This window comes from Nyctereutes procyonoides, unplaced genomic scaffold, assembly GCF_905146905.1.
Source record: "Nyctereutes procyonoides isolate TBG_1078 unplaced genomic scaffold, NYPRO_anot_genome, whole genome shotgun sequence".
Classification (NCBI taxonomy): domain Eukaryota; kingdom Metazoa; phylum Chordata; class Mammalia; order Carnivora; family Canidae; genus Nyctereutes; species Nyctereutes procyonoides.
In genome coordinates, this window is record NW_026575051.1 from 11,937,602 (window position 1) to 12,205,334 (window position 267,733).

The following is a 267,733-nucleotide window of genomic DNA, read 5'->3' on the forward strand; positions in this document are numbered from 1 at the left end:
GAATGGGGGGAGGGGCAGACAGAGATGGAGAGAATCCTCAGAGTGCAAAGTGGAAGCTGTAGGGGACGGGTTCCCTGAGATCATGATCTGAGTGGAAAGGAGAATCTGATGCCAAACCAACTGAGCTTCTATTTTTTTCTTACTGATGATTTTCACCATTTCCCCCTTTTCCACAATGAATGTGTACAACTTTTTTTATTTCTGTAAAAGAAATTTAGGGGTGCCTGGGTGTTAAGAGTCTGCCTTCCTGGGGATCCCTGGGTGGCGCAGCAGTTTGGCGCCTGCCTTTGTCCCAGGGCGCGATCCTGGAGACCCGGGATCGAATCCCACGTCGGGCTCCCGGTGCATGGAGCCTGCTTCTCCCTCTGCCTGTGTTTCTGCCTCTCTCTCTCTCTCTGTGCCATGAATAAATAAATAAAATCTTAAAAAAAAAAAGAATCTAAACCATGGAAAAAACTATATGCATGAAAATCTATGGCACTACTATTTATCTGGGGGCCATATCCTCAGTGCCTACGATGATGTCTGGCACATAGTACTAGCACAGGTGTGCTTAGTAAATACTTGTTCAATGAATCTATAATGGCATAAAACATAAACAACCTGAATATCCAGTGATGAAGGCTAGCTTAAATAAAAATGATGGTATATCTATTCAACGGAATGTTATGTAGCCATAAAAAACTGCTTTTGAGGACCATCAAATAAAGGACATAGAGTTAAAAAAAAAAAAAAGCACAGGATGCAGCACCTGGGTGGCTCAGGTAGTTAAGCATCTGACTCTTGATCTCAGCTCAGGTCTTGATCTCAGAGTGTGAGTTCAAGCCCTGCATTGGGCTCCATGCTGAGCACAGTGCCTACTTAAAAAAAGGAAAAAAAGACAGCTTACAACACTATAGATACTGTGTAAAAACACTTGGACAGAAAAAGAGTTCAAAACAACAATAGTGATTTTATCATACCAGGAGGCACATGAGTGATTTTTTTTTCTTTTTACTTTATCCTAAAAATTTTTTTTATTTTTTAAAAGTTATTTATTTATTTTTATTTTTTAAAGATTTTAATTATTTATTCATAAGACACACACAGAGAGAGATAGAGGCAGAGACACAGGCAGAGGGAGAAGCAAGCTCCATGCAGGGAGCCCAATGTGGGTCTCGATTCTGGTCTCCAAGATCATACCCTGGGCCGAAGGGGGCGCTAAACCGCTGAGCCAAAAATTTTTTAATATTATTGAATTTCTTTTATTATTTTTAAGATTTTTTTTTTTTTTAATTTGAGATAGGGCAGCCCCGGTGGCGCAGCGGTTTAGCGCCGCCTGCAGCCTAGGGCGTGATCCTGGAGGCCCTGGATCAAGTACCACGTCCGGCTCCCTGCATGGAGCCTGCTTCTCCCTCTGCCTGTGTCTCTGCCTCTCTCTCTCTCTGTCTCTATGAATAAATAAATAAATAAATAAATAAATAAATAAATAAATAAATAAATAATCTTTTTAAAAAATAAATAAATTTGAGAGAGAGAGAAAGCATGAGTGATGGTACAGAGGGGGGGAGAAGCAGATTTCTCGCTGAGCAGGGAACTGATACCGGGCTGGATTTCAGGACTCTGGACCATCTGAGTGGAAGGCAGACTCTTTTTTTTTTTTTTTTAAATTTTTTTATTTATTTACGATAGTCACAGAGAGACAGAGAGAGGCAGAGACACAGGCAGAGGGAGAAGCAGGCTCCATGCACCGGGAGCCCGACGTGGGATTCGATCCCGGGTCTCCAGGATCGTGCCCTGGGACAAAGGCAGGCGCCAAACCGCTGCGCCACCCAGGGATCCCCAGGAAGGCAGACTCAAAGATGGCTGCTACACCAGCTCCTAGCCCACGTGACCCTTTGCAGTGATTTTGCTGCTCTTCCTAGCAGGAAGTGGAGTCTGTTTCTTTAACCCCTTGAATCTGGGCTGGCCTTATGACTTACTTTGACTAACAGAATGTGGCAGAAATGATGTTGCGTGTGTCCCCAGAGTCTGGACCACAAGAGACCTTTGCAGCTTGCCTCTTTGCCTATCAGAAAACTCATGATGTAAAGAAGTCTTTTCTGGCCTACTTTAAGATGAGAAGCCCCATGGAGGAGAGCTGAGGTGCCCTGGCCAACAACCATGAGACATGTGAGTCATATTACCCAGTCCCAGTCAAGCTTCCAGATGACCGTGGCCACATAAATGAGCCTAGGCAAGACCAGCAAAAGAACTGCTGAGCAGAGACTTGCCCATATTACCAAATCAAGAGCAGATGAATGGTAGTTGTTTTAAGCCACTAAATTTAGGAGTAGTTGTTAATATGGCAATAGATAACTGATAAAACTAGCTTCCCATTTTCTTGATTTCTTCTCTTCTACCAATGGGAATGATGGTCACCAAAACCTTGTGAATATCAGTAGCTTCACACCCTTCATAATTTCAATTTTTTAAAAAGATTTTATTTATTTATTCATGAGAGACATAGAGAAAGAGAGAGGCAGAGACACAGGCAGAGGGAGAAGTAGGCTCACCTCAGGGAACCTGACATGGGACTCAATCCCAGTACTCCAGGATCATGCCCTGAGCCCAAGGCAGGCGCCAAACCACTGAGCCACACCGGCATCCCATAATTTCAATTTTAAGTGTTATACTTTCTTATTACCAGCTCTTATGTTTTCAGACCATGCCCTTTAGTGCCTGGACTCAAACAATTCTAGATATTTAGATTGTGTTTAATTTTTTGCCCATTATAAATACATTTGACAAATATTGAATTGGATCCACTGGGATCACTCATCACTCATAGGGGTCACATTACAATTTTTGTGGGCTCTAAGGCACTTCATCTTCATTTGCCCCTCTGCAAAAGGATATTAAAAATTATATTTTATGGGATCCCTGACTGGCTCAATTGGTAGAGCATGTGACTTTTGCTCTCAGGGTCATAAGTTCAAGCCCCACGTTGGGCATGGAGCCTACTTAAAAAAGAAAAAATAAAAATAAATCAGTTATTTAAAAAGGTATATTTTACAATTGCATTGGTATAAAGATGAATACAATCCAGGCTGAATTTGTGACTATGTACTCATTTTTATTATATTCACTTTTTTTTCTGATTTTAAAATAAACTAAATCTTGTGGGCCCCTAAAAATATCGTGAGCCTAAGTTTCGATGCCTCCTGTGGATAAATTGGCCTTGTCTCTTCTCCATTGATACTACCTCCTTTTGGTTGTCCCCTATCCCCATCACACCCAGGCTTCCCTCCTTACCCAGCTCTGGGTATGATTCCATGATTTATTACTATAATCTGTCCCTTGCACAACACAAACTTCTTGGTCTTTCTCTCCCATCATATTCATCTAGCAAAACCCCGTCCCTGTGACTTCTCAGCCTGCACCCAAGCAGCTGAATGTGGCTGGAAAAAAACGTGTTTCCAGGCTAATTGGTCTTACTTAAATTCACACCCCTCAAAGGTCCTCCTGCATTTCCTCTGTTCTGTGCACTCTCTGACCCTCACTGAAAGCTGTTTTTACCTTCTCATCTCTCCTTCCTCCAACCACTCCTTCTTTCTCCTCACTCTGCTGGTGGTCTTGCTTCCAACTTCATGGAGAAAATAGAAGCTGTCTGAAAGAGAATTTCCACATGCTTCTATCGCCTACATGCAGCTGTTTCCATATACTCTGCCCTCCCTCCTGTTACCATAGATGCACTGCCTGCGTTCTTAGTTCTTACGGAGGTGAACCCCTCCACGTGGGCACTATTTCCAATCCTTCTCCCTGTGTAACCACAGGGCTTCCTCATTCTCCCCATCTCTGGTGCATTGTCAGTCTGCTATGGGATCATTTCCAGCAACCTCTCTCCCATCTTAAAATAAATAGATGCACTTCTCCAATCCCATATTCTCTTCCGGCTACATTTTTCTGTTCCCCTTTACTGAAAACTCTTCAAACATATTTGTCTGTGCTTGCTATCTTTACCTTCTCTCATTTTCCCTTGAACCCCCTCACCCCACCATGCCACAGGAATAACTCTTGTCAAGGTTGCCAGTGCCCTCACCATTGTCAGATCCAACAATGACTTCTCAGTCCTCATCTCAGTGGCTCCATCAAGTTCATCTGATACAGCTGTCACCCGGGCTTCTAGGATCCCTCTCCCTGGTTTTTCCACTGACTTCAAGAGCTTCCCTCTTTGCTCTCCTTTGCTTTTTCTTGGTCTTTCCAATTTCTTCCGCAGCCCCGGGGCTTGACCCTGAGACTTCTTCTCTTTTCTGCCTTCACTCACTCCCATCATGATCTCATCCAGCCTAATGGAGTCCTAATAAGTCCAAAATAGAAGCTAAGTTCATATTTCCTGAGTTTATATTTCCAGCCAGGATTTCTCCTTGAAATCCAGACTCAAGTATCTAACTGCCTACTTGACGCCTCCACTTGGATTGCCCAACCGGCAACTCGAACTTAGCATGTCCAAATAGAAACTCCTGACTTCCAGCTTCAAACAGGCTTCCTATGTCAGACCACAAGATCAGTAAATGAATATTCCATCTATTCAGTGTTTGAGACCAAAGTCCTTGGCATTGTACTTACCTCTCCTTTTTTTTTTTTTTTTTTTTAAGATTTTATCTATTTGAGAGAGCAGCTTGAGAGAGCACAAACAGGGGGGAAGGGCACAGGGAGAAGCAGACTCCGCAGGAATCAGGGAGCTGACAGGGACTCCATCCCAGGACACTGGGATCATGACCTGAGCCGAAGGCAGATGCTTAACTAAGTCACCCAAGTGCCCACTTAACTCTCCTGTTGCTCTCGCATCCCACATCCTGCAAATTCTATTACTTGCAAGTTCATCCAGAACATGACCATATTTCACAATCTGACCTCTGACCTCTGATATCTGATCCAAGCTCCATAATCTGTTGCCTGGACTACTACAATGGCTTCTTTTTCTTCTTCTTCTTCTTCTTTGTTAAATATTTATTTGTTTGTTTGTTTGTTTATTTATTTATTTATTTGAGAGAGAGAGAGAGAGAGTGCAGAGGGAAAGGAGCAGAGGAAGAGAGACAAGCAGACTCCTCACTGAGCACAGACCCCAGTGGGGGACTCGATCCCATGATCCTGAGATCATGACCTGAGCCGAAGTCAAGAGTCAGATGCTTAACTGACTGCCCTACTGCAACAGCTTCTTTTTTTAAAATAGTTTTTAAATTTTTATTTTATTTTTTTAAATATTTATTTATTTATGAGAGACAGAGAGACAGAGAGAGAGAGAGAAGCGAGACACAGGCAGAGGGAGAAGTAGGCTCACCTCAGGGAAGGAGTCCAACGTGGGACTCGATCCTGGGACTCCAGGATCACGCCCTAGGCTGAAGGCAGGGGCCAAACCGCTGAGCCACCCAGGCATCCCCAAGTTTTAAAAATTTTATTTATTTGAGAGAGAGAGAGAGAACATGCACAAGCAGGGAAGTAGCAGGCAGAGGGAGAAGCAGGCTCCCCGCTGAGCAAAGAGCCCAACATGGACTTGATCCCAGGATCCCAAGATCACAACCTGAGCCAAAGGCAGATGCTTAACCAAGTGAGCCACCCAGGTGCTCTTGCAACAGCTTCTTAATGGGTCTTTTATTATAGTGTAGTAGCTGGGGTTATCCTGACAAAATAAGAAGCAATTGAAATGTGATGTGGTATCCTGTGTGTGTATGTGTGTGCGTATGTGTGTGCATGTGATGTATCCTAAATCAGATTTTTAAAAAAATATTTTATTTATTTATTCATGAGAGACACAGAGAGAGGCAGAGACATAGGCTGAGGAAGCAGCAGGCTTCCTGTGGGGAGCCTGATGAGGGACTCGATCCCAGGACCCCAGGATCACGACCTGAGCCGAAAGCAGATGCTCAACCACTGAGCCACCCAGGTGTCCCTTAAATCAGATTCTACAACAGAAGAAGATCATTAGTGAAAAAAAACAGGTGAAGTCGGAATAAAGTCTGGAGTTTAGTTTACACTAAGGCACCACTGTTAGCTTCTTCAGTTTGACAAATGTGCCACAGTGATGTCTAATGTTAACACTAGAGGAATCTGGGTGGATGACATATGGGAACTGTCTTTATTATCTTTGCAGCTTTATTGTGAATCTAAAATTATTCGAAAATAAAAAGTTTAAAGATGGAATTTTAGTATATGTGCTGCCAAAGCAAGCACTTAAAGATGGAAGTTAAATTATGTCACATCTCTGCTCAAAACCTTCCAGTGGATCCCATCTGGCTTTATCCTCTATACTTTCCCCGTTCTACTCCAGCCAAACTGGCCTCTGTGTTGATTACTGAACACATAAAGCATGTCCCCTGCCTCAGGACCTTTGCACTAGCTGTTTCCTTTGGCTAGAATGCTCTTACCCAGATCTTTTCATAGCCCACTCCCTTATTTCATTCAGTTCTCTGCTCAAGTTTCATTATAGTAAAGAGGCCCTCCTGATCACCCTATGTAATAATCCCACCCCCACCCTGGCATATTTCCCTTATCCTACTTTATTTTTCTTTACAGCACTTTCCTTCATCTGACATACATATCTATTAGCATATATTTATATATTGATAGGTTCCCTTCATTCTATGAAGGCAAGGGCTTTGTTTATTTCTTTGTTTTAAGATTCTTTTGAATATTTATTTGTTTGCTTGTTTTAAAAGTTTTTATTTATTTATTTATTTATTTATTTATTTATTTATTTATTTATTTATTTATGTAATCTCTACAGTCAGCGTGGGGCTCAAACTCACTACCCTGAGATCAAGAGCTGCATGTTTTTTTTGACTAAGCCAGCTAGGGCCCCCGGCTTTGTTTTGTTTACTGCTATACACAGCTCTTGATTTATCATGCCACATCTTGTACTGTTTGGCACTGAATTTATACTCTTATTTGTCTTAGTTTCTGTCTTTATTGAGATTTGAGTCTGTTTCATGGCAGGAGGAAGGATTTAGATTGATTGTGTACTCTCTGCTTTCCCATAACCTGGAAGAAGAAAAAACAAACTTTCTCTAGGCCAGGCCTTCCTTTGCATCCTCACCATAGACCTGCAAGACAAACATTACTGTCATTTCGGTTTTATAGATGAGGGAAGAGAAGAGAACAAGGGCTTAGGTGACTTCCCTGAGGCCACAGAGCCAGCAAATGATGAAGCCAGGGTTCAGATCCAGGCTTGCTTGCTTCCCTGCTGTGGCTCTTGATCTAGGCTATTGTGCATGGGGGTGGGAGATTGAATTTTCCAAAGATAGCTGCCACAGATCTCCCACCCCACATGCTCTTCTTCTAATGTGACTTTGACACTCCTCCCGTTGAGAGGTAGGTTCTGTGTTCCCTTCTCTTGACTTCAGGCTTGTAACTGTGGTGGAAAGGATGCTCTGTGACTTCTAAGGTTGGGTCACAACAGATGATCCAGGTTTGATATGATTCTCTTGAGACACTTGCCTCTGGAGACCCGAGCTGCCATATGATCTGTGTGATTGGCCTCAGGTCCCCATGAGGAAGCCCAAACTAGCCCCAGTGGAGAGACCACACGAGAAGACCTGAGACTATGTGGAGAAAGAGACAGGCCCAGGCAGCTGGTGAGTGCTCTAGCTCCTACTGTTTCAGCTCCAGCCACTGACTAACTGCAGTTGTATTCATGAAAGGCAAAGTCAGAACTGACCAATTGAGGGGTGCCTGGGTGGCTCAGGGGGTTAAATGTCTGACTCTTGGTTTCAACTCAGGTTATGATCTCAGGGTCATGAGTTTGAACCTCGCATCCAGTTCCACACTCAGCCTGGAACCTGCATGAGATTCTCTCTCTCTTCCTCTGTCCCTTTCTGTGCTCATGCATGTGCACCTGCTCTCTCTCTTTAACTAAGTAAATAAATCTTAAAAAAAAAAAAAAAAAGAACTGCCCAGCTCAGCCCTTCCTAAATCCTTGACCCATGGGAATCTAGGAGATAAAAAATTTTTGTTGTCCCAAACCATAAGAGACTCTTAATCATAGGAAACAAACTGAGGGTTGCTGGAGGGGAGGAAAGTGGGGGGATGGGTTAAGTGGGTGATGGGCATTAAGGAGGGCACATGATGTAATGAGCACTGGGTGTTATATGCAACTGATGAATCACTGAATTTTACCTCTGAAATCAATAATACATCATATGTTAATCAACTGAATTTAAATTTTTAAAAATCAAGAAAAATTTATTGTTATCTTAAGACATTAAGTTTTGAGGTAATTTGTTTATTTGCAATGATAAATAACTGGAACAAAGGGAAGACAAGATGTCAGAAGTATTCAGTGCACAAGTCCCTTTCTGGGCCTGTTTCCTTTGTACACAGTAAGATTTAACTCTGTGGTCTCTAAGACTGGTTCTAGCTCTGATGTTTAGTGCTTATCCATAATGTTGCTACATCCCCAACTGTCCATTTTTACTGCCTCCTTAACACCAGGTCATTATACCACCATTTCCATCACTCCCAGGAAGAAAGCTAATGCCCTTGGATGCCAAGGGATGTCCCTGGACCTTCTGGGGAAAAAGAGGTGGGCGCCTCTGGCCCCAGTCTGCTTGAGATACCTTGAAGTAGAGACGTGGTGTATTGGAGTAAAATTAACAGGATTTAGAATCTGGTCACTGTTGACATTGGCTGTGTGATCTCTGAGAAAGTCTCATAATATTTTTGGGCCTCAGATTCCTCATCTGTAAAATGGAGAGAATAATCCTAGCCTTACTGTCCAACCAGGAGGCTCTAAGGATGGAATGAGATGGTGTGTGTGAAAATGCAGGTATGTGAACTGGAGGCAGGAGAGTGGGGCCTGGGGTTGCTGAGGCTTTGGGGTTCCCTGGTAAAGTCAGTTTCCTACCCTGGAGTAGGGAGGCAGTTGGCAACAAGATCAATGATGGGAAGTTGAACTGAGCTATTCTGAACTGTGCTCGGCTTGTCTCTTAGCAACTGTTTCTGATCCAGTATCTTTTTTTCTTTTAAGCTTTATTTATTTAAGTGATCTCTACATCCAAAGTGGGGTTCAAACTCACGACCTTGAGATTAAGAGTTGTATGCTTCTCCATCTGAGCCGGACAGACACTCCTCTGATCCACCAGTACCTTTTTTTTTCTTAAAGATTTTATTTATTTATTCATAAATAGAGACACACAGAGAGGCAGAGACACAGGCTGAGGGAGAAACAGGCTCCATGCAGGGAGGCTGATGTGGGACTCGATCCTGGGTCTCCAGGATCACGCCCTGGGCTGAGGTGCTAAACCACTGAGCCACCCGGATTGCCCCCCACCAGTACCTTTTTTTTTTTTATAAAGATTTTATTTAGTTATCTGAAAAACTGAAAGAGAATGGGAGGAGGAGCAGTGGGAGAGGGACAAGCAGACCCTACGCTGAGCTCAGAGCCAGAGCCCAGATCCCAAGACCCTGAGAACATGACCTGAATGGAAATCTAGAGTCAGAAACTTAATCAACTGTGCGACCCGGGTGCCCTTGATCCAGTATCTTTGAGAATCCATCCACCACTAGGGGTGCAAACCCCTTCGCATAAAAAGCAGCATTTAGTCCCTGCAAAACTGTTTCTAACACACACTCCTTCCACCATTTAACAATCACCCAGGAAAAGAGGGCTTGTCTCACTGCTTGGATTTCCAAGAACCCCCAGGACCTGTTTCTGGTAGAGCTCTTGCTATTCTTTGGGCAATGGAAGCTTGAAACTTTAAAGCCATCCTTGACTCCTTTCTTTCCCATTCCCCTGTTCTGACCATTTGCCAAATATTGTTGGGTCCTCCTTCTCCTGTGGTCCTGGGTTCATTCTATCCCACTCCCTCAGGCCTTGTCAACACCTTCCTCACTAACCAGACTCATGACAAGCATTTCCTATGTGGTCTCTCAGGTCCAGCCCCACCCCTACTTCTCCCCTGTATCCATTGTACAAGGTGCCTTGAGCATACATGTTCTCATCCCATCCTTGTCAACTCACTCCCTGGCTCAGAGGGGCCCAGGATCACTCCTACTGCTCTCCAGGCTGTGCAATGTCAAGGCAAGAGTACCACAAGCTGTTTCAAATCCTAGCTTTATCATCCATGGCTGGGGAACCTTTGGGAGACAGCTAGCTTTTCTGAGCCCCAAGGTCCTTGCTAGTAAATAGATGGGTATCCTGTGCACCAGGCAGTGTTTTAAGCACTCTACATGCATGAACACATTTGAGTCTCCCAACAACACTATGAGGTAGGTACTATGCTCAATCCATTTTATAGATAGGAAAACTGAAGCACAGAGAGCTTCAGTCATTTGCCTATGTTCATGCAGCTAGTTAAGTGATGGAGCCAAGATATGAACCCAGGCAGTCTGCTTCAGAGACCCTGCTCTTAACCACTGTCCTACCCTTGGGAGAAGTGACTGGTATGGGCTGTATGGTGGTGTGAGTTCCCTGGCTGATGGTAGCCAACTCTTAGCTTTAATTTTTGCTTCAAAGTACAATTTAGGGAGGACTTTGGTAGTGGATTGGGCAGGAAGCCTGGTGACTTTAGAGTCCTCCCAAGCCTACTTCAATAGTGGACTCTGTTTTGTGGGCAGCGCTGATAGACATACGAGGTTCATTTCTGGCTTTGATCCAGACCTGAACAGTAACTAGTGCTCTAGAGCACCCATTCTCCTAAGCTCGTGGGGTTCCCCACTTTCCTAGCATTTCTTTCCTGAGTATCTGCCAATAAATCCCTCCTCCAGGGCCCCCAGACATCTGGATTCATCTTTCTTGGCCTTTCAGCTGCTCACCTGAGGGGTGGGTTCTTAAGTTACCCTCCTCTCTCCCTAGCCTCCTTTCCAAACAATGAGTTTTGTGTATTACCAGTACAAAATGAGAGTGCAGGGCAGCCCGGGTGGCTCAGCGGTTTAGTGCCGCCTTCAGCCCAGGGCCTGATCCTGGAGACCCGGGATCAAGTCCCACATCGGGCTCCCTGCATGGAGCCTGCTTCTCCCTCTGCCTATGTCTCTGCTTCTCTCTCTCTTTCTGTGTCTCTTATGAATAAATAAAGAAAATCTTAAAAAACAAAAACAAAATAAGAGTGCAGAGACAAGAAGCTGGGGAGCAAGGAGAGGCACTCATTCATTAACCCACTAACATATATCTCTCATCATCCTTGTCAGAGCCTAGCATGATCATAAGCATTGTGGTCAGAGGTTAGAAGGAGACCCCAGAAGCTTAATAAGCATTAGTTGAAAGAGTGATGAATTACTATGAATGAAAAAAAGAACTAGGCCCTTGACTTCAAGCAGCTTATAGTCTAGTAGGGCAGGCACACCCATTCAACTGCCATTCACTCCAAATTAAGGGGGACCATACACACTCAAGGGCCCTGGACTTCATGGAGACCCAGGAACATGCAGGCCTGGCCCTAGTCCTCACCAGCTAGGGGCTAATCCCCTATGCTAGCTTTGTCATCCTGCATCTCTCCAAGCCAGTCTGGCCAGCCCAACTGGAGGCTGCAACTGGGAGGTGAGTTGGTACAGAGAGGAAGTCAAGCATATCCAAGTAGGCCATGCTCCACTGAGACTTTCTGCCAGAGCAGGGCTTTTGGGTCCTGAAACCAATGTCCTCTCCACTGGCCATTTCCATTTCCTGTCCTCCACCCTCACTCCTACCTCATAGAAGGAGTTGGAACCAATTGCTCAAGGGCTGAAATCCAAACCAGCCATTGTGCCCCACCTTTTGGCTGTATGTGACTGTGTGTGTGTGTGTGTGTGTGTGTGCGCGCGCGCGCATACGTGTGTGCAAGTTTTGGCAGGGCCTGTTGTGTGCCTCAGGGGCTGGAGTATTATATCCCAGGCTCCTGGATGCCATGCTTGGGGCATCTGGAGATACATGCTTATGAAAAAGGAAGAAGCTTGGCAAGGTAGGCACTGACTGTGTGCCTTGGGGTTAGTTGAGAAGTGGCAGGGAGGGGATGCTTTGCCTACTGGTGAACCGAGTATGTAGTCATGTAGCTTGAGTCCAAAACATCATGAAAGGGAAAATGTCTATTTGGATCCATGAGAGTGTGCAGACACATGTGCACAGGCCTGGAAAGGCAAGAGGTTCACCCATATCTGGAACTATGAGTGTCAAGCATAACAGTCCCACATGTTCTCATGCTTGTAAAGTCCCTGCTACCCTGGAACCACCCAGTGCCCACAATGGGGTGATAGAGGCATCCATAGCCCAGGCAGGTCATGCTCCAGCTCTTCCAGCAGTTGCTAAAGGAGATTTATTTGAGGCTTCTAGAACCTGGGCCTCTTCTCTGAACCTTTGATGTGTAAGCAGTAGCTTAGTCTATGGGACAGCACATACATTCAAGACCAAGTTCCAGGCACAGATTTAACAAAGAGACCAGGGCCTGCAGAACTATCCAGCCCATACTGGCTCAGAGTGAAGCAGGGCCTTACAAACAGGTCCCAGTATCCTCCAGAAGACAGAGATAAGCTCTTTCTTCTGTACTTTCTGAGCTTCCTCAGGACTCAGAATTGAAGTCTGAGAGGGGAGGCACAGGCTTTTACCTCAGGATACCCAAGTCTGAAGAGAGACCCAAAGTCTGCCCCAGGGAGTCCTCGCCTTAGAGTTGGGAGACATGAGACACCACCAGAAGCTAGACAACAAGACTGAGCCACCCAGATACCCCACCGTTTGAATAATTTTTAAGTGTACAGCTCAGGGGTGCCTGGGTAGCTCAATTGGTTGAGTATTTGACTCTTGATTTCTGCTCAGGTCATGATCTCAGGGTCCTGGGATCAAGCTCCATGTCAGGCTCCATGCTCAAAGCAGAGTCTGCTTCTCCCTCTACCTCTGCTCCTCCCCTTGCTCCTGCTCTCTCTCTCTCTCTCTCTCTAATAAACAAATAAATATACGAAAATAAGTGTACAATTCAGTGGCATTGACATTGACATTCACGTTTTTGGGCAACTGTCACTACTACCCAGCTCCAGAACTTTTCCATTTTTCCAAACCGAAACTCTATACTCACTAACTCTCTATTCCCCCCCTTGCCCCACCACTTGGCAACTACCCATTCTACTTTCGGTCTCTAAGAATTTGACCATTCTAAGTACTATCTCATATAAGAGGAATCATACAGTACTTGCTCTTTTTTTGATTGGCTTATTGCACTTAGCATAATGTCCTTAAGATTAATTTATGTGGTAGCATGTGTCAGAATTTCCTTCTTTTTTATGGCTGTAAAAGATTCCATGTATGCATATACCACATTTTGTTGATACATTTATCCATTGATGGACACTTGGATTGCTTTCACATTTTGGCTGTTGTAATAATGCTGCCAGGAATAGTATTATTGCACATATGGGTGTAGAAATGTTTATTTGAATTCCTGCCTTTATTAAGTATTTTCCAAGAGTGAAATGGCTTGAAGAATATTAAAGAATGTGGGATCCCTGGGTGGCGCAGCGGTTTAGCGCCTGCCTTTGGCCCAGGGCGCGATCCTGGAGGCCCGGGATCAAGTCCCATGTTGGGCTCCCGGTGCATGGAGCCTGCTTCTCCCTCTGCCTATGTCTCTGCCTCTCTCTCTCTCTGTGTGTGTGACTATCATAAATAAATAAAAATTTAAAAAAAAGAATATTAAAGAATGCAAAAAAAAAAGAATATTAAGGAATGCAAGATTCCACCAAGTTTCCATATCTTCAAAATGATATTTCTTAGGCCCCATCAAATTCAACATCCTGAGTTAGGAAAAAGACATTTACAGAATAAATGTTTATCCATGCGGGTGGCAGCTGTGGGTTTCTATTAATAGAGGAATTAGGAAATGTGTATAACTTAAATCTAGGAAGCAGACTAAGTTATCACCTCTTGAAGTTTTGAAATCATTCTCCAAAGAACCATGTAATAGGGTTCAGCATGATGAACCAGGGTCATAAATAAGAATATAGGCAGCCTCATGGCCTCAAACTATTAGTACATAATGTTAATTGCAACCAAAGAGGCTGCATATGGCTAATGGCCCTTCTAGCTATCATAATGAACAGTTCAAAATACTCTGGGGCTAAGCACAGGACAGTTTCCAGTCTTTCCCCAGTTGTTTCCTCCAAAACCTGGAGCTCAGATTGCTGTCTTCATCCAAGATGGCACCTCTAGTCTAAGTCTCTCTTCTGTCTATACAGTCTGTCAGGCCAATCCTGGACTCCACACTAACACATCCATGCCAGCTGGGTGACTGGGTCTACATAAATGAAATAGGAAGAAAGAACTGTCTTGGATTGAGATGGATTGTGTACTGGGAAATAATTGAGCATGCTTGTATAGGTGTGCCCTGCAGCCCCACAGCCCCATGGACATCAAGGTACAACCATATGAAAACCATCATCAAGATGTAGTGAACCTGACTTCTGCAAATTGCATCTACTTTGTAAAACTCTGAAAGCCTAGAAGGGGTATTTATTTATTTAAATGATTTATTTCTTTATTTGAGAGAGAGAGAGAGAGAGAGCAAGCATGCACTGGGAGGGACAGAGGGTGAGGGAGAGAAGCAGACTCTTGGATGAGCACAGAGCCTGATACAGGACCCCGAGATCACAACCTGAGCCAAAATCAAGAGTTAGATGCTCAATCGACTGAGCCACCCAGGTACCCCAAGAGAAGGAGTCTTTAATTTTCGTCCCGTCCTCAGAGGTCTCTTAGTGATCATGAACAATGATGAAATTGTGGCCTAATAAATATATAGGCTTACCTATGTGTATTTTTACATCCACAGAGCGAGGAGTGAGGAGGTAAACCAGCCTCTTCATAGTAAAAAGAACTTAATCTCACATATCCTAAGAGCATAAAACTCTGGAGGACTGTGGCTCCCTTTCTTTTCATGTTTATGTATGTTTATGGTATGTTTAAAACATGGTATGCTTATTTTGGGGCACCTGGGTGGCTCAGTTGGGTTAAGCTTCCAACTCTTGATTTCGACTCTGGTCATGATCTCAGGGTCGTGAGATCAAGCCCTGCATTGTGCTTCACTTGAGCATGGAGCCTGCTTAACATGCTGTCTCTTTCCCTCTCCTTCTACCCTTCCCCACTCTCTCTCTGTAAATTAAAAAACAATTTTCTCTTTAAAAAAAAAGGTGGGGCAGCCTGGGTGGCTCAGTGGTTTAGCACCTGCCTTCAGCCCAGGGCCTGATTCTGGAGACCCGGGATCGAGTCCCATGTTGGGCTCCCTGCATGGAGCCTGCTTCTCCTTCTGCCTATGTCTCTGCCTCTCTCTCTCTCTGTCTCTCATGAATAAATAAATAAATAAAATTTAAAAAAAAAAAAAAAAAAGGGATCCCTGGGTGGTGCAGCGGTTTGGTGCCTGCCTTTGGCCCAGGGCACGATCCTGGAGACCCGGGATCGAATCCCACGTCGGGCTCCCGGTGCATGGAGCCTGCTTCTCCCTCTGCCTGTGTCTCTGCCTCTCTCTCACTCTCTCTGTGACTATCATAAATAAATGAAAATTAAAAAAAAAATAAAAATAAAAAAAAAGGTATGTTTATGCTTACTGATAGTTTTTCTGTTTAAAAAATATAAACTCAGATCACTTTTCAAATTTATATACCATAAGTTTTTCTACCTGAAAGTTCACAGGCCTCCCTCCTGCTGTGGATCCCAAAACAATTTCTGGAAATGTAGGGAGTAGATCTGAAGATTGTACCTATTTAGAAAAGAAAGCCATCTTCCACATTTCTTTCTTCACACAAATTTCTTTTAGTAAATGGTAAAGTCATATTTCAAAGAAATCTGAGCTTGTGCTCTATTTTTTAAAAATAACATTTTATTTATTCATGAAAGACACACAGAGAGAGGCAGAGACATAGGCAGAGGGAGAAGCAGGCTCCATGCAGGAGGCCCCATGTAGGACTTGATCCCAGGACTCAGGGATCACACCCTGAGCCAAAGGCAGAAACTCAACCGCTGAGCCACCCAGGCATCCCTGAGCTTGTGCTCTTACAGCCTAATGAATGTCACATTTTGAAAGTACTCTATGGGCAACTTAAAAGGAATCATGTGGAGATGTATAATAATTGGGAGGCCTTATTTTAAGCTCTGCAAGAACCAATATGATTCATTCATTTAATGTAATTTTATTACATCAACAATTAAAAAAAAGTTGTATGGGATTGAAACACATGGACGAGATGGCAAATAAAAATGACTGACCCTGAGACTCTCTGTAAAGGTTTAATTTGTGTGTTCTGGTGGAGAAGTGAAGGCTTGAGGCCAGCTCCACCAAGGGACAGACCCTGCTCCCATCCCTAGGCCCAGGGAAATGGGATACCTCTCCATTCTGAAATGTTGATGAGCTGTGGAGGGGAGAAGGACAGTCGAGCAGATGGAATTCCTGGACAATTGTTCCAGCTGTCACCAGAGAGGACAAGCAGGAGGGAGCATTGGATAATTTACAGAGGAACAGATGCTAAGGCTTCTCTGGAACCATCTGGCTAAAAGAGAGGCTTGGGCTAGGGGTGGATGTTGTCTTTTAGATCTGAGTAAACTTTGGCCTCCAGCCCCCTGTTCCAATCCCCTCTGCCTGAATTGTGGCTTTCCCAGGAGGGCTCTGCTTCCTAAGTACCCACCTCAGAGTTCCACCTGGCTCTTATTCTACTCCTTCCTTTTTTTTTTTTTTCAGTTTTATACCTTTATTTGACAATCAGCGATTAGTTCTCATCCACATTAACAGTCTGTATATTTTTGGAAGTGGTGACAGGTACGTAGGTAACCAGCATGTAGAGCTTGTTTGATGAATCTTCATCCTCGTTACGTTTTCTGGACAACCACACACGGATATGGTATGGAACACTCCTTATTCCTTTGGCCCAGACAGCTTTTTTGAGCCTGGTGTCAATGCGCACATCTGGAGTTACCATCTCCTTCATGGCAAATTTCTGGATCTCTTTGAGCGCCCGAGGGGCACGCTTCTTGAAACCCACTCCATGGATACGTTTGTGAAAGTTGATGGTGTATTCTCTGGTCACTACCTCGTTGATGGCAGAACTGCCCTTCTTCTCGCCACCCTTCTTTGCGGGAGCCATTCTGCCGGGCCCTAGTTGGAAAGGCTACTCCTTCCTTTTTGAGCGTGACTTCCGTCTTTGCTACCATTCCTAATAGGGTCAACTGTGACCTTGGGGACCTGTAACTTCCACCTATGCATTCCCCTATTTTGTAGTGTTTTCAACCTCTCCCCCCCACCACTATATTCAAAATTCTATCACTCATCTCCGTGCCATTTATTCGTTGAATAAATGTTTATTAAGCACCGACTATGCCTTCCATTGTTTTAGACACTGGGGTTACAGTGATGAATGAGAAAAAGTCCTAGATCTCTGGAGTTTCCACTATAGGTGGGAAATGGTCAATAAGCAACTATCAGATAGTGATGAGTGCTGTAAAAGGAAACATTAAAGCAGGGTAAGAGTGAGTTACTGGGGATGCTGTTTTAGAGAGGCCAGGGAAGGCTTCTCTAAGGCTGTGACATTGAGCAGAGACTCTAATGGAAGTGAATACGTGGAGGAACATTCCAGGCACAGGGAAAAGCAACCCTAAAAGCCCTGAGTATGCTTAGTGCATTGGAGGGTGCCAGGCTATTTATTCATTAAGCATTTATTGTGTGCCAGGCACCTCCTAGGGAATATGAACATGTAATCAGACACAGTTTTTGCCCTGAAGGAGCAGCAGCTTAATGAGGGATGAACCATTTAAATAATTATAGCAGGGCAGCCCCAGTGTCTTAGAGGTTTAGCGCCACCTTCAGCCCGGGGGTGATCCTGGAGACCTGAGATCGAGTCCCGCTTCCGGCTCCCTGCATGGGGCCTGCTTCTCCTTCTCCCTCTGCCCGTGTCTCTCCCTCTCTCTCTCTCTCTCTCTCTGTGTCTCTCATGAATAAATAAATAAATCTTTAAAAATATATATAGCATAGATTAGCTACAATGAAGTTATGTGCAAGTGATACTAGAGATGCCCAGCAATGAAGTTATGTGCAAGACTGGGCTAGAGATGCCCAGCAAAAGGAGCACCAAGTCCAGTCTTGGGTCCTGGGGAAGACTTTCCGGAGGAGGTGACAATTTGAGCTGAGGGCTGAAGGAGGCAGAGAATTTATTATAAAAGGGGAGGAGAGGGCTTGGACATTTTGAGGGTTGATGGCCTGAATATACAGGACAATTAGGAACCTGAAATCTCCAAGAGAGGTGGAAAATTAGTCTGGTGAAGGTGGAAGAGGGTGAGTCATTCGGACTTACCCGTGCAAACCGAAAAATTGTTTTTATCCTTTGGATGATGGGGAACAAGTGCTAGCACTATTCCACTATATTTTTGTGTGTATATGGTTGGGTTTTTTTTTTGTTTTGTTTTGTTTTAGTACCAGAATCTTTTCTCAGCCTTCCCTCTATTGCCCTGCCCCTGCCACCTCCTTCCTTCTCCAACCGCCAGGCCTCCAAACCCTGCTTCTTAGGACATCCCCATCTTTCCTCATCACCCAGTGCCCTAATTCCCCAACCCGAAACCACGCCCCCTAGCCACGCCCCCGATGACGCGCGGCGCCCGGTGCGTGGGGATTCCCGCGGCCCTGGCCACTACCCGGCCTGCCCCGCGGCAAGATGGCGGCGTGAAGGCAGCGGGCAGCGGCAGAAAGTTTGTTGTGGGATTGGAGTAGTCGGGCCGGGAGACTAGAGTTGGGGGGGATCGTGGGGACACTAACGCAGAGTAGGGGCGGGGAGGAGGGACTAGCTCCGGGGTTAAGAAGAGGAAATGGGATGTTGGAATTTGGAGGCGGAGAGAAAAAAAGAGGGAGATGGAGCAGAGCGGAGGGGAGGGGGCCTAGGATCCAGCGGCGGCCTTGGGGAGGGGTCCGGGGCGGGGCAAGCAGAAGTAGGTGCGCAGACCCGGGAGAAGCAGTCACAAATTGGAGGGGAATTTCTAAGCCGAATGTAAAGAAACCTGGAGCTTGTGGCCGAGGCCCGAGTGTACTGGGCCGGTAGGAAAGAGGTTTTTCCCGTAGAGGAGGAGAGTGGGGAAGAGACCTGGAGAATGCTGGACAGGCTTGGTATGGAGGGAACTATAAAGCCAGTTCTCCAGACTTACATCAGCCTTTCCAGAGTTCCTATAGCATCTGCCCCAATTTCAGCTGAAGACTCAGGGGCCCCGGGGACTGGAAGAAATCACAGTGCCTGCTTGGAAAGAAGAAGAGGTAGCGATTTGCCCGAGCTCTCAACCCCAGAGCGGGTAAGGTGGCTCCAGTGACAGGCTGGCATGCTCCCGGCAAGCAGTATGCATGGGCTCAGAGTGATACCGAGAGTCAAGTAGTCAAGAGCCCATGAAAAGGGCTCTTTTCTATGGAGGTTGCCCTTTGCCTGTGGTCTGTTAGTGTTCTGTTTAGATTGTACACTGAGTTTTAAGAATTGGGTGTAGCATTGAACCTTGTATGCCTTCACCTGTGCAAGTGAACATGGTCAAGGACCTAGAGATCAGGCTGAAAGTACTTTAACACATCCCTGTCACAAGCAGTTTCCTACATGCTCACTGTATCTTTTCTGATCTCCCCATCATATCTTAAGTTTGGCATCCTACCTGAAGTAGAGATTGGTGGGTGACAGATCGGAGGGGGAGTCATGAGGAAAAAGTCTCATTGTGTTCTGTCACCAACTCCTGAATTTACTCTTGCAGCAGGTCTACTTCTTTTGATCTTTCTTTGGGTAAGAAAAGCTCATGTATTCCTTTGGGTTTGTGGATTTGGTGGGTAGGTGGGGTCAGTGGAGGAGGAAAAGCAGGTTGAGGTTAGGGAGAAGAAACCCAGGTCAGTTTATCAGTAAGGGGTCGAGTTGTCTGGTGTAAAGCTCTGGGATTATTTATTGTATCACTGTTGTACTTGAGATCCCTGATATGTGAGAACTGTTTTACAGTCTGGATCAGTGTGGTGATGGAAGGAAAGAATTGTAGAACTTTTCTGATAGCTTTCTTCTTTTCCCATGTATTCCCCCCATCAAACCACATTTAAAGAAAATCAGTTTCACTAGCCAGACTAAGCATGTCTTAAGAGATAGTGGATTTGAGGTTAGAGAAAAGGGAAGGGGTCTGGAGCCACAAAGTACAGTGAATATGGTCCTCACTTCCTTTAATGCCTTTCCAGAGTTCCTATAGCATCCCAAGCCAGAGTTGGGGGCAGGCTTTTTACAGAAGCTCATTTCATGACTGACATCTGCTCCATGATTAGATTGGGAGGTCTAGTTTGATCCAAGACTCCTCACTAACCATCTCCTGCTCCCTGTCTATCCCCCTACAAAAGGCTTGCTGTAGACAACCAACCCAAATCACCATTACTAGGCCAGCTTCAATACCTTCAGGTATCTGAAGAACCGATGTTATTTAGCTGTGACTCTAATAAAAGTTTGGGAGCTTTCTCTTTCTTCCTTCCCTTTTTTTTTTTTTTTAAAGATTTTATTTATTTATTCAAGAGAGACACAGAGAGAGGCAGAGGGAGAAGCAGGCTCCATGCGGGGAGCCAGACGTGGGACTCGATCCCAGGTCTTCAGGATCACGCCCTGGGCCAAAGGCGGCACTAAACTGCTGAACCATCCAGGCTGCCCGAGCTTTCTCTTTCTGATAATTTGTGGATACTCCTTAGAGTTGTGATCAGCAAGGACAGTGTGGGGAGCACACAGAGAAGTTAAGATACTGACTCTGGAGCCAGAATTCCTAGTTCAAATCCTGGCTTTGCCCTTTGTAGCTTTGTGACCTTTGGAAATTGTAGAGTTCTCTGTGCCTCAGCTTTCTCATCAAATGGAGATGGTAAGAGTACTCATCTCATAAAGTTGTTGTGAGGGTTAAATAAGTTAATATATTAATGTATTTAGAGCAGTGACTGACACTCCATACGTATTTGTTGTTGATCAGGTCTCAGCACAAACTTCTGCTTCACGATTGAACCTGGTGTCTCTCTATGGAGACCCTGTACTGGTTTGAGCTGCTGTCGTGATGTTAGAGAGATGAGGCATATAGTGAGAACATCTTCATGAAACTACTTAAAGTGATGTTAAAATGCCCATGATTTCCCGTTTGAAGTTGTGAAGTTTTAGAATTATCTTTGCTGTTGAGCTATAACAATAATAGTACCTATTGAGCACATTCTGTGTGTCTGGCACTGTTGTAAGTGCTTTAAATGTATTAACTAATTTAATTTTTATAATGACCCTGTGAAGCAAATACTTTTATTGTCCTCATTTTACAGATGAGTAAATAAGGGTGCAGAGAAGTTAATTTGCTCAACGTAAAGGGCAGAGCTGGGATTTGAAACCAGACGATCTGGCTTCAGCAATTGAGCTTTTTTTTTTTTTTTTTTTTGACTTGGTATGAAGTTAACGCTTTATTAAATATGCCTAGTGGCAATTTGCATCTCTTGTTTGTCATGATGGTTAGATAGTAAACTTTTTTGAGTTATTTTAAACATGTTTTAGGAGCTGAGATCTTCACAGCTGTCTCCTTCTGAGAGAAAAACTGGTTTAGGGACTGTGGGAGGGAGCCCTCTGCCACGTTAGCCAAATCTGGACTCTTTCTTCATGATTCAGCTTGGTAACTGCCCTTTGGAAAACCTTGGACCTGGGTTGGGTGAGCAGGCTGACCTGAGGGTCCACTCTTAGCATACCTTAAAAGGGGGTGTGTATCAGTGTAGACATAAGTAAAAGGCTCATCTCTGACTTTGATTACGGACAGGAGCAGTTGAAGTAGCCATAGTGTTAAATTCATAGGCAATTTAATCTGGATGTCATCTTAGTTTTTTATTTATTTATTTATTTATTTATTTATTTATTTATTTATTTATTTATTTATCTATCTTAGTTTTAAAAATAGTAGGTAGCAAACTACTACAGAGAAAACAATAGGTGGCATTTTAAACAGTGCCGGCCCCTCAGCTTCAGAGGAAAGTGGAAAACTGATGTGCTTCTGCTGAAGCTCCTGTGGTAGAGGAAGGTCCTGACGCAGTGCGCTGTCTCTTTAGCAAAGCTGGAGGCCTGTGTGTGCAGCCTTGGGGCAGAGGTGTGCCCTTGGTTTGATTGACTGGCTTTCCTTTGCCCTGCACTTAAGAATCACTCTTCCCCTCCTTCTGAGTCACGTCCTGTCTATTTAACACGCCCTCAGGGCCCATCTTTTTCTTTAGTAAATGACTCTCTGCCTGGCCAACTGAGTAGGCACGCGCCTGATGTCTGCCTGATTTCTGACCAGAATTCAGAGGAATAGGGAGCTCAGGACTTAGGGCTTTTTCTGGGAATTCCGACCTAGCTCTTGGATCACCTTTTTCTACTTATTGTGGCATATATGAGATTTTGAGAGTTAGTCTCTGTCAGTGGCTGTTCCCCTCCACCATTAACTGAGGAGCGATATATTTCAGGATAATGTATTTTATTTCGATTTGTGCTGCAGTCAGCATGCCGGAACGTGTAATCTCCACAGAGTACACCTTTGTGTTTTGGTAGAAGTCCTCAGACTTCCTGGATTCTGGCCTCCTTTTAGCAAATGATTGAACTGCAGGGTGAAGGCTGATGGATTTGGAGGCGGTTCTCTGCCTTTACTGTTCTGGTTTTGTTGTTTTTGAAGTCCATTTCTTCTCTCTTTCTCTCTTTTTTAAAAAAGATTTCTGTATTTATTTATTCATGAGAGATAGAGAGGCAGAGACATAGGCAGAGGGAGAAGCAGGCTCCCCACAAGGAGCCTGATGCAGATCTCGATCCTGGAACATCAGGATCATATTCTGAGCCAAAGGCAAACGCTCAACCACTGAACCACCCAGGCATCCCTCCATTTCTTCTTTTAACACCCCTTATTTATGTGTGATCTTTGTATCTAATCCCTTCACCGTTTCCTCACCACCATATTTTGAGTGCCAAGGACCTCTGGGAAACTAGGCCGTGGTTTCTCACCTGGATTCAACCTCTTAACAGCTCTGCGAACTTATTCTCTGGTTTCTGGGCCTTTACACATACCAGCCGTGCTGTCTGGAATGCACTCTCTCCTTCACCCTTTACCTCCCTCTTTGTCCTTTCTTTATTTCTTTGTAAGATTTTATTTTTAACTAATCTCTACACCCAATGTGGGGCTTGAGCCACAACCCCAAGACCAAGAGTTTCATGCTTGGGGTGCCTGAGTGGTTCAGTCAGTTAAGCGTCTGCCTTTGGCTTGGATCATGATCCCAGACTCCTGAGCTCCAGCCCTGTTTCTGGCTCCCTGCTCAGCAGGAAGTCTGCTTCTCCCTCCCCTTCTCCCTGCTCTTGTGCCCTTGCTTATTCTCTCTCTCTCCCCCTCCCTCTCAAATAAATAAAATCTTTTTAAAAAATGCCTTGGCTTCTCCCCTATTCAGGAGAGTCTACACTCTAGCTCAGCATGCAGAAAGGTTGTTTATACTCTGGCCCAAACTCAACCTTCTAGCCTGAGTTACTGTCACTCCACTTCATCTGCTCTGTGCTTCATTGCTCCTGAATTTCCCACTACTCCTGAACCTTTAGGGCCATCTATTTACTTTATTCTTTTTTTGCTTGTGCATTTCCCTCTCCATGATGCTCACCTGTCTCTGAAACTTTGCTTATCCCCTAGGACCCAGTTCAATCTGTCACCTCCAGTAAGGAGTCTTCCCTGCTTTCCTTTCCTCCTCTCGGTGCCCCCTAGCACTTTGTGGGGGCAACCTCAGTTCCAGCACTTACCATATTATATGGCAATTTCTCTGTTTACTTCTTGGCCTCTTTCACAGAGCTGACTGACCCTCTCCTGAAGAGGGACGCTGCCTAATCATGAGATGAGGGTTAGGGGTGTGGGGAGTTCACAGTAAGGTGAGCAGTGTGATAGAGTATGATTTTGGAGCGAGGCCAAGCTGGCTGAAATCTTGGTTCTGCCTCTTACCAGCTGTGTGACTTTGGACAAATTACTTAACTAGTAGGACTTTTGGTCTTGTCCCTTATAAAATGAGGGTGACAATATCTTTTTTGTAGGAGTTTTGAGATAATGAGTTCATGGCGTGTAGCATGGTAACAGTTATGTGAAGGATGCTCAGTTAATGTTTGTTTAATAAATGAATGCTATTCTGGAAAACACAATGGATAAGAAAAGGCTTTGTTTTATTCAAGCTGGAATAAGCCTTTTAGTTTCTGCCAGGTAGCCAGAAGCCTTTTTGAGGTGGGAGTAAAATTGGGAGAATCTTCTTATAATGAAGCAACATAAAAGATGAGGTCAGGGACATCATACCTGAGTAGCCTATGCAAAGAGTTGATGTTTCTCCCCATCTTTTGTGTTGTAATGACTTGTCTGATGGATCACCTTTATATGAGATTGGTGGTGACCTTGGTGGATATAGGTGGGGGTGTATAGGTGGTAGATTTGTAACGAAGTTAAAGCTGTGGATGACTGGATGGGGGTGTTTGAGGATTCATGTTTTCTTTTTTTTTTTTTTTTAACGTTCTTAGTTTATTAATCCTCTCATGAAAAAAATCTGCACAATCACCACAGATAAAGCCACTGCTGAATCTTTACTCCTTTTTGCCAGCACCAACGTTGGCTTTTGCAGTCCCCCTGACTTTCTTCATTCTGTTTTTACGTTCTTTGCGCTGTTTTCTTGAAGTCTTTTTCTTCTCATACAGGCCATGTCTTGGAAGTCTATGTTTGGGTTCATTTTTCTTTGCATAATCCAAGGAATCATAAATCATGCCAAAGCCAGTTGTCTTGCCACCACCAAAATGGGTTCTGAATCCAAATACAAATATGACATCTGGTGTGGTCTTGTACATTTTGGCTAGTTTTTCCCGAATTTCTGTCTTAGGTACTGTTGCTTTCCCGGGGTGAAGAACATCAATGACCATCTGTTTCCGCTGAAGCAGTCGGTTGGTCATGAACTTCCTGGTCCGGATAGTTACTGTGTCATTCATGATGGCGGCCGAGCTTCAAGCAGCCGGGGAGGAAAAAAGGGATTCATGTTTTCTTAAGGACTTTAAAGATCTTGTGTCACAGAATGGACTTAACTCAGATGTTCCCCAGAAATAGGGCTGGTAGCTGGGGGTTCACTGTCCATTCTTTGCCTTTTTGTTTTTAGTGTAGTTGATAGAGCACCAGTTCCCCCAAAACACCAATGAAATGTATTTGGAATGTGTTTCTAGAAGTCTAGACCACTTAATTGTATAATGCCAGTGGTGCTCAAATGCCAGTTTGAGTTTACAGTCCAGATGAGGAAGATATGTTTGAGTTTTTCAGAGGGCAGCCTCCTTGTCTGGTCCTTGAACCCCTGCCCCAGCCAGGTGCCTCTCCTCTAGGCTCTGAAAACATGTACCAAACTGTAATGCAGATGGCTGTTAACCTGTCCCTCCCCTACTCAGGGCAAGATCTTTTATCTCTGAAACCTTCTTAGGAGCTCTCCGTGGCAGGTGCTGAGCTATCCTGGTTACTGTGTGACCCAAACCGGTCCTTCCTTCTTGAAATGAAAGCAGATAGGATCTATCTGGCAAAATCCTTTGAACTCTTAGGAAGCAAGGTCCTGCATAAACAAAAGGTGATAGTATTAGCAATAGCATTACCATTATTGTCTAGAGTTGAGTTAATGTGGTTAAATGATCTTCCAGGTGCTTGGCTTTAGCTCTCTCCCTTTTTAGCCTTCTTATGTTCTTGTAACATATCCCTGAGTCAGCAGAAGAGGTTAAAAGCAGAAGTGAAGTACACACCGGTATATTTTCTTGCTAATCACCATCTTCTACAAAGTCTGGATGCTAGCATCCTCTTTGTTACTCATTAAGTTCCTTTCAGTGCCCCACAACCTGCTTGCTTTTCTGGCTGTATTGCTCATTTCTGTCTAGGTGTACTCCATGCTCACAGCCAGGAACTACTACAACCCTAGTAGTTAATGCCTAGACAAATCAAAAGGATGAGACTGGTGACTGAAAGTGACGTGATGGAGTTCTCCCTGGGTTCTACCCCTTGTCCCTCAGTGTGGGAGCGCACATTGCCATTGCAATGTGGCATATCTTCACCGATGGCATCTTGGCAGGGCTGGTGAGCGGCATTGTATGTTCAGCAGATTTGAGAGGAGATTGGGTGAGCCAGCAGGACTGGGTTGTGTTGTGTATGCTTAGGCTTCAAAGGGGCTGAGTCTCCTGGACTGGCCATGAGTGTGAAAGTGGGACCTCTTCTTCGTTGGTTACTATCTCATAAGTGCCAGCCGTTTGTGAGGTGACGTTTGGAAGTTGTAAAGGACATGGCCCCCTATTTGTGAAGAGCTTCTGTGCTTTCCCAGTGAACTGTGGGGGAAGTGACCTGCCTGTTGGGAAGTCAGTCTAGACTGCACTAGCCTCGCTGTGTGCTTCATTCAGCTAGCTTCACTCAGCTAATGGTAGGATAGCTGAATTTATCATTTGGGGTACTGAACAGTGGCCTCTGTGCATTCCCAGGTAAGCCCATGGGGACTTCAGTCTCAGAAACCTTTGAGGGTCTTTACATCAGGGCAGAATCGTCAGGGCTTTCCTTTGGCTTGCTAGAGGAGGCCGTCTTCCATGCTTTGCACTGGGATCGGAAACAGGGTTCTATCCCGGTTCTCTCTGTGCTCTTGAGCAAGTCACTTGTCTTCTCTGTCCTTTCAGAATGGGAGAACTCCACCTATTCTGTGGGACTCATGAGGCCACAAGGATCAAAGGACATACAAGTGGAAGGGAAATGACTTCCGGGATGGTAAAGCACAGTGCAGATGGAAGGATTTTGTCCTGTTTGTCCAGGAATTCTGTTTTCATCATAAGCATGATCTATGTCCTTGCATGAAAGACCAGGCATACAGAAACATACACAAAAGAAAAAGTAAAAACACCCTCCCTTTCTTCCCCCACTGCTCCTGTGTAAGCCCCTTTCCCAGAGACAGAGAACTACCCTGTATCCTTCGAATCATTTTTCTGTGCTTCTAGACATTCCTTATTATGTAGCTCTTGTAAAATAAACACAACTCAGTAGTGGTTCATGCTGTTCTTCAGCTTGCTCTGTTCACCTAACAAGTCAGGTCAAGTAGCCCCGATTGGAGCCTCTTTCCCAGCTTAGAGGCTTCCTCTGGGGCTGGCTTCTTGGGGAGGATGCAGAATCTTTACTAGAAGTGAAGATAACGGCAGACATGCTGGTTATCTCTGAGGGATGGTTCTTCATCCTGAGATGAAGTTGTCTGGCAGGAGTGCCCTGACTGGGAATTGGGATGGTTATAAACACGGTGTGGGCATCATTGCTTCACCTCGTGTGTTTCTCCCTCCACCCTCCTGTTATCTATGGCTGGGAAGAGAGTAAATGTACCTGATTTCTCAACTTCAACTTCTGTTTCAATGCAGAGACAGTCCCTGATTTCTGAAACCTTGGATTACCTAGGTTACTTGCTGCCGTGTTTTGAAAGCAAACCAGACCTAGCTGGTGTTTTTCAGTTTTATTTGTGGGCGAGGATTCTGAAGGTAGCCTGTCAATGGCTTTGCCTTCTTACCAATCTAGGGAAGAGGTCAGAGCCTATAGAAGAGTTGTTCTCTCTTCTAGGTGGTTATATCCCCCTCCTTAGTCAGGCCTTGGCCTTTTGAGCTCTGGGGCTGTTGTCAGTAATACGGGGAGCCCCAGGAGTAGGCAATTGGGAATGATTAACCTAGGTTTGGAAGAATGGCCAGGCCCATATGTGGTGCCAGGGTGGTCTCTGTTCTCTTCCCTCTGCCCTGAGTCATCTCATCATCCACAGAGCTTTCCAGACAAAAGAGGAATTTTTTTTTTTCCTTGCCCACATGCTGCCCTTCTCTATAAGCACAAGCAGTATTTGCTGCTACATTTGCTGTAGCTCTTCTGCTCTAGGGGTCACATCTTGTGGTGTTTCTGGACTTCACTACTGTGGCTCCATTTGCCTTGAGATTTCTAAGCTAGAGGTTGTCATTTCCCCTAGAGTGGTTATGGAAGTGACAGGAAAGATTTTTTTCTGCTGTTTCCTGGGCTTGCTGTGATGGGAACGCTAGCCTCTCTGGGCATTGCTCATTTTGAGTGGAGTAGTCGCTGCCAGAGTCTGAGGAGCCTGGCTGCAGCATGGCTTTCCTTTATCCTTGCTCTTTGGGTTCCTCTGGGGCTAGCTCCCTGGGAAGCACCATCCCCCTGGCCTTTCAGAAACTGAAAGGTGGCAGTGTGCCACCCCTTCCCTTGGCTGGCCCAGGTCATACACTGCCCCATTGTATTGTGCCTTCGATGCAGTTCTTGTTGCAGCCTCTGATCCCTGGGCCAGTTCTCTCCCGGCCCCTTGCCTTGGAGTCTGTGGGAGGTGGTGGGGTGGACTTTGCTGGCACAGACATGGGATGGGTGGCAGCTGCAGCTGTGGCTGGCTTTGTTCTGACAACCCAGCTTTTGGAGCTATGGTGCAGCCTGGCAGCGGTGTCCAGGGAAAAGGCAAGACAGGAGAACTGCACCTGGCAGCAGTGCCTCCTTCCACCACAGCTCTCCTCTCTTTTGGTTGACCAACCAGAGAGCCCTATTCCCTGGGGTCTGCCAGCTGGCCTTACTGGTTGGCAGGGGGTATGCTGCACTTCCACCTGGCATGATTTTTGGATGGGAGAAAGCCCCGGAGGGTCTAGTGATAAGTCTGGAGGAGCTTCCCCTTCTGAAGAGCGCAGTGTGTTCCCTCAGGCATCTTGCAGTTTGGCATTCCTTCTGCTCTCTCTTTGCAGCTCCAGAGTTGGGCTGCTCTCAACCAAGCTGTCTGTTTATATGGAGTGGCTGGAGGGCATCTGCCATGAGTCTGTCGCTAACGCTAACCGTGCTAACCAGGAGAGCTGGCTGGTTGGGGAGAAGACACTAACCCCGTGAGTCTGATGTGGGCCAGCTAACTTGCCCTTGCGGTACCACCAGCAGTGCCTCTGTCACACATGCCCTCACCCCCAGCCTGGCTGCCTCCTCCCCTTAGCTTACCTCATGCCTCCTCTGTGCTCTTGTCCTTACTGCTGTCTGTCCATCTTCCCATCTCCTTGCTGGGGTGGTGGTGGTGGTGGGGGGGCAGGAGGGAATGTGCCCCCTCTAAGGCAAGGGGAGGGGATTTCCCCTACACAGACACCTGCCCATCTGCCAGCCTGCTGCTGGCCTCTGCCAACTCCACACTCCCCTCAGTCAGTATCTCATTCTCTACCCCTCAGCTGCCTCATCCCTTAAAGCAGTTGGATAGAGGTTCTGTTCAGTCTTCTTTAAGCGTTATAGAGTGTGAGAATATTTTGCAGTTTCCATGCTCTGTTTCACACCTCTGAGGCAGATGGAGCTAGAGTGGGAGGGGAGTTTTCTTCTCAACTGGATAGTTGCTTCCTTTTGTCACGTGGGGAAGATTGAATGGTGTTCCCACTATTCTCACTCCAGGATAATAATTTAGGATCAACTGCAAGGTTCTCTTCAAGGTAGGGGGTTTGAGGAAAACTGTGGCCTGGCTGTGAGAAGCTCCCTGGGCAGAGAGTGAAGCTGAAAGCTATAGTCCAGAATCAGGTATTCACCCGAGATGTAGCTCATGGCACCTGTTGCTCTAGTAAGTGGAGTGGGTGGAGTTTGGCCCCCCACCGCCTTCCACGTGTGGAGCTTCAGGTGGACTTTAGCCGAGAAGACCTGGAAGGGCAGCCTCAGTCAGAGCAGGGAGGACCCAGCTTTGGACTCCCCTGTGGGCCTGGGAGAGGCCTTGGTCTCAGATTGGGAGCCTGGTGAACAACCTGCCATGGAGAAGCTCCCACCAGACTCCCATCTTCTTCCAGGGTTGGATAGGAGAGGGGGACTTTGGGGATAGCAGGAAGGCCAATTGCTCGGGGCTTGCTGGTGTTCTGCACAGGTAACTCCTTAGCCACCTTTCTGGCTCCAGCCTCTGGAGGCGGTGCATACAGGGTAGGCTGGGTGGGGGAACTTGGGACTTGAGAGCCCTCTGGGTGGACTTTGTTTCTCTTGGACCGGGAGGAAGACACAGGGAGCTTCCTGCTAGTCTGGGGTGGGAATGTGTAAAAGTGAGAGGGTGTAGGGGCTGCATGGATGTGTAGGGACCCTGAGTCGGGAGTAGCAAGCTGGAGTCCCTGGTTACTGGGCCCTGACCAGGAAAACAAAAAGGGCCTGGAGTGGAGGCCTGGCTCCGGGCCACCCCCTACATTGACCTGCCGTCGGTGAGGGCATGGGGACTGCTGTCAAGTGCTGGTTGATCCTGGGGACTTTCTGGCCCTCCCATTGTTTAGGGGGAGGTTGCTTGGATCATCATCAATTGTTGTCTTCAGCCCCTTTGTTCCTGTCCAGTGTTTGCTTGAGTGAGAGGCCAGCTGCATAGTCTTCGGATATTTGCTCAGGTGGGAGCCAGATGAGCTCTCAGAGGTCCCCAGCACTAGCTTGGGAGTCCTCAGGATTACTCTGGGGCAGAATAATTCCTAGCCACTTTGTTTTTTAAAAACCCGTCAGTGGATTCCGCTTAGAGCAGGCAGAGGGCCAGGTCAGGGCCGCAGGCAGCTTGTCCCAAGAGGGTGAGGTTGTACTTGCCCAGAGGGGTAGTAGGCATGGCTGTTGGAGGGGCAGCAGGGCTGGTCTGGGCACAGACTGGCATCTTCCAGCCTACTCATCGGCCCAGAGCAGAGCCTGCTCAGGCCCCACCCCATGCTCTGCTGGCTGCCTGCCTGCCACGCGCCCAGGATTGCTAAGGGCTTTGCTCATGTCCCTCAGGAACAGCTGCATGCCGGAAACTGGGGACTGGTAGCAAAGCAGGAGGGGCATTGGGTGGGGGGCGATGTGGGCAGGGCTGAACCCAGCCAGCTTGGGTGGGATGGGCTCGATGTGCTGAAGGACTCAAGGTGGAGAGGGGCTGTATTAATGGGGGATGGAGGTCCTTGTGGACAATCTCTGGGGCCTCCACTGGATTACCTGGCTAAAGGACTGGCCTTTGCAGGGTGGTAGTTTGTGTTTCTTTGGCCTCAATTGTATGCAGACCCTGAATTTCAGAAGCTTGAGAAGCAGCCAGATTTGTATGGCAGGAGGGTGCCCTGCCCCCACGAAGCCTTGCTTCTTCCAGACCCGTAGAATTCAGAGACTCTTTATCTAGGGCTTAGAGCTGAGGATGAGCTCAGAGGAGGCACTGGTCCCTGTGTGATCAGACATTCATGTTTTAGCATTGAGGCTTTAGGAAGGACCTGTGTTTGTTTTTGTTACTTGTGTCTTGCTGAGTTCCACGGGGCGGCGGGGGGCAGGGGTGCATTAAGGCAGCATAAAACACAGCTGGAGTGTTCTGGAAAAGGGCTGGTTAACTTTTGTTCTCGAAGCAGTAGTGATTGCTAATTGAGTGATTCTGTTTGACTTTCTTCAGGTGAATTATGAAGGAGAGCCTTAATAATTTTCGTGGCGATGTGTGGCCCATCCCTGACGGTCCCTCACTTGCTTGAGTCAGTGATAGCTGTGAGTAGAAAGGCCTGTCAGTAGGTTCAGAAATGGTCTGAACTCACCTACACTATTGGGGCCATCATTTCTTACAGAGTGTGAGTGATGTGGGGAGCAGGGGAAGCATTTGGTCTTCCCAGGGCAAGGCAAGTGAACTGGGGAGGGTGGAGTGAGGTAGTAGTGCAGAACTGGGGCAGCTGAAGGAGACCTTCCTTGGGGTAGGCTGAAGTTTGAAAAGTCAAAGAGCCACACTCCTGTCTCCTTCAATAGGGGGAGAGCTGGGTGCTCGGACTTCCCTTCCTCTCCTGCACCTTTGACTTTGCCCTTGGACAGACCAACAGAAAAGATGGCAGAAGGAAGTGAGAGGGCGCCCTGGCTCTTGGGCTTGAATCTTCTTGCTGTTACCTACCTTCGGGTGTTGCAGAGAGTGGGAGGAAGGATATGGTTTGGAGAAAATCAGGATTCTGAAGGTTTCTCCTTACCACCCTGCTCCATCTCTAGCAACGGTAACCCCTGACCATGGTGGAAGGCCCTGGTCACATCCGGGCTTTAGCCACAGAAGAGAGCAGGTGTGAATCCAATCTCCTGGTTAAAGAGGGAGGCTGGGCAAATTTTTGGTCCTCTGATTAAAGGCGACTGCCCAGTCAATGTCTAGCACACATTTTTCCTTATATCTGCCTCTGACCATCCTCTGCTCAGCTGTTCAGTGGGTTCAAGGTGCAGGTTTGCTGTGCGTGCTGAGTCCCATTTCTAATGAAAGTAGACTTTGTTCTCTGGAGGCAGCTAATCGTGCCCCATGGGCTGTAATCAGGGGAAGGTATTTCATACAAGGCAGGCGGCAACAGGCGGCCTGCGCTGACTGGCGGATTGCAACATGGCAATTAGGAAGCTCTCACCCCCCTCTCCCTCTACCCCAGCAGAGCTGGCTGAGGCTCTCCTCACTGAGTTTGAGTGAGTGAGGAATGAATGCTATGCTGAGCAGGAAGTGGGAGGCGGGAGGCGGGGCTCAGTGGGGTGGGGGCCTTGAGGAGAGCACTTTCCCTTCTCACTGCTTTTGGGGTGTCTCCTTCAGCAGTGCCTGAAGGGCCCCGGACCAGACTGGGTTAGCCAGAGGTTTTCACCTGGGCCTCAGCCTTGGCTCCCAGCGCACAGCTGTTCTGGTAGTGCACATGACCACATCCTGAGCTCTCTTCAAGCCCCAGTTCCTTGAAGCTTGGGGAGTCTGGGATTCTTCTCTGTCAATTTGTAGACCTCCCAAAAGACCATTTTCTTGGAGGTGCCCTGGAGCCAGCTCAGCAGCCAGAGGCCAAGAGACCCCAAAGGCTGCTTGCTTGCTTATCATGGCCCATATCCCATTCTGAGTTATCCAGCTGCTTTTCCCCGGGGACTTCCTCTTCTTGACATGGGGTTGGGAGTCCCCTTGGGCTGAAACACTCCAATGCAATGTGGGAATCTCTGGGTGAAGGAGACATGGCCAGTGGAGGCCGCACCTGGTGGCTAGGTCTTCCCAGTGGGACTGCTCTGCTGTCTTGCAGCTCACCTTTTATCTTCTCCTGGCTGTGGGCCTGGCATCCTGCTGTTTCTTGCTTTGTTCTCCAGTGCACCTGGCATTGCTCTCACACTCCAGGGTCTGTCCTTCCGTGCTGAACTTCCAGTCAAGGACAGTGGCCTGTCAGGCCCATTGCATTCCTATGTAGTGCTAGAATTGGGTGCCACCTGCCCCCCCCCCCCCATACACATCATCATGGGCTGGATCTAGGGCACTTAGCAGATTTCAGGAGTTGGAGCTAGGGCCTCAACATGTACTAGTATTTATGGATGTGGGGCAGGGAGTAGAGTGAGACGGACTGCCCTTCACTGCCCTTCACGGGCTTGTGTTGACATTGCAGGCTCCCTAGCAGACTCTCCCTAGTAGGCACCACCTTCTGCTTCCCCAGTTGGGAGTGGCTCCCCTCCTTGTGGCTCTGATGTATATGAAAAGAGTAGACTCTGGCCAGGAGAGATAACTGCCTGCCATTGCCAGCACCATTCATCCTGGAGCGTCTGTGTTTGTAGTACTTCCCCTGTCTCCCTGCCAGCCACTTCCACACTGTCCCCTCAGCAGGCCAGGCTCTCTGGCCAGGAAAGCCCTGCGAGTATGTGCTGTGAGGCCAGGGAGTGGAGACTTGAGATCAAGATGAGGCAGGATGTGTGACAAGTAGAGCTAGGGCTGCGGGGCATGGGGCGAAGGCCACTCTCCTTCCAGGGAGGATCCTGATACCTGAGCACATCAGTATGCTCTCTGCCCGCCCTCCTGCCACCCATTCAGCTGTCCTGGGGAAGGGAGCAGGCTCAACTCGGGAGCACCCCTGGGTTTTGCAGCGGTTCTTGACTGCCTGTGTGTCTTACTTTGAGTCTCTCGCTGTCCCCTTTTCTAACTCATATACTCTGTACTTACAGCCTCTGAGTATCAGCATCCAGCTATCCAGGCTGGCTTGGGACTTTCTGGGACTTTCTCTCCCCCAGGCCATGGGAGCTCCCACCCTGGGGGCCTCAGGAGGGGTAGCCCCAGGGAACCTGCGGGGGTGACTTGTTTGCTCCCCCACACCCCAGGAATGTGCTGTCCTTTTGGGCCCGCCCGGATTCCTGTGCAGGGAGTCAGCTCTACACAGCACGCTGCATGTGCCCTGTGGGGACATGTCCGCCTCACCATCAAAGGGGTGGAGGTTGGCGGCTCGTGCCTGCTGCCATGCCCCAGCTCCCCCCAGAACTCCAAGCCAGAGACCAGGCTGCCCAGACAGGAGGGAGGCCACTCCTGCTTCCCCACCCTCCCTACCCCCTCACCATTCTTCCTGCCTCAGGCTCTGTTGGAATGTGACAGGAGTCGTGGCTAGGGCATGTCCCGACAGCGGGTACACATGCTTTAGCCCGCAAGGCTTCCCTCAGCCCCCAGTTCTATTAGGAGGATGGTGGTGGTGGTGGCGGCGGCGCCGGTGGCGGCGGCAGCGGCAGCGGCAGCGGCAGCAGCAGCGGCAGCAGCAGCAGCAGGGGCAGGATTGTTTATGCCCAAGCCACCTAAGGTTACTGCCTCCATTGGTCCCTGTGGTGACTGCTGCCCCCATGCTGCAGCCAAGCTTATTACAGGTGGGGGCAGAGCTCAGTGCTCCCAAGAACCTGCAGGGGATCTCGCAGGTCACTCAATCCAGCCACCTCGGTGTCAAAGAGTAACCAGTGCAGGACTTAGCCTGGGCCACACAGTGTGTCAGAAGTAGCATAGCCTAGAGCCCAGTGTCTCAGCTCCCCAGACTCAGGCTTTCTTAGCCTGGGTGCAGTCAACATTGTATGCTGCTAATTCATCGTTGGGGGGGCTGTCCTGTGCGTGATGGGATGTTTAGCAGCGTCCCCGGCCTCTACCCACTAGATACCACTAGCTCTTCCCACTGTTGTAACAGCCATTCATACATGGGCAGGTATCTGGAAGGGGGCAAGTGAGGGAGATGGGGGCTACAGAATCAAGCTTGTTGAGATTGCTCAATCATTCCTCTGCTGCTTTTTCAGATTTTACTCTCCTGGACCTACTCTTCCTCGTTGCAGATGGTTTACAACCATTACACACAGTAGTCCTCTTTGGCTCCTGGAAACATTGCTAGGATTCTCTCCCAGCATCTTCTCAGTCTCTATTAGGCCTTTTTCTGGTGTTCTCTTCTGCAAGCTGTGTTCCCCAAATCTTTCAGTTTCCAGACTCTGAGAGGCCTGGGTGATGAATAGGACAGATGTGGGGTAGGATAGGGATAAGACAAGACCAGACCTATTCCAGAATCAGGCATGTGGTAAGTGGAGACCATGAACACATACAAGACACACGTGTGTTCTCTGGGCCTGTGACAGTGCTTTCATGGAGAAAGGAGCCCAGTGCTTTCTGTCCTCTCCCGCCTCCACTGCTTACCCGAGATCCCCTGCTCCATGGCTTTTCTGCCTATCTCTCCCTGGGGGACCTTCCACTTCTTGGACTGGGTAGGCTGGCCTGTGGCACTGACAGACCCGCAGCTGACAACCTGGTTTCCACTTTCTTCCCTTCTCTGGTTTCAGGAGCTATTGGCTAGAGGAAGTGGAGGGGCTCTGGGATGCGGAGAGCCGAGGGCTAACTCCAGGACAGCGGAACAGAGAGAGCTGCCGACAGTCAGATGGTATGTCCCTGTGAGGCCTGCACCCCGCCTTGGCTCCCTTCCAGAGAGGCTGGCAGGTGAGGGGGCAGGCAGGTGGCCCCTTTTGGTGGGGGCTGATGAAAAGAGAGTGGTGGAGGCCAGGGAGGCTTGGCATTCCCCACGTGGAGCCTGGGTTGAGGGAGCATCCTCAGACCCTTACTTTCTGTTTACTGGTTTATTTATTGTGGGGCTTTTCTTGAGCTCATGCTTATGGAACATTTCCTCAGTGCCAGGTAACTGAGGTTAGTGGCTTATGTAATCTTCGCAGTAGGTCTATGAAATTGGTGCTCTCCTCATCCCCAGTTTGGAGTTGAAGAAACTGATGCAGATGGAACAGTTTTTCCCTCTGAGGCATTTTTGTAAGCCCACAAAGGCGAGCAGTGGGCTGCTCTCAAATACCTTGTTCCACTCCTAGGCTGTGTCCATTCTTCTTGGTACTCAGGCCATGGGTCCTGCCTTTCCCACCCACCTGGTCACATTGGGCCCTTGTCCCCTCCCACACTCCCCTGACAGTGAGTGCTGATACACCAGGGTCCAGGTCTAATGACGCCAGCAATGGCCCAGACCTGTGTGCATCCCAGTGGCTCCTACGTATGTCCCTTTTACTGTCCTTTTTCCCTAAGGCCAAAGGCCTCTTGCCCATGTCTCTGAACCTCCTCCTTCCTTGGTCCCCACAGCAGGCTGAGGAGCTCTCACCTCCCAGAATGACCAGTGCAGCCTCGGCTAAGAAACCGTACCGTAAGGCACCACCTGAGCATCGGGAGTTGCGGCTGGAGGTTCCAGGATCCCGGCTGGAGCAGGAGGTCAGAAGACCCCTACTCTTAACCCTGGCTGGCAGATGCAGGCCCCTGAGGCTGGGTGTCTGACTGACTCTTCTCACCTGAGGGGACTTCTGGGCCAGATGCTGGCATTCTCATAGATGCTTGGGATCTCCTGGCTGCAGCACTGCTGGCCAGGCCAATGTAGGTTTATAGGACAGCTGTGAGCACATATTCCTATGGCAGGGAACCCCAGAGTCTTCATGGCTCAATAGAAATGACCCCAGGCAGTATTGTTCTTCCTGCAAGAGGCAGCCCACCAGGCTGAGGGGTCCTCATTCTGGAGCCCAGGATTCTGTGGAGGAAGTGGTGCTTCTTCCTACTAGGCCAACTGTTCTTTGCTGTCCCTGGAAGTCCAGCCCTTCCTCCAGCTTTGCCTTGTTGGGCTAATGTTTGTTTGTTTGTTTATTTATTTATTTTGGGCTAATGTTTATTAAGTGCATGCTCCCTGCCAGGAACTGTGTTAGGTTCTTAGGAGGTCTTTTTCAGGCAACTGAAAGGTTCTCCAGGGGTGCTTGGGTGGCTCAGTTGGTTAAGTGTCTGCCTTTGGCTCAGGTCATGATCCTGGGGTCCTGGGATCAAGCATCAAGTCTGGCTCCCTGCTCAGTGGAGCACCTGCTTCTGCCTCTCCCACTCTCCCCGCTTGTGTTCTCTCTGTCAGATAAATAAATAGAAATCTCAAAAAAAAAAAAAAAAAAAAAAAGATTCTCCAAATTGGCTGTCCTCCCCCATTCGGCTTCATCTCAGGAGGAAACGAGTGTTGTAGTTGACCTGGCTGCTGTGTTCCCACTGTGTTGCCACACACATTGCACGTTTACAGAAATTGAGAGATCCTCTGTGCCTGCTGAGCATCAGGCATACCATGGCCTGCTTTGGTCCAATTCAGGGCAGAATGCCGTGACTTGCCCATTTTCAGTTCAGGGAACTGAATAGTCAATAAAAAGGCCAGGTATTGTGCTGGTGTCACCCTGGGGGGCATTCCCTTGGTTTTGTAGATGAGGACACTAAGGTTCAGCAAGGTTAGTATGAGCAGAGTGTGGTAGGATGGGAGCAGATCCAGGTGTCACTGGTTCCAGAGTCCTAGTCTGGGCCACCCACCTCATTTTCCTGCCTGTGATTGGCATTCTCAAGCAGTTGGCTCCATTTGGAGTGGGCCTCTTGACATTTCCCTGCTTTGTGGCTCTTGGACCATGACCAGTGTGGGGGCTTGAGCAGGATGGGGTGGGAGGTTCACAGCAGGACAAGGCTAAGACAGGTCACTCCTCACAGTCCAGACTAGTCCAGAGGCTCTCCTTCATCCATGTTCTTGTTCCTTCTGAGGCTCTGTAAGGCCTGATTCTGACCCATCTTTCCTCCTGGGACCAGGAGGGCTTTGTTAGAGCTCAGAACCCTACTGTAGCTTGCTTGATGACTTCACTTCTCTGGAAGTCTCTGCCATGCCTACAGGGCCCACTAGGAGCCCAGTGAACAGCTGAGAGGCTTTCTTTACCCCTGGGAGATGGAGCATGGGTACCAGAACTCATTTGCAACTTGCTCTAGAATTATGAGAAGGGTTGGAAGTGGTGTGGGTAAAGGTGAATGTTAGAAGGGATTCTCGAACCTTCTGGTTGGTATGGGAGAGTAATCTAGGCTTGTCCAGGCGTTACTGGATTGCCTCCATCTCTACGGGGCCCACTTCCATGACATTGTTTGGGCATCAGACATGGCCCTTTCCAGGGCTTTTTTGGAGGGCGGGCAGGCAGGGTGGGCCAGGGGTCGGTTTAGGGCTGAGCCTCAAGCTTCCGTTCTTTTTATGCCCAGGAGCCCCTGACTGATGCGGAGAGGATGAAGTGAGTATTTGCTGACAAGAGCCTGCCCCACCTTGCCTCAGTACTCCCTCTTAGCTCCAGGCAAGGCTGTTGGTACAGTTGGGCTTTTCATTGGATTAGGTAGAAGTAAAAGTTGGGTTGGGGTATTTAGGGACTCTGGGGGGAGGCTTGATGTGGATATTCCTTCTGGAGAGAGTTTTTGTTCCATGGGCTCCAAGAGAACCTGGAACCAAGGAGGTGGGTGCTCTGAGAGGCCTGCCCTTGTCAAAGAGCCCTTCCCCAGCTCTGGCCCTCCTGTGCTGCCTGCCTCCCTGCGCCCCTTTCTGTCAGCCACAGGAGGCCTTTGGAGAGGAGGGCAGCGCTGGGCTGGATTTCCAAGAGATTAATAATGGAGCAGCCTGATTGTGCAGTGGGGAAACAGGAGCTAGAGGGCCTGGTGGCCGGCTGCTTTAGGCTGTAACCAGAGACAGCCTGGGAAGTCTTACCCCCCACAGCAGTTGTTTTCTCATTCTTTTGGGGGGTGGGGGTGGGGGTGGATTCTCCTGTCCCCTTTGCTTTCCCCACCCCTACCCCCACCAAGTTAGGCTGTTAGGCTCATGGAATCTGCTGCCCCAGATTCGGGCTCCTTCTCAGGGAGTCCCTTGCCCCCCAGGTGTTTGTGCTCATGTCATGCCCTCCTCCTTCCTGAGGCCAGCCTGGCCTGATGCCCCTCTTCACTCTGATGCCCCTCTGCCCTTGATCCTCCCCCACCCCCAGGCTTTTGCAACAGGAGAATGAGGAGCTCCGCAGGCGCCTGGCCTCGGCCACCAGACGCACTGAGGCCCTGGAGCGCGAGCTGGAGATTGGGCAGGACTGCTTGGAGCTGGAGCTGGGTCAGAGCCGCGAGGAGCTGGACAAGTTTAAGGACAAGTTCCGCAGGTGTGGAAACAAGGGGCCAGTTACATAGGCACACATCCGCCTGTTCCTAGGAGGTTAGCCGGAAGGGGCCTCAGAGATCATCTGATTCTGATTGGGGAATGAAAGCTCTGGGAGGAGGATGACCTGCACCCCCCCCCCCCCGCACCCCACTCCAGGTGGCACCTGGGTTGGGGAAGGTTGGGGAGGGCTGAGATAGGGCTGAGGAGGGGCAGGCGAGCAGATCATGACCCAGGGATCTGCTGGGTGTTCCTCCCCAGGCTTCAGAATAGTTACACGGCCTCTCAGAGGACCAACCAGGAGCTGGAGGACAAGCTGCACACTCTGGTAATCTGTCAGGGGTGGGGGGCGGTTGGGCTGGCACTGTGCTCCCAGTGTAGCAGGGGGTGGGGGCTTGCCCGGGGAGTGCCACCGCACCCCTGGGGCTTGGGGAGGGGGCAGGGGACCGCAGTGTGCCACACAGTCAGGACTGTCTTAGTGCTCACACTGTTTCTCTTCTCTCCTGTCTTCCCCTCACGCTGCTGCCGCCGTTGCCGCCCTCTCCTGTCAGGCCTCTCTTAGCCACAGCTGGATCTTTGCAGTTGCGTCTGAGTTTGTGTTTTCTCCCTTACCCTGGCCTCCTCCTCAGCTGGGATCTGGGGCTGCTGGGGCCCCAGCCCTTTCCCTCTGCCCACTGCTGTCCTCTTCCTTACATGAGGCACGGCACGTTAGGTACGTGCCTCCCTCCCAGGGCACAGTTGCAGAGCCTGCCCTCGGCTCAGGCAGAGGTACAGGTTGATGTCACTGCTGAATACTCACAGCTTCTCAGCTGCGGTGGCAACAAGCCCAAGCCGAGTAGGGGGAGGGGAGCCCCAGTCCCTCAACTGAAGAGCCATGAGCCTGTTGCTCCTTTCTGGTTCCACTAGATGATCTCACAGGTTCCCTCAGCTACCACTTGGCCTCACCCCTCCTCCCTCTTCTAGCTTGAGCCTGGAAAGTACTCCACTCAAAGCCCTCAGCCCCTGGGTTTGCACACTTACTCCTCCTCAGGTCCAGCTGCCTGGCCTGCTATGTAGAGCCTCTGGGTGGGCAGCTCTCGTACCGCCTCTGTCTTAGCTGGTGGCAGGTCATGTTCAGAAAAGCCCCTACCCCACCGCCAGCCCAGAAAACAGGAGAGGTGGCTGGCCTCCTTCTGTCTGTCCATTGTCTGTCTATTCTGTCTGCCTAGGCTGCCCCAGCACCCGTGGCTTCCTGTGTCTCTGGGCTGGGAGGAAATGGAGGGGAGGAAGGTCGGCTGGGGTGTGGGTGAGGTTCACACAAGTTTTGTGCCTCAGATTAAGAAGGCCGAGATGGATAGGAAGACACTGGACTGGGAGATCGTGGAGCTGACCAATAAGCTGCTAGACGCCAAGAACACCATCAACAAGCTGGAGGAGCTCAATGTACGTGTGCCATGGGGGGGCCCGTGCCTGCTGCTGGCTGTGCCCTGGCCTGGCCCTGCTGCCAGGGTGAGTGAGGGGGTGACTGGTGACCCTCGCCTCTGTGTGCAGGAGCGGTACCGGCTGGACTGCAACCTGGCTGTGCAGCTCCTCAAGTGCAACAAGTCCCACTTCCGCAACCACAAGTTCGCTGATGTGAGCAGAACACCCTCCCTGCGATGCTAGCCCTGCCTCCTTAGGACACCTCTAACTCGGGTTTTTATACCTCACTCTGTCCTCCTGCCTTAACTCCCCCTTTCTGCTTTGCCTTTCTCTTGCATGCATGTCTCCTCTCAAGTCCGTCAACTCTGCCACTGTCACCAGGGCTGGTATTTCTGGAACAGGAAGGGAGAGAGGCACTCAATTTTGGGATCCCATGCAGGAAGGTGGGGGTGGCAGTCGGCCCTAAGAATATGGAGAGGGGATTAGGCCCACCTGACGGCCTCCTCACCTCGGCAGGCAAACTCTAGCCTCAGGCCCAAAGCTAGTGGGGTCTGTAGGAGCAGAGAGGGCCTCCCGAAGCTGCTGGCCAGTACGGATCCTCACATTTCTGTTTGGTTTGGGCAGAAGCCACTGCTGAGATGGGGGTGGAGATGGGAGTTTGAGAGGGCCTGGGCCTTAGTGCTCTGGGAGCAAATGCTGGCTGTGTTCCTCAGAATCTTCCAAGTTGTTTCACCCCTGCTGAGCCTCAGTTCGTGAAACGAGGCTATCCCCTGGCATGGAGTGAGACCAACGCGCAGTGCTGGGCACACGTTGCTGCTTGTGTGTGGTAGCCATTATTTCTGAGGTCGGGAGTACTCATATCCCTCTTCCCTTCTCCCACTTTTACCCCAGCTACCCTGTGAGCTACAGGACATGGTTCGGAAACATCTGCACAGTGGTCAAGAAGCCGCCAGCCTAGGCCCCGCTGCTAGCCTGGCACCGGGGGCTGTGGTACCCACGTCGGTCATTGCCCGTGTGTTAGAGAAGCCAGAGTCTCTCCTGCTCAATTCAGCCCAGTCGGGCAGTGCCGGGCGCCCCTTGGCCGAGGATGTCTTTGTGCACGTGGACATGAGTGGGGGTGGCTCTGGTGACTCAGCTGGTCCCCCAGCCCTGGGCAGCCCCACCCCACAACCCAATGGAGAATGCCGCTCTCTGGGCACTTCTGGGGCTTCCCCAGAGGAGGAGTTAGCCCTGCCAGCCTTTGAGAAGCTGAGCCCCTACCCCACCCCATCTCCACCACACCCGCTATATCCTGGCCGCAAGGTAATAGAGTTCTCTGAGGATAAGGTGCGAATCCCCCGCAACAGCCCCCTGCCCAACTGCACGTACGCTACCCGCCAGGCTATTTCCTTGAGCCTGGTGGAGGAGGGAAGTGAGCGGGCCCGCCCCAGCCCAGTGCCCAGCAGCCCTGCCTCAGCCCAGGCCTCGCCCCACCGTGAACCCAGCCCCCTCCCCCCAGCACTCCACGCCCCTGCCAGCTCTGAGGAGGACCTGCTAGCTAGCTGGCAGCGGGCATTTGTGGACCGCACTCCACCTCCAGCTGCCGTGGCCCAGCGCACAGCCTTTGGACGGGACGCACTCCCTGACCTGCAGCGCCACTTTGCTCTTAGCCCCACTGACAGAGACGAGGAGGTTTTGGCACCTTCCCCACCTGGTGAGAGTGGGCTTTTGCTGCCAATGGAAGCGGACTCTGGCCTTCCCAGGGAGGAAGAAGAGCTGAACCTGCCCATCAGCCCTGAGGAAGAATGCCAGAGTCTGCTGCCCAGTGACAGTGGCGCCGAGGAGGGCTCAGTCCCTTCTCAGGCTTCGGGCAGGGCCTGGGCACTCCCCAGCTCCAGCCGCCCCCAGCGCAGCCCCAAGAGGATGGGGGTGCACCACCTGCACCGCAAGGACAGCCTGACCCAGGCCCAGGAGCAGGGCAACCTGCTCAACTAGGGCCCCTGTTGCCTTCCTGCCACTGCTGCATGGGGCCCCCTGGAGGCCCCACCCCAGCACTCCCCCCTCAGGCCTGCACTGCTGTCTGCCCCTCTGCAGGGAGGGTCAGGTGGCGGCTACCCCGGGCCTTTAACTGCGTCCACTGACTGGTACCAGCTTGCCTCATGGCTTTCCCCTTTTTCTTCTTGGAATATTTACTCCCCAAAGGTAACATGCAGCTGGGGCTCAAGACCCTTCGTCAGCCCAAATTGGGCTGTTGGGACCCTGAGGGGTCTGTTACATCAGTGTTTATCCTCCATCCCCCTTTCATACCCACAGACTGTTTTCTTGTTTCTTTGTTTTTCCAGGGGTGGGAGGGAGATGTCGTTGGGATTATTAACCTCTAATTTCTATTTTCTGCCTGCTTTCCTCCCCTCAAGTCCTCTGTACGAGCTGTTGCCTTCAAGGGGCCCTTGGGGGATGAGGGAGAGGACTCACTCAGGGCTCGCCTCCGCTGTGTCCATCCTCCCTCTGGAAGGGAGGAGAGGGAGGGCCTCAAGGGCCTCAAGCTGGGCTCTGGGTGAGGCCTGGCCCCCTCCCAACCTTGGCTCTAGACTGTTACTCCCAGCTTTGGGACGTTTTCACATCGATGACTATTTTAAAATTAAAACTATTTTACTGACATGGCCTAATTTGTCTCTTAATGATTTTCCTTGTGCAGTCTTCTCCCCATTCTTGAGCATTCCCAGTCCTAGCCGAGTTCTGGTCTTCGCTAGTGAGTGTCCCCTGCCCCGCTCTTCCTGGGGTGTCTGTGGCCACAGAGCATCAGGCAGTGGGAGAAGTGCACCTTAAGTAACCTCAGCAGGGTCCCCTGAGCCTCCTTGAGGTAGGATCCAGCCCAGCTCCGGAGCTGGGCTCTTTACCTTAGCTATCTATGATCCTTCTGGGGGCCTGTGTAGGGGGTCATCACCCCAGAATCCCAGGTCCTACAATTTGGAGCCCTGAGCTAGACCTATTCAAGACCTTTGGGGCCAGTGGAAGCTGCCTGGAGCTTGGGCTGTGAGGTGGCACTGCCCCCTAGTGTCTAACAGTTCCGATTCCTACCCTGCTGCCAGCCCCCAGTGAGCACAGCCACACGCCAGGTTGTAGAGGTCATAAAATCTCTTCCGAGCCAGCGGGTTGCAGCCAGAGCTGCTAACAAGTCCAGAGGCTTTGCCTTGGGTTCAAGTGCCCCCAAGGCTGTTGCTTAGCTTCCAGAGCTTCCCATCACTGCCTGGAGCTACCAGAGCCCCAGGCACACCCCCCCCCCCCCCGCATTCCCATCCCAGGCCCCAGGGCCTGACCCTGATATCCGGGCAAAGTGCTGGGGACATAGACAAAATGTAATGATGTGTAGGAGCCCAAGTGGAGGGTCACATCTCGGTCTCAGCCAACAGACTGTCACCTAGTCCTGAAGTCATGAGCACCATCTGAGAGCTGGGATCTGTGGAGGGGCAGAGAGGCAGGGACACAGAGGTGAGAGGGGGCCTAGGTGTCCACACCCACCATCCCTGGTCCCATGCCTCTTGGGGACCCGGTTCCGATCAGCCCCGGGGCTCTTACCACTGGGGCACATCCAAGAGCCGCTGCTCCTCTGGTGGGCAGCAGGCTCCCGCCCCCTCTCTCGTTCCTGGGTGTCACCAGCCCCTCCCGCCACCTCTTCCTCCTCCTCTCCCTCCGACAGGAGGTCACAGATCTGCTGTTGCAGCTCTGGGCTAATGCTGTTCTCAGCCAACACCAGGCTCCGCAAAGCCGTGGGGTAGTTTTCTACCATGTCCAGCAGGGTCTGAGGCGGAAGAGGATGAACCGTTAGGGCAACTCCCCAGATCCCAACCTGCGCCCCCCACCCCCCTGGTATGTCCACAGGCACACCGGCTCACCTGCACCCCCACCTCTAGCCCGTCCACAAATGTGAAGGCTTCTCACCTGAGCTGACTGGTTGGTAAGCCCCGTGCCCTCCAAGTCTAGGACCTCTAGGGTGCGGCTGGAGGCCACAGCTACAGCCAGCATCCCTGCCACGTGGTCACCTGGGGAGGCGGCACCCATGCACACGGTCACCCGCAGTCATGAGCAGGCCCGCTGACCCTCCCCACAGCCTCCCCTGTGCCCTAACAACCTCGAACCCCACCCGCAAGCCAGCACATGCTGATACCTGGCAGGTGTTCAAAGGGGCCACGGTGAATGGTGAGTGAACGGGTGAAGCAAACCAGGCCCAGAGGGGTGACGGGTACTTTGATGTACCTTTTGGTCATTTGGTCCTCCAAACAAGTGGCTTCTCTACTGCCTCCCAGGTTCCCCCTCCTTTTTCCCTCCCCCGGTGAGGGGGGGGAGGTTACCATGGCGAACAATGGTCCCAAGTTCTTGGATGGGGCTGGGACGGTGAGACTCACAGGGGGCTTCCTTGAGCCTCACCCAAAGGGTTGTAGTCCAGATTGAGGACGCGGACCTGGGAGCTGTGGGCCACGGCAATCGCGAGGCGGCTCCAGCCCTTGGGGGTGATGCCAGGGTTGGCACTCAGCGTTAGCTCCTTCAAGCCTGGGCAGCATCGAAGCGAGAAGCCAGGATGGAGGTGGAGCCCTCTTCAAGCCCCTCCCCTGCCCTGGATCGCTGGGGAGTCCCTGGTAGCTGAGAGACACCCTGTCCCACCATAGATAGAGCTTAGGGACCATTAGAGACCCCTGCCTTTCCTGCCCACCACAGCCTGGATGTGTGAGTCTCCATTCTGCTTAGCCCCCAATCCTTCTCCTTCCTGAGAGGATTGAAAAACATTCTCATCCCCAGTCAGAGCCCTCAGCTCTGGGTACACAGGCCCCTGCCCTCCGCACCTAGCTTTTTCATCAAGACCACTAGCCCGTACCCTCAGCGGGGCCCCCTTGCTCACCTGACTTGGCTCCATCTGGGGGCAGGAGGCCACAGATGAGGTTGATGGCTTCATCACCCAGCATGCAGTCCCCCAGGTCCAGAGCCACAAGGGCAGGGTGGAGGGCCAGGGCTGGGTTCAGCAAGGCCAGCCCCGCATCTGTTAGGGGGCTCCCATGCAGGCTGGCGGGCGAGACCAGAGAGCAGAGGTTACTGCGGTCACCAGCGTTATCTGTAGGGGATGGAGCCCCTTCCCTTATGTGAGCACTAGGGTGAGCAGGGCCCTTGTCCCAGCACTTGGGAGAAGCCTTGGGAAGGAAGAAAGAAAATTCTAGATTCTAAAGGAGTACAGGTAGAAGAGTCTGGTTTCTTTTCTGGGGCTGGGATTAGGATCCAGGACAGAGCAGAGAAAGGGTGTGTGGGAGGTGGACTGAGACTCTTCAGCGGGCAGAATGTAGGGGCAGGGGTCTAGGCCCCAGGAGAGTTCCTTCTTGAGGCCCGAGGGCCGGTCCCCAAGTAGTCAGTGCCAGCGGTTAGGTGGCGAGGGACACGTGCCCTGCCAGGAGGGGGGTGGGCATCCCATCTCATTTGGGGTGGGGCTGCAGGTGTAAAGTCGGGAGGTGAGGGATGCGCTCGGAGGGTGTCGTGGACGGGCTCGGGGAGAGGGATGAGGCAGTGGCCAGGAGGGGGAAGGCAGGCTGGTGCAGAGACGGCTACAGGAAGGCTGTGCAGGAGCAGGCAGTGGCAGGGGGCGTGTGAAGAGGGCCCTCCAAGTCCCGGGGCCCCCTTGCGAAGGCGCGCACTCACAAGAGGGACTGGATGGAGCGGTTGGTCCGCAGCGCCTCCGCCAGCTGCTTGATGCGGCTGGGACTGGACACGACGCCCAGGTTAAGGTTGAGCTGCGCCAGGGACGTGGCCCCGGCCAGCGCCCGGCAGATGCGGCCGAAGTCGCGGTCGCAGAGGCGGCAGCCGCGCAGCGAGAGCAGGCGCACGGCGTTGTCGCGCAGGCCGCGGCAGATGTCCCGCACCTCGGCGCCTGACAGCGGCTCCCCCGAAATCTGGATGGAGCTGGGCAGCATGGTACCCACGGCCGGGCCTCCGGGGCCGGGGCGCGGGCCGCGGCCGAGGTTGGCGGGGCCGGGGGCGGGGCCGGGGCCGGGGCCGGGGCCTGGGCTGGGGGCGCGGGCGGAGCGGGGGCAGAGGCGGGGGCAGAGGCGGGGGCAGAGGCGCGGGCGGCGGCGGCGAAGGCGGCGGCGGCGGCGAAGGCGGCGGCGGCGGCGGCGGCGGCGAAGGCGGCGAAGGCGGGGAGCGGCGGGGGCCGGGCCGCAGGCGGCGGGCGTTGCGGAGGCGCGGAGGTCGGGGGCCGGGCTGAGACCGCGAGGCGCGGGGGCCGGGGCGGACCGTGCCGTCCGTGTCTGGGCGACGGGCCGAGGCGCGCGGGCCGGGGGCCGGGGGCCGGGGGCCGGGGGCCGGGGGCCGGGCGGGCGCTGCTTCGTGCTTGTCCTCGTTTCTCGCGGTCGCGGCGGCGGCTGCGTGGCCTCGGCTCAGGACGTGCGGGACGGGTCTTGGCTCGAGGGCCGCATCTGCGCCCTCCCTTCCTCCAGCCCGGCTCCCCTACAGCCCCGCAGGGAGAGCCCGAGGCGGGCGGGCGGGCGGGCGGCAGCTCCGGCTCCGGCTCCGGCTCCAGCTGGGGCTCCTGCGCCTGAGCGGGCGGCGGGTTCCCATGGCAACGGCCGCGTCACCGCCGCTCGCCCCGCCCCCTGCCCGGCCTAGGCCACGCGGCCGGGCTCCGCGCCCCCCGGGTCTGGGAGCGCCGGGGCTGGGCGTGGGCTGAGGCCGGGACGAGCAGGGGCGTGGCGGGGAGGGTGGAGGCGCGTCACGTGGCGATGGCCTGCGAGCCTGTCCCCAGCTGCTTCTGCCCCTCCGCCTCGGGGCCAGACCCTCGTGCACGCCCGGCCGCCCTGCTTGGAGGGCCCGCCCCCGAGACGACAGGCGGGAGTGGGGCGGGGACACCCAGCCCGGGAGGACTCCCCCGCGCGCCCCTCGCCAAGATGGCGGCCCCGCAGCGGAGGCCCCCGGGCCCGGGGCGGCGGGGGTCGGGGCTGCGGGTTCCTCCGACAGGTGAGCTGCACGGAGGTGCAGGGTGCAGGCGGCGGATGTCCCGAGGCACTGCGTAGCCCAATTTTAAAGGGGGTGCTAGGTTCAGCCACCTGCCTTGGTGGCTGGCAGCTGGGTTAGGTGGGCTGGAACTTTCGGGAAGGGTCCGCCGCGTGGTGTGGGTAGTGCTGTTTGCACTTTGTCCACTGGTGATGGTGTGGGGTCCTCACATAATATCGGGTCACACAGGACAAATGGAGGGCACGTCTTCCTTAGGCCCGTTGCTAGGAGGAAGAGATGCCCACCCACATTTACTAGGGTAACCATTAAAAAAAAAGAATGTAAGCCTAGTGAAGGGAGGACAAAAATTCTATTTCATCAACCACCTGACTTAAACTCCTTAAGTGGAACAGGTTAGATGCACACAGGGATGGATGGTGCTATGCTCGCGGTGGTGGCGGTTTTGAAGAGTGAACAGCACTCTTCAAGGAGGACAGAGAAAACTCCTAGTGATGGCTTTGTTCCTCTGGCCCCAGTATTACCAGGACACAGTCAGGTTTAACTTCAAAGGTGTCCTCTGTCAGGAAAGTTATCCCTAATGCAACACCCCAGGGGCGCAAGGGCCTTGTAATGACACAGGGTTGAATCTGGAAGTTTTTAAGCGGTTGTCATTTGTCATTGTTTCATTGGTGTCCCAAGAGTGAGGACGAGCCCGCTCAAGCTGGGTGCTCTCCTCCATCAGACTTATGGTTCCTGTGCTTGAGGCCTCCCTGCTGCTCCGAGGGTGTCCCCTGCCTTCAGGGGCAGGTTCCATATTCAGTCACTGCTTTCAGTGGTAGTCTGGGCTGTCCCACCTTCATCCTGGCTGGATGAGGGTATCAAGAAGAGAACATGTGACATTATCACCAGTGAGAGAACAGGAAAGTGTGCAGGAGGTAGGGTGGCAGGGAGTACCACTAGAATGGCAGCTGCAGTTCCAAACTTCAATCAGTATTTTAATTACCAAGTCTATATTTAGCAAGACAAGGGGAGAGATAAAGCGGAAGGAAGGAGTAGGTGGAGTGAGGGCCTCAGAGGAGCTGAGCCACTTTCTGCACTGGCTGCAGAGCCCTGCAGTCCCGGCCAGGCCTTCCTGGCCTTGTGCCCTTCAGAAGGCCCACAGGCGTCAAGGAGTTGGCTTAAGTGGCTACAGCTCTGAGGCAGCTGCAGACCCCATCAAAGAGACACACGTCATCAGTACTGTTCTTTAATCTTCCTCTGCTCCGCAGATGGGGGGATGGGGGCCAGCCAAGGGTCTCAGGTGGGGTCAGTGTGATTGCAGGGTCACCGCGACAGCCTTGGCTGTGGCGTTGAGTACGGTGGCAGAGAGCCTAGCAGCAGGGAGTGCAGCGGGGATGTCTCTGGGGACCCTCTGCATGGGTGGGATGTTGGGGCCCTCCAAAGTGTCCAGGATCCCTGAAAGGAGGAGGACAGAAGGTGAGCAAGAGTTGGCTGGGCCCTGCCCAGGGAGGCTGTTCCCTTCCCCTGAAGCCCAGGCCCTCCTGTCACTCACCCTCCACCACCTTGTGGTAGGCAAAATGCAGATACAGCAGGAAGAGCATGTGCAGAGCAGCCAGGGTGCCACAGAGAAGCAGCCGCTGAGTGGGGCCCACAGTCCTGGACACCAGCACTGCCACCTAGGGCCACAGGGGTACAGCTCAGAGGACCTAGATGCAGCGTGGAGAAGACAGTCCTACCCACAGGAGAATCACCTTTGGGCTCTTCCCACCCATTCAGAGCCCTTTGTGGGGTTTAGCCCAGCCCAAGCTCCGGCCTGTGTTCCCGAACTCTCTGGGAGGTCAGCCCACCCCTGGCAGCCTTTTGCCCAGCTTACCATGCGGAGGGTTGAAAGCCCACCCACCAGCAACCAGAAGAGGTAGAAGAGGGCATGGAGGTGGATATTATAGGTGATGAACAGGACAATGCAGTGCCCAAAGAGGCCGTAGCCCTAGGAAACAAAACGGCGGAGAGGAAAATCGCTCAGGCTGGGCTGACCTTTGATCTCTCACAAGGACCCTGAGAAAGAAATGATCTGCTGGCCAGCTCATCCCATTCCAGCCCCTGCGGCCCCAAGACAGAGGCAGACTGAGGCCTAGCTATTCTTTTTAAAGACTACCCTTGCCCACCACCATGCTGGACTCCTTACCAGCAGTGCCAGCATCTGGAGCATGGTGATCTGGGCGTTGCACAGGTAGGCGAGGAAGTAAATGAAGGACGAGACACCCAGCCAGTAGCCGAAGCAGGTGCCAATGGCTGTGCCCATCAGGGTGCCCTCCCGCTGTGGGGTGAAGGCTCTGCTTAGTCCTGGGAGGCCTCTAGTCTCAGCCTCACCCAGGGCTTTCCTCGGGCTGCTTCTACCTCACTCCACCAACCTCTCCTTGGGTAGCTTTCGACTTAGGTCAGCCACCCCCCAAAGTCCTTTGTCCTGCTTACGATAATGGTGTCAGATGTCTTCATCCCATGGAGGAGGATGGCAACCAGCGTGAAGACCAGCATGAGAGGTCCATAGAGTTCACCTGCAATTTTCTGTCAACATAGCAACTCACTCAGGCTGGAGGGTTCAATGGCTCTTGTTTGTGTCTTCCTGGGATTTGCCTGGTGGCCCCACCCTCTGCCCTCATGCCTCCCCCAGCTCCTCCAAACATGCTACCTTGGGTATTCACCTGGGGGAAGCTGACCATCTTGACAGGGATCATGGACTCCAGGAGCCTGGGAGAGGAGAGGAGAGATGAGAGCCAAGGCAGCACTAGGCTATGAGGTTCTGGAGGGTCTGAATCTTATTCATCTCTAACTCCAGAGAACATGCTAGATGGTAAAGGAGAAGAGAGTAAAGACAGACAAGGAATGAGAAAACAATTTCCTTGTCGCTAAAAATGCGTCCAGGAAGGACAGGCTTCTGATACCCTGCTGACACACAGCAGCAATATGGAGACCTCGGAGAGTGCACACACAGCAGCAATATGGAGACCTCGGAGAGTGCACCTGGGCCTTGACAGAGGGCTTGACAATTTACCTATTTGACCTGCTCCCCTTTAAAAGGCCAACCTCAGCAGAGAATGCCCAGAATTCAGGGCTGTGATGGTGAAGCCCTGGAAAGTTTAAAAGGAAAGTTTTACTGAAGGCAGTATGTCTCCTGCCTCTTTCTGCTTACCATTCCTCAGAGCACCGCTGAGCATTTTCTTGAAAAACATCTTTGATGTGGGATGAAAACTCACTTCTCCCTACTTTCAAGAATTAAGTGGCCAGTTCCTAATAATACCTTGAATTTTGGTTGGATCCTATTTCTTTTGGGAAACCTGCCCTGTTCCACCCTCTAGCCTCCTCTGGGTCAGGTGTCCTTCCTGTGTGTCCCAACATAGCGAATGAGTGGTGTATTGTAATTGCACTTGAGGGCAAGGCTCCCATCTTATCTTCACCCTCTGTCTTCAGTGAGACAAAACCATTACAGTGCCCAGCACAGAGCAAATGCTCAATGATAGCTGCTAAGTGGTACTGGGTGTCTGATGGGCACTGCTTAAGTTAAAGGACAAAGAACCAAGCCAAAATTAGATCCACTTCTTGAAAAGTCATTCAACAACTCTGTACCGATATTCTCGCTCAGAGACTGTTCCGGGGCTGGGAATAAAAAAAAAATAAAAATAAAACAGAGCTTGTTTTTGAGGCGGTCTCTGGGGAGCCAGCCCCAGGAATAAAAAAGCATAGCACTGCTGAGGTCTTATCTGTTAAAGGAAAGCACAGAGTTCTCTAGGATCACCAGCAGAGGACAAAGTGGGGATGGGGTTGAGGAATAGGGAAGAGGAGGCAACATTTGAGCTGGCTGTTGAGAGAAGAATAGTTTGCTGGATGAAGAAGAGGAGGAAGGCACTGTGTTATCACTATGTCCTGTTCTGTGACTGGTAAGAGGTATGGTGTAGCTGGAGTACAGGTGCAGTGATGAGGGCTGGGTATCTGGTTGTAGTTTGGATGAAGGACTAGATACGAGAAGGAGCCTCACCTGCTTCGCACCTGGGCTGGCTCCACATCGAAATAGGGTCTCAGGATGTCGATGTTGGCATACAAGCTGAAGGCCCTGGAGGCTTGTCTCTTCCCTGCCTGCCACATCTGCAGTAAGGAAGACGGAGTGGAGTGGGTAGGTACTGTGAGTGATTCTTGGCCATAGTCCCTGTCGCTCACTTTCTATTGGCCTTCTACACAGTTCTAATGGGTTAGGCGACATGGGGGTGAACTTTAACATCAACTCCAGCACTTGGGGGCCCTCCTAAGTATACTTTTCCACTTGCTAGGGATCGAATCCTGCTTACCTGATCTGCCACTTGCCGGCTCAGCTGTCCCTTAAAGCCCTTCAGGCCCAGGAACTCCCCATCCTCTTCTTCAGCAGCAGCTGCATCAGCATCTACTTCTTCTTCACGCAGGCGCTGATGCAGTTCACCCATATCCTCAAAGCTGGAGCCTGAGGTATCATCCATGTTCTCCATGTCAATCACAGCTGAGCCCCCACCCTGTGAAGATAATGGCTTCTAGAGTGCAGGCCCTTTCTGTTCCATCCACGGGTCCTCCTCCGTTCCTCCCAGGATTTGGGACTTTGCTCTTCCACTGCTGGGGATATGGCTTGGAATCACCATAGATCCTACCACTCTCTTCCCCTCATCTGCTCTCAGAATCCTTGGTTGTCTGGCTCTCTGTTCTAGCCTGGGAAACCTACCCCCTGTCTTGCATGTATGTCTTTCTTCTACCTTCCCTATCAAATCCTCAGAGGGCTGCAAAAGTGCCCGTTTTGTCTTTTCCAATCCCCAAACAAGGCTGTGCACACAGCATGGTTTTAGCCAGCGCCGGGGAATACCGCCCACTCCCTCGCCATGCCTGGCCCCGATCGACCAACAAACTTGTCTCGAAAGCAAGAGCAGGCAGGCCCAGAGGCACGAGGCCCTCTGGCTGGAGCACCCGTCTGGACCTTTCAGGTCAGCACCAGTCCCACTACCTTCCGTGTACACCAAGAGCCAAAGGAGAGGACAAGTGTTGCAAATGGAGCAGACTTCCAAGCTCCCAGGGAGAGTCCCCGCGACGCTTCAGGACGGCTGCCAGCCCTGTGGCTGCTGGCAGCCGGAGCCTTGGGGCGATTACCTGGATGTTTTCTTCGAACCCTCCCCATTCCGGGCCGGCCCCGCTTCGGGCGCCGCCAGCCGGCGCCGCCGTAGTTGCCATGTCCCTCGAGGGCTCCCGTCGCTGAAGCCCGCGCTAGTCCCGCGCGCGGAGGAGGAGTGGGAGAGACGTGGGCCTGAGGGAGGGGGATGTCTAGGGGCGAAAAAGAGCGGCGGGTTCAGCCGGAACGCAAAAAGGAGAAACCCGGATGTTTGGCCCAAACTTCCGGAAGCTGGGGACGTGGACGGAGGCTGCACAGAATCTCGCGATATTTAACATCCCGGGAGGCGGTGCGTTGCCATGGAGACGAAGGAGGACAACTGGGACGCACGCGCCAGTTTGCTGCCCTAGTCACGTGGAGGGGTGGAAGATGGCGGCCGCCCAGGCGGTGCAAGAAATGCGGACCCGCGTGGTTCTAGGGGAGTTCGGGGTTCGCAATGTAAGCCTGTGGCCTTGAACTCGGCAAGAGAAATGAGAGTGGAACAGGAGGGATGAGTTGGGATCGGAGTTGGGGCGGGTTTGCCCTACCTGCCCCTTCGCAGACTCGTCTCTCTTTGGTCTAGGTTCATACCACCGACTTTCCCGGTAACTATTCCGGCTATGATGATGCCTGGGACCAAGACCGCTTCGAGAAGGTAGGTGGGGCTGGAGAGGGTATTGGGAACGGATCGTGTGATCTGAGCGGCCTGTGCTTTGGAAACTGCCCGTGGGATTCGCTGCGTTCATAAAACGTTTATTGAGCAATATGCTAGGCCCTCCGTGTACATGGTCTGTGCCCTGTTCGTCGAACAAGGTGTTTAATCTTGTTGAAGAGCACGCATAAATGACTCCAGTATGATGTAAAGGCGGTTGGTAGCGATAAGAAAGGACAGTCGTGACTAGGGTGACCCCTGAGTGGCACTTAATCTGGAACGGAAAGCGGGGCAGCGGTGTGGAAGATTTCCTTCCTGCAGGAGATGACCTCTGAATTGAGCCCTGAACGATGAGTAAAATCTGAGAAAGGGTAAGGGTGAAGGTGGGGGGACGAAGACTAGAAGCTAAATTATAAAGGCTTTGTGAACTGTGTTCCAAGAATGTCCAGTTTATTATTGCTAGAATGTAAAGTCGGGCAGCATGAGTGCTAGGCAAGATTGAAGTGCATCTTAGACACTGTAGGTGATAGGGGAAGTTTTGAAGAGCTCTGAGCCAGATGTGATCTGATTTGCATCCTTAACTGTTGGGAAAGATCATAGAGGGTACTCAGATTTGTGACAGAATTGCATAGAGGAGCTGAGGTTGAAGGTATGAACTAAAATGATAATCAGGAAAGTAGAGCAAAAAGGAGACATGGTAAATTTGGTGACTGTTTTGATGTGGGCTGTGAGGAGGGAGTATAAAATAACCTAGCTTGAGGAACTGCTTTAATGGATGGTGGTGCCATTTACTGATGAAAAATAGGTCTGGGGAAGGGGAATGATGCTGCATTGTTTCCTGAATGTGAGGTCTAGCAGGCCAGTAAAATGTGTGTTTGAAAGGAGATGAGAAGTGAGAATTTGGGAGTTTTCTGTATATATAGTTGTTAAACCCATGAGCGTGATTGAGGTCACTTTGGAGAGAGATAAAAATCCAGAAAATAGAAAATAGTGACTTTATGGAGTGGGTAGGAGATAGTGAATTTAGGATTCATCGGAGGAGAAAGAACCAGAAGATTGGTGCTCAGAAACCAAAGCAGAGTTGGAAAATGGAGGACTTCTATCAATGCCCAATGGAGGAGTCTAGTAAGAAAGGACAGAATAGCATGGTTTGGAAGCCTGTTATATAGTAGAATGGTCTCTGTGGGTGGTCTGGTTGGAGGATTTAAATGAATAGAGGATAAAAATGGGAACTTTTCAAGAAGCTAATGAAGAATTGGGGGAGAAGGGAACAGCTATGAGGTACATCTGGCCAAAGGGAGGTTCTTGGGTAAGTGAGAATATTGTTGCTGGGGCTGGGGGATATCCAGAGGGACGGTATTGATTCCACAGAGGCCAAGGCTTCATTTAGTGCATTTTCTGCCCCTGTAGAATTTCCGTGTGGACGTAGTGCACATGGATGAAAACTCATTGGAGTTCGACATGGTGGGAATTGATGCAGCCATTGCCAATGCTTTTCGACGCATTTTATTAGCTGAGGTATTTATTGGTGGGCATGGTGGCAGGGACGGAGTTGGGTGGAAACTGAGCCATCACCTTACTTGGAGAATTCTTAGGTTGCTCCTTTCATTTTCCTGAGCATTCCTCCTGAACTTTTCATCAGGCGTTTTTCTGGGAATAGGGCCCCCTGTGTCAGGAAGTAGGAGTAAATAGGGAGTCTGTAGGGTCTCTGTAGGTGAATGATTTTATTTTTTGGGCAGGTGCCAACCATGGCTGTGGAAAAGGTCCTGGTGTACAACAACACATCCATTGTCCAGGATGAGATCCTTGCTCATCGCTTGGGGCTTATTCCCATTCATGCTGATCCTCGTCTTTTTGAGTATCGGAACCAAGGTCAGCGCTTGAGAAAACGGAATTGTGGCAAAATGGGAACAGCTGTCTCCTAAAGTAGATTCTAGAGGATCTACTGCCTATGTTCAAATCCCGGCTTGATTACTGTGACCATGAGCAAATCACTAATGTTTTGGTACATCAGTTCTGATCTGTGTGAACACTTGCCCTGGTCTTCTGAAATTGGAAATTTGTCCAAGGAGTAAATGAGAAGTGTAGATTAATGCACTCAAATACTCAGTCGTTCTTTAAGAGCTGCCACTTTCATCCTTTGTTCAGGGGATGATGAAGGCACAGAGATAGATACTCTGCAGTTTCGGCTTCAAGTCAGGTGCACACGGAACCCCCATGCTGCTAAAGATTCCTCTGACCCCAATGAACTCTATGTGAACCACAAAGGTGAGTGGTGGTATGGTGAGTAGGAAGGCCCACCTCTTGATGGGTGCTAGTTTTAAGGACTGAGGTTTTCCTGATGTGCTTTCTCCAGTGTACTCCAGGCACATGACATGGGTGCCCCTGGGGAATCAGGCTGACCTCTTTCCAGAGGGCACGATCAGACCCGTGCATGATGATATCCTCATTGCTCAGCTGAGGCCTGGCCAGGAGATTGACCTACTCATGCACTGTGTCAAGGGCATTGGTAAGAAACCTGTGGGTTGCCCAGGGCAGGAGGGTAGTTTGAGGACAGCGGGGGGCAGGGTGTGACTAAGGGGCTGAGGTGAGATGTCCTAACAGGCAGAAAGCCAGTGGGCCTCTGCCATTAGGGGCTTTTTGAACGTCAAGAAGGGTTTCCCCACAGTCTCTGATATCTACCCTCCAGGAAAAGATCATGCCAAGTTTTCACCTGTGGCAACAGCCAGTTACAGGCTCCTGCCAGACATCACCCTGCTTGAGCCCGTGGAAGGGGATGCAGCAGAGGAGCTGAGCCGATGCTTCTCACCTGGTGTCATTGAGGTGCAGGAAATCCAAGGTAGGACATTTGGGATGCCATGTGTTCAGGTCAGGAGTTAAAGTATGTTTTCTGCGAAGGGAGCAGAAATAAAAAGCTTCGGGCTCAGTTATTTAGAACAGGGTTTGTTTTCATTAGGTAAAAAGGTGGCCAGAGTGGCCAATCCCCGGCTAGATACCTTCAGCAGGGAAGTGTTCCGGAAGGAGAAGCTGAAGAAGGTCGTCCGCCTTGCGCGGGTTCGAGACCATTACATCTGTGAGTATCTGGTCAAGCAGAGGGTGGGGTGGGGCGGGTCAGGTCAGTTCTGTGGCAGAGCAGTTTCCTTGCAGAGTCCAGGTGTGGATTCTATAGCACTGTAGCGCAGGAGCTGGTATACAGCTCCTACCTGGGCTAATGTGTGTCTCTGCCTCCCAGTCTCTGTCGAGTCAACAGGGGTGTTACCACCAGATGTGCTAGTGAGTGAAGCCATCAAGGTGCTGATGGGGAAGTGCCGACGGTTCTTGGATGAACTGGATGCAGTTCAGATGGACTGAGGTTTGCCCCGGACTTACTGGCATGGCTGGCCTCGGATGATCCTGAGCCAAGCTGAAGATCTTGGGTCCTGACCTGACCTCACAGGCCTGCTAGAGTCTGGTGTGACTGGAGATCCTGGGTTTTCTGGGACAGTTCCAGTCTTATTTTCAGTCAGTATGTTGCTAAATATGCCACAAAATGTGACCTCGTGCCTTTGTAAGGCCTTAATGTAAATAAATTCACATCCAAATAAAGATCCTCTTGTCAGAGACTACTACCTGAGTTTTAGCCCTCAAATATGGAGCCTCACCTCAGAAAAGGCTTGGCATTATTTAGCCCTTAGGAACATCGGGTTCTGGGGATACTGCAGGTTAGGGCCAAGTCCCTCTGAAGCCTTGAGGTGTGCCAAATTGAGGTGGTTCCTGGGGAGTGGGGGGGACGGACACTCAGCTAGACCAGAAAAAGTATGTGCCACTTAACCTATTATCAGAGGAAGTTTTTGAGGAAAAAGCGTGGTTCACAGCTGTCCAGTCACACTGGGTGGGTGCCTGGCTGACTCAGCATGTGACTTTTGATTTTAGGATTGTAAATTCAAGCCTCACATTGGGTGATAGAGAGATTACTTAAAAATAAAATCTTAAAAAAAAAAAAAAAAAAAACGTCACACAAGGAACAGCAGGACTATTCCCTTTGGATAGTCCCTTGGAGTCTGGTCCAACGGCCACAGAGAACACTTGGGAGAAGGTATGGGCTACCTGGTCTAGGTCTGTCAGGGATAGCAATCTTTTTCTGGTTGTCATACTGTTTGAGAAAGCTTGATATAGCAGGTCCATCAGTCACAGTCCTTTGTGTCCAGTCCCCTCAGCAGGATGCTCAGGAGCAGTGACACCAGATGTCACTGGTTTGAAAAAGGCAGATGGGGCCCTTTCTGTATGAAACTTGAGATCTTTACTGACATGCAGATGTGCTTTAGAGTTAATGTTTCTACAAAAAGGTTCTATAAACAATAGAAAACTTCTAGCATGAAGTCACAGGATGTTAAAAATATTACAGCACAATAAATACAACTATGCCCTCCACAGCCCCAACCACAGACAGGGGTAGGCAGCCATCAAGTCTGGAGGGAAGCCTACTCTGACATGGCTTTCACAACTGACAGGAAGCAGCCCAAAGCACCACTTAGTAAGCAGGCATGGGGCAAATCTGTGCCATAGACACAGCTACACAGGACCCCAAAGTCCTATTTCCCAACCAGGTTCGCTTCTCCCACCCTGCCCGGGTGCCACCAGCTCACAGCCGTAGCTTGAGCCCAGGCTATTCCACTCAGTCCTTTCTGAAACCCTCATGTCAGTGGACTACACCGATGACAGGCCTCTCTGTACAGAACACAGACACACACTATATGCAATAAGCCGGTCTACAGTCAGCAGTGACCTGAAGGCTAGGGTCCTGCATTCATGTCCACTCTGCTTACAGGGCCATTCAGTGACCTTTAGAACAGAGTGGAGCCTCACAATACAGGTTGTGATAGGAAGGCATATTTTTTTCTTTTGGAAATGGTCCATGAGAGAAGTGATCAGGGACCTGAAAGACCATGAGATTTTTGAAGGCACCTGGACCCAACTAGTCCGAGAAGAGACCAGTGGCTTTGCTAGCTGCTTGTTACAGACATAGCTTAGCTGGCCTGCATTATCCTCAGATGCCAGTGGCATCACATGACACTAGATAGGGTACTGTGGCTCTTATGCCTGAGTGGACCCTGGGGGCTGGGGAAACCACGCTGAGGGATTGCGCATGGAATATGTGTGACCTCTAAGGGGATGTCAGAAAGCACTCCAGATCCTGGCCCAGCCCTGGTCCCCGATGGGACTATACTTTACACTGTGCCCAGAGCTTGGCAGCAGCCTGTACCATAGATCCCATCAGGTAACCAGATTCTTGCTCCAACAGAGAGGGAACTGGCTAAATTCAGTTCAGCACTCAGCAACTGACCGACATGCCCCGGGGTACAGGGAAGGTCTTCTCCCAGTCTAGCAGTAAGGGGGCTCAGTGGGACTTGCAGCAGCCCAGGAGCAACTCTGGAGCAAGCAGTGAGGACCGAGCCCTTATGTAAGCCCAGCTGGTTGCAGTGTTGGGTGTTAGCACCCCTAGTTACCACTCTACACAGGTGTATGGCTACATGGGTGTGGGAGGGCTTGGGGAGTAGGGCCAGTCTGCTCTAGCCTTTCTTTCTTGGAAAGTTGAAACTCCAAGAAGAATGGGAGATACCTGGAAGATCTAGACGGAATGGTGTGAGCACGAACTGCCTTTCTTGATACCTTAGATTTCGTTACCTCTGCCCTGCACTGGGGCCCCTCTCTCCAGCTCCAGACCTGGATCTCTCTCCAGGCTGACAGTGGTACAAAGTGAGGTGGCAGTGGAGAGGGGCCTAGAGATTAGCTACGAAGGGGAAGAAGAGATGACAATAAAGGCCGAGGAAGAATGCCCAAAAGTTTGATTCAGGGTTCAAAGATGGTGGCCAGGCCGCCCTCCTCGTTGTCCAGCACCTCTGTCTCCAGCATTGGCTTAGTTTTTTTGAAAAGCGAGGGAAGATTCTTAATGTGAACTTCTTTTCGGAACTGTTCTCCCAAGGGCTTCTGTGGAAGACAAATGAGAAGAATTGATGCTGGGCCCTGAGTAGTGGACTGTCTGAAAGACCACAACTACAGCTGGTCTCTGGTCTGCCAGGACACATGGTCTAAGACCACAGAGTGGGTCAAGCTTGCTGGGAGCACAAGGGAAGGCATGTGACCTACCCCGATGCAGCCAGCAATGAGGCGTTTGAATTGGTCCTTCCGGCGCTTGTCAGCCACTTTCTGTAGAGTGGGGTTCAACAGCTTGCAATCAAACTGGTCTAGAGAGTCCTTCTGTATGTCAGGGATCTGCTCCATCACAGCTCTTATCTCCAGGTACCTGGGACGCTGTGGAGTGGAGATATATAAAACCACTCACTGGTGCAGGCTGGGGCCTGCCACCTTTCCCATCCCCCACCACACTCATCTCTTCAGGCCACACTAGCAACCTGGCAGCTTCCTACTTTCATTATGGCCCAACTGCCTGGGAACAGGCCCCTGGGGATGAAGCTGCAGCCAACCCTGCCTCCATGCTGTCTGACTCACCAGTGCCTCGTATATCTGGAAGGCCAGGTGGACCAAGGAAGCCATGCAGCCATCGTGTTGCCCGTGCGTCTGTAAGCCCTTCAGCACACTGGTGAAAAGCCACGTAACAGCATCTGCGAGCAGTGTCCCTGACAGCACCTGGGGACACAGCTGTGCTCAGGGCCAAAGGGGCACCCTCTGAAAGCCCCAGCAACCTGATTCTTCCAACTGATTCAGTCAGTCCTCATGAACCCAGGCTTACATAAGGGGTGAGGAGAAGAAGGGGTGAATAACCATACTTGTTTGAGCAGAGGCCAGCAGAGCTGGGTGGTCGTCCTCTGGCAGGACAGAGTATCCTTCCAGGCAAGGGAATTGAAGGCTGTAATTAATAGCGCCGTACAAACATCCTAGTGGGAAAGGATGAAGGATTACAATGAGAAAACGAACACAATTTTCTTTGTAGGCCTATGCATGAGGGGATAGTGTTTTCATAGATAAATAGCAACCTGATAAAAAAGCTACTAAAGACAAGCTTATTTCTTCTCTCTGTACATTAGGCAGTCAAAAAGAAGAAAAAACAATCCACATAGAAGAGAAAACCTATGTGTAAGGAGACCAAACTTAGGCCTGGGGGGCTGGAGTGGTGCTGAATACCACAATGTGCCCGTATGTTTTTCTGAAAACCTTTGCCCAGGCTGGCATGGAAGACACCTTGCTTGACCTTTCCCACTCTTTTCTGGGGGCTTTAGGAACCAGGAAGTTTTAACCCATATAAAGCAGCATTATCCCAAAGAATTCTATGACGGTATCAGAGATTCAGAAAAGTGGATGCTGGCGCCATACCAGGAAAGCAGAAAAACCTCAGCTGCCCCTTCCACCCACCTCATGCTTCATTAGACATTTGCCCAGGTCTGTGAGCTCCGCCATGGTTGAGGGGGTTACCTCTGTGGCCATCATCTCGTCATCTGAAAGCAGAGAGCAGAATGTTAAGCTCCATCCTGTCAGAACAGAGAAGAGTATCCTATTCTGATGGCAGCGCACCGGGTAAGGGAAAGCTAAGTACTCTGGGCTGACTGGTAGATGAATAGTCCTGGGACAGCCCACCAGCAGCCTGAAAGGGTGTATAGAAGCTCCTGCCCATGGCAGGTCTAGAGATGCCTCTGGCTGTACATTTGAAAAATAGTGAGAAATGAGATTCTCTGAATAGTTACTTAAAAAGCTACAAACACTAAGGATCTTTTATGGCTGAAGTATTTGAAGACCCCACTGTAGCAGGCACTGACTTAGTTACTGGGGATGTTAACAGGAATAGGACAAAGTCCCTTCCCTGATGGAAGTTGACATCCTAGTGAGGAATACAGGTAACAAATGAGCAAATGAAATAAAACAATGTCAGGCAATGACAAGTGCTATGAAGAAAAACAGAGCGAAAGAAGAATCCAGAGTGGCTGGGGTTGCCAGTTTTTCTAAGTTGGCCATAGAAGACCTTTCAGAGGTAACATGTGAATGAAGCAAGGGAACAGGCCATGGATATAGCTGGGAGAAAAATTATACCAGTAGAAGAAACAGTAAGTGCGAAGGCTCAGATGGAACTGTGCTGGAGGAATACAGCAAGAGAGAAGCTAGGTGCACATCTCACCCACCCCAGACTGCTACGGAAATGGTTTCTACGTGAAACTGACCAGGCTACAGAGGGACAATATTTAGGAGTCTTAGGGCAGACCTCGGAGGGTCACACAATAGGGCTCACTTACCATCTCCATCTGTAGGGGGAGCAGTACCATGGTCAGCACTTTTCTTTGAAACACAGCACACCGCTAAAGCAAGAAAGTGGGGTTACTGGACTTATTGCCACCAGACAACAGCCACCTCTGGCTAATAAATCCCAAATGGTCTTCCGGGCAGCTGAAGATGGGGGAAAGTAGGGCACTGTCCAGGCACAAAATCACCTTCACCAGCAGAAACAGAGGTGTTTGACCAGACTGCTCTGGTCCCTGTTTAAGTTCATACAATTAACTAGAGGGAAATTATAGACTTCTCTGAGAATAAGTGACCAAGAGGGGATGGCTGATACATCCTTGGTCTACTATGGATCTCAATCAAATAAAATGACCAAACAAGAAAAAAGAAAATTAGCCACCTTCATGTCCAAGTTTTAAAAACTTTCCCTGTTTTGACAAAATTAGGATGTTACTCCTACCACCAATCCAAATTTCTCCTGCTATTTTAGACCATTCCCTCATATTCTGATCTTACAATATAGTTTGCAATTCACAGAATGTCCTTAAGTTGATTTAATTATTTCTTAATTGATCTGTCAGTATTGCTGTCAACATGTCTTAATGGGGTTGGGCGAGTGACCAGTTCTGTTTCCAGAAAAAGTCTTTAATATCCCTACTTCCCACATGCCACTTACTGATTAGGTCCATGACTTCTCGGGTTAACATCCTCACCAGTTGTTCCTCTAACATCTCTTGAGACTCTGGGTTTTCATCTGCAGTGTCATCTTCTCCACTGCAGAAAAACACAGGGCCAAGTTCCAATGGCAGTGCAAAAGAGCAAAGGACAAGGAACACAGTGACCCTAACCAGACTCTCTGTGCTCACTTCCTTCTCCTGGCTTCCTTTGGTCTACATTCCACACAAATGTTGAGAACAGGACAGCAGTGATCCACTGAGGCAGACATTATTACTTGACTATATCCAGTTGGCTAGAGGTACTAGATCAAAATCCAAAGTCAGTAAGGATGTCTCAGCATCCCCCTAAGGCATCCCCTATAAAGGCTTGACCAGAGTATGCTTAACAGTCACAGACAAGCAATCTACCATCTAGGCTGAGAACGACTATAACACACTGCTTTCTAGCCCCGAATGGGAACACTTCCACCAAGAGAAGAGATGCTCCTTACCATAGCAGGCTCCTCTGATTGATGACTTGCCATTTCTGGGAAAGCCTCTGGGAAAACAAAAGGGAAATAAATGCTAACAGTGGGGAGGACGTTGGAATAGATAGTAGATAGTCCACTTCATGATTAAAATCAGCTGAGGAGGATTCCAGGTCTCAACAACAGAGCCTTGGGAGACCCCACAAGGTTAAACAACCAGATGCGGTTCCAATAACCTCTCCCATGCCCATGACGAGGACAGGGTATTCTATGCTTGGAAACAAAATCAACAATACTGTAGAATTCCCAGATCTCGCTAGACCCTCATTCTTCACCCAGCTGATCCTCCTGCTTTAATCCCACAGTCAGAGCAACAGACCCAGGGGAAGCACTCTCCTGACCACCTCTCCTCCTTAACAGGAGGCTGAGAACAGAACTGGAGCCTGCAAATCTTCACAGGCAACTGAAGCAGTCTAGATCTCAGGGGCTGCTCAACCCAGAGCCTGCTGGGGTGGCACCGCTGCATGGCCATCTGGACAGGGCCAAGAGATAACACTTCTGGGAACTGCCTTGCAAGACTTGTGAGAGGCCAACCTAAGGGTCATCTTTGTTACCCTCTCTGACCAATCTCTTACCATGTGGAGGTAGGTGAAAAGAGGTCCAAGGATTGGAGACACCAGGGCTTCATAGTGCTCCGGGGGACAGAAGAGCACCAGAGGCTTCACAAAGACCCATGGCGCAGTGGGTTAAGAAGTTTTAGCACACGAGCACATACCCCTCTCATTCTAATGCACCCCTCTCCTGCCAGGCAGCAGGTGACGCCCTTCGGCACAGTCAACCCCAAAGGAACTGCAAGATGCCAAGGACATTGTGTCAATAGGCAAAAATCTTCAAGCTCTTTTCCACAGACCCCACGCTGCTGAGGAATGGATATCAGGCTGCACATTACAGGCACTTATTTGCCAGGAAAAAAAAAAAAGAGGAGGGACACTTTCGTAACCAATTCCTCTTTATCATTCTCCTTATAACTTCAGGGAAGAAAGATACTTTCAAAAACATTAAAAAAAAAAAAGTCCAAATGAGAATGAAGTATGGGGAAGCACCCGATAGGATGTAGAAAAGAGATTAAAAAAAAAAAAAAGCTTTATCTTTCATATTTCCAAGAAGTGGGGCAATCAAGATTTAGCTCTAAGGAGAATGCTTTCAAGAACCCCCCGGGGCTGCCTTCCTGCTTTTCCTGCTGTTTATGCCAATCTTCTTGTCCGTTTAATGTAGTTTATCACACACTTAGATAAATGATTCCATCCATTCCACACTGCTCAGCTCTGCCTCCTCTGGTGCCCGAGAGCGACTCCTGTCTTCCATCTTCTGGCCCTTTGGGTTATCTAGGGACTTTGGAAAGGATATGAAGCATGGGTCTGAGTCGGTAGTCAGGAATATTGTTCAGGTTGACAAAGGCTGAGCTGAGGAGCTGAGTAGCAAGGTGCTCCACGGTATAGAAGTCCTGCTGCATTGAAGGACCTGCCTTCCCTAGGATATGGAAGCTGGAAGGGAGAATCACGGCCAGTGACAAATCCCACATTTGCTCCTGCAAGCCCCGAATGCCCCAGGAATTTCTAGTCTACATTAAGATTTCTCAGCTAGAAAACCAGTTGTATTTGGTTCATAAGAGAACTTCGGCTTAATCAGCAAAACACCCCTCACCCATTTAAGGGAACTTGATAGATTTAGCATCTTGTTAAACACAGATCAATAGTAGCCTTCATTACTTCCTAAGTAGTATGGATTTATAATGAGTCTCTCTCTTTTTTTGGGGGGGAGGGGAGCTGGCTTGGCTGAACAGAGCACTGGGGAGTGACAATGCCTGGGGTGTGGTGGGCTATGGGAGGGCCAGTTACCTCCCCATCCTACAACCAGGACCCAAAGACAAAGTCTGGCTAGGATGGTGAGGATTCTGATAAAATGCAGCCCCACCCACGGTATCTTATACTGTGGTCTCAGCATTTTATGCACTGGGAACAGACAAGTTAGGCGTAAGATCTCAAGTCATGGCTTGGACCAAGACATGTATGACAATTATAAAAAAGCAAAGATAAGAAAGCCAGCCAATTCATTTTTGTGTGACACTAGAATCATGGTTTCCTGTCAAATTTTTGCCTCATCTTTCCTGTACACTAGAATTCTACATCAGAAGTCCTATTCATGCCATTCCTATACAAAAGAATAGAAATAGCATCGGTTCCTTACCAGTTTTCATAGAGGGTGCAGAAGAAACGCTGCATTCTTTCCAAGACTGTTTTGTAGACAGGAGAGTCATTCAGTTCCAAGAGAGGTTGAGGTAAGCCTAAGAGAAAGATGGGTCAGGAACATGCTATCCTGCTGTCAAGGCTCTTAACCAGCCAACACCCTATGGCAGGCAGATATGGTTGGGAAGTGAGGGTGAGAAATGCTGTAAATGCAAAGCAGCTGGCCTAATATTCCACCAGAAGGAGGTGCCAAGAGCTCCCCTCAAGATGACTGCTACAACATGGTTTTGGTGGGGAAAGTGGTAAGCTATTTAAGTGCCCAGGACTTCAGAGTAGACCTGGGCACTCCAACTTTTTGCCTGGGTTTCTCCCAATGGGACCTGTACCAAAACACACGATGACAGCTCAAGATGATCTCTCAATAAAGCACCGGGTGCTTTTAAAGAGATACTGTGGGCGCTGTGACAGTGAACCAGCAGAAAGCTTCAGAGATGGGCACAAGGTTTAGACAACTCGGATGTCTCTAGTTCTAACTTCTAACCACTGCCTTGCTCTCTTGTGTTCCAGCCATGAGTCATTCCTCTCTATTCCTGCATGCCTCAGGATCTTGGACCTGCCATTCTGTTTGCCCAGAATGCTCAACATCTCTTGCCTCCAACCTGATGAGGTCCTTCCTATCTATCCTTCAAGTCTCCACTAGGAGGCAGTCTTCTGACTCCTCTCCAAGAAGGATGAGGTCTTCCAATAAACACATGACCACTTTCCTTCCCAGTAATATATCACACGACTGCATAGTTAATTACTAATGGCAAAAATGAGTTAAAGCAACATGCAAATCAAGGTAACAACTGGGAAACATGGTTTAGAATCCATTCTTTAAAAAATTTTAACATATATAATAATTTGCTAATTAAAGCTATTGGAGCTTAGCTGTTTTTAAAGATTTATCAAGATCTTACCTGACTTAACACTTTTTTTTTTCACATGTGAAAGCAGGAAAGTATGCTAATATCCTTCTGGTCAAAAAACCATGGTTTATTTATAATCTAAAGGCTCTGACACATACCACTACCTGGAGGGGTTAACACAGGGGGGAGGTGGGTGGCAGAGGGGAGAAACTGCCTCTGAAGATCTCTGTATGCTAAGATAATGAAGTAAATGCACTTGTTCCTAGAGACCCTGCTGGAACTCCATACAAAAACAGGTGGTCGAGGTCGTGACAGGTGAGAAGGAGATGACCACCCAGGCTCACTGATGCTGCAGGCTGAGTCCATTAGAGGTAAGGTAAACATCAAGAAAAGAAAAAAGATTAGATTTCTTACCTAAAATTGCAGATTTCTCCACTTCAAGCATATCCAGAGCCTTTGTGAAAGGCTCTGCCATCTTGGCTAGCATTTCCGGTGCATATAAAGTATTATGAGTTCTGCAAGAAAAATAAGGATGCTATGTGAACTTTTCCTAGTCTGCAGAAGGAAAGAATGGGTTCCATCCCGTAACTCAGTGATACTACACTTCCACATAGATGGATCTCCCTGTCAACACTACTCCCGCAGGGGAAAGAAAATAAGGTATAAATATTTAAATGTTTGGGATCCCTGGGTGGCGCAGCGGTTTAGCGCCTGCCTTTGGCCCAGGGCGCGATCCTGAAGACCCAGGATCGAATCCCACGTCGGGCTCCCGGTGCATGGAGCCTGCTTCTCCATCTGCCTGTGTCTCTGCCTCTCTCTCTGTCTCTCTGTGACTATCGTAAATAAATAAAAATTAAAAAAAAAAATAAATAAATATTTAAATGTTTCCCTAGAAACGTTGAATAGACTATTTGGTTGTATGGCATTCAACACCTAAAAGTGATCAAGATGAGAAGCAAATCCTGAGACAGATGGATGATAGCACAGTCTGAAGCCAGAAAAGGAAATTCTTTTATTATTTTTTAAAAAGATTTTATTTATTTATTCATGAGAGACACACAGAGGCAGAGACATAGGAAGAGGGAGGGAAAGCAGGCTCCATGCAGAGAGCCCAATACGGGAATTGATCCCAGGACCCCAGGATCATGACCTGAGCCAAAGGCAGATGCTCAACTGTTGAACCACCCAGGCGTCCCTTTTTTCTTTCTTTCTTTCTTTATTTTTCTTTTTCCCTTTTTCTTTTTTTAAAGATTTATTTTAAAGGGGGAAGTGGGGGGGAGAGAGCGAGAAAGCGAGAGAGCCTGCTCATGAATGCAAGTGGGAGGAAGGGCAGAGGGGGAGAGAGAGAATCCCAGGCAGACTGTAAGCTGAGTGAAGGGCCCAACCAGGGGCTCCATTTCATGACCCTGAGATCATAACCTGAGCAGAAACCAAGAATCAGATACTTCACTGACTAAGCCACCCACATGCCCAGGGAAATTTTTTTAAACCCGAGACAATGCTCAGGTACTCCCAGTTTGCAGACTCCTGGTGAGATAGGAGGAAATGTCAGAGGCACTGTGCTTTCACAGGCAACAACAATGGAGTAGGTAATGAAATGCCCTCATTTTTTCAGATGTTTGGTCTTTACTCTGAGACCAGACAATGCTTTGACAATTGTTTCTGCCTCCTGGAAGAACAATCACAGTTCCCAACAGAAGATTGAAATGACTTACCTGAGCAGTTGCTGGCTGTGTATGACTAAGGAGCAGTGACTGTGGACCTAAGCTACCGGCCAAACACAGCTGTCTACCCCTATTAGCATAGCAATGACACCACCAAACAATCTATAGCCAAAGGGCCTATCTTATTTTTCTTTTAAAAGTTTTTTTTTTTTTTTAAAGATTTTATTTATTTATTTATGAGATACAGAGAGAGGGACAGAGACACAGGCAGAGGGAGAAGCAAGCTCCCTGCAAGGAGCCTGATGTGGGACTTGATCCCAGGACCCTGGGATCACGATCTGAGCCAAAGGCAGACGCTCAATCACTGAGTCATCCAGGTGCCCCTTCTTTTAAAAGTTAATGATAAAACATTTCAAACATAGAGGAAATCACAGAATATGATAGCCTAGCAGGGTTAAATATTTAAGATGCACTCTGAACAGATCATTTTAGACATCTGTATTTATATTTAATAAACACTCAACACCACTTTTTATATCTAAACATGTATACACAGTACAATCATTTAAATTAATTCCAGCTTATCTCCCCACCTCCCTGAGAGCTAATAAGTTTGTCTATGTGTGAGAATTTCTCTATGATGGACAGAAACATGTAGAACTACTGGATACTGGTGCTTTGCAACTCATGTGCTACAAATATTTTCTCCTCATCTGTGGCCTGACTTGCTTATACTGTTATTTCCAATAGGCTTTATGCCCTCTGCTATTTTTCCATTGTGGTAAAATACATATAACATAAAATTTAACATTTTTAAGTACAGTTCAGGGGTACTAATTATACTGTTGTGCAACCACCACTACTATCTATCCCATTTTTGCCTTATAAAAGTGAAACTTGGGACACCTGGGTGGCTCAGTGGTTGAGCGTCTGCTTTTGGCTCAGGGACTGATTCCAGGGTCCTCAGATTGAGTCCTGCTTCGGGCTCCCTGCAAGCAGCCTGCTTCTCCCTTTGGGTCTCTGCCTCTTTGTGTCGCTCTTGAATAAATTAAAATCTTAAAAAACTAAAGAAATAAAAGTGAAACTCCATACCTATTAAACAGTATCTCTCCATTCCTCCCTCCTCCAGCTCCTGGCAACCACCGCTATACTGTCTATGATTTTGACCACACTTGGCATCTTGGTAAGTAGAATCATACAGGCTTTATCCTTCGTGACCACTTATTTCATTTAGCACAATGTCTGTCCTCAAGGTTCATCCATGTTGGAGCAAATTGAAGAATTTCCTTCCTTTTAAAGGTAGAATGATATTCTATTTTATGTATGGATTCATCTAGTGATGGACATCTGGGTTGTTTCTACTTTTTTTAAAACTAAGTAATCTCTACTCAACAGGGGGCTCAAACTCACACCCTCCAGATCTAGAGTTGCACGCTCTACCAACAGCCAGTTGGGTGCCCCTGCTTCTGTTTTAGCTGGTGTGAATCATGTTGCTATGAACTTGAGTGTATAAATACCTCTTTGAGACTCTGCTTTCAATTCTTTGGAGAACCCAGAACTAGAACTGCTTTATCACATGGTATTTTTATCTTTCTGAGGAACTGACTGTTCTGCACAGCAGCCGTCCCATTTCACACCCCCACCAGCAGTGTGCTTCCATGATTCCTATTAGTCTGCTCCACAGAGACCCACCGGTTCCTTAGTAGTACCTTTTCTTCAATCTTCGTTCTTTCAAGATTGTTCCTCATCCTCATTAATTTCTATTTTCCTGGGATGCCTGGGTGGCTCAGCAGTTGAGTGTCTGCCTTTCAGTCAGGGTGTGATCCCAGTTCCGGAACTGAGTCTCACATTGGGCTCCCCGTGAGCAGCCTGCTTCTCCCTCTGCCTGTCTCTGCCTCTCTCTCTCATGAATAAATAAAAGCTTTTTAAAAAAATTTTCCATTTTCCTATCTTGACTTCCTTTTTAAAAAAAAAATTAGTTTACTTTTGGTAATCTCTACACCCAACATGGGCCTCGAACTCACAACCCCCGAGAGATCAAGAGTCACATGCTCCTCTGAGGCAGCCCAAGAGTCCCTGCACTTTTTGCTTCTGTCATTGAAATCTGCCTTTGCAACCCTCTAGTGTATTTTTCATTTCAGTTATTGTATTTTTCAGCTCCAGGATTCTTTTTGGTTTCCTTTTAGGTTTTCTATTCCTTTATTGGTATTTCCATTTTGTTCACATTGTTTTCTTGGCTTTCTCCACATCTTCCTTTAGTTCTTTAAGCACGTTTAAGACCATTGTTTTAAGTCTCTGTCTAGGGGTGCCCAAGTGGCTCAGTTGGTTAGGCATTGGACTGTTGATTTTGGCTCAGGTCATGACCTCAGGGTCATGGGATTGAGGCCTGCATTGGGCTCCGCAGAGCTCTACACTGAGCATGGGGCCTGCTTAAGATTCTCTTTCCCCTTCTGCCACCACCCACCCACCACCACATACATGCACTCTCTCTCAAAATAAATAAAATCTTTGTGTAGTAGATCTGCCATTTAGATCTATTTCAGAGATAGCTAACTCTGAAAAATCATTATTTTCTTCTCCTTTCCCATACTGATTTTTTTGACTATTGTAGGCTGTCTCTGTGCTAGAGATCCACTGAGGCATAAATTTATGTTTTCTCAGGTCTTTTCTGAGCCTTTCCCTGGGCATACATAACCACTTTTCAATTTTCCCCATATATGCAGGTGTTTTGGAATGCCCTAAACTTTAAAGTCTGACACACCAAAGGGGAAAAGTGAAAAATAAAGGGGGGGGGCACCACTGGCCCTTTAAATCTCCTAGTGTTACTTATTTCAGCAGGTGAGGAAGAGCCTTGTAAAAATAGGGGAAGGTATAACCACCACTGCCTACTTCTATGTCTGCACCTGTGCTATCAGAAGTAGCCATCAGTGATCAGTACACAGATCTCCCATGGTTAGTGAACTGGGTCCATTTTGTCTAGCCTGGTTCTGCAAGCTGTGTGCAAGCTGCTCCAGCCATAGACAAAAAGTAAATGAACAGACATGGTGTTCTCCAATAAAACTTTATTTACAAAATGTGTAGAGACCTATATTTGGCCCTTGGGCTGTGGTCTGCCAACTCCTGCTTTAGATCTAATAATTTATAATAAATATAAAGTAGGGGCACCTGGGTGGCTCAGTCAGTTAAATAAGTGTCTGCCTTCAGCTCAGGTCATGATCTCAGGCTCCTGGGATCAAGCCCCAAGTGGCTCACTGCTCAGCGGGGTGTCTGTTTCTCCCTCCCTCACCTGCACCCTGTGCTTGTACTTTCTCTCTCAAATCAAAAAAAAAAAAAAAGAAAGAAAGAAAAAGAAAGAAATACAAAGTAGACTAAGTTAAACAGGGCTATGGAGATGCAATAAGCAAAATCCAAACTAAGGGAAATTATACAAGTACAAATCTAGTTTTTTTCACCAAGTAAACTGAAAAGATGATAGGGCAACTTACAAATTTAGAGACTTAAAAACATCTCAAACACTATATAAAAACCTAGTTTGCATCTTGAGTCTCCCCCCCTTAAAAAAACACCTAAAATATTTTGGGGCTATTTCCACATTGATGAAACACTTGATGATGTTAAGAAATTACTGTTACTATTTTAAGATCTAATAATTGGAAGGTAGTTATATTGAAAAGACTCTGCTAGATCCCGGTAATTTCCCTTTTTAAAAAAAGATTTTATTTATTTATTCATGAAAGACACGGAAAGAGAGAGGCAGAGACACACGCAGAGGGAGAAGCAGGGCCCATGGAGGGAGCCCGACATGGGACTCGATCCCGGGTCTCCAGGGTCACGCTCTGGGCTGAAGGTGGCGCTAAACTGCTGGGCCACCACGGCTGCTGCCTCTGACCAGACTTTTTTTTTTTTTTTAAATGTTTTTTATTTTTTTTTTATTTTTATTTTTTTTCTTTATGATAGTCACAGAGAGAGAGAGAGAGAGGCAGAGACACAGGCAGAGGGAGAAGCAGGCTCCATGCACCGGGAGCCTGACGTGGGATTCGATCCCGGGTCTCCAGGATCGCGCCCTGGGCCAAAGGCAGGCGCCAAACCGCTGCGCCACCCAGGGATCCCTCTGACCAGACTCTTTTTTTTTTTTTAATATTTTTTTCTTTATTTATTTATGATAGTCACAGAGAGAGAGAGAGAGAGAGGCAGAGACACAGGCAGAGGGAGAAGCAGGCTCCATCCACCGGGAGCCTGACGTGGGATTCGATCCCGGGTCTCCAGGATCGCGCCCTGGGCCAAAGGCAGGCGCCAAACCGCTGCGCCACCCAGGGATCCCCCTCTGACCAGACTCTTAACTGTAATCCGGTACAGCATATTCTTACCCCAAATCATATTTTGAACTATTATTCCCCAGTATCCCACTGGATAATGAGAATTCATAACCTACTTCCTTCTACAGTCCTGAAATTGCACTGTACCTTCTCTCATTCACTCTTCTCCAGGATTCCAGAAGGCTGTGTTAAGTTTCCTGACTTAGGTTCTAGTAGTTTGGAACATTCTGTTACGAGGTAACTAGCTTTTGCTAACATGAGGATGTGGTGGAAACCAGTTCCTTGTTGTGACACCCCTCTAAGTTTGTCTCATTCATAACAATCCTCTGGGGTTGGTGAATTTTATTCTCCCCACGTAACACACAAGAAAAAGGAAACTCAAGCAAGGTTGTTACTTTGAGTAGTTGCAGGTCATGTGGTTGCCACTGATTTTAAGATGTAGACTTTTCTGGGCGTGCCTACCTGGCTCAGTGGGTAGTGCCTGCGACTCTTGATCTTGGGGTTGTGAGTTCGAACCCCACGTCGGGTGTAGACATTACTTAAACATAGAATCTTTTAAAAAAAAATGTGGAGTCTTTTGTGTTTCTCTCCCTTCCAAGAAATGAGCACAATCTTGGGGGTACAAGTGTATTAAGCAATAGTTCAACAGTACTATTAGTGTGTGTCCACGCCCATGGCTTAGGGACTTAGGCCATACCTTGTTCAGAAAGCTCAGGTAAATCAAAGAATGACCTCATGCCATGGCTCAGGACGCAGTCTTCTCTACCTCTGCCTTGGTACAGGAGAGCTATGACCCTAATACACATACATGTCTATCAGCCCCCACCTTGTTTCTACGCATGCCATCCTCTTGCTCATCTTTGCTCATGCTGTTTCCCTTACGTTTCCTCAGTTCTTTGCCTTATACACCTATTAAACATTCAGGTTTCAACTCCAATGTTACCTGACCCTTCATTCTCTCTTTTTAAAAAAATTTTTATTTATTTATTCATGAGAGACACAGAGAGAGAGGCAGAGCCAGAGCCAGAGGGAGAAGCAGGCTCCATGCAGGGAGTGTGATGTGGGACTCCATCCCAGGACCATGGGATCATGCCCTGAGCCAAAGGCAGATGCTCAACCACTGAGCCACCCAGACATCCCCCTGTCCCTCTATTCTATCAGTTAATTGCTTCCTGCTCAATGCTCCTAAAGGCTATTTAATGCAGCTATCAAAGACTTGCCAGCCACCCTATGGTTTACAGAGGGTTTTCAGAGCAATGATTTTATTAGGTTGTCACAATGCTGGATGTTAATAAGAACGAATATTTATTGAAAAATACACAAACTGTGCTTTTGTTATAAAAAAAAAAAGCAGCCTCAGAAAATGACTTGTGAGGCACTTCATTTTTCTATTCTCTGGAACAATTTGTGTAAAAGATGACTGATAAGACCCTTGAAGGTCTGGTAGAACTCGAATGTAAAATCATCTAGGTCTGGAGGTTTTTTGGTCTAATTTAACTACTGAGATAGTTAATGGTTTAATCTTTAAGTTTTCTGTTTTTCTGACTTACTCATCATAAGTTACATTTTCCCCGGAAATTATCCATTTTTTCCCTAAGCTTTCAAATATAGAAATGCTGTTATTAGCATTTTCAAATAGTCAGGTTTATTTTATTAAAGATTTTATTTATTTATTCATGAGAGAGACACAGGCAAAGACACAGGCAGAGAGAGAAGCAGGCTCCATGCAGGGAGCCCGATGTGGGACTCAATCCTGGGACTCCAGGATCACGCCCTGAGCCGAAGGCAGACGCTCAAACTCTGAGCTACCCAGGTGTCCCTAGCTTTATTTTTGTTAAAATAATTTCATATAGGGGATCCCTGGGTGGCTCAGCGGTTTGGCGCCTGCCTTTGGCCCAGGGCGCGATCCTGGAGTCCCGGGATTGAGTTCCGCCCTGGGCTCCCGGCATGGAGCCTGCTTCTCCCTCCTCCTCTGCCTCTCTCTATGTCTATCATAAATAAATGAATTAATCTTTAAAAAAATAATAATTTCATATAACATAAAACTAACCAATTTATCTTTTTAATTTATTATTTTTAAATTTCTTAAAAAAGATTTTATTTGTAAGCAATGTCTACAACTGACGTGAGGCTCAAATTCTCAACTCCAAGATCAAGAGCCACATGTTCCACCAACTGAGCCAGCCAGGCACCCCCCAAATTAACCATTTTAAAAGTATGTAGACAATCAGGGTGCCTGAGTGGCCCAATCAGTTAAGCATCTGCGTTCAGTTCAGATCATGATCCCAGGATCCTGGGATCAAGTCCCATGTCAGGGTCCCTGCTTCAATGGGGAGCTTGCTTTCTCCCTCTCCTCTGCTGCTTCCCCTGCTTGTGCTCTGTCAAATAATTAAATAAAATCTTAAAAAAAATAAAATAAAAAAGACACTTAACTGACCGAGCCTCCAAGTGCCTCATAATATTTTTTTTAAATTACTGTTACTATTTATTACAATCATCCTATGGGGTGTGAAGTGGTATCCTATGCTTTTGATTTACATTTCCCTAATGTCTAATGATGAGGAGCATCTTTTCATGGGCTTGCTGGCCATCTGCCTATCTTCTTTAGAGAAATGTCTATTCAAGTCTTTTGACCATTTTTTGACTGGATCATATTTCTACATTTATCCTTATGGCAGCACTAAACTAGTTTGATAATCATAGCTTTGTAGTGAGTTGAGATTGAGAAGGTTGCATTCCTTAACTTTGTTCTTCTTTTTCAAAACTGTTTTGACTTTCTGGAGCCCATGTTGAGAAGTTCCCTTTCTACTCATAATCTGCTGAGTATTTTTTATCATTGAGATTTTGTCAAATGCCTTTTCTTTCTTCTTTCTTTTCTTTCTTCTTCTTTCTTCTTTCTTCTTTCTTTCTTTCTTTCTTTCTTTCTTTCTTTCTTTCTTTCTTTCTTTCTTTCTTTCTTTCTGATAGTCACAGAGAGAGAGAGAGAGAGAGAGAGAGACAGAGAAAGACAGAGAGAGAGAGGCAGAGACATAGGCAGAGGGAGAACCAGGCTCCATGCACCGGGAGCCCGATGTGGGATTCGATCCTGGGTCTCCAGGATCACGCCCTGGGCCAAAGGCAGGCGCCAAACCGCTGCGCCACCCAGGGATCCCTCAAATGCCTTTTTTCTTTTTTTTTTTTAATTTTTATTTATTTATGATAGTCACACACAGACAGAGAGAGAGGCAGAGACACAGGCAGATGGAGAAGCAAGCTCCATGCACTGGGAGCCCGACGTGGGATTCGATCCCGGGTCTCCAGGATCGCGCCCTGGGCCAAAGGCAGGCACCAAACCGCTGCGCCACCCAGGGATCCCCTCAAATGCCTTTTCAATTAAGATGATCATGTGGGTTTTTTCCTTTGTTCTATTATCGTGATGTATTACAGTAGTTTATTTTCATACATTAAACTACTCTTATATCCCTGGGATAAATCCCATTTGTCATGGTATATAATCCTTTAATCATGCCATTGGAGTCAATTTGCTCCTATTTTGTGAGGCCATCCAAAACTCTGCTTTAGCCTTACCTACTGCTGTGTGGAGCCCAAGGATTGGTAAAAGGTAGCTCTTACTCTGAAAAACTGCAGTTTGCCACCTTTTTAGTTTCTAATTTAAGTCTTTCTTGGTGGTTTGGGAAGATGGCTAATACTATGAAATGATCTCTGATAAAATCTTTCTTCCTGATTCAGTCAAGTTTGACAGGGAGCAAACAAGCTGTATCTATTTTGATTATCCTTTATTTTGACCTCAAGATATAATTTAAAAAGCAGATATTAACATATTAGATGTTAAACATCCCTGACTCTTCAAGAGAATCTTGTATTCCTCATGGTCTCCCCTCCTCCTGCTCAAGAAGATGATGGTACCATGGTGGCTTCATTTCTAACTTATAAAAGCCAGAGCAGGAGGGCTCAGAGTATATATTGCTTTGCTATCTCTGATTTCCAGTCAGGTGCTCACAGCAGGGAAATTTTTACAACCCCTACTGATACTTAGGCTCCTGAAATATCACTTTTCATAACACACTTGGCAAGCCAGGGTTCTGTGCCTCCACATTAAAAGAAAACTATTGCTCAGCAAAGAAAAAGAAACTAGGTAATAAAAGTTTTTAGTTTTGTACAATCTGTACCTATTTGAGTATTAGGATTTCTATTCCTTTTTTTTTTTTTTAAGATTCTATTTATTTATTCATGAGAGACACAGAGAGAAGCAGAGACACAGGCAGAGGGAGAAACAGGTTCCATGCAGGAAGCCCAACGAGGGACTTGATCCCGGGTCTCCAGATCACACCCTGGGCCGAAGGTGGCGCTAAGCCGCTGAGCCACCCAGGCTGCCCTAGGATTTCTATTCCAACTCAACAGAAACTATGTATATACCAAAAGACATTTCTAAGAATGCTAACAGCAGTACTACTGTAGTATTTGTAACAATAAATGCTGGAAACTACTGAAAAGTCCACCAATTCTAAATGAATAAATAAGTGACACAGTAATTACACAATAGATTACCATGCCAGGAATGAAAATGAACAAACCACAACGACATGCAATAATTTGGATGACTCTCACATACATTTGAGCAAGAGAAGCCAAACATGAAGGCATGCATGCTTCTGACTCGACTTATTAAAGCTCAGAAAACCAGGCAAAATGCTGAAAAGGTCAGAATACTGGTTACTCTTGTGGGTCAGGTAATGACCGAAGAGAGGTGTCTGCTAAGGTTGTTTGTTCATCTGGGTGCTGATCACATGGATGTGTCACTTTGTGAAAATTCAACTACAGGCACTTATAATTCCTGTCCTTTCCTTATATCTACTTGTGCCCTTACATTATACTTCAAGATAGAAATTACTGCAAAAACAATATAAAACTCCAATAGCTCTGGATGCACAGTACTCAAAAGAAACTGTTCCATAACTATAGTGAAGATTTTTCAAAATATCTTGGTCAACATTAACTTAAACCCTCTGATAGCACAGTGCCCCAGAGAAATGAGTAATTTGCTTTGTTCAGTTGAGATGCTTGCTCTTCTACCCTGGATAAGAGGCCAAAAACCACAGGAAAAGAGCACTAACCTGTAACTCAGAAATACTATGAGATACAGAAAAGAATCAAGGGGTGTCTGGGTGGGTCTGTCAGTTATGCATCTGCCTTCTGCTCAGGACATGATCTCAGGGTCCTGAGATGGACCCTGGGTTGGGCTCCCTGCTCAGCGGGAAGTCTGCTTTTCCCTCTGTCCCTCCCCCTACTTGTGCTTTCTAACAAAATAAATGAGTAAGATATTTTAAGATTAACAAAATAAAAAAGAATCAAACTTTGCTTTGGCCAGTAAGAACTGAATTTAGCCACTGCCTACTTTCTCTGTAGTGTGTCCCTGAATCATCAAACATACAGGTACAGTAAGCCTAGGCTTGGCCTACTTTCATTTGAATATGTAAACTCATGTGATTTGTAACAGTGACCTTTAATGTACAAACTACCTGGAGGTCTTGCTGAAATGCAGATTCTGATTTAATATATCTGGGGTGGGGCCCTGATTTTGCATTTCAAACTCTCAGTGGCTTGCTGATATTGCTGGTCTGAGGATTCAGCTTTGAGAATTAAAGACCTAGAAAACTGAGTGGGAACATATACCAAGTTCCTTGGTCATGTGCACCACTGCATGTTTGGTCCATATGAGGGCAGTCTTGTTATTGATAAATTCAGACGAGCTCATTTATATACCAACCAGAAGCACCACAAAGAAAGCAAGTGTCCCGTTCCCAATGAACAATTCCTCTAGTGGCAAAAATTTGGACATATAAACCTAAAGTAAAAAGTTGAGATAAAGTATAAGGAAGTAGGAGAACACAGAGAAGAGCCTCAAAAGGAGAAAAGTCATTTTGGAATCAGCCTCCACGTGCTCACTTGGAACACAAGACTTATGCAAGTGAGGACTAGTGTTATTTTTAAAAAGGAGACCCCAACTGGGAAAGAAACAAGACCTAATTCCTCATTTACTAACCACCATGATTTGAAGGAATACAAACAGATTACACTTTTGAGGTCCTTAAGGTAAAAGAATAAATAAAACAATAGAAAAGCCATTATTCTAACTCACCTTATAAGAGCAAGCAAATTATCAAGAAGTTTCAGAATCTGTTCTGTGCAGGGGTTACGGAAGATTGGATTTCCACTGGGCGTATAACCCACCACGAATCCCCCAGCTTTGGCCTCTTCTAGGTCAGTGGGCCAGCAAGTTCGTTTCACAACACCCAGAATGCTATATACACAAAAGCTCATCTATAGAAAAACATAAAACAAAAGGTAAACATAAAGAGGAAGAAAAATCAAAAGTGTTATTAAACATATGCAAGGTTACAGCAAATGTGATACCAGAGGCCGGAGAGAAGGAAAGGACCCCACCCCATCCTGTCCCTTCTTTTAAGATCAGTTTAAGGGTCCCTTCATTTCTATCTTCAGGACCAGTGGTAGGCTCTAGAAGTTTCCTTTCCATGAGGCTGTCCTTCAGAGGTTACGGTGAGCCTCTTGTAGGATCCCAATTAGAAGGTGGCCTGGACATGCTTCACAACCAAGTGTTTAGACCGCCAATATTTCACCTTATTTTTGGCTGACCTTATACCCTCCAGCTTCATACTTGACAGCTCTTGCCCTTATCCTCACTCATCGTACTCCCAACCAACCTACAACCTGCCAGGTTAATTAGTTAAGACTTTTCCAATACTGGAGCCAGGAAGAATGCTTATTTGAATAGTGAAGAACTGAAGAGTCTCAAGTTTACAAGTCAGACCATCTTTCGGACACTACATGCCGGACAGCAGTGGCAGGGAGGACTCCCACTGCTGACCCAATGCTGACCTAATTCCTCATTACACCTTTGGTCTTTGGAACTATTTAGAGATCCTTAAAGCCAAAATAATGACTTCAAAGAAAAGAACATCCACTCTGCTGTGGGAACTAATTCAGGAACTAGAATGACTAAAGAAGAGGGATGCCTAGGTGGCTCAGCGGTTGGGTGTCTGCTTTTGGCTCAGGGCCTGATCCTGAGGTCCTGGGATCGAGTCCCGCATTGGACTCCCTGCATGGAACCTGCTTCTCCCTGTGCTTCTGTCTCTGCTTCTCTCTGTGTCTCTCATGAATAAATAAAATCTTTTAAAAAAAAAAGACTAAGGAAGAAAAGAAAGGAAAAGCTTAGGGAAGTGGAGACTCCCAGATTTCTCACACACATAGGAAAAACATAAACCTGTAAGAAACTCTACAAATGGTAACACCCTACTCCTACCTGTAGCCACTGTAGCTTCCCATTCCCAGAAGAGTCGTACTCACTCGTGCACGGTTTAGACCACAGGGATCATCCAGGCCTGGGTCACAGCTCTGCCGATCAGCACCCACATAGGCAATAAAAGCATCAACATCTGACAGCACTCTGATGGTTGGAGTGGGAAAGGCAAGTCATATCATGATTTTAAGAAGACAGTTTCTTCCACAAAGCTAATAAGCTATGATTATTTGGCTCCAAAGAACAGTTGTTATAGTGAGGAATTTAATCATATTGTCAACTGTCATTTGAAGGCTGAAACTTCTCTTCCCACTTCTAAATGTCATTAGCAAAAAGGATGCAAGCTTGAGAATGCTACGTGGCACAGTGAGGGTCTGTGTGGCACCTATTTGGTATGGCCCCTCCTGGCTGCTCTCACTTCTCTGTGCGGTCTAGGGCTGCCATGCAGACACTGCAGGTTGTACTCTGCAGCCTCATGACCATACTATCCATTTTTACTCATTTCTTCCCTTTCTCTACACCTCGGTAGAGAATAAAAGACTGCTTTTGGAAGACTTCAGATGTCACTGATGGGGCGCCACTACACCCTGATATCCTTACACTGCCACACTGGGCACAGCTCTTAGAATCTAGAATGGGCGCTCGAGTGCAGTGAGGGTCTGGGGCAAAGGCTCTCCTCTACCTGTGCATGTCTTCAGAAAGCCAGATGCTGGCCACTGGTGCCATCAGCTCCTCTAGGAACACCTTCTGACGCTCGTAGTTCTTGAATTGGTTGCTAATGAGAACCAGGGCTTCCATGAGGGCACACTTCTCCATTTGTGTCAAGAGTAACTCATTGGAGAGGAGTTGCTTCACATGGTTATAAAGCATGTCAAAATTGGGCTGCAGATTACAAAGAAAAAAACCCAAAGGTGGTGAAGGTCTAAATTTTAAGGAGATGTGGGTCACTCAAGGAAGGTGGAAAGAGAATCAAGGCATTCCTAGGAAGGTCAGGCCTGTAAGACTGTCACTTAGTCATTTAGTTATAATGCTCTTCTTTTGCCTCAACAAGCAAGGCAATTTATGCAGGAGATGGTTCATGTCTTGAATATTTGGGTAATTTTACTTTCCCATACTACAGCTGTGAAAACAATAGGTCCTTTTTTCTATTTCAATTTTATAATATATTCACGGACAAAAATCAGCTTGTTTATATCATTAGACACATAACTACTGTGTATTTAGAAAAGAAATTTTTGGTTAATTTCCTACAGAAACCCTCCAAAAGAGGTTGGGATTTGCATCTGGCTTCTCTCAAGATTAGGCACACCATTTGGCAGTAAACAACAGCACACAGGAAAGATGTGTACATTGACAGGAAAAATCTGGTCATCTACATTGGAAAAGAACTATTCCTTTTGAAGGAATGTATCTGCATTTTTGACTCCACTACCAGGTAGGAGAGGAAGAAGGCACCAACTCAAGAATGCTTATTTGAAACGAAGCTACAGTTCCCAGTTTTCTCTTTATGTGAGGTATAATTAGGGCTGGATTTGTAGAGGAATGTAACTAAACTTGATAGGTCTCAGTGGCTACTTGGTCAGAGTGCAGTGGCTTACCAATACCAGCTGGGGGTAGTCACGACATGTCTTAATGATGGAGGAACAAGCATGTCTCCTCACATTCCTCACTGCTCGGGTTCTGGGGGCCTGAGAAGACATAGTCAAGAAACTTGGAGCACTTTTAATGTAATTTACAGATGCTGCATAGAATCACATAAAATATTTCCTTCAGAGGCAAATTCACAAATCATTTTTCACAACATGGGAGTTTAATGAAGTGACATTTATAGTCACTATGAATCCCCATGTTCACTGTTTTGCCTTAGAGTATCTCTTGAATAAAACACCATATTGTATGACCATCTCCTGCCTTTACTAACCCCTTCTCCCTATAAAAAAAAACAATAATCTAGACTTAGGTGTTCAGCATTCATACTTTCGCTTTCCAGAAGTTAGGAATTGTTGGTTGAATTAAATGGTCTTACCTTACTTTCTTCAACAGTTTCAAAAGTGACAGATGAAAATAGCTAAAGGTAAGAAAGAAAAGGTTACTCATCAGTATCAAATGCATAAAGTATTTTTAAATAGTAGCATAAAGTTTCCAACAAAATCTCAAAAGTATAAACTATATACTAACAAAATGGTTTTCAACTGGTGTTACAAAGTTTCAGATGCTCATTTTCTCAGATAACTCTGCAAGAGGCTTGAATTCACAACTTTACCATCAAACGTTTTATAAAGATGGAGATTAGAGAATCCCCAAACAATCCAAGCTATCAGCCAAACACTCAAGCTATAGTGATACTATATCTATATATAGTGATATAGATATCACTATATATACTATATCTATACACTATAGATATATAGATAGATCTATACACTATCTATATATACTATATCTATATATAGTGATATAGTGATATAGATATCACTATCTATATATAGTGATACTATATACTATATATATACTATATATATATATATATACTATATACTATATAGTGATACAAGCTATAGTGATACTCTGATTCTACTGTGTAACTTCTCATCAACTCTTTAACCTAATACAGCGTTGACTACTGCCCTAAATCACCAGGAAGGAGTTATACTTTAACAAAGGTCTAATCAAGAAACCCAATGAAGTGGTGTCTGGGTGGCTCAGTCGGTTAAGTGTCTGCCTTCGGCTCAGGTCATGATCTCATGGTCCTGGGATTGAGCTCTGTGTGGGTCTCCCTGCTCATCAGGGAGTCTGCTTCTCCTCTCTCTGCCCCTCCCCTCTGCTTTCTCTCTCTCTTGCTCTCGTGAATAAAATCTTAAAAAAAAAACAGAAAAAGAAAAAGAAACCCAATAGACATTACCTTGTTCTTAAAGAATTTCTGTTGTAATAAATGAGCCTATCTTTATGAAGTTCTGCTGATCTTTGTAACATGACATTTTGTCATTTATCTGCCTTTACCCTTTTTTTTTTTTTAAGATTTATTTATTCATGAGAAACACAGAGAGAGAGACAGAAGCAGAAACAGGCTCCATGCAGGGAGCCTGATGTGGGACTCGACCCCAAGACTCCAGGATCACACCCTGAGCCAAAGGCAGATGCTCAACCGCTGAGCCACCCAGGTGTCCCTATCTGCCTTTACAGTTATTTTTCTTTGGGGAATTCTCATTCTTCACCCTCCTCCCCCAGTGATGGTAATTCACAAGGTTTCCCTGCTTGAGCCACATGTCCAACTCTACATTCATATCACCCTCCTTCCTAGGGTTTCACCTCTGCTCTAAGCCCCTCTACAATAATGCCACCTTAATACTGTATTTTTGAGACTCTAGACCTTTAACTTCAAATAGCCAATTTACTATAAAGTGTCTTCTCCTGGATGTTGTACATACACTTCAAATGTAGTATTCCCAAACTGAACTCATCCCTCCTCCTCATTCTACGGATTCCATTATTCTTACTCAGGTACTGTTCTACTACTCACATAAACTGGAAACCCACAAACCATCCACACCAACCATCCCTATCACAAATCCCTTTCTAATAAACTGACAGCATACTGAGACCCTTTCTTTAGGAATTCTCTTCCACTTCTCAGTAGACTTGTCTATTAATTATAATGCCACATAGGTACAACAACTGTTTATGTGATTTTATTTCCAAAGAGAGTGCCTGAGGGGAAGTGAGGCTTTTCTACCAGCATGGTGCCTGATCTGCAGTAAGTATTGAATACCTGATGAATGACTAAATGACGGTTTTATTGGCTTGTCTCAAAGACTCTCGAAAACAGTCTCAAAAAATTAGTTCAAAAATATCCAACTAAAGTTTAAAAAGGAGATGGAATTTACCTTAGAGAAGACCTGGGGCAGGAACTCTGGTCTGTAGGTGACAAATGGAAAGAGTGCTGAGACATTAGTGAGGACACAGGACAGGATGAGAGGATCCTTGGTGTCAAAGTTCAGGACCATTTGCAACAGCTCTATTCCATCATTAACAGGAACTGCCTGCATTACAGACAATGAAAAGGATATTGACACGACTGATAAGCACTTCTGGTAAAATTTCCTTTAAGCTTCGGTTTTATATACTGCTTTTCAACCTGGAAATTCCAAGTATTACCCCATGTTATTAAAACTTTTCCTAAATGACGCTACCACATGCCATCTTAAGAATGTGGCTTTTCTGGGATCCCTGGGTGGCGCAGCGGTTTGGCGCCTGCCTTTGGCCCAGGGCGCGATCCTGGAGACCCAGGATCGAATCCCATGTCGGGCTCCCGGTGCATGGAGCCTGCTTCTCCCTCTGCCTGTGTCTCTGCCTCTCTCTCTCACTGTTTGACTATCATAAATAAATAAAAATTAAAAAAAAAAAAAAAGAATGTGGCTTTTCCTAATACTAGAAAGTGAGAACATTGCTGTTCATTAGTGCTAATACATCTTTGTGGGAAAAATTTTTGGCTACATTTTCGATTATTTCATTCGGGGGACAGACTTTTGGGGATGGCTATAATTACTGAATCAAGAGGTATGAAAATTCCTAAGTCAAATTGTTTTTCTTCTTTACAGGTTTTATCAGTTGATTCTCTGTTCACCAATATGCCCTTCTTACCATGTTCTCAGCAGCAGTTTGAGTTTATTCTCTAAAGCTTTTGCAGTAAATAAAAAGAGTTTATTTAAAATTTGCATTTTGGGATGCCTAGGTGGCTCAGTGGTTGAGCATCTGCCTTCAGCTCAGGTCATGATCCCGGGGTCCTGGATCAAGTCTCGCACTGGGCTCCCTGCAGGGAGCCTGCTTCTCCTTCTGCCTGTGTCTTTGCCTCTCATGAATAAATAAATAGTTTTTAAAAAATTTGTATTTCTTCAGTTGCTAAGTTGCTAATGAGGACTGAATTTTTTCATATTTATTAATGACTTTAGTTTCTCCTCTCTATATAAATCTGACATCTTTTGTCTCTTTCTTCATTGGGTTCTTGTGCTTTTATTAATTTGTGTATAAAGAACAAAATCTTATTGTGAAATATTCCAGACCTTTAGAAAAGTACAAGCAATACTTTAATAACTCTCCATGTGATGACCTGGAGATGTACAATGTTACTGATAGAGTGGCTGCTTTGTGTACATATCTTCCTCTTCAGCCCCTAGAGGTGGCCACTATCCTGAATTTGGTGTTCACAATGTCAAGGATTCCATCATTTCTGTGTACTTCTGTCACAAATGTATATATTCATAATTACACAGAAAATTGTATGTTTTGGGGTCAACATAGTGTTTATGAGAATCATCCTTGGGACAGCTGGGTGGCTTAGCGATTGGGCATCTGCCTTTGGTTCAGGGTGAGTTCTGGATTCCTGTGATCAAGTCCCACATTGGGCTCCTTGCATGGAACCTGCTTCTCTCTCTGCCTCTCTTTCTGCGTCTCTCATGAATAGGTAAATAAATAAAAATCTTAAAAAAAAAAAAAAAGAATCATCCTTATCCATAGCATACCCAAGTTCCTTTTCACTGCTATAATCTATTCTGTATAATCTATTGAGGGATATTAAGTTTTTTCCTTGGCTCAACACACAAGCATTCTATAGAATGTTGGTGCCTGGGATCCCTGGGTGGCGCAGCGGTTTGGCGCCTGCCTTTGGCCCAGGGCGCGATCCTGGAGACCCGGGATCGAATCCCACATCGGGCTCCCGGTGCATGGAGCCTGCTTCTCCCTCTGCCTGTGTCTCTGCCTCTCTCTCTCTCTCTGTGACTATCATAAAAAATAAAATTAAAAAAAAAAAGATTTAAAAAAAAAAAAAAGAATGTTGGTGCCTTAATGCAGATACAGAATTTCTTCAGAACACTTAGGAATGAAGTTACTGGGTTATAAGGCTAGGCATTTTCAACTAGATATTGTCAAATTATTCTCCAATGTTGTGATATCAATCGTACTCAAAAAGCAATGTTTAGGAAATAGACTTTTTTTTATAGTAAGAGTACTAATCCCATCATATTTATTGCAAATATTGTTCCAAGTTTGCCTTTCAAAGTTTATTTCATATGTTTTTTAAAAAGTGGTTAAAACCATTCACTTTTTTGTGATTACTTTCATTGTTTTTCAACTTAGGGACCTTTCCCCAAACAGTTAATTTTACCTAATGCTATTTATTAAATTATCAAATCCTTCTCAATTTCTTTGGGATGTTTATATATACCCCAGGTTGTTTCTGGGCTATTTTGTCCCAATGAACCATATCTAATGTCAGTACACACTCTGCCTTTAAAATATTACTCAGCCATTAGAAACGACGAATACCCACCATCTGCTTCAGTGTGGATAGAACTGGAGGGTATTATACTGAGTGAAGTAAGTCAATCAGAGAAGAACAATTATTATATGGTTTCATTCATTTGGGGAATATAAAAAATAGTGAAAGGGATTTAAAGGGGAAAGGAGAGAAAATGAGTGGGAAAAATCAGAGAGGGGACAGAACACGAGAGACTCCTAACTCTAGGAAACAAATGGTAGTGGAAGGGGAGGTGGGTGGGGAGATGAGGTGACTGGGTGATGGGCACTGAGGGGGGCACTTGATGGGATGAGCACTGAATGTTATACTATATGTTGGCAAATAGAACTCCAATAAAAAAAATACAAAAAAATAAAATATCACAGCTTTATATTTTACTATCTGAGGCAAATCAATCCTTATCTTTTTCAAAAACTTTGATTTTTTTCCACCTCTAAAGCTATTCCCTGTATGGATCCATTGCCAAAGTGAATCTTCTGGAAATATAAACTCAGCTAGGGATCCCTGGGTGGCGCAGCGGTTTGGCGCCTGCCTTTGGCCCAGGGCGCGATCCTGGAGACCCGGGATCGAATCCCACATCGGGCTCCCGGTGCATGGAGCCTGCTTTTCCCTCTGCCTGTGTCTCTGCCTCTCTTTCTCTCTCTCTCTGTGACTATCATAAATAAATAAAAATTAAAATATTTATATTTATATATATATATATATATATATATATAAACTCAGCTAATGCCACTACAAATGAGAGGAATAGCTTTTCAAAAAACTATTTTTTAAAAAAGATTTTATTTATTTGAGAGAGAGAAAGAGAGAAAGCAAGCACAAGCAGGGGGAGTGGCAGGCAGAGGGAGAGAGAAAAGCAGACTCCCCTCTGAGCAGGGAGCCCAATGTGGTGTTTAATTCCAGGACCCCCAGGACCATGACCTGAGCCGAAGGTAGATGCTTAACCGACTGAGCCACCCAGGTGCCTATTTGGTGGTCGTGATCTCATGGGTCCTAGGATTAAGTCCTACGTCTGTTCCTCCCTATCCTTCTGTGCACTTTCTCTCTCAAATAAATAAAAATAAAATCTTTAAAACAAAGCTCTTTTAGCCAAAGAATCTCTTAGTCAAATTCTTTCACAGGCTGCCAGCCAGGCTCCTCTGACAGACCCTGCATGAGGGTGAGGATTGAGAAGAAAGTGATCAAAGATTCAGAGTCAGAAACTGAAAGTAGCAAATGGGAATGTAACAGGCTAAGATCTGTCACTTGCACACTCCTAGGACATATAAAGTGTTACAGTTTCCTTTACAATAGTGAGTAATTTCATCATACACACATTCATCAGAAACTCACTTTTCTTGATTAATAATGCTTCATTCTGACCCATTTCACTTTGGTGAAGAACAAAAGGTTTGGGAGTCAAAGGTTTACTTTAAGTCACTAATAAAAGCCTAAATAGAATTCTCCTGAGGAAAAGAATTTTGTTCTTTCTTTCTAAGATTTATTTATTTATTTATGAGAGAGAGAGAGAATGAGAGAGAGAGAGGCAGAGACACAAGCAGAGGGAGAAGCAGGCTCCATACCAGGAGCCTGACGCGGGATTTGATCCCGGGACTCCAGGATCGGGCCCTGGGCCAAAGGCAGGCGCCAAACCGCTGAGCCACCCAGGGATCCCTGTTGTTTTCTCCCCATCAACTTTTCTGACTCCTACTCAGTTTCTAATTGTTTTTTTTTTTTTTTAATTTTTTATTTATTTATGATAGTCACACACAGAGAGAGAGAGAGGCAGAGACACAGGCAGAGGGAGAAGCAGGCTCCATGCACCGGGAGCCGGACGTGGGACTCGATCCCGGGTCTCCAGGATCGCGCCCTGGGCCAAAGGCAGGCGCCAAACCGCTGCGCTACCCAGGGATCCCTCAGTTTCTAATTGTTACCTTTGCTTTGTCCCCAGCTCATCTCTTTCTCTCATATGCTATTTAAACTTTTTGTACCTTTTGACCAACTAATATTTGGCATTTTGACCAAATATCATCATATTCAAGGACATATCATACAATCCAGCCTACAACCAACTAGGCACCCACCATGCCCCAGTGCCCAATACTGCCAGTCCTTTCATACAATTTAAAGACAAATATATCTGAAAAATCCTGACCATTTCATTCTTTTGATTTCCAGCAGGATCATACCCAAATATGTGGATCCATCAGTGTCTAACTTTAAAAATGGCAGGAAAGGAAACCCCAGGGCCATTTCCCTTGATTTAATAAAGGGCTTTCTTGATTAGATAGTCCCCACCTAAACATGAAAAAGGGCTCATTTAGTAAAAAATGCAGGATCCAAGAAGGATTTCCTTCCTAAACTTTGGAAAAACTCTGAATGCCATCATTTCAAACTCAAATCAATATATAAGTAGATGAAGTTAATGATTATAAGTTCTAATTTGTTAACATGCCATTTATGAGAAAATATACTATATCCCACTTATCTTCAAGGGATTTAGATTTTTCTAACAACTAACCTGAAATATACTAAAACATAATCATCCTGAAATGAGCAATCTAATGCTTTAACCCAGTTAATTACAGCTGCATCTAAGGTAGATAACGGGGGTGCCTGGGTGGCTTAATTCGTTAAACATCTGCCTTCAGCTGAGACCATGATCCCAAGGTTCTGGAGAGCCCCCATGTTGGGCTCCCTGCTCAGTGGGAAGTCTGCTTCTCCCTCTCCTTCTCCCCTTGCTCATGTTCTCTCATTATCTCTAATAAATAAAATGTTAAAAAAAATAAGGCAGAAAGGGTGATAGGTCACATGAAGCATACAAAAACAAGACCACTGGGATCCCTAGGTGGCTCAGTGGTTTGGCGCCTGCCTTTGGCCCAGGGCGCGATCCTGGAATCCCGGGATGGAGTCCCACGTCGGGGACCCGTTATGGAGCCTGCTTCTCCCTCCTCCTGTGTCTCTGCCTCTCTCTCTCTCTGTGTTCTATCATGAATAATAAATAAATAAATCTTTAAAAAAAACAAAACAAAACAAGACCACTGTATTCAGATATTAAGGGAAGAGGACACTGATCAGCTAACAAGAACATTGGGTTTATCTGCTATAAACTAAAAGGATACTTAATGGCAAACGTCGCTGAAGATTTTTCAATTCAAGATTACTCTTGCTGTTCTCCCTGCAATAGTCATCTTACCTGTACTTCACTGTATGAACAGGCTTGTCTTACTATCCCCTTAACATAAATACTGACCACTGTAGGCTTGGAGTCAAACATGAGTTTGGGGCCCAGCCCTGCTGTTTACTAGAGATTTGAACTTGAGTATGTTATTTCATCTCTCTGATTCAACATTTCCTCTTCTGTGAGATGCATACCCACAGATTTTCCTATTCTTCTGTCAGTTCTAAAAAGATCAAAATCAGCTCAGCCATTGAGTGTCTGCCTTCGGCTCAGAGCGTGATCCTGGAGTCCAGGATCAAGTCCCACATTGGGCTCCTTGCAGGGAGCCTGCTTTTCCCTCTGCCTATGTCTCTGCCTCTCTCTGTGCGTCTCATGAATAAATAAATAAAATCTTAAAAAAAAAAATCAAAATCATTATGCAATCAGGATAGAAAACACTTACTTACTTCTTTATCTAATGTCCGAAACATCTGGTTGATCACACTTTCCAAAAAAAAAGTCATGGCTTCCCATTGCACGAATGAAGATGAAAAGATGGAGCAGAGGCCACCTTCTCCAGTTCCAGCTATAGGAGAACAGAGTTGTAAAACACAAACACATACGAGTGTGCAAACACAATGGCAGGATCACAGAAGACACAGAGAGATAATGGGGACTTAGGGACCACTTAATTTCACAGTTGAAAGAACAAAATAATCAAATCCCTCGCAGCCTGGAGAATAAAAAGAATGAAAAGTAGAGAGAGGGCCTATCCTGCCTCCACCTTCCATAATGAGCTGTCAAAATTCACCTCTGTGAGTCCTATCTATAAAACCACTTTGAGGGATGCCTGGGTGGCTTAGTGGTTAGCATCTACCTTTGGCACAGGTTGTGATCCGGGGTCCAGGGATTGAATCCCAAATTGGGCTCCCTATAGGGAGCCTAACTTCTCCCTTGTGTCTCTCATGAATAAATAAAATCTTTTAAAAAAGCCCACTTTGAATATTGAATGAGGATAAACATAAGCATCAGAAACAGTGTCTGCTCAATCACAGGCAACTGATAAATATCAATTAATTTCTCCCTTCCTTGTTCTTTATAACCTGTCCATGAGAATCTAAATAATTAGGATATTTGAGACCATAAAGAATCCCTCCATGAAAAACTGGTATAAGACACAAAATGCTGCTTCGTATCTAGCAGGCTCCTGACAACTTCAAGTTCTAGAGAACTGTGCCACCCTCAAGTTCATAGGTATCATCAAAGTACATCACTCAAACAGCAAGGTACGGAAGAAAAGATTTATCTACTTTTCTTGCTTCCATATAGTATTCCCATTTACTAGCTTTATCTTGGTGCAACATATTTGGGCCTCTACAAACATTCAAGTTAACCAGATACCACGGACCTTGAGAGTCAGTTGTAAATACCCAAAACAGAATGTTAAATCCCATATATACCAAGTTAATTAGTGTAGCTAGTAACTGACTATAAATATGGAACATTTCTAAAGGAGTGCCTTATACCTTCTCCTGTCACCCACAGCATGCATTAATTAGTAAGACAACAGACAGATGATATGGAATACAGAGAAGTTACCCAGCTTATGCATTTGAGTACAAAAGTGTTATTTTGATTTTGTATAAAGCAGCATTTCCAAAAGCTTTGAGGTGGCTGAGTGATACAGAAAGTCCTTGTACTTACTGCCTCTATTATGCCTAATGATGCATTCTTTCTGAGTTTAGGAGTGGTTCTATGCAAAAACTTAGTAGAAAAGCTTTAAAAAAAAGTCTAGACATGCAATTTAATAAAATGGTGTCTAAACTGAAGTAATATAATCAACAATGAGCAACTGGTTGATTTTTTTTTTTTAGAAAAGAAAAATGAAGGCAAGACTGACAAGGACATGTTTTTACTGTAATTTAAACATTATTTTTGAACGCTGTTAGCATGTTGTTCTGAAGAGTGGCTTACAAGGCTTATTTCCTACGTATATTTGATACAATACTTCACTAATATTTAGAAATAAAAAAACCTTACAGTTCACGGATCCAGTATCAACAGAAGTTGACAGCTGATATTTTAGCCACTCCCCAGCCATCTGGAAGCTAGTCTTAGGATCCAAACGACATGCTAGCCTCATTACCTCTCCTTGTTGGGCCCGGGAGGCTGCCAAAAGAAAGACATAAATCAGTAACTGGCAGACAGTAAGTACTAATGTTCATTCATTTATCCATCCCAGGTGGAAAATATTCAAAGAAACTTTTGTTCTGCGGATTTATGCCTTGAATGTAACAAATGTTCAATAAAGATTAACAAATTCAGAAATTTTCAAAAGTAAATTGTTTCTGGAAGCTGCTCTACCAGCTTAATCCTCTAAGAGGCAAACTAAAAGTGGTCTCCCATTTCTGTTGGAATTAATAACAGACAAGGTTGGTAGAGATGCAAACAGTGGGTACTATGATAAATAGCCTGGAGATTTCTCAAAACATTAAACATGAAATTACTGTATGACTGAATATAGGCATACAACCCAAGAGAAATAAAAACATGTTTCTACTTGACTTGTACACAAACAGTATAGCAACATTATTATTTTTTAAAGTAAGCTAGAGGCCCAACGTGAGGCTTGAACTCATAACCCCAAGATCAAGAGGTGCGTGCTCTACTGACGAGGCCAGCCAGGCACCCTAATAGCAGCATTATTCCCAACAGCCAAGAAGTAGAAACGACTCAAATATCCATCAACTTATGAAATAGATAAAATATGGTATGCTCATACGATGAAATATTGGCAATAAAAATAAATGAAGTATTGATACATGCCACAATATTGATGAATTAAAAAAAAAACCTAAGTGGAAGAAGGCGGTACAAAAGATCATTTAATGTATAATCTGTTAATATGAAATGTTCAGGATAGCTGAAATACAGAAACAGAAAGTGGATTACTGGTTGCTTGGAGCTGGGAAGGATGAGGGGACTGGGAATAGCTGACTGCAAACGGGTGCAGGGATTCTTGGGGTCATGAAAATATACTAAAATTGAGCCAATAGTTGCACAACTTTAAACATACAAAAAAACCACTGAATTGTATACTATAAATGAGCGAACTGTATGGTAAACAAATTGTAACTCCTAAAGCTGCTATTTAAAAAAAGGGGAGGGGGGGGAGAAGCAGCCAGGCTACAGAAAACCGAGAACAGACTTAGGTTATCAGAATATATGAGTTTTTCTTCTTTTTTAGAAGACCAGCAAGATAAAGTAGTATTTAATCCTAGCTATAAAAAAAATTTAAGTGCCTTACATATAGTTACTATGCCTAAACATCAAAGCCCAAAGGCTGTGTGTATGTGCACACATACCTGTGCATGTAACGCACGTGCAAAAAAGAGAATACTATGCCGGAAATGAGTGCAATCTCAGTACCTGCTGCAATGTGAAACTAGAGATTAAACAGGCTGCTTGTCCAGATATTAGACCCTTGAACATACAACCCCAAGGGTCATGCACCATGATTTTTAACACTAGATCCCATTCTCAGACTACTGGAAGAAATTCCAGGCCACTATCACTTACAGTTGAAGAAAGCATTGAAGTCCTCATCACTATCAAAATCAAATCGAGAGTATTCACAGCTAGGACTGTCTGTTTTAGAAGGAAAGCCCATCTGCAAAGAGAAAGATAATTGGGGTAGGTGATAAAAATAGACCTACCAAAAGAGGGTTACATTCTAGGAGCTAAAGCACTTCTAAATTTAAGAAGTATTAGGGTTTGCATAAGATCTTTTATAATAAATAATTACTTCTGGTCTACCTCAAGCCCACAATTTTCTCCTAGTTTCAATAATCCTGAGAATAGTAGAAAAGAGAACACGCATTTGATGTTCTCCTCCAGATTCCTTAGGGAGAGTTAAACACTGGAGTTTAGGATGAGTATAAAGCTATCCCAAAACAAAATGCTAATACAGCACGTAATAAGCAAAAAAGAACTGAAAACTATTTGTCTCCTTAAGTGCTGAACCCTGGGACTAAGCATGGAACTTTGGATGTTTCACTCAAAAAGTACTAAAGACCATGGAGAGAATTAGGACAGAGTATGCCATGTGTTTGGTGTATTCCTGAGGAATAGGTTCCATTCTCTGATTTTTATAAATCAAGGCTAAGCCATGTGTCAGCTGCTAAGAGCCCTTAGCCAATCTCGGGATTCACAAGCAATTCTACCAAAGTGATGTGCCATTTGCTTTCACTTTCTGTCCTCCCTTCTCACTCACCTTCAGGTCCTCACTAGATCTTCAGAAACAATCACATCTGACTTCCTCTTGGAATCTTGGCTCCACCCTGCCTGCTCTTAAACTGTGAAAAGCATTATCCCATTGCATGGGCATGGGTCACTGCTCTTGTCCTACTTCTTCCTAGCACCTAGACCAATACTTTGTATATAAGTGCTCCAAAAATAGGAAAATGTAGATCTAATAACTAGTTTGGACTTCTTTTTTCCAGGCGAATAAGAGAATAATGCCCAAGGATGGGATCCTGGTGACCAAGATGGGCTGTCAGTGATGCCAATCTAAGTCTCATTATGTGTATCCACCTACATTCTATGTGTTGTGTGTGTGTGCTTTAAGATTTATTTATTTGAAAGAAAAAGAGAGAGAGAGAGAGAGAAAGCAGGGTGAGGGGCAGAGGGAGACAAAGAATCCCAACCAGACACTTTGCTGAGTGTGGAGCTCGATGCAGAGCTCAATCCCACAACTCTGAGGATCATGACCTAAGCAGAAATCAAGAGTCAGACGCTTAATGGACTGAGCCACCCAGGTACCCCCATTCCACATTTTGATTCCCACTGCCTACCTTGACCAAGTTAGTCATAGAAGCACGAAGATATTTTGGTATTATTGCTAATAGCAAAGGATCACGGGATAAGATCTCATGCCGGAAAAGGGCCCCCCAAGTCATTTGAGTTGAAGAGCGTAGAAACTAAAGGGGGAAATAAAAAAGGAAAAAAAAAAAGGGAAAACTTCAGTTGAAGGATTTGGATTTTATATAAACAAGGTCATTACTCAGCCCAGCAATTATCAATATTTTTTTATGGAAACAAATCTCTGTGATACTTCTTAATTGTCCATATTGTACTGCATCAGTAATGACTGCCTATTACAGACCACACATTGATAAGACAGACTGTGGGTCAGGTGCAATTCCTGGAGTATTAGCTGAGCTTTACCACTTTCTCTTCTTTTTTTCTTTTTTATCCTATGTAAGCTCTACACCTGATGTGGGGCTTGAATGACCTAAGGTTAAGAGTCCTATGCTCTACCAACTAAGCCAGCTAGTCACCCCTCTACTTTAAGGGCAAAGAAGGATATGGGAATCTCAGGGTGATAATACAAGGAAAACTTTATTTTATTTTTTTTTAAATTTTTATTTATTTACGATAGTCACAGAGAGAGAGAGAGAGAGAGGCAGAGACACAGGCAGAGGGAGAAGCAGGCTCCATGCCGGAAGCCCGACACGGGATTCGATCCCGGGTCTCCAGGATCACGCCCTGGGCCAAAGGCAGGCGCCAAACCGCTGCACCACCCAGGGATCCCACAAGGAAAACTTTAAATGTGGGCAATTAATTTTGTAACACAATCAAGATTTTTGCATTTAAAATGCCTTTAGTAGCAAATCACCTGGGACATACTTCATCTGACTGTACATCAGCAGACTATTACCTGAGGGGAAAAGCTTCTGACCTAGATGGTGTGACACCTGGCTCAGGAGGAAGACTCAACAATTGTCTTAATGAAATCACACTATTATTATTTCCTAGGGCTTCAAGAGTGACATTTTATACACGAGCTGCTAATTACTTCAAACCACAATGCTTGATTTTGGTTTACACCTAACTAAACTTTTGAGACATTGCCTGCATAAAGTTTACCTGACTTGGATGGGTGGTGAAAGCAAGAAAAGATTCCAGGTATTTTCCAAAGTTTGCTGGTGTTTCTACATCAGAATCCACACCCTGAGAGACAAAAAGACCACCACATTAGTGACGTTCATGGCAGGTAGAAGAAAACAGTGGGAGGAGTAGGGTGACAAACACAGCTGACTCTTGAACACAGGGGCTAAGGGTCAAAAATCCACATATGACTTTTTATTCCCCCCAAACTTAATTACTAATAGCCTCCTATAAGTCGGAGGCCTTACTGATAACATAAACTGTTGATTAACACATGTTTTGTATATATATTATATACTGTGTCCTTACAATAAAGGAAGCTAAAGAAAAAAATTGTTATTAAGGATATTCTAAGAAAGAGAAAATACATTTACAGAATTGCACTGTATTTATCAAAAAATATCTGTGTATAAGTGGACCCATGCAGTTCAAACCTGTGTCGTTCGAGGGTCAACTGTACAGAACTTAAACCCTCACAAATTTCAGTTCTGAAAGGACTTTATACTTCCTTGTGACCTAAGGAAGGCATCGATTCAAGGGCTAAAAACAGGAAAGGTGCTTTACCTCCTTAATCATCATCATTAAAACTCATTCTGTGGTCAAATACTAAAATGAAAAAGAGCATTCATTTCAGAAATCACAGAAAGAAAAAAATCTGTATTATTTCTTCACACCTAGACTATTCACATCTCTGTGACCAAATCTATTAAATAACCACTTGATGGTATACATTGTATGTCTGAAGCTCTATCCTCTCTAACCATTCAAATCACCACAAAAAGACATAACCTCAGACGCAAATGTTGGTATCAATGTCCTATCTCTCAACTTGTAAGACAAGTTATTAAATAGTTCCCTAAAGACAGGTATTTTTAGGTCAATCACACTAACTTCTTTTATGATCAATTATACAACCCTTTAAACTTGGAAGAAGGGTTTTTTATTCAAACGCATAATATTTCATGATCTAATAGAATTTTAAAGGGTAATGCATTCAGCAAACTGATGTACTATAAGAACCTTAAGTACCGAAATTCATAAGAATAGCAACGTTGACTTTATGGAATAATGGACGTGGGTGTTTCCTGTTAACATCAATAACTGACTTGTTAAAAGAAATATACAGCATTCAACCCGTTATAATTTAATCTATAAAAGTCATATGAAATAATCTGTAGGGCAATGCTCCACAAAGCTAAAATTAATGGCACGTTTCACTCATTATACAAATATAACTTTCTAAATGCTCTGATCAAATGGCCCTGAAACTCTCCAGAAAATAAGTGCTCACCAACAATGCACAGAGCTGATTGCCCAGAGCACACAACACCTGACAGAGTCTCTTCAGGAAGACATAATGTTTTTCTACCAAGCCTCCTCCATCAGCAGTCCTGTAAGATGAGAAAATAGTGAGATTAGTTGCACATCAAGACAACCAAAAGGATTCCCACCAAATGGAGCTATATGTGTCTGTGCTTTGACATTCAAATTTCTGTTGAGTATTAAAGTTAAAAAAAAAAAAACTCAAGCCAAACACTAAGGGATCAATGAAGAACAGGGTTCAATGTAATCTTATCCCTCAAAGAAGCACTCTAATTATGCACATTAAATGTTCCTTGATTATTTTGGGTTAATAACATAAACTCCGGGCATGACTGCATACAACAATGCATATACTTATAGACATTCATTGATACCCAGGGAGGACTTAAAGAGACATGCCTAGGAACAATCCCTTATGCCACTGACAAAATTAAAAGGACTATAATTGAAAGAAAGAAAAGACAAGCCACAGACTGGGGGAAAATATTTGCAATGTCACATCGAAAAAAAGACTGTTATCCAAGATATATAATTAACTTTAAAACTCAACAATAAGGAAACAACCTGATCAAAAAATAGACCAAAGAGCTTAAGAGACATCTCTCCAAAGAGATACAGATGACAAACATATAAAAAGATGTTATACATCATATATCACCAGGAAATTGCAAATTCAAATAAGATACCACCACATATCTATTAGAGTGGCCAAAATTCAGACCATTGACAACACCAAATGCTGCCAAGGATGTGGAACGAAAGTAACTCTCATTCATTGCTGGTGAGAATGCAAAAATGATATAGACACTTTAAAAACAATTTGAGTTTCTTACAAAACTAAGCATGCTCTTAACAACCCAGCGATCATGCTTCTTATTTACCAAAGGAGTTGAAAACACGTTCGTTCACACAAAGACCTACATGTTTTTAACATGTTAAACCTACATGTTTATTGCAGCTTTATTCATAAGTGGCAAAATTTGGAAGCAACCAAGATGTCTTCTGGCAGGTGAACGGATAAACTGGTACAGCTAGACAATGCAATATTATTCACTGCTAACAAGGAATGAGCTATCAAGCCATGAAAACACATGGAAAAACTCTAAATGCATGTTACCAACTGAAAGAAGTCAATCTGAAAAGATTATATACCATATGATTCCAACTATATGACAATCTGGAAAAGGCAAAATTATGGAGAAAGTAAAAAAGATCAGATCAGTTGTTGCCAGAGGTTGGGGTAGGGGAGGAGAGATGAATAGGCAGAGCACAAAGGATTTTTTGGGGGCAGTGAAAATACTCTGTACAATACTATAACGATACAGGTTACTACACATTTGTTGAAACCCACAGAACGTACCTATGGAATGTACAACACCCAACATGAACCCTAAAGTAAACTATGGACTTTGGATGATTATAATGTGTCCATGTAGTTCATCAATTATAACAAATGTACTACTCTGGTTGGGGATGTTGGTAATGGAGGAGGCTATGCGTGTGGGGTAGGCATGTGGCGTAACAGAAATCTCTGCACCTTTATTGAATTTTGCTATGAACTTGAAATGGCTCTAAAAAAAAGTCTTAAAAAAATTATAACTTATTTGGTGGCAAAACTGGACCTGAAATGATGTAAGACTATTCACACTAATAAGAACAGTAACTGGGACGCTTGGGTGGCTTAGTGGTTGAGCGTCTGCCTTTGGCTTGGGGCATGATCCCAGGGTCCTGGGATTGAGTCCTGCATCGGGCTCCCTGCATGGAGCCAAGCTTCTCCCTCTGCCTATGTCTCTGCCTCTCTCTGCGTCTCTCATGAATGGAAAAATAAAATCTAAAGAAAAAAAAATTAAAAGAAGTAATAATAACTAGTATGTATAGCATCCATATTAGCTGTGTTCCAGATGCACCGGAGTATAATGTAAAAAGCATGGGCCTCAGGGTAAGCAAGACTTGGGTTCTAGTGATAGTGAAGGACAATATGGCATTGTGGTTTCTAGTGCAGGCTCTTGAGTCTGACTGCCTAGGTTTGAATCATAGCTTTACTAACCAGTACAAGTAACACAGAGATGGGACAATTCAGTGTGAATGTCATAGTTTCTTTTCTTTTTTTTTTTGAATGTCATAGTTTCTATGGAACTAAAAAATGGGCCTTGGGAACAGTTAGCTGCAGTGGCTACCCAAAAGACATGTTATGAATTTAATTAACAGGACCTATTAAAAACAGAGCTAATTTCCAGAGAAAAGAAAGCCATCATAAAAGCTGTGTTGGAATGGACAGTGAGAGATTTTAAGTAATACATGTGTATCTTGTATCTTTTCATTTCTCCCTGGCACTAAGAGAAGAGTATAAAAAAAAAAAAAAGGTGATGTGACAGCTTCAACTGTCTTTGTAGTACATACAGTTCTACCTAGTTCTACCTGCCTTCCTGGTAAGAAACACGTATCAGGAAATGCTCAAACATTTTTCAAAGCAATTAAAAATGAAAAAAAAAAGTGGAAGCCATTATTTTAGAACACAGAATGTGTTTGCAGGTCCCATGCATACATTTCTCATTGAACACATTGTTCCTGCTGCTTCCAAGAGCCTGAGCACATCAGACATTGATTACTTTGAGGAGGGAGGAGCATCTGGAGTTCTGCAGTCAAGGCAGGCCCTGGGGCAGACTCTGGTCCAGAAGATCAGAGCATTCTCAGGCCTAGGCACCAGCACTACTAGGAGGCTTGGGAATCACCAGAAGCAAACAGAATCAAGGAGATGAGCTATCTGGGAAGAATGGGGAAAACTGTGAAAGTGACTGAGTTTCCACTATCAAGTCTTTAAAAAGGTTTAAAAGTTCCTTTAACACTGCCTGACTTTCGTTCATATTAAAAACACTGTCACTGTCAATTGACTGCCAACATTCAGATATGAACTTTAGATATATCGACCTATACTACAGAAAGGACAAAGAAATTAGAAAACACATAAAAAGTAGATACTTACTGTGCAGCAGACAGTATATAATGCATGGCAACATCCCCAAATAAGACCATCAAGGGCTTCCGGTCTTCCAACTTGCCCTAGAACCAATTTTAAGGAAACACAAATAATACAAACTTTATTATTAAAAGCCTCCAAGTACTAACATCTTCTATACCTATAAAAGATAATGATTTCATAATTTCTCACAGTCTCAGAGCTTAACTAAACACTGGAAAAAAGGCTGATCCTTTAAAATCAACACTGGGGGGCACCCCAGGTGGCTCAGCAGTTTAGCGCCACCTTCAGCCCAGGGCCTGATCCTGGAGACCCAGGATGGAGTCCCGAGTTGAGCTCCCTGCATGGAGCCTGCTTCTCCCTCTGCCTGTGTCTCTGCCTCTCATGAACAAATAAATATCTTAAATAAATAAAAGGCTCCCCATAGGGAACTTGCTTCTCTCTCTGCCTAGGTGTCTGTCTCCTCTCTGTGTTTCTCATGAATATATATATATATATATATATAAAGGACAGTGCAGCCACCACTTTAGATTCTTAGATGTGGGAATCCCTGGGTGGCTTATCGGTTTGGCACCTGCCTTCGGCCCAGGGCGTGATCCTGGAGTCCGGGGATCAAGTCCCACATCAGGCTCCCTGCGTGGAGCCTGCTTCTCCCTCTGCCTGTGTCTCTGCTTCTCTCTCTCTCTCATGAATAAACAAATAAAAAGATTCTTTGATGTAACATTGAGTTTTAAATTTTAGTATTACTTTCATCTTATTTCCTCAGCATGAAGTACCAAGATTTATAGTAGTTTCAAGAACCAGGTAGCCTGGTAAATCTCTGTATATAGTGCCAATGGAACCCTAGAATATTGGCAAACTACCGAAGGGGTAGGAGCAGGCAATTAAATTGGTGTCAGGTAAAAATAAATCCCAAATTTTCCAATGGCTTCCTACTACAATGTACAATTAAACAAACACACACTTCCCTCAGAGACTCAGAGAGGACAAAAGTCAGTTTGAAGTGGTAACTTACTTTTCTGCTGACTGCAATGAGAAGACACTCAGCTGCTCCCAATTGAAGTTCCTGTTCATTCAGAAGCAGGCAGAGCATCTCTAAGAGCTTACAGTTTTCAGCAGTAATATGACTCATGGACACCCAGTCAATGTAGCCTGCTAGAGTATTCAGAGCTGCGACTCCTACTCGACAATTTGCTTGAGCCTGCATGAAAAGAAATAACTTAATCATTAAGTCCTCACTGGTAACAGACTTCAGGAAGGCTGTGGTTATACCTGAGCTCCTTCTATTCTCTAATTCTAAAAAGAAAACGATTAAAAAAAAAAGTACTCTTTTAACAGCACTGACAGGGAACTCAAAGGTCTTCTTTTGATGCACAACCACTTCTCAAACAACAGCATTCTCTATGTCTGTAAATAGGACCATATCGGCATGTGTGGCTATTTCATCTCCTTTGATAAACTGGAAATACTGTAATTCTAACTCCCTTCTACCAGTGATCACCTAAACCAAGGCTGAGGTCACCCTCCACTACGTATGTATGCATCTCTGTACCTGAAAGCCTCAAAGAAGTCTCCTTCCAACTCCACAAGAGCTCTTACCTTTGACTCCTGAGAATTATCTGTCTTCTGAAAGAAAAGAAGTATAAGGATCCAATGTTTTTAATGAGCAAAAGGCTACATAGTAACTTTCCACCCACTTAATAAAGTCCCTTGAATAATGATTTTAAATACAGACTCAACTTTTAAACTTGGAAAGGAATACAACTGTACTATGAACATAGTAGCTGATACTCCCCCTAAGGACAGGTTATTTCAATTTTGGCAATATGATAGAAAGTTAGTATCTAAAGAGCTTACACAAATTTGTTACAACATGAAGTCCACAAAGTTTCAAAGCAAGGATTTTACAAAGAAACACAACTAACAGATGAATAAATAAGGCTCCACATGGCTAGTGATCAAAGAAACAGAATTCAAAACAAAGTATGAACATTTTTCCATATTCAAATAAAGACAAGTTATTCAAATAAAGACAAGTTATAACTAGCAAAAACATATTGAAATGATGTAACAAGTGTGGAAAAAACAAGAAACAAAATTAAATGAATACAATTTATGACTATGAATGTATGGACATAACTACAGGAAAATCACACGCAAAAATATCACATGCTAAATAGATAAACATACAATTATAACTGATTTTTACCCTTATACTTCAGATTCCGTAAATAATACAAAATGCTTATAATTTACACGTACAAAATTAATACTTCCCCAAAAAACTTCTGAAATTAAAATTAAGAATGATTCCTGAAGACAGCTAAATGGGAAAAGAAACAGGAATAACAGTTTCTGAAGTACCTGAAAACTCACTGCCATTAAGACTATAAAGGATTTTTTCTTCTATAATTCCTTTTCTCAACTTTTATGAAATACATTTGTTAATAAAGGACAATCATTAAGCCTTCATCATCAGTGAAGCAGAACCCTCTCACACCAGCATCTACTGATGTTGCCCAGAAGGCAAAGGAATTCAAGTGACGACACCCAAGTCTAGTCTTTGTATTCATCAACATCATTGTTTACCATTCGACCTACTCCCCAAACAGGAAGGAGAGAATGGAGGGAAGGAGAAAAGCGATGGAAGAAGGGATGCAACTTCTCAAGCAAAAGCTGTTGTTCCAGGTACAGAAGATGGCCCTTGGTGAGCTCTGGTCTTGGACACAAGAGGCAGTCTGCTTTAACAGTTCTGAAGGGAATGGAGACTAAGGGTAAAGAAAATCACCACAGTGGATGTGCTTCTAATGTCTCACACCATCACCAATCAGCTCTGCTTGGACATGTTGGCTAGGGCATTTAAGGAGTCTTAATTTGTTCCCCTTCTCCTAAAGATTAAATCTCCTAGAGAAGGAAAATACCTCCTTCACCCTTGATAGCCATACATTTTTAAGTGCCAATATTTTCCTGATATTTTCTTTTGAAAAATCTTGGGGAGCTATTTTGGGGGAAATAGGCCATTCTATGATAAAGAATGGGACTTGAATTTCACCACAACCATTTATTAGGGGATCTTCAATAATTTTCTCTGAACCTTAGTTTCTACATCCATAAAATGGAGACTATAACTTTTTGACTCTTAGGGTTGCTTTGAGGATTAAAGAACACATGAAGTGCAAACAAGTATAATGCATATATTAGGTACTTACTATGAGTTCCTTCCTAACCCAAAGAGCTCACAGTACCTTCTTATCACTTGTGTTAGTAGCTGTGCTTCTCTAAAATTTGCCAGGGGCATAAAAAAAGAACTAAATTTAATCCTATTTTGTGAAATAAGTTCGAATAAGAATTCTGGATCAGAATTTCTCTCTTTCTTTTTCAGGTGAGGGTAGGGAAGACAGAGGATCTTAAGCAGGCTCCACATTCAATGTGGAACCCAATGCACGGCTGTTAAAAATGACAATGCTTGGGCAGCCCTGGTGGCCCAGCGGTTTAGGGCCGCCTTCAGCCTGCGGTGTGATCCTGGAGACCCGGGATTGAGTCCCAAGTCAGGCTCCCTGCACGGAGCCTGCTTCTCCCTCTGCCTGTCTCTCTCTCTGTGTCATGAATAAATAAATAAAATCTTAAAAAAAAAAAAAAAAGACAATGCTTGGAAAGACAGTATGTGGCATGCCCTTTTCTGCAGAAGAAATACCCTGCCAGGGAGAATAAAATATAGATTACTTCCGATTTTTTGAAAGTTTGTGTCATGGAACTTTGATTTTCATAAGACCCACATTAGTACCTGTTTTCTCTAACTGAAAGAAATGTGAAGAGGATTTTTTGCTTTTACTTTTAAGAAAAGGCACAACATGAAAACAGCTTTCAGCACTTGTTTTACAGGAAGACCTTACAGAGGCACCACTACACTCCTTCCCTAAGCACTACACTCAGCATCTCAGCATCTAGCAGCTGTAGCTTTGAACTGTGTCAGTGAGCATCTGTGCTTAATCTTGATTTATTTTGTGTATCTGTTAGCAAAATGTGTCCTTAATGTGTCAGAAAAGCTAAAAAGAGGTTATTTTTGGGGGTCTGGGAATGCTAAAAAAATTATTCCATATAAATTAATGGTAATTTCTTCTTCATTTTATGCCATTTGGGCTCACAAAAGGTTTCAAAGGAACACTCTCCTTTCAGGTAGCAGGGAGAAACCTGTACAAAGAATCATGTGGTCAAGATGAATAAAATCTGGCAATTTCCACTGCAAAAGGGACCAAAACTAAATACAGCATCAAAATTTAATAGGGGTGCTACCCTGACCTACCAGAAATCTGGGCTTTAAGTACTTTAAATATTAAGAATTACATTTTGGAGCACCTGGGTAGCTGTCAGTTAAGTGTCTGCCTTCAGTTCAGACAGTAATCCAGGGTCTGGGATCAAGCCCTGTATCAGGCTCCTTGCTCAGTGGGGAGTCTACTTCTCCCTCTGCCTCTGCCCCCTGCTCATGCACTCTCTCACTCTCAAATATCTAGATCTTAAAAAAGAGAGAGAATTAACCATTTTTATACTATTTTAAGAATTTTCTTACTATAAAGCATTATTTTTTTAACATAGAAACTCAATGACCTGTTACTTGAAAATTAGTTCCAGTTTTTCCTGTCATCTGTTTCTCTTTTGCTTTTAAGTTTTCTTTTGCTGAACTAGACACCCTAATTCCTTGCTGATAGATTAATTTAACCTTAAAAAATAAACAAAAAACCCACTCCTATTAGAAAACAGAACTTTTGGGAGATAGGGTATCCCTTACCACTTGCCGGTACTTGTTTACATTTTCTTGAAGCGTGTCAAGTAGAAAACGGAAGATCTTTTCCATGTTCTGGGTTAATGTTTGCTGGATATCCCTTCTTCTTTGAGGGGGTAGGGTCTGAAAGGTCACTACATCCTCTGCCAGTCGTAGAAGGATAAACATCACTAATTCTGTTTGTGTTTCCTGTATCAATAGAAATAAACTAATTAATCTGAAACATCCTTTTCACTATAGGTATGCCCAAAAGCTCTTTTCTGTTGACAAAACAAACTCCAGAACACCCCCCCCCCCAATAAACTGAATTGGTATAGCTGTATTTTATACCCCTTGTTTGGAAAGGGTGTCCAGTTCTATTAGCATATCAGGCCAATGCTGTGGCCACTCCCGCTTGATCATTTCTACTACAATTCGTGACAAAACATCTTTAATATGGTTCTCCTCTTCCAAAATATCCAGTGTTCCCTGAAAAAGATTAAGAGACAATAAGAGGTTTACAAGACTGAATTTAAAGAACCTAAAAAACCAAAAAAACCTGCACTGTGAAAGTGTACAGAACTCATCAGCAGGCTTGCCTTTTAAACTAAACAGAGTAAATAAACTTGCTCTCCAGGTCTGAGTCACTTGTCCTGCATTCTCATTAACCATTTTCTTCACTTGAAGCATAAGTAAGGGCTGCATCAGCTAATAAAGTGACTGTCACACAGAGCAAGGAAGACTTCATTGTTTTCCTTTACAAACCGAAAAGACTCTCACACTGTTTTCATTTTGTAAGAGCGCCAGAGTACAGAAACAAGGAGGACAATAAGAAGCTGATATAATGAAGAGAATTAGGAGAAGCAACTAAATATTTTACTGATAATTCTAGCATTATAAGACACACAAGAAAAGTATTCCTGGGACTTTGTTCTTCTTAAGTTTGATATCAAGTTTAATGAATTAGAATTACTATCAAGTTTCCCAAGAACTAGCAAAATACAAATCCTAAATTGATTAATAATTCTGAAGGGAATTTTCTTCTATTAAAGGCACCCAACTTTGGAGAGGAAAAGATGGGAATTCAACTTTCCATGCCATTTGTAAGAAAGAAAAAAAAAAGGCTGTATATTTTAAGCATGTTTAAAGTCATATCCTAATTCCTGATACAAATCCATCCTGCCTATTTTGTTTTGTTAAAATCATACAGTAAAATTTGGTTTGGAATAAAAGGAAACAAACAGCAAAGTGCAATCTACTTTAAATCTAAGAATCTTGTTCATTTGCTGAAAATGTTTAATATTTTCTGCCCCGTTGAGCATGCAGAACTGTGTTTGACCTACGCAGAACTAGTGAATTTTTACATAAATGCTGAATAAGTCAAAGTCACACTTAGTCTAAACTACCTTTAAAACACAAGTCTTCCAACCAACCATTCCTTACATTTGCAATCAGCTCCATGACACTGTTCTTCAGATAGACTTTCTCCAATCGAGACATGCTGTTCCACCGAAACCTGGCCACCAAAATGCGTAAGGTCAGAGAACCACATTAGAAGTCTTCAAAAGAGACTAGCTTTGATTCTGTTATATTATGTTAGTGAACTAAAATATTATACTTCTGATTTTGTACCTTTAAAGAAAGGACAAGAACAGTCCATGTTCAACTAAAATGCTGACAACAGAAAAATTCTTGAGAAAAAGTTCTGTATAAGAAGTGGTCCACTAACTGAAATTTACAGGATTTGTACACAGATTAGCTTCTCCCCTTGATTTTACTGATAGACCAAAAGCAAATATCTACCTGGGACAACCAGAACAAATATAGTTGCTTTTCAGAAACTACAATGTCGGGGTGCTAGGGTGGCTTAGTCAGTAAAGCATCTGCCTTCAGCTCGGGTCATGATTCCAGCATCCTGCAATCGAGTTCTGCATCAGACTCCCTGCTCTGTGGGGAGCCTGCTTCTCCCTCTCCCCCTGCCTACTGCTCCCTTTGCTTGTACGCTTGCTCTGTCAAATAAATAAATAAAATCTAAAAAAAAAACAACAACACATTATTGATACCACTAACTTCTCTCTCTCTCTCTTTTTTTTTTTTTTTTAATGTGCTGGCTTATTTATGAATAGCACAATCCCACAAAGACTGTGGCTAAGTCTTAAAGCTGACTCTTTTGGGAGATGCTAGGGGTAGAAGACTCAAGTTAGGAAGGGTTTTCAGTTTTTCTCATATAATTCTGCTTTGGATTTGCCATTCAGAGAAGGAACATGTTTAAACTTTAAAAAAAATTTAAAAGTGCAATGCCTAATCAGAGATTTAATTACCTATACAAAAAAATAAATAAATAATTACCTATACACTCTATTATTTTAAAAAGACTTTGAGATCTGCTGGTATACAGTGGGAGCTCAATACTGATTGAACCACTATCAGCTCATATTTGTAGAATGCTTAGTAAGTACTTAGTATGTATTCTACATGGATGAAGAAACTGAAGAAGAGAAAGGTTAAGTCTTGAATAAGAGTACTCTTGAGGTTATGATAATCTCTTGGGAAATCATTCCTTTCTTCTCAGTGATTGTTCTTCTCTGCTCACCTAAAGATTATCTCTATGAGTTACATAAGAAATAAAGACTTGCTCTCTCACAGACTACAATGGTACTGTCCAAAAGCTCCTTACTTGACAACGTGTTCCAGGATTTGAAGGCCAAAATGTCTGACGATGGCAATTTGTGTTTTCTCAGCCAACCTCAAGCCACAGGGGACACAGATAGGGCACTTTTCTTTAAATTCTTCACAGAACTGCAACAACAAAAGTTAGTATTTCCCTTAGGAGGCAAGAGACAGTGGGGATTAAAAAAAATTTTTTTTAAACTTCATCTTAATAAACTCCACCTGAGCTATATTTTTAAACTGCAAAATCTAGATCAATAGTATATGAGTAAAGAACTGGGCAGCCTGGGTGGCTCAGAGGTTTGGCGCCTGCCTTTGGCCCAGGGCATGATCCTGGAGTCCCGGGATTGAGTCCCATGTCGGGCTCCCTGCCTGCAGCCTTTTTCTCCCTCTGCCTGTGTCTCCGCCTCTCCCTCTCTGTCTCTCAAGAATAAATAAATAAAATCTTAAAAAAAAAAAAAGAACTGATAAACATTCCTTTCACTTTGATAGTTACAAATTTGCCATGCCATGGCCAATAACATTGAAAAAAGTCTGACCTATAGGAGTTAAAAATTATTTGTTAGAGATGTACTCCTGCAGTATATAGGGGTGAAATGACAACTTCTAGGATTTGATTTAAAAAACAGGGATCCCTGGGTGGCGCAGCGGTTTGGCGCCTGCCTTTGGCCCAGGGCGCGATCCTGGAGACCCGGGATCGAATCCCGCGTCGGGCTCCCGGTGCATGGAGCCTGCTTCTCCCTCTGCCTGTGTCTCTGCGCCTCTCTCTCTCTCTCTCTCTGTGTGTGACTGTCATAAATAAATAAAAATTAAAAAAAAAAATAAATAAAAAACAAAAGGGAGGGGTGGGGGGTGGGAAGCAAATGTGGCAAAATTTTTATAACTCCTTAATTTAGGTGTGGGGTATATACAAGATCATTGTAGTATTATTCTCTTTACTTTTGTGTATGTTTTTAATATTTCATAAGAAAAAAAACCAAATAGAACACAACTGTTTCTCATTCCAAATCTTGTGGCAAACACTGTATGGTCTTAAAAGTAAAGTTCCTTCCAAATGATGTTCACTCTACTTTATAGTTACATCATTTAAAATTACGAAAAACTTTAAAAAATAACGTGCAGAAGTGTTTTTCCTAATGGTCATTTCTCACAATCCACACACACAGTTTGATGTGGGAATGAGTGCGCAATTTATTACCATCCCAATTTGTATTAGCATTCCCAAACTGCAATAGAAGAGTCAGTCCCAAGAGCTGAGCATGCGGACTCAAGAAAACTACTTTCAGGAAACCAAAGTGCCCTTGTTAAAATGCAAAGTAAGTGGTAGAAGTTCATCTTTGCGCAAAATAGCCTGAGAATAGAACAAGTAAAAGAACGTGGGGGGAGGGTGTGTGAGAATGAGCCCAGAAACAACCCGAGACACAGAAGAGGATTAGTGAGAGGTGTAAGAATGTAAATAAAGTGGCACTAGCGGGGCTGGAGCTCGGCTAGGAGGGTCAGGAGCATGCAAGGAAACGTTTAATGCAGGGGAGACCGTAAAGAATGTAGCCGGTGTTGGGGACGTACGTGATGGGCACGTGCGCCATGGGAAGGACGTGGGGCTTGGGGTAGTAAAATAGAAGCATCGGGCTGTGGTGTGGGTAGGACTGAAGAGAAGTGGGGAAAGGAGAAGAGAGGGCAGAAGGAAGTGGTAGTGAGATGAGGAGCAGCAGGGAACCAGAGGGTCCCGAGAAAAGGGCAGGCGCGACTGGCAGAGAAAGCCCGAGTGAGAAGAGGCGCGGAGGGCGAGGAGGGGAAAGGCTAAGGGCCCGGGGGGTTGCAGTGGGAGGTTCAAGGGCCGCGTGGGCGGGAGACCAGCAGGGCTTCAGGCGGGGGGGGGGGGGGGGCGCTGGGGCTAGGGGAGGATCTTGGGGCAGGCCCAGGACGCCGGACCCCTTCTACCTTGAGGGCTTCCAGCCGGTAGCGCTGGGTGGAGCTGGGGTCCATCATGACCGTCACCGCTTTCACCAGCTGCTCGCACAGCGCGTTCACTTGATCCATCGCCATGGCTAGTGCCACGCGCCGCGAGCGCGCACCGCCGCCGTCCCAGGAGCACGAGGCACCGACCGCTCCCTTCGGAGGACCACAAGCTGGTACCGGGCCGCGGCGGGCTGGGGGGTGGGGAGCGGGAGGAGGAGCGTGAGCTGCAGAAGCTCCAGCCTGGAAGGAGCGGGGGCTGCGCACGCGCCCGACTCGCCACTGCGCACGCGCCCGCGGAAGTGGCGGCTCCCGTGTGACGGTTGCTTCTCGGTGGGCGGAGCGGAGAACGGAAGGGCTGCAGTGCGCAGGCGCGCCAACGGCTCTTCTGCGGCGCGCGCGCTGCCTAATCTCAGTTCCGAGGGCCGGCTGTTGAGCGCGCAAGCCCTGGCTTGTCCGGCGGGGCAGTGCGGGCGGCTTCCCCAGCCAGGGTCGTCTGTGACCCGTGGTCCGTTTCTCCGTCATCACGGGGAATAAATTTCTGGAAACCGACTGGTGCTCTCCCGGAGACGGGGCAGATATTCAAGACGCCTTCGTCTTCCTTGAGTGGACAGCGAGCCCGGCATCTCTGGCGTCCGTGCCTGGCAGTTTTTCCAGGTGACTGCCCCATTGGTAAGAGAATTTAGAACCGCTCGGCAGACTTTTCATGTTGTCTTGGCTGTTGGTTTCGTGCTGTAGCAGTGGCTGATGATGACGTTGGGCCAAAATTCGATGAAACAAACGCATGCTTATGGAGACGTAAAGGCCCGGTATGGTTCCCTGAGAGGAATTTTCTTGTGGGAAAGTGGTATTTTAGCTAGCTCTTAAACTTCCCTCTTCGCTTGTGCTTATTTTCGTTAGATGTGTTCTCGCCTGACGGGCACCAAACTTACTTGGTACAGATGGTGATAAGTCGAGATATTTGAAGATGAATAATTGCAATTATTGAAGGCTTGTGCAGTTTGCATCATTTGAAGTGCCACGAATAAGACTTCAGAGCAGTGTAATCCTTATTCGGAAAAGGGGGTTTTTGGCAGCGAGTGTGTTTCATTTTTTTCCATCTTTAAAAAGCTCTTGCTTTCTCCAGCATAATACATAAACTGAAGACTTCATCAGCTTCATTTCCCGTTGAAGTTTGCATATTGGGTTTGTTTACTCAATAAAATGTTTGCTGGACTTAAATCACTGCTTCCTATTCATACTCCATTTCTGCCATTTGCATCTCGTGTGGTACTTCCCTGGTAGGTTTAGTGTATGTGTGTGAAAATGTGTTTACTATTTTTATTATGGCATCATCATCTGTTCCAGTGCAACACAAAAGCCACTTCATGGTGAGGTGATTTCTGACATGTTATGGTTGTAACTTACAAATGTTTAAAGTTACACATTCTGCCAGTTTTCAGTGAGTGGAATTTATAAGGAATTAATACCTTGATTATTCAGATTTTGAAATTTGTTGTATTCTTTCCACTAATCTTCTGTGATTTTTTTTTAAGAGTACAGTTGAGTGCTTACTCAACTGTATAACCTATGTGTCTCATATTTAAATCACCAATTACTGTTGTTTCCATAAGTATCTTATATACTTGAGGTCTCTTGTTTCCAGTCTCTGCTACATATTAGAATTGCCTGGAGACCTTTTAAAAATCACAGTGCCCAGGTTGCACCCTGTTTTGTGCTAGCTCAATCTATTATCTTTAATAAATTTAAATAAAATAACATCTGAGTAATATTGATATTTGGCTTCTACCACCAGAGATCGTAATTTAATTGGTATTTGTGTGTTTTGTGCTATCTCAGCCTAGCGATGGTAATGCCATGGTTAGAAATGCTTGGGGGCACTCACTTGGGCTCCAGTGAGCTTCCCACAGACACCTCCTCTGTCCAAACCATAACAGTGATCTTCAGGAAACTTTGGAAAAAAAAAAAAAGTTTATTCTTTACAAGCCCTGGAGATCACAAGACACAGCAGTGGGTACACAGCAAGGTTACAGGTAGTGAGGGAGCAAGCTAGTACAGGCTGGGGGTTCTGCTTTTACTGGGGTTGAGGGTGGCCATCAAGAGTTTCATGGGTGAGTTTTATTTATTTTAGATTTTAATTATTTGACAGAGAAAGAGAGCACAAGCAGGGGTAGTAGCAGAGGGAGAAGGAGAAGCAGGCTCTCTGCTGAGTAGGGAGCCTGATGCGGGACTCAGTCCCAGGATTCTGGGATCATGACCTGAGCAAAGGCAAACACTTAACTGACTGAGCCATCCAGGTGCCTCTTCGTGGGTAAATTTAAAAAATAAGAGCAGGAGTGGCACCTGGGTGTTCAGTCGGTTAAATATCTGCCTTCAGTTCAGGTCATGATATTGGGATTCTGGGATCTAGCCCTGAGTCTGATTCCCTGCACAGCGGGGAGTCTGCTTCTCCCTCTCTTGTCCGCTTCCCTCCTGACTGCCTTCTCCCGCTCATGCTCTCTCTCAAATAAAGTTAAAAATAAAATTTTAAATTAAAAAACAGCAGGAATTTATAGGAAGAGAGAAAAAGGAAAACAAAAAGCCAAGCACCCAAAAATGGCCAGTTATTGAAATCAACCAAGAACTCTAAAACAAAGCAGTCTCACGTTGGGGAGGCAGCCTGGCACTTTATATAGTCATTTGGCTGTGTGTTTATTCAAGATAGTCATCTTTGAAGTGGATGCCTCAGCAATCCAAGCTTAAATCAGGCATCTGCATTATGAAATAGGGATGGGGGGAACAACTGTCAGAGTTTACACAACAATCTACCCTGTGATGCCAGAGTCAGTGATGAAGACATCAACTGCCTGGATAGCTAGTATGTTAAAAGGGTAGAATAATTATACAGGCTATAGTTTGAAATCCAGTCTGTACTTATTGTCCCAAATTTGAAAGGGTCCAGCCATGAAAATAGGTAAGTGATCTTGACTTTTTGTTTGGCCCTGGAAATCTCTTCAAGGATTTGGGTAATATTGTGAAATGTTTTAACATCTTCAGCCATCTGGTATAAGTAGGTTTGAGCCTGTTCTGAGTTGCTAGGTTGTTTCACATCCAAAGGAACCAGTCCCTTAGTCCTGAGAAAAAGTCAGTTTAATTAAAGGGTTGTGTCTCATTTCAGAAGGTGGTGGTGCAGGTGGGTTCCCCAAGTTAGGCCTGTTGGAGGGAAAACAACAACAACAACAATAAATTTAAAGATCTTACTGGCTTTATTCAATGGTTGTGAATTGGGCAGCATCCCATCTAACAAAAAGGAACTCCTGAAAGCTGTACAAAATGAAAGAATTTTATAGGCAGAAGGGGACATGACAAGAAAGTTATTGTCACAGGACGCCTGGGTGGCTCAGCAGTTGACTGCCTTTGGCTGTGTGACCCCAGAGTCTGGGGATCGAGTCCCACATCGGGCTCCCTGCATGGAGCCTGCTTCTCCCCCTCTGTCTCTCTCTCTCTCTCTCTCTCTCTCTCTCTCTCTCTCTCTGTCTCTCATGAATAAATAAAATCTTAAAAAAAAAAAAGTTACTGTTAGAGTGGATTGTTTCAAGTAAGTCCACCTTCCTTGCGGGGGAAGGCAGGGCATTAGTGCTGACCGGGAAATTCCAGACTGACAAGGTAAGATTACATATGAGAGACTAAAATTGTAATTGGGTATTCAGTCTTGGTTTGGTGACACTGGCTTAAGCATAAGTGACTTCTATTTTGGGCCTGCTGTCTCTTAACATGCTTACATGGTGGAAGTATTTGTCTCAGGCATTTAATAAGAGGTATTTCTATGGAAACAAAAGAAGGAAAAACAAAAGTCAATACTTGAAGAAGATTATAATCCTAGTTTTTGAGTTCTGAAGGCAGCCAGTTGAGCAGATTTCTACATGTCAGGCTGAAAGCATCTTCAGATGGAGTGAGGGCAGGCAGTGGCAGTCTGTAAGATTTCCCTAGTTTGCAGTTTGAATGTATCTGGGAATCTTTTTTTCTGAGTGGTCCATGCAGCAACAGGCACAAAATTGTCTATACATGAGCTGTTGTGGTGATTTAAGTTTATATCAAGTTGTCCCACTTTGCTTGCATGGTTTTGGGAAAAGGCAATTTTAGTTCTTGGTGTTTCCAAGTCAGATGGGTGGGAGAACACTTGGAAATGTTAGTTTGGAGAGTTGTAGCCAAATATTGGAGGAAACTAGAAGAATTCAGGATCCAGTCTACTTCAGAGGTGGAAAACAAAACCTCAAAGACAAATAAAAGCAGTAGAATCTGATACACACAATGGTGTATTGCTGAAACATTCTTTGTCTCACAATCAACCCCGTTTCTATCAGAGATAGTTAAAATAAAGCTAATTTGTTTATAAAATAAGTCTAATCTCGGTAAACTTGGCTGATTATTTACATAATTGGAGTAAGAATAATGAGGACCATATAGACTTTTAAGTTTGCTTTGCTGGAATTTTTTTTTTTTTTAAGATTTTATTTATTCATGAGACACACACAGAGAGGCAGAGATAGAGGGAGAAGCAGGCTTCTCGCAGGGAGCCCGATGCCAGACTGGATCCCTGGACCAGGATCACGCCCTGAGCCAAAGGCAGATGCTCAACCACTGAGCCACCCAGGCATCCCTGCTGGAATTTTTCATAAGGAATCTCAGATTGTCTTCCTAGCCTTGAGAGGCTTTTAAATGTTCAATTCAGAAATACGCCAGTAGGTCTTTCCTTCAATACGTATAAATTCAGGTGAATTCCTCTCTTTTTGAGGTTCCTCAAATACCCTGAGATTCCTGAGCTTGCCAGGAAGTCACCATCTCCTTACTCACCTGGTCAAGGCTATTGGATCTGTAAGCAAGGTGCCAGGCTGATTTTTTCCATGGAGCTTTATTGGCTCCATAAACTCAACAATAGTTTTTTAACTATTGTGTCTATGTATGTCTTTCTCAAATATGACATTCCAGTGAAATATAATATAACCAATGTTTCCAATTGTGTCCTGTTACAAGAACAGATCCTTATTGAATTTATGCAGATAATTCTATTGCCATGAAAATAAGAATATTCACTGACAGTTTTCCAGTTCTGTAGGGATCAGATAGGGAGAAAAAGTAATTGTATCATGAGTATTCCCAAAAGTATCCTATACCAAATTGCTGTAAGTCAGAGATAGCTTAAGAGAGGAGATTTCCTTAAATATGGAAAAAACAATATTAACCAAAAAAAAAAAAGAACCAACAATGTTTCATATAAAAAGTCATAAAAATTACAATCATCCTCATCAGCTCATTCAGTCCCATGGAATTTTTGATTTTTTTTAACAGTTTTAAGAAACCATCAGTTTCTCTATCAGTTCTTATCCAGTTCAGTGATATAATCTAAAAGTTACCAGAAACCTGTATTCTAGAGTACTTGTCAGGGTCCTTCCCATGAATTTCTAAAGATGAAACACATTTGCGAACAACTGTAAATGACAAAAGACTTTTAAAAGTCCATACTTAAATATAAACAAACAAATAAATAAAAGTCCATACTTAAAGATCTGCTGAGAGTTAATTATAATGCAGTTGACAAGGAAATTTGGTATTTTTGTGACACATTAACTTTTTTTATGAGTTGGGGGCAGAGGTAGAGAAAGAATCTCAAGCAGACTCCATTCCCAGAGGGGAGCCTGACACAGGGCTTGATCTCATAATCCTGAGATCATGACCTGAGCTGAAACCATAGTCAGACACTTAACTGACTGACCCACAGCACCCCAAGTGACACAAAACATTTTAAAATGATAATCGAGGGCCCTTAGGTGGCTCAGTTGGTTGGGCCTCTGCCTTTGGCTCTGGTCATGATCCCGGAGTTCTAGGGTAGAGCTCCTTGTCACGCTTCCCACTTAGTGGGGAGTCTGCTGCTCCTCTCCCTCTGTCCCTTTCCCTACTCATGCTGTCTCTATCTCTCTCTCAAGTAAAGGATAGAATCTTTAAAAAAATAAGATGATAATTGGAATTAAGATTGATAACATCAGAATTTGAGTAATTTCATATAGTTTCTGGAACACATATATCCATATGAGAATATGCATAAAGAAGGTTTAGCATTATTTTGTATTTGACACTGCTTCCCATGTAATTTAACATATCATTAACAGGTTAACCTCACCATCTGAAAGTAGAACATTCCTATGAAACCTTTCATAAGCCAAAATGGTGTAAAGCCAAAAAGCAGTTAACCTTTTGTTTATATGGAAAAGTTTTTGAGCATTCTCCGACCTAAAAAATAACCCTCTTTACACTTTTTGATACTTTAGGACACATCTTGCTATCAGATGCATAAAATTAATGAAGAGAAAGCCAGATGCTCACATAGTGCACAAAGCTATGGCTGCCTGGTGCTGAAATGCTGAGCATAGTTCCTGGGGAAGGAGCTTGATGGTGCTACTCTTGCTTTGTGACAAGTGTGCCGCCTCTGTAATGGTTCACTGTAAAACAAACACTGTTTTCACCTTTCATCTTTTTTTCTGTAAAGGAAAAATCCTCTTCAGATATCTTTTAGAGAAAAGAGGTACTAATGTGGATCTTTCATAAAAGTGAAGTGGCATGAGGCAGACTTTCAAAAAGGCATCTGTAAGCCTAATTAATTTAACATCTGTCTTTTTATAGAGAATAAATCTTTTGAGATGTTCTATGGGCCCGCTGAAAAGTCTAAAAGTTAGTTTGAGGTCAAAAAGACTTCATTTATGGGACAGCCTGGGTGGCTCAGCGGTTTAGTGCCGCCTTCAGCCCAGGGCCTGATCCTGGAGACCCGGGATAGGGTTCCACGTCAGGCTCTCTGCATGTAGCCTGCTTCTCCCTCTGCCTGTGTCTCTGCCCCCCCCCTCTCTTTCTCTCTCTCTCTCTCATAAATAAAATCTTTAAAAAAAAAAGACTTCATTTAGAATTTGATTTTTGGGAGAAGTTTGTTAAAAATATAAAAAAAAGGTTTGAAAACCCTTGATTAAATAGGACCACAGGTCATTGTGAAACAATACTTGGTTGTCTGTTTAATCAAAGTGACAAAGACTTTGTAAGCAAATATGGCAAGTTAAATAGTTGTAAAAAAAACATTAGCCCTTAATAGAGAAGACTCCATTTTCTATGGTAATGAAAGACTTGAATCTTTGTTTTCCAGGCAGATTACTTAAAAAGATGAAGAAAAATTTATCAGAAGCCGACCAGTAGTTCAAGTAAACAACACCCTTGAAATAAATGAAAGGAAAATAAATTTTTGTTTACACAGTACACCATTCATATTAAAGTGTATTTTTAAAAACCCTTATAACAATTCACTTTTTAAAATATATTTATTTTTAAATAATTCACTTTTATCCAGTTTGATTACATAAGGTAAAATTCTCAAAAAAAAATAAGGTAAAATTCTCTTTAGAATGAAAAATAAGGGAAGACTGAGGAGACATGATGACTAAGCTTTACTACCTTCCTAAAATTGTACCAATTTACTTATTCTTTTCCTACCAGCAGTATATGAAAATGCCAGTTTCATTATTGTTAGTATCCATCCTCATGATAACTCAACAGTGGAAGAACAGAAATAACAGTTTTCCTTGGCACTTTGGATTAGGTATCTTTTGACCATAAAATATTGTCTTACAGAAAAATGGCTACTGGACAGGACCGGGTAGTTGCTCTAGTGGACATGGACTGTTTTTTTGTTCAAGTGGAACAGCGGCAAAATCCTCATTTGAGGAATAAACCTTGTGCGGTTGTACAGTACAAATCATGGAAAGGTGGTGGGTATGTATCATAATTATTGTAACTGTAAAATATTTTAATCCATGAGAATACATGGCTGTATGTTAGGTCCTATTTTTGAGATTTCTGAACGGCTATGTTTGAGATGTAATAGTGGCATCTGTAACCAAAAAGTTTCTATTACGTTAAGTTAAATGTTATTTTTGTTTGTGATCATGTAATACTTTTCTGTTTCTCTCTCTCTCTCTCTCTCTTTTTTTTTTGCCTAACCCTAGAATAGTTGCAGTGAGTTATGAAGCTCGTGCATTTGGGGTCACTAGAAGCATGTGGGCAGATGATGCTAAGAAGTTATGTCCAGATCTTCTACTGGCACAAGTTCGTGAGTCCCGTGGGAAAGCTAACCTCACCAAGTAAGAAGATTGCTTAGGGTAATGGAAGAATTGGAAATCATATTCCATGAGACTAGGAACTGATGTTTCAAATTTGCTTTGTGTAAATAACATTTGAAAAAGTTCCCTTTGGACAGCCAGCTTTTCTCTATGAAATGAAAATAGATTTTGATGCTGTGTTTCAGGAACAGTGCAGAGTCATTACAACCTGTAACAGTTGCTGCTCTTAACACCCTTTCGGTTCCTTAATTATTTAAAAATTGGCTTTATAATTAAAACAACACCAATTCCCATGTTCTCAGGCCAAAAGTCTGAAATGTTTGAAGTAATTAAATTGACTAAAACTAAGTTTTTCCAGAGAAGGATGAGTCAAACTGACATTATAGTGCAGTATCTAGAATTGCTTGCCTGAACTGAACAATCTCAAAGGAGATTACCTACTCTGTGTTCAAAGTGAGCTGCTGCTCCCCCGGATTTTAGAACATTAGTCTTAGAATGGAGACATATCTGGTCATTAGCCAAGTTAGAGGTAAGTACAAGCACCAGCCATTAGAATAATCCTAATAGTATATACTGAGGATATGTCCTATGCTAGCCTGTGTTAAGCTCTCCATGGGCAAAATCTCTTAAATTTTAAATTATGAGGTAGGTTCTAGTGGGATGCCTGGGTGGTTCAGCAGTTGAGCATCTGCCTTTGGCTCAGGGCATGGTCCTGGTCCGGGAATCGAGTCCCACATCAGGATCCTTGCGGGGAACCTGCTTCTCCCTCTGTGTCTTTACCTCTCTGTTTCTCTCATTGATAGATAAATAAAATCTTAAAAAAAAAAGAAAAAGATAGGTTCTAGTATTACCCCTCACCTCCATGAAGAAACAAGTTTTAGAGAGGTTAAATAAAATCACACAACTAGGAAATAGAAGGCCGAGGAATCAGGGATTTTTTTATAGATTTCAGTAGCCACGTTCTCATATTAAACTTTATCGTGTAATATGGTGTGTGTAAGTCTTTGGCTTAAGACTTGAAACATCCCTGAACTCACCTATGAATTACAAGTCTAAAGTTGACGTGCCATAACCTATTCACCCTGGAGTTATTGCCAGAAGACAGATTTGACTGAAGATTAATATCTTAACCCTAAAGTGAAATTAATTCAGTTAATGGACATAACACTAAACTGCATCGAATAGAATTTTTTGATGATGAAGACCGTGTAACTTCCCAGAAATATAGTTGACTTCCGAGTCTGATTTCGAAAAGCCATGTGCTTTAAACTGGATTGTTTATTTTACTCTTAAAATCTTCATCAAATAGGGATGCTTGGGTGGCTCAGCAGTTGAGCATCTGTCTTTGGCTCAGGGTATGATCTCCGGGTCCAGGATCGTGTCCCACATTGACCTCCCTGTGAAGAGCCTGCTTCTCCTATGCCTATGTCTTCGCCTCTCTCTGTGTGTCTCTTATGAATAAATAAATAAAATCCTTTAAAAAAATAAAATCTTCATCAAATAATGAGCAAAGCCAGTTTTACCAAGTTTAGGAATTAGTGTATAGACCAGAATTACTAAGACCTGGCAATTTAAAATTATTGTCTTAATAATTAACTTATGACACCAGCTTATAAAATATGATTTGCAGAAATGTATGCACATGAAATTTATCAAATATTTTTAAGATACTTTGGAATAATTTGCTCAAGCGGCTGTGAAGGAACACCAACTACTATGATAAGGTGTTCTTCTGTCACTCTGTGTGTATCATGTTCTCATGCTCTTACACACACTTGTACTTTTTTTTTTCCTTTGAGGTCTGATTATCCTTTGTCCAGCACAAATAATGATTTAAAAAAAAAATAGCCAAATATTTCTCTAATTCTTTTGAGGATTTTTTAGGACAATAATTATAGTAGTTTTTATAGATGTTTTTGTGAAATGGTGTAAATATTTCCATTTTTATGATAGATTTACCAGGAACAAAGCAGGTTCAAAGCAAAGAAAATATGCACATATTGCCATAGGAAACTAGCTAGCTACAGCCAGAAGAGCTACTTGTTATGTTTTAAATAGAAGGTATACGTGGTAAAATGGTATCCCCCAGGGAAGGCTGTTTATCTTCAGCTTGGTAATTTGAATGTTAGTATACCCAGAAGTGATTGGACTTGGTTGGTTGGATGTGTGTGTTTATATATATGTGTGTATATATGTAGCAAGGATCAGCTCACATGTTGACCCAGCTCACTGTTGAGTGAAGTATAAAATCCATGTCACTTCTGTTAACTTATAGTGAGAAATACCATTTTAAGGAAGACCAGATACTTGGGTCCATCAATCAGGGCAATGTTTCCTGTAAGTTATCTCTTATTTGAAGACAAAAGTGGAAGCAGAAAATACAATGGATGTATGAAAATAACAAAAAGAATAGGTGATCTTGGTAAAATGTCATTAAAGCATTTCTTTCCTCTTTGGAGCGATCCACAAAAACATGTTTATGGTTTGGATGCTTTCCACCTTCATAGTGCTAGGGTCACTAAACATGTTTGCCTCCATGGTTCTTCTTTTTCTTTGCTTCTGTTATTGAACATCTGCCTGCACATTGACCCCTTCGTTTACATTACTATCTGATCACTGCCAAGCCATTCCTCCCTTTAAGGAGACCTTACACTGGTTATGTATATGATTTCATTATAAGATGGAAGGATGGGGGCTAACAATCTCAATGTTGCCTTCATTTATTGCCTACACATGATAATCCTTACACTTTTTAGGTACCGGGAAGCCAGTGTGGAAGTGATGGGGATAATGTCTCGTTTTGCTGTAATTGAACGTGCCAGCATTGATGAGGCTTATATAGACCTGACCAGTGCTGTCCAAGAGAGACTACAAAACCTGCAGGGTCAACCTATCTCTGCTGACTTATTGCCAACCACCTACATTGAAGGGTTGCCTCAAGGCCCTACAACAGCAGAAGGAACTGATCAGAAAGGTACTTCCATTGCATCATAATTGCTTCTGCTTCCTGCTTTTGGAACCTGCTTTGCTTGGTCACACTGATCCTTCTTGGATTGATTGAAAGAAAACTTAAACAACAATCGAACGAATCACAAGGACTCACATGGAAGGATATACAAATTCTCTTATCTTTCCAGGTATATGGATGTTGAGAAGCTGTGAAATCTGTATGAAATCAGGTTTCTCTTTAAATATAACTGAAGCAGGTTAGAGTTCTAGCAGTAGACTGAGCACGTCTGTCATTTGTAGGTTAACTTATAGTATTGTGACTTGGTTTCTTTATCATTTAAGTTTTTTTTTTAAGGGGGACCTCAAGTACAGGGAGTTGAATGTCACTCAAAATTTCTTATCAATTTATAGTAAAATATTGGGGCACCGGGATAGCTCAGTTGGTTAAGGTCATAATCCCCAGGGTCCTGGGAATGAGCCCCACACAGGGCCTCCCTGCTGAGTAGGGAGCCTACTTTTTCCTCTCCCTCTACCCCTCTGCCTCCCCACCCCCAGCTTGTGTGTGTGCTCTCTCTCTCTCAAATAAATAATAAAATCTTTTAAAATTTTTATAGTAAAATATCAATGGGTTGTGTAAGGTCTCTTGTTTTATTTTCCTTACTTTCCCTTTCATAATGATTCCCCCCACTTCCTCCCTACCTGACCCACCCTTTGGTATGCACTGATGTATCTGGTATATCTTTTTGAATTTGTATATGTCTTTACAAATTGTACAGTGTTGCTTTGTGTATGTGCTTTTAAAATTTGTGCTTTTTAATTAAAAGATAGTATTGTGTTATAGATCTCATTCTTATTTTTTTTAATTTTTTAATTTTCCACTATTGTTAACATACCAGGTAGATCTCATTCTTTTTCTTAATTTTCCTTCAATGGTGATTTTATAGGTCTTTCCATGTAGTTGTATTTATGTGTAATTGATTGCTTTTATTGCAGCTTAATCCATGGTATGGATCTATCATGTTTACAGACCAATCTTCTAGTGATGAACTCATTCATTACTTCTTATTTTTTACTGTTTATATGATAAATGTCCTCATTCATCCTCTTATGGACCTATGCAGAGATTTCTCTGTAAAGTGTTTTCAGGAGTGGAGTGCTAGGTCATAAGGCATACACATATACTTAGTTTGACTCAATACTTCCAAGTCATTTCCCAGAATGGCTGTAGCTGTTACCCTATACCTGAAGTACACAAGAATGCCTATTGCCCTCATACCACACCAGCAATTAGTATTTTCTAATGTTTAAGGATATTTTCAATATGATGGCTATAAAGTGGTATTTCATATTTTTGGTTTATTTAAATTTTTATTTCTCTATCAATTGAAGTTGAGAATTTCTTCATATACTTGTTAGCTAATTGAGTTTCTACTTTGGTGAATTTGAATTGCTTATTTATAATCTTTACCTAGTTTATCATTGGACTTTTTTTTTTTTTTGGCAAGAATTCTTTGTATATTGTGCTTATTAGTTCCTTCTGTTTTTGACATTGCAAATATCTTCTCCCAAATCTGTCATCCACAAACTTTATGTTATACTTTGTTGAATAAAATTATTTTAGTCCCTCAGTTTTCACCTTATGCTTTATGCATTTTGAATCTTGTTTTAGATATCCATTTCTACTAGAAGTTTATGAAGACATTTATTATAGAACCCATCTTCCCAACAATTACTTAAGTAATCCATTCTTTCTCAATTTCCCATGTAATACTAGGTCAATTTCTGTAGTATCCTATTTGTCTGCTTCTACTCCTGCTCCAGAAACACACTTTTTATTACTGTTTGTAGTATATTTGATAGGGATTCCCCTCTGCTTTTGTTTTTCAAAATTGTCTTAGGTATAAATGTGCCTTTGTTGCTCAGTGTGCATTTTAGAATATATTAGTTGAATTCCTCAAAAAATTGTGATGGGATTGTATTGAATTTATATATTACAGATTTATATATACAGAGAATTTATATATTACATTTATGTATTATAGAATTTATATATTATATTGAATTTATATATATTTATATATTACAGAATTTATATATTAATATATTTATATGTTATATTGAATTTATATATTTATATAATTAGCTATATATATTACAGAGGATAGTTTTCTTTTTTTTCTTTTTTTTTTTTATAGGCTCCATGCCTAGTGTGGAGCTCAGTGTGGAGCCCAGTAAGAGGTTTGAACTCAACAACCCTGATATCAAGATCTGAGCTGAGGGCAGCCCGGGTGGCTCAGTGGTTTAGTGCTGCCTTCAGCCCAGGGTATGATCCTGGAGACCTGGGATCGAGTCCTGCGTCTGACTCCCCGCATGGAGCCTGCTTCTCCCTCTGCCTGTGTCTCTGCCTCTCTCTATGTGGGTCTCTCACAAATAAATAAATCTTTAAAAAAAAAAAAAAAAAGATCTGAGCTGAGATCGAAAGTCAGACACTTAACCAGCTGAGCCACCCAGCTGCCCCAAAGAGGATAGTTATCTTAACATTAACTTATGCCATCCATAAACATACCACCAATCTTCTGGTCTTCATTTGTGTCCCTTTGTTTTCTTTTTCTTTTTTTTTTTTTTTAAGATTTATTCATTTGAGAGAGAAAGCAAGAGAGCAGAGGGAGGAGAAGCAGGCTTCCTGGAGCCTGACATGGGACCCAATCCCAGGACATAAGGATCATGACCTGAGCCAAAGGCAGACATCTAACCACCTGAGCCACTCTGGCCCCCCTTTTTTTTCATCTAAGCTAAAAATTTTTATCTGTTTTAGTATTTTTACTTCTGAAATATGTAATCCATTATATTTTCCTTTATTTCCTCATCTACTTTTATTGATATAATTGCATAAAGTGGACAAATCATAAGTGTATATACCGTGACTAATTTTCACAAAGTAATCCCACTTTTGTAAGAAACACCCAAATCAAAAAACAAAATGAGAACCTTAGAAGACACACCTGCCTGCACCTCCAGTCACTATCTGTTCCTCTCCCGCTTTTCCTATAGTAACCACTGTCCTCATTTCTATTTAGTTTATTTTTAAACTTTATAAAATTGAAATCATACAGTGTATACTTGAGTCTGCTTTCACTTGGTCAATACTGTTTTTGTGAGATTCATCCATCCTGTTGTATGTAGTTGAGTTTGTTTACTTTCATTAGTGTGTAGTATTGTATTACATGAATATGCCACAAATTATGTGTTCTGCTGTTGGATATTTGGGTTGATTCTAGTTTGGGGCTACTAAGACTAATGCTGCTATGAACATTCTTGTAAATATCTTTTGGTGAACAAATGTATGCATTTCTGTTGGGTATATGATTAGAAGTGTTCAATTGGAGCGTTTGCCTAAAACCAGTTTTAGTTTAATTGTAGTCAGCTTTAGTAGGTACTACCAGTTTTCCAAAATGGTCATACCAATTTATAATCCCACTAGTAGCATATATGAAAGTTCTGGTTGTTTCACATCCTTTTAACACTTGTTTTTTTCTCTTTTGCATTTTAGCCATTTTGATGTGTGTGTAGTGTTATCATTGGTTTTAGTTTTTATGTCCCTGATCTTAATGAAATTGAGCTCCTTTTGTAAGTTTATTCACCATTTTGATATCTTCTTTCATTAAGTGTACCTATTTAAATCTTTTGTCCATTTTTGTTGTTGTTGGATTATCTTGTCTCATTCATCTACAGGACTTCTTTATATAGTCTGGAAATGAATCCTTTATTAAATATATGTATTGCAAATATATTCTGGTCAGTGGCTTGTTTTTCATTTTCTTACTGGTGGCTTTTGACTAACAGAGGTTCTTAACTTTAGTTTGATACGTGTATCTTTTTTTTTTCCTTTATGGATAGTATTTTTTATGTCCTAGTAAGAAATACCTACCTCAAAGTTATGAAGCAGGTCTGCATCTCTTCTCGGCCTTTTGGCTAAGATCAAGTGTATGAAGCAATTCTGCTTTTTCTAGAAGCTTTATTGTTTTGCTTTTCACATGTAGATTTATAATCCATTATGTGTGTGTCTGTAGGGGGTAAAATAGGAAGAAATTCTTTTTTTTATTATGTGATCACAGATCACCGTAACAAATACAACAATAATGAAAAAGTTTGAGCTATTGTGAGAATTACCAAAATGTAACCTAGACACAAAGTGAGCAAATACTATTGGGAAAATGGTGCCAATAGATTTACTTTATGCAGGGTTGACACAAATCTTCAGTTTATAAAAGCACATTGAAGCAAAGCACAATAAAACAAGGTATGCCTATAATTTGTATGATAATGCTTTTAATAAAATGTACTTGATGGTTAAAAATATTTTCTTAAAATTAGGGCAACAAAAATTTTGGTTTTGTGGTAATAATTAGATTATAATAGCTCTCAATGCCAGATCGAAAAGAATCTGGGTCGTAAATTTTTTTAACCAAATATCATGAAATGAATTCAGCTGGATCTCCCAGACCAAAGAATTTGGCAGTTAGAGACTTTTCAACAGGGTATCTACAGTTTTTCTTAAACATTTTCTAGTACTTTTCATAATGGCTATCTTCAAAAAGTGTATCTCCCCATCTGTAACATGTACTTTTAGAACTATTTTGTAACATTTTTATTCAGAAGTGCTTTTTCAGTAAAAAGTTTTGTGTGCTGGCTATAAACCAAAAGGAAACTGGATACTAACCTATAGCAAGTTAACTTCTTATGGAGGGAAACTTAAGGCAATCTGTAGTTACTTGTAGATACAGTAAAGATTTGTTCAGAAAGAACTTTAAGAGAGTTTAGCTTCTAGTTAAAGTGAATTTCCCATGGGTTCCATGTTGAGAATAAGGTATAAGATACAAAGTTTCTTTTTGTCATGGAACAGTTGTATAACAAATATGTTTTTAATATTTTGTGTTGAAGGGTAGTAGAACTGCCCAGGGAAGCTTGTGAGAAAGACCATTGAGGAATTATTTTATTCCTCATCCTGATAATAGCAGATTTTATCAAGCTGGAGGCTACAAATCCTTCAATTCATTCAGGAAAATATAGTGGACAATAAAAATGTGCCACTTAAAGTAGGCAAAGTTATAATACATAAACATTTGTTGATGAAATATGTCATGATTTTCTTTTCTTTATTATTCTGGGACCAGAGTCAGAAATTTAATGATGGGGCACCTTGGTGGCTCAGTTAACTGTCTGCCTTCCACTCAGGTCATGATATCTAGGTCCTGAAATTGAGCCCCACATTGGGCTCCCTGCTGCTCCCTCCCTTCTCCCTCCGCACCCCCCACTCATGCTCTCTTGCATTCTATCTCAAATAGAAAGGAGAGAGAAAGAAAGAAAGAAAGAAAGAAAGAAAGAAAGAAAGAAAGAAAGAAAGAAAAGAAAGAAAGAAAGAAAGAAGAAAGAAAGAAAGAAAGAAAGAAAGAAGGAAGGAAGAAAGAAAGAAGGAAGGAAGGAAAGAAAGAAAAAGAAAGAAAGAAAGAAAGGGAAAGAAAGAGAAAAGGAAGGAAGAAAGAAAGGAAAGAAAGAAAGAAAAAGAAAAAAAAAGAAATGTCATAATAAGGAAAGTTTTTCTTGGTCTTAGCTTTGTGTACCACAGTTTACTGTGTGGCTAATGCTTTAAAACACTTGTTTTTTGTTTTCTTTTGTTTTTAAAGTATAATCGCCATTTATTTTGTTTAATTTTTTTCTGGAGGACACTTTTTCTTCAGTCCTTCAGGACTCAGCTCCTTACATGGTTTTTAGTGGAGGTGGTGGGGCAGTACCTGCAGGTCTAAATAAGGGTGGGGGTGTTCAGTCCCTCTGTGCTTCACAAGAGTGATTCCTGACTACCTTGCTGTGAATAGCACAACTCATGCAATAATGTAGTTTCACATACAACTTGGGAAACATAGGCGTGGAAGACACTCGCTTCGGAAATGTCCCTGATGGCAGTGGCCTCTGCTATGTTCCAAACCACAAACTTCTTAATGTCTTATACTTGGGTACACAATGGGTGCAGTTGGTGCAGTGAATAGGCTGCATGTGGCTGCAGCCATTTTTGGCACAACCGTTATTCCTTTCTTGGTCATCTTGGAAGCGGGACGCAAGAGAGCTGGATTTGGTTATTTCATTGGTATTTTTGGCTGCAACTCATTGTTAAAGAGCTTCCTAGTTGAAGATCATAGTATATACCTTCATTGGTGGCAAATCTTACCCCAACTCAAAGGACATGCTCCTCTGTCTTCTACACCTTTTTTCTTACCTATGTACATTTTTATTAAAAATGCCAATGTTTATAAAGAAGTCTTATTTCTGTATGTATCTGTTGCTTTAGTGTGTCCAGATTAAGTTTCCAGTTGGAGTGAACCATCTTTGTATTTATAGTGCTCAAAACAGTGCAATGCCTAGTAAATGGTTTATGATATTTCATATTCCTGGGTCTTCACATGATGTGTGCAACCAAAAAAACTGATAATGGGAATTAGCTGATCTAAGTACATATAATCTTCCAGAAATTATTTTTCTTGGATGTGACATATTTTGCAGCAAGGGATTTGTGATTTTTGATACTAAAGTTTCTGTTCAGCTTTGCCATCCTGCCTTTTAATACAAAGCTGGCAGTCCTGCTCAGCCAGTGTTTCCAACTTATTTTCTGTGTCTGAAATAGTTACATGTATGGAAAGTTTTAAATGGTAGGATTACTTAAAAATAATACTCAAAAACTGCCAGAGTGATATATTTTCTTTCAGGGCCATTTTGTAAGTAGTTTGTATTAGCTGAGGAACTCCTTAGTTACCACCTTCCTTTGCTCTTTATTTATGTTTAAGCATATATTGAACCTCTGAATGCCTATGCCATGAAGCAGTTGTGTAGTAGTATAAGAAATTATAAATCATTGTTAAAGATGAGAGTCATGGGTGTTGGAGCCCTCCCCCCCACCCCCCGATGGCTTTGAAGACATAAGCGGCATGCCATATTGTGAGAGGGCCTTTGGAGAAGGCCCCCATGGCTAGGCTCTGAGAGCTGCCCTCTGCTGATAGCCAGCAAGAAGATGGGGACCAAATTCTGTTAATAACCAGAGGTAGCTTGGAATACACTAATCAGTTCATAGCATAGAGAAGGGCACACTTAATTTCAGTACAGGGTCTTTTTTGTAGTTACGGTACCTGGAGTTGTAGTTTATAGCTAAAGGTTTTATCAGCTTAACCCCATCAATAGCATTTCTACACACTAAAATTTAAAATAGGAAATTGAAATTTAAAAAGCCATATTATTTGCAATAGCATTAAATCATGAAATTATTAGAGATAAGTATGTGAAATATATGTGAAAAACTAATTTAGTAAAAACTATAAAATATTCCTGAGAAATTAGATCAAAAGACTAAATATTATTAGAGTTCAAGTCTCCCAAAATTGACCTAAGATTCATTGCGTTCCCTCCTAGACTCACAGCAGGATTTTGTAGCAATTGCCAAACTGAAAATTTGTATGGAAATGCAAAGGATGGGGTACCACCTGGGTGGCTCAGTTGGTTAAGTGTCCAACTCTTGATCTCAGCTCAGGGCTTGATCTCAGGGTCATGAGTTCAAACCCCACGTGAAGCCCAATGTGGGGTATGGTGCCTACTTAAAAAAGATTTAACTATAAATTTACAATAACTAGGGTAGTGTAGTGTTGGTGTAAGATGAGACAGAGGGCAGCCCGGGTGGCTCAGCAGTTTAGTGCCACCTTCAGCCCAGGGCATGATCCTGGAGACCTGGGATCAAGTCCCACGTCGCATTGCCTGCATGGATCCTGTGTCTCTGCTTCTCTCTCTCTCTCGTTCTGTCTCTCATGAATAAATAAATAAAATCTTAAAAAAAAAAAAAAGTAAGATGAGACAGATCCATGGTACAGAATATAAAGTACACAAGTAGATTACCACATTTTTTTTTTTTTTGGTCAGTTGATTTACACAAAGCTACTCAGATAATCCAGTATGAAAAGGAAAGTCTCTCAGTTCTAGTGGGCATTTTATACCAAAAATTGGCTGAATCTTCTCCTGCTAGTCCACTTCAGTGTATCAGAGAAAAACCAAAATGGTACAGATTCTTATCAACTACAGAAGGAAACAAATGCTGCTTATCTTTTGTGGCCCTGTTACAGGATTGTGATATATTACTTAATCTGGGAAAACAATAAGGAAGAAATCTAAAGCAAAGAAAATTTAGCTCTAGTAGTTGAGACAAATGCCCAGAAATCCTACAATTTCAATAAACTGATATTTTTTGTTTCCCAAACCTAATAAAAAAATGGTTTTAAAAGAAGGCTGTCATATTTACTGTTGCTAATATATGCAAGGCACTGTGCTAAGGACCTTTAGTGAAATTATATATATACATTTACACATGTATGCACATATACACAAATTATATATCATTCTCACAACAATCCTATGAGATACAGTACGTAAGCTCATGTCAGACAACGAAACTGAAACTTAGAGAATTAGGAACTTGTTCAAAGTCAATAGTTTAGTATAAAGTTAATATTTGAACACTGCCTTACTGCAGAATATTCTTTTAACAATTATACTATATGGTTACAGATAAAAGCTAAAGAACTTTAATGGGGCACCCCAAAGTTAGCTAGACAAGTTGGAGAAGACCACATGATAGATGAGACTTGAATAAGACCTAAAGTATAGATAATATTTAAGCAAAGTGGGATCCCTGGGTGGCGCAGCGGTTTGGCGCCTGCCTTTGGCCCACGGCGCGATCCTGGAGACCCAGGATCGAATCCCACATCGGGCTCCCGGTGCATGGAGCCTGTTTCTCCCTCTGCCTGTGTCTCTGCCTCTCTCTCTCTGTGTGTGACTATCATAAATAAATAAAAATTTAAAAAAAAATATTTAAGCAAAGAGAACAGACTTAAGAAGATCAGGGCAGCCTGGGTGGCTCAGTGGTTTAGCACTGCCTTCAGCCCAGGGCATGATCCAAGAGACCTGGGATCGAGTCCCTGCATGGAGCCTACTTCTCCCTCTGCCTGTGTCTCTGCCGCTCTCTCTCTCTGTCATGAATAAATAAATAAATAAATAAACAAATAAATAAATAAATAATAAAAGATCAGGGAAATAGAATAAGTGATGTCTTAAGTTTGAAACATCATATGTTCTGGAAATTGTAAAGATATAACAAATTTGGGGTTAATGGAAGATTAATTGAAAGGCCAGACGGTCTTCAGTGCCAGTTTATAGAATTGGTACTTTATTCTGTAGGTGTGAGAGAGTTAACTGTTTTGAACAGTATTTGGTATTTGAGAATATTTCATTCATGAGCATTTTGTAAAATGCATTCAGGGAGAGGGTGGTTTAGGAGGTAAGGTGGTCTGGGCAAGAATGAAGAAAACCTGAATAAAATACGGCGGATTGCAGTGGATATTTGAAATTGGTTTTGTTGACTAATTAATGGGGAATGAAAGAAAGGATCCCAATATTATTTTAATTTCGAACCCTTATTAGAAACAGGGAGTTGTGGGGTCCTTGGGTAGCTAAGTCAGTTAAGCGTCCAACTCTTGATCTCATGGTTGTGAGTTTAAGCTTTGTGTTGGACTCCCAGCGTGGAGCCTACTTTAAAAAAGAAAAGAAAAGAAAAGAAAAGAAAAGAAAAGAAAAGAAAGAGGGGCATCTGGGTGGCTCAGTTGGTTAGGTGTCTGCCTTTGGCTCAGGTCATGATCCTGGGGTTCTGCGATCGAGTTCCATATTGGCCTCCCTGTTCCAGGGGAGCCTGCTCCTCCTGCCCCCTCTCCCCTCTGTCCTCTCTCTCATAAATAAAATCTTAAAAAAAAAAGAGAGAAAGAAGAAAGAAAGAGAAAGAAAGAAAGAAAGAAAAAGAAAAGAAAAGAAAGAAGAAAGAAAGAAAAGAAAAGAAAGAAATAGGGAGTTGTTTGGGAAAGAATATTTGAGAAGGAAGATATTAAAAGATTGATTTTAGTTACGTTTAGAAAGTATAGTGAGCCATAGTTTGAAACTATAATGAAAAATTCAAGAAGAGTTATTTTGTGGGGAGGTGGAGATAAGGGATTAGAGTTTAAGAGTTTGGGAATAGAGGGGATGCCTGGGTGGCTTTGTGGTTAAGCGCCTGCTCAGGTCGTGATCCCCGAGTCCCAGGATTGAGTCCTCCATCAGGCTCCCTGCATGGAGCCTGCTTCTCCCTCTGCCTGTGTGTGTCTCTTATGAATAAATGAATCTTTAAAAAAAGAGTTTGGGAATAGAGATTAAGATTTGCTTGTACTCAGCATAAGCAAATTGAAATGTAAGTCAGTACCAATTATTGACCGAGAGAAAAAGCATATATACAGAGTAGAATGTTGCTGAGTATCTGCTAAGAGTGTTGGAGGAAGAAGACAAGCCAGCAAAGGAGAGAAGCAGCCATCAAGAGTTGGAAAGTTCTATGTGCTTATCTTTCTCCTCTATATATGTGAACCTTCATTATACCTCCCCACAATAATTTGAGTGTATTTTCTTGCCTTGCTCATACCTCATTACTGTCTCTTTAAACCAACATGTCTAGGTTTTCTCTATGCCTACCTCCCCTGCTGTATAATCATTTTTTAGGCTTTTTCAAAACTGACTAGTTCTAAATTGGATAGTAAGATATTTTCAAGGCCCTGAGTCCAAAGCTACTAATTTCAATAACTTGTCAGGAGAATCATCAGAATTTTAGCTACTCACCAGGAAAACCAGTCTCTGAAAATCCATAAATACTAACATTGGGATCCCTGGGTGGCACAGTGGTTTGGCGCCTGCCTTTGGCCCAGGGCGCGATCCTGGAGACCCGGGATCGAATCCCACATCGGGCTCCTGGTGCATGGAGCCTGCTTCTCCCTCTGCCTGTGTCTCTGCCTCTCTCTCTCTCTGTGTGTGACTATCATAAAAAAAAAAAATACTAACATTATTTTGAAGCATGAGTTAATTCTGAATATTTTCTAATTGAATAACAATTCTTGAGGGAGGGGGTGTGCCAGAGAAAGTTGGAGGAAGGAAGTTCCAGAGAACCAGAGAGAGAAAACGGATATACTTTAAAATTATTGATCATGAGGGGCACCTGGGTGGCTCAGTTGGTTAAGTGTCTACTTCTTTCGGCTCAGATCATGATACCGAGGTCCTGGGGTCAAGTCCTGCATCGGGCTCCTTTCTCAGCAAGGAGTCTGCTTCTCCCTCAGCAAGGAGTCTGCCTTTGCCCCTCCCTCCAACTCATGCTTTCTCTGCTCTCTCTTTCTCAAATAAAATCTTAAGGAAAAATGTTTATTAAAAAATTAGCATTGATCATGAAAGACAATATAAAATGTTTGTTGCATATTATAAGGTTCAGCCTAAGCTGAAGCTAAGGCTGCTGGAATTATAGGACGCAGAAATTGATCTCTCTTTTGAGTACCAAGAAGTCTGTAAACAACTGCCGTTTTGTGTGTGTGAAAATGTACATATCAGGGTACCTGGGTGGTTTATTTGGTTAAATGTCTGACTTCAACTCAGGTCACGATCTTAGGGTCCTGAGATCAAGCCCCACATCTCCCTCCATGCTCGCTGAGGAGTCTGCTTGTCCCTCTCCCTCTCCCCAGTCATGCTCTGTCTCTGTCTCTCTCTCTCTCTCTTGAATTAAAAGAAAAAAGAAAATGTACATATCTAAAGTACTGTGAAATGGAAGCATTTCTGTATTAGATAACACAAAATCCTGACTTAAAAAAAAAAGTCTAAATACAACCTTTCTATTTTTTCAGAGGAGATCCGAAAACAAGGCTTATTTCAATGGCTTGATTCTCTTCAGATTGATAACAACACCTCTCCAGACCTGCAGCTCACTGTTGGAGCAGTGATTGTGGAGGAAGTGAGAGCAGCCATAGAGAGGGAGACAGGCTTTCAGTGTTCAGCTGGAATTTCACACAATAAGGTGAAGGCTAATACTGGGTTTTGAGGAGAAACATATATATCTGTAGTTAAATACAGCAAGGATTGGTATGAATAGGGCACTTAAATCATTATATGTATACTTTGAAATGGGTTTCTATTTAGAATTTATTTTGAGGACCAAATAAAAGCCTGAGTAATTCTCTAACAAGGGAAATGTCATTGAACATGTATTTTCCTAAGAAGTATTCTGAAAAATCTGCAGAAAATCCTTATGTAGTTGTATCCAAAATATTTCCTTAATGACTGAACTATCTATAGAAAGGAGGTTAGTCTTTAAATTTTATTTATGAACCTCTTTCTTTTCACTTGCTGAATATCCTAGTATTATCTCAAAACTTCTGTGGAATTTCCTGAGTATTTTATGCTTTTGCTTATACCCTCCTTTCTAATGAAAGCAGTAAGTGAGGTGGAATAGGGACATCTGAGTGGCTCAATGGTTGGGCGTCTACCTTTGGCTCAGGGTGTGATCCCAGGGTCCCAGGATTCAGTCCCACATTGGGCTCCCTGCATGGAGTCTGCTTCTCCCTCTGCCTGTGTCTCTGCCTCTCTCTGTGTGTCTCTCATGAATAAATAAATAAAATCTTTAAAACAAAATAAGTGAGGTGGAATAATAAAATTTTATTAATTTGGATTAATTTGGATCACTATTTTAATTTAGGGAATACAGACAATTGTCAGTGATACAGGGGCAGAATAACAAGTTTACTTATTAAGTGCAGTGAGGGTCTGGGATCTTCGTCCCCTGCTGACTAGGTTCAGTAATTGGGCAGTGGCTGATTATCCTGGTTACTACCTTTCCCCCCCTCCCTCCAATTGCCAAACTATCCCACAGAGATTTAGAGGTTTTTCTGATTGGGTGAAGGGAGGGGAAACCAAAGTCCCACTGTAGTAATTTAAATGAAACTAAATGTTGCCTAGTAGAAGTTCCAGGGAAACTCTCCATTGAATTTAAAGGATGATTTTATACTATTCCTACCAATTATAATTTGTGAAATGATACCGGTAAAGCACCTTATTCTCTCAAAAGAGTTCTCAAGGATTTAAGTTTTTTCATTTTGAAGACTTGTTTCTAGTATATTTGCTATTGGAGGATGGTTTTGAGTCTAATCTCTATCACAGATACTTAAATTATGGTACTGTGTTAAATCCAGGACTCAAGGGACACCTGAGTGGCTCAGCAGTTGAGTGTCTGCCTTTGGCTCAGGGCATGATCCTGGAGTCCTGGGATCGAGTCCCACAACAGGCTCCCTACATGGAGCCTGCTTCTCCCTCTGTCTATATCTCTGCCTCTCTTCTGTGTCTCTCATGAAGAAATAAATAAAATCTTAAAAAAAAAAATCCAGGACTCAAAATAGGCTAATAATAGGAGAACCTTAAGGAATAGATGGGGATGGAAAAACATGATCAAAGGAAAACCAAGAATAGAAGTTATGGAAAGAACAATAAGGGTGGTGATAGTGGGTCCTAGTTTCCACTGAGGATATTGTGGGACACCAAGTTTAGAGATGTCTTGAGTTTCTGGTGGTGTTTTTGTTTTTAACGTGGAAACTATTAGTTACAGCCCTTAAGCTGTGCCTGTGTTTGTACATGTGTGTTAATATTCACCAAGTCTCCGTGTGGGTGAGGTTGGCAGTAATGAAGTTTTTATGCTTTTCATGCTGCAGGTCCTGGCAAAACTGGCCTGTGGACTGAACAAGCCCAACCGCCAAACCCTGGTCTCACATGGGTCAGTCCCACAGCTCTTCAGCCAGATGCCTATTAGCAAAATGTAAGTATTCAGGAAGTACGTTCAATTTGACTCATATCCTTATGAAGATACTCTGGTTTCTTCTGTTCCTTATGAAAAATTGGCTCCCAGGGTAGCCAGGAAGGTACAAGGGAGATACACAGGGAATTTTGAAAAACACAAGAGACTTTTTTCCTGATGAACCTTCAATTCTGGATTATCTGTGGAAGTTACTTAATCCTGAATTTTAAAAATGAACTGATTTTTAGCTCTATAGTTAATGTCCCTCTAGCCTTTTTATTCAAATCTGTTACTAAATAGCAAAACAAATAGATACTTTACTTCTTTTTTTTCTTCTAATGTGATATCAGGGTGTTCGGGGCTGCTGAACTGCTCCCAAACTAGGTATGAGAGCAAAAGCCAAATAAAATGAATAACTAGGTTGTGCATACCAATGTGTGTCCTTGGCAAGGGCATATAGTATTGTAGAAGGGACCAGATGTAACAGTGGAAACAGTGAAAGTGTTATCAAGACTGTACATGAGTAGTTGCTAAATGAGTTGTACAGGTAGTTACCGAAGTTCATAGAGGAGAAATCTGAGAAAGATTTATGAAAAGACATGAGATTTTGTTTTGTCAGATGAGAATTGAAGAGCAGTTCTGATTTCAATAATGTTTTTAAAACAAAGAAGGGAAAAGTGTAAGGTATTTTCAGTGAGCTGGGACATAAACTAGTTTAACTGGACCATATTGAAGAAGATAAGCGAGAGAAATAGGACATAAAAGGTAGGTTGAGGACAGATTATAGGAAGCCTCAAAGACCAAGCTTACAAATTTTTATTCTTTTTTTTTTTTTTTTTTTACAAATTTTTATTCTTAAATATAAAAGGTTTTGGCTATGAAATGGGATTTGTTTTGAGGTTGAACATTTTTCTTTAAAAGATTTATTTGAGAGAGCACAAGAGAGAACAGGCACAAACTGGAGGAGGGGCAGAAGGAGAGGGAGAAGCAGACTCCCCACTGAGCAGGGAGTCTAGGCTGAATCTCAGGATCCTGGGATCATGACCTGAGCCAAAGGCAGATGCTTAACTGCTTAACCGTTTGAGCCACCTAGGCGCCCCTGGGGTTGGAATTTTAATCCCTAAATGGGACAGTAGATCCTGTGTAATTGAAAGTTTTATATACAGTTGATTTAATAACTAATCAATGACTTTAAATTTTTTTTTTATGATAGTCACAGAGAGAGAAAGAGAGAGAGGCAGAGACACAGGCAGAGGGAGAAGCAGGCTCCATGCACCGGGAGCCCCATGTGGGATTCGATCCCGGGTCTCCAGGATCGCGCCCTGGGCCAAAGGCAGGCGCCAAACCGTTGCGCCACCCAGGGATCCCTAATCAATGACTTTAAACCTTTGTTTATGCTATTGTTAATCTTCCCAGGTCCTAACACCCAGAGTATTTTAATTTCCAGAATCATTCAGTCTTAAACTAGAAAATTAATAGTTTACAGGACCAATATGTGCTCTCATTTTCCCTTAATCCTCTGAAGACCTACTTACACAGCAAAATTTCTTAGGTCTGCTGCTAACCAGATACTTATGATGTGACCTGTAAATTCTTGTCTCTCTTATTAGCCGTAGTCTTGGAGGAAAGCTAGGTGCTTCTGTCATTGAAATCCTGGGGGTGGAATACATGGGTGAACTGACTCAGTTCACTGAATCTCAGCTCCAGAGTCATTTTGGGGAGAAGAATGGGTAAGTGGTTCCTAATACTTTTCAGTCATAACCTTTATGGGGATGGTAAATTCAAATCTAGATAAAAGCATCTGGTAAAATCTAGACCTATCTTTAACATTTGTTCCTCAAAGTACTTTCATTGGTCTTTTTTTTTTTTTAAAGTTCCCAATTTATTTTATTTTTTATTTATTCATAGAGACACACACACAGACAGACAGAGAGAGAGAGAGGCAGAGACACAGGCAGAGGGAGAAGCAGGCACCATGCAGAGGGCCTGACATGGGACTCGATCCAGGGTCTCCAGGATCATGCCCTAGGCTGCAGGCGGCGCTAAACCGCTGCGCCACAGGGGCTGCCCTTCTTTGGTCTTTTTGCTTAAAAATATTAGATCACTGTGGCCTATCAGTCCAGTTTTTCATTTACCTAAGTAGGTTGATAGGCTTGGATATATATATACACCATTTTTGTGTGCTAAATTGCTGATAATTCCTTTAAAATCTTTGTATTTAGACTTAGTACCAAAAAACTTGGGGTTATGAATCAGTGGTTTGCTCAGCACTTTTCCAAAAACACAAATGATGACTTGACTTTAAAAAGCATAACCACTGTCCCTCTCCTTGGCAATATATTGCACTAGAATTCATTGAGAAGGGCAGGGATTCTGTTAGAGGTGAGTGATACTTAATTTTGGGAAAATTTTTCTTTTTCCATGAAGGAGATAAAAGGGTAATTCAATGTAAGTATTTTATTTTAATAATTGTTTTCACATTTTTTGCTTTTATTAGATCTTGGCTATATGCCATGTGCCGTGGGATTGAACATGATCCAGTTAAACCCAGGCAACTACCTAAAACCATTGGCTGCAGTAAGAACTTCCCAGGAAAGACAGCTCTGACTACTCGGGAACAGGTAGGCAGGCATTCTTGACAAGAACATTGCCTCTTTTAAAGGGGTTAGTGGGTGGGTTTTGGTAACTGTAGGAAGTTTAGTAAGTTAGATGAGACCTTTCTGTTGTAAAGCATGAAGTTCTTTGTGTGTTGAAAATTGAGCTTGATTTATTTTTTCCATCCAAGAAAAAAATAAAATAGAACTAACTGAAGGTCAAAATTGAATTACTAATTTTTTTTTTTTTTTGCTAGGTGGTAACTTGGAAGGCCTGGGATATTATGCCTCAAGTTTGTGTTTTGTTCTTTTTACTCAGCTGGAACATGCCTGAAGTTCACCTGATGGCATGCCAGCAGGAAAAGAAAATGAAAATCTTGAGCTAGGGCAAGTCAGAAGGTTTTTATAATCTGGTGATCCCTTGGTTATGGTGGAGACTTTACTGTACACTTATATTTGTGAGAGAACTGAACAAATCCTCCTTTTAGTACTATAACAAACCTAGAATTTTAAAATGAAATATTAAAGTCTCAACACTTTTTTAGGTACAATGGTGGCTTTTGCAATTAGCCCAGGAACTAGAGGAGAGACTAACCAAGGACCAAAATGATGTAAGATTTTCTTTCTTTATTCTTGGGGTGAGCTTTGGGATTTAAATACCAGTTGTTGGGATCCCTGGGTGGCGCAGCGGTTTGGCGCCTGCCTTTGGCCCAGGGCGCGATCCTGGAGACTCAGGATTGAATCCCACATTGGGCTCCCGGTGCGTGGAGCCTGCTTCTCCCTCTGCCTATGTCTCTGCCTCTCTCTCTCTCTCTCTCTCTCTCTCTCTCTGTGACTATCATAAATAAATTTAAAAAAATATATATCTTTAAAAAAAATAAAATAAATACCAGTTGTTGCTTACCTGGAAGAGGAATAGAAACAAAAATACAAAAAGATACCAGACTAAAAAAAAGGCAAAAAATACCAGACTAAGAAATTTTAAGAAATCTTCCCTAACACTCAACATGATCTTTTGAAAACCTATGTCTGTGAACACAAGACCTGACTACCCCATCTCCCCCATTACTATTTGCTTCTACTCTTGTATATTTCTTATCTCACCTACCTCCTGTAATCCTGAATATACAGTGCATCTTCATCAGAGTACAGAGCCATTAAATAGCACACTCAGGGATTAGACTGTAAATTATTGAAATTTGGGATCCCTGGGTGGCGCAGCGGTTTGGCGCCTGCCTTTGGCCCAGGGCGCGATCCTGGAGACCCGGGATCGAATCCCACGTCGGGCTCCCGGTGCATGGAGCCTGCTTCTCCCTCTGCCTGTGTCTCTGCCTCTCTCTCTCTGTGACTATCGTAAATAAATAAAAATTTAAAAAAAAAATTATTGAAATTTAAACATAGTCCATGTGACAGAGATGTACTGGAAGTTTTAGAGACAGAGGATGAAGTAAAAATTTTGACATCTGATGATTAGTTTCTTTATCCTTTCCTTTAAAAAAATAGTTTTATTGGGGCACCTGGGTGGCTCAGTCGGTCGTCGTCTGCCTTTGGTTCAGGTCATGATCCTAGGGTCCTGGAATTGAGCCCCATGTCAGGCTCCCTGCTCAGTGAGTGTCTGCTTCTCCCTCTCTGTGTCTCATTCTCTCTCAAATAAGTAAATTTTTAAAAAATCTTTTAAAAAGTAGCTTTATTGATATTTTCCATAAAATTCACTCATTTACAGTATACAGTTTGAACTTAGTATCAGAGTTGTTCAACCATTCTGCAATCAATTTAAGAACATTTTCATCACCCAAAAAAGAAATCCTATACCCATTAGCAGTTACTCACCCTAGGCAACTGCCAGTGTGCTTTGTCCTCATAGACTTACTATTTTGGACATATATGAGGACTAAGGCAATTTGTGGTCTTTTGACTGGCTTGAAATCTTTTGGTTAACAAAATAAATTTCAAGGTTCACTTATATTGTAACATGTATCGGTATCTTTTTTCCTTTTATGAATGAATAATATATTGTATGGGTTTACCATATTTTGTTTATCTGTTGATTGGTGAATGGATATTTGAGTTGTTTCCCTTTTTGGCTTTTATGAGCAATGTTGCTATGAACATTCATGTACAGATTTTTGTGTCGACATATGTTTCGTTTCTCTTGGGTATATGCCTAGGATTAGAATTGCTGGTTCACATGGTAACTGTTTAGCCATTTTGAGGAACTACCAGACTGTTGCTGTACTATGTTACATTCCCAGCAATATAAAAAGGTTTTAATTTCACTATATCCTTATTACTTTTTATTTTATCCATAGTGGATGCGAAGTGGTGTCTCATTGTGGTTTTCAAGTGTTTTATTGGCCGATATCTTCCTTAGAGAAATTTGTCAAGATCCTGTGCCCATTTTTGAAGTGGTTTATTTCTTCATTATTGCATTTTACGAGTTCTTTATATATTCTGGGTACAAGTATCTTGTCAGATAATTTGCAAATATTTTCTCCCATTCTGTTTTTTTTTTTTTTCACTTTCTTGATGGTATTGTTTGATGTATTCTCTCGTGTTTCCACAACTAGGAGTCCTACAAGTCAACTATAGACTGTCAGAAATCATCCACAATTACCTGTTTGTCCTATGTTAGCTGAATTGGTGATGGTGAATGTTTGTTCTTTGGTGGGGAACATAAACAGGGAGAGGATCCCAGTTGTGTTAATGGGCCTGTTTGCCTTTGTTCACTAGGTGTCGCTCTGTTCTCATTTCTTTTTATAAAGTTTCATAAGGCTTTAAAAGCCTTAAAGTGGGGCTTTCCCTCCCACTTTGTATCTAATGAAGCACAGTAGGGATCCCTGGAAATTTATCTGTCTTTAAGCTTAAAATAAGGACTTTATCCCAAAAGTAATTCTGGACATGAAAGATCCTTGTCACTTCACTGTTTAAAGTATTCTAGTGGCTTCCCTTCATACTTAAGTCCTGTGTGGATTTCTTTTATTCTATAATGACCAAAATGATTTGGTCTCTGGCTACTTCTCTGGCTACTGTCTTCTCCCCCTTCCTTCTCTGCTGTAGCCTCCCCTCCACTGGCTGCCTTCCCTTTTATTTAACTCACCAAACCCCCACCTTAGCAATTTTGTACTTGCTGTTCCTTTGGCCTGGAGAATCTTTACTTAGATATTAAAATTTCCTCCCTCACTTTATTCAGGTCTCTGCTCAAAGGTCATCTTCTCCAAGAGGCCTTTCCAATACCCTATCACATCAGTAGCCTTCATCATGCTCTGCTTTACTCTGCTTCTTCTCATAGCATTTTGTAGTCCTTTCTATTACAGCCTGCTTGTTTATTTCTGTGGCTCCTACTACAGGATAAGATCCATATGGGCCTGGACTTTTATTTTGTTCTCTCCTGTATCTCTAGACAGAAGCTGATACATAGTCAGCATTTAGTTTGTTGTTGAATAGTTTTAGTCAACAAAGACTCCTTTGTAATTGCCAATTTGTATTGTCTAAAGATAAATTCTTATTAATTTTATTTACAAAATGTACAAAAAATACAAAATATATTCTTACCCCCAAAAATAGTTGCTCTTGGTTTGTTTGCCTTTGGGGGTATTTCTTGTCACCACTATCTTTTGATTTTGAGGGGATCCCTGTGTAGACTTTTCACCTTCTTATATCTCTGCTTCTTGACCTTTATTTCTTTGTTTTGTATCAACAATATTCAATTGCTTAGACTTCACTGAAAAGTGGATCAGGGATCCCTGGGTGGCGCAGCAGTTTGGCGCCTGCCTTTGGCCCAGGGCGCAATCCTGGAGACCCGGGATCGAATCCCACGTTGGGCTCCCGGTGCATGGAGCCTGCTTCTCCCTCTGCCTGTGTCTCTGCCTCCCTCTCTCTCTCTCTCTGTGTGTGTGTGTGTGACTATCATAAATAAAAATAAATAAATAAATAAATAAAATTAAAAAAAAAAAAGAAAAGTGGATCAGTGATCTTGCTCTCTAAATGCAGGCTCACTACACTGTATCTTCTATAGATAGGGTAAAAGGAGGTGGTGCTAGTGGAAACTTCTGCACTAGCAGAAGACCAGATCCACTACTCAATCTTGACATCCTCCCTTGGATCTTCCTTTCAGACAATTACTTAAATGAGCCCTTCCTTCAGTCACAAAATAGAATAAATATTGGTTATAATCTTCCTGCATGGACAGCACAAAAAACGTTCAAGAGTCCCCATTTTCATTTATTCTGTCCTGTTCCCATCACCTGTCAAAATATCCTAGATATTCTAATATTTCATCATTCAGGTTCTGTATGCTCCAGTTACTTCTTATGCTAATAGCATAAATTTTTTAAAGGATTTTTTTAAGATTTTATTTATTTATTCATGAGAGATACAGAGAGAGAGGGAGAGACACAGGCAGAGGGAGGAGCAGGGTCCTTGCAAGAGCCAGATGCGGGACTCGATCCCAGATCCTGGGATCACGATCTCAGCCAAAGGCAGCTGCCCAACCTCTGAGCCACCCAGGCATCCCTTTTAAAGCATTTTATTTATTATTTGAGAGAGAGTGCATGAGCAGGGGGAGGGACAGAAGGAGAGGATTAGAGAAGCAAGGTCTCTGCTGAACAGGGAGCCCAAAGTGGCACACTGGATCCCAGGACCCTGAGATCACAACCTGAGCTGAAGTCAGATGCTTAACCCACTGAGCCACTCAGGTGCCCCAGCACAAAATATTTTTAAAAATGAAATGTCACTGAGGCACCTGAGTGGCTCAGTAGGTTAAGTGTCTGACTCTTGCTTTCGGCTCAGGTCATGATCTTGCAGTCCTTGGATCCAGTCCCATGTTGGGCTCCACACTCAGCAAGGAAACTGCTTGAACTTCTCTCGCTCTGCCCCTCGCCCGCACTTGTGCTCTCTCTCCTCATTTCTAAAATAAATAAGCCTTAAAAAAAATTAAGCGTGACAATTTCTAAACCATTCTGTCATGATGGTTCTTTTAATTTCCTCTCACACGGTTCAATATATAGAATCCAGATGTTCACAATAACTGTAGTTCTGGTCTCAATCTTTTTATATCCACAGAATGACAGGGTGGCCACCCAGTTGGCTGTGAGCATTCGTGTACAAGGAGACAAACGTCTCAGCAGCCTGCGTCGCTGCTGTGCCCTTACCCGCTATGATGCTCACAAAATGAGCCATGATGCATTTGCTGTCATCAAGAACTGTAACACTTCAGGAATCAAAACTGACTGGTGAGTTTAATTTTATCTTGTCTTTGCAGAAGACACCTGTGCCCTGATTTGCTCTAAGTCATGGGTATATAGTTCTCCAGCTGGGGTAGGTTCTTGGTGACTTTGGCCAGTAGGACCTATCAGAGAGGAATGGGAGAACACAACAGAAACCCCAGAAACAAGGCAGCTCAGTTACAGCTGCTTTGCCTACATTGGGTGCATTCCGGTTCTCAGGATGTGTTTCAGAGGCAGTGTACACCACAATCATCCCTGTCTTTGCTGCAAGCAGAGGGAACAACCAATTGCCTGTGTGAGTATGGAACTCAAGTTTCAAGGATACACTTAGGAACTCAACACTTAAAAAAAAAAAAAAAAAAGGAACTCAACACTTAACTGTTCTATCTTAAAACCATCTTTCTTGATAATGAAAATGACCTAGATTTAGATTCATGGATAATCTTCATTCTAACATCCCAATTACAAGGTCCACTGCTATAATACTAAATGTCATATTAAATTTCATTTTATTTGGTAATGAAAAATAACCAAATATATGATTGGAGTGTGTTTATTGTTCAGATATTAATGATTTTCAGTATTGGAATCCTCTATTTAACATAGCCTGTTACATTGAAAAAAGAATTCCTAATTCACAATGGAAATAAATTATGTGAGAAACATAAATTGGTTGTTTATAGATCTATGCTGAAGATTATAAATAAAAGTTTAACTTGAAACTAATGTGACATTAGTTATGTCAACTATAAATAAACAAAATTTCACTGAACACCTATTGCTTATCTAAATATGTGTTTATTACTACTGCATGTGCAGACCTACAATATGATAGGGTCTCTAAAGCTGGAATCCTTGTTCTTTGTGTGGAATAATTTATTTGACTTTTACTTCCTGGTATATGTGTTTATTTTAAAATATTGAACAGTTTCAATGAACTAAATGATAAATAGGATTCTATGTTCATATGAAACCTTAAAAATTGACAGACTCTAACAAATACTTACCGGGAAACTTACTGACAGGGAAGCATCAAAATGATCTGATTATAAGACTTTACAAAAGTATGAAACCAGAGGATAGTGAGATAACTGTCATAACAATTTTATCTTATTTTATTTTTTTAAGATTTTATTTATTTATTCATGAGAGACACATAGAGAGAGAGGCAAAGACACAGGCAGAGAGAGGAGCAGGCTCCATGCAGGGAGCCAGATGTGGACTAGATCCTGGGTCTCCAGGATCAAACCCCAGGCTGAAGGCGGCGCTAAACCCCTGAGCCACTGGGGCTGCCCCATAACAATTTTAAAACAGCATTTACTCTTCACCTCATTGAGGGGCTAATCTGTATATAAAACCATGTTGTAGGGCAGCCCCGGTGGCTCAGCGGTTTAGCGCCGCCTTCAGTCCAGGGTGTGATCCTGGAGACCCAGGATTGAGTCCCACGTGGGGCTCCCTGCATGCAGCCTGTTTCTCCCTCTGCCTGTGTCTCTGCCTCTGTGTCTCTCATGAATAAATAAAATCTTAAAAAAAAACAAAACAAAACATGTTGTATCTTCTGAAATTCAACTAATGTGAAAATTGTTTGAGTAATTAGACATAATGAGTTAACTCTATGACAGGAATTTCTTGACATATTTCTGAGACTAGGATAGGTAATTCCAGTTGTAGAATTTCATTCTCTAGAAACTCAAGTTGAAAAGTCTGTCCGAATGAGTGTTAAGCAGTACACTCTTTTTTTTTGTTTTTTTTTTTTAAGATTTTATTTATTCATTCATGAGAGACACAGAGAGAGACAAAGACATAGGCAGAGGGAGAAGCAGGCTCCATGCAGGGAGACAGACGTGGAACTCAATCCCGGGTCTCCAGGATCACACCCTGGGCCAAAGGCGGCACTAAATCGCTGAGCTACCTGGGCTGCCCAAGCAGTACACTCTTTAAAAATAGAATGAGTGGGATGCCTGGGTGGCTCAACAGTTGAGCATCTGCCTTTGGCTCAGGGCATAATGGGGTCCTGGGATCAAGTCCAGCATCGAGCTCCTGGCAGGGAGCCTGCTTCTCCCTCTGCCTGTGTTTCTGCCTCTCTCTGTGTGTCTCTCATGCATAAAAATCTTAAAAACAAACAACAACAACAACAAAAAAAACCAGAATGGGTAACAGGATTTTTTTTTCCAAGAGACTTCCCAGTCTAAATATTCTAAAGCTTTTTTGTTGCCCTGAATAAAATTTCTTGCCTCAACCCTGAATTACAGCTACTCTGATGTATCTTCTGATATATCTTATGAATACCTAGGTGTAAGGGGATCCAATTTATATATGTCTGACCTGGTTAAATGTTTACCAAGTCAGCAATTCTCAAGATGTGGTCCTAAGCCAGCAACATCAGCATCACCTAGGAACTTATTCTCTTGACTTGACTTGAATATGCCTAGGAAGGCATATTCTCTGCCTATCCCAGCTCTATTGAATCTGTATTAATCTCATACCCTAAAATTTAAGAACACTGCAATAATAGTTTCTTCTTGTGGCAGAACCATAATCACAGTCATTTACAAACTGCATCTGTGACCAGGTGCTAATCTTGTTCCTTTACTTTCTATACAGGTCCCCTCCCCTCACAATGCTTTTCCTCTGTGCTACCAAATTCTCCGCTCCTGCCCCTTCATCTTGCACAGACATCACCACCTTCTTGAGCAGTGACCCAAGTTCTGTGACAAAGATGCCAGTTTCCGGTTCAGAAGCTAAGACCCAGGGATGTGACCTAGCAGTGACAGCCACTAAGAAAGCAACTACTTCTCTGGAATCATTCTTCCAAAAAGCTGCAAAAAAGCAGAAAGTCAAAGAAGCTTCACTGTCATCTCTTACTGCCACTGCCCAGGTGCCCATGAGCAATTCACCATCCAAGCCCTCCTTACCTTTCCAAACCAGTCGTACTACAGGAATTGAGCCCTTCTTTAAGCAGAAGAGTCTACTTCTAAAGCAGAAACAGCTTAATAATCCTTCGATTTTCTTCCCTCCACAAAATTCACAGTCTAGTCCTGAAGAGTTAACAAACGGTTTTCCAACACAGTATCCAAATTACACCCCTGTCTGTCAAGCAGTACCAAAGCTAGGAACCTCTAAAACAACTCCTACAGAGCTGGATTTGACCCAGAACAGCCCAAGCAGGCTTGCTTCTTCCAGTTCTGCTCTGGAGGTGGCTCAGAAGTCAACTACAACTCCAAGTCCTATGGCAGCTGAGGACCAAGTGCCCTGTGAGAAGTGTGGCTCTCTGGTACCTGTATGGGAGATGCCAGAACATACGGACTATCATTTTGCATTGGAGTTACAGAAATCCTTTTTGCAGCCCCACTCCTCAAATATGCAGGTTGTTCCTGCCAGTTATCAAAGCAAAAGAAATCCCAAAAGCCCTTCAGCTTCCAATAGTAAGCGAACTAGGCCTGAGGGCATGCAGACATTGGAATCATTTTTTAAACCATTAACACACTAGTGGTGGCCTCAGGCTTACTGCAGGGTTTTAATATTTTACCTGGAAACAAGGAGATGGAAATATGTTCACTTCTCAAGGAAATCTATAACTTTATGAAATTTTTAGTAAGATAAATAATCCAGTTAGGTGCTGAGTTAAAACTCCCATCTCTTCACATGCATGGATTCTAATTCCATTGCTGATAGAGATGTAAAAACTAATTTATCATTGCAGAGATACAAATGCTTTGAGTTTTTAATCATTAGAGTTTAGGGAGGCAGTGTCAGAGTACAAATATGTGGGCCTTGAAGCCTAGGAGAGGCACTTTCCACACTTTTCCTCATCTGTAAAACTGATATGCGTTACAGATTATGGGAGATTAAGGACAATGTATTTAAAGTACAGAGCTTAAAGATGGCAGAAAAAGGAACTGGATGAGAAAAAAACAATTTAAAAAAACCTTTTCCCCAAGCTCTGTGACAGGGGCAGTTCAGATAATGCTTTGACCAAAATGTGATGTTTGAGATCAGGTGAAGACCTGAAACCCTCAAGTGATAACATGTTAAGGGCAGGCCTCTGTTCACAGAAGCTGCTCAATAAATACTGAATTTGGGACGCCGGGGTGGCTCAGTGGTTGAGCATCTGCCTTTTGCTCAGGGTGTGATCCCTGAGGCCTCGGACTGAGTCCCACATCAGGCTCCTTGCATGGAGCCTGCTTCTCCTCCCTCTGCCTGTGTCTCTGCCTCCCTCTCTGTGTCTCTCATGAATACATACATACATACATACTGAATTTCATACAACTAAACCCTATTTATGGCCACAATTTTAGCCACTGGCCCTTCTACCTCCTGCATTTGATCTAATGTAGAATAAGATTGTTAATGGGCCAGTTCAGAAACTCTGTTTAGACTGGGTAAGTCACGATCAGAACTAGATCATCTCTAGAATCTTGCTAGGCTGAGTGTGATTTTGAGAAACAGCATCAGTGTCATCAAGGAACTATTTAGAAACTGTCTCAGCCTCACCCCTATGGAATCAGAATCTGTATATTAACAAGATTCTCCAGGGTGTTTGAGTAATACCAATCTAGAAGATGCCATGGCCAGTCATGGGTTTGCAGAAGGCAATGACATTTCTTTAAACCCTGAAGTACAAATTTAAGAGGTACTACTTGGCCTTCAGGGCCACTGGCATGTTCATCTGTTCCCTTTTGATGTTTGAATATTGAGCATAAGGTTTATTGTAGCTTTCTGCACTTGTCCACGTATATAGTACTGTATTCTTAATCTTTGTTCTTATATGTGGAAAGTCAGCTTTTTTGGTATGGGAAACCTTGCATTACACAGAACCCAACTGAAAATGAACTGAACTAGGTGGTGGTGGGGGAAGTGGGTCAGAAGTATGGGGTATATATCCCTCCATCTCATATATAACACACAAACCAACTGCTTTTCAAACGTATTTATAAATTGCAGGTCTATATTTAGTTTGAAGAAGGTGGTAGCATTTGAAAAATACTGAGTGTCCCAGAAAATTATTTCTTCCTTCAAAAATATTTTCCTCTTGTGGCAGTTGAATAATGTGTACATGGCCCTTTCCCTACCATATCTGTAGTTTCTTGAAGTCAAGAATTCTTCACAGTGCCTTGCACATAGTAGGTACTTGATACTCACTGGATGAAACATGTAGTAATTTTAGATTACTAGAACTGGAACAGTAAAATTGTACATGCTACTGGGGGGGGCGCTGCCTTAAACATCTTTTTATCCTAAATGTTCCATTAATAAGGTATAGTTCACTGGTTCCTGAAGATTTCTCATTAAGTGCTGATCATTTTCTAAAGTCTCCTTTCTTAATCTAGTGAAAAATTTAAAAAAAAAAAAAGCCTAAAATGAAGCAATACTCTCAGGTCCTATACAGATTAAGTGGAACAAATTTTGAACATGTTGGTTGGTTGGAAAGAGTCATACAGAAAAGCAAAGTGGTAAAAACTTTGGTTTTGTCGGTATAGAGGCCAAGACGGGTGGGGATAGTGGGTAACTAGTAACAATAACAGCAGCACACCTGTTTTCTTGGAAATGCCAACCCTGCCCCACGTACTGGGAATAAGCCCGTGGAAGGGACAGCACACAGACATGTAAAGGTCAGTGTTGGGTGAAAACTATAGCACCTTTTTGTTGAATACAACCTTTTCTCAGCTGTTTATCAACAGTTGCACATAGGAAGTAAATGGCTTAGTCCCCAACACAGGAGGAAGTTGTTCAAACACAGGCTTCTTACAGTAGCAAGTTAAGCCACTGATATTTTTAAAAGCAGCAGAGCTTGAATAGTTAGGAAAGCTATTAATTTAATACTGTGGGGGGCAGCCCCAGTGGTGCAGCGGTTTGGCGCCGCCTACGGCCCTGGGTGTGATCCTGGAGACGGGATCGAGTCCAGGTCGGGCTCCCTTGGATGAAGCCTGCTTCTCCCTCTACCTGTGTCTCTCTGCCTCTCTCTCTCTCTCTCTGTGTGTGTGCCTCTCATGAATAAATAAAATCTTTAAAAAAAAATTTAATACTGTGGGGACAGAGGTACCTGGGGGGCTGTCGGTTGAGCATCCAACTCTTGATTTCAGTTCAGGTCATGATCTTGGGGTCTTGAAATTGAGCCCTGTGTCACACACCAATTGGAAGATTGATTCTCTCTCTCTCTGTCTGCCCCCCTCCCCCACTGCTGCTTGCAGGCTCACACACTCTTTAAAAAAACAAACAAACAAAAAACCAGCAAAATTCTCCCACAGAATGCCTCATGGGACTCGGACCACATTTATCATTAAATTTGTTTTGCAAGGACGCCTGTGTGGCTCAGCGGTTAAGCGTCTGCCTTCAGCTCAGGTTGTGATCCCAGGGGCCCTGGATTGAGTCCTGCATCGGGCTCCCTGCATGCGGCCTGCTTCTTCCTCTGCCTATGTCTCTGTATCTCTCTCTGTGTCATGAATATTTTTTAAAAAAATTCTTTTGCATGAATAAAATATTTAAAAAATCATTTTGCAAGGATCAGTACTCAAAATGCAGCCCCATAAAACAGGCCAGGTACACAGAAATAGGAAGAAAGGACTAAGGTTTGGCCTTCAGCTCCAAGAAGCCAGTTTAGGCTATGTAAATTTCACTTCAGGCTCTACTGCATTGCTAGGGAAAGTGTGAGGGCCAGATTACCGTGACTCTAGGATCCATTCTATTAAGTAGCTGGCATGCTAATCTCCATATCTCTGACACAGCACAGGAGCAGGCTCCTCACCACTCTGACCACAGCAAGTGGCCAGTTCCTCAAGCAGTTGGTTACCTATCTTCAGCTGAAAAGGCAACAGTTTCACTTTCTATTTTGCTCTTCGGAGAACTATGCAAATTAGCCAGAATACCCAGGTCACAATATTGGAACACTGACTGCATGGGAAGGAGAGGAAAGGAAAAATGGTGAATGAGATACCAGATGGGTTCTTTCCCCATTCATGGCTCAGCAGTGTTAGGGTTTCACTAGTTTCTCATCCTGAAGAGGAATCTAGCTCTGGAAGCTGAGCCCGTATCTTAAGCATAAGCACAGTATGTTCAATAAAACATTTTTTATTCTGTACAATATATATGTATTTAAATATATATATGTATATATATGTATGTATGGGTGTATATATATATATATATATACACGTGTGTGTGTGTGTGTATATACATATATGCAGAGAAACCTGAACCAACAAATCCCTGAGTCCGGGGCACCCAGGACATTAACAAAAGGAAAGGAGGGAGTCCATGCCCTAAAAGAGTAGGAAATATGGCAACATCTTTCCCTTTCCTCCAGGTTCCCTGCAACAGAGGGAGGACTTAAGTGGGAGCAGAAAGGGGGGTGGGTAAGGGTGGCAGGATGGGGAACTGTGGGTCAGGTCCCCAGTCACTAGTCTGGGAAAGTAAAACACTGATCCAGCATTAAAACCAACAAATCACTGCAGAGGAGGGGACAAGACAGATTGACATGCAGCTGACCTTCGGTATGCCAAACCTTAGCTTGGCAGCCCCACGCCTGGGTCAGCACAACAAATAGCACCTGTGGGGCCTATGAGCAGAGAAATGGGATATGGCCCTTAAGTGAGGAAGGGAAAGGAAACAAAGCTGAGGAACAGACCTCATGTCTCAGCACAAGGTGGGAGCACTGTCCCTGTGCCATTTCTTCAGACCCTGGGCCACCAGATGGCCAGGAGCAAATGTCTTTTGTCCACAGTCAAGTAGAGATGGGCAACTTACATGGCCTTGAGAAGAGGTATAGAAAAAGGAGTGCTTTCAAGGACCACACCGGCGAATCATGCCCAGTCCGGACAGTGGGGCCAAGGTGGCGGTGGTCAGCTCCCTCCAGTAGACGGGCCACAGGGTTGCCAGGGTTGATGAGCCAACCAGGTGGACACACAGCTGCTGAGCACTGCCCTGAATTCTCCTGTCTTCTCCCTCAGGACTGCCCCTCCCTGGCCACACCAAGCTTGGCACCTCTCCAGAAAAGTGGCAGGGAGCACAGGGCAGAGAGCACTGGTCTCTCCCTCACCTATTAACACAGAGCCGCCAACAGGGGGCAGCATGGCCAGAAGTCACCTTATATATTGTAGGGACAGCAATGGAGCTGTGCCTGCCTGGAGGAGTTCAGAAGCCCATGTTGGCCTGCGCCTCTCCTGCTGCAATGGCTTGCACATCAGTGACATGGCCGATGCCCTTGGTGACACCCTCCCGGAACAGCAGCTTGGCGCCCACCTTCAGGTATTCTGGGTGTTTCAGGAAGCGGAAACGTACCACTGCCTTCTCCCCTGTCCGCAGCTTGTCCTGCAGCAGATATGCCGTCACTGGTCCTGGACAATGTGCCTCCCATCCCATTCTCTGCCAGCCTTGGCTCTCCACCCTCAGGGCCCTATCAGGCTTCTACCCCCCCAGAGTGGGGCTTCGTCCCCTTTGTTGGGTCTGGGAGGAGTTAGTTCTTTATGAGTCTGGGGCCAGGCCTCTTTCCTTTCTGGAGGCAGAAGAATTCTGACTTTCCCCTGGAAAAACAGCATGGCTGGGTCCCTCTCACCTTGGCGTGGATCTTTTCCACCACTGCTGTCTGACGTACGTTGCCCACATGTACTGTCACCTGGAAGCCTCGCCGGAACGTGGTGGCATGGAATAGTAGGACAATCTCTGCCTCGAACACTGAGCAGATGGTGGGATTCATCTCGGGGCTCACCATCACCATGCCCTAGGGAGGCCCCGGATCAAGGGCAGACCTTGCATTAGTCTTTCCTTCCCCAACCACCCTCACACCCCTGCCAGCTCCTAAACCTCTTCTTCTAAGACTTCAAACACAAAGACCTCAGAAGACAATATTCAAATATCCACTTATAACCCTTCCTATCCCTCCCATGTTCTCTAATCCTTCTTCTAATACTTAGTATTATAGGCTCCTGGACATTCAGATTGCATGACCATGAGTCATATTTAAGTATTCTGTGTATCCTAAGCTTTTTTCATACAGTCTATGTAACGAGCTTCTTTGGTTAGAGACTGTTTCCTTCAAGTTCCTCTCAAGTGTCTTAGGTGCTTCTCAATCAAGCGGCCAGGTTCCCAGGCACTTCTCTGTGTTCCCTTCTCCAATCCATCCTCCCACCTCACCTTGCGCAGAAGTGCACGGTCAAAGTCTCCGAGGGCCAACGTAGCAGCCTGACCAGCTCGCAGCACACGACAGGCAGAGCGGTTGCGCTGGATGCTGCACACTCTCAGCTCCAGGAAGCAGCCATCGTCCGTGGGGCCCACCACCAGCTGGTCCCCCTCACGGCAAATCCCACTGCAGCCCAGAGGGCAGGTGGCACAGTGTCAGTCTAGCCACCTCCCAACACACACCGGCTTTTATGCGAGGGTCACCCAAGACATTCCCTTCTATGGCTGACTCCCACAGGAGGGGGAAGAGAGGGGCAGTGGAGGAGGCCATGGTTCAAGGTTCAGACTTAGACTAGACAGCTAATACCTGGAAGGATCGGTAGTGATGGTGAGAGAGGTACCTGCTGCTTTGCCCCTAGATACACCCTCTGCTTTGAAAAGAGTCTTAAGGGAGCTCTCATTTCCCTACGTGGAAATGATGCCAGTTGAATACAACTGGGGCTCAAGACCCATAATTCTCCTCCAGGAGCCTGGAGATTTCCAGTCAGCAGCAAGACTGTTTCTTTCCTCGTGAGACAAGAGACTAGCTTTCTCCAGTTCTTGTCGTGGTGAAAGCCCAATCCAGAAACCAGCACCGCATTCAGATGGGCTCAGTAGAACTCCGGGGTCGCCCTAAGGCTGTGATCAAGTGTGTGGGTACGTGAGGGCTGAATGGGGTGGGTGGCAAGCAAAGAAATTCACCTGGAAAGTGTCCCTCCAACAACTGTCCCCACCTCTGGTACTGTGTAGATTTCATCCACCTGAAGCCGAAAAACATGCTATCAACGGCCAGCCAAGTAGACCTGGCAAGTCCAAAATCTCTAAACAGCATCAGGACTAGGTCAGAATTAGTCCCTCCCAGTTCTCCCGCTCACTGCGAGGACATGTGGCCCAATTACCTGGAACTCTGTCAGCTGCTGCATGAGCTCCTCCTGCTCTTTGCTGTTGGTGAGTGGTGGCAAGATGTTCAGAAACACTTTAAGCAGGTCCAGACTCTCTCCGGACACACTGGACAGTGTGAAGATAGGAGTGACGCTGGACAGGGAGGCATGGAATGGACAGTTGAGGAAGCTTCGGACAGGAAGCAGAGGCTAGAACTCCCTGCAAGTAATGGTGGGCTTCTGGGGCACCTCTCTCCTATCTGCTAACCTCAGGAGCTCTGAGTCCTGTCTCTGTGACACAGCCAAGGAATGTGGCTCACAAGGCCCAGCCCAGAGCCAAGGGAAACAGCGAATGCCTGGCATAGCCCTTGGTCTCTTGGGTCCCAGGCACCGGCAAGACCCCAGGCTGGCTAGCACAGACTCCCTCCCACAATCCCAACCTGAAAAACCACAAAACTGCACCACAACTGGTCTGGCCCTGGGCTGGGACGCCACATGGCAGCCTTCCCTGTGGATCGGGGCTCTGGAGTGAGAAAGGCTTACTTGGGTGACTGGGCAAACTGCTGTGCCGCAGTGACAGCATCATCCTCGGAGGTGACCAGCATGGGGACCTTGTGGCAGCCAGGCTGCTTGAGGACCCGCTCTAACTGGCGCACCGTCCTCTCCACAGTAGTCTTGGCACAGAGGTCCACCTTGCTGACCACGATGAAGAATGGCACTTTCAGAGCCAGGGCCAGCCCTAGGTGTTCCCTGGTGGTGCCAGCTGCCTCAGAGAAGACAGGCAGGCAGCAGGAGAGAAGGGTGAGAATGTGGGAGGGGGCAGGGGGAACAGGAGAGTTCACATCTGACTCCCAGTTTTGAGGAGGCCCAGGGTAGGAGAGTCAGCACCCCCCTCCAGCCCCGTCCCTGCCCCAATGCCTCGTACCAATCCCAGTGTTAGCACTGACGAGGAGCAGGGCACAGTCGGGGCAGTATGATGTGAGGCCAAAGATGGTGGTGTGTAGGTACTTATGGTGGCCTGCCAGGTCGATGAAGGTGATCATCTTGGAGCTGCTTTCACAGATCTCTTCTGCCGTCCGTGAGTCACTGTAATTCACCACCTGGCCCAGAGCCCAGGGCTCTCAGTGCCCCCTGCCAGCCTCCCCAACCCTTTTAAGAGTCGCCAGGACCTAAACCAGTCACTGGGTGACCCTGCCTCTTAACCCTGAGCCCCATATCTGCTTTAATTCAGCTGTTTCCCATTTGTTTGCTAAGGAGACAGAGCATGTTCACTGCCCTCAGGGTCTTCTTCTACACTACTCCAAAAAGTCTCCACACTCTGCCCTTGGGCTGTTCTTTACCACTACCATCCCATCCTCAGAGTCTGGCCCCACTGGGTCCCGCTGATTGCATGCACCTCTCCCTTGCTGTTAAAGCCCAGGATCTCGAAGCTGATGCTGGAAGTTCGGCCAGACTGAATCTCATGCAGGTGGCGGAAAAGGTTGAGCCGAGCCCGGCCCCGCCCATTGTCCAGCTCTCCCTGGGTCAGGACTCCAAGCAGAGTCGACTTCCCTGAGTCCACATTGCCCAGGACGGCCACACGGAGGTCTAGGAACTGTGGATGAATTGCCAGAGGTAAGGGCTCCAATCCCTTGTTTCTCCACCGAAGGTTGGGTTAAGGGCAGTGACACTCCCTGGGGACCAAAGGACTTGGACGCCCCCATGTTCCCGGGCCAGCCAGTGAACAATGTGCCACCATGGGGCCCTCCTCAGGAGCAAGGGTGTGAGAGGTAGGGAAGGGCGTGTGCTTACCTGTTGGTTGTCAGGGACCTTTCGTACCAGCACTTCGGTAATCTTCCGGGGCATGTCGCTATCATAATCCACTTCTCGCTCTCGGAGAACAGTGATATCTGCCCCAACCCTGTCACAGCAAGGCCACAGCTGCCACATCTCACCTGTACTCTTCTGCCCTCTACCTTCCAACCTGGCTCTGGACCACACCTCTCAGCATTGTACTTCACTTCCTACCACCCTCCAATCTATCTCACATCCTTTTAAACAAATCTTAAATCAAGGAGCGAAAAAGCCTCAGTCCAACATGGAGGAGCCCAGAACACTAACCCTCCCCCCTTCAGCCCTTTGTCAAGAGGAGGCAGCAGGAAAGTCTCTCCTAGGCCCCTCAGGCCCGAGGTGACTGGGTATTCACAGGTCTTCTCCAGAGCCAGATGAAGAGAACCTAGGGGGAATGGGAAGCGTACTTCTCTGCCATCCGGTGCAGAGTCTTGAGGGACGCCCGCATCTCCTCCTCAGCCAGCCCCACCAGCAGCCCATTGTCCTCTACCCCAATCTGGTAGACGGCCTCACCGCGGCCCTCCTGGAGCCGCCACTTCATCTGTGTCACCAGGTGCTCAAAGCGGTACTGGGATGGATTCACCAGCTTCAGCTTAAGACAGGTGAGGTGTCATAAGAAAATGAAGTCAGAGCTGCTCCTCCTAAACCCTCATGCCCCCCCCCCGCCCCCCCGTCCTGCTACAGGGACTAGGACCTTACCCCTTCCCACTCAAACCCCCTCATCCCTGGCCTCCTCTAACACTGAGTCCCCCTCTCTCTGACAGAATGAGGTACAGAGCCTTTACCCTGAATCATATCCCTAAACTCCTATAGATCATGATGTTGGAAGGATCTCAGAAAAATCACCCCACACCCGTAAGGATAACCGGCCCTTCCCCAGCCTAAGACTCACTTTATATTCGATGTTTCCATCTTCAGCCTGAAAAAAGACAGAGAGCAGTTATGACACACTGTCCTGACCAACTTCTATTTCTTTCTGATTCCTGCTGGGGCCCAGGCAGCTAACTCGAGAGAGCAGGAACCTCAGTGGCACCTGCTGAGACAGATGCCTGCCAAAGGTTATTGACAGAAAAACCCTCTATTCAGTCCCAGTGGACGTCTCTGAAGGAAAGGCCTCTAAGAATACAGTGAGTCACTCGTGTAAGTCAAAAATGGAACCCTAGTCCATCCTTTCTTTGATCACTGGTGGTATCCTCTTCCTAGATGCAAGATCACCCCTTCCTTCTCCCTGGGGCCTCAAACTGTTGTCCCTAGAAGTCTAGATCTGCTCTGTGTTCAGGCTGCTGAGGTCATTCTTTGCCACTTGTGTGGGAGACACCATTTCCTTCCTGCCCACCCTCTCAGCTGATGTCACCAAGAGCAAGAAGCTGCGAGAGGTTCTGGACCAAGGCCAAAGGGTGAGCTCAGCACTGGTCATTATAAGCGTGCTGAGAGATGAGCCCAGGTAAAATGAGGGGCAGGGTTCTAAAGTTGGGTCTGAGATGAAGAAACTCAGAAAATGCATTAAAGGGGACAGACTCCACAAACCAGATTCACATGCCTCAGACGAGGTAAAATCCTGAATCTATCCACACAACCACCTTTACATCTTCCCTCTATCAACTGACCCACCAGAGAAACAACCTATTGCATGAGCCTTCCCCTCTAGGGTGCAACAGGTAAGAGATTTGCTTGTCCTGCCTGCCTGCATTTTGGCAGTTCTCCTTGACAGTTTCTTTTTCTTTTGTTCTTCCTGTCATCATTCCATCTCTTCAAGGCCCTCTAACTCCCAGCCTCTAACAGGTATAAGGTAGATCTTTTCCCATTACCAGAGACCTTCCTTTTTTATTGTTTTCTAAATATGACGAATTTGGATGGGTGGCTTCAGAAAAGTGGTATAAGGATGAAAGTCTAGGCCAATGGTTCTCAAAGTGTGATCCCAGAACCAACAGCATTAACACCGCCTGGGAACTTGTAAGAAATGCAAAGTATCAGGGCCACTTCTGACCTACTGAATCAGCAACTCCAGGGGTGAGGCAGCAATCCAGGTGATCTTGATACATGCTAAAGTTTGAAAACCACTAGCTTAGGCTTTTCCCCTCTGTCCGCCTTTCCTAAGAGGGACAAAATAGCAGTTATTCTCTGCCTTAGACAGAGATGGAGCAGGTGTGCAGAAGCCATCTCCACTTCCTCATAGGACAAAGGGCAGGAGGACTTAAGCTTGACTGTTGTCTGTTTTTATATGTGTGTGTATATGTGTACTCAGGGATAGAGACGGAACATATTGCTCCTTTCCCTAGTACTCCCCTCCTCCCCTGCCGAACAAGTTTAGAAAACTCTGCCTCTTCATCCCAGGATGTAGTCTCCCTTCTGTTGCAGAAGGATGAAGCCAGGGCATTCTACTTTGCTCTTCCTAAGGCGATGAAAGTGGGATGCCTTTTCCCCATTTTTCCTCCTGGAGTTACTGGATCAGAATGGGGGGCTCCTCCCTCCCCACTCTTCCTCCCTGGGGTCCTGACACCGGAGGGCAGGTCCTCCTTGGGGTCCTGGGACCGGAAGGAAGGGTTCTCCTCTCCCCCCAGGGTTCTGACACCGGAAGGGGGTATCAATTCCCTCCGTCCCGCCTCCCTGGAGTCCCGGGACCGGAAAGAATGATTTCCTCTCACCCGCCACTTCTCACGGGGCTCACCTCGGGGGGCAGGTATGGAGGGTTGTTGGCTTTGCCCCCTCTGTTCCTTCCGTTCTTCTTTTTCCCCTTTGGGCCCCCGCAGCCGCTGCTGCCGCCGGCCCCCCTTGCCTTAAGGGTTCCGCCCACGGCCGGGCCCCCTCCGGGCCGGCAGCAGCCGCCGAACAGCTCCGATACCCGCGAGTCCATCCGCCGCTGCCGCCAGCCCCCCGCCCGGCCCCTCCCCCCCGCCGCCGCCGCCGCCCCTACTGCCACCGCCGCGTCCGGCCAGCCAGAGGAGAGCGGGGTGGGGCCCTGCGCGGGCCACGCCCCCACCCTGCTTTTGCCCCGGGTCGCGACAGAAACAGCCGCAGGGCACCATGGGAGAGAGAGTCCTCAAGCCTAAGACCTCCCCTAAATGAGCTGCCAGCTGCCCTACAATTCCCAGGAGGCATTGCAGCTCAAGGGGCCGCGGCGTGGCTTCGGGGCGTCGGCGAGGAGTGCGCTTATGCGCGCAAAGGTCTAGGGGAGCTGTAGTCTGATTTTCAATCTCCGCGCTCTGATCGGGTGTTTTCCTAGCGCCTCCTTGGGGGGAAGTTTGAAGCCCCGCGTCTGGGGGTGGGGCAGTCACCAGAGGCGGAGGGGTTACATCAGAATGAAGCTTTGTGGCGCTCCTTGGTAAGGCCCCTTAGCGAGATCGCAGACAACAGGTTTCGGACCTGGAGAGCTGCAAAATTCACGGCGACACGTCCCTCCAGCCGACTGGCTCCGCCCCTGCCTCAGTTTCTTCCCCGACAGCTGGCGTGCCGTCTGGGTGAGTCAGGCCGAATGCCAGGGCGGAGGCAGATGGTGGTTAGCCTAATTACGGCTGTTATTGTTGTGATGATTATGCCACCTTTACCCAGTAGTCACTACTTTATTACCAGGCTGGCACCCTCCAGGGGCTGGTTTTAGCAACCCGAGACACTGCGGTGCCACGGACACGAGGCCCAAACCCATAAACCAGCCTTGCAGCCGGAAGGCTACAAGGATCCCGGCAACGAGTATTACCCCTCCCCTTTGTTTTGAAGCAGAACCAATCCCCGCACAGCGAGTTTAGTTTTAAAATAGCCAGGCTCGTAGGAGGGGCCTGGCCTCTACTTGGGGCGGTGCTGGGGCTCGGGTTACGTCCGCCACTGGCTAGGGCCATGGCTGGGGGAAATGGCCGGCAAAAGAAACTTGGCCAAGGGCCCAGGGGATTACTGACTTTTGACTTTCTTGCTATCTCTCTTGCTCTTTAGGGCTCTTGCAGTCGGCAAAGGGTAAACACACTCAGTGACAGAAAAACCAGTGCACAAGACACTAGAAAGGCAGAGTGGAGAAGTGTTACTGGGCTGGGAGTCAGGACGCTAAGGTTCAATTCCTAGCCCCATGGCTGTCTCATGATTCACCAGTCAACCTATGTCCACTTCCCCTCTTTCACAAACATCAGGATGCTTTCACACAGCCAAGAAATAAAAGAGCCCTTTCCTCCCGATCTCAGTTTTCTTTGGAAGATTAGAAGCAGCAACAGTGGCTTACCTCTGGTAATCCTTTCAGAGGTTCAGACCTGGTAGAGTCCATGGCTTCCCCTCAAGACCACAAGGAAGGAGGTGGGTTATTGATCATTTAGTTGCTGTCCACATGGCATAACTCCCCAAAGCCGTGGGAGCAGAAGGACCAAAGTCTGCCAAAGGGACTGGCAGATCCAGCTAATTTTATGGTCTTCAGTGGTTGAAAGCACACATACTTCACTCGTCTCAACCCTATTCAGCTAAAGGAAGATTGTGCTGCAGAGGTCAACTCCAGCCAGGGGCACCAGGATGCCAGGAAAACTGCTACTTAGAGATTGAGACTGAAGAACTCAGTAAGAGATCTCAAGAAGGTTGGGGGTTGGGAGATTCAAGACTATTCCCCCAACATTCTCACCAATGCCAGTTCTGCGTTCTCTTGATAACCAGGGCCTGCTGCATTCACCTGATAACACTCATCCTCTCATCTTCTTGGGTCTTTCAATCACCCAACACACACAATTTCACTTTGTTCCCATCCCAATCCCCTTGCCTTCTAAATGGAGAACTTCCCTTAAGACATGGGGACGTGGGGGGGGATCCCTGGGTGGCTCAGCGGTTTAGCGCCTGCCTTCAGCCCAGGGCATGATCCTGAAGTCCCGGAATCGAGTACCACATCAGGCTCCCTGCATAGAACCTGCTTCTCCCTCTGCCTGTGTCTCTGCCTCTCTCTCTCCTCTGTGTCTTTCATGAATAAATAAAATCTTAAAAAAAAAAGAGAGAGAGATGAGAGGGGATAACCTATTCCTGTATCCCAGTTTTGAACAACCTAGCTTACCAAAGACAGGAGTAAAGGCTGGCAGAAGAGTAGATGGCTGTCCAGGAGGAGATCAGGGTCCTGGGAGATGGAAGGTGGCATATATGTTTGGTTTCCTGGAGGTGTTGCTTATGAGGTGGTTGTATATGGGATTATACACACACACACACACACACACACACACACAATTTTTCCTGGTATATAATCAGTCATTTATTCTTTGTGTATAGTATCTTTACATAAGTTTTAAGTTCAGAGTTAGCAACCTGTCATTTATACTTCCTTGGTTTTGTGTCATGCCTAGGGGTAACCCCACTCCAAGATTGTGAATTACTCCCCAGTATTTTCTGCAAGGAGTTTTGAGGTTTAGTTTTTAAAGATTTTGTTTATTTATTCATAAGAGACACAGAGAGAGGCAGAGACATAGGCAGAGGAAGAAGCAGGTTCCCTGCCAGGAGCTTGATGCAGAACTCTATCCCAGGACCCCAGGATCATGCCATGAGCCGAAGGCAGATGCTCAACCATTGAGCCACCCAGGAGCCCCTATTTTTTTTAATTTTTATTTATTTATGATAGTCACACACACAGAGAGAGGCAGAGACATAGGCAGAGGGAGAAGCAGGCTCCATGCACCGGGAGCCCGACGTGGGATTCGATCCAGGGTCTCCAGGATTGCGCCCTGGGCCAAGGGCAGGCGCCAAACCGCTGCGCCACCCAGGGATCCCGGAGCCCCTATTTTTATGTTTAAATCTATAATCCAGTTTTTATAAAGATTTGAGGGAGAGACAGCATGAGCAAGAGTGGGGGTTGGGGCAGAAGGAGAGAGAGAATCCTGAAGCAGGCTCTGAGCTGAGCATGGAGCCAGACTCGATCCTAGGACCCTGAGATCATGACCTGAGCCAAAACCAAGAGTCAGCCACTTAACTGTGCCACACGAGCGCCCCTAGATCTTTAATCCATTTGGAATTTATGTAGGATGTGAGGTAGGAACTACTTTGATGTTTTTTCTTTTAAATGGATAGGGAGTTGTTTCAAGTTACTTGCCTTTTACTCTCATCGTATACTAAGATCTACATATACATGAATCTGTTTCTGGAGTCTCTCCTGTTTTATTACTTGTTTGTTTATTCCTGAACCAATACCACAGTATTTTAATCATTGTAATTTTACAGTATGTTTGGTCTCTGTTCGTACTTCCTGAGATACACCTCTCTTGGCCTCCATGACCTGACACTTATCTATTCTTCTTTATACCTCTCTGGGTACTCCTCAGTCTCCTTCACAGGCTCTTCTTTTTCTACTCATCCCCTAAACATTAGTGATTAGTGTCTTCAGGATTCTAGCTCATCCTCATTATACATGCCCTCCTTGGGTGATCTTATACACTCCTAAACTGATGACTCTCAAATACATTTCTGTTCCTAATGGTGTTCCTAAATATCTCTTCACTGTCCAATGGAACAGCAAACTCAACCTATTAAAAACTAGAGGAAGACCCGGTTTATTGGTGTGTGGGTATGGAGAAAAGATGAATTCAGTGTTCTCTCCTTCATTGAATGGCACAGCTGGCCCATTTTTGAACAACAGCTGCTAAACTTATAAAACCTGTTTGTCTTCATCCCTTTTCCTCTTCCTGGGATCATCCACCAAGTCATGCTTATTGGACCTCCTAAATATCTCTAGGGTTCACCCATTCCTCTCCACCCTGCTGTGACTACCACAATTTAGGCCTCTTTCACCAATGCACTTAGGTAACTGTAGTCACTAGCTCTAATTGGTATCACTGCCTCCTCTCATCCTTCTTGTAATGTAACGTAATCAGTACACTGTGGCCACTGTGGAGATTAAATTTAATCATGTCACTTCCCTACTTAAAGCTCTCAAAGCTTCCTCATTCCCCTACAGGATCAAGTTCAAACTTTTTTTTAAAAGATTTTATTTATTTATTCATGAGAGATAGAGAGAGGCAGAGACACAGGCAGAGGGAGAAGCAGGCTCCATACAAGGAGCCCAACGCGGGACTCAATGCTGGGTCTCCAGGATCACGCCCTGGGCTGAAGGCGGCGCTAAACCGCTGAGCCACCCGGGCTGCCCAAGTTCAAGCTTTTTAAAATGGCTTTTAAAGCTCTGCCGTGATCTGATTCCTGTTAGTCTGCTACAGCCTTAACTCTTTATAATCTGAACTCTTTTCTTTCCCTTTTAATTTAATTTATTTATTTAAAGAGAGAGAATAAATGGGAGAGAGGGAGAGGGAGAGCGGCTCTCAAGCAGACCCGCACTGCGTGTGGAGCCCCTGGCAGGCTCGATGTCATAACCCTGAGATCGTGACCTGAGCTGAAATCAAGAGCCCCCTCACTGAACCGACTGAGTCACCCAGGCACCCCTGAACTCTTTTCATTCCTTGAATGGAGGATGCTCTTGTCTCTCAAGGTCTCCAGGATACCTAGGCCTTCCTCTTTACCTTTACTCATCCTATAGGTCGCAGTTTCTTGGCCATATTTCCTCCGGGGCCACCCCTCACTTCCACACCATCTAGGTTAGGTGCCCGGTTCTTCTATCCACAGCCCGTGCACGCGCCACTGTCTATAATTCATCACGTGGTATTGTACTTCTAGGTAGCAAAACTCTTAGGACAGCAACCGCCTCCTGCTTGTTTGCCAGGATCTCCAGCACCTAGGACAGGGCCTGGCACGAAGTAGGTGCACAATGAACAGCGAACGCGGGAGGGGGAACGGGTGTGCGAGAGCGGGTGCCCTCCGGAAGACAGACTTCAGCGGCTGAGACAGCGTGGGCTCCCTGTGGAGGGAAGGCCTCGGCGTGCCTCGGCGTGCCCCGGCCGGAGCGCTCGCAGCGACCACAGGGACCAGATCCCTACGCGGCCCGGCTTCCACCAGCTGCGGCGGCGCCCCGCCCCCTCGCCGCAGCCCCGCCGGAAGTGGAGACGAGAGCTTCCCATGATGCCCCGCGGGGCCCCTATTCAAACTGCGCGGAGAAGAGGGAGGAGGTCGTGATGGCGGCTCCGGGGCCGGAAGTGCTGTGCCCGGCCGCAGTACCTGGTAAGGCCTGGGGGCCGCAGCTCCGGGAGCCTTGGGGACCTGTTTCCTTCCTAACCGCTGCTAACCAGTCTTTTAGCCCACGGCCTTTTCTCTGGCCCGTCTTCCTTGCCCTCATTTGCCGGCGTTCCTCCTGGCTCCCGCTCCATCGCCCCCTCGGTCCTGGATCCCATTGGTTCGTGCCCACTCTGTCTCCCTCTCCGCGGCGTTCTGCGCCCCGCTTGATTACAGCGACTGTAAACTAGTTTCCCCAGGTCAAGGCCTCCGCTTTCTGAGCGGAGCCCTAGTCGCGGCGGCGTCCGAAATTCTCCCTCTACACCCCCCATCCCGCCGTCCCTTAAATCACCTTAGGCGACGCGGTCGGGAATCTCCCCGCCACCACCCACACGGATTTTGCGGAGGGAATGTGTTGGGCTGTCCCTCCACAGGACCATGGAAGAAGACTGACTTTTTGGCTTTTTTTTTTGTCTTGTTTTTCCCAAAAATCAGTCCTTGGCATTGGGCAAATGAAACCCTTTCTCATTTTTTCCCCTTTTTTGCAAAAAAAGGAAAAGACTTTCACCTAAATTATAACTTGGAGATTTTCTTCTGTGCACCCTGGTTGGTGTGCAGGACGCTGTTTACAAACATCCTCTGTTTCATAAAGGAATATTTTTAGGTAACACAAAACTACCTAGGGCCAAGCATATTTAAGTTTTTCATTGTCTCTTTTTTCCCCTCTGCGCCCCTACTAGATTTGGAATGGTATGAGAAGTCAGAGGAGACCCACGCCCCCCAGATAGAACTACTCGAGACTACCTCTACTCAAGAACCTCCCAACCCTTCGGAGCCCTTTTACCCCAGAAACTGCATGGTGCCCGTGGTGTTTCCCGGGCCTGTGAGCCAAGAAGGCTGCTGTCGTTTTACTTGTGAACTTCTAAAGCATATCATGTACCAGCGCCAACAACTGCCTCTGCCCTATGAACAGCTTAAGCACTTCTACCGAAAACCTTCTCCCCAGGTAGGCACAGGCTTTGGGAGAAAGCTGGTGGGGAGACTGTGATTGTTACGTGGTAGGCAGGTGAAAAGGGGTTCTAAGAAATCTTCAGGACCTGTCAGCCTCAACAGCTGTAAGGAATGTGTTTTAGTTTCGCCCCACCCTAATCTTGGATAGTCTAACCCTCCAGCATTTTCTCATTTTCTTTTTCTAAAACCGCTGTTGTGCTGCATGTGGATTTGACCCTTCAACTTTACTGTCTTTTCTCCCCAAATGTCCATCTCTCTCTCTCTCTTTTTTTTTTTAAGATTTATTTATTTATTCATGAGAGACATAGAGAGAGGCAGAGACACAGGCAGAGGGAGAAGCAGGCTCCATGTAGGGAGCCTGACATGGGACTCGATCCCAGGTCTCCAGGATCACACCCTGGGCGGGAGGCAGGCATTAAACCGCTGAGCCACCCAGGGATCCCCCATCTCTTTGTTTTTATGTTTTACTTACTGGAGGACTTCCTTAACTTTATATTCTAACACTTTTTTTTTTTAATTAAGATTTTTGTTTATCCATTCATGAGAGACACACACAGAGAGGCAGAGACACAGGCAGAGGAAGAAGCAGGCTCCATGCAGGGAGCCTGACATGGGACTCCATCCCGGGTCTCCAGGTTCACGCCCTGAGCCGAAGGCAGACACTCATCCGCTGAGCCACTCAGGCATTCCTATTCTAGCACTTCTGTAATTCTGGGGACAATCAGAGTCTTAAGAGCTCTAGTTTTGTTTATGTTTCTTTATTATAACATCTTGTTATTTCATGTCTATATGATCTTATCTGAAGATATTATTGTATTTTTGAAGTTTTACTCTGTTCCTTTTATTTTTATTTTTTTAAAGATTTTATTTATTTATTCGTGAGAGACAGAGAGAGGGAGGCACAGAGACACAGGTAGAGGTAGAAGCAGGCTTCATGCAGGAAGCCTGATGTGGGACTCGATCCCGGATCTCCAGGATCACACCCTGAGCCCAAGGCAGACACTCAACCACTGAGCCACCCAGGCGTCCCTACTCTGTTCTTTTAAGTTTCTGTTTTTTTCCCCCCGATTCCTTTTCCTATTGTTTTGGTCTCTCACTTTCATGTTAGAGGCTTTTATTCGGTGTCTGGTGAATATTTAAAAATAAATCAATTAAAGCTCTGCATAAGCTGGACCTTATGAACTGATAGACTTTACTCTAAGGATATTGGGTAGGAACCTAGTGGTCTCTTTGGAGGACTCCCAAAACATCAGTATGGACAGTCTTCTCTCTGGAGGAGACTGGGTGGAGGAAATTGGCAGATAATCGATCTAAGGGTCCTCACACAGGTTTTCACTCAGTTCCTCTCTGTTAATTCTTCTGTGGTATCTAAATTGCCAATTCCTGAGCCCTTCTGGACGTCTGCAGTGTAAATTGGTGTGCTTTCATGGGGGGTTCCCTCTATTAGCAGTTGGTATTCAGCTCCCTTGAATTCTCCCACCTGCCTTCTATTTCCCAAAAATTTGTGTTTGTCTATCTTTGTTTCCTAGTTCTTTTTCACCTTGGGAGTTTCCTTTCCTTCTCCCCTTCCTTCCTCCCTTTTTTTTTTTTTTCTCATTTAGTGGTATTTCAGATGGGACCACAAATAAGCATGTGTTCAATTTTCCAGATAACTGGAAGACCGACACCAGAATCCCCTTTATTAAGCCAGATTATCCTCATCTCCTGTTGTCACTCGTGGTACCGCAAAATTTGCCACCTGGCATGCCACCAAATCTCCTTGACTATTTTAGTTGCTAATTTCTGGGTGCTTTCCTGCTTCAGACACTGTTTTTGCTGTTCTGAGCATGGGAAAAGTATGATTTTATATAAAGAATGCATTTTCCTTTTTGATATATTACTCTCTGATAAAACCCAGTGTCATGGCCATGGAAACCCAGTCCCAGAAGCCTACCACATCCCAACAGGGTTCTTCAAAGGGCATTAGCTTCCCCCTTCTTGTCCTCCCCTCTCTCACCATTCTTTGTCCTCACAGGCAGAGGATGCAATGAAGAAGAAAGCTCGGGCAGCTGCTGAGGTGAGCAGCAGGAAATGCCAACAAGCCCTGGCGGAACTGGAGAGTGTCCTCAGCCACCTAGAGGGTCTCTTTGCACGGACATTAGTACCCCGCGTGCTTATCCTCCTTGGCGGCAGTGCCTTAAGTCCCAAGGAGTTCTATGAGCTTGATTTGTCTCGCTTGGCCCCCAACAGCATGGACCAGAGCCTGAGCACGGCAGCTTGTTTGCGCCGTCTCTTCCGAGCCATTTTCATGGCTGATGCCTTCAGTGAGCTGCAGGCTCCTCCACTCATGGGCACCATTGTCATGGCACAGGGGCACCGTGACTGTGGAGAAGATTGGTTTCGACCTAAGCTCAACTACCGAGTGCCCAACCGGGGCCACAAACTGACTGTGACCCTGTCCTGTGGCAGATCCTCTATCCCAACCACAGCCTGGGAGGATTACGTCTGGTTCCAGGCACCAGTAACACTTAAAGGCTTCCATGAGTGAATGGGGGTGCTTCTTAATTGTGAACACAGTGGCTTAAATTATCTTTCCCCCAGTGGCACCAAGTCACCCATCTCTTGCGTGGAGCTACATTTGCTTCCTGGTGAGAGGAATGCTCTGTCTTTCTAGCTGCCTGTCTTCCCTCCTTAGACTTACTGGTGGGTGGTGAGCTGATTATATGGCTGTGGCTATCATAATTATTGAACAACATCTCTTTGAATCAAAGGTTGATTTTCCCAGAAGGTGCTGGGACAGGCATTTCTGTTCAGATTGGAAAGCAAATATGGACCCGAAGACAGACATTCTTTATGGAAGTGGCCATCTTAAGCTTTTTTGCTGTGGCCTTTCAGAATTTTTACCAGGACATAATGAACTTAAATATAAAAATGAATGAACTTGTATTAAATTATCTTGAAACTCTTGGCTTAAAGGTTTCCAGGGTTAAGACTAGAGTATTTTTGTCTTTCTCCTTGACCTCTTATGCTTCAGGGCTTCTAGAATTTTTTATTTATTTATTTTTTAAACTGATGGTTCTTTCTCTTCATCAGCCCTAGGCCCATCTGGGAAGTTGAGGGACTTGGCCGAAGTTCTGTAATACTTTGATGTCATAATTGGGACTACAGTCCTCATCACTTACTTCCTAGCCTCTCATCACTTACTTCCTAGCCTGATCTCCTTCCTTGCCACATAGGGGTTTTCGTGATAATTAAAGTATGTGTCCCAAAGTCACACAGGGGATTAGGGGCAGAGACTGGACTGAGAAAACTGAGAGGGTCTTTGCAAAGCCCATGGGATCAGTTCCTGAGGTCAGCTGTCCCTCCAGGCATGCTACCTAGCCTGTCTTCAAAGCAGTTGTCTGGTGGTCACCAGTTCCTATTGGCAATACTGTCCTTCACATCCTACTCTCTTGCCTGTGGCAGTTCCTCCTTGGCTGCACCTCTGACTTGGCCATCCTTGTCCTTGCTGTTCTCTCCGGCCTGTTGCGGTCCTGACTGCTAAGCATTGATGCCCTCTGTCCCTGAGAACACCTGCTTATTTCTCGGAAACAAGTTGAAGACAGAGTCTTTACCATGCTAGTGTTGGAGATAGGTAGGTTGTATGTGTGTGTGTGTGTAAATGGGGACGATATACATACTATTTTTTGTATTTTGTTTTATTTATTTATTTTTAAAGATTTTATTCATTTATTCATGAGAGATACACAGAGAGAGGCAGAGACACAGGCAGAGGGAGAAGCAGGCTCCATGCAGGTAGCCCAACGTGGGACTCGATCCCGGAACTCCAGGATCACGCCCTGGGCCGCAGGTGGCGCCAAACCGCTGCGCCACCAGGGCTGCCCTATTTTTTGTATTTTAAAAAGAAAGTGTTGAGAAAACCTAAAACATGGTTTAAATTTGATACTATGTTTTAGACACTTTACATACATTATCTCATGTAACAACCTTCCATGGTGTATATTCCCATTTTATAGATGAGCCTTGGGGAAATAGAGTAACTTGCCTATGTGGGGAAACCTGGATTCTAATCCAATCCACTTGGCTCCAGAGGCTGAGTACTGTACACTGTGCTGTATGCCCTGTGTGGTTTTCCTCTGAAGGAATGAAACAGATTCACTCCGCAAAAGGTGGTAGCATTGGAAAGCTGCAGGACTCTTCTCTGGCTTTCGACTGTGGCTCCTAGCAAGGAACTTGCTGTTAACTAGGGGTCAGTAAATCTGGAATCAGTGAGAACAAAAGGTTTGGGTTATTTTCGGCATTGTGACCACTTGAAGCATATTCCACCAGTTAGATTTTCAGCTGATTCTCTGTCTGAGGATATTACCTTATGAAAGAGAAACCGGGCCATATCTTCCACTTGGGAATGGACAGGCTGAGGGGTCTAAGGGGAAGGAGAGTTTTGGACAAGGGAGTTACAGTTGTTTTGAGATGGAAGATACCTTAGGCCAAGGCAGCTCCCTCAAGTTTTAAAAGTCATAAACAATGCCCAGATAATCAAAACAAAGTAATTATCTGGGTAATTTAGACACTTATTTCTCTCTTGGCTTGGCACCGGGGACCACGTCATTCTGATTGCATGAGTCCTCTCCAAAGGAATCCAGAAATGAAAAGGTCAGTTAATATTAATAACAGCCCCCCCCCCCCCAAAATCGGGCGCTCTGCTCAGCAGGGAGCCTGCTTCTCTCTCTCTCTCTGCTCCTCCTCCCTGCTTGTGCCATCTCTTTCTCTCACTCTCAAATAAATAAAATCTTAAAAAAAAATTAACAATGGGGCAGCCCGGGTGGCTTAGTGGTTTAGCGCCACTTTCCGCCCAGGTTGTGATCCTGGAGACCTGGGATCGAGTCCCACGTCAGACTCCCTGCATGGAGCCTGCTTCTTCCTCTGCCTGTGTGTCTGCCTCTCTCTCTCTCTCTCTCTCGCTCTCGCTCTGTGTCTTTCATGGATTAAAAAAAATTAACAACAAATCTCTCCTTCCCTGACAAGCTTACTGAGGCATCTTTTCACCTGTTTGACCTTGGTTGGGGACTCCAGAGGTGGATATAAAGTAGTCTCTAACCGAAAGAGTGAAGAGCCCCAGCTGCAGTAGAGTTCTGGCCTTTTATGTGTTGGTACCATTTGAACCTAAAAGCAGCGGTTGTGGGGCCTGTGGTAGCTAAATGTAGGTGGCAGGTGGTGTCATCCTTCTTGTCTTCACATGCTGCTCTCCCAGAGTGTGTGCCTGTACCTTGCCCCAGCGCCTTGGTCTCTATTTGTCACTTGGGTGGAATAGTCCTATGGGAAGGGGTGACTAGAGAGGTCTTGTGAAGACTGAGGAGAATGGAACGATGACCCCACTCTATAGGACCTGGCTTGGGGTGGGGGTGTGCTAATTGTCTTGGATTCCTAGACTTTGAGCCAAGAAGATCTCAAATTCTTTTCACACAATTATGAGGCCAAGAAGGGACACGACTGGAGTGAAATAATAATGTCACTGTTTGTGTTGTCTTTCTTGCCAAGGCCTCATTGCATACACGGTGAGGACTCAATTATCCCACTATTGGAAAAGCTCAGAAAAGGCAAAAATACGCATGGAACTGGGACTTTAAATCACACAGTAGCGCACCTGTTTGGGGAAACCACGCTGTTACCGTGACAGCAGAACACGTGTGGTCCCCAACTCAAGAAAGAAAGAATACCGGAGCTAGCGTTTGCTCAAGCTTTTGGAAAGGAAGGGCTGTGCAGGGGGCGAGCGTGCCTGAGGTTCCCGAGAGGGCGGGGCCCCAGCGGCGGAGGGGGTGGAATCCTCGGAGGGCGGAGCTTTCGGTCTCCAAGGAGACGGCTGCTCCCGGCAACCTGGCGGGCGTTGATCGGAGACTGGGCGCGATGGACTCCGAGAGCCTCCTGCTGTCGCTGGAGCTGGCATCCGGCAGCGGCCAGGGCCTCAGCCCCGACCGCCGGGCCTCGCTGCTCACTTCCCTAACGCTGGTGAAGCGCGACTACCGCTACAGCCGGGTCCTTTTCTGGGGCCGCATCCTCGGCCTCGTCGCCGATTACTACATCGCGCAGGGCCTGAGTGAGGACCAGCTCGCACCACGCAAGACACTCTACAGGTGGAGGCGACGTCCTAGCAGGCCGCGGCGCTCCCCCCCCCCCGCTCCTAAAGGGGGTGCCACCTGGCGGCCGGGAAGGGGTGGGGCCTACGGGCTCGCGGCCGCGGGTGGTGAAGTCTGGGGAGACCCGACAGACCGAGGGCCGGGGGGCGGGCCGGGGCCGAAACTTGCTGCGGAGGATTAGGGGGCCAGGTCCTGAGAAAGTGCAGAGCAGGGGTGGGGGGCGGGTGGCGAGGAGGAGAGACATTTGGACGCGGGTGGGTTTATAATACAGGCAGGGCCACGAACGGAGGCGGAGCAAGGCGAGAGTTCCCGGAGAACGGGGACCTGTAGCCGCCAGGTGGACGCCTGACATTCCGAAGACCGCAGTTTCCAGAAGGGTCAGGAGCCTTGGAGGGTAATGAGGTGCTATTTGACGATTCTTTTTTTTTTTTTAATTTTTTTATTTATGATAGTCACAGAGAGAGAGAGGCAGAGACACAGGCAGAGGGAGAAGCAGGCTCCATGCACCGGGAGCCCGATGTGGGACTCGATCCCTGGTCTCCAGGATCGCGCCCTGGGCCAAAGGCAGGCGCCAAACCGCTGCGCCACCCAGGGATCCCCCCCCACACCTCCTTCTTGAGTGCCCCCAGCGACGTCAGGAAGCTCACCAATTTACAAAGCAAGCCATTCAGGCCGCGGGGATTCGGAGACTTCATCTGTCCACGCATCAGCCCAACATTGATTGGTGGCCTTCTGTGTAGACTTGGGCTTACAGAGATGGCTAAGACTCACCCGTCTCCAAGTCATTCACATCCTAGGAAGGAACACTGACACATAACCCAGCAACTACAACCAACCGTGTTAACCCCAGAGCAGAGGGGTATGCAAAGGGGGACCAAGGTGGGGCCTTCTAGAGAGCAATTAAATAAGATTGCTAAGGGAGTAACTCGTGGAGATCTGAAAGATGATCAGGGATTCCCTAGGAAAGTGTGGGGGAAAGGCACGCCAGCTGGAGGGAATGGTTCTGCAGAGGTGGCTGGAGTGTTTGGGAGAACAGCATGTAGGTAAACCTGACACTGGATGGAGAGGCCAGGGGACTGGACTTTGTTCAGAGGCTATGGAGAGCCAGAGAGTCATTGAGGAGCCTCAAACAAGCAGAGTCTGCTCAGATCTGAGTGGGCAGCTGGGCCCTGAAGTGGGTGAGCATTCAGGAAGCTGTTGCAGGGTCTGGGTGAAGGAGACTGCAAGGAAGAAGGAGCTGAGGAACAGAGGTCAGAGAATGGGTTGGAAAGATGTAAGCAGTGGCACTGGCCAGACTTGGGCCTGAATGGGAGAGGTGAAGAAAAGATCAAGGTTGACCCCTCCTTTCAGCTAAGGCAGTTGGGTAAAGGCTGGTGTCACCCCCTGGAATGGAATTCCAGAAGCAGGACTAGGAAAGCCCCATTGAACTTGGTAAGAGGTGCCTGGGGGGCAGCCTGGAGTCCGGACAAAAATTCTGGACTGAGGATGGAAATTTGGGCCTCATTTTATTCCGTAAGTTTTTATTTCTTCCAGCGTCTACTATGTGCCAGGCGTTGATCCAGGCACCAGGAATTCAGTAGAAAATGAGACAAAGTCCTTGTCTTCATGGAGTCTAAATTATATATATATATATATATATATATATATATAGTGTGTGTGTGTGTGTGTGTGTGTGTTGGGGGTGGGGTGGGGGAGACAATAAACGCACATTGCATATCTAGAGAATACAGGATGCAGTACTGCTTTTTTTTTTTTTACGATTTTATTTATTAATGAAAGACACAGAAAGAGGCAGAGACATAGGCAGAGGGAGAAGCAGGCTCCCTGCAGGGATTCAGATGCAGGACTTGATCCCTGGACGCCAGGATCATACCCTGAGCTGAAGGCAGATGCTCAACCGCTGAGCCACCCAGGTGCCCCAGTACTATTTTATTTATTTATTTTAAAAATTTTATTTATCCATGAGAGACAGAGAGAGAGAGAGGCAGAGACACAGGCAGGGGGAGAAGCAGGTTCCATGCAGGGAGCCCAACGTGGGACTTGATCCCAGGTCTCCAAGATCAAGCCCTGAGCTGAAGGCAGCGCTAAACTGCTGAGCCACCTAGGTGCCCTGGTACTACTTTAAATAGGGGGATCAGAGATAGTCTCTCTGATAAGGTAACATTTATGAAGAGAACTGAAGCAACTGAGAGCGAGCTATGTGTTTATTTGAGGGATGAGAATTCCAGGCAAGTGCAAAGGCCCCAAGGCAGATGTGTACTCAGTGTTGGTGGAACCTCACAGAGGCTAGTGTGGCTGGAGAGGAGTATATGAGGGGGAACATTGTAGGACATGAGGTCAGAGACATAAGGGACCAGAGGGCTTTGTGGGGCATTGCAAGGACATAGCTTAATGGGAAGAAAGCTTCTACACAGAAACATGATATGACAGCTGGGTGGGAACTAGACAAAGGGGAGCAGGTACAGACCTGGGCAGACCAGTTAGGAGGTTACCTTAATGGTATAGAAGTAAGAGTAGATAGGGGCTGAGGCCAGCGAGGAGCAGTGGAAGTGGTGAGAGGTGGTTGGGTTCTGGAGACCAACTAGATAGTAGCTGGGGCTCTGAGAGGTGGGCCAGCCTGCAGGGAAACCAGAGGGGTGAGGATGGGTCTCTGGGAATACTTCGGGCGGCAGAGGAGGGAGAGGGGAGATGGCAAAGGAAACAGAAGTGGAATGCACTTGTTGGCTTTGAGGTTCCGTGGATGTCCTCCTAAGCAGTTCTGTGGGGTGCCGGGGACAGAAACGACCACAGGGGAAAGGCTTCCACGGGGCAGGCCATTCTGAGATTATTGTTCAGAGCTGGAGGAGGAGTAAGGGACAGGAAAAGGCTATTTTCTGGCAGGGTAGGATTTGAGGGCTGTTGGTGTAGAAAGCCAAGAAGTTTTTTTGTTTTTTAAAGATTTTACTTATTTATTCATGAGAGACACAGGCAGAGAGAAGCAGGCTGACGTGGGACTCGATCCCAGGTCTCCAGGATCACGCCCTGGGCTGAGGGTGGCACTAAACTGCTGAGCCACCCGGGCTGCCAAGAAGTTTTGAAGTTGAGAAAGGAGCCAGTGGAGTGAGAAGGGCAGAAAGATGAGCAGGGCCCCCTTGCCTCCGTCCAGGGCCTGTGGGTTAGAGAGGAGCCGGAGGACGCCCTCTCCTGGCAGGAGTGGGGAAGAAGGGACGGGGCTGGCCAGTGCTGGAGACCTCAGAGGTCGGGTCTTGGGGCCTGCAGCCGCTTTCTTGAGAAATGGGGGAAAGATGGCCATGCTCTTGGCTCAGGAGGCCGGCTGAGCATGAATGTAGGGCCTACCAAAACAGAGGTGCCTGTAACAGGAATGTTCAGCTTCTAGAAACCCATCAGAAATTTCACAGTGCAGGTATCTAGGAAGAAGTTCTTGGAACTTTGGTACACATGAAGCTTTTGTGACCTTTTACAAAATAAATATTTATTTGCCTCACACATGGGGGTGGGGTACAGCATAGGCACGCATGGCTTGGAGGGGAGAGGTGTGACTCCCAACAGTTTTTCTTGGGCCTCATCCCTCAAGAGAAGGGGCGGTGGCAGGAAGCCTGGAAACCAGGATCATGAGGATGTTGTTGGCAGCCTGAACTGTATGGAGTGGAGCCTCTTGCCCCCCGCCACGGAAGAGATGGCAGTGGAGACGTCTGTGGTGAAGGGCCGCTTCATGGGGGACCCCTCGCATGAGTACGAACACACTGAGCTGCAGAAGATGAAGGAGGGTGAAAAGGTCTTTGAAGAAGAAGTAGTGGTGAGTGAAGACAAGAGGAGGAGAACAAAGAGAGCCCAGCCCAATAGAAATTATGGTGGCAACAGCAGAACCCCACATAGCTCCTGGGTGGCAGGCTGGGCCACTCTGTCAGGAGCCTGGCTCTGGGCAGGGGGCTGGGAGGGTGGGTCTGCATTGTGTTCTGGGGTAATGGGATATGCACAGGCAGGCTCTTGTGTCTTTTTTTTTTTTTTTTAGATTTTAAAAATTTATTCATGAGAGACAGAGAGAGAGGCAGAGACACAGGCAGAGGGAGAAGCAGGCTCCCTGCAGGGAGCCTGATGTGGGACTCAATCCCAGGACCCTGGGATCACACCCTAAGCCAAAGGCAGATGCTCAACCACTGAGCCACCCAGGCGTCCCTAATTTTGTTTTAAATATATACATAGAAAGAGAGAAGAGAAGGAAGTATGCCAATATGTTGTTAGTGATTATCTTTAGGAGGTGGGATTATGAATGATTTTAATTTTTTTGCATATATTATAAACTATTTCTATATTACCTAAGTGTTCTACAGTGATCATGGTTGTTTTTATATTTTAAAATAGCAAAATAAGCAACATTTACATATAATGATGGGATGGTATTGTTTCTGGAAGAGTATATAAGAAACCATGAACAGTGGTTGTCTCCAGTGAGGGCAGTTGGAGGGTCAGGGATGGAGTGGGAGACACTGCCTTAAAATATTGCACCACCAGGGCAGCCCTGGTGGTGCAGCGGTTTAGTGCCGCCCGGAGCCCAGGGTGTGATCCTGGAGACCCCGGATTGAGTCCCATGTTGGGCTCCTTGCATGGAGCCTGCTTCTCCCTCTGCCTGTGTCTCTGCCTCTCTCTCTCTCTCTCTCTCTCTCTCTCTCTGTGTGTGTGTCTCATGAATAAATAAATAAAATCTTTAAAAAAATTTGCACCAAAAAAAAAAAAATTTGCACCACCAGTATGTATTACCAATTTAAAAGAGATATTCAGAAGAATGAAGGAGGGAAAGGGGGGAGGCAGGAAGGGAGGAAATCTTGAGAGGAGGGAAGGCAAGGGCTTGCCCAGCATGATTCTCCATGGACCTAGCATCTACACTGTGGTGACCCAGGTCAGATGGTCCCTTGGTCCCTTGCACCAGAAATGAGTGGGCACAGCACTCTGGCAGGTTGGCTTGTCTCCTGTCTCCTCAGGTCCAGATCAAGGAAGAAAACCGTTTGGTGTCTGTCATCGACCAGATTGACAAGGCTGTGGCTGTCATCCCTCGAGGAGCCCTTTTTAAGACCCCTTTTGGACCCATCCATGTCAATCGGACCTTTGAAGGTAAGTTCTCCGGGGCCCCTGTCAAGGGCTGGAGGGCGTCTTTTCCCAAGCACAGGGGACACATTTCTGGGAGTCCTGGAGAACCTGTCCACTTCCTCAGAGAAAGAACAGCTGTGGCCATACAGCTGTATGGGAGCTTGGGAGGATGTGCTCAATGGCCTGGCATTGGTGGTTGGCATGGCTGCCCAGTCACTGGACCCTGACTCCTTTCTGCCTAAGGGTAGGAGAGCATTTGGCCATCTGGGTCCCTGGGCTTTGCGTGGGTCTGGGCGCCCTGCCTTCCTCACCTTCTTCATTGGTGTCTCCTTATTGTGGGGTCTGGACCAAGCCTGACTCCTTCTCCCTTTAGTTCCCTGTCAGTATCTGCCTGAGTCCTTTCCCCTCCATGTGGTCCCCATGCGTGGAGAAAGGGGGGCTGTGGGGTTTGGGGCTGACCATCCCTTCCTACCCACTGCCTCTTTTTAGGACTGTCCTTGTCTGAAGCCAAGAAGCTTAGTTCCTACTTCCACTTTAGGGAGCCTGTTGAGCTGAAGAACAAGACCTTACTTGAGAAGGCTGACCTGGACCCCTCCCTGGACTTCATGGACTCCTTGGAGCATGACATCCCCAAAGGTAATAGCCTATTACTTGGAGGACATTGGATCTGCCCCCAGGTCAGAGCAGTGGGCCATGCCGCCTGCCATTCTCCTCTGAGATTGGAACCAACGACCCGAGTGGGAACTGGTGGTTCATGGGGGGTCCTGGTGGGTGGGGGCTTCCCCCAAGAGCCTGGTACAGGGCTCAGCTTATAATAAACAGTCGGTACATGTCTGCAGACAAAAGGAAGCACCGTGTTCCATGTGCTTCCACAGACAGCAAGTCTCCCAGTGCCTCTTCTGATTTCCAAATCAATCTTGAAGGAGGCAAGTTTTAGTCCTCCCCCAAACATCTCCAAAAACCTCTCTGAAGTCCTAGCCACGCGTCCATCCCGACTGTTAGTTTTGGGGTGAGATCCAGTGCTTGGCACATAGCTGGTGTGCAGTTAAGTGTGTGCTGAGCGACGGAAGGGCAGACCACCTGCCAAGGAAATGAGTTCTGTACATTTGCTTCCTGCTATATGCATGGAGCTTTTTAAATCTTAAAACATACAGCCTCAGAGGTCTTCCCGTTCTTGAGGGTCCAGCCGGCCCTGGCACACACCCAGCAGTTGGGGGTGGGGTCACAGAGCTCCCACATCCTCCCCATCCTGGCTGTCCAGTAGGGAAGAGCGTGTCCCGGGAGGACACTCTTACTTGGATGCTGTGTGCCAGGACAGGTGCCAAGCTCTGGGCAATCAGGGGCCAGGCCCAGGGTGCCGACGCAGGGATCCTGCCTCTTTCCCTCCCCATGTTTGGGGTTTCTGAGACCTTTTCACCTGCAGAGACCTGCTGTCAGTGACAGCAGTGATAACAATAAGGGTAATGACAGGAATGGCAACTCCTGAGAGCAATGGCCCTGCTAGTGCTTAGGGCGCTGTGCTCAGCCCCCACCACACCTTCTCTCATTTTCATCTTCACAGCCACCCTACAGGGCGGCTACTGTTACCATCCCCATTTTACACGTGAGGAAACAGGCTTGGAGAGTTAAACCCAAGGACACGGTGACCCTTAGACTCCAGGGCTCTGGAGTGAACTGTGGTGTCAAATGAATTTGTGTTTCCTTTTCAGTAGACAGTGGCAATGGTGGGACAGTATTCGCCCCCACTGTGTGGGGTACCACTTCTGGGGAGCCCGGCATACTCCCAGCTGGGGCGGGGGCAGGCAATGGCAGAGGCAGCGGCTCTGGCATCAGATGGCCTCAGCTGGGACCCCGAATCTGCCACTTACTAGCTGTGTGGCCCTGGGGCAGGCCCCCCATTACCTCATTCCTAAAAGGGAATAATGGTATTTTCTACCTCATTGGGTTGTTACGAGAACTGAATGAGTCAATGCACATACCAGATGCTTATAGTAGTGCCTAACACATAGGACTCAAACGAAAATTAGTAATTATTATTAGTGTTATTTTTAGTGGCAGAAAGGCCACAGAGGGGAGTTGGGGCAGGCCTAGGAGGACTGAGGAGGCCAAGGGGTAGGAGGCCTAGAGCAAGGCGGTGGGAGCTGTCGGCGGCTCGTGAGCAGGTCTGTGACAATACGGCGGTGGTGCACAGATGGATGGAATAGGGCCAAGTGGGGATCTGAAGGCCATTTCATGGCTTCTGCGATGCCCCAGGGCCGGCGATGGTCCCAAGTGGGTAGGGGCAGCCACCAAGGAATGGCCACTCTGGCCTCTGCCACATGGGGGTACCCTAGTCAAACCTCCCTGAGCATAGAGAGGGGGTCCTTGAACTGTGGGGGAGATAAAGAAGGTTGGTAGGGGCTGGGGCACCTCTCTCCTGTGAGACATGCTTTCCAGACTCCCATTATCTCCCCCAACTCTGTGCTCCCAGCCTGGCCGGAAGCCAGAAGGCTCTGCATGTCCTGGGTTGATACAGGAAGCCAGGCACACTGTGGTGGTGGGACTCAGCACCAAGGTCTGGGGGGTGGGCTGAGAAAAGTCCTCTTAATGCCTCTAATCTGGGGACAGTAGCCCTGCCCGCCCCCTCAATCTGGGTGTGGCTGGAGAGCCCTGCTGCCGGCTGACTTCTCTCACCTGCAGCTGGATGCTCCAGGCCCAGGGATATGGGTGGTCCACAGTGCCGGCTGGTCAGGTGCCTGACACACAAGTGCCTCCTCCCCCTTGGAGCTTCCTCCTCTGAGTGGTGGGAGCAGAGAGGAGGGTGCTCTTGCCTTTGCAGCAAAGACCAAAGCCAACTAGATGGGATGTGGGTCTACCTAAGGGAACCTCATCCACCCTGTCTGCCCTTTTCATTTTGGATAGAGGGGACAAAGAATGTAGCTGTGTCTCCCTGCGGCTGGGGTTGTAAGATAGGGAACTTTGGGGGGTCTTCCTAAGGGATGTTGGGGTCACGCTGATGTGTCTAGTCAGCACTGAATTCACAGAATTCACTGGTAAGAACCTGGGCCTGGGAGGTAGGTGAGTTGCAGTGGCCTGAGGCCCTGGACATCCGCCCCTAAGCAGTGGGTCTCAGGGCTGAAGGACCAACTGATGGTTCAGCGTGCCCTGGCATGTGGCTTTGTCCTTGGTGCTGGAGCCGTGGTGGCTGAGGGCTCCTGGCTGCACCTCACAGTTTACGGGCCTCCAGCTCGCTGCCTCCCAGAGCCACCGTCAGAAAACCTCTGGGCATCAGGCCCAGCCCTTCCTCATGATGACTTGCTTGGGGCCATGGTGGTGGGGGTGGTAAGGGGAAAAGCAGACATCAGATTCAGCTCGTGGCCCCCCTTCCTCACCTGCCAGTGAAGGAGATGCTGCTGTGGGGGTGCCGTCTGCCTGGCTGCAAAGTGAGGCCAGAATCCCAGGGAAGAGTTCCCCGGGACACCAGCACTGGCTGGGAGGACTGGAATTTGACAGTCATTTTCTGCCCAGGTAGGATCATCGTTTCCTTTCTGGGGCTATGGTGGACTCCACGCCGCCCGTTAGTGGGTACCGTTGAGGCTGGAGGGCTCCTGGGCCTGTGGAGGCAGGCCAGTCTTGGCTGCAGGGAGCATGGGAGGTATGGCGCCCGGTGCCGCCACTGCCCTCCTGGGCTGTCCTGCCTTGCCCCGGCATCTGCGGAGGTTTGTGCGAGTGAGTAGCTCTGGGGACAGAACTGTCCTGGTGGACGGAGGGCAACCGCCAGTTCTCTGAGCCCGGGCTGCAGTCAGGTGAGAGAGATGGAGCAGTGGGTCGGGCCAGACTTCTGGGTAGCACTCTGCCATTCAGTGCTCCCCAACTGTTCATGCCATCAGCAGATGTCCACTGGGCAGGTGCTGCGTGCCAGGCAGCGGGGTGCCCTCGCCAGCAGGACACTGCTGTCCCAAACTCACAGAGGTTTGGGAAGATCAAATGAACCAGGATGGGAAGTGGAAATATAAAACGAGAGGTGCCTCATGAACAAGGTCACGTGCCCTGGGAAGCAGAGCGGGGTGCGGCGCGGAGGACAGAGCTCCTCTCCTTACTCCACTCGGGGGTTGGAGCCCACAGATCTCAGGAGACGCGGGCCAGGCGGGCAGCTGGGCCTCCAGCGCGCGTGAGCCAGGCACCAGTGCCCAGTGCAGGCAGCAGAGGGCAGCAAGGGGCCTGCCTGCCGGGAAAGCCACATTTAAAATGTAGTGGTGGGGGATCCCTGGGTGGCGCAGCGGTTTAGCGCCTGCCTTTGGCCCAGGGCGTGATCCTGGAGACCCGGGATCGGGTCCCACGTCAGGCTCCCGGTGCATGGAGCCTGCCTCTCTCTCTCTAAGGGGAAAAAAAAAAAAAGAAAGAAAGAAAAAAATAATAAAATGTAGTGGTGGTGGCAAGGAAGAGGGGGTGGGGGAGTCAGGAACAGGGAGGCAGGTGAGGAACACGGGGCAGATCAGCTTTCTCAGCTTTCTCGGGGTGTGTGTGCAGGTGGCTCCTCCCCCCAGCCCCTCAAGCCTGGCTGACTGGTGCTTGGCCTCCAGGACCAGGAAGCCGGGCCTCCCCCATCAGGTAAGGCGTTCTGCTTCCCTGCCCACCGCGGCCAGGGGATTTGACCATAACTTGTGGCCCTGGTGTCAGAGGAGTGACTGCTCTGAGAAGCGACCCATGGCTACTTCTGCACGTGTGACAGGCTGTGTGGGGCTGGTCTGAGGAGAAAGTTTAAAACCACCTGCAGTGGCTGGAGAGCCTGGATCCACAGTCTGGCCCATTCTCTCCCTCAACCGTAATCTCAGAGCTTTGCTGCCTTTCTTCCGGGAGGGCAGGAGAAGGTAATTACGATTTGCATGCATACCCTAGCCTGAGGCTCCCACTAGCAAGGGGACACCCCTGGGGCCCACGCACACACAGGAGGACTTCTGCCAACAGGCTCCATTCCTGATGTACCTACTTGCTCTCTACCACAACCTCAAAAAACAGCTTGTCAGAGTGGCTGTCAGGGGGCAGGAGGGGCGTTTTGGGAGACTTGGGAGAGACCAGGGCCACGGGAGGGGGCTCCCCTGGAGCTCTGAGAGGAGGAGGTGGCAGTGGCTGAGCCCAGCCTTCCCAGCAGTTGCAATAAACGTGGGTGAAGGTGACAGCAAGCGCCTGGCTCTCCAGGTAGATGCTACGTGACTCCTGGCACGTTGAGAGTCTGTGTGTTTCCTGGGCGACCAGCTGAGCCAGGGACAAGGAGAAGAGGACAGGAGTGTGACAGGAATGCAAGGGAGGGAGGGAGGGAGGACGTGCAGTTGGCTGGCAGGCCCCTCATATGCCGCTTTCTCTCTGCCAGCACCCTTCAGCCTGCTTGGTGCTGCCCCCTTGCCCTGATGGGGGCACTGCATCTCTCTAGCATCCCTGCCGACTTCTCCCTGGCTCTGGGAGGGAGCTGGGATGCCCTGCTGATGAGCCAGGGCCCCTTCCTCTACTGGGGCAGGAGGTAGTAGGTGGGCAGGATTGTGCAAGGGGAGGTCAGGAGCCGGCCCTCGCCAGGGTGTGCCAAGCTGTTGGCAACCGTGAACTGATGAGAGCTGTCGAGGCTGGAGGCCTCCAGGACTTCATTCTTTCAGGGCATTTGGTGGCATTTGGTCCAGGCAGGCTGCAAGCTGCCCTCCTGGCGGGGCACAGAGAAGGGAGGCAGAGCCTGGCCTTTCAGGTCACGAGAGCTGTGCGACTGGGCTCCAAGGGCAGGGACCGTCCTTAGATGATGTGCTCTGGGCACTGGAGGGGTGACGGGGGTGGGGGGTGGGGGAAGGTTAGGAATGTACCTTCCTGGGGTCTGTGCTTCTGGCCGAAAGCGACTGCAGTGCAGCAGGGACACTCTGTTCTGTCACACCTCTCTCCCATGACCCCCAGGCAAGGTTGTCGGCAATGAGTGACCGGGAAAGCAGCAGGCTAGGGCCCCTGGGAGGTGGAGGGCCTCAGGTACCTGGGGAGGAAAGCTGTAGGAGCTAGGGGAACTACTACCCCCTTCTCTGGCAACAGGGACCCCTCTTCCCAGGCCATGTCCCAGCCAGAGCTCTGGTAACCCAGGGGCTCTCTTCTTTCCCGATGCTGCGCTGTGTAGGCCTGGGGGGCAGACGGGGGCTGGAGTGCAGGACACTGTGGCCTCCCCTTCACCTGAACAGGTGGGGATGCTTGGAAGGGTGCCACTGCACAGTGCAGAGGTGGGCTTGCGGCTGGTTGTTCTGAGCAGGCCAGCGCCACTGACCTACAGGCACCTGGAAAGCTCTGGCTTTGACCCGGGCAGGTGTCAGCAGCCTGAGCTGCCATCAGGTCTAGGGGCTTCTGGCAGTCAGGTCTCTCGGATGTGGGGTGGCCCCTGGTGGGTGGGGACTGAGCTGTGAGGCTGCTGGGTGTGGAGTGACCGGGGTGGGCCACGGCTGGAGGACGACTGTGGGAAGCTGGGACGGTGGAGCCAAGCAGCCGGGCTGAGCTGGCAGCCGATGAAGGGCCTCAGCGCAGCTCCCAGTGCATCACTGGCTGGTCCAACACCAAAACCTTCAAAGCATTTGCCTTTCTGGCAGGGCCTGGAGCAGAGCTGCGGCTGGGCCGGGGAGAGGCCTCAGTGCGCAGGGGAATAGAAGCTCTAGATCTGCATCCAGAGGCGATTTTCCCAGGCTCCTTCCTCCCACACAGGGGCTCCCTCCCTTGGTTCTGGAGCTGGATCAGGCCCTTCCCGCCAAGTCCTCATGGCCGCACAACTCAGCTCCGGGCTGGGCTGCTCCTGTCTGGGGAGCAAAAATCCGGGGCAGAACCCAGCATACACAAGGGCTCATTAGCTGCAGCCCAAGTCCCCTCCCACCTAGCATGGCTCCTAGTCCACGGCTGCCAGGACGAGCTATTGAGCTGGGAGGCCCCAAAAGGCCCAACTTCAGTGCACCCCTGCTCAGGTCTCAACCATCTCGGAGCAGAGGTTCCTGGGACTTGGGAAGAGAGAGCAAAGTGGCAAGACGGGCAAACTGCATCATGACTGCAGGCCACTGGTGACGGACTACTCCTCATAGAGGGTGCAGAAGCCTGGAGAAAGCCTCCCCTAGCTGGGCCCCATCTCCCCCGCCTGTGGACTCTGCTTCCTCCCCCACTCAACCTTTAACTAGACTTGCTGACAGGAACAAAATGGACTGGGGTGTGCTTCACCTCTTTTCATTTCCTTTGCCCTCCCCCTGGAAGTGGTTTTAATGAGCAGTGAAATGGCTAAAAGGCAATCAGGAGGAGTAAGGCGCCGGATAATTAAATTGTCTTCCCTTCCCCACGGGAACCGCAGCACCCGAGCCAGGCTGCCCAAGGGGCTGGGGGGCCTCTGGGCACAGGGCAGAGCTCAGGCTCCACAGCACTCAGGCCTCCCCTCCTCCCACCTTCCCCAGGGTCCTGGAGCATCCAGATGGAGAGGGGCAATGCCCTGGTGGTGCTGCGCAGCCTGCTCTGGCCGGGCCTCACCTTCTTCCATGCTCCCCGCACCAAGAACTATGGCTACATCTACATGGGCACTGGTGAGAAGAACATAGACCTCCCCTTCATGCTGTAGGGGGGCGGGGCCAGTGGCGGAGGCCATGTATGGCCTCAGCATTACTTTCATAAACAGCTGTGAATTTGCTCTGTTTGTTCTGTCCTGCGGCTTCTCCACACCTCTGCCTCCATCTGGTGTCCAGGCTCTGAGGACAGGCCACTGTGCCAAGACCCAGCTCTAGAGCAACTGGTGGAGGGCTGGGATGTGCCACTGAGATGGTGGTGGGTGGAAATGGCTGGGGGAGGAGGGAACAGCCAGGAGTCCTTTGAGGAGGGCAGCCCAACTCACCTCCTCACAGCCCCCAAGCTGAAGAGCTTAAGGCTATCAACAACAGGAACCCATTTGGCCCAGAAACTTCTGGTGGCAGTCATATGGCCTATTACAAAAGATTAGTGACTCAATGCTCAAGAACTGGCTAGAAATGGGCTGAAGCCCCCTGTACTTCACAGGCAGTGAACACACACCAGCAGTAGAGTCCATGAGCTTGAAAATTCCTTTGCAGACAACTCCTATCCCTCAGCACTGAGCATGGCCCAAGGCAGTCCCAAGGCCACTGAGGGTCAGCCCACTGTCTGCTGTGCCTTCCGGAGGAGCTGGGATACCCTGGTGGGATGGGGAGCCCTGCCCCCAGTCAGTGATACAGTATCAGAGGCCTTCTTGAGTAGGAGATGTTGTCTTTCAGGAGGGGCGACCCCACAGCCATGCGTACTTTGTTCCAGCGGTGGCCTTTATTATAGATGGGCTTGACCGAACGGGGAGACCAGCGGGTCAGGTACCTGTGGAGGGAGGGGAGGAGGTGGCTAGGAGGACTGGGGCCCATGCTGGAGCTGGGATGGGGGGGCGGGGGGTTTCCACATCTCCTTGAGCCAAAGCCTTTCAGCAGTTTCCCTCCTTGAGGAGCAGGGGCTTTTCCTGGGAGTGACGGCTGAGTGTGCCGTAAACAGATGGGCCGGGCCCTCATTGCCGCAAGCGTGTGTGGCCAGGGTCAGGCAGCCCAGGGCCACGCGCTCCCTTGATCTTTATGAGTTGTCAATGTTTGTGTGTATACTTGCTGGGGGAGGAGGTGGAGAAAGAGGCTGCCCAGAAAGCAGATTATTCCTCTCTGGCCTCAGTCATGGGGAGAGGAGAGCTGATATAAGGCCTGGAGAGATCCTTCCCTCCTTCCCCACTTGGCTCACTCTGCCAAGGAGCTCCCGGGGGTGGCCCTAACTGGTGCAGGACCCCTGCCCCTCACCCAACCCATAAGGGGAGCCAAGGGTGAGGGCCCGTGGTACAGACCCAGCTTGGAAAGGTTCCTTGTAAGTAGGAGGGGGTGGGGAAAGATGGCTGCCGCCCACAGTCCTTTGGCCTCCTTTGGGGATGGCCGGGGCCCTGACAGTTCCCGGAAAAGTGGCTCATGCCGGCTGGGACTGGGGTTTACTCCGTCCAGAATGAAACTCGGATCCTGTCCAGAGAGGCCCACCCTTCATCCTGAAAGCTCAGCCATGGCAAAGCGAGGCTCCTCCCCTGCCTCTATTCTAGGCTGGGGCTCAACCCAGCTGCTGCTAGAGACCTCAGATGAGAAACTTTTTCACTTAAAAAATTCATCACCTTGGTTGAGAATTTTTAGATAAAACTGAGAAAAACAAAACAAAAGACTGATTTCTACATTTCAACTGAGCTCCCCTCCCCTGGACTTTGGTTCTCTGCTCCTAGCTCCGTGCAAAGGCAACAGCTCTGAGAGGAGGTAAAAAAAAGTGTGGGAAGCACTGGCCCACACACCACATATATTGTCAGGGTCAAGGCTCCCCACAGGGAGGCCTCTGTGCAGTGGGTGGGACCCACGGTGGGCGGTGCTGGGGCAACAGAAGAGTAAAGCTGAAGGAAGGGGAACACCTGCAGGTCCCTGAGTTGACCATCTCCCTGATTTCAGAGGGGGTGGGTGAAGAGATGGAGTGTGGGAGCAGGCTCCCTAAAAGGAATGCTCACTCGGACCAAGGACCTCAGAAGATCCTGAAGCTGACCAGGTTTTCCAGAACTGCTGCCCTCAAGCCATTCCCTCCTGCCCTGGAGAGACCACAGAGGGAAGGGAAGCAGGCTTCAGCTAGCCCTGGACCTGATGCTTTGCCACATGGAACAGAGAGCTGGCAGGCAGTGGGGGAGGTGCCTGGGTGACCTCCAGTTAGCTCTCTGGGGAACACACTTCACCTCTAGGAAGAACCAAGGCTCCTTCCTACCTCTCCTGAAGGCTCAGGGAAAAGAGGATGTGTGGCTCTCCAGCAGTACCTGGGCCAGTGCATGGCAGCTCAAGGACCTCTGGATGGAATCATAAAGTCCCTTGTTGCAAGGGAATCAAACTCCTTCATAGCCAGGACTCCCCCTCCCCCCTAGAGCGGCCTTTTGCAACCCAAGAACCCCCACACATCATCAATCCTGTGTCACGTTAAAGGACACCGGATATATGGGAGGGAGCCTGGCCTTGCTTCAAAGGCCCGAGGGCAGGATAGAGTGTGTCCTTAGGCCTGCTGCTGTCTCTTTACAAGTCAGACAGGAGGGTGGGCTCAACTTCCAAATGGTCCAGAGCAAAAGCGGGAAAGACAAGAAGAGGTTAATATGCCCTGCTCCCTTGGGGCTGCTGGCAGATGGCCCAGCTAGCAATGTGGGAGGTACAGGTGGAGATGGGCACGAGGCCAGGGTGCTGGCGAGGTGTCAGTGAAGACCCAGCTCTGGCCCTGTACCCCCAGTCCAGCAATCCGGAGCTGGGTTTGCCTGGCCTCCCACCCTCCGAGCCTGCATTTTTTCTGGGACAGGCTTGGAGACTTGCTGTGGATGCGGTGTCCTGCTTTGCTTCAACCGTCTCTGGTCCCCTACAGAGAGCAGTTACAGTAGGAGACTGAAGAGGGGAGGGGCTGCTGATGGGGGCAAAGAAGAAGAAAGACCAAAATCAACTTTATAGATCTGGATCTACTCTCAACCAGGGGATTACAGATCTAGGAGGCTGTGAGTGTTGTAATGTAGGAGATGGGGGTGGGAAAGGAGCTCAGGACAGGATGGCTGTTTGAGAGACAGGAATCTGCTCCTACACCAGAGGGGGCCGCCCTGCTTCAGCTGAAAGGCAGGCTGATTGATTCCAGGGTCTAGGGGCGGTCCTTTCCTCTACAAAAGCTCAGGACCTCCCAGGCCGCCACGTGCAGCTATGCAGGTTAACTGTGCGACTCTAGGGAGTGCCAGGGAGGCTGAAGCTGTGCAGTGTACGAAGTGCACAGCTATATACGGTGGCCCTACCCCAGAGAGCCCTCCCATTTCTAAGGTCTCGCTTTGCCCTTTAATAACCCCAGTGCTGGGATACTGAAAAGTTTGTTAAAGTGCTCTGACATTCCCATAGCAACCCAGTATGATGTCATAAACAGGGGATTAGCACATTCTAATGCCCAAGCAGCAGATCTTCTTACCCTGTTGCCCCTATGCTAAGTGCAGGGCTGGGAAGGGAAGAGGAGAGATGCTGAGGCCAGCAGGGGAGGCTCACAGAAGCATGCACAGGATCAACTGGAGCAGTGGTGGGGCTAATGGGGCTTGGTGCTCAGGCTGGGAGGGATGGAACACAAAGCCAAGGGAGCACTCTAGCTTTCCTGAGCTGTGGGCCGAGCTCTGGTAAATGGCTTCCCTGGCAGAATATGTGAGAGTGGAGGGGCTGCAGAATGCTCCAGGTGTTGACCCCCAGGTTCACTTACCGATTGAGTTGGGGTTTGCTCTTCGGAACAAATCCTTCAGGAAGCTGAGGCCTGTGATTTGGGAAGAGTCCTGAGGGGAGACAAGAGCACATATGGGATGGTCTTGCAGTTCCCCCTGCAGCTCCTGGGGTGGGAGGCTGGCACTGGGGGGAGAGTCTAGTGGAGACTCCAGATGTCCGCACCTCTTCCTGGAGCTGGACAGGGGACGGCTGGCAAGGGGTGGCATGGGGACATTGCACTGATAGCTCTCTGGCCTCTTTGCCCTGAGAGGACCCGCTACCTGCTCGGTGCGCCATTTTCACACACTCCTCAATCTTGCGGTGCTCTTCCTGGCATAGGCCTGTGATCCTTCGAGGCAGCATGCCTCCACGAGGCCGGATGAACTGACGGAGCAGCAGAACATCCTAGTGGAAATGGAAAACTGCAGTCAGCTGGTGGGCATTTGATACAGGGCACCAGGGCCTCGTGGTCTACAGAGGAGGCTATCCTACCCCAGCACCCAAGGGGTAGAGGTCTCCCTCAGAAGCCAACTGGAGACCACACCCTCCACATAGAGCTTTGCACGTTGCTCTACCTTTACCCTAACAAAACTTAAATCCCAAGTTGGTAAGATTTCCAGCCCCATTACCAACCCCAAGGGCTTCCAGCATCTCCAGGAGAATTTGAGATCAGAGAACAGAAACTCTTCAAGAAGCATTAATCTTTCGAGCACCAGCAGCATCTTTCGAGGTAATGATCTGTTGTTCTCCTTGGGTGAGGTGAGGGCATGTCATAGATTTCCACACAAGGGGGAAAACCAGTACTGTTTCTACCCCAAAAGCCTACATATGCTATGAGCCAATACACACAGACAAGCCCCTCCACCTTCTGCTGTTCCCCTGCAAACGCCAAGCAGCATATGAGCTGAGGAGTTGAGGATTGGGGCTGTGAAGTTAAGTGCCACATATTCTAAGCCCCCTATGACCAGATGTGAATGGATCCTCGGGCTTCCTTTAGACCATCAGACTACTCTGGACGAGTCAAGGGCACAAGGATAAACAGCCAAATCAAGACAAGAGACCATTTCCCCTCCAACTTTCCTAGGGTGGCTGAGGGGGTTAAATAAGCCACTGCTTCCCCCAAGAGATGGGGGCCCCGCCCACCTGAAGGCCTGGCATGCCAGTCTTCATGGTTCTATTCCACAAACGGATTTGCTGCCCTGGCAGGCACCTCACTGTATAACCGCAGATCTGTTTTATTTTATTATTTTTTTTTCCACAGATCTGTTTTAATCACTGGACAGCTCCTGAGGGACCCAGGCCCCCAATTCCCACCCCTGTAATCTTTAGAATCTGGTGAAAAGAACTTGGATTGGATTATCCAGGACTAATAAACCGGGCCCACAGCCCCAGCCCCCCACTGTAGGCTGCCAAGCAAGCGTACAGCTCTGTGTAGCCCAAGCTAACGGTGTCCTGAGTGAAAAGGAGTAAAAGGAAAACAACTTTAGCCTTTACCTCGGAGGGGATTGGATTTCGTCTGCTGGATAAACAAAGCCAAGTCCATTTCCTGGAAACGGCTGGTAGAAAGAGTGCCCCGTGGTGGTTAGGCAGGTGTGGGCTGCACTTCCTCATCTTTAGCTGGGATTCTAAGTACAGCCATGAACCCGCTAACTTCTATGTCACAAGAAACTGTGAAAACTGCCTGGTGGCCTGCAGGCTTCCCATTACTCCAGGCCACCATGAGCAGAAGGGCCCAGAGCAGAGTGAAAGGAGCACCTCCCTCCCTGCCTGTGGCCTGGAGCCAAGGCTCCCAGCCCAGGAGATTAGTTGGGTCATTCTGTTCAGATCCCATGGGCTTGTGGCCCCTCCTGCTCTCACCACCTGACCGGGATCTCTGCCCTTAGTCATCCCATTCCACAGAGCGGTACAGGGACAACTTGCAGGTCAAATTGGCCCAGAGCCTGAATCACCTGAAACCTAAAAATAGGGTGCTTAATGTCACCAATAGAACTCTGAAGGACAAGTATGGATTTCTCTAGGGCTGTGTCCTTCCCCCAATCCCTCCCTATTTCTAGAGAGGATGGAGAGTCAGGAGAGCAGGCTCTGCCTGGGTTTTGTATCCCTGGGGTTTATGTCCTGGCACTAATACTAACTGGTGAGCTGAGGTGAGTTCATCAACTTTTGCATGCCTCCAAGTTCCTCATCTGGAAAACAAGGATGAAAAAGGTACCTACACTTCATAGGGATATGGCGAAAACCAAGTGAATGAAAACCTGTAAATGCTCACAACAGTGCTTGACGCGGAGCCTGTACTCAATGGGGGGTTATCCACTCTTATTCACCATTGTCATCTTTCTGTGGAGAAAACAGATCTAGAGGAGCTGGAGCAAACAGGAGTCTTTGTAGCTCCAATATGGAAGGAGACAGTAATGTGTCCCCAGATAGACAGTGAGGACTCTTCAAATATACCCTCCTTATTAAAAAAGGAAAGCCAAATCCAGATCTTGATTCCATCCCTTTGGGAACAGACCCTATAAGATGGGGTTACAGGGCCCTGGTGGTCTGAACTGCAAGTGACCAGACCATTATCTAAATTAGTGATTCTCAACCCTGGCTATGCTTTAGAATCCCCTGGGGACTTTAAAAACTAATGATGGGGTGCCTGAGTGGCTCAGTGGTCAGGTGTCTGCCTTTGGCTCAAGTCGTGATCCTGGGGTCCTGGGATCGAGTCCTGCATCAGGTTCCCTGCAGAGAGCCTGCTTCTCCCTCTACCTATGTTTCTGCTTCTCTCATGAATAAATAAAATCTTTAAGACAAACAAATAAAAAAACTAATGATGGCCTGGCTCCCCCCCACACCATATGCAGTCAATGTCTGCAGGTGAGGTCCAAGTATTATTTTAAAGCTCCTTGGGTAGCCAGAGTTGAGAGTCACTGGACAAAATACTTCTAGCTTTGGTGGGTCATGAGATGTAGCAGTGGCTGGGGTGTAGGGATGCTGCTTAAGTGTACCAGAGACCACAGCCTCCACGACACGCAGAGCCAATGCCTGTGCACAGCTCACCTCATAGCTATACTTGTGCTTCAGGTTCCACCGGCAGATGGGGCATTGGCCAGATGGGTTAGGGGGATTTGGACTTTCCTTGGGAGTTCCTGTTAAACGGCCTTCGATCTAGGAGGAAGAAAAAGACAGCCAGTGAGGGAGAGGGCAGGTGGAGCTTCAAATCCTTGAGCAACCCCCCAAATGGTGAGATGCCAGGGCAAGTTCATTTCTGGGGGCCTTGTGGGATTAGCTAATAGGTCTCCCCACCTGAACGGTGGCAGGGGTTCTGCAGCTACTGTGTACCGGACCTTGCAGTGGCCAGAGACTTGATGTGGTGGCATGCAAGAGCAGGGCAATTAGAGTTCATGTTGGTGGCAAGAAGGGAAGGGTTTACTGTATTAGCTGACTGCTACCTTCCCTTCCTCAACAAAACAGCAGAACATTATGCTTCCTGCTCTGGGAAAAAGTAATAAATGCACATGGTAAAAAGTTTCAAATGGTGTAGGGATACACAGTTAAAAGGAAGTCTCCCTCCCACTGCACATATCCTTCTCAGAGGAAACTGCCCTTTCCAGCTTCATTTGACAGAGGTTGAATCTATGCCAAGGGTTTTCAAACAGGCAGGGTTTCGGCCCCCAGGGAACACTGGACAATGTTGGAGACATTTTTGACTGATACAGTGGGGGGGATGCGGTGCTCTGGGCATGTAGCAGGGAAGCCCCTAACCATGCTGCAAGGCCCAGGACAGCCCCCACAGCAAAGCCCTAGCCAGCCCCAAATGCCAACAGTGCCAAGGCTGAGAAAGCCGGCTCTATGCTATGCCTTTACAAGCAGGTATTATGTGCACTCCTGCTTCTTTTCTCTCGCTCTTTACAACACACATGGGAAGATACATTCCCCTGCCCTCCTCCTTGCTTTTATCATTTTGGATGCCACCTTTCAAATCCTGTGGAGGCCACATGTGCAATGACCTCCACCACTGCTGCTGTATCCTGTGACACAGCCTTGGAATTACGAAGTGCAATAAGCCAAAGATCTAGGAGGCGGCTCTGGTTGCAAGACGGGGAGTTTGGAAAGCCTTGCTGATTGAGGGCATGGATTATGAGAGTAGGGTTGGGACAGGTCTGGGAGGCTTTGGGAAGGGAAGCAATACTGTTTCCTGGGGGAGAAAGCAGCAAAAGGGAAAGGGGGTTGGATGTGAGGCATGGCTGTGCAGGACACTGCTACTTAACTTTCTGCCAAAGCCACCACAGCCATGCCAGATAAGGAGAAGTGCACCAGGGAAAATGTGGAGATACACAGTGGATCTTGGCTGTAGGGGGTTATGGTGGGCCTGGTGGGGAGTGTGGGGGCAGGGCTAACATTTATCGACTCCCCACTCTATGCCAGGCTCTGTGCTGATAATGGTTCACATGTATCAACTCATTTCATTCCCAAGACCTCGTGAAGGAGGCATCATTTTATGGATGAAGAAAGTGAAACCCCAGAAAGTGAGCAATGGCTAGTTAGCCACGGTAGTGCGTCTCCATGGAGAACGGATGGGCTTCCCTCCCCCAATGGGTCTCAAAGGGCCATAATGTCTCCAAGTTCGTTTTTTTTTTTCCAAGTTCATTTTGTAAATAGGAAATTGACACCCCACCTGAAAAACACTTCATACTCAAAAGCCAAATATATTTTTCTCCACAAGCATGGAGTTTCTAGGGTGAATGCTTATTTTGGCTTTGAATAAAGGAACAAAAAGAGGTGCCTAAAGGGGATGGGGCCCCTCTAAAACCAACTGTTTTGAGGCTAAACAGTGAAAAGGCTAAGGAGTATTTTGGGGAGGACCCAAAGAGGAACCCTAAGGGCTTGTCCTGGGGGATAAGATCGCTTTGGGGAGGACCAAGCTTGGCTGGCTGCCAGAAGGATTAAATCCCTGGTTGACATGGAAGTTACAGAGGCTTCTGGGAACTCAGTGGAGTGGCTGAGATTTCTTGGAAGCATGGAAGGCCATGTGAAAACAACATTGTCTTTTAGGGATTATAGGATAATCTAGGCCCCATGACTCCCTGAGGAAGGGAGGGGAGATGAGCCCTGACAAGGGAAAGGGGTGGGGGGAGTAGATGGATGAAGAATCATTCTCTCTTTTTAACCAACAGACAAGCCAGGGCGCCAGCTAGTGAGCCCAGGGCCCAGAGAGTATCACCTTTTAATGGCATCACTTAAGCAATAGCTTGGTCATTTTAGGCAGGAAAAAAAGGAGCTGAGATCCAGGCTCTTGGCCACAGGTCAACTTACTTGGGCTCTCTAGTCTCACCACTGCCTTGGTTTCCCTTTTGTAAAACTGATTTATTTCCACCAAAGGACGTATCAGTAAAGACCTCTAAGACTTTGTCACACAAAAGGCCACTTTAAACCAAAAATGGATGCCTCAGTCCAGGCACAGTGACTGTTTCTGATTCAACTACATGACAGCACACAGCTTGAAAAACATCGGACTATGGGATTTATGACAGAGGGAGCCGATCCTGACTCCAGGAGACCAGTTTCCATCCCCCCTCCGTCCCGGGCAGCTCCAAGCGTTAGAGAGGTGGTAAGTGGCCAATTCGATGATACTTACTATAGTCGTCTTCCCTTCTTGGATCTCCACCACTACAGAGATAAAGGGGAAAAATCAGGTCAGCCATTTAATAAGGAACAGAGAGTTTCAAATAACAGCTCAAATTCTACACATGCAGAAAATCAGAGCCTTTGGTCTGCACTCTCCCATGGTCCCCATCTGGAAAAGAAAGCATGAAGGGTTCACCTCCAAGTGCCAAGGCTCTATGCCCTTGAGGCCGGGCAAACCTAGATGCCCAAGTAATACCATCTCTCCGGGATTAAGGATCTCCCTGCTGTTTTTGTCTTTCTAAGCCGAGATTCATCTTGGTTCTAAACCAAGGAAATTGGCAAGACCCTGCCCTACCGTGGCAATAATGACCTTAGAGTTGGGGTGGGTGGGGGTGAAAGCATTTGAAAGACCTTCAAAGTACCTATTGCGTGTGTCCTTTCACAACGAGAATCAGACAAACATGGCTTCTGACCCTGAAGAATGTGCAGTCTCAGATACAGGACCAAACTAACACTGTTCCAGTGGGTCCTCTGCAGATAAGCAGGAAGACAAGCTCACTCCTAGAACTTGGCCCGGGAAGCCATGCTAAAGCTCAAGGAGGCAGCTGTTTGAGTTAAATCCTCTGCCCTTCTCTACATGGCTCCTACAGGACTGAACTGTGCTATGTACATGGGACCGGGTGGTGGCAGAGGTGGGGAGAGGGGCTTGCAGATGCTGGCCCGGGATGAGTTTTCAGGAGAGCACTGCCACTGTAAATGGAGGGGGGGCTCCCTCAATTCTCCACCTGTTTAAGTCTGAGGCAGTCAGAGGAGAACTTGAGGGCAGAACAGGAAGTAACACACATCCATCAAGCTATACATATTTCCTAGCTTACTTTAAAAAAAATATTTATTTATTCATGGTAGACATAGAGAGAGAGAGAGAAGCAGAGGCACAGGCACAGGGAGAAGCAGGCTCCACACCGGGAGCCTGATGCGGGACTCGATCTCGGGACTCCAGGATCACGCCCCAGGCCAAAGGCAGGTGCTAAACCGCCGAGCCACCCAGGGATCCCCTTTCCTAGCTTACTTAACCAGGATGAAGAATGACAATTTCCATAACATTCAAAGGAAGAACCAAGCCAATGGCACATGTCTGGCAGATAGAGTCAAACAAAGGTCTTGGAGATTCCCCCTTGTTCTTCAGTTTTTTTTTTTAAGATTTTATTTATTCATGAGAGACACACACAAGGAGAGAGAGAGGCGCAGAGACACAGGCAGAGAGAGAGAAGCAGGCTCCATGCAGGGAGCCCCATGTGGGACTCGATCCCAGGTCTCCTGGACCACGCCATGGGCCAAAGGTGGTGCTAAACCGCTGAGCCACCAGGGCTGCCCCTCCAGTTTCTTTAGAAAGAAAGAAGCCACGGCCATTAGCATAGGAACTGGCACTTAGTAGATGCTCAATAAACATAGCTAGTATCACCAGAGCAAAATACTTGTCATGGTCCTCTTCGGACTGTTAACAGAAAACTTGGGCCCCATAGCTAGACTGCAAACTGTCTCTCTAAATACTAAAACCGTATGTAAACAGCAGCTGGCTCCCACGATTAGTTTTACTCAGCTTTGGCTGAGGCAAGTCGTGCAGCTCAGGAAGAGCCTAAGGTTCTTGGGGCACCTGGATGACTCTTGGTTTCGGTTCAGGTCACGATCTCTCCCTACATCGGGGCTCCACACTGGGTGGGGAGTCTGCCAGAGATTCTTTCTCTCTCTCTCTCTACCACCCCTCCCCTCCACGCATTCTCCCTTTCTCTAAAAATAAAAAAATAAACCTTAAAAAAAAAAAAAAAGAACTTGAGGTTCTTAATGTTAAGAATCTAGTAAAAGTTATGGACCTTTTCCTGGAAACATGCTCATAAGCACACATACAACCAGACGTGTGTACCTGAATGGTAATGCTAGTTTTCTCTCCGTGGTAGTGATATGTGATTTTACTTTGTTCTTTATGCTTGTCTGTATTTTCTCAAGTCCTTAAAAATAAAGATGTACTGCTTTTGCAATAAAAAATAAACAGTAGAAAGAGGGAAGGAGAATGTCTAAGAAAAAAGTGAGGCAATTCTAACCCAACTGGAGGCCCTAGGCAGGCAGCATCTGTGATCACTGAGCTCTGTGACCAACACCTAATTGGACACAGACTGCCTGGAATTGTCCCCCATTTGTTTTCGGGGCAAGGCCATTCATAAAGACTCATTACTCCAAAACAACCAACCTGAGAGCCTCTCAGTGTTCCAACTCCAGATACACAAAGGAGTACCATGGCCAGAAAGGCCCTGAGGCTTTCTCCAGAACACTGTAGTTACGAATCAATTCAAAGACAAACTGGTTTTCTCCCTATAAAAGAAAATGCATCACCTCACACACGGATCTACTTGTTCAGAACAGAGACCAGCCTAAACGGGATGTGGGTTAGACTCAGCCTGGTGCTGAGTCTGGAGGCCAGCATAGCTACAGGGGGGACAGTTAACTGTCATGTGTCAACCTACAGACACGGGAGAGCAGAAGCAGGGCACAGCCCCAGCTCAGCAGGGCTTCCAGGTACCCCAGAAACTTTGCAAAAAACCAACTTGGGAGAGGGATTGAAGGCAACCAGATCTAAGTAGCAACAGGTGAGTAGAGATTTTTAAGAATCCTGGGAGGAAACAAAAGGAGAGAGACATTGCTGGTACCACTTGAGCCAGCAAGACAACGATGTCCTGGAACACAAAGCAGATAAACATGTGGTTCCCCTCTCCGTGGAGGCACTTGGGTCCTAACCATGAGGTAAACAAAGCTAACAAAACACACATCACTCCAGGCAAAGAACCAAACCCTGAAGTCATCCCATTGGCCCCTGGAAAAGAGATCAAAGCCTGTGGCCAGCTCGGCTGTTCCCTAGCTCCCCACACAGCAACTCTGAGCCAGTAAATCATCATACTATATGCCAGTGGGTAAAACAATAGGCAGATGCTTATCTACTACAGACAATTTGTCAAACCAGAAGGAATGACCTGAGAACTTGTGTAAGATTGAGAGTGATCAGGGCGTTGTCTCAGTGCAGGGGCAGGAGTCCTGGCTGGAGCCTCAAGAAGCCCCCAGAAGATTTTAAGCCTCTGAAAACAGGAGATAGGAATCAAAATAGTATTGCTTTTCAGTGTGCATACAAAAACATGGCAAAACCAAACAAAATCTGAGATCCATTTTTGTCCCTGGCCTCCTCTCCATTCAAGATGGGGATGGCCATGAAAAGCTGGACTAAGAGATTTAGGCATCAACAGACTTGTTCAGAAAAAAATGGAATCAGGAGCACCTGGGTGGCTCAACTGGTTAAGCGTTTGCCTTCAGCTCAAGTTGTGATCCCTGGGTCCTGGGATGGAGCCCTGCATCTGGCTCCCTACTTGGCGGGGAGTCTGCTTCTCCCTCTCCCTCTGCTCTCTCTCTCTCTCTCCCTCTCTCAAATAAATAAAATCTTAAAAAAAAAAAAAAAAAGAAGAAGAAGAAAATGATGGAATCACCCTTGTGTTCTGAGATATGGCAATATGAAGTAAACTAAGAAAGACATGAAGCAGTTTTCTAAACTGGAGTTAGGGGCTAAATCTTCTAAGAAAGGCACTTCTCATACACATCAAATAATCCATCCTACATAAGACAACACATTTGCTGAGCACCCATGGAGGGTATAGCCTGGCTCCATCTACTGTAGAGAGGTACAATAGAATAGTCTTCCTAGAAGAGAAAAGGGAAAGAAACCAAGTATGGGAGCCTCACTATGATAAAAGGCCATGCCTCGTAAAGAGGTCCTTTGAGTACTTCAATAAATACTTAGGATGGAGTCCAAGATAACTGAATCATAACGGTCTAGAGCAAACAGTGCTGGGGTGAGACTGTAGTGAACGCAGAAAGACCTCGATGGCCACATAAACACAGACACAGTGAACTGCAACAGAATCAAGACCCAACTGTTTAGTAAAAGAGGAAGGGAGGGCACATGAATGATGTCGAGGGCGCTGCCGTAGAAAGTACCCGGAGGCTAAGTCCTTCTTGAGCTGGAAACCAAGTCCCAAGCAGAGTAGGACAGAATGGAGTCACTGATAGCTAAAAGGTGGCATTCACAAGTCTGAGGGTAGGGTCAGGGAGCAGAGTGTGTGTTTGGGATGTGTGACTGCGCTTCTGGCCATTGAAGACTTTTCTCAAACTCCTTTTCCACTCCCTTCTGTTTGTTTTTAATTCTATTACTAAAGTTTTCTCATTCTCTAATCACCTCCCCATTCTTTTCCCTTGGGCCTCTGAGGGACTGTCCCTCTGCACTAGGCTTCACTGTCCTTTTTCCACTAGCAGGTGACTCCGGACTATGTCCCCGTATGCCTTTAAATCCCCCAAATCATACACTCCTCTCTCAAAGCTTTTAGCTCTCGGGCTGCCCATTCTGCCACACGCATCCTTGTCTGAAATGCTAGGTCTTCCAGGAAGCCCCTGAGCTAACTGGAGAAGATGAAAAAAATTCCCTTCAGCCTTTAATCACTTCAACGCATTCTGCACAAGCTTCTGATAGATGATTACCATTAATTCAGGGAGTCATATGTGTTTATTTTTGTTTTAAATACATTTCCTTCCCAAGAGTAATGAGGCAGGAATGAGCTCTAATACAGTCTTTCCTATAAAAAAAAAAGCACTAAACGATCTTCATCAAGTTAACTCATGAGAGCTTTCAGGAGGGAGAACCACAGGGCAGCCCTTCCATGGAGTACCATGGCAGTATTAGTGGTGGATAACAAAGAATGCTGGCTCTACTTCCAAGGCCACCACTTACTAGCCAGGTGATCCTGAGCAACTACTGAACTCCTCTGGGCCAGATTTCCTCTTGTGGAAAAATGTCAGTAATACCCACCTTTAAAAATTGTTGAGAAGATTGAATAATATATGTGGAAAACCTAGCACAGTGTTTGCACCAGGCATAGAGTAAACCACATTTTTGTCTCTTCCTTCATTTTTGTTCCTTCCACTATCGTTCTTGCCTTTGTCCTTCTTATAAAACTTTAGACCAGGCTTTCTCAACAGCAGCACAACTGACATTTCAGGCCAGGTGGTCCTTTTGGAGGCTGGGAGGTGGTATCCTATGCACTGTTAAGTTGTTTAGCAGCATCCGTGGCCTCTACCCACCAGATGCCAGGAGTACCGGTTGTGACAATCAAAAATGCTTCCAGACATTGCCAATGTTCCTAGGGGACAAAACTGCCCTCAGTGGAGAACCTGAGAGTCTCTACAGGTAAGAGCATGGAATGCTGGTGCTAATAAACTATGACTAAGTTTTTTTTTTTTTAAAGATTATTAATGAGAAACACACAAAGAGAGAGGTCGAGACACAGGCAGAGGGAGAAGCAGGCTCCATCAGGGAGCCTGACGTGGGACTCGATCCCAGGTCTCCAGGATCACACCCTGGGCTGAAGGCAGCGCTAAACGCTGAGCCACCCCGGCTGCCCCAACTCTGACTAAAATTAAGTAGTACTATTTGATATTCCAAAAGGTTGGATGGTTGAATATTTTCAGCAAAACACCCAGCTTCCTGTCCACAGCTTTAAACTATGTGTGTATGGTATTATTTAATGTGTCAAATACACTAAATGGGACCACTCAAAATGAACCATACATAGAATATTTTATAGCTGACACATAATAGGTATCAAGACAAAGTTTTTTTCACTTAAAGGCTTTGAAGACAGGTGTTTCTCAAGCAGAATAAAGAATACAGGGGATCCCTGGGTGGCGCAGCGGTTTGGCGCCTGCCTTTGGCCCAGGGCGCGATCCTGGAGACCCGGGATCGAATCCCACGTCGGGCTCCTGGTGCATGGAGCCTGCTTCTCCCTCTGTCTCTGCCTCTCTCTCTCTCATTCTATGTGACTATCATAAATAAATAAAAAAAAAATTAAAAAAAAAAAGAATAAAGAATACAGTAGTGGCTTCATGTAAGATCACATCGATTCAATTATTTAGCTTTTAAGTAACAGAAGAGTTACAAACCCAGGTATATATGGAAAGAAGTTCAAAGACCCATTTGATTATACAGTCCATCATTTCACTAAACCTTTCAACTGAAAAAATTCGAATCTCAAAAACCCTTTTGTAAACAAACAAAAAACTATTCCTCTTGCCCATCCACTGGTAACATAGCAAAGAACTGTTTTTCAACTCTGAATTTCACAATGGATATGTAAATTACAGTTATTAGAGCTTGATACTTAGTAGAAACCCTCAAAAATGTTATGGGTATATGCCTATTTTGCAGCATGGGTATAGATGAAACATTTTACCATGTCCTTTCTGCCACCAGCATGATCTCTGGGAGCCTTCCTCATTAATGGATTAGTTTATCTAATATTAACCAGGCAGGGGATCCCTGGATGGCTCAGCGGTTTGGTGCCTGCCTTTGGCCCAGGGCATGGTCCTGGAGACGGGGGATATGGTCCTGGAGACGCCGCATCGGGCTCCCTGCGTGGAGCCTGCTTCTCCCTCTGCCTGTGTCTCTGCACCTCCCCCCCCCGTCTGTGTGTCTCCCATGAATAAGTAAATAATATTTAAAAAAAAGAAACCAGGCAGTATCTGGATTTTATTGTTCTTTCTAGGATATGTTCCATCTTCCTTTCATAGCTAAATTCTTCTAACATACCTATTTCCCTTTCTTCATGAAAGATCTCTTTGGTTTTCCCAAATTAGGACCCTGCCCTCACTTCCCCCTGAAGCTGCAAGATGGAGGCTGAGCCCAGCTGGCTGGGGCCTGGCCTTCCAGGAGCCCTGTGGACACTGCTGTTTGAAAGCTAAACAGCTCTCTTTCTGAGACAAATCCAACAGACTTCTCATTAGGTTCTCCTTTTTAGACTTTTCTGCTCCCTCTGACAACAATGATCACCTTTTTCCTCTCCTCTCTCGATACCACTCAGCTTTAAAGGTTACTCTGGCCAATACCTTGCCAGAATCTTAAAAAACGAACACACACTTCTTTTGCATATCACTCATTTTTTCTGGCTTCCAGCAGTGCACAAAGGAAGGCTATATCCTGACAGGCTTTTTCACTCTTTGCCAGATTTTATCCTTTTATAAGCCTGTTCAAGATACATTCCCCTCGTTATAACTTCCAATTGGGTTTGTTTCTGGTAAGCAAATCTCCCTATTTAATCATGTAAATACCTAACTTGCACTTATTGGAGTGTATACATACCATCTCATTAGGACCTAACTTCTTAGAAAAGGGGCTGTATTTTCCCTTTTTCCAGAATCCCTTGACAGTTTGAAGTACAGTGCTTGGTCTGGAGTAAGCTTCCCAGTTCAAGGCTAGAATCAGGCCGCCTTTCCAGGCTTATGATTAATGGAAAGGAGAACCACCATCCAGCATCCGTCTGTTTCAGTCGTTCGATGTCTTCTCCACATTAGCTTCCACCTCTCTGGGAGACTGGCTGCCCAGGCAGAAAAGAGCCGCCATCAGGGCACAGCATTTTCAGATGAAAAACTGGAAAGGGAGACTCTGGGGAGGACAGCCAAATGTCCTTCCTTTATGGCCCAAGGATTTTTTTTTTCCCCCTAACGAAGGATGCGGCAGCTAGGAGAATACGGAAAGCAAAACTAACACGCAGACCTCTACCAAAGACTTTTCCGAATCCTGGGACACGTTTCGTCCTGCCCCTGTTAACTAAGGAGGGCTTTCTTTCCGTCCTTCCCCGCCCCCACCAGTGAGAACACTCACGAGGGGTGCAAAGTCGGGATAATAGCCTCAGGGTCTGGAAAGCGCTTTCGAGCACCCCCACAGCGCCAGCATCTCTCGCGTTTCAGAACCGCGCGAAGGAAAGGGAGGGAGGAGCGCACAGGGGTTGGAAAAAGCAACCTCCACGGCGTTCTTTTCTCAACCCTGGGAGGCGGTCGGGACCTAGGACTCACCTTCTCTGAACCCCCGAGCTGGAGGCCGAGCCCAACTGGTCGCCCTCGGGCCAGCCAGGAGCCGCCGGAACAGCCGTCCGCAGGTGTCCACCAGCACATTGAGGGCCGCCATCTTGAAAACCAACGGTGACCTCTGTGCACTTCCGCTTCCGGAACGGCGCACGCAGCCGCAGTGGTGAGCAGGAAGTGTGCGACTGTGGGCTTCGTGGTGGAACCCTCTTGCGCTTCCGTTTGCCTAGGCTCTCGGGCTAAGCCTAGAGGCTTTGGTGTCAAGCGCGTGCTTGGTTCCGAGGATCTAGGGCAGGTGTTCTAGCTCCCGTCTGCCGGTCCTTGAAGTGTCAGGTCGCTTTCGTTCCCACACAGGCTTCCTTTGTAAAATCATTTACACTACTCCTGTTTACTTAAAAGCCTTTTCTTGAGCCCAGATGTGGGTTTTCTGCTTCCTGTGGCTAAGGCTAGGCCTGGACAGTAGAGGTTGAATTGACTAGGGCTCGGGTTATGGAATGTCAAGTATCATGCAGACCTGGGATAAAACTAATTCCTACCTTCACCAATCTCCGCTCCCCCTCCACCCCCCAAACATACACTTGCCTTTCTTTTTTTTCAAGATTTTATTTATTTATTCATGAGAGACAGACAGAGAGAGGCAGAGAGGTAGGCAGAGGGAGGAGCAGGCTCCCTGCAGGGAGCTGAATGCAGGACTCCACTCCATGACCCCTGGATTATGACCTGAGCCAAAGGCAGCTGCTCAACCTCTGCACCAGCTAGGTGTCCCCACACACTTGCCTTTCATTCTCCTATACCTAACACTTCCCTCTGCCCCAGGGCCTTTGCATATGTATTTCCTCTACCTGCTCTTTGACCACCTGTTAAACTCCTACTTATTTCTCAGAGCTCAGCTCAAAATTCACTTCCACATTAGGGTCTTCCTTAACCTCCCTGTTACTGAATCTCAGCACCAAATAACTCTCCATTTTAGTACTTGGCATAATTGTGGTTTTACATCTATTTGTATAATATGTGTCTCTCCACCAGACTGTAAGTTCCACAAAGGTAGAGGTACTGTTTTTTGTTGACTTATATCTCCAGCAGTTAACACAGTGCTGACACATAAGTGCAATATATAGTTGTTGAATGAATGAGTAGAATCTTTTATAGGGTTGTTCTGAAGATTAGATAAGACCTAAGTGCTCAGTAAACAAAAGCTAATTAATAAGGCAGTTACTGAGGTGGCCCTTGTGCTAGGTACTTTTCATAAGTTTGATGTACTTTCATAATCAGAAGCTTGTAGTACTCAAAAGAGAACAACTGCCTGGTTTTCCCTCTTTTGGATTTGCAGGACTTATAGGACGCTCCCCTAGAGCTCCATAAAAAATGTACACAACTCATTTCTTCCACCTGGTGGATAGGATATTCTTTTCCATCCTCCATAATAAATTTGAAAGGGGATTCTCTAGTTACTGTACTCTGACTCATAGATGGGAAAATCAGGCCCATTAAATGGTAGAGCATGTTTCCTGATAAAGGGGAAGGAAGGAGCTCATCTTCCAGCTGCAACTGTCACCCTGGGGGACTAGGGAGATGCAGAACTGCTGTTCCATGGGGAGCTTGAGGGATACCACAATAGACAAGGACAGTAGAAATGTGGCATCGGGTTACCGAACAACATTGCATTCAGTAAAGGCAGATCCTGGAGAGAGAGGTCAGTCTGGGTGAATGAAACAGACACATGAATTAGTAAAGGAGACAGTTTGGATGGGGTATTTTTCGAGATGTCCTGACCAGGATCAAGAAAGCCTTGACTTTCCCTATAGCTTCCGCTTTCCTTCTGTATGAGGACTGTGAGCCCTTCCTGCTTGTACCATATCCCATGTTTTTTTATGAGCCCCCAGCTACTGGTGATCCTGTAGCAACCAGAGCAGTAAGGGAGCCTCTACCCAGAGCTTATTTTGGATACAGTGAGCTGAAGTATTCAAGTGCCAACCCTTCCTTCATTATCTATTCCTGACTTATTATAATCAAATTTTATTTTGAAAAACAGCTTGTATTTTATACAGTGATGAGAAATGTGATTATTGTAGAACAAATAGAACAATAAAGTAAAAAGAAAATATCATCCATAATCCAGAGATAAACATTATTTACATTTAGCAAAATGAAATAATACTGAAATAATACTTTATTTTGTAATATCTTATTTTTCTGAACCTGTTTATTATTAGTCCCTACATGAAAAAAATTCTTTGAGACCAGATTTTGCTATGGAGATCAGCCTTAATTATTTTTAAAATAAAGAATAACCTATATAAAAAAGTACACAAATTGTCAGTGTGCAGCTTGATGAATTTTCACAAAGGGAATACATTATCCACACCAACAAGTTGAACATTAATAGCAGTTCAGAAGACCCCATGATGTTCCCTTCCAGATACTATCCCCTCTTCAAAGATAATCATTATCCTAACTTTTGGCATCACAAATCACTTTTTCCTGCATTTGAACTTTGTGTAGATAGAATCTTACATACCATGTACTCTTGTGTCTGCTTTCATCTACTCATCAACGACATGTTTGTGAGATTCACCCATATTGTTATGTATACTTGTCATTTATTCATTCTCATTGCTATATAATGTTCCACTGTGGTTCTACTACAACTTATCCTTTCTTTTTTAATAGGATTTGGAAGCTTTCCAGTTGGGTCTTTTACAAATTGTGCTGTGATGAACACTCTTCTGGTATGATTTTTGGTGAACTCAAGAACAAATGTCTCTCAGGAATATATCTAACAGTGGAACTGTTGCATCACAGATACTGCAAAACAGTTTATTCTGGTACCAATTGTATATAAGCATTCTAGTTGCTCCACATCCTTATCAATATTTGATATCTTTTGTAATTTTCATCTTGGCCATTCTGGTGAATATGTCATAGGATTTCATTATATATTTAATTTACATTTCTCTGATGCCTAATAAAAATGAGCCATTTTTCATATGTTTGTAAGCCATTTAGAGATTTTCTTTTTTTAAAAAAAAAGATTTTATTTATTTATTCATGAGAGACAGAGAGAGAGAGAGAGGCAGAGACACAGGCAGAGGTAGAAGCAGGCTCCATGCAGGGAGCCTGACATGGGACTTGATCCTGGGTCTCCAGGATCACACCCTGGGCTAAAGGTGGCACTAAACCACTGAGCCACCGGGGCTGCCCCATTTAGACATTTTCTTTTGTAAAATGTCTGTTCAAGTCTTTGACCCATTTTATATTTGGTTGCCTGTATTTTTATTACTGCTTTGTAGAAGTTCTTTATATATTCTCGATATTTGTCTTTTGTTGGATATAAGTACTGAAAATGTCATCTCCCTCTCTGAGTTGCCTTCTATAGTATATTTTTTTGATGAGTAGTACTTTCAATTTTTTAATACAGTGTAATTTATCAGTTTTTTCTTTTGTGGTTGGCATTTTTGGCATTTTAAGTAGGCTCTATGGTCAACTTGGGACTTGAACTCATGACCCTAAAATTGAGAATCACACACTCTACCAACTGAGCCAGCCAGGTGCCTCTGTGATTGCTTTCTTTCTTTTTTATTTTTTAAGATTTTATTTATTTATTCATGTGAGACACACACAGAGAGAGAGGCAGAGGGAGAAGCAGGCTCCATGCAGGGAGCCTGACATGGGACTCAATCCAGATCTCCAGGATCATGGCCTGGGCTGAAGGCAGCACTAAACCGCTGAACCACCCAGGCTGCCCTGCCTCTGTGATTTCTTATTTAAATTTGTTTTCTCTTCAAAATCATGAGGATGTTCTCCTATGTTTTCTTCCAAAAACTGTATTGTTTTACCTTTTACATTAGATCAAAACTCACCTGGAATTGTTTTATTATATGGTCTGAGATTGAGATTAAGATTCATTTTTTTCATAGTGATATTTATTTATTCATTTTTTAAAATGATTTTATTTATTTGACAGAGAAAAAGCACAGCAGAGGGAATGACAGGCAAAGGGAGAGGGAGAAGCAGGTGCCCCACAAGCAGGAAGTCTGGTGACATGGGCTCGATCCCAGGACCCTGGGATCATGACCCAAGCCAAAGGCAGATGCTTCACCAACTGAGCCACCCAGGCGCCCCAACCCATAGCAATATTTAACTGACCTGGCACCATTTATTAAAAGGATCACACATTTTTCCATTGCATTTTATCTGGTGTAAATCTGTTTCTGGAATTTCTCTGTCCTTTTTTTTTTTTTCTGTCCTTTAGCATTATTTTAAATGCTATATGCTATTTCATTGTCTGGAAGTGTCATAACTTACTTGGCCAATCCCTGGTTGCTAGGAATTTAACTCAAACATATTTTCTAAGACCTATCTCCCTACTCCAAGAATAGCATCTTCTATTTATTTCATCAGTGAGTCTTACGTACTCCCCTCCCCATTTGGGTGTACTGTGGAGTTTTTTAAAAAGAATTTATTTATTTATTTATTTATTTGAAAGAGAGAGAGAGAGAGAAAGAGAACGAACATGTGGGGAGGAGCAGAGAGGGGAGGAAGAGAGAGAATTTGGAGCAGACCCTCAGCTGAGCGCAAAGCCAGACTCTAGGCTTGAAGCTTGATCCCACAACCCTGAAATCATGACCTGGGCCAAAGCCAAGAGTCTGATGCTAAACTAACTGAGCCACCTAGGTGCCCCTTGATTTTTTAAAAAATATTTTATTTATTTATTCATGAGAGACAGAGAGAGAGAGTCAGAGACATAGGCAGAGGGAGAAGCAGGCTCGCTGCAGGGATCCCCATGTGGGACTCGATCCCAGAATCCAGGATCACTCCCTGAGCTGGAGGCAGACACTCAACCACTGAGCCACCCAGGCGTCCTTTTTAAAAAAAAAAATAAACCAGGCAGCCCTGGTGGCTCAGTGGTTTAGTGCTGCTTCAGCCCAGGGCCTGATCCTGGAGACCGGGGATCGAGTCCCATGTCAGGCTCCCTGCATGGAGCCTGCTTCTCCCTCTGCCTGTGTCTCTGCCTCTCTCTCTCTCTGTGTCTCTCATGAATAAATAAAATCTTAAAAAAAAAAAAACAACCTGTGAAGGGCACCTCAGTGGTGCCCTCAGTTGGTTAAGCATCTTCCTTGGGCTCAGGTCATGATCCTAGGGTCCTGGGATAGAGTCCCATGTCGTCGGGCTCCCTGCTCAGTGGGAAGCTTGCTTCTCCCTTTCCCTGTGTCCTTCCCCCTGTTTGTGCTTTCTCTCTCTCTCTCTGTCAAATAAATAAAATATTTTTTAAAAAGTAAAGTAAAACTACTGAGACTAAGAAGGAGCAAGCGCCCTTCTCTGGGGGCTGCAGAATGGTAGCTGTTATGCAAAACCAGAGTGTCTGAGGCTGTTGGCTAGTCACCCTCATGCCTAGGGCAAGCTGTTTGCAGCTGCAGTAGCAATCCTGGAACCTGGAGAGCAGCAGTGACCCTGGATGCTCGGATATGAGACAAGGGAGGTGGTAAACCGGCCACTCCTTAGCCTGACAAAATTTCCTATCTGCCCCTTCTTCAGAGCAGCCCAGCCCCCTTGCTTCCACCCCATTTGCCAGGGAAATCATCCCTCTTTTGTCTGTTACTTGTCCTGGATCCTATATCTTAAATCTGGAGATAATTCAAGTCCCAAGTAAACTGTCCTAATGAAGATGTTCAGGGAAACATTCACAAGGGATGAGAAGCAGAAATGCTATTTTTTTTCCAAGAGAAACTTAAAACTGGCAGCAGAGATGATCTGGTCTAGACACTTGCCGCCAGTCACCAGGCCAGCCAGATGGGGCCAGAACAAAGGCAAGAGCTGGGAAGCCACGGGCGGGCGGGTCAGCCTATCCATGGCTTCGGGGCAGAGGAAGCTCTGGTCCCAGCTGTGGATGGAGATGCTCTTCCAGCCTTCCTCCCACCTCGCCCAGGAAGAATGGGTGGGAGCCAAGAGCCACACAGATGTTCCCTGTGAATGACAGGAGCAGTGAAAAGGCACGGGAAGGTGGGGAGAGCTGATCTAGTAGAGGGGTCCGCAAGAGAAGCCAAGGGAAAGGGCCGACAGAGTGAATGACTGTCATGTTTGCTTTCTCCTAATTAATGTGGTTTCCTTACAAACCCCTGCTGATTCCCAGCTGGTTGACTCAACCATAACAACACGTGGCCTGCCCTGCCCAGGCCAGGAGCCCAGGCTGTGAGCCTCCCAAGAAGGGTCTGGTTTCATTTGCAGCAGCCACCCCTCCTCCCCAACTGGCTTTGTGCAGATGAGGGAAGGGACAGCCCCTCACCAGAGAGCATGAGAGGTTGGGGGACAGCCAGAGACTGCTTGCTTAGGGCTCACCTGAGTGCTCACCTGTGTTTCCCATGACCTTTAAAAAAGGGCGGTTTCTTGCTCTCTGGGCGGCTGCCTCCAAACAGGTATGAATAGGGGTGGGTGAGGAAACCTTGAGCAGGGAACCCCTTGCTTGGTGGTGGCCTTTCTACAGGCATGCCCTGTTTGACTCAATGGTCCTACAAACAACTCGGCTGTCTCTAGAGTCCTGGGAAATTCAATGTGTTCCATCAGTTTTTCAGTTGCATCTCTTCCTCACTGGGACTTTTATCCTGTCCAAGTTATTCATCTCATCCTCTCATTTGTTCAAGGATTCGTGTGGCCTGCAAGTATCAACTGAGTAGCTACTATGTGTCTTTTGTAAACAAATGATTACAAGCTCCAGGGGATACTCTCCAGGGGTGGAAGCTCTTGTCTCACAAAGAAACATTTTGTGAACTGGATGATTGCCCTGGGATCTATTTGCTTCCTCTCCCCTCCCCCACGTTAAAAAAAAAAAAACATTTTTTATTAGTCAAATAAAACATGTTCAGAAAAAGCACATGCAACTTAAATGTACCATATAACAGATTAATTTAAGGCAAAACGGATTCGTTTCTATGCTGGATCACTAGGGCATGCTGCTGCCTTAAAACAGCTTGGGGGGTGGGGGATATGAAAGAAAGTGGAATCAGTGAAAGCAGCTTTAGAGGTGTTTAGGACCCCAGAACCCTTCTGAAAAGTGAGGCCAGTGGAAGGAGGCTCCAGACAAAACTGCTGAAGGAGAGAAAGCCTGCTGTGCCCTTTGTATATATTCCCTGGGCATAGGCCGGAATCCTCTCCCAGTGAGTGCACCCTACTAGGGACTCCCAGAGCTCAGCGGGCATTAGCTCACTCCAGCTTCAGCCAATGGTTGGGGCTAGTGAGACCTGCTCAACTCTGTGTCCTCAAAATTGAAGCAATCTCAGCTGTGGCTGGACCTTTGTGCAGAGGGCGCCCCTTCAGAAGGGGTCTTTACATCCCCAATCGGTTTAGGAACTTGTCGGATTTCTTTCTCTTGGTGCCTGAGTTCAATTCTTGCATACGGAGGAGATTTTTACCTTTTAGAGCACTTTGGAACTCTTGGCAGATTTTTGCTAGTAGGTACAAAATGGTGCCCTGGGCAGATACTGCCTCCTGCTCACACATGGGAACACATACAAAAGCAAAAGGGAAGAGTTGCAGCCTGAAAATGAGGCTCCGCTCTACCCGCTGGCCACCTTAAGTCAGTTACACTCTCTGGGCCTCAGTTTCCCCCTCAGTAAGGATGCCTATCTGGTTCTAGAATTCTGATTCCATACAGACACAGAGGGAGAGAGGTCAGTCCTAAGCTTCCTCCTGCCTACTCTGCTCCCATTCAGAGATCTCACTCACTAATTTTTTTTGGTATATTTTTTTATTGGAGTTCAATTTGCCAACATATAGTATAAGACCCAGTGCTCATCCCGCCAAGTGCCCCCCTCAGTGCCTGTCACCCAGTCACCCCATCCCCCCGCCCACCTCCCCTTCCACTACCCCTTGTTCCTTTCCCAGAGTTAGGGGTCTCTCATGTTTTGTCACCCTCTCTGATTTTTCCCACTCATTTTCTCTCCTTTCCCCTATAATCCTTTTCACTACTTTTTGTATTCCTCGTATGAGTAAAACCATATAATGATTGTCCTTCTCTGATTGACTTCACTCAGCATAATACCCTCCAGTTCCATCCACGTCGAAGCAAATGGTGGGTATTAGTCATTTGTAATGGCTGAGGAATATTCCATTGTATACATAAACCACATCTTCTTTATCCATTCATCTTTTGATGGATGGACACCGAGGCTCCTTCCACAGTTTGGCTATTGTGGACATTGCTGCTAGAAATGTCAGGGTGCAGGTGTCTTGGCTTTTCACTGCATCTGTATCTTTGGGGTAAATCCCCAGTAGTGTAATTGGTGGGTCATAGGGTAGCTCTATTTTTAACTCTTTGAGGACCCTTTTTGAACTTGGCCACAGCAACTTCTTCCAAGATATATCTATGAAGGCAAGGGAAACAAAAGCAGAAATGAACTATTGGGACTTAATCAAGTTAAAAAGCTTCTGCACAGCAAAAGAAACCATCAACAAAACTAAAAGACAACCTACAGAATGGGAGAAGATACTTGCAAATGACGTATCAGATAAAGGGCTAGTATCCAACATCTATAAAGACCTTATTAAACTCAACAGCAAAGAAGCAAACAATCCAATCATGAAATGGGCAAAAGACATGAACAGAAATTTCACCAAAGAAGACATACACATGGCCAACAAGCACATGAGAAAATGCTCTGCCGTCAGGGAAATACAAATCAAAACCACAATGAGATACACCTCACCCCAGTGAGAATGGTGAAAATGGTGACAGGAAACAGCAAATGTTGGAGAGGATGTGGAGAAGGGGAACCCTCTTACACTGTTGGTGAGAATGGGAACTGGTATAGATCTCACTCACTTTGACTCTTTGGCTCTCACCTTGCACCTTGATGCTGGTGAGTCTGAAACCGACAGTCATGCTCCAGCCTGAGCTCCAGCCTGAGCTCCAGCCTGAGCTCCAGCCTGAGCTCCAGCCTCTGTCTCCAGCTGTCTATAGAAATTTCTATTTGGTTTTCTACAGGAGCTTAAATGTGCACATGTCTAAGGAAGGCCACTGCCACCTGCCTGATAAATGCCAGCAGTTCTGTCAGTCTCTCTGTTGTTCACAGCATCACCGTCTATTGCCCCCATCCAAGCTTTAACATTTCAAAGTTCACCTCCTGGTTTCCACTCTTCCTCATCATCTCTGTTTCTGTCACTTTCCAATACCTTGGTTTGCTTTGCCTTTTGCCTTCTTTCCCCCTTTCCCTTTTTTTTTTAAAGACTTTATTTATTTATTCATGAGAGAGAGAGAGAGAGAGAGACGCAGAGACACAGGCAGAGGGAGAAGCAGGCTCCATGCAGGAAGCCCGATGTGGGACTCGATCCGGGTCTCCAGGATCACGCCCTGGGCCGGAGGCTGCGCTAAACCGCTGAGCCACCAGGGCTGCCCTGAATCTGCATTTTTAAAGAAGTCCTGGAATACTAAAGTCTGAAAGTTGCTGACCAAGGGAACTAAAGTCCCAACTCCGCAGCTTGACATACGGGGGGCCTTCTAGGCTGTGCCCCCCATCTTTCCCCCTTCTCTCCCACAGACTCTCAAAGCCTACCCTGTGTCCCTCCCGCCCCGTAACTCCCACCATGTTCCTCTTCAGGGTTGCCATTCCTTCTTTCAAGGCCTGGCCCACTCTCCCCTCCTTTGTCAGAATATCCGATCTTTCTGGGTATTCTCTCTTGCCTACTGCCACTCCAGTGCTAGGCTGCTCCTACCTCTGGCTACTGGATTACATGCTATTCCACACAAGCCAGGACTCCATGGGTTGTAAGTGACATTCATCAATCCTGTAGGAGGACTTTTGCAACCTCTTATAACCAGAACAGGCAGGATTTAGTGGGGCCTCGAGGCAACTGGAGCCAGAAATTCAGAAACACTGGGCCCATCCTCTCCTTCTCTGTCTGTGTTTCTCTCTGCATTGTGGCTTTATTCACTCATTCTTTTTCCTCTCTCTGAAAGGCTGCTCATGGTTCCTAGCCTTGAGGCAGGGGTAGAGATACTAAGATTGGCAGGCCACAGGGGAACTATATGAGAAGCTGCAGAAAAGGCAAAAGAGATGTTTCCCCAAAGAAAGAGGAGTACCTTTTTTCAAGAAAAAAGGAAATGGTGGACAGAAAAATTAACCAATGGTCACCCATTCATCACAGTAACTATGTTAGTTAGGAGTTGAGTCAGCTATGCATGTACACACTTCAGCTTATATCCCTTGTAATGCCAGAACTTATTTAGTTTTACAGCTGTCTTAGCTTTGAGAGTTTCTGAGAAATGCCTTAATTCCAGGCAGCCATGTGCACAGCTAAGGGGTGTCAGGGGTGCTATTACACACTGAGGAAGAGGGATGGGATGGATCTTGGCTAATTAGCAGCCTGTGCCATGCCCATAATCCATGAGGTGCTGAGGGGGCATTTCCAGCTGATGGGGAGCCCAGTGCTATATGCAAGGTGACCTTCTCCATTTTGGGACAGCCCAAATCCACCCCTCTGTGACTTGTACCAACTGGTTCTTGCTCTGCCCTCTCTTTTCTACACTATGATATTTTAGTTTTTAGAAGGTAACACTGGCATCCAAGTCAGATTTGGTCCTATAATGCTTAATATCTGTTTTTTTCTCATAAATTTCAGACCTCAGCACCCTGGTGTACAGCTCAGGCTGGTCAGTATCTTCCTTAAAAATGTGAATCCTGGGATCCCTGGATTCGTGTTATTAAAAGCTCACTTGGGGGATGCCTGGGTGGCTCAGTGGTTGAGCGTCTGCCTTTGGCTCAGGTCATGATCCTGGGGCCCTGGGATCAAGTCTCATATCAGGCTCCCCACAGGGAGCCTGCTTCTCCCTCTGCCTGTGTGTCTGTCTCTGCCTCTCTTTGTGTGTGTCTTCCATGAATAAATAAATAAAATCTATTTAAAAATAATTTTTAGGGATCCCTGGGTGGCGCAGCGGTTTGGCGCCTGCCTTTGGCCCAGGGCGCGGTCCTGGAGACCTGGGATCGAATCCCATATCGGGCTCCCGGTGCATGGAGCCTGCTTCTCCCTCTGCCTGTGTCTCTGCCTCTCTCTCTCTGTGACTATCATAAAATAAAAATAAAATTTAAAAAAAAATGTGAATCCTTAAGCTGGCTGGGGTCAGTGTTCCAGATATTCTGTGACCCGTAGAGGATATCATTGAAGTGGGGGCTTTCGGTACCCCCCCCATTTCAACCCCCTATGTCTGTTAACATGCCCAAGATTGAAAGAGAATGTGATTTCTCATGTCTGATGGGCTAATTGCCAACTAACTTCACACTTACCCTCATGTGCTTGTCATAGTTGCCAAGATGTTCGCACTCTTCACTCTGCTCCTCTGGCAGGCTGACCATGCAGCAGGTCTTTCCAAGTGTCTAGAGCTTTCACTTAATACCTTGACTGTCAGCTGGTGGATTTGCTTTTCCTTTTGACTTCTACCAGGGTCAGGAGCCATCTTCCATGCTTCTCATGGAGCTGTTTATTTTTTGTCTTCCTTTGGGTAAGATTTTTTTCCCTAAGTAAGGTAAAATATCTTTCAGAGCAATGGAAAGCATGCAGATTGGGTTCCTTAGAAGTGGACTCTGAGGGGGAGGTTAGCACGGAATGGATTTTTTTAGGGAGTGCTCTTAGGACCCATGTTTGCTAAAGGGAGGGAAGGAAGGAGGCTCAGACCTAGGGAGGGGTCAAGCTGCAGTGGGGTCTCAGTAAAATGTTGCAGCCTCCCACAGGGAACTCGGCTGCTGGGATGAGCCTTCAGGATTGTCTCAAGTAGCAACAAGAGGGCCAGGTCTTTCAATTTTTTTTTTAAGATTTTATTTATTTTAGAGAGAGAGAGAGAGAGAGGATGAGCAAGACAGGGAGAGAGCTGCTGCTGAGCACAAAGCCTATCATGAGCCAAGCCAAAGTCAGGTGCTCAACTAACTGAGCCATCCAGGCACCCCGAGAAGGCCAGGTCTTTCTATTCTGATGACTATGAGCCATTGGATGTGGATCCCTCCTTAGCTAGACATTCTCCACAGGAGTTGGCAGCTCAGGGCTTTTGGTCTGTGACACTCTAAGCAGCTGGAAAAATAGGTCCTATATTCCTGAAATGGGGTCTGAATGGTGCATCATGGCATCTACCCCAGAGTGGAAGACCTGGGGTCTCTACAACTGCTGCTGACCAGCTGGGTCAGTCTGGATCAGTCCTTTCACTTTGCTGAGCCCAGTTTCTCTTATAAAAAATTATATCTGGGGAGTCACCAGGTGGGATGGGCCGAGAGTGGGCCAGGTTCCAGCTATGGTAGAAGCTCTGCCTAAGAGGCCTGCTCTGAATCCAGAGGTGATTTCCATGCCTTCCCAATGTCCAGCTTTATCTGGTTTACTGTGGGTATTATTGAAGGGCCAGGATGTTATTAGGGTCCCAGGCCAGGGATGGCTTCTAGATGTGTTGGAGGGGGTGCTGCCTGAGGAAGCAGCTGGGGAACTCTACTATCTGGAATCGTTTACTGCAGAGTCCCGAAAAGTCCTGGTGGGGGACAAAAGTCACAGAGCAGTTGTCAGGGTCTGAATTTTTGTGTCCCTCCCCCACCTCCTAAATTATATGTTAGAGCACTAACCCCCAGTGTGATAGTATTAGGAGGTAGGGGTCTTTGGGAGGTGATTAGGTTTAGATGAGTCATGAAGGTGGAGCCCCAATGGTGAGAATTGTGCCCTTATAAGAAGAGGTTGAGGGGATCCCTGGGTGGTGCAGCGGTTTGGCGCCTGCCTTTGGCCCAGGGCGCGATCCTGGAGACCCGGGATCGAATCCCACGTCGGGCTCCCGGTGCATGGAGCCTGCTTCTCCCTCTGCCTATGTCTCTGCCTCTCTCTCTCTCTCTGTGTGTGACTATCATAAATAAATAAATAAATAAATAAATAAATAAATAAATAAATAAATAGAAGAGGTTGAGGGCAGCCCCGGTGGTGCAGCTGTTTAGCGCTGCCTGTAGCCCAGGGCATGATCCTGGAGACCCTGGATCGAGTCCCACATCAGGCTCTCTGTATGATGCCTGCTTCTCCCTTTGCCTGTATCTCTGCCTCTCTCTCTGTGTGTGTGTCTCTATGAATAAATAAATAAAATCTTTTTTTTTTTTTTTTAAAAAAGAAGAGGTTGAGACAGCAGTGCTTCCTCTCTCTCTGCCTTATGAGGACCTGGCAAGAATGGAGCCATCTGCAAGCCAGGAAGCAGACCCTCACCCAGAGTCATGTCTGTTGACACCTTGATCTCGGGCTTCCCAGCCCCCAGAACCATGACAAAGAAAAGGCTGTGTGTGAAGCCCTCTTGCAGCAGGCCGAGCTGATTAGGACAGTGGTGGTGGGAGGGGAGGAGGGAAGCAGCTGAAAAACCTCTGGGGCTCACCGCCAAGGAGTAGTCAGGAGACCTGAATCTCAGTGACAGGTCTGCGCCTCGCTTGCCTTTGTGACAGGAGCATGTCCCTGGCCTGCTCTGGACTCCAGGGACCTCCTCTGAAGAATGAGGCCTGATAGGAAGTCTCTGAGCTTTTCTCTAACTTTATGATTCCCTCATTCTAGAGCTAATGTCCTTCCTTTGCTCTTTGGGTGCCAGGGCTAGGGTGGGCAGAAAGGGAGACTGGGAACCAGGGGAGCAAGCTTCCTCCTCTTTTCCTTCACTCTGGTCCTGCTGTTCCTGCAGAAGCTTTTCCGGGGACCTCAGGAAGACTGTCTTTGGGTGGAGGTAGTACGGGAGATGAAAAGACAGCAGGGCCAGTGGCCATAACCCTCCTTCAGTACCATCCTTCCTGGCTTGTGGCAACTTCTGGGTGAACTTTGGATCTGACAGTTTCAGAGTGAATTTATTAAAGTTAAGGGTATTAATAATAAAAGAATATAAACTAGATTTTATCTGTGACATGTGTACTCATGACCACATGGTATATGCTCTGTGCCCAGCTCATGTGTGCGTGTGTGTGTGTGTGTGTGTGTGATGGAGAGAATGAGAAAGAAGAGGGAGATCTGTCATAACTTGATGTTTGGAAAAAGCCACCTTTCCCCTTTGTTCGCCTTTCCTTTTGACCCCTGAGAAGATTTTGGTTTGGATTTATTACCAAATAGTTGCCAGCCTTGGGATGTGAGAACCCAGGGGAGGAAGCAGCGCCAACCTCTCTGCTCCCTCCTCTGGGTGACTAGAAGGCACTGAGTAGAGGGAGAGGGAAACTCCTTTCTTTCCTTTCTCATTTCTAGCCCATCTGACCTTTCTGTGGAACCTACGTCCTGCTCTCTTCCTCTCTGAGGAACTTCATGTAGGCCTGAGTGCAGAAGGGAGATAGACGGGATGCTTCCCGGGGTGGGGGCTGGCATTGAGCTCATGCCTACCAGTCCTGGTCTGTCCTGGGGTCTCAGGGAGGGGTGGGGTGCCAGGGCACAGGGCCATTCTACAACCCCAGCGGCCCCTGACCCTGAAGGCCTGTGCATGTCATCCGCCTCAGGCTCCCAGGCCCCTAGGGTCTCTGATGGTGGAATCACCCCTTGTCTCACCATGTCCCGGGAGGCAGGAAGTGGCAGGCAGAGGGTGTTCCCCTTTCTGGAATGACCTCCCAGCTCCAGATAAGACAAATGACTTGCTTCAAGTGACATAGCCAGTTAGAGTCAGAGTCCTAGTCAATCAAATGACCTGTCGTCTAGAAATAGATTGTATTTGTTCTCTGTGGCTGGGAGGTGGGAGGGGCTGAGAACATTCTGTTTGGTTGGTCAGGTAGTCCTGGGGTACAGGGTATTCCTGTGTTCCTCCCAGTGGTCACCTGCTGAGACTAAGCAGGGCCTGCTCTGCTCCCCTCACCCTGAGTCTGCCCTGGAACTGGGGGTTGAGGTAGAGGGAAGAGAGCCCAGGGAGGAAGGAGGGAGAGGCCAGGATGGGGAAAGGCAGAAAGGAAGGGAAAGGGCTTGGGGACAGAGGGAGCCGGAGAATGAGCAAATAAGCGATGTCCTGGAAAACAACTTGTTTCCCCGTTTCCAGGCTCCCTGCCTGCTTGCCTTCCCCACTGGAGACAGTAATTTAGAATAACGAGTCATAATTTGATTACATTCTCTTCCAGCCTTGCAGGGTAAACAAGGATCTCCGTGGAAGGAAGGGACAGCATGACCCAGGCTTCTGTCACACTCTCCTGGGCCTGGACAGGGGTTTCCCCCTCCTACAGCTGTCCCTCTTTTCCTGGTGCACTTGAAATGCCTTTGGGCAGCTTCAACCCCCATTTTTTAAATTGAGGCTTCCATTCTCCTTGGGTCTCCCCCCCTTCCTCCCCCTCTTCTTCTCTGCCCTCCCCAACGATGTCCTCACCCAGAAGCCTGCATACCGTGTAAATATTTAAACCTATCTATTATTTCCTGTTTATTGGCTGTGTAAATCCTGGGTTCATTCATTGTGCATCTGCCCTGCTGTATCTGTCTCAGAACGGGAGGCCTGAGGCGGGTCCATGTGTCTGCTCTTCCCTGGGAGCAGCCTTCCTCAAGCCTGTAGTCAGCTGGATCGCCAATTCTGGCTTTGGTTTGTTCCCCTTCACATTTTGTTTTATTTTGGTAAAGTAGGTATAACATAAAATTTAACATCTGAGTGTAAAGCTCAGCTGTCTTAAATACTTTCATAACGTTGTGCAACCATCACAACCATTCACCTCCAGATATCTTTTGTCTTGTAAAACTGAAATTCTGTCCCAGTAAATACTAAGACCCCATTCTATTTTCCTCTCAGTCCCAGGGAATCACATTCTACTCTCTATCTCTATGACACTTATTACTCCAAGTACTCATGTGAGTGGAATCACACAGTACTTTTTTTTAATGACTGGCTTACTTCACTTAGCAAAATGTCCCCAAGGTAATCCTTGAGGTAGTGTGGTAGTGTAAGTTAGGATTTCCTTCCTTTTTTTTTTTTTAATTTTTTTATTTATTTTATGATAGTCACACACACACACACACAGAGAGAGAGAGAGAGAGGCAGAGACATAGGCAGAGGGAGAAGCAGGCTCCATGCACCGGGAGCCCGACGTGGGATTCGATCCGGAGTCTCCAGATCGCGCCCTGGGCCAAAGGCAGGCGCCAAACTGCTGCGCCACCCAGGGATCCCTCTTTCCTTTTTTAAGGCTGAATAATATTCTGTTGTGTGTACAACTGCATTTTGCTCATCCCTTTACATGCCATGGACATTTGGTGGTTCCATGTTTTAACTATTGTGACTGATGCTGCTATGAACAGAGGTATAAAAATGAGCTTTTCTTTTTTATGACAAAAGACTACCATTTTTAGAAAGATTTTATTTATTTATTTGACAGAGAGAGCAAGTTCGAGAGAGCTAGAGAGCACAAGCTGATAGAGTGGCAGAGGGAGAGGGAGAAGCAGGCTCCCCACTGAGCAGGGAGCCCAATGTGTGGCTCGATCCCAGGACCCCAGGATCGTGACCCGAGCTGAAGGCAGAGACACCCAACTGATTGAGCCACCCAGGTGCCCCCAAATGGGTACCTTTTATTGATTACTTGCTATACACTCAGGAGTATGTAGCCTTAATCACTTAATTATCACGAGTATTTGCCACGTGGCAACTATTCTCTGTTTTATGGATAAAGAAATTAAGGCCCTGAAAAGCCAGTTTGCTCAAGGCAGAGAAAGGGGGAGCGAGAGCCAGCACCTGCTCATGCTTCTAGCCACAACCTTTTACTGCACTGTGTTGATAATGGACTTAAAGAAGGAGTCTCAGGGTATATTACCTGCCCGAAGCCCCAGAAAGGGCAGCATCTTTCCCTGACCCTCTGCCCAGTAAGAATCTCCATCCTCCTGTCTGCATGATTCCATCAGGCAGGGATTCTTGCTCCTGGCTGTGCATTAGAATTACCTGCAGAGCTTTATTTATTTATTTTTAAAATATTTTATTTATTTATTCACTAGACACAGACAGAGGCAGAGAGAGGAGCAGGCTCCCTGCAGGGAGCCCAATGTAGGACTTGATCTCAGAACCCCGGGATCAGGACCTGAGCTGAAGGCAGATGCTCAACCACTGAGCCACCCGGGTGCCCCTCACCTGCAGAGCTTTAAAAGCAGAAGATTGCCCTAGCTTCTTCCCAGAGTTGAGTCCACCAGTTAAACTGAATTTCCCTGGGGCTGACGCCTAGCCATCAGGGCTTTAAAAACTTCCCCAGGTGCATCTCTGTGCTGCCGGGGTTGAGAAGCAAAGTCACAAATGCCCAAAGTCCAATGGTTCAGAACCCCTGGGACACCTCCTCCTTTGCCTCCAGAGGTTCTGTTCAGTGGGTGTTTGCCCCACAGACAGGGCAGCCTGGACACAGGGCCCTCCGGGGCCCCAGATGGACCCATGAAGCCTGGTCAGACCCCAGAACTAAAAGGTTTCTGACAGGCCTCTGGCTGCCGGCATTTCTGCCACCTCCCCATCAAGGGTGAGGGCAGTGAGGTGGAGGGCAGGGGTCAGTGCGTCATTAGGAGGGTGGGGAGCTGAGGGAGTGGGGAGTGCTGGGGCCCCACAGGGTGGGGTCAGGGCAGTCATCATCTATCCCCACCCCCAGCTCTCCCCTGTGACTATAGCACATCTCTCCTTGGTGTTCCTGCCCCAAGTCCCACCCGCCACCCCCTTCCCATCCCTGATGACCTGTGAAATCCAGGCTGGTATCAGAGGCCTAGGGAACCTGCAGACCGGGCTCTGCCTTAAGGTAACCAGCCTCAGGGGCTGCTTGACCGAGAGCACAGAGGGGTAAGGGACCTCTGTCAGTCAGCCTGTCCTGGATTCCTTCCTCTGAGCCAGCCTTGAGCCAAGAACTTTGAGGTCTGAGATCAGGGTCAGTGTGAGAATAGCAGTGGGTCAGCTAGGTTCTCACAGCAACATGCAGGGTGGGGGGTGGGGGTACCACAGAAGGAGGCCTGTCCCGTTTCTGGAAGACAGGTTAGCCACTGCTGTGGTTGGACTCTGCTCAGCACAGGTCTGCTTGAGATTCTTTCCCCCCTCCATCTCCCTCCTCCTCTGCTCCTTCATCCCCCTTCAATCACTCACTCTCTCAAATACATACATACATACATACATACATACATACATACATACATACTTAAATGGGGTGCCTAGGTGGCTCAGTCGATTAAGTATCTACCTGCAGCTCAGGTCATGATCCCAGCTCAGGTGCTGGGATCCAGCCTGGCCTCAGTGTCCTCAGGCTCCTGGCTCAGCAGGGAGTCTGCTTCTCCTTCTCCCTCCTCCCCTAACTCCCTTGTGCTCTGTCTTGCATATGCACATTCTGTCTCTCTTATAAATAAATAAAATATTTTATTTTTAAAAAAGATTTTATTTATTCATGAGAAACACACAGAGAGAGAGGCAGAGACGTAGGCAGAGGAAGAACCAGGTTCCTTGTTGGATCAAGTCCCAGGACCCTGAGATCATGCCCTGAGCTGAAGGCAGATGCTAACCCACTGGGCCACCCAGGTGCCCCAGATAAAATATTTAAAAATTATATATATATATATATATATATATATATATATATATATATACATATATATATATTTGAAGGTAAACAATCAGGTATCAAAATTTTTGATCATCGTGTCAGGAGGCATGGACCTACACGTGGATAAGGGGTCATACTCCCTGACTTGGATTGACAGTTTGACAAAAACACTGGAGAAGCCCTGGGTCGGTCTATCCATCAGCACATGGATCAGAGGCAAGGAAAAGCATTAACTCCTGTCATTTCTGGAAGGCTTTTTGGAGGAGGCAGCATTTCAGGGAGGTTCCTGGGCAAAGGGAGAGAAGAAAGGAACTGAGTAGAAGGGCATGGGCAGGGGCTCTATAGAGCCTGCAACAGACTCAGACAATGTCTTTCTTCCCTTGGCCTATGAATTGAAGAAAGCCTCCAAAGATCTCTCTAACACACGTGCCAACCCGAGTCCATACCCTTGAGGGTGACATGGCCCCTAGCCCACCTGCCTGGAACAGCTGGTGCAAGATAGCAAGGTAGCCCTCTCTCCCTTGCTCTGCCTTTAGCTGCCAGCCCCTGAGTGACTGTGGCAGAGCTGGCTGCTGACCACCCTATCAGATAGGGGTCATGAGCCCCAGGGCCTACCACCTTCTCAGCAGAGTGGCTACTCCTTTTCTTTGGTAACTGGACCAATAGTGCTCTAGAGTACTGAGCATCCTCTCTAACCATGAAGATGACCCTAGCTTCTGTTCACGCAACCTCAGGGAGGTAGTACAGCGTATTTGTAAATTTATTATTTACCCACCATTGTGTAATAAGTGTTTAGACAGTGCCTGGCACATAGTAAATGTTCAGCAAGTATTTATTGAATAAACAAAAGGAGTGAGACTCTGGGTTTGAATCCCCAAAGTAGACAGTGTGGGACCTTTCTGTGCTTTACTTGCTTTGTTCTGCAACATGGGGACAGTAAATAGAACCTACTTCATAGGATTCATATGTATGAAGCCTTGAGACAGCTGAGCACTCAATAAATGATTGCTGCCATTTTATTTTATTTTTTTAAAGATTTATTTATTCATTCATGAGAGAGACAGACCGAGAGAGAGGCAGAGACACAGGCAGAGGGAAAAGCAGGCTCCTCACAGGAAGCCCAATGCGGGACCCAATTCCGGACCCTGGGATCACGACCCGAGCTGAAGGCAGGCACTCAACCACTGAGCCACCCAGGCGTCCCGTTTGTTGCCATTTTAAATCTCTAACCTTATTTTCTGGCTCCACCTTCCTCTCTCTTACTCTCTTTGAGCCCCTGCTGGGGTTACAGCTGATACTAAGGGGAGCTAGCTAGATCCAGCATTGCACATCTTTGGGGCCAGACCAGCAATGTATAGGGCTATCTTCCTCTCCCTTCTCTTAACATGCTTATGGGTGGAAACATGGTTCAAACACATATAGTCAGAGTCCTGCTTGGTGCAAAGGGCAGGAGGGGCCTGCAGACTGTGAGGTTGACTGAGAAAGTCAGGGTTCTCCCCTTCAGATCCTTCTATACCCTTCCAGAATGGTCTTCTAAGCCAGAAAGAAGACCATGTCAAGCCCTAGCTTGCAACACCTCCATGCTTCCCTGGCTCTTGCAGCATAAGCTTGGGACTCTACAGGGGCCTGTGTGGCTCCCAGCTTTCTGTTTTCCTCCCCTTTCTGTCTTGTCTGTGGCTGTTACTCTTGGGCAAATCCAGATCACCTCTCTTCCCCAGCTGTCTGACATAACATGAAACATATTCTATCCAGAGAGATGGGGGTTCTGGCTGCTGCCTGGAAAGCTCATGTCCACCCTTGCTCCTCTGCCTTAATTTACTTTTCTTGTAAGGTTCAGCACCAACATTGCCTCTTCTAAGAGGCCTTTCCTGGCTCCTGCATTGACTGGGCTCACGGATTGTTTACTTATTGTGCTTCCCTGTTCAGGTGGTGTTTTTTTCCACTAGAAGGGTCCCTGCTTAGTGGGCCTGCATCTCTGGTGCCTGATGTGGGGCTTGTAGCTTAGTGAGCTCGGTGAAAGTTTATAAGATGAAGAATGGCTGGCTGGCGGGATTTGCTGGCCCACGTACTCACCGGTATATATCAAAGCTGAGGGTCGTTGCATCCTCAGGGGACATGAGTCACCTGTGCTTGGGCTGGCACTTCTGTGTGCACAAACTTGAGAGCATGGACAGTGGGGAAGGGGGTTGGGCCACCTTGGGGTTGGCAGTTTGGAAGCTGGCAGGCCCTGCCATTTTTTTTACCTGCTTCCTGGTGGCCTCCCCATGGCCTCTGACTGCTAAGCAGAGATTTGAGATCAGACCAATATTTGTCTTTCTTCAGGAGATGTGCTGCTCCCTACCTTTAACCCCTGGCATTGGAGGTATCTCCATGCTGGACCCAGTGAGGAATGCCACATGTAGGCCTCTGCCATTAGGGCTCTCGGCGTAGGAGGGAGTCAGAAGATGGTGAAAACCTTGGAAGGTGTCCAGGCAGGCCTGGACTGAGAGCTGTCTGCCCTTTCCTTCAAAAGTCTCTGCAGGGATGCCTAGGTGGCACAGGCAACTAAGCTTCCGCCTCTTGGTTTCATGATCTCAGAGTCATGAGTTTGAGTCCTGAGTTGGGCTCCACACTCCGCAGAGAGTCTGCTTGAGATTCTATCTCTATGTCCCTCCCCCACCCCATGTTCTCTCTAAAATAAATAGATATATAAAATCTTAAAACAAAAAGTCTCTGGAGAGGGAGACTCCTTAAGGTCTTTCCCCACTTCTCAATCCCAAGCTCTGGCTGAGCTGGGCCCCTCCATCCCGGGTGTGCGGCGGCCAGGCCAACTCTCTCTGGATAGCGTATGGCTTATATTGTGGCCACACGAGACAACTTGAGTAACTGGGAGCATATGTTCTGGGTTCAGAGTGGGTTCAAATCCCAGCTCTGCCACCTGTTAGCTGTGATGCCAGGTAAGTTCCTTAATCTTCTGTGTCTCTGTTTTCTTATCTCTACAATGGGGATGATAGTAAGGTTGATGTTAGGGTCGTTGTAAAGATTGAAGGAGTTAGTGCACGAAAAGCACCTAGAAGAGTATTCAGCATATAGTAAAATGTTCAATAAATGTGAGCTGTTCTAATTCCACAGCAGCTGTCTTCCTGGAGACTTGCCGTGGTGTGCACACAAGCACCTGGGAGGCCGGAGGTAAAGGGTGAATGACACAGGTTTCTGCCCTCGAGAAACTCACAGTCCAGATGGGAGGCAGAAAAACTGAAGGGCTGTTTAAGACAGAAGTGCCTGCTATTCTTTCTGCTTTCTAGAAATGTGGTATGTTTCGTGTTGGGGAAGTGGTTCTTTTTTTTTTTTTTTTTTTTTTTTTTTTTTTTTTTTTTAAATGTTAGGAAATCCAGGTAATTCTTTTTTTTTTTTTTAATTTTTATTTATTTATGATAGTCACAGAGAGAGAGAGAGAGGCAGAGACACAAGCAGAGGGAGAAGCAGGCTCCATGCAACGGGAGCCCGATGTGGGATTCGATCCCAGGTCTCCAGGATCGCGCCCTGGGCCAAAGGCAGGCGCCAAACCGCTGCGCCACCCAGGGATCCCGGGGAAGTGGTTCTTTTGTGGGGAACACACAGTAATGGGCTCTTTGGGTGAGAAAGGTGTGGCCAGAGTGGGTGACGATGAAGTGAGGGCAGAGAAAGTTTCACATGACCTGAGGCATTCAGGAAACTTCCACGTCTGGGGCAGGTGGGCTGAAAGCGCTATGAGGAGGGCCCTCCAAAGAGGACCGGTGGGTGAAGACCAGCAAAGAAATCTCTAAGGAGAAGTAAGTCTCATCCTGATTTTTTAAAAATTATTTTTTGCTAGTAGGGAGTGTATTTGCATATTTCAAAAAGTTAAGTGTACGGACATGTGTATGTCATTATACGTGTATCCATATAATGAACAGTCTCCCTCCATCCCTGCCCCGGGCCACTAAGCTTACTGCCAATTTCTCATGTGGCTTCCCAGAGATCTTCTATGTATATAGGGCAGCTGTGCATAAACATATTTTTCTTCCCGCTTCTCCTCTTTTCTTTTGCAAATATGTCATTCACAGTACCCTGCACCTAGCTCTGTATTTACTCAACATTTGCTTAGCTTTCTATTTCCTTAGTGATCAGCCCATGAGCAGCCGAGCTTTCTCATTTTCTGACAGCAGTGCCGTGTTCCACTGTGTTTGTGCCCTGAGGTTTATTTACCCAGATTCTTGCTGTCTCACCCCCATGGTCAGGTCGCTTCCTGCTCTGTGCTGTAATTTCCATCTATACCCTAGAAACTTCAGGAAAGTCAGCCACATAGATGTGGGCTTGGTGAGGCTTAGGAGCACATCACCACATGGCAGAGGACTTTGTGAGAAGAGGTTTGAGAGAACGCCCCATTCTCAGCCCTCGAAGATGCTGGAAAGGGCTCTGACTTCCCACAGTGTGTGGATGGGGGTTCAAGGCTTTGTCCAGGATGTCATAGGAAAAGGTAAGTCAAGGAGGCTCATGGTTAAGCAAGCATTCAAATTTGAGACACCCAGGGTACTCAAATAATGATAACATAATTAGAAATGCAGACAAATGTGATAGTACAGGCTGAACTGCAAGGTCAGAGAATGCCAGAGCTAGAAGGGTCCTTGGAGACCACTGAGCACTCCTTTCTCATGATCATAATAACATAGATATCTAGCATTTACTGAGCCCTTACTCTGTGCCAGGCGGCATTCCAAGTGCTTTGTACCCATTAACCCATTATATCCTCACACTAAGCTTTGAGGTGGAGGCTACCACAGTCCCCATTTTAGATAAAGAAAATGAGACTCAAAGAGAATACATTGTGAACATTCCCAAGTTCACAAAGGTAGTAAGTGAAGAGCTAGAAGTTAAAACATGGGAGTCTAGCATGGAACCCATGCTTTGAAACGTCCCATGTTCTATCTCTTACACAGGAGATAGAGGTGAGGAAGAGTCCGGAGGAGCCCCATGTCTTGCTACATGGCAAGTTGAGGGCAGAGCCAGGGAGGGTCTAGAATCCATGATCCCTTCTAGAATCTTCTCTCCAGCATACTGCATCAGCTTGCCTGGATAACTGGGGAGCAGGGTGGTGTCGGGAGAGGACCAGCATGGGTTTGGCTCTGTGGAGTTGAAGAGAAAGGCTGTGATTAGTTCTAGGTGGTGATCACGGGGACATCCTGGTGCTTGGAGTCATGTTGAATACAAACAATGCAGGTTGGTCTGGAATGCATCCTGAAGATCTCTACTGTTGATTCAAGAGATATATCTGACTCTCAGTGCTCTTCCAAGTGTGGTTTATCCACTTGGTGGCTTCTCTGTGGCCCAAATGGGCTCCTTGCCCTGTCCCTAAACACACCAGGTTGCTCTCTCCCCACCTACCATCAGTGGCATCACTTACCACATGAGCAGGCCCCACAGGGGTTTTGGGGGTGGGAGGCATTCACTCAAGGAAACAAAGAAACCACATGCAGGTTAGAACTGCATACACTGTGAAGACTCCTAATGTTCTCAGCATCCCCCCGGCCCCTGCACTGAAGTCTAATGGAATGACTTGGGGGTTGGAGATGATAGCTTCAGGACTCTCTGACCGCTTCCAAAATGGGGCACATCCAACTGTTCTCCTAGTTAGGCTATGGAGCTCCCCACCTTGCTAGTCCCTGATCCCCAGTTAGAGCCCAAGCATCTGTCTGCTGTAGCTCTGAGCCCACCTGCAAGTCTATCTGTGATTGAGAGATCAAGCCCATTCTGGCTGGTGAGGACTCTGATGCCAGTCAGGGTGGCTGTCCCGTCTTTGCTCCCAGCACACTCCCTGTGCCCTTCCATAGTTTTGCTCATGTTGGACTCATTCAAGTGCTGCGAACAACTCAAGGACATATGAGTCTTCCAACCCCCACCACAGTGCTTGGCACTTAGTAGGCAATCATGAATGCCCCAGGAAGTGATGAGTGAGTCCTCCGGCCTGCCACTGGGTCTTAGAGGAATGCTGCATACCTTCTGTTCTCTAAATCTGGTCCTTGCTGAGTACCCCCTTCCTGACTCCCAAAGGAGCTCATGGTTCTATCCGTCCTGCCTTTTTTTTTTTAAAAGATCTATTGAGATGTAATTCACATGCCACACAATTCACTCACTGAAAGTAATGGTCCAGTGGTGTCAGTCTAGTTGCAAAGTTGTGCAACCATCACCACAATCAGTTTTAGATCACTTTTATCACCAATCCGCCTGTCTTTTGGCAGCACTCACCCTCTTTAGGTTTCAAACACTCACAGGTCTTCCTCAGCTTAAAAAAAAAAAGGGCCTCTCTTGACCCTGCTCTGCACTCTGTGGCCATTGTGCAATATGTTTCTCTCTCTTCATGACTAAACTTCTTGAATGAGTGGTTCCCACCCACTGCCTTAATTTTCTCTCAGATTCAATAAACATTTTTTTTTACTTAAACATTTTTTTAAATTTAAATTCAAGTAGCCAACATATATCAATAAACATTTTAGAAAAACATCTACAGAGTGCTCTGCCAGAGGTTTTCATATATATATGTTCTCATTTAATCTTCACAAATACTGTGTGAGCTTAGAATCATTATCTCCAGTTTAGAGGCAAGAGATCCAAGACAGAAAGTGACTTGCCCAAGGGGTGTGGTAAGGATTTGAACTCAGGTCTGCATGAATGCAGAGTTGGTGCTCTGCCCAGCTGCATACCATCTTTGCTACAAAACCAGCTGCACAGTCGACCTGCTGACTTTCCCATTCATTATTTGGGCGAGGGGCTCCTTGAATCCTACCACCCCTCAAATGACCTTGCTGTTGCAATCAGATTAAAGCCTTTCATGCCAGGCTCATTTTTTTCTCCAGGCCTTTGTTCAAGCTGTGCCTTTCACTGGGCATCCTTTTCCTTCCTCCTTTCAATATGGGAATATCCGAAAATTCTTTTTTAAAAGATCTGGCTTAGATCTACTTTCTCCACGAGAACTCCCTGTATCTTTGATCAAGCCTACCTGCTCTGGAGGGCTACAGATTGTCCTGCTCCTTATCTAACAGCATGGTCTTGTTATAGAAGTTGCTATGGGTACAGTTCCAAATCTCCTGGGACTCTGGAACCACATTGGTGGCCTGCAACATGGACCTTGCCATGTACCTTGTACCATGGTACCTTGCACCATGTACCTTGTGTTGTGGAAGGAGCAGGTGCTCAGGAAGTGTTCTGTGAGGATCCAGGAGATATGGATGCATAGGTGTTTTCAATTGTGAAATATATTTTAAGGGTAAAGTAAAACTGGTGTCTAAGCAGGGAGACTTATGTATGCTGTGTGCTCAATGATTACTGTTTGCATTAAGTTGAATGACCACCCTTCCCCCCACAACAGTATATTGCTAGAGATACTGGAGGCATACTTGTACCCTCTTCTGGGTAAAGAGTCTCCAGAGTAGGGATTATGTCTGTCCCTGATCATTTTCCTGGGCTTACTTAGCACAGGATGACACATGGCAGCCCTCCAAAAGTGTTGACCAAAAGAATGGATTTACCTGAATCCCCTAAGATGTGCTGTGCTAAAGGTGTCTTGAGGATATATACCAGCTCAGTTGCCTCATTCATTCAAGAAATATTTATTAAGCACCTACTATGGGCTAATCATGGTTCTAGGTACTTGGGAGGCAGGAACAAACAAAATGGATTTGCCTGCTCACATGGAACTGACATTCTAGTGGACAAGGGAGACAATAAAGAAGAAAACATAAAAATAAGTAAATCATAGGGCAAATTGGAAACCAATAAGGGCTTTGTAAATCAAGTTGAATAGGATAAAAGGAGAAGATTGAGAGTATTGATGGAGGAGTGGTTATGGAAAAAAAAACAGCTTGGTCGGAGTAGGCCTAATTGAGAGGTGAGATTCATGATTGAAGGAGAGAGCCATGGGGATATTTGGGGGAAGGACAGCCAAGGCCAGGAAAATAGCTGAAGCAAAGGCCCTGAGGCAGGAGTATATCTGGAGTGTTTGAGGCTGGCAGGGCTGGAACAGAGGGAAGAGTTGGGGGAAAGGGAGGTCAGGTGGTATGGGTTCTGGAGCTCATTGTGAGGCCTTGGCTTTTACTCTGAATGGCAAATAACACTGAAAGGTATTGAGTAGAAGGATGAGGTTGGATTAAAAGGTTAATGTTACTGTATAGACAGTAGGGCTCAACAGCAGAAGAAGGGAGACCTGTGAGAGGCCATTGAAATAATCCACAGAGAGGGGGTTGGTGCAAGCAGTGGTTGGGAGTGGTGCCTACTGAATATATTTTGAAGGTAGAGCCAACAAGGCTTTCAGATGATTGAAGGTGAGATCTTGGGGACATGTATCAATGGTAGCTCCAAGATTTCTGGCCCAAGAGGTTGGAAGGATGGAGTTGCTATTAGTTGTGCTGGGGAAGCTGTGAGTGAAGTGCATCTAGAGGGAAAGATCAGAAGTTTGGTTTTGGACATGTTGAATTTGAGCAGTCTAGTGGGCACCTGGTGGCGCTGATGCATAGGCAGTTGATTATTCAGGCCTGGGATCCTTTGCTGTGAATGAACTTGAGTGTGTTCTTTAGCACCTGTGGAGCGCTGCTGCCAGGCCCAGAGGGTGCTGTTCCCATAGACTGAGAGCCCATGGAGGATGGGGTGGCCCCGCTTCTAAGGCTTGGTTTCCTCTTTGGCAAGAATGGTATGATAATCATCATTTGGGGGGCTGTGGCGGGGGGTTGAATGAGTTAGTAGCCACAAAGCATTTCACACTCAAATGGTAGCTAAAATATAATGAAGAACCAACTTGGATCAGCTCCCACAGACCAGTCATTGGATGAGTTAAGGGAGTTCAGACCAGGGAGCTGGGAGAGGAAAAGTCAAGAATGAGGCTGGAGCAGGGGTGTGTGACTTCATTATTCCAGGGGACTGGAGCTTGTGGGGCAATAGGAGGGGGGCCACTCTGGATGGGAGTATAGGGGCCATCCAACTGCAGATGACAGAACAGCTCCTTGGGTTGGAACTGAGTGACTATTCTGAGTGTCCCAGCCAGGCTGTCTGGTTGCCTGGGGACACTGCCCCTTTATGGTTTTACCCATAGGAGCTGTTAACCAGTCCTCAGCTTTTGAAGACACATGTGTTTGAAGAGGAGAAAGTAGGATTTCCTTTGCTTTTCTTTCAGGCTCAGCACATGGCCTGGTGTACAGTAAGCCTTCGATGAATACTAATATCTGTTCTTCCCTCCACATCTATAAAAAGGCGACTAAGAGAACTGTCTTCCAGAATTGCTGTGAAGATGGCATGCAAAAGCATATAAGGAGGCATCTTTACAGTGGTGATGACATTTAACCTCTGGGATAATCGAGTCTCAGAGAGATGTTCAACAGTTTCCCTGAGGCCACAGGTGCTATGGGGTAGAAGGAGGTGCGGGAAAATCTTCAGGAGGGCATCTTCCACCAGTTTAGGAAGTGAGGAAGGCAGAGCTGAGCAGAGAGGAGGGAGGGTCAGACTCCATCTGGGGAAGGCACGCCTTTCAGAGCTGGCCCAGGTGTAGGGTGGAGGCTCTAGGGAGTGAGACTCCAAAAAGTGGGCCAGGGGTGGGAGCGATGGGAATGTGTCCCATCGCAGTTTCCTAGCAGCTCTTAGAGAGGAGGGAGCGAGTGTCTGTAAGTGTAGACCAGACCATGGAACTCTTCTGCCAGGGAGGTGCTGTCCCTCCAATTGTACCGATGAGGCTGCTCAGGCCTGGAGAGATTTTTTTTTTAAGATTTTATTTATTTACTCATGAGAGACACACGCAGGGAGAGGTAGAGACACAGGCAGAGGGAGAAGCAGACTCCATGCAGGGAGCCTGACATGGGACTCGATTCTGGGTCTCCAGGATCAGGCCCTGGGGTGAAGGCGGCGCTAAACCGCTGAGCCACCCGGGCTGCCCAGGCCTGGGGAGATTATTAGGACCTTGCTCAAGATCACATAGAGCAACAGTGAAGCAGCTGGGATTGCAACCCAGCTCTACTCTACCACAAAGGCTGCCTTCTCTCCACTACACCACATGGACGTTGTGACCCCCAGGCAGCAGAGAGCTGGATACTGTCAGATGACCCTTTGGCAATCTCTTCCGGCAGAAACATTCTCTCAGTCTCTGCTCCTAGTCTCCCTCCACGCTTGCCCCTGCCTCCTCCCCATCTTTCCCTCCTCATTACTCAACCCCTAGTAACCTTACCAGCTGTCTGCAGGGCCAGGGGGGAGGAGACAGGCTCCTCTGGGTGACTCACATGAACCCTCTGCAGCCTGCCCACCTCCCTCCCACCCACCAACACAGTTGGTGAGGACCTCCTCCTCCAACCCTGTCCTCTGCAAGCATCCATGACTGAGGGGTACTTTCCCAGAATTAGCCACCAAGAACAGCTGGAGAAGGGAGGGGGGATGTGGGAGAAGAGATGGAAGCTAACTGCTTCCAGATGTGCCAGGGCATGAAAGCCAAGGGAGCCTCCGGTCCAATGGTCTCCTGCCGTGGCGGGAAGGCTGGGATGGGCTAGCCCCCATGACCAGGACTTCAGAGTTGCCAAGGCAGCTGGGCAGATCCCCTCCTCGAAAACTGCATGCACGTCCATGTGTGCGGAGTGGGGGAGCCCTCCGTGCTGCACCTGCAGAGGCCTATGGGAAAACCCCTGCGGCCCAGCTGCTCTCTGTGGCTTGGTTTTTTGCCTTTTTTTTTTTTAAATCCAACTATTATTTTATCTATATTACTATGCTGAAGTTACATGGAAGAGACAACCCAGCAGCTCTGCCTATTTCAGGAAAAGTTTCCAATCAACACCAATTAAGTGGTGACAAATAACTAGGAATGGTGACATCTCTGGGCCAAGACTGACACAGAAGAACGTGCTCTGGTGCTATGGTTCATCCCCATCAGGACCGCAGTGCCATGGCCGACACGAGCCATGCAAACACTGAAACTTTAGCACGTGTTGAACATTCGGATCTCTTCTCTGAAGCTAGCAAATCAAGTGAAATAACTGGGATAAAATTTTTTTTAAAAAATGAAGCCCAAATAAGTGTAAAACCATGCTCTTCTCACAGTTTCTTTCCGATTTATTTTATTTTATTTTTTTAAATTTTTATTTATTTATGATAGTCACACACAGAGAGAGAAAGAGGCAGAGACATAGGCAGAGGGAGAAGCAGGCTCCATGCACCGGGAGCCCGACATGGGACTCGATCCCGGGTCTCCAGGATTGCGCCCTGGGCCAACAGCAGGCGCTAAACCGCTGTGCCACCCAGGGATCCCCCTTATTTTATTTTATTTTATTTATTTTATTTTATTTTATTTTATTTTATTTTATTTTATTTTATTTTATTTATTCATGAGAGACACAAAGAGAGAGGAAGAGACAGGCAGAGGGAGAAGCCACAGGACTTGATCCCAGGACCCCAGGATCACGACCTGAGCTGAAGGTCAACTGCTGAGCCACCCAGGCGTTCCTCCTTCTGAAATTAACACAAAACACACCTTTTCCCTAACAGGTTAATACTGACCCTGTCCATTGGCTATGATGCCAGCGGCTTGGTCCCTGCTCAGTGGCTTACCAGCCCTGACATTCAAGGTAAATTGTGCAGCTCCCTTAGCCACAAAGTGGTTTCTATTTCTTGAAGTTAGTATTAGGGTTAAATGTCATAATCTATGCAGAACACTTAGCTCGGTGCCTGGCATGTGGTCTGTTATTATCGTTTAGAGGACACCTACCTTGTTTTGGAATCTATGCACCTTGTCTCTGCACCTTGGTAGTTAGTTATGAGTACTCCCATTCTTACGAGAGGAAATCAAGCCTCGGAGAGGTTCAATTACCTGTTCAGGGTCACACAGGTGTTAAGTGGCAGGGCTGTGACATCAAGGCCTGTCAGACCCTAAAACCCAGGCTCAGTATACCGTATCCCTCCCTGTGTGTTTCTTTACTATTTTTCCATCCATGGTAAGAAAAAAAAAAGTCATAGGACCTGCTAGGGGCTGGGAGGGGTGGCTCATCGTTTTCATTCCTGCTTATCTGAAGAGATGAATGATTCAGAAAAATCAGTAAGAGTTTGGGGGTTTGAGGGGCCCTGGAAGGAAAAAGCAAATGCCCTAGAAAGGGGCTGTGAGAACAGGACTTTTCAGGAACGTGGAAGGAGCAGGGGACAGAGTGTCCAGAAGTTGGAAGAAGTCCAGGTTGTCCTAGGGTGGCCCCAAAGAGTAGCCGGAGCCCCTCTGAGCAAAGCCCCAGGGTCCACTGACTGCTCTTTCTCTCAGTGTGTGTTTCTGGCTTTGCCAGTTGCTGCTCCCCTTCTGCACGTCTTCTCCTTGGCTGGGGCGGGGTGGTGGAGGGTCTCCAGAATTCCCCTTTGCCGAATGGGGAGGACAGGAGAGCAGGGAGGAGGAGAACCAAGAGTGAGGGGGGCCAGAGATGGCCAGCAGGGAGGCCCGCGATTGGCCTAGCTCCCAGGGCCCGGCTGAGGAGGGAGCTGCCTGCCCCTCACCATTCCCTCCCCCTGCCCCCCAGGGCTCCTTGGCTGAACAGCCTGCCAACTGGGCCCCCGCCAAGCCAAACAGCTGCCAGGGGGAGAGGAAGAAGCATTTCCGAGCAGTGAGGCCCCTGTGGACTCCGACTCAAGCCTAGAATCCCCCTTTTATCACCGCCAAGTGAGAAAGAGAGTCTGTAGACATGTATACAGGCATGCAAGCGTGGCACCAGAGAGCCTGGGCAAGGGATCCGAGGACCTGGGATGCCATGGAGGTGGGGGTGGTCTGTCCAGGAGCAGGCTTGGGGAGGGACAGAGGAACAGGGACCATGACTGTGCCAGGTGGTCAGGAGGTTGGGGAATTAGGTTTGGCTCACTCAGAGGTGGGGGTATGTGGGAGTAGTGGGTGGAATAGTCCCCTCCCCTCCAAATTCATATCCACCTGAAACCTCAGAGTGATCTTACTTGGAAATAGGGTCTTTGGACAGCCGGGGTGGCTCAGCAGTTTAGCGCTGTCTTCAGCCCAGGGAGTGATCCTGGAGACCCGGGATCGAGTCTCATGTTGGGCTCCCTGCATGGAGCCTGCTTCTCCCTCTGCCTGTGTCTCAGCCTCTCTCTCTGTGTCTCTCATGAATAAATAAATAAATTCTTAAAAAAAAAAAAAAGGAAATAGGGTCTTTGCAGACATAATTAAGGTAAGGACTGAGACGGCATCATGCTGGATTAGGGTGGGCCCTAAATCTAGTGAAAGAATCTGTGTAAGAAACAGGAAAAGACCATGCAAAACATGCAGGGGAGAAGACTATGTGAAGATCCCCAAGAAGACAGGGGCCGAGGTTGGAGCTCCAAGCCAGGAATGCCTTGAGTCACTGGAAGCTGGAAGAGACAAGGGAGGGTTCTCCCCTAGAGCCTTGGGAGGGAGCATAACCCTGCTGACACCTTGATTTCAGACTTCTGGCTTCCAGAACTATGAAGTGAATATATTTCTGTTGTTTCCAACCACCAGATTTGTGGCAATTTGCTATCGCAGCTCTAGAAAACTAGTATAGGGAAGTATATGGGGCAAAGGTTGGGGGCAGGTGGGTATACCAGGGCTCGATAAGAAAAGCTTGGAAATCAGAGTGAAAAAGATTTATTATTTATTGTGCTACAATTCTGTGCCAGGCACTTTTAAAGATGTTTATCTCAGTCCTTACAATGATCCTGCCAGTAAGAATTATGATCCCCATTCTTTGGTGAGGTTGAGACCCACATTTGTTTTCTAATAGCTGAGATCCCAGTACTGCATCCTCTGTCTCCCACCCAAGCCTGGCCTCTTCCCACTTTCTCTTAAGGGGAGCCTCAGCAGCTTCTAGGTCAGATGGTATGTGCTTCAGGTTGGGGGGAAGGCCTCCAGAGGTTTAGGAGGGGAATGTGTTGGGTCTCATTGTGGAAGGGGGCAAGGAGTCATTACCCCATTGTTCTGGGGCCTTCTGTAACTCACCACTGCTTCTGTAGCCCTCAGGGACATTTGTGATGGTCTGTTCACATCCCTAAGCCTTAGGGAGGGGAGAGATAAGCCTGCTTCTACTTACCTTGTTCCAGCTGCTGCAACCCCAGCACCAACCCCTCTCACCACCAGCACCTCCCCCACCAAAATCACTAGTACCATTCCCACCATCAACACCACCTCCGTCACCATAACTACCACCAAAACTGCTAGAACCACTGTCAGAGCCGGCACTTCCACATCCTGGTAGTCACCTCCATTACTTCTGCTCTACCCCTGCTGCCACCACCACAATTGCCCTTGCTATGGGAAATCACGGAGAGGCTAGAGGTGGGTAAAGGGATTCAGGGGGGATGTCCTGTGATGGGACAGCTGAGCAGAATTTAGCAGGGGAGAAGTAAGAGTCAGGATGTGTCTGGCTGACAGACATGATCCATAGTAGAGGACTGTTCTGAGTTCAGTCTTGTGAGAGGAGGTGAGCCTGCGTGGCTGGAGTAAACACTTAGCGGGACAGGCTGTCTTCACAGGCGTGGGTTCAGTGGGTGGAGGTTGTTTGAGTGACATATCCAGGCCCTGCCTGGCTCATGCTAGTCTCCGGGGATGTGGATTTTGGCGGGTCCCTGGCTCCTGGCCACCTGCCTGGCCTGACTGACCATGGCAGTGAGGTCATGTGAGTGGCTGTACTGGGAGCACTGAGGAGCAGGGACAGGAGGAGGGGGCCCGCCCTGGCTGGAAGAGGAAGAAGGCCTCTCTCCCCAGGCTGACTCTTCATCAAAAATGAAGTAAGCATGTCTTGATGCTCATTCCCTCAGACCCTCCTCCCCTCTGCCTGCCTGGCTCCTCACAGGCTCTGGTGCTATGGGCTCTGAGTTTCTCTCTCTGAGACACCTGGCTCTTCAGTTCAGCCACCCAAGGGAGCTCCTGGACCAGACAGCTCTGATTTGGGGGGCAGGGAGAGGCTTGACTATGAGAGCGGGATGTCCCATTTCTCTACTCAGCTGCAGCCCCACATTCCACATCAGGCCAAGAGTGTGTGTGTGGGTGGTGGTGGGGGTAGGTGGGGGCGGGTGTGGAGGTGTGGCAGGATATTCCAGAGGCTCAGGCCACAGCTGCCCCCCTCACCCCTTCCCTGCATGTCCAGCTATTTCCATCACCTTTAAGGATGGAACTGATCAGCTCTGGGAACAGCCTCTCTCAATCCTTCCAAACCCCTGAGCTGCCCAAATGCCTGGCTAATCCACCCTCTAGGGGGAAGTGGGAAACAATGCTATTGTGGGATGTGTTTATCTCTGCATCAGGCGTGAGAACCCGGCAGACTGGCTGGCGACTGGAGGGGCTGTGGGGCCACTGAGTCCCAGAGACAGGGGATTGGAGGGTGGGGTCAGTGACCACTGTGGAGGGGCCCTGGCTTGCCCCCCACCCTGGGAAGTATGTGTGGCTGAGCCACCGCCTACTTGCCACTACAAATCATTCCTCAGGGGAAGGCTTTTTGCTGGGTTGGGAAAGACTTTGGCAGGTCAGGAGAACTTTATGATGTCCACACAATAGTGACAGCAGGTGTTTATGAGGCACTTACTACATAATCAATCCCTTTCCAAGTGCATATTGATTCATTTAATCCCCCTAATATCTCTTTGAGAGTAGTACAATTACTGTTATCTGTATCTTACAGTAGAGGAAACTGAGGCACAGAAGGTTATAACATTCCAAGGAAGGTCTAGTGTTTATGAGAAGTGAGCCTGGGATTTGTGCCCCATCTGTCTGAACTCCAGAGCTTATACTCTTCTCTACTCCAGGGTGGGGTGGGGGTAGGTGCCCTCCTGTAAAGTCCTGAGTCCCCACTCCAAACCTGCAGACCCCTTCCCCTTCCCCAGTGTCCTACCCGGTGTGGTAAACAGCACAGAATTGGGAGCCAGGTGGGGCGACTGAGTGGCTCAGTAGATTAGGTGTCCAGTCTTGGTATTGGATCAGGTCATTATCTCATGGGTCATGGGCTCGAGCCCTGAGTAGGGCTCTACATTCAGGAGGAAATCTGCTTCAAGTTTCTTTTCCTCTGCCTCTCCTGCCCTGCCCTCTCTAAAATAAATAAATAAATCTCTCTTAAAAAAATGATTTTACTTATTTATTTGAGACAGTGAGAGAGTATAAGCAGGAGGAGTGGCAGAGAGAGGGAGAAGAAGAATCCCCACTGAGCAGGGAGCCCAATGCAGGGTTCGATCCCAGGACCCTGAGATCATGACCTGAGCTGAAGGCAGATGCTTAATTGACTGACCCACCCAGGAGCTCCTAAATAAATCTTTTTAAAAAAAATGGGAGCCAGGCTTTGCACCTCTAGCATGCTGTGTGGCTGTTGGCCAGTCCTTGCTCTCTGCCTCAATTTCCTTATCTTCCCTGTGTAGTCCTTACATTGAACCTGCTACTTCCTGAAGCCCTTTCCAGGTGCTAACTGGAGTTGAGCCACCCTAGCTTGGAACTACTCCTGTTTGTCAGGCCTCCCTGGTATCAGCCTGCCCCTGAGAATAGCTGGGAGTTAGGGAGGAGACAGTGGCCCAAAAGATCGGTGTGCCTGGACAGCCCTTGTGTGTTCCTGTTGCAGCCGCCTCTTTCATTCTTCTCTGTCAAGAGGAGCAGCAGTGTCACAGATCAGAGACAATTGCCAAATTTTCTCACTTACCCAGACCCCCATCTGGGTGTGGGGTGGGACAGGAAGAGGGTCTGCTGGCATCCAGTCCTCTCCAGGCCTGGACTACCCCCGGCCTTCCCCCACAAAAGCAGCGGTAGGGATAGGATCAGACCCTTGATTCTCACTACCCTTCCATCATCTTTTCTCCTCTGGTCCCCAGAGCACCTGGTGGGCAACATCTCAAATTATCCTCCTCATGCACTAAGCCTTTTCTTCTGCTCCAAACCACACATCCTGGAGAGCTTTTCTATTTCTCCAGTAGACATTTGCTAAGTGCCCGCTATGTGCTAGGTACCATGCCAGGTGTAAGAGACAGAGATCGATAAAGCTTGAATCCTGCCCTGAGGAGCTCAAACCAGGTCCTCATTCCTTACTCTTTATACTCTATTGGTTAATACACACCCTCATGCCTTTGGAGGATCACCAAAGGTGGAGGACAGAGATGGAGAAAGGGATTTTCTGGGTCTGAAGCTCAGAGGAGACCTGGGGGCACCAGGGCAAGCAGCAAGAATGGGAGCTGGAGATGGCAGGCCCCACAACAGATGTACCAGGCCCTGGAACCCCTTTATTTGGACAGCTTCCTGGGCTAGTACCTGAGTGGGAGGAGGATGATGGGTGCTATCTTCCCTCTCACTGGAAGAGACTTCTAGCAAGACAATAGCCTGTTTGCTGAGCTGGGATCATGAGATCTTTTGGGGCCAACTTGGCTGTGGCAAACAGATAATCCCAGATGATCACCTCTTTAAGGGAAAGAGAAGTAGAGTCATAGAGCTGGGATGGAGGCAAGGGAGGGCAAATTTCTAGGTAGGGGAGTTAGACTTCATTAGAGAAGCTGGTGAGTCTGAGGAGTTGGATCTGGTTGGGTTAATCTGTTATGGCAAGCAACTCTAGGGACTTGTGAAATGGGTAATAATCTCATTTATAATATTAAGTTCATTCATCCATTCATTTCATCAACAAGGCTTATTGAGTGACTGCTTTATTCCCGGCACTATATTAGGCAACAAGGATTTAGTGATAAAAAGATTCAGCTCCTGCCCGCTTGGAAATTGTGTTCAAGTAGAGAGAAAGACAATATATTGTTTACTATATGAACAGTTGACTTCGATACAAATTTGAAAAGTGTTAGAAAAAACAATAGGAAGCTATGCTATGAGAATTTATAGCGGTTCATCCTGAGTCTGTGTGACTGGGGAAAACTTCCCTGAGAAAGGACACTTAAGCTGAGACTTTAGTGTGACATAGAATGAGAACAGTGTGTTAGGTTCAGGTTCAGCTGTGACAGAAGAATTTCACAAATAACGGTGGAGTAAACAAAATAAAAGTTTATTTATCTCTCACATGAATGAAGCCCAGAGCTAGGTACTCCAGGACTCCTAGGGCATCTCCACAGCTATCAGGTACTCAGGTTTCTTCTATCTAATGATGTCACTCTGCCATTCTCAAATACACAGCTTCTAACTCATGGCCCAAAATGGCTGCTCCAACTCCAGCCATTACGTCCATGGTCAGTGGGAGGAGAAAGGAAGAGGGAGAAGGCATGCCCCTTCTTTTAAGTACATATCTTTGTCAGTAGACACATCATTTCTACTTATATACCACTGTCCAGATTTTGGTTATATACCTAGCTAGAAAGGAGGCTGGGAATTTGTCTTTATTCTGGGCAGCCATGGATCTAGCTACATATCAGTAGTTTTTTACTCAAGAAGAAAAGGAGATGACAGGTAAAAGTCTATGCTACAAGGAATTAGCTGGGTGGAAGATGGGGTGATTAAGACAAGAGTGTCAGAAGGAGGGACTGCCATGTTTGAAGCCCCTTAAGCAAATAGGGCATTGAGAATGACTCAGTGACTCCCTGTTCCCGGTGTGGTCAGCTGACTGACTGGTGATTGTATTTGCTGAGCTAAGGGACCAAGAAGAAGGAGCAGGTTTGGTGATCAGGACAAGTTCAGTGTTGGACCCACTGAGATGAAGGGCCTGTGAGCCATCCATGAGGGAGGCTCATCATTACACAGTCTGGCCTCAGGAGACAGGTCTATATTGGGAATTGTTGACCTATCAGTGGCAACCGTGGCCATTATAAGAGGGAATGAGAAGGCCGAGAGAACAGTGTAGAGAAGAGAAAAAACCTAGGGCACAACACCAAGAACCCAGAGAATATGTTCACTCTCATTTTATGGCCCCCTGGTCTCTGGTTCCCTTTTGGACCATTCTTTCCACCATCTTGTGGGGCAGTAAATCAGATGATCTGCTCCCCCACTCCAGAATTTGGAAGGATCCCTAGAGACCTGTTCCACCAGACCCTCCCTCTCACCTCCACGGGATGGCCCAGGGACTGCCATATGACCTAATCTCAGCTGGACAGACTCTCCCCTGGGACCGAGCTATCTTGAACACCTGACTTTAGCATGGAAGAGACCTTTGGAGTTCAGCCAGGTAATTTCTGTCCAATTTCCAAGTGAGGTATTCTAGCCTTCCAGTCAATTCCCTAGCTAAGTCCTCAATATTTTTCCAGTAAATTCTTCAAAAAACTTTTTTGGCTTGTAAATGCCAAGGTTGGTTTCTGTTACTTGCAAACAAAGAGGAGCCAGCAAAGGAAAATGAGCCGGACAGGACTTCAGAGAGGCCCGAGAAAAACCAGGGGAGTGAGAGTTCACAAAAATAAGCAAAAGAGTATATCTTGAAGGAAGGAGTAGCCAGTGGTATCATTTTTTATTTAAAAAATGTCCAGTATGTCTAAATAAGCATAGGAAGAAAAGGCAAGAAGGAGACACAGTTGTTAACAATGATGGGGAGGCTTTGCTAGATCTCTGTTTCAAAGGAAGGAACTCAACTCATACTTGCTTAAGACAAGAACAACACAAAAGAAATTTATTGGCTCATGATCACTGAAAAGTCCAGGGGTGGACCTGTCTTTGGCACAGTGCGAATAATGTCATCAGGTCTGGTCTCTGCTCTCCTGTGTCAGCTCCCTTCTCAGGTGTCACCCCCTCAGGCAGCACTCCTGGCAGTTCCTGCCAGACACATGCCCACTTAGCAAATCCAGAGTGGAAAACCAGTGACTCTTCCAGTAAACTCCTCGGAGTAGCTCTACCGGCCTGGTTTGAGTCATATGTCTTTCTTGAACCAATCACTGTAACCAGGAGGTTTTTGGTGCCTGAGTGGCTGGTCTTGAATCACGTGACTCCTGGAGCTAGGGGGCGGAGTCCTCTCCATCTGAGACACTTTTACTGAGGGCCTGTGGTTTGCCTAAAATAAATCTAGACACAATTCTCAGAAAAGGGGATGGGTCCTGGGCTTAACAACCAAATTTGCAGTCTATTTCACCAGGGGGAAGGTTGCAGATGTCCACATTTGGGTCACAAGGCCATACCCAGAGGGCATGGGGCAAGGCCCATTGAGTCATACTTCCTCAAGGCAGTAGGTACTAGGCAGACACTTGCATGTGTAGGTAGTCTCCGTGGTGGGCAGGTGCAAGAATAATAAAATAAGTGTAGTTGATATGTGGATGAGCTCTGAGGTCAGTGACTGTATTTGAATCCACCTGGATTTGCCATTTACTATTTTACTTTGGAGTCTTGGCTCTTATCTGAAAACTGGGTTAATACAGGAATAATGCTTACCTCTTAAAATTCTTATGATAATTAAAGGGAATAATCTACATTAAGGGTTTAGCTGTGTTCCTAGAAGACAGTAAGCATTCAATGAGTGTTTGCTAATTTTTTTTTAATTAAGTAATCTCTTCACTCAATGTGGGAACTGAACTCACAACCCTGAGATCAAGGGCCAGATGCTCCACCGACTGAGCCAGCCAGGCACCCCAGAATGTTTGCTACTATTATAATGACCTTGGGATTTTGTTTCACCCCCTTGGTAGGAGAGCAGGCAGTCTTTGGAGTCCCCCATTCGTCATGCCATCAGAATTCCCTGGTTCAGACTACTAGAATTCACTAGTAGGCTCTATCACAGCCCAGCCAGGTTCCAAACCCAGGGATGGGGAAAAGAGTGGAGACCTGGTGGAAGGGTGTGACCAGGGTGGATCCCAATAGGGCTGCATGGAGGCCAGCAGAAAGAATGGAGGGCCAGAGATGGGGGAGGAGGGTGAGGACTATGGGGAGGGGTGATTTTGGGCACAGCCAGCAGGGGTCACTGCAGATCTAAGTAACCTCAGGGAGGCTGTGGCCACCCAAGGGCCCTTTGACACTACTCCCTGCCTTTGTAACTGCCATCACTGGGATGCAGGGCTCAGGCCAGTTCTGGGCAGTGGGATTGGGATTTGGCTCACACAGTTGGAGGTGGCCATCTAGGGCAGCTGCCCTTGGTGGGCCTGGGCTGTTGCTCCTCAATGGAGGCCCTAATGTTAGGTGTGTGCCTGGATTTCTGCCTCACTGGGACCCTGAGTTCTGGCAGTACCTAGAATGTATCTCTTGAGATGCTTCCCCATAAAGAGCTCTGAGACCAAATGAGCTTCCTTGTCTCCTTCCTCTTCTCAGAGGGTCGTGGCCCAGATTAGCGTGTTTGAGGCTCAGAGGAGTCCCGCAGGCGAGAAAACCTGTCAGACTTTGGCCCTGGATTCCTGGGCTTATGGGAGCCCTTTCACAACACACTGAGGGAAACACTGGTCTGAGGCATCGTCCTGGGCAGAGGGCACATGCCCTGGGAGGTTAATGTGTCAAACCCCAGCTCTCCGACCTTTTATTGCAAAGTAATATGGAACACATGTCTGTTGTGGAGAATTGGGAAAAAAAATCAAAAGCCCAAAGAAGAAAATTGCTTCCCCCACCTGCCGCTCCTTAGCATTACCTCAGAGAGCTCTGCGCACTGCCCCCTCTCATCCTGGGGAGGAGGAGGTGACCTGTGGGGCTCCCTTCTGGGCATACCCACTTTGGCTGCAGAGAAGCCCCATCAGAAGAGGGCCCTTTATTTATTTTTTAAGATTTTATTTATCATGAGAGACCCAGAGACATAAGCAGAGGGAGAAGCAGGCTCCCCGTGGACCCTGATGGGGGGACTCGATCCCAGGACCCCAGGATGATGCCCTGAGTCAAAAGCAGACGCTCAACCACTGAGCCACCCAGGCGTCCCAGAAGAGGGCCCTTTTAGAGGTCAATTTATCCAACCCTGCGTCTCCACCCTGTGCAGTTCTTGCCTCCCTTTCTTGGGGACATTCCCAGGGGTGGGAAGAGGATGTTGGTGGTGGCTTAGCGGGTGTTGAGCGGCGTGCAGGAGTCACGGGCCTTTGGGTCCTGAGCGTGGAAGATCTTCCGATCTAGGTGGGGAAACGGGCCCTGAGAGGGGACATGGCTTAGTGGGGTTTCACAAGAGCCCGCGCTGGAGCCCGCAGACTCCTGGGTCCTGGCCAGGCGCCCTCCCCACCGCTCCCGCAGCTCCTGATGCCAGGAGGCTGTACGCAGGGGCCGGTGCCCCCGGAGCAAGGCTGCGGTTTCCTCCGCGGGCCGCTCGGGCCACCCGGGGTGTGTGGGTGCCGGGCGCGCGCACTGCAGTTGTGTAACGAGCTCTGGAGTGTGTGCACGCGCTCCGTAACCTGATGCAACAGGGAAGTCGCGGTCCCGTGAGCCGGGGTGTGGGCGCTTGGCTGGGGCCCAGACCACAAGGAGGATTTGGCTTGTGGTTGCGGAGGCCGGCACGGGGGTCGCAGGGCTGTCTGCGTCAGGGCTTGTCCATTCCTGGGTGCCCACATCCTGGTCCCTGTGGGCACAGAGCTTCAAATGGGGCTGCCTGGCCAGCTGATGCTGGGGGTGGGGGGCTGGTGCAGAGAGGGGGGATTTGCCCCATCCTCATCCTGTTTGCCTGGATGCCTGTTGTGATGGGGGTGGGGGCAGGCAGGGCTTCCTCCCTCCGGTTCCATCTCTTCCATCTCTTCCTGGTTGTAAAACTGACACCCCCCACCCCCCCACCCCCCCCCCACCCCCGCCCATCCCCAGTCCTGGAGTCCTCACCTCATCCAGGTTGTTTTGCACAGCAACATCTGTCTTTCACTCCCTCCACCTTCCTGAATCCCCCAGGCCTCTCCCCACCATGGTCTTTCCTGCACACTCTCCCCTGGGGTTCTCCTCCAAGCAGAATGGAGGAGGATAAGAAGTAGCCACACTGCAGCCAGGTGAGATTCCAACTGCCCACTGCTATTTCTGAACAGAATGAGAATGATCTGTGTTTTCCCAGCCTCTGTGTGCTCATCTGAGGGATGGGAGCAATGATACTTCTGCCACAGGGCTGTTGAGAGGCATCCTAGGATATCTAGGAAGGGATCCCGTGAATGAGAGTTGCCCTTTCACTTAGTCCCACAAGAATCGAGCATCTGGGCCCCCTCACTCACAGCATCTCCACTGGGCACTTTAAAGAGCTAGGGGCCGTGGAAGGTGATGAGCGGTAAGAGCAGTCGCTATCCTGCCCGCACTGTGCCTGGTGAGGCTCTCCGTGGTCCCCTGTGAACCTCCCTCCCTCCCTTGTCCTCCAAGAGGTGAGGTATGTTTGTTTCTTCTATCTCATTCCACCTGCTGCAGTCTCTCAGAGAGGTGGCATGCTTCAGCGTGACCAGGGGGTTGCAGGGCTAGGGAAGGAAGGGGAAGAAGGGCATCTGTGAGCAGTGTCCTCACCTCCTTCCCTGGCTGGGCTGCACCTGTGTGAGCACACCGGGGTGGGCGGGGGGGGGGGGGGGGGTGTCTCCTCCTCAGTACTCCCAGAATGCTTTGTGTCTATCACTTTATCCTGCACTAACTGCCTAGTGTTTTGATGATGTTTATGTATCTATTTTAAAATAATGATAGATAACATAGAGTACTTGGTGTGTGTGCTAGGCTTCACATATATTAACTCATTTCTTCACAGCACAGGTATGTACAATTATTATCTGCGAGGAAGCTGAAGCTCAGAGAAGGGAAGTGTCTTGCTCAAATTCAAATAGCTCGTGTTAATCTCATCACTATCTTATCATCCTGGTTTATTTTGTTTAGAACCTTGATCATAGATCGTTGTCTTCTATTCATGTGTTTGCTTGCCCATTGTTTATCTCTATCTATACAGCAAGCTCCACGAGGCCAGGGGCTTTGTCTCTCTTATTCACATTCCAAAGTCTTTCCTCGCAGGTGGTAGATGCTCAATAAATATTTGTGGAAAGAATGAGCCACTGAGCCACTCAGTGGCAACTCCTTGAGGGTATGCTGTGTGGCTGTCCACCGTGTTATGGTCACACTGCCCAGCATAGACCCTGGCCAGCACAGTGCTCAATCAGCAGTTTGCTAGATGAATAGAAGAATGGAAGGGGGACCAGGGAACTCAGTAGTTGCTGTTCTGCTCTTCAGACTCCAGCAACTAGGGAAAAATCTTCAGCCACAGGAAATATGGGGGAAGAATTTATTCTTCCTGGGTGTCTGTTTTGGTTTCTCTGTGTGATTTTGTGTGTGGGCACTGGGTACACAAAAGGGGAATGTATGACAAACAACCCCTGGGAGAAGACTCTAGTTGCTTCAGATCCAAAGGCAAGAGATATAAACAGAGCATATATGTGTGTGGCCCAGAGGAGGCTCCTAGTAAGTGACGAATACATGAGGGAGGAAGTGAGTGAGTCAGTGGCACAGTGAGCTTCTCCAGGACAGGCACAGGCATAACTTTTCTTTGTAGCCCTAGCCACCACCATAGGCCCACATTATGGCTTGGTACATGTTTGCTGAATGAATGAATGGACGAATGAGTGCCAAAAGGAACAAGTTGGTACCCAGAAATATGGAAATGAATAGAAAAGGTGGGTCTTGCAAAGGACCCTACAACCTTAGTGAACCAGACCAAGGTTCCTAGTAAATGATGTTCTCTGGGTCTTGCTTTGGTTGCATCACCGCCACAGGCCTCTTTCTTCAACTGTAGAATGGGAATGCATATTGTGATGGGCCAGGAGACCAAAGTCAGAGGACTTTGAGAGCTGTAAAGAAGCTACAGAGGTCTTGCAATGGGATTTTCCTCTTCCTCCCCACGAATCACTATTATCTTCATCGTGATTACACTCAGGCTCATCTTCAGACCTGGCCTCCTGCCATTGGTATGCCAAATACTGGAGGCCCTGGAGACAGACAAATCCACTTTCCATTCAGAGATAATTGCTGTCTGATTTGGGTTCCACTTCTTTCATGTATTCATTTTTCTCCATGCTCCAAGCCCTCAGTCCGTAACACCTCTATCTTCTCTTCCCTCAATGATTGCAACAGTCTTCCCTACTGGCCTCTCAGCCTCTGGGCTCTTTCTCATTGCCATTAACTAATTTGTTTAATATGTAAATCAAAACCTGTCACTCTCTTGCCCTTACTCCAGGAACTGTCTAAAAATTTTTTCAGTAATGTGGCCCCTGGAAACACCTCTTTTCCAGGCTCCCCAGGGTCCTCCAGCCACGCGATATGCTGCTAGTTCCTATAATAGAGCGTGATTTTCATGCCTTTTTGCCTTTGTTTGTGCTGTTCCCTCTGCCTAGCAGGTCTTTCCCAACTTTGTCTCTACGGTGAATGCCCAGTCATTCATTTTCCCCTCAGAACAAAAAAGGCATAGTTGCCCTTTCTGGTTGTAAAAGTGACACGTGTTTATTGTAAACAACTCAAACAATATAGATTACACCAGGAAAAATAAAAGGCAATATTTTCTCTTCCCACAGTTCCAACAATTGGAGACAACCATTGTTAAAGTACAATGAGCATAGTCATGAATTTTTTTCTGTGCAGATAAATGCATATATCTTGAAATGCATGTAAATACACACATACAAAAATAAGATCATTTGTGCTATTTGGTAACTTACTCTGTGCCCTAAGTGAAATATTTTGGACATCTTTTCTTGTGAATAAGCAGTTTTACATAATAGTTGTTTTGTTCTTCAAAACTCAATTTCAATGGATGCCTGAGTGGTGCAGTTGGTTAAGCATCTGACTCTTGGTTTGGGCTCAGGTTGTGATCTCCAGGTGGTGAGGTTGAGCCCCATGTTGGGCCCTGTACTCAGCACGGAGTCTGCTTCAGATTCTCTGTCCCTCTGGCTCTCCTGCTCATGCTGCTCTCTCTCAAATAAATATTTTTAAAAACCCCACCTCAATTTCAATTCAAATGTTTACTGTCCTGGAAGGTGCTCCTGGTTCTCCCCTTCTTCAGCCTCACCGACAGTGCCCCTCCTCCTAGGACTCATTGTACCTTGTACCTCTTTCTTTGAAACCTTTCCTGCTGTGTCATCATTTGATATAAAAGGCAAATGAACAAAATAGTAATCATAAATCTATGTTAATGGGCACACAACGTATAAAGATATCATCTGTGACAATGACATAAAGAGAGAGAGATGGAAATGTAAAGGAGCAGAGTGTTTGTATGTTGAAACTAAGTTGGTATTATTAAAACTAGGTTTTTAAAAAAATTTTATTTATTCATGAGAGACACAGAGAGAGGCATAGACATAGGCAGAGGGAGAAACAGGCTCCCCATGGGGAGCCCAATGTGGAATTCGATCCCAGGACCCTGGGATCACGACCTGAGTTGAAGGCAGACACTCAACCACTGAGTCACCCACGTGTGCCAAAACTAGGTTATTATAGGGGCTTCTGGGTGGCTCAGTCAGTTGAACTCCCGACTTGTGATTTCAGCTCATGGAGTCAATGGGACGGGGCCCTGCATCAGGCTCCTGGCTCAGAGGGGAGTCAGCTTGAGATTCTCTCCTCTCCCCCTTCCCTACTCACACTTCCTCTCTCTATCTCTCTAAAATAAATAAAACTTAAAAAATAGGTTGTTATAAGTTTAAGTTGTTAATTGTAGGGGCACTTGGGTGGCTCAGTGGGTTTAGTGTCTGACTGCTGATTTTGGCTCAGGTTATGGTCTCAGGGTCCTGGGATTGAGCCCCATGTTGGGCTCTGCATTCAGTGGTGGTGGGGTGGGGGGTGCTGCTTCTTTTCCTCTCCCTCTCCCTCTGTCTCTCCCCCTGTTTGCACTCACTCTCTCTCTCTCTCTAAAATAAATCTTAAAGATATTAATTGTAATTCCTAGGTAACCACTAAATAAATAATAAAAAATACATAAAAAAAGAAGGTTATCAAAACAGTACACTATAAAAAATCAACTAAGTGAAGTAAAAGCAGTAATGAAAGACTTGGGGAACAAAAAAGTATGACATACAGAAAATAGCTAAATGGCAAAAGTAAGTCACTCTTTATCAGTATTCACAGTAAATGCAGATGAATTAAATTCTCCATTAAAGGACAAAGATTAGATTTTAAAAAATTACATGTTGTCTATAAGAAGCTCAAAGGGCACAGAGATTGAAAGTAAAAGGATGAAAAAGATATCTGATGCTAATAGTAGCTAAAAGAGCATTGGGTGGCCTAATACTGCCATATAAAAGAGACTATCAATCAAAAAATATTTAAGAGACAGAGGGCATTATATATTAATAAAAGGTTCATTTCAGCAAGAAGATATAACAATTATAAATCTCTATACACCTAAAAGCAGAGCCCCCAAAGCAAAAATTAACATAGTTGAAGGGAGAAATAGATAATTCTACAATAATAGTCAGAGACTTCAATAACCCACCTTCAATAGCATGTAGAACAATTGGACAAAGCCAATAAAGGAATAGTAGTGGACTTCAACAACACTATGAGCCAATTAGGCCTAACAGACATATATAGAACATCCATTTGATAATAGCAAAGTACACATTCTTCTCAAGTGTACACAGAACATTCTCTAGGATAGATCATATGTTTGCCACAAAACAAGTCTTAACAAATTTTAAAAGATTGAAATCATGCAAAGCAACTCTTCTGATTGCAATGAGATGAGACTAGAAACTAGTATCAGAAAAAAAAAGGGAAAAATCCACAAATATGTGGAAATCAAACAACACACTCTTTTTTTTAAGATTTTATTTATTTATTCATGATAGTCACACACACAGAGAGAGAGAGAGAGAGAGAGAGAGAGAGAGAGAGGCAGAGACATAGGAAGAGGGAGAAGCAGGCTCCATGCAGGGAGCCTGACATGGGATTTGATCCCGGGTCTCCAGGATCGTGCCCTGGGCCAAAGGCAGGTGCTAAACTGCTGCACCACCCAGGGATCCCAAACAACACACTCTTGAACAACCATTGGATCAAAGAAAAAATGGCAAGGAAAATTAGAAAATATATCAAAATTAATGAAAATGAAAACACAGCATATAAAAACTTATGGGATGCAGAGAAAGTTCTCAGGAATTTATAGTAATAAATGCCTACTTTTTTAAAAAAAGATTTTATTTATTTATTCATGAGAGACATAGAGAGAGAGAGAGGCAGAGACACAGGCAGAGGGAGAAGCAGGTTCCATGCAGGGACCCCGATGTGGGACTTGATCCTGGGACTCCAGAATCATGCCCTGGGCCGAAGGCAGGCACTGACCCGCTGAGCCACCCAGGGATTCCCAATGCCTACTTTAAATAAAGAAAAAGAAATATCTCAAATCAACAAGCTAAGTGTACACTTTAAAGAACTAGAAAAAGAAGAGCAAAGTAACCTTAAAGCTAACAGAAGAAGGAGCTAATAAATACTAGGGATAAATGAAATAGAGGATAGAAATACAATAAGGAAAATAAACACAACCAAAAATTCTTTGTAAACATCAACAACATTAACTAGATTGACTAAGAAAGAAAGAAGACCTGAATGACTAAAATTAGAAATGAAAGTGGGGACATTACTACTGACCTTACAGAAATAAAAAAAAGATTATAAGAGAATACTGTGGGGGTGCCTGGCTGGCTCAGTCAGAAGAGCACGTGACTCTTGATCTTGGGGTCATGAGTTCGAGCCCCAGGTTGGGTGTACAGATTACTTAAATAGATAAAGCTAAAAAAAAAGGGAGAGAATACTATGTACAATTATATGCTACAAATTGGATAACCTAGATGAAATGGACATATTTATAGACTCATGTAAACTTCCAAAATTGACTTAAACAGAAATAGAAAGTATAACAAAAATATTGAATCAATAATCAAACCCCATCCAAAAAAAAAAATATCCAGGACCTGATGGTTTTACTGGTGGGTTCTACCAACCAGGTAAAGGATTAATACCAATTCTTCTCAGATTCTTACAAAACATTGAAGAAGAGGGAACATTTCCAATTCATTCTATGAGGCCAGCATTACTGTGGTATCAAAACCAGACAAAAACAATACAAAAAAAGAAAACCACAGGCCAGCCTTCCATATGCATATAGATGTAAAACTCCTTAACAAAATACCAGCAAACCAAATTCAGCAGCATTTTATTAAAATAGTTAAAATAATTAAGTCAAACCAGCTGAGATTTATCTCAACAATGCAAAGATGGCTCAATATAAAAAAAAAATCAGGGGTACCTGGGTGGCTCAGTCACTTAAGAATCCAACTCTAGGTTTCAGCTTAGGTCATGACCTCAGGGTCCTGGGATCAAGCCCTGTGTCAGGCTCTGCACTCAGTGGGAAGTCTGCTTGAGATTCTCTCTCTCTCTTGCCCTCTGTCCCTCCCCCACTTGTGTATATGTGAGCACAGACATGTTCTCTCTCTTGAATAAATAAGTAAATCTTTAAAAAAAATGAGTCAGTGTAATACACCATGTTAATAGAATAATGGGGAAAAAAGACACATGATCATCTCAATTGATGTGGGAAAACACATTTGAAAAAATACAAAAACTTTCATGATTAAAAACACTCAATAAACTAGGAATAAAAGGAAAATTTCTCAACATGAGAGAGACCATTTATGAAAAACCCACAGTTAACATTCCACTCAATGGTGAAAGACATAACGTTTTGCCCCTGCAACCTGAAACAAAACAAAGATACCTGCTTTTTGTCACTTCTCTTCTATACTATAATGGAAATTCCAGCTAGAGCAATTAGGCAAGAAAAAGAAATAAAAGACATCCAGTTGGAATGAAAGAAGTAAAACGATCTGTTTATTGATGTCCTTACCGTCCTATATATAAAAATTACCTCAAAATGGATTAGTCACCCACATTTAAGAGCTAAAACTTTAAAACTCTTAGAAGAGGGGCACCTGGGTGGCTCAGTACTTGAGCGTCTGCCCTTGGCTGAAGTCGTGATCCCGGGGTCCTGGGATCAAGTCCCGCATCAGGCTCCCTACGGGGAGCCTGCTTCTCCCTCTGCCTGTGTCTCTGCCTCTCTCTGTTTCTCTCATGAATAAATAAAATCTTAAAAAAAAACTCTTAGAAGAAAACCTAGGGAGAAATATTAAGACCTTGGATTTGGTAGTAATTTCTCTAGTATGATGCCAAAAACACAGGCAACAGAAGAAAAAAGATTAATTGCACTTCATGAAAATTAAAAGCTACCACCAAATTATACACTTAAAATGGTAAATTTTATGTTTTGTATACTTTACTATAAAAAAAAAGTTAAAAAAATAACTAACCTAGAGAAAACCCTTCAATTCCACTTTATATGTTTACTGTCCTGGAAGCCTCTCCAGGTTTTCCCCTTTCTCTCCTCCCCCCACCCACAGTGCCCCTCCTCTGAGGACTCATTGTACCTTGTGCATCTCTATTTAAAACCTTTCCCAATTATAAGGTCATTATTTGTTTACAAGCTGGTTAGAAGTTGGCCCTGTTTCCCCCACCCCATCATGTGTTCCCTGTGGACAGTGTAGCACAGTGGTTAAGGACCCCACGTCTTAGAGAATACATTCATATCTCCACCCTGCCTCTGACCACTGTGTGGCTACTGGCAAATTCCTTAACCACTCTGGGCTTCTACATCCTCATCAATAACATGGGGGTGATGAGAGCACTTACTTCTCAGGGCTGTGCACCCAAATAAAGGTCTTAGAAGGATACTAGGCACACAGGACCTGCTCCATCAACATTAGCTATTGTTTAGCAAAACATAGATGGCTAGACTAGAAAATGAATGCAGTAACAGTCCTTGCTCTCCTCCCAGCCATCCCCAGAGGATGGATGGATAGGATCTATCTCTCTGTTGTAAGTATTTGAATGTTCAAATGTGTGGGGATGAACCCCAGAATGGGGAGAGGCAGGAGCAAGCCCTTTGCCCCTCTTCCCTGGCCCTGTCCTCCTGGGCAGATGGCCCAGCCCCAGCCTCCCACCCCTGCTGGGGTGGGTAGGGAAGATGAGACAGTACTGCCTCCCTGTCTTTGGGATGTCATCCCCAGTGGCAGCAGAAGCCCCACTCTTCTTTTCTCCCTGGCTTTTGCCGGTCCTTAAAGTGGGCCCCTGGGCGTGCCCAGGTTGGGGAGGATGGGAAAGGCTTGGATTGGGGGTGAGCATCAGTCACCGCTGCCATATCAATCAGGGCCCTTTCATCAGCCGGAAACAGCTGCGCCCGGCTGCCCCGACAAGTCAACAAGTCCAGACGGGGGTTCCCTGCCCCTCCCGGCCTGCTCCTCTTGCCCCCCTTCCCCAGATGACAGTCACTCCTATCCTTCCCCGGATGCAGGGGACAGGCTGGGGCAAGCCAGGAACACACTCAGTTTCCCTTCCTTTGCTGCCCTTCCCTGGGGTGACACTACCTCCTCCCCTCCCCCACCCTGTCTGCCCTGAGTCCCCAGGACCTGGCTAGGGTGGTAGCTGGAGGGGTCAGCAGGAGAGGAGTCCACGGGAGGCTGACTGCAGTGGTCAGGTCTGAGCTCCTTAGGCAAGATGCTTTAACTGGAACCCTGGGGCAGCCCGGGTGGCTCAGCGGTTTAACACCTGCCTCCAGCCCAGGGCCTGATCCTGGAGACCCGGGATCGAGTCCCACGTCAGGCTCCCTGCATGGAGCCTGCTTCTTCCTCTGCCTGTGCCTCTGCCTTTCTCTCTCTCTCTGTTTGTCTCTCATGAATAAATAAATAAAATATTTAAAAAAAAAAACCTGATTTGCTTTATAAAAAAAACCCAAAAAACTAGAACCTTGGAACAGCATGGTGGTGACAGGACCCCAGAGCACAAAGTGGGGAAGGCATACATCCAGGGTCACACAATGGCTGGGTTAATGCTAGAACCTAGAGCTCCAGATGCTATTTTCTTTCTTTTTGTGTTTAAAGATTTATTTATTTATTTGAGAGAGAGAAATAGTGATTGAGTGATAGAGAGGGGAAGGAGGAGGGGCAGCACGAGAGAGAGAGAGAGAGAGAGAGAGAGAGAATCTCAAGCAGACTCCATGCTGAGTGCAGAGCCTGACATGGGGCTCTATCTCATGACCCTGAGATCATGACCTGAGCCGAAATCAAGAGTCACATGCTTAACCGACTGAGCCCCCAGCCAGACACCTCCAGATGTGACTTTTCTTTCCCTTAACTTACAGCCTTGGCCTCCCCATCTGTGTATGGAAGGACTGCTGAGGGGAAGGATTACTGACTCTCTTCTAGCTCTGATACTGTGGGTCTGCTCAGAGTCTCTCCTCTTTGCCTCCTGGTTTTTCTCTGCTGAGGTGCCCAGGTTTGCTGGTGGAGGTGGCCAGGGGGTGGGGTGAGGGAGAAGGACCCTTCCAGTAGGTTCAGCCTCTATTTTCAACAATATACCTGCCCTGCTGTGGACCAGGGGTAATTGTGTAGGGGAGTACCTGGTTTGGATAGTGGCCAGATTCGTTCTGTTGGGTTCACAGCTCAGCGGTCTGCCCACTGGACAATCCAACCTAGACTCTGACAGATGCCTGATATATTTGACTTCTGGCAGCATATGATTGTTTAGGGCAACCCCAAGGTGTGGGGAAGGTGTGTACAGCTATGGAAGCAGTGACCCAGACAGGATCCATGGGGGAGTCAGGATCCCAAATAGAGTGGGTAGGGAAGGGGTGGCTAAGCCAAACTCAGAATCACATATCTGAGGGTCCAGGCTGATGTTGCTCTGCCCCATACCCCCCTGAGGGTCAGAACCTAGGCTGGAGTCTAGAGGGGTCCCTAAGTTCAGAAAAATGCTTCTCTGTTGTCCTGTTTGAAGGAGTGCAAGGCCCTCACGACAAGAACAGCCAATTCTTCCTTTTTGACCAGCATCACCAGACGCCGGTGAGTTGAGGGAGGAAGGCTGTAAGAGCCCTAGGGTGTGCTCTGGGACCCCGGGGCTCTTCTCTGGGCTCCACACCACCCCCTACCCCAGGCTGCATGACTTTAGGTGAGTCACTGGGACTTTTTAAAAAAAGATTTATGTATTCATTTGAGAGGGGGGAAGGTAGGGGGAGAGGGAGAAAATCTTCAAGCAGCCTCCTCCCTAAGTGAGGATGCAACGTGGGCTCAATCTCACGACCCCAAGATCACGACCTGAGCCCCACATCAAGAGTCGGATGCTTAATGACCGAGCACCCAGGTGCCCAGAGTCACTGGGACTTTGCCTCTCCATCTGCACAATAGGTCCTTGCCCTGCCCTCGGGTAGGTGTGGAAATCTCTAGGAAGGAGAGGTTGGGTTCTTGGGACAAGATGGTCCTTTAGCATTTACCCACCCCTCCTCACTCCAAGGCCTGAGGCAGCCTCCGCCAAAGAGATAATTGTCAATTAATCCTGAGTCAGAACAGCTCCATCTCCAGAGAACATCTGACACAGCAGTGGGCAGGCTGTGGGCCCTGCCCTCTGAGAGTTTACTGTCAGAACCAGTCAGAGGGTACAGGCTAGGGCAGAGGCCTGGTTTAGACCTGAGGATGAGGGGAAGGAGGAGCCCCCACTGCTACCGCCTAGACGCAGCGGCTGGCCAGATACATCTACTTCCTAAAACCACAGAAGGCCTTCCTGGACTAGCCCCCAAGGCAGCCATGTTCTTTGTCCTGCTCTTATCTCTTTCTACCCCTCCTTCACCGCTGGTGAATGAACTCTGTCTCGCTTGCAGGCTGAGAGCACTTGTGAGCACCTTGGCGGCTGCTGTCCTGGGGGCTAGTGCGATATCTGCCGTGAGAGATGCTGACTTGGTGCAGGCAGGGATGGCTGGTGGAACCCAGTCCCTGCCTGCTTCCCTGGATCCTGGACATAGCTCCTGGCCTGGGCTCAAATACTTCAGTAAGGGGGAATAGTATATTACAAGATCACGGGCAAGTGTGTTTTGGGAGGGTGTGGGATACAGAAGAAGGGAGGATATGAGAAACACTGTTTCAGCCAGAGGGGAAGATGGGTAGAAACTCAGAAGAAGGTGGAAGGTAGGGAGTCAAAGAGGTCCCCTAGGAGGTCCTTTCAAGCTGTGGACTGGTGGGGAGTCCTGCAATTCTTCTAGCTTGAAGCTGAATGCTATAAGCGTGGGGAGTCCTCAGGTATAAACATTCACTCCCAGGAAACTACTACCTCACATCCTTGCTGGCTCCCCGTTTGGCATGGGGGGTTGAGGTCCCAAGACACTCTCTTTGGGAGAAAGAACCTGGTGCTGGGGACTTAGAAGGTCTAAGGGAGGCCTGGAGGCCAAAGGAGCATAAGGTCTAGTAGGGATGCATATGAGGGGGTGGGAGTGGGGAAGTCTTAGACAATAGGTGGGCCTGACTGGTGGGGAGTGCCTTGGGTATTCCCTATCCTCACTCTCACCCCCCCCTTACAAAAAATTGCCAGTTGAAATGCAGGGTTCTCAGTTATATTTGAATTTTAGAGTCCTTGGCTCAGTAGGGTGGGGTGGGAGGCTCCCTGCATTAAGAATAAATAACAAATAATTTTTAGTATATCTCAAATATTGCAAGGGACAATAGGTGTCCTGTATTTTTAAAAATTTATTTATTCATGGGAGATGCAGAGAGAGAGGCAGAGAGAGAGGCAGAGACATAGGCAGAGACGTAAGCAGAGGGAGATGTGGGACTCAATCCCAGGATCCTGGGATCACAACCTGAGCCAAAAGAAGACTCTCAACCACTAAGCCACCCAGGCATTCCTGTGTCCTGTATTTTGATTTGCTAAACCTGGCAATCCTAGCCCTACACCCACCATGGCCTTTGTAAGGACACCTGTCTCCCTAGGGCCGCCTGGAAGCGGGGAAGGCCCGGGCTCTCGTGGGCTGGCCGCCCTGCTCCCAGCCAGGCTGAGAAGGGCCCCGTGCTGGCTCCGGGGCTGGTGTCTGGTGCTGCACGTACAGACGGTGGCTGTGGTGAGCGGCGAGGCAGGGTGTGTGTGGAATGGGGGAGGGGAACCAGGCACTGGCTGAGCCAGAGAGACAAGGGAAAATTTTTCTGTGGGTTCCTGTCTTGTCCCCTCCCCAGACTCACCACCACTTGGGGCCCTGAGTCATTGGGGCAAGGGGATGGGACAGACCAAATTTTTCCACTCAGCCCCCAGCCCGGTACCACGGCTCACCTGATCAGCCCCGCCCACACAGAGGGGAAATTCCAGTCCTAAATCCTGTCCGGAATCCTCACCCTGGCCAGCCAAGTCTGCGTTGGGGGTTGGGGAGCTACTGGGGCCAGGGGACACCCCTGGGACTCCCTTCTGCATCAGGAGGAGAGCAGCTTGCTTAAGGAGGGCTGCTGTGGGTGCAGCTGGATGACTCCTGGGGGTCGGGAGGGTGCGGGGGGGGGGGGGGGGCGGGTGTCGGTGCTGGGCCTGGGCCTGGGCCTGGGGACAGCAGAGATGTGAAATCCAAGGCTGAGCCAAGGACAATGTGGATAAAGGTACATTGAGGCCACTCTGGTTCAGCTGACACCAATTTAGAACGTCCTGAGCTCCAGCATGCATATGTGTGTGTGTGTGTGTGTGTGTGCGCGCACATGTGCGCGCGTGCAGGCCTGCGCTTCTCACCCAGTTGCTGGAGGGGCTGTAATTTCAGTGCTGTTGCCAACATAAAGCCCATGTTCTTTAGCCTGATGTTCAAGGCCCTTTGTGTTCAGACCTCAAAGCACCTTCCCGGGGTTGGTTATCCAGGGCTGCTCCTTTCAGGTGCCCTGGGCTCCCGTCCAGGTCCTCAAGCTCGAATGCCTTACAGGGGCCAGACAGGTAACCGGGGACAAGGGAAGTGGACTGGCCTGGGGGGGTGGGGGTTGTGTGCTACTCAGCTTCTCAATGGTTGTTGCATTTCTGGAATTTAAACCTCCAGAGCCCGTCCTCTCCCACCCCCAGCCTCATTGTTTACCTTCTGGCTCTGAGGATGGACTGCGCCTTTTTCAAGGACGCTGCGCAGGCCAGTGCGGGTGGGCCAGACAGAACACGTCTGAGGGCCGGATGTGGTCCCCGGGTGCCAGTTTGCAACCTCCCCTCTGGCCAAATTGCACCTTTCCTGTTTCTTGCATATACGCCCCTCCCATTCCTGCCTCTGTGCCTTTGCTTCAGCTGTTCCCTTGGCCCCGAATGCCCTCTGCCATCTCTGGGTGCCCCAATCCCATCCATCTTTCAGAGGCCAGCTCACAGGCCACTGGCCCATGAGGCCCCTATAGCTCTCCGCCTGCCTGATCCTGCCATCCTCCGGACACCTTTTATGACCCAAATAACTTCCTGCTGTAAGTTAAGGTTATTTATATTCCTGTTGAATTACCTGTCAGGGTTGGTCCTGTGGTCAATTAACTTCTGACTGCCTGGCATAGAGCGGCATTCAGTAAATAATTGTTGAATGAATGTTGGAGGGGCAAAAGTAACCACTCCTCCCCACCCCCCACCCCTGCCCCAATCCCTTTGAGTCAGAATCGGGCTCAGATCATGGTCCCGCACGTTTATGATAGCTATGTGACTTAGGGCAGCTTAGATCGTCTGAGCTTTAACTCCCTCATTTGTAAAATGGGTATATTAGTAGTATGTACATCTGGTGATAGTCTGAAGGATAAATGTGTTAATGTGCAAGAAGCACTAAGAAGTGTGCCAAACACATCCCATAAGTAGAAGCCATCATCATCATCCATCTTGTTATTGACAAAGCTCAAATGCTGCCTCCTCCATGAAGCCTTCCCCAGTCTTGTAGTCAGAATGACTCTCTCCCTTCATTGGATCCTGCTGTACTTTGGCTGCCTTGTGTTATAATTAATAGTCTGTATTTGACTCTCCCAGCAGATTGTCACCTCTTGAAATAAAATCTTTGAAAAGGGTGCGGGGGGAGGGGGTGCCCGGGTGGCTCAGTCAGTTAAGGGTCTGCCTTCTGCTCAGGTTATGAACCTGGGGTGCCGGGATCGAGCCTTGCATAAGGCTCCCTGCTTGGCCAGAGAGCCTGCTTCTCCCTCTCCCTTGGCCCGCTGCTCCCCCTGCTTGTGTTCTTTCTCTGTCAAGTAAATAAATAAAATCTTAAAAAAAAAAAAAAAAAAAAAAAGGACTGTCACCTCTTGGAGGGCAAGTCTATGCCTCACTGATCTTTGTGTTTCTCAGTCATTCATGCAGCAGTTATTGAGTGCCTTCAAAAGCCAGGCACTGTGCCAGGGCGTTGGAGATACACTGGTGAAAGATATATCCCTTATAGTGCTTGGCTCTGTGCCTGGGTCAGTCTTCGCAGTCCCCTTCTTCCAGCTACCTGGTGTCTCCTTGCATCGCTGGAAGTGGGCTGGAATGGGGTGGGCTGGAACGGGGTGGAGGGTTAGAGCCCAGCAAAGCCCAGGCTCCGCTGACCACTGAGGGGCAGCTCTACCCACAGTGCAGCCCTTCTGTGCTAAGACAGCAAGGTTGAGCTTGGCTCTCAGGGAGTGGTGAGCAGGCAGGAGGTGGGGTGCCAGGTCTCCTTGTCTGCCTTGGGTCCTCCAGGTGGGGATTGGGGTGGTCCTGGCAGGTCCAGTGCTCAAGCTGGGTGGAAACCACCCCCAGCTCCTGGGTCAACCCCAGGTTCCTGCACCCCTGCATCCCCAGAGACATTCAGCTTTAACTTTGGATTCATGGTGTGACCTGGAGAGAGAATTGGGAACCAGATGCTTACAAGCTCTAGAGCCAGGTACCTGAGTATGACTTCAGTAAGATACTTGGCCTCTCTGGGCCTCAATTTTCTCATAAGAGGAATTATGTGAGTTAATACCTAGATAATTTGTTTGCATTATTTTGGGTTACTTGCACTAGGCTGGGAGGTAGTAACCCAAGGGTGATTTCTGGCCCACTGCTTATACCATGTGGGACTGTGGATAAGCTGTTTTCCCTGTCTGGGCCTAAGTCTCCCAGGCTGTGAGATTGGGAGTGGTATGTACTCATCTCCAAGTCTCCTTTTGCCTTTGAGAACCGTGGAACTTAGGATTCTCTCCCTGGGGTCCAGCCCCTGCAAATGGGGCTTGCCTTCTCCCTTCCCAGGGACCGATTTCTCCCTGTCAAATAGAGAGACCTGATCCACTCACATCCCAGGGATCCCAGAACCAATTCCCCAGTTCCAGCTTCAGTCTCAGGACTCGAGTCCCCATGGCCTGCCTTGAACCCTGAACTCCTCTTTCCCCACTTCCCTGTATACATGGGGCTAAGCTCGATGTCACCCAAAGCAGCAACCAGGAGGCAAGGAGAGAAGGGAAGGTACCTCTGAAGCTCACCTGCAGGGATCTGAAGTCTGAGATGGGCAGGAGGGGCAGCTTGGTCATTAAGGGCCATGGCTGTGAGTGGGATTCTGCTTGTGTGGCTCTGGCAGGCCCTATCTGAGTCCTGGTGGGCCACGGACTGGAGGGGCCACATTATTTTGGCCTCGCACCTAAAGTTCTGCAGGATCTATCAGGTGAAAGGGACGGGGGTGCTGAAAGTGTAGGTTCCCCTCCGCACCCAGGGCAGAATACAGGCTCCCTCCCATAACCCCATAAATCCTTGGTCCTCATTAAAGACCCTAATCCTTCTACTTGCCCCCTGGCTGCAGATGCAGAGGCCTCTGTCCCCAGGTCTAGTGGGGAGGGCACAACAACTATGGATTCCTTGTCCCCTCCCCGACCCCCACCAAGAAGACTGGACTTGGGCACCTGACTGAGCGGTCAATGGGCATCTGGGGGCCACCAGGATCCCAGGGTGGTGCTTCTGGGAAGTAGAGGAAGGAGAAGACCGGGCTCTGAGGGCCATCCCAGGAAAAGAGGGAAAAGAGGAGGTGGTGGCAATGTTCTGACCAAGTGGGAGAGTCCCTGGCAAACAACACTTCTCCCTTGCCTTTGCCCCTTGCCACCCTGGAGATCCCCCACTGAGGGGTGCCTACAGGGCTGGCGTGGGCACCCAACTCGGCACCTGTGGTACAGTAGAGCAGTGAAGGCCGGGGTCCCTTGGTTTCTTCAATGGGGGTGATCACTTCCTCACTTGCTCTCACCTCCCCTCCTGGGGCTAGGCATGAGGGCAGAGGGGAAGGCCAAGGGGAACGCACCCTTTGGCAGGTAAGCATAGCAAGTGCTGGAGGAGGCTGGGGCCAGCATTTGCAATTGGCTCCTGGTCCTATGGCCCAGTGCTGGCCTGTACCTTCCATTTCCATTGGCCTAGAGCTTCCTGGTGGAGTGTGGAGCAATCCTGCTCCTTCCCTTTTACCTCCATTCCTCCTCCTCCTCCCCCAGGCGGCTGAGAGCAGCTTCCCAGGGCTCTTCTTTCAATAATGCCTAAAATGGGCTTCACTGGGAGGCCTGAGGTTCTCAGTGCCCACCCATCCCCCATGTCTACCCGGTGCTAGCTGGGGGTGCTGGGCTGGGGGCCGTCAGAGATTCCAGGGAGAGACAACAGCCTATCATCAGGCAGCTAGCTCCCAGGCCGATGGGCTGAGACGCGGGCTTGCAAACAGAAACCTATACTGTGTGTCATCCACTGTTGATTCAAAAGGGCAGGTGGTCCGTTACGTAGACTGTGGACATAATCAACTATATCTTGTCAAAAGCAAGACACACGATCCATTTCCGTCCCACCGAAAAGAAAGAACACTGCTAATTAAACTATGACACAGTGCCTTCTTGTTACTGATTGCAAGGCGCATCCTGATTTCAGTGATGTTAAAATGTCAAAAATGTGTGTCAGAGAACAAAAATAAAAGTTAAAAACATTTCTCTTGGCCACACGTTTCCCTGCATCTAATAGTGTTTACTCAGAAGGGTTGTTCTGAGGTTTTTAGGGAATTAGGCATGAAAATTAGCAATGAGCCTGGCACACAGGAAACGATCACTAGATGGTCTCTATCGTTGCTTTTGCTGTTTCTATTTACACGAACGTCCTTTTTGCTAATTTTGTACTGTTTAGAGGCCAAGATCTCTGAGGACACAAGTGGCTAGAGGCAGAGGAGCCAGGAGAGCCAGGGGAGCAGTGTGGAGGGGGTGCTATTCCTTGGGTGAATAGTGTCCTTACAACCCCCCATCAGAAGGGCTCAGCCCCCTTCAGATGAGTCCAAAGACTGCAGTTGCTAGCCTTTCTGAAAAGTGCCACCCTGTCTCATGACCCCTGTCAATCAATCAATCATTGGGTCAATTCATTCATTAAGACATTTCTTGAACACCTGTGCCTTGGGTGGCACCGCTAGATCCCCGCCTCCAGCATCCCCCAAGTGGCCCCAGCCTGGCCTCTGCCTGTTAGGGGTGGTACCCAGGCCTCAGCTATTTGAACTGGCACATCAAAGGTGGAATGGCCCTGACTCCTCATTAGGTTTTTTTTTTTTTTTCCCATAGATCAGCTGAGAGGGGCAGCTCCTCCCCTCTCTCACCATCCCTAATCTCACCCATGACAGGGGAGGACCCCTTCATTTCCCAGACGCTCCTACGCCGTTATAGATGCTGCTGTCTGCCAGTACATTCTCAGCCATGTTCTGTGCAAAGCCTCCTGTTTGCTACTAAAAGGGTTTTTTTTAATTGTTTATTTAAATTCAATTTGATTAATATATACTATATTATTAGCAAAGATTTTTAAAAAGGATTTTATTTATTTATTCATGAGTTGAGAGACACAGAGACTTAGGCAGAGGGAGAAGCAGGCTCCTTGCTAGGAGGCTGATGCAGGACTCGATCCCAGGACCCGGGATCACCTGAGCCAAAGGCAGACACTCAACCACTGAGCCACCCAGGTGCCCCTAGCAAAGAGCTTTTAAGCCCCTTCTTCAGGAAGCTTCTCTGAGAATGCCTGGCTCCTACTCAGCTATTTCTTAGTATACCCTATTTCTTAGTGCCTTTAGGACTTTGTCTGTACCCTACAGACTGAACCCTTCTGAGATGTGGGCTTCTCTCCTGCCTCTGAGTTCCTGCTCAGAATGTCACATGCCAGCAGCACAAGGATAGGTCACCTGGCACTAGGACACAACACCCCCTGCCAACCCCTCCTTTAATTCTGAGTGTCTACCTCCCAAACCCCTGTGTTGTGCTCATGGGAACCAGGCACAGTGACAGGCAGGGGTGACCCTGTCCTCAGAGGCCTCTCAACCTACTGGGTGATAATGCCCTCTTCTGTCAGACTACTTCCTCAAGCCCTAAATCCCAGCTTCCTCCAGTGGAGACCCATCTTGTGCTCCCCTCCCTGTCAGATGGGGGTATTCCTCTCGAGGGAAACAGGCTGTGTGCTAAGCTCTTCAGGACATCCTTGACTCCCACCAGCCAGCCACAGAGCACTGGCTAAACTCTGTCCTCGCTCTCCCTCCCTGCCCAAGCAAGACCTCCGTTGTTTATTGTACAAGGGCAGACCCCAGGGGCCGAAGCCTTCCTCACACCCAGGACTGAGCTGTCCTGTCCTCAGCTTTCCAAGAACAGTCTCCATGAGTGCTTACAGTTGTGAAATGATCCTGCTGGGCCCTCCAAGAGATGAGGCCATTTGTGGGCTGAGTGGGCCACTGCAGGCTGCCAAGGGTCAGGCTGGGGACCTGCGGGAGCCAGGGCTCAGGCCTCAGGCTTGGGGAGGGCCCATCTCCTTCCAGCACAAAGACTCTAGGAGCAGGAGGGAGCCCTGGCAGAGTGGGGAGCCAAGCCCCTTGGGCCGCCTCCTCCCTGCTTTCCTTCCCACAGGGGCTTCTCTGGAGGATATGACACTCTCCTAGCTGGGGGGCCCAGAGTGGGTTCAAAACAAAAATGCAGGTCTTTTGTTCAACAACAGAACTTCAGCTGAGCATGGGGACCCATCACATACCATACTGGAGGCACCCTGGGAGTCCTGCCACTGAGCCTCACAAGGACAGGTCTGTGGCCCAGCGGTAGCTACCACCTCTGGATGGAGACTTGGACTCCTGCTCCCTGTCCCGTGCTCGTTCCTGGGCTACACTGCCCTATCAAGGCCTTCTCTCCATCCTGGGCCTTCTCATTTGCCCTGTCCTCCACCCTCTGCTTCTGAGCCTCCAGAATGATCCTCTGTCCCCCCGCCCAGGGGCTCTTCTCTTTCAGGGAGCCTCATTTCCTGTTTAGACCAGTTTTACCTGCTGTTTATTACAGTGCTTCTTACCCCTTCCAGGCTCACTCACACAGCCTTGCACTTGAACTTCTGCATCTTTATTGATGTGTTAGTCTATGTTAATGAGAGAGAAGGGCCTCATTCCTCCCTTGCCCACCAGACCTTTCCAGGTCTTTCTCTTCAAGACTAGACTCTCACAAAAAAAAAAAAAAAAAAAAAGAAAGAAAGAAAGAAAGAAAGAAAGAAAGAAAGAAAGAAAGAAAAAGACTAGGAGCTCTATGTGGACAAAGTAGACCCTTCATTCAGACTGGGACTCTCTGCAGTTGGCAGTTCCTGGCCCCACTCTGGGCTGGCCACTGCTTGCCCTCAGTGGAGGAACTTCAGAAGTTGCCCCAAGAGGTGACTGTGCCCCTGTGCTAGTGCCCTATTGGCTGTGCATGTTGTGGGGTGCTCCTGGGTCATCTGCCACCTTCTCTGTCCTTTCCTGATCAGAGGCAGCAGAGTCTGTAGGTGAGACTGGTTGGGGGCGGCAAAGGAGCCAGAAGTGAGGGCAGGAAAGGGGGCCATCAGGAGGCAGTCTGGCCACAGGCTCCTCTTCTCCTCCCTGCAGGGCCCCAGAGGAGAGTGGGCTGCCCCCTCAGGGTGTGAGTGAGGAGGGCTGCTCTCGGTCTGGGGTCAGGGTCGAGGGAGCGGCCACTCAGCTGAGGCCCGTCACTCAGAGGCAGGGTTTGTGGTATGTGGGCTGGCAGGGGAGAAGGGAGGGAATGTGAGGAATATCCTGACTCAGCAGTCACCCCCCCCCCCCCCCCCCCGCCCGGCCCCCAGCTCAGGGATGGGTGTTGGGGAGGCCTGATTGTTGAGAACATGCAGATGGTGAAGGCCCGCTGTCCCTCCCTCCCCGCAGCCCCATTCCCTGTCTGCTGCTGGGCTGTATTTGAGAAGGACCTTGGGGATAGAAGTCAGAAACACTGGTGTCCCCCCAAAGATATTGGGGACGCAAGGAAGAAAGCTGGGGGAGGGATGTGTGTGTGTGTCCTTTGACCCCATCATAGCCATGAATATTGGTGACACGCAAAGGAATATCCCTCTTCCCAAATGAAGAGGACTTCCTGTGGGGACAAGGTAGAGGGCAGTATGAAGGAAGGGATCAGCTAGGGAGCAATGTAGGGGAAGGGGGAGGGCATTAAGAGTGAGAAACAGTGGCCTGGACCCTGGGCCCTGCTGAGTGGGAGGATGAAAGCCTGCTTCAAGGTATCTAGATCTTTCTTCCACAACTTGAATATAAGCTTGGCTAAGGCAAGGACTATCTCATAACTTCTCTTAATTATCTGACAACCCCTCCACAGGGCTGGGTGCATAGTAGGCATTCTACCCAAGCCTGGTCGTGAGTATACTGAAATTATTTTTAAAGCGGTCTTGCAATATCAGGTACCCCAAAGTAAACTCATACCCATAATCCCAGCTATTTACATTTCTCCTTGTACCTTCCAACATCTTTATAGGTATATGCTTACGCAAGGCTGGCTTATGTAAACTCAGCCTGAGTCAAGCTTTTCCAGCAGCCTTGGCGGAGAGAGTGCAGCAGCCAGCCGACAGGGTGTAAACTTGTGTGTCACGCAAGGAAGGCTGGTGGCACCCTCACTAGGCAGGTTTCCATCCTCCCCCCATGTTTACATTGCTGCCAAGCAGATACCTGCCTTCGTTTATCTCCTGATTTGCAAGGATTCTGACTTATGTAAAAATGGACTTACATAAGATTGGCCAGAACAGAATACTAACCTGGTTGGGGCACCGTGTGTGTATAATAGTGGTTGGTTGCCTTCGTGTACAGATGCCTACTGTACCTGCAGCTGGAAAACCCTATCTTAACACTAAAAAATTCCAAAATGGAACAGAACTCCAAAGGGCAGTTGTTGTAAAGACAGGGATCCATCATTCGGGAAAGTCTGTGAAGGCAGCAAGCTATAGTGAGGTGAGGAATAATTTGAGATGAAACCAGGTATGATAAATCTCTCTAGAATCTGCACAAGTTCCAAACAAAAATAGCAACGATATGGATGAATAATACTCATTCCACTATGGGAGCAAAGATGTTCATGTTATTATTTCAAGTGGAGGGACTAGGATCCATTACGGGGGTGGGGGGAAGTCATCTGTAAGCTGGTGACATGATGCCCTATTTAACTGTCCCGCTGTGGGGGGCAGTGCATGTGAGAAATGCAATGGGGAGACACTAGAATTTTGCTTGGGAAGATTCAGTGGTCCTTAGGGGAGGAGGGGGAGGTTGGGTGGTGGAGAGGAGCTGTAGTGATGTCTCAGATCTGTAGATCCAGGGGAGTCCATTCTGAGAACAAGTACCTTTGTGTTTGACCTTGAGTTTGGAGTGGGGGTGGGGAGAGGAGTCAGGCAGGGGCCAGATCATTCAGACTCTCCTGGTGATGCTAAGCCAGGCTCCTTAACCTTAAAGAGGAGACTGCTTCTCTAGATATGGAGCAAGACAGCTAGGGAGTCCCTCCCTGTGCTGAAGTCCTTCTTGCTGTTGTTTCTGACCCATCTCATCTTTGTTTCTCTCCATTTTATATAATTGCTCATCTTGCCCAGGGCAGCTGGATGTAGATCTTTAAGCGGCAGTTCCAGGGACCCTATTCCCAAATCCCAAATCTGGGCCTGAGGTCTGACAAGTCCCATGAGAGCTGTGGAGATTCTGAAGCAGGACATATAAGATAGTCAGGGCTGTTCAGAAAATCAGAACCTGGAGCAGAGCAAGTGGAGAAGCTGGAGCCCACCCCCACCTCCCTTTTGTGCTGTGGCCTCCTGCCTCCCCATCAGGGGGCTGGAAAAGGTCTGTCCAGGCGACTGAATCTCTACAGCATCCTCCGCTGGGTGCTTCTCTGAGAGCAAAGTGCTGAGAGAGCACTTGTGAGGCTTGGGGGCAGGGGTGGGGGCAGGGGTCAGGGTGCTTTTTAATTTCTTGTTAGCGATGACAGCTGTAGAACTCAAGCAATTAAGGAGGAAGACTCCCCCAGGATGCCAGAGGGCCAGCCCCCGACCTGCGCACATCTTCCTCCCTTCCTCCTTTGCCATTTCCCCATCCCACCCCTCCCCACTTGTGTGAGTGTTCATACACACACACACACACACACACACACACACACACACACACACACACACACAGAGTCTTCCCCTCTCTGGACCTGGAAGCTGTGGGCTACAATTATGGGGAGGAAAGCATTGCAAAGGGGTCCCTCCTCTGGGCTTCACTAGAGGGAACAGGGTAGACAAAGTAGGGAGAAGCCACTGGATCTTGAAGATGCTTTCTCCATCATCCAGTGGGTGGTGGAAGGGGGGTCCACTCTCTTTGAAGTTGGTATTGAGCTTAGGGGCATAGAAAAGGCCACAGTAACCTTCCCTGTGCTTTTAGAATGAGGGACACTCCCCTCCCCAACCCAGCCTGACCCTTAGAGGTGTAAAAGAAGGGTCTCAGTTGGGGAAGACAGGGAAGAGCTTTCATTCCGTGAAGTTCTTTGGGGGCACTGGCATCCCGCACATTTCCTCTCCATCATTTCACTGGGGATTCCTCCTAGCAGCCTACTCTGGATCCTGCCCATTTTGTGGACTCTTGTTCTGTTCCCAGCTGTAGGGTACACATGTTTGATGCCGTTCTTTTTTTTTTTTTTTTGGATGCTGTTCTTTTACTAACATCAGTCCTACCACATGGGCGGGGGTGTGTTTTTGGATGCAAGAGCAAAGCTCTATATCCCTGTCTAAACATCTCACTCCACCCACCAGCTGATACTTGAAACTTCACCAATTAACATTTAACATTTGCTTCCTTTAAGATTGTCTCCTTTTTAAATTGCAAATTCCTTTGGAAAGGGAACCCCTTTAAAAGATCTGATAGCTGATAATGATAAACAGGTAACTGGGATGGAGGCGGGGGACCTGGCTTGCCAGGGTTCTCCAGTGGTATCAGGTTTATAGAAAAGAATAGATTCACTTCACAGCTTTCCTTGGCTTCTGATTAAGTCTTTAGAGCCACAGAGAATGAGAACTCAGGCTGGTCCTCCCTGGCCTAAAAAAAAAGGAAGCCTCCGAATTTGCACGGTCATGACCATTATTATCCATAGCCTCATACAGGCACTGAACACTAGTGATGCTACAAAGATGCCCAACACATGGCCCTTGCTCTCAAAATGCTCACAGCCTGGTGTGGGACACCTAGCTCACCTGAGTGACCAGTGAGGAGCCTATGGAGGTTTCAGAGAGAGGGCTTACATGTACCAAGGATTCTCTTAGGGAGATTAGCAAGGTTGGCAGTGACCATGGAGATTTGAGGCAGGGAAGAGGGGATGATGCAGGTGAGAGCTAACTATCAGTTAGGCTGATAGTGGTAGGACCAAGCTGGACTTAAGGAGAGGCATTTTGGAAAACTAATCTCTAGGACTCTGGCTATGGAGGAGATGGGAGAAGGAGGAATTGAGTATGAGTCTGGGGTTCAGAGCTTGAGGACCTGGGTGATGGTGGTGTTACTGGCAAGGGAAGGGAAAGTCTGTTGGAACTGTGTTTGGATAGAAGGCATGTTCTATTTCAGCATGTTGCATTTGAAGACAAGTCATCCCCCTAGGAGAGGGCAAGATTGCAGGCAAGTCATACAGATACAGAGTATGATTTTTTCTTAAAGAACTTCTATAAAGGGGATCCCTGGGTGGCTCAGAGGTTTAGCGCCTGCATTAGGCCCAGGGCCTGATCCTGGAGTCCCGGGATTAAGTCCCACATCAGGCTCCCTGCATGGAGCCTGCTTCTCCCTCTGCCTGTGAATCTGCCTCTCTCTGTGTGTGTCTCTAATGAATAAATAAATAAAATCTTAAAAAAAAAAAGAACTATAAATATCAGCAGTTCTTCAAAGTGGCTAGTACAAGGGTCTAGACATTTTCCTAAATAGCTTGCATTTGATCAAAATGTTTTATCCATTGGTGGAGTAGTTCCTGAGTGTCCACTAGGCACCTGGTCCAGTCTTATGTAAGGACATGCAGACTGTTGGGTTTATGCCTTCAGGGAATTTACTATCTAACTGAGGTGACATGAAAGTAAAACTTGTTGAAAGAGGCTACATATGCCTATGGTTTCCCATGCTACCGAGTATGTTAGTTGTCTGTTGTACAATAAATGGCCACAAACTTAGCGCCTCAAAACAACATCCATTTATTAGACCACAGTTTGAAGGTCAGAAGTCTGGTGCGGTAGAGTTAGGTTCTCTGCTTAGGGTATCCCATGGCTGAAACCAAGTTTCAGTCAAAAACATGGACTGAGGTTTTTGTCTGGAGGGTCTGGGGAAAAATCCACCTCTAAACTCGTTCTTATTGTTGCAGAATTCTGATCTTTGCGACTGGGAACTGAGCCTTCATTTCCCTGCTGGCTGTCAGCCAGGGCTGCATGCAGTTCCCGAAGTCTGCCTGTATTCCTTGCCACATGGCCCCTTCCATGTTGCAGCAGCAAGGGCTTGTCAACTCCTTCTTGTGCTTTAAATCTTTGACTTCCTCTTCTTTGGCCAACCAAAGAAAACTCTTTGCTTTTTAAATTCTTTTTCAACTTTTTAAATTGTGGTGAAATACATATAACATAAAACTTACCATCTTAGCCATTTTACGTACCGTTCAGCTGTATTAAATACATTCGTCACGTTGTGCAACCGTCACCACCATCCATTCCCAGAACTCTTTTCATCTTGTAAAACTGAAACTCTGTTCCCATTAAACACTAGCTCTCCATTCTCCCCTCTCCTGACCCCTGGTAACCACCATAGTACTTTCTGTCTCTATGAGTTTGACTGCTCTAAGTAGTTGGTATAAGTGGGATCATGCAGTATTTATCTTTTGTGCCTGCCTTATTTAATTTAGTACAATGTCCTCAAGTTTCATCCATATTGTAGCATATTACAGAATTTCTACTCTTTTTAAGGCTGAAAGGTATTTCATTGTATGTATAGACCACATTTTGCTTATCCATTCACCTATCGATTGATACTTAGGTTGCTCCATGTTCTAGCTATTATGAATAATGCTGCTATGAACATGAGTGTACAAATATGTTTTTGAGACCTTGCTCTCAATTCTTTTGGGTATATACCCAGGAATGGGATTGGTGGGTCATATAATAATTATTTTTAATTTTTTGAGGAAGCTCTATACTGTTTTCCACAGTGTCTGCACCAGTTTACATTTCCACCAGCAATGCACAAGTGTTACAATTCCTTTACATCTTTACCTAAACTTATTTTTTGTCATAGAAAAATTTCTTGGGCAGTCCCTGTGGCTCAGCAGTTTAACGCCGCCTTTAGCCCAGGGGGTGATCCTGGAGTCCTGGGATTGAGTACCATGTCAGGCTCCTTGCATGGAGCCTGCTTCTTCCTCTGCCTGTGTCTCTGCCTCTCTCTGTGTGTCTCTCATGAATGAGTAAATAAAATCTTTTAAAATAAATAAATAATAATTAGAAAAAATATTTAACTTTATTTTTTTTTAGAAAAAATTTTTGATGATAGCCATCCTAATGGAAGTGAAGTGGTAATCTAATCAAAATCAAATTTTGTTTTGCATGCTCCTAATGATTAGTGATGTAAAGCATCTTTTCATGTGCTTATTGGTCATTTGTATGTCTTTTTTGAAGAAATGTCTCTTAAGTCTCTTGCCCATTTTTGAATTGGGTTGTTTTTTGTTGTTGATAAAATTCTCTAGGGCTCATGTGATTCGGTCAGGCCCATTGGGATAAACTCCCACTTCTAGAGTCAATTTGCCATATAACATAAGCTAATCACAGGAGTGCCAGCTATCATATTCATAGTCCAGGGATTGTATAGAGTGTCAGGGAATGCTGGGAGTCCATCTTAGAATTCTTCCTACTGCACTCAGAATTAGATATGAATTTCTACAGCAGCCTATAAGACTGTTCTGACTCCTAGCTACTTCTCTCCCCTGCCATTTAGTCATTGTTAAAAGACAAGCATGTTCTAACTATAGGGACTTTGCACTTATAGTTCTCTCACTCTAGAGTACTCTCCCTCAGACATTTCCCTGGCCTTTTACCTTATTTCCTTCAGGTTTCTGTCCTAGAAGACTTTTGCTGATCCCATCTCAATCTCTATTCCTTCAAATTGCTTTATTTTTCTGCATAGCATTTATTACCACCTGATGTATCATATATGTATATGTCTATTTATTTGTTGCCTGTGTCCTCTCATTAGAAGTTTAGTGAGGCATTAACTTTATTTTATTCACTATTCTATACCCAGTACCTAGAATACTGCCCAACACATAGTAGGTACTCAATAAATATTTGATGGATGAATAATTGCATGTGTTTTTATATCTACTGAGAGCTTTTGAAATGGAAAGGTTCTTCCAGAGCACAAAATAGATGAAAAATTGTTCCTGTATTATTTTTGTTTCACAGTTTAAAACTTTTAATAACTTCGAAAATCTTTAACTAGGGCAAATTAATCACAAAGTAAGTAGAAGAAAGATAAAGAAAATTAATGAAGTAGCAGAAAAACATAAATCAGTGAAACCAAAAGCCGCTTTTTTTTCCAAGAAGATCGTAAATTGATAAACCTCTAGCCATATTGATCAGAAAAAAAAAGAAAACACACAGATTACCAATGTCAAGAATGAAAATGATGTCTTCACTATAGAGTATATAAATTCTGAAAAGTTATTAAGAGAATATTATGAACAATTTTGCTTCAAAAAATCTCCATAACTTAGATGAAATAAACAAATCCCCTAAAGGCACAAACTACAGAAGTTTACTCAAGAAGAAACAGCTTGAATAGATCTATATCTGTTTTTTAAAAGCTAGATTTGTAGTTAAAGCTTTCCCACAAAGAAAATTCCAGGCCTAGATGGTTTAACTGATGAGCATTGCCAAACATTTAAGGAAGAAATACCAATTCTACACAATCTTTTCTAGAAAATTATAGAGGAGGGACTACTTCCCAATTCATCCTATGAGGCCAACATTATTGTGATACCCAAACTAGACAAAGATATTATAAGAAAAGAAAACCGTAGATCTGTATCTCTCATGAGGGGCACCTGGCTGGCTCAGCTGATAGAGCACGCAACTTCTGATCTCAGGGTCATAAGTTCAAGCCCATGTTGGGTGTGGAGCTTACTTAAAAAAAAAAAAATCTCCCATGAGCATCAATGCAAAAATTCTCAACAAAATATTTGTAAATTGAATCCCAGTCTTTCCTTCCCTCCATGATAATATACCATGACTAAATGAGATTTACCCTAGGAATGCAAGGTTTGTACCATTAAAAAAATCAAGCAATGTAATTCATCATATTTAAAAAGAAAAATAAAAGATCATCTTAGTAGATGTAGAAAAAGCATTCAGCAAAATTCGATATCTCTTCCTCATAAAAGAATTTCAGCAAGTCAGGAATAGAAAGGATTTTCCACAGCCTGATAGTGAACCTCTACAAAAGAAAACTGATGGTAAAATGGAATGTTTCCCCTCTAAGATCAGGAATAAGACAAGGATAAGACTCTTACTGTGTCTTTTCAACATTGTATAAGAAACTCTAACCAGTGCAGTAAGGGAAGAAAAAGAAATACAAGGCATTTATATAGGAAAGGAAGAAATAAAACTGTCATCATTTGCTGATGACAGGACCATCTGTGTAGAAAATCTGATGGAATATACAAAGAAGCTACTAGAACTAATAAATGGATTTAGATTTAGTAAGTTTGCAATATACAAGATAGATACACAAAAATCAGTCGTATTCGCGTATATTAATAGTAACATTTGGAAATTTATAGTAACAATAATCAATAGTAACAACATTAATAGTAACAATTGGAAACTGAAATTTAAAAATAATACTTTTTAAAAACAGATTTTATTTATTTATTCATGAGAGACACAGAGAGAGAGAGGCAGAGACACAGGCAGAGGGAGAAGCAGGCCCCATGCAGGGAACTCGATGTGGGACTCGATCCCGGGTCTCCAGGGTCACGCCCGGGGCTGAAGGCGGCGCTAAACCACTGAGCCACCTGGGCTGTCCCAAAATAATACTTTTAAAAGTGATTATCTATTGCCCTGGGCTCTCAGTTCTTCGGTTTTGGGAAATTTTCTTAAATTATGTCATTAGTGATATCTTTCCTTTAGTTTGATTCCCCTCCTATTGGGATATTTTTCTCTTATTTGGATATTATTGCCTGAACTAGTCCTCTAATTTTATTGTATATTCATTCATATTTTTACAGCCTTTTGTTATTGTCCCTCCGTTTTACAGACATTTCCTCAGCTTTCTCTTCCAAACTGCTACTAAATTTCTTATTTCTGCTATCACACATTTGATTTTTCAAGACTTCCCTCTTATTTTCTTTTAGAAAAACCTATTCTGTTTTTGTTTCATTTTTGCAATAGTTTTCCTTATCATTCTTAGAATAAAACGATAGTGTTGTTATTTTTAAGTTTCTTCTTGCTACATAGTCTCATCTTCCTCCAAGTCACTTGCTTTGTTTTGGTCTGTCTTTTGTGTTAGAAACTTATCTCAGGTGTCTCATAATCCTGGTTGTTTGGTTGCTTTTAAACATGGCTATCTGAAAAGCTGGTTGGGTGCTCTAAGTGTGCGTGTGCGTGTAGTTTGTCATCTGTGAGCCTCACATTAGGATGATCTGATTAGGATATTACATTTTAAAGCTTCAGATGTGGGATCCCTGGGTGGCGCA

The 267,733-nt window shown here is 46.6% G+C and overlaps 12 protein-coding genes and 1 pseudogene across 28 annotated transcripts; 5 read left to right on the forward strand and 8 right to left on the reverse strand.

The window, feature by feature from the left end:
* Window positions 1–5,929: 5,929 nt before the first annotated feature.
* On the forward strand, window positions 5,930–43,141 carry TJAP1 (tight junction associated protein 1). 8 transcript variants are annotated; one of them, XM_055330521.1, is made up of 12 exons: window positions 18,572–18,631; window positions 19,125–19,222; window positions 28,681–28,815; window positions 35,456–35,553; window positions 36,249–36,374; window positions 38,190–38,218; window positions 38,954–39,115; window positions 39,373–39,439; window positions 39,663–39,692; window positions 40,426–40,533; window positions 40,642–40,725; window positions 41,404–43,141. In XM_055330521.1, exons 4-12 carry the CDS (start codon window positions 35,551–35,553, stop codon window positions 42,484–42,486), a joined length of 1,692 nt encoding a protein of 563 aa, XP_055186496.1. In that variant the 5' UTR covers window positions 18,572–18,631; window positions 19,125–19,222; window positions 28,681–28,815; window positions 35,456–35,550; the 3' UTR covers window positions 42,487–43,141. The 8 variants fall into 8 exon arrangements, with proteins under 8 accessions (XP_055186500.1, XP_055186496.1, XP_055186502.1 ...); XM_055330527.1 differs by lacking the exon at window positions 28,681–28,815 and having other exon boundaries at window positions 35,456–35,609; XM_055330520.1 differs by lacking the exon at window positions 28,681–28,815.
* Window positions 16,663–17,038, reverse strand: LOC129512932 (60S ribosomal protein L31-like). The gene has a single exon (XM_055330529.1). The coding sequence runs from the start codon at window positions 17,035–17,037 to the stop codon at window positions 16,663–16,665; it is 375 nt and encodes a 124-aa protein (XP_055186504.1). The 5' UTR covers window position 17,038.
* Window positions 24,428–24,939, reverse strand: LOC129512931 (40S ribosomal protein S24-like). Its single transcript, XM_055330528.1, has one exon. The coding sequence runs from the start codon at window positions 24,901–24,903 to the stop codon at window positions 24,508–24,510; it is 396 nt and encodes a 131-aa protein (XP_055186503.1). The 5' UTR covers window positions 24,904–24,939; the 3' UTR covers window positions 24,428–24,507.
* A 646-nt stretch (window positions 43,142–43,787) lies between the features above and the next one.
* On the reverse strand, window positions 43,788–46,507 carry LRRC73 (leucine rich repeat containing 73). Its single transcript, XM_055330519.1, has 6 exons — window positions 46,171–46,507; window positions 45,386–45,546; window positions 44,917–45,039; window positions 44,431–44,531; window positions 44,068–44,290; window positions 43,788–43,948 (listed from the first exon to the last, which is right to left on the reverse strand). The coding sequence occupies exons 1-6, from the start codon at window positions 46,440–46,442 to the stop codon at window positions 43,878–43,880; spliced, it is 951 nt and encodes a 316-aa protein (XP_055186494.1). The 5' UTR covers window positions 46,443–46,507; the 3' UTR covers window positions 43,788–43,877.
* A 2,183-nt stretch (window positions 46,508–48,690) lies between these two features.
* YIPF3 (Yip1 domain family member 3) lies at window positions 48,691–52,867 on the reverse strand. The gene is made up of 9 exons (XM_055329745.1): window positions 52,621–52,867; window positions 51,801–51,998; window positions 51,494–51,600; window positions 50,163–50,208; window positions 49,933–50,025; window positions 49,646–49,777; window positions 49,334–49,447; window positions 49,013–49,136; window positions 48,691–48,915 (listed from the first exon to the last, which is right to left on the reverse strand). The coding sequence occupies exons 1-9, from the start codon at window positions 52,699–52,701 to the stop codon at window positions 48,767–48,769; spliced, it is 1,044 nt and encodes a 347-aa protein (XP_055185720.1). The 5' UTR covers window positions 52,702–52,867; the 3' UTR covers window positions 48,691–48,766.
* Window positions 52,868–52,943: 76 nt separating this feature from the next.
* On the forward strand, window positions 52,944–56,875 carry POLR1C (RNA polymerase I and III subunit C). Its single transcript, XM_055329744.1, has 9 exons — window positions 52,944–53,077; window positions 53,202–53,273; window positions 54,681–54,788; window positions 55,010–55,142; window positions 55,419–55,538; window positions 55,627–55,779; window positions 55,960–56,109; window positions 56,227–56,343; window positions 56,503–56,875. Exons 1-9 carry the CDS (start codon window positions 53,009–53,011, stop codon window positions 56,619–56,621), a joined length of 1,041 nt encoding a protein of 346 aa, XP_055185719.1. The 5' UTR covers window positions 52,944–53,008; the 3' UTR covers window positions 56,622–56,875.
* Window positions 56,876–58,123: 1,248 nt separating this feature from the next.
* On the reverse strand, window positions 58,124–108,437 carry XPO5 (exportin 5). The gene is made up of 32 exons (XM_055329743.1): window positions 108,146–108,437; window positions 106,212–106,333; window positions 104,978–105,050; window positions 103,886–104,023; window positions 103,562–103,744; window positions 100,375–100,401; window positions 99,791–99,976; window positions 98,782–98,858; window positions 95,767–95,866; window positions 94,455–94,538; window positions 93,380–93,505; window positions 92,106–92,196; window positions 90,567–90,695; window positions 88,994–89,112; window positions 82,959–83,114; window positions 81,101–81,142; window positions 80,673–80,762; window positions 79,757–79,956; window positions 79,122–79,221; window positions 77,896–78,077; window positions 66,191–66,291; window positions 64,870–64,966; window positions 64,030–64,166; window positions 63,258–63,355; window positions 62,647–62,693; window positions 62,155–62,252; window positions 61,493–61,555; window positions 60,621–60,703; window positions 60,038–60,145; window positions 59,760–59,897; window positions 59,397–59,561; window positions 58,124–59,237 (listed from the first exon to the last, which is right to left on the reverse strand). The coding sequence occupies exons 1-32, from the start codon at window positions 108,248–108,250 to the stop codon at window positions 59,100–59,102; spliced, it is 3,603 nt and encodes a 1,200-aa protein (XP_055185718.1). The 5' UTR covers window positions 108,251–108,437; the 3' UTR covers window positions 58,124–59,099.
* Window positions 108,438–108,547: 110 nt separating this feature from the next.
* On the forward strand, window positions 108,548–147,261 carry POLH (DNA polymerase eta). 4 transcript variants are annotated; one of them, XM_055329888.1, is made up of 11 exons: window positions 108,548–108,832; window positions 115,808–115,948; window positions 116,182–116,316; window positions 119,052–119,269; window positions 131,013–131,182; window positions 132,867–132,970; window positions 134,560–134,679; window positions 135,447–135,570; window positions 136,089–136,154; window positions 140,605–140,774; window positions 143,373–147,261. In XM_055329888.1, exons 2-11 carry the CDS (start codon window positions 115,812–115,814, stop codon window positions 144,256–144,258), a joined length of 2,130 nt encoding a protein of 709 aa, XP_055185863.1. In that variant the 5' UTR covers window positions 108,548–108,832; window positions 115,808–115,811; the 3' UTR covers window positions 144,259–147,261. The 4 variants fall into 4 exon arrangements, with proteins under 4 accessions (XP_055185863.1, XP_055185865.1, XP_055185867.1 ...); XM_055329890.1 differs by having other exon boundaries at window positions 108,548–108,817; XM_055329891.1 differs by lacking the exons at window positions 108,548–108,832; window positions 115,808–115,948 and having other exon boundaries at window positions 116,223–116,334.
* On the reverse strand, window positions 124,742–125,525 carry LOC129512748 (40S ribosomal protein S26-like; annotated as a pseudogene).
* A 555-nt stretch (window positions 147,262–147,816) lies between the features above and the next one.
* Window positions 147,817–157,707, reverse strand: GTPBP2 (GTP binding protein 2). Of its 4 annotated transcripts, none has more exons than XM_055329894.1 (12): window positions 157,644–157,707; window positions 153,525–153,551; window positions 153,040–153,224; window positions 152,594–152,702; window positions 152,199–152,396; window positions 151,728–151,902; window positions 151,346–151,565; window positions 150,821–150,956; window positions 150,624–150,682; window positions 149,898–150,069; window positions 149,320–149,484; window positions 147,817–149,075 (listed from the first exon to the last, which is right to left on the reverse strand). In XM_055329894.1, exons 3-12 carry the CDS (start codon window positions 153,171–153,173, stop codon window positions 148,899–148,901), a joined length of 1,545 nt encoding a protein of 514 aa, XP_055185869.1. In that variant the 5' UTR covers window positions 153,174–153,224; window positions 153,525–153,551; window positions 157,644–157,707; the 3' UTR covers window positions 147,817–148,898. The 4 variants fall into 4 exon arrangements, with proteins under 4 accessions (XP_055185869.1, XP_055185870.1, XP_055185868.1 ...); XM_055329895.1 differs by lacking the exon at window positions 157,644–157,707 and adding an exon at window positions 156,837–156,855; XM_055329893.1 differs by lacking the exon at window positions 157,644–157,707 and adding an exon at window positions 155,301–155,493.
* On the forward strand, window positions 154,059–165,341 carry MAD2L1BP (MAD2L1 binding protein). Of its 3 annotated transcripts, none has more exons than XM_055329899.1 (4): window positions 154,059–154,290; window positions 160,238–160,678; window positions 161,410–161,675; window positions 163,695–165,341. In XM_055329899.1, exons 2-4 carry the CDS (start codon window positions 160,633–160,635, stop codon window positions 164,205–164,207), a joined length of 825 nt encoding a protein of 274 aa, XP_055185874.1. In that variant the 5' UTR covers window positions 154,059–154,290; window positions 160,238–160,632; the 3' UTR covers window positions 164,208–165,341. The 3 variants fall into 3 exon arrangements, with proteins under 3 accessions (XP_055185874.1, XP_055185876.1, XP_055185875.1); XM_055329901.1 differs by lacking the exon at window positions 154,059–154,290 and adding an exon at window positions 155,693–156,090; XM_055329900.1 differs by lacking the exon at window positions 154,059–154,290 and having other exon boundaries at window positions 160,059–160,678.
* Window positions 165,342–166,607: 1,266 nt separating this feature from the next.
* RSPH9 (radial spoke head component 9) lies at window positions 166,608–180,531 on the forward strand. 2 transcript variants are annotated; one of them, XM_055329898.1, is made up of 5 exons: window positions 166,608–167,790; window positions 171,424–171,589; window positions 172,773–172,902; window positions 173,368–173,514; window positions 180,303–180,531. In XM_055329898.1, the coding sequence occupies exons 1-5, from the start codon at window positions 167,564–167,566 to the stop codon at window positions 180,461–180,463; spliced, it is 831 nt and encodes a 276-aa protein (XP_055185873.1). In that variant the 5' UTR covers window positions 166,608–167,563; the 3' UTR covers window positions 180,464–180,531. The 2 variants fall into 2 exon arrangements, with proteins under 2 accessions (XP_055185873.1, XP_055185872.1); XM_055329897.1 differs by having other exon boundaries at window positions 173,368–180,531.
* A 326-nt stretch (window positions 180,532–180,857) lies between these two features.
* MRPS18A (mitochondrial ribosomal protein S18A) lies at window positions 180,858–197,820 on the reverse strand. Its single transcript, XM_055329902.1, has 6 exons — window positions 197,703–197,820; window positions 189,775–189,806; window positions 187,197–187,304; window positions 184,436–184,559; window positions 184,156–184,225; window positions 180,858–181,221 (listed from the first exon to the last, which is right to left on the reverse strand). Exons 1-6 carry the CDS (start codon window positions 197,812–197,814, stop codon window positions 181,077–181,079), a joined length of 591 nt encoding a protein of 196 aa, XP_055185877.1. The 5' UTR covers window positions 197,815–197,820; the 3' UTR covers window positions 180,858–181,076.
* Window positions 197,821–267,733: the final 69,913 nt, after the last annotated feature.

Coding starts and splice junctions, on each gene's coding strand:
- MAD2L1BP (XM_055329899.1), top strand. CDS start 160,633: ATGGCGGCTCCGGGGCCGGAAGTGCTGTGCCCGGCCGCAGTACCTG. Junction 160,679..161,409: donor GTGCCCGGCCGCAGTACCTG/GTAAGGCCTGGG, acceptor CGCCCCTACTAG/ATTTGGAATGGTATGAGAAG. Junction 161,676..163,694: donor ACCGAAAACCTTCTCCCCAG/GTAGGCACAGGC, acceptor TTGTCCTCACAG/GCAGAGGATGCAATGAAGAA.
- GTPBP2 (XM_055329893.1), bottom strand. CDS start 155,486: ATGGACTCGCGGGTATCGGAGCTGTTCGGCGGCTGCTGCCGGCCCGGA. Junction 151,566..151,727: donor CAGTGCTAACACTGGGATTG/GTACGAGGCATT, acceptor TCTCTGAGGCAG/CTGGCACCACCAGGGAACAC. Junction 150,683..150,820: donor AGCAGCTGACAGAGTTCCAG/GTAATTGGGCCA, acceptor TTTCGGCTTCAG/GTGGATGAAATCTACACAGT.
- YIPF3 (XM_055329745.1), bottom strand. CDS start 52,701: ATGGCAACTACGGCGGCGCCGGCTGGCGGCGCCCGAAGCGGGGCCGGC. Junction 51,999..52,620: donor GGTTCGAAGAAAACATCCAG/GTAATCGCCCCA, acceptor TTATCTTCACAG/GGTGGGGGCTCAGCTGTGAT. Junction 51,601..51,800: donor GCCGGCAAGTGGCAGATCAG/GTAAGCAGGATT, acceptor TCCTTACTGCAG/ATGTGGCAGGCAGGGAAGAG.
- LOC129512932 (XM_055330529.1), bottom strand. CDS start 17,037: ATGGCTCCCGCAAAGAAGGGTGGCGAGAAGAAGGGCAGTTCTGCCATC.
- MRPS18A (XM_055329902.1), bottom strand. CDS start 197,814: ATGGCGGCCCTCAATGTGCTGGTGGACACCTGCGGACGGCTGTTCCGG. Junction 189,807..197,702: donor AGCTCGGGGGTTCAGAGAAG/GTGAGTCCTAGG, acceptor TTATCTCTGTAG/TGGTGGAGATCCAAGAAGGG. Junction 181,222..184,155: donor AGCAAACCCCAACTCAATCG/GTAAGTGAACCT, acceptor CTCCCTCCACAG/GTACCTGACCCGCTGGTCTC.
- LRRC73 (XM_055330519.1), bottom strand. CDS start 46,442: ATGCTGCCCAGCTCCATCCAGATTTCGGGGGAGCCGCTGTCAGGCGCC. Junction 44,532..44,916: donor TCTGGACTACAACCCTTTGG/GTGAGGCTCAAG, acceptor CCGCCTCCCCAG/GTGACCACGTGGCAGGGATG. Junction 43,949..44,067: donor CTCTTGGATGTGCCCCAGTG/GTAAGAGCCCCG, acceptor GCCCCTCCACAG/ATCCCAGCTCTCAGATGGTG.
- TJAP1 (XM_055330525.1), top strand. Junction 38,219..38,953: donor ACTGATGCGGAGAGGATGAA/GTGAGTATTTGC, acceptor CCCCACCCCCAG/GCTTTTGCAACAGGAGAATG. Junction 39,693..40,425: donor GCCACAGCTGGATCTTTGCA/GTTGCGTCTGAG, acceptor TTTGTGCCTCAG/ATTAAGAAGGCCGAGATGGA.
- POLH (XM_055329888.1), top strand. CDS start 115,812: ATGGCTACTGGACAGGACCGGGTAGTTGCTCTAGTGGACATGGACTGT. Junction 115,949..116,181: donor AAATCATGGAAAGGTGGTGG/GTATGTATCATA, acceptor GCCTAACCCTAG/AATAGTTGCAGTGAGTTATG. Junction 132,971..134,559: donor CAGATGCCTATTAGCAAAAT/GTAAGTATTCAG, acceptor CTCTCTTATTAG/CCGTAGTCTTGGAGGAAAGC.
- LOC129512931 (XM_055330528.1), bottom strand. CDS start 24,903: ATGAATGACACAGTAACTATCCGGACCAGGAAGTTCATGACCAACCGA.
- POLR1C (XM_055329744.1), top strand. CDS start 53,009: ATGGCGGCCGCCCAGGCGGTGCAAGAAATGCGGACCCGCGTGGTTCTA. Junction 53,078..53,201: donor GGGAGTTCGGGGTTCGCAAT/GTAAGCCTGTGG, acceptor TCTTTGGTCTAG/GTTCATACCACCGACTTTCC. Junction 53,274..54,680: donor ACCAAGACCGCTTCGAGAAG/GTAGGTGGGGCT, acceptor CTGCCCCTGTAG/AATTTCCGTGTGGACGTAGT.
- XPO5 (XM_055329743.1), bottom strand. CDS start 108,250: ATGGCGATGGATCAAGTGAACGCGCTGTGCGAGCAGCTGGTGAAAGCG. Junction 100,402..103,561: donor TAAACAAGTACCGGCAAGTG/GTAAGGGATACC, acceptor CTTTTCTTTCAG/AAGACAGATAATTCTCAGGA. Junction 64,167..64,869: donor TGCACCCTCTATGAAAACTG/GTAAGGAACCGA, acceptor TCTCCCTTCCAG/CTTCCATATCCTAGGGAAGG.
- RSPH9 (XM_055329897.1), top strand. CDS start 167,564: ATGGACTCCGAGAGCCTCCTGCTGTCGCTGGAGCTGGCATCCGGCAGC. Junction 167,791..171,423: donor CCACGCAAGACACTCTACAG/GTGGAGGCGACG, acceptor TGTTGTTGGCAG/CCTGAACTGTATGGAGTGGA. Junction 171,590..172,772: donor TCTTTGAAGAAGAAGTAGTG/GTGAGTGAAGAC, acceptor CTGTCTCCTCAG/GTCCAGATCAAGGAAGAAAA.